Here is a 282,137-nt window from a genome sequence, read left to right as displayed (position 1 = left end):
AATGCCTTTTTTTCAGCCCACAGAAACCTCTTGGGGCCACTTTTGGCTCCCACTGCCCCTAAATCCACTCCAAACATGCGAAACTCTAAAATTTTTGTCTAAAATACCTCAAGTTTGGATCAAAATGGTTTTTCTTCCCAAATTCTCCCATTTTTGGGTCAAAATATATTTTTCCACCCAGTCCCCTCCGTTTTGGTCAAAATGGCATCAAACAGGGATTAAACATCGCTCCTCCCCATCCTCCCCCCCACCTGGAGCCCACATCAGAGTCTCCATCTATATCAGATTCACCCCAAAACCAGATGAATTTTAACTAAAATCACCTAGATTCATGTCAAAACGGGGTTAAAATGCTGACACAGCCCTCCCACCAAGCCCTGCCCTTGATGCCACCTCAATACCCCATTTCCACCAAATCCACACTAAAACTTCATGGAAAGGATAAATGTTTCCCAAAATCCCCCCCAGTTTCAGTCAAAATGGGTATTTTTTTTGCCCAACATCCCCCAAATTTGGATCAAAATGGGGCAACACACCCAGGAAAACCCTTCACTCACCTTGTCCCACACAAACCCTCCCACATGCTCAATTTGGCCTCAAAAAGGGGAAGAAAAAAAAATTTGGGGCATGATGAGAACAAAAAAAAAAAAAATCTGAAATTTGGGAGAAAAGCGCACAAAAAGGGCAAACCCCTGAGATTTGGGGGGAAATGAGCAAAAAAAAATGGGAAAAGCAGTGTTTAAATCCTACATTTTGAAAGAGAAAGGGTTAAAATTATGAAACTTTTGGGGGAAAGGGGGCAAAAGTCATAAAACTGGGGAAGGGAAAGGGTAAAAGAATCTGAAATTTGGACAGAAAAAATCCTCAATTTCTGCCCATCACCAAACAATAAGGAAAACCAGGAATAAACAGGGAATGAAGCCTCCCCACTCTTCCCCACTTACCAGAGCCTTGGCTGTTGAACTCCAGGGCCCCTTCAGACACAGAGTGTTTGTCTCTATTTATACCCAAATAAAAATACCCAAATCACAGCCAAACCATACAGATTTGGGCAGATTCAGCAGAATTTCAGGATGGGGGCAGGGGGAGGAGGGCACGGGGGCATGACCCACAGTTCCAGAGAATTTGGAAGCTGGCAGCTGGATCCTGTCACTGATGGGAAACGATGGGAGTGAAACTCACAGGACATCTTGATGGATGTGAGTGACAGGGATGTCGTGACAGGTGTGGGACCCACAGGGATGTCACAACAGGTGTGGGACCCACAGGGATCATCCCGAATTCCCTGAACTCCCAGAATTGCTGTCCCCCTGGTACCCTCTGGCCCCATGACACCAGGGAAAAGACAAACTAAATCCAGATGTTTTTCACCCAAAATTAATGATCCAAGTCCCAGCGGGGAATTCCAGGGAATGGGAAGTTCTGGCCCAAATCACTGAAAAAGCTGAAGAAAACCAGCTGGAGCCAGGAGACATGATGGCAAACAGGCAATTAAAGGGCTTTTTTGCCTGAAAATGAAGACATAAAAATGGGGAAACCCTGAACCCCACACAGATCCTCCAAACTGTCCAGAGACAGAGACCCCACCCCCAAAACCACATGCAGATCCCCCAAAATACCCAGCGATCTCCTCAGCCCTCTGGACCTCCCAAACCACAAGGTGCCTCCGGGGAGATGGGGGTCCCTGGAAGGGTTTTGGGGCTCCTGATAAATGACACGGAGAAGAGGAATTGTCACTTGCCCTGAAGGTGCTGGATGGAGCTTAAAGACAACTGGCAAAACAGCTGAAAGGATGTAAAGGCATGCACTGAGGATGGCAAGCACAGCTGGAGCCAGAGGACAAACAGGCAATGAGGAACAGAGTTTAGGGCTTTTCGTCAAGTCACGGAACAACAAGTAGCAGTGCACGCTCAGGGAAAACCTTCAAGGAAAGGACACGTGTGATATGGAAGCATTCTGTGACTACGACCACCAGAGACCCGCTCGTGGTCCCGCCAGCACCACACCCTGTGGCAAAGTTTCACTGCACGCATCAGATTAAAGGAGAAATCCTTCCGTGTGGCCTGCGCAGATAAAGAACGCCTGCTTTCTAAGTGTGTTCCAAAGTTTATTTGCCAGCCAATTTTGGAATCATTCCCTTGGACGGGCTTGCGGATCAGAGGGGAGCTCAGAGAGCCCTGTCGGGATTCGGGGTCCCTGGGAGGGTTTGGAGTTTCCAGGGCAGATTTGGGGGGTCCACGGGGGAGATTGGGGGTCTCTGTCAGCGGGATCCCAGCGCTCTGCTGCTTTAACCACCCCGAGGGCCTCCCAAACCACATGGGGACCCCCTCCACCCTCCTGGACCGCCGAGTCCCTTCCAGGACGCCCAGAACCACACCAGCCTCCCTCCACCCCAAACCTTTCCCCGCGGATCCCGAACAACCTCTCTGGCACCCTCAAAACCACCCCAGGGACACACCCCCCCCCGCCCCAGAACTCCCAGGGCATCTCTCAGTGCCCCCAGACACGCAAACCCCTCTAGGGACCCCATTTATACTATAGGGCTCCCTCAGTGCCTCCAGAGCCTCTAAAGCCCTCCAGGGACCCCCATTCATACTGCAGGGCTCCCTCAGCGTCTCCACAGCCCCCGAACCCCTCCGCGCATGCGCAAAGCCCTCCCACGGACCCCTCCCCGCCCCCGCCGCGCTCGGCTCCGCCGCTTCCCGCCTTTCCCCTCCCCCGCCTGCCATTGGCCGGAGCGCCCGCCCGTCTCCGCCCTGAACCAATCAGCGCCCGAGTTTAGAGCGCTGGGACGGAACCAAACGAGAGCTCGGGCAACGGAGCCGGTGGGGCCTGAGGGGGGAATTTGAGGGGCTCGGAGGGCCTTGCGTCACTTCCCGCATAGGTTCTGCGTGGAGCAGCGAACGGAGCGTCTGGTGCAAAGGAGGTGGGATAGCAGCCCGGCCCTCGAGATCCCCAAGTGCCCGCTTGAGACCCCAGTCTGCTCCCCCGTTCCTTCAGTGTTGTCCCGGACTCCAAGCGCTCCCCAGACCCCCAAATGTCGCCCCAGACCCCTACGTTCCTGCCAATTCCCACCCTTGCCCCACTGTTCTCCAAGAGCGTCTCGGGGACCCCCAACTAGCCCACCCGACCCCAGGTGATGCCCCGGGCCCGCCATTCTGCCCATAAGCGCGTCCCGCAACCCCTCAAATTCCTCCCGAGAGCACCGGCCCCGCGGGCTCAGTGCCGGCTCCGCATTTCGGGGCTCCTCGCCTCTCCCCGACCCTCTCCTGCCTCCCAGCCAGGCCCTGCTCAGGCCCCGCCCCTGGGCAGGACAGGGCGGGGCCTCTGCTTGGCTCCGCCCCCGATGAGCCCGGGTCCAGTGTTGCTTGAGGCGTTGCTGAGGGGCGGAGCCAGCGCTGGACACGCCCCCGTGGGCAGGGCCCTGCCGGGCTCTCCCCGCGGTTGCCTGCAGGGGGCGGTGCCCGCGCAGTCACAGTGATATGAATAAGAAGCTTGACAAGGCCAATATTCAAGCAGTAATCAATTCATTAAATATGGTAAAGTATGAGCAAAACAGTGCTGGGTACAGTGGGGGAAATTTTCCCTCCAGCTGCACACCGATTGTTGAGGCTTACAGGTATTTATAGGGGTACACACACGCTTTCTCAGCAGTTTCTAGTCCCAATTTTCACATCAAAATTCTATACACTGTTGTTAGTTTTTCTCAGGATGTACCCCAGAAAGGAGTATCCCCGGATGGTGGGGTCTGGCTTCCGAAAGAAGAAAGAAGTCTCCCAGCTGGTGTGGTCCAGACTCCAGATGTGGGCCCACCTTTTAATGGCAAAGACTATAAATCTCATAGCAGTGATGTCCAGCTTCCCTTGGTCAAAGCTATCAATCCTTGAGTTGATGTTCATCTTCCTTTCTCAAGCTGCTTTTTACTGTTTTGCTAAGGTGTCGAGATAAGCATGTTTCCTTTTTATATATTCTAAAGCTATTGTTTCAAAGCTCCTTACTACAAGCAATATTCTAAAATTATACTTCAAAAGGTTATTATTGCAAAGCTGTTCAATGCTTAGCTACCAGCAGAAAGTTTCTGTCAAACAGCAACATCCTTAAAGCTTTAATTACAAACAAAGGATAGGTTCAAAGGCCTTCTTCCATGCTTTACTCCCTCAGTTATTTATTAGAGTTCGACCTTTAATTGTCCCGTGATCAGTTTCCACACATGTCACAATCACAAGTACACACGCTGCCTGTATGTACCTGACATGAAACACAGCTTTGTATTTCACAGCGTGACCCACCCGAGGCTCTTCCGCACGCACCAGGGTTGGGCTTCACCCCCGGCTGTCTCCCGGGAACCCTCGCGGCAGGCTCCATGCTGGAGGCCACATGAGGCCCACAAGGCCCTCTGGCCAATGAGGAGCAGCTCTCTGGGTACCCAGCACTGTACTCACAGTCAGGGGCTCCCACCATGCCCCGTGGCCAATCAGCAGCAGCTGCCGCGCGCCTCGGCACCAGGGGGCGCCACCCGGTGGGAGGCGAGAGTCCCATGAGCCTTTGCTGCAGGAGCCATTTTGGGGGTCACGTGACAGCCTCGGCGCTCTGTGGTGTGCGCCATATTGGAAGTCATGCGGCTCCCAGGATGCCCTGCGGCCTGCAAAGGAGGCGTTTCCTGAGACCCTGCGCCGGAGAGGGCCAGGCTTGAGGTCACGTGACCCTCGTGAGCCAATCAGGAACGGTGCATGTGATGGCCTACAGGGGGCGCCGTGGCAGCAGCCACTGGGTGGGGAACTAGAGGAGCCCTTGAGGACCATGGGGTCACTTGAGGGCTGTGGGGTCACTTCTGGGCCAGGAGCCCACTTGAGGGTCATGGGGTCGTTAGAGGGTCATAGGGGTCACCTGTCAGCCAGGGAATCACTTGAAGGCGTGGTGGGGGAGGGGAGGGGTCCGTGGAAGGGCTTTGGGGATCCCTGGAGGGGTTCGGAGGCTCTGGAGGCACTGAGAGAGCCCTGCAGTATAAATGGGGGTCCCTGGAGGGGTTTGCGTGTCTGGGGGTGCTGACAGATGCCCAGGGAGTTATGGGGGTGGTCACTGGGGTGATTTTGAGGGTCCTAGTGAGTTTGTTTGGGATCCGCGGGGAAAGGTTTGGGGTGGAGGGAGGCTGGTGTGGTTCTGGGCGTCCTGGAAGGGACTCGGCGGTCCAGGAGGGTGGAGGGGGTCCCCATGTGGTTTGGGAGGCCCTCGGTGTGGTTAAAGCGGCAGAGCGCTGAGATCCTGCTGACAGAGACCCCCAATCTCCCCCGTGGACCCCCCAAATCTGCCCTGGAAACTCCAAACCCTCCCAGGGACCCTGAATCCCAACAGGACTCTCAGCTCCCCTCCGATCCGCAAGCCCGTCCAAGGGAATGATTCCAAAATTGGCTGGCAAATAAACTTTGGAACACACTTAGAAAGCAGGCGTTCTTTATCTGCGCAGGCCACACGGAAGGATTTCTCCTTTAATCTGATGCGTGCAGTGAAACTTTGCCACAGGGTGTGGTGCTGGCGGGACCACGAGCGGGTCTCTGGTGGTCGTAGTCACAGAATGCTTCCATATCACACGTGTCCTTTCCTTGAAGGTTTTCCCTGAGCGTGCACTGCTACTTGTTGTTCCGTGACTTGACAAAAAGCCCTAAACTCTGTTCCTTGTTGCCTGTTTGTCCTCTGGCTCCAGCTGTGCTTGCCATCCTCAGTGCATGCCTTTACATCCTTTCAGCTGTTTTGCCAGTTGTCTTTAAGCTCCATCCAGCACCTTCAGGGCAAGTGACAATTCCTCTTCTCCGTGTCGTTTATCAGGAGCCCCAAAACCCTTCCAGGGACCCCCATCTCCCCGGAGGCACCTTGTGGTTTGGGAGGTCCAGAGGGCTGAGGAGATCGCTGGGTATTTTGGGGGATCTGCATGTGGTTTTGGGGGTCCCTGGATGGCTTTGGGGGTGGGGTTTCTGTCTCTGGACAGTTTGGAGGATCTGTGTGGGGTTCAGGGTTTCCCCATTTTTATGTCTTCATTTTCAGGCAAAAGCCCTTTAATTGCCTGTTTGCCATCGTGTCTCCTGGCTCCAGCTGGTTTTCTTCAGCTTTTTCAGTGATTTGGGCCAGAACTTCCCATTCCCTGGAATTCCCCGCTGGGACTTGGATCATTAATTTTGGGTGAAAAACATCTGGATTTAATTCGTCCTTTTCCCGGGTCACAGTGCCAGGAAAATTAACCCACAAACACCAAGCTTTATTTCCAAACAGGAGACAGAGGAATTCCTGTAACTCTGTTCAGATAAAGGGAGAGGTCGTGGGCATTTCCTCTGAGGTCTGCCAAATTTTTGGAGGACGCAGCCTCCTTGTAATCCTAATTTTCCTGCTGCGTTTCCCTCTCTCTTTCCCCATTGGCCGGGGTGCTTCAGAGGCACAGTCTTCCTGAACCACCTAATACAGACGCCCTTCCAATGTACACCCCCCTTTTTCTTTTCCTTGTGCCAGTCAATGAATCCCTGTGGAGTTTATGGTTCTTCCCGTTGTTTCTTTTATCTCTTAGTACCTATTTTTGTCCATCAGCAGACCCAGAGCTTGTTTGTAAAGACAAATCCCTCGTTATTTTCAACGGAGTCAGAGAGCGCCGTGGGGTCGGCAATCCTTTTGAGTTCCACTCTGTCACGTCTTATCAGTGACAGGATCCAGCTGCCAGTTCCCAAATTCTCTGGAACTGTGGGTCATGCCCCCCTGGCCCCTCTTCCTCACCCTCCCCACCATCCTGAATTTTTACTGAATCTGCCCAAATCTGCATGGTTTGGCTGAGGTTGAGCCCCCTTTGGGGATAAAAAGGGCAATTTGGGGACAAGTGCTCTGTCTGTGTCTGCAGAGTCCCTGGAATTCTGGAGTTGACAGGCTGGTGAGTGGGGAGGCTGCATTCCCTGCTTTTTCCTCATTTTCCTTATTCTTTGGGGATGGACAGAAATTGAGGGAGTGTTTTGCCCAAATTTCAGATTTTTTTACCCTTTCCCCTCCCCAATTTTATGGCTTTTGCCCCCTTATCCCCATAAGTTTCATAATATTAACCCTTTTGCTTCACAAATGTTGGATTTAAACACTTTTTGTGCCCAGACTTTTTAATTTTTGCCCATTTCCCCCCAAATCTCAGATTTTTTGCCCTCTTCATGCCCAAAATTTGGAAATGTCCCCCCCTTTTTTGAGGCTGAATTGAGGATTTGGGGGAACTTGAGTGGGATAAGGTGGAGGGTGGGTTGTCCTGGATTTTGAACACCATTTTGACCCAAACTGAAGGAATTTGGGGTCCCAAATTTCATCCTTTCCTTAAAGTTTTGGTGTGAATTTGGTGGAAATGGGGTATTGAGGTGGCATCAAGGTGAGGGGTTGGTCGGGGAGGGCTGCACCAGCGTTTTAACCCGAATTTGACACAAATATAGGTGATTTAGGTAAAAATTTATCCTTTTTGGATAATATTTTGGGCAAATCTGATAGGAATGGGGAATTTGAAGTGGCCTTGGAGGGGGGATAGCAGTGGGAGGGAGGGTTGGCTCTCTTGTTGAACTCTGTTTTGATCCAAACTGCATGGAATTTAGAGGGAAAAAAACAAGCATTTTGCCCCAAATTTGTGGGATTTGAGGCAAAATTCATCGTGTTTGGAAGGTTTTGGGGTGGATTTGGTGGCAACAGGGGCCAAAATAAGCCCCAAGGGATTCCATGGGGTGAAAAAAAGGCATTTTGGGGCTTACTTGAGGATTCTGGAGACATCTCTGGGCTCACTGAGATTTTTCCCATAAAATAGCAATTTTTAGTAATTTTGGGTGTTTTTCACTGCAGTGGCACAGGTTGGTCCTGGTGGTTCCTCCTTCCCTTCCGTGGTAAGCAACAATCCCATTTTGCAGACAAAATCCCCAAATTTCTTGAATTTGGACTTATTTACATGCTTTTCAGTACAGAAAAGTAAATCCTGAATCCCTGGGTTGTCTTTTTCTTGAAAATTCCCATTTCCCCTCATTTTGTGTCTTCCCCAACAGCTTCTCAGCTTTATTATTTTTAACCAAAAAGTGTCCTTTTAAAATAATTTGTTGTGATCCAAATGCCTTTAGAATCTTCTTCTTTTTCATGAAAACATCCCCTTTTTCCTCACTTTCTAAAGAAAAAAGGAAAATGCGGTTTGTCCTCATTATTTGGGTTTACATTTTAGTTTTGGGGAGGTTTTTTTTGAGGTAAAATTCTAATTAGCTGTTTTTGTGTTTTTCCTGTCGTGTTCCAAGTTCGCATTTGTGATTGGACCCTTCAATCAAAGGACCCCTACACCTCGTTGCATTCGCCACACCCCGGGTCTTTGGAATCTTGCCCCCTTACTCTGCAGTTTCCATGTTTTGTTGGGTTTTTTTTATTAAAACTTTTATTTTCTGGGCAAGACCATCCTTCCTGTCCCTTGTTTTGCCAGCTCCCTCTGGGCAAGCTGAACAAGGGGTCACAGTGAGCCCGAGACTGGGATATTTTGGAGTGCCAAATTCCCATGGCCACCTGTCCTGATGGTGGCCATGGGAAGGTCATCAGTGGTGTCTTCCAGTGTCCCTTGCAGGTGTCCAGCACCTGTCCCCTTTGATGGGATGGCCTTCAACATCAGTGGTACTTGCTCCTACATCCTCACCCAGACCTGCACAGGTGACAACGTGACATCATTTGTTGTCACAATCCAGAAGGAAGTGCAGGAGAAGGGGAAGGTCTCCAGGATCCAGGCATTGTCTGTGGAAGTTTATGGGGTCACCTTGACCTTGAAACAAGGAAAGGGGACAGGTGTCATGGTAAGGCACTTTATGTTCCAAATCTCATGGGATCCCTCCCAAATTTGGTTTCCTTGATGGAAGGGACACCTCAGCCCTTCTCCAATCCCAGTCCATACTCCTCCCAACTTTTCTTTCTAAGCAAGATCTGTAAATGCAATTCAAACTGGTCAGAAGATGTTTTCCCTAAATTTTGCATTCTACTTCAGTCAACCCTGAAACTCTGTTTCCTTGGTGAGGGGAGCCCTCACCCCATCTCCAAGACCAATCCATTCTCCTTACCTGCCATGACCATGCTTGTAACGAGGATAAATCCTGTGAAATCTGGGAAGGGGTTTTTGGGATACATCAATAAAAGTGAGGAAAAATGGGGGGAAAGGGGGTTTTAGAGGGAGATCGGATCCAGAGATAACTGGGGGGTTGATTTAGTGGGGAAAAGTGAAGGGGAGATGGAGGGAACAGAATCCTATCTCTGGTCCTAATGGTCAGGGAGGGGGTGATTCTTCCCATGGTTTCTCCCATCTGGTGGCTTCTCCCATGGTTTCTTTCATTTTTTTTCCCCCATCCTGTGATTTTTCCCATGATTCTCCAATGGTTCTTCCCATTCCATGGCTTCTCATCTCATGATTTTTCCAATCCCATGATTCTTGCCATGGTTTCTCCCATTCCATGGCTTCTTCTATGGCCTTTTCTATGTTCTCTTCCCATCCCATGGTTTTTCTCATTGTTCTTCCCATGTTTTTTTTTTTCCATAGTCTTTCCTATGGTTTTCCATCCCATGATTTCTCCCATGGTTCATTCCATGTTTGCTCCCATATTTTCTTCCATCCCATGATTTTTCCCGTTCTGTGATCTTTCCCTTCTCATAGTTTTCTCTATCCCAGTCACACTCCAGATGCAAAAAAGGCATGCCAAGGGGAACAAAAAACAGGATGCCTCCCAAACCCCAGCTGCCACCATGCCGACTCAGGCTGCTTTGACAATGCCAAGCACCTCCTGCAAACCGACACCAGGATCCTGGGCTGGTGTGTTTTGTTTCCTAGGCAAAATGCTGGCTGTCACCATGGTATTTTCTGAAAAATCCTCTTTGCCCAGGATTCCTCTCCTGGGAAGCTGAGAAGTCTCAGAGGGAAATGTAATCGATAATTATCTGATTCGCTTCTCCCTGTTTTGCTGCTTCTGAATGTGGTCTGGAGGTTGTTTACCAACCAGCTGGTGCATGTTTGATTGGTTCCATGTGAATTGTTTTTACCTAATGACCAATCACCATCCTGCTGTGTCGGACTCTGAGGAGTCAGTCGCGAGTTTTCATTATTCATTCTTGTTAAGCTTTCTGTCTGTATCCTTTCTCTATTTCTTTAGTATAGTTTTAGTATAGCATTCTTTTAATATAATATACTATCATAAAATAACAAATCAACCTTCGGAGAACATGGAGTCAGATTCTCATCTCTTCCCTTGTCCTGTGGACCCTCACAAAGACCAAAACCAGTTGCGCGTTTTTTGTGACCATTTTGGTTCACCTTGGGTGTAGCCCTGGCTGGGCTCTTGTGCTGCCCAAGGTGTACCCATTGAGGCCTTTTAATAAATCCCTACTTTATTCTTTAACTCCATCTAGTTTCTGTTCTGGGTCAGCCTTCACAAGGCATCAGACATGTGCTGGGGGCTGTCCCTCAGGAGGGGAGTGCCACTGGCTCCCCGTGCCACTCGGCCTGGGGAGCCACACACATGCCCAGCCTGCTCCTCCTCCAAAGGCAGGTGTCTCCCGCAGTGAAAGGCATGTCTACAAATGAACAGCTCCTAATTGCCTCCTTCTCCTTTTGTTGTGGGAAAAAAAACCAAAATCAGTAATCATAGCTTAGCTCACAGGGATCCTTTGTTGCTTTCAGGCTTGGTGTGTGTGGTGGCCTCCGCCCTCTGCACAGGGACAATGACAGCTCCCCGGGCTGACCAGCAGGATGGATATGATAATTATGCAGGGATATTTTTTCCCTGCTTGGCACTGCTGGTCACAGCCTGTTATTGTGTCTTTGCTATCCCAGCGTGGGACCTGGGGCAGACACACACACACAGCCCGTGCAAGGGCCCTGCACGTTTTCTTTTTTACTGCTTGGTGTTTGTAATGCTTCTGGTTTTGTGTGCTCTGCAGCCAGGGCTGGGGGAGTGGGCTGAATTTGACCTGCCTCTGGGATGACTGGAGGCTGAATTTGACCTGCATACTGGGATGACTGGGGGCTGAATTTGACCTGCATACTGGGATGACTGGAGGCCGAATTTGACCTGCATACTGGGATGATGGAGGCTGAATTTGACCTGCATACTGGGATGACTGGAGGCTGAATTTGACCTGCCTCTGGGATGACTGGGGGCTGAATTTGACCTGCATACTGGGATGACTGGGGGCTGAATTTGACCTGCATACTGGGATGATGGAGGCTCTCCCAGCCCTGCACCACCTCATGTTTGCAGGGGGGGTTGGTGCATCCAGCAGAATGGCTGGCCTCACATCCTGCTCTGTCCCAGGCATGGCATCGACATCATCCAGCAGAGCAGGAGCAGTCTGAGCCCAGCATCCCCAAACTCCGTGTTTCCACACCAGGCTCTCCACGGGTGCCTTGCACCAAACCTGCTCCCATGCCTGCCAGAGCAAGGGGTGGGAGGAAGCATCAGACCCTTCGTGCAGTCCCTCTTTAAAAAAAAAAAAAACAAATAAAAAGGCAAGGAAAAAATGAAAGAGAGCTGGTAGGATCTGTCAGCGCTCTGAGAAGACACCCTGCGAGGCAGGGAGCCTCTCTCTCCATGGAGACGCTGCGGAGAGCGTGCGGAGGCTGCGCGCTCTGGTTTCTCCGCTGCAAGTGCTTTTCCCCGGCTGCTCGAGGCGCATTCCGCGCTGCCAGCCCGGCCGGCTGCCCCGGAGCGCCGGCGGGGCCGGGCTGGCACTGCTGCATGGAGCTGAACGGGGCTGCTGGGGAGCACTGGGAGCACGAGAAATTAAAAAAAAAAAAAAAAAAAAAAATTAAAAATGTAAAGATAAATTCTATAATAATATAATAATAATTTAAAATATTTTTATATTTTATATTTATACAATATTTTCTATATTATAATCATTTTATAATAATAAAATAAAATCATTCTTATTATAAAATATCTCTTTTATAATGTATATTTTATTATATCTAATACATATTTTATAATATAATATTTATATGTTTATAACATCTATTATAATATATTTATATTTTATATAGTGTATAATATATTTTATATAATATATGTTATATTATATGTAACATATAACATATAATAAATAACATATATATTGATATATTAGATATATTAGATATGTGTATTAAAATATATTAATATATAATATTTATATTAATATAATATTTTAATATATTATAAATAAATATTGCTGTTTGTTTACCAGGGTGGGTGTTAGTCAATCATATAGATAGATATTTATTTATTTATTATTCATGATAATAATAATAATTTTTATTTATAAGTGGCAGAGCCAAGTTGGTTCAACTTTTCTCCCCCCTCCCAGTTCCAACCAGGGTTTCATCCCCCCTGCACAGGCTGTGGGGGTCATTGACTAGCAGGGTACCCTTTGTCCCCAGAGAAAGCATCTAGGGGAAGAGTGGGTGCTCACAAGCACATTCCTGGCTCTGGCACAGCTGAATCTGTCCCCAGTCTGATACTGAGCACAGGATGAGGCCCCACTGCCCCACTCGGGCAAGCTGGAATGCAGGGATCCCCCCCTGTTTCACGGAGGGCTGTGGTGTACCTACACTCACCCCACTTCAGGGACAGTGACAGGGACATGGTTGGGTGGCCCTGCATGGCGATGCCCAGGTGCTTCAGTGATCATAGAAACGTAGAATATTCTGAGTTGGAAGGGACACAGGAGGATCATCGAGTTCCCTTCCTGGTCCTGCACAGCACAGCCCCAAAATTCCCATGTGCCTGAGAGTTGGCTTTTTTTCCTCTGAGTCTCTTCACAGCCCCACTGAGTGCCGGAGGCTTTTCTTAGAGGTGGAAAAAGCCCCAACACAGCCAAGGCAGCAAGCTGGAGCATCACAGTGACAGGCCCAGAGGGAATGGCACGGAGCTGGGTCAGGGGAGGGTTAGGCGGGATTTTAGAGCAAGGTTCCTCACCCAGAGCATGTTTGGGCATTGAACAGGCTCCCCAGGGAAGTGGCCACAGCATCAAGGCTGACAGAGCTCAAGAAACATTTGAACAACATTCTCAGGTGCACGGTGTGACTCTTGGGGCTGTGCAGGGCCAGGAGGGGGACTCCTGTGTCCTTTCCAACTCAGGATATTTTCTAATCTGTGGGTGAGTCGGATCTGGCTGGGAGGCACCACATGGAGGGACCGTGGCATGTGCAGGCAGCACCTTCACCCTCACCCAGCACCCAGTGCCTCGGGGTGACACAGGCACCTCCAAACCGAGACCCCAGCCCTTAGCACGGAGCGGGCCGGGGGCTGGCCAAGGGCTCCCTGCGGGACTCGGGGCTGCCATTCGCCGCTGCCGGGGGTGGAGGAAGGAGGGAGATGGCACTCGATAGCTGTGCCCGGAGAGGGAAACTTTCCGCCCGAGCAGATACCGGAATATAAAGCACTTTTGGCATGGCTCTTGGCTGGGAGCCCCGGGCAGGGCAGCGTCACCCCTGGGAACCGGGAACCGCATCCCGGGGGGAGCCCGGCTGACGCCGGACATCGTGTCCCGGCTTCATCCGGGCTGATCCGGACATCGTGTACCGGCGGGATCCCGTCCGACACCGTGCCCTGTCTCCCGGGGGATCCCGGCCGGTATCGGGCGCTGTGTCTCGGGAGGATCCTGGCCGGTACCGGCTGCTGTGAGCCGGGAGGATCCCGGCTGGTACCGGGAGCTGTGTCCCAGGGGATCCCGGCTGGTACCGGGCGCTGTCACCCGGGGGGATCCCGGGCGGTACCGAGCGCTGTCTCCCGGGGGGATCCCGGGCGGTACCGGGCGCTGTGTCCCGGGGGATCTCGGCCGGTACCGGGCGCTCTGTCCTGGGGGATCCCGGCCGGTACCGGGCCCTCGCCCCGCACTCGCCGGGATCATGCGGAGCGGCGCGCGAGCGCCCTCCAGTGGTCCTGGCAGGAGGAAGAGGAGGAGGAGGAGGAAGATGATGATGGATGGCGAGAAGGAGACGGCGGCGGCAGCCCCGGGACGGGACCGCGGGGGGACGCGGGTGGCAGCCGGGCGCAGAGGAGGGGTTGGCCAGAGAAGCTGTGGCTGCCCCATCCCTGGAAGCGTTCAGGCCAGGCTGGATGGAGCTCGGAGCAGCCCGCTGCAGCGGGAGGTGTCCCTGGCCATGGCGGGGAGTGGGACTGGATGGGCTTTGAGATCCTCCCCCTTAACCTGTTCCCTTGGGCTGGGCACAGGGGCGGTCACACCTTGAATCCTGTGTCCAGTTCGGGGCCCCTCAGTTCAGGAAGGACATTGAGGGGCTGGAGCAAGTCCAGAGAAGGGCAAGGGAGCTGGGGAAGGGGCTGGAGCACAGTTCTGGTGAGGAGCGGCTGAGGGTGCTCAGGGGACATCTCGCTCCCTACAACCCCCTGACAGGAGGGTGCAATGAGCTCTGTGTCAGCCTCTTCTCCCAGGTTGCAAGCGACAGGATGAGAGGAAACTGCCTCAAGTCTCGGCAGGGAAGGTTTAGATTTCGTAATAGGAAAGTTTTTATGTGGAGAGGGTCGTCAGTCTTTGGGACAGGCTGCCCAGGGCAGGCACCATCCCTGTAAGCCCTCAAAAATTGTTGGACGTGGCACGTGGGGACACGGTTTATTGGCGAACATGTTGTTGCTGCTAGGGGAACGTTTGGACTCGATGATCTCGGAGGTCTTTCCCCACCTAAGCGATTCTGTCACTCCCCGTCATGTCGCCGCTCGCCGACACGCGGATCCGCGGCCCCCGGAACCCTCGCGCGCCGCGCGCGTTTCCCGCGGGCGGCGCGGGCGCGCGTACCGAGGCGCGGCGGGGGAGCGTGTTGGCGGGCGGACCGGGGCGGGCGCGGGCCGCCATGGCGTCGCCCCCGCTGTCGGCGGCGGGCGGGAGCGGCGGCGAGCTCAGCTCGGGCTCCGAGGCGGCGGCCGCGGGCGCCGCGCTGCCGGACCGGGACCTGCCCGCGCTCTTCGAGCAGGCGGCCGAGCGGCTCCCCTCGCTGCTGCCCGCCGCCAGCAAGGAGCAGCTGCTCTATCTGTACGCCCGCTACAAGCAGGTGAGGCGGGAGCGGCTGAGCGGGCCGGGCTGGGGGGCGAGAGCGGAGCCGTGCCCCGAGGGGCCGGGGCTGTGCCTGCGGGGCTGCGGCCCGAAACGTGGCGGCTGTGCCCAGGAGGAAAGTTGCGTCCCGGCGTGATGGCGGGAGCGGGGGTGTCTCCCTCCGGGACAGCGGCGGGGGTGGATGGAGTCCCGTGGGACAGACCCCCCGAAATCTGGGGGGAGAGCGGAGGGGAATGCCCCAGCGGGAAAGGAGCTGGCGGTGGTGGTGGCCAGCAGCTGAACATGAGCCCGAGAAGGCCACCGCCGTATCAACCATGGCGTGAGCGGTGGTAAATAACACCGGGAATAGAAATGCTCGGTTCCAGCAGGACCGGTGCAGTGAGAGACCCCGCGCTGGGCATGGGGGAGGCTGCATCTCAAATTCTGGGTTCGTTTTTGGACTCCTCGATTCAGGAGGGACACTGAGGTGGCGGAGCATGTCCAGAGAAGGGAACAGAGCTGGGGAAGGGGTCTGGAGCACAAGTCTGGTGAAGAGCAGCCGGGGGGCTCAGCCTGTAGTAAAGGAGGCTCAGGGGGAACTTTGCTGCTTTCTACAACTGCCTGAGAGGAGGTTGTGGCCAGGTGGAGGTCGGGTTCTGCTCCCGAGTAACATGTGACAGGACAAAAGGAAATGGCCTCGAGCTGGACCAGGTGCGGTTCAGGTCGGACATCAGGAAAAATGATGGATTCCACCTCACTGGAAGGGTGGTCAGGCACTGGAAGGGGCTGCCCAGGGGAGGTGATGGAGTCGCTGTTCTTGGAGGTGTTTAAGAAATCACTGGACGTGGCCCTCGGCACCGTGGTCTGGTTGTCAAGGCGGTGATCAGTCTGAGGCTGGACTCGGTCATGTCTTTTCCAAACCCAGTGATTCTGTGAATCCATCACCCTGGCGGTTGTTCCTCACCTCTCACCCTCGCTCAGTGCCGGTGGCCCTGATGCTGCATCCTTTGAACAGCAGGAACCAGACTCAAGTTCTGCCAGCTGAGGTCCAGGTTGGATATTAGGAAAAGCCTCTTGAAAAAATGGGCAAAGAATGGGCTAGTGGGCACTGGAATGGGCTGCCCAGGGAAGTGGTGGAATGACCATCCCTGGAAATGTTCAGAAACCAAGCAGAAGCAGCACTTTGCCATGTGGTTTAGTGGGAAGGGCGGTGTTTGGCCAAAGGTTGGACTGAATGATCGTGGAGGTCTTTTCCCAGTAAATAATTCTGTGGTTTGGCTTTGGCAGAGTCCAGGGTGGTCGAAATTGGTGTGGAGGACCAGCTCCACACCTGAGCTGGTTGGTTCCGGTGGTGACCTTGAACACAGCCCCCATTCCCCCTTCAGTTTGTGTGAACTGAGCAAGCTGTGGGCTGCATCCTGTTGGAATACACAATGTAGCTTCTTCCGGCTCCCAAACAAAGCACCAGTTGCAAAGGACTGTAACAATCGCTTAACTCAGAGAAACAGAAAACTGTAAGTGTTGTTACACCCAGAAGATGAAAGAATAAAACTATAAATATAGGCTGGATGGAGCTCTGAGCAACCTGTTGTGGTGGAAGGTGTCCCTGTCCATGCCAGGGGGTTGGAACTAGGTGATCTTTCAACCCAAACCATTCTGTGATTCTATGGCTCAAGTGTGTGGCAAGAGGTGCTGCCTCAGCCTGAGAACTGAATCCCACTCATTCGGATGAACAGACAAAACTGGGTGTGCACATCTTCCATATGTGTTCCTCCTACATGGATTACCTGTGTCCTACTACTGCCATGTATAAGTGCTCTCCATTTTTTAGTGCAATATTGAATTATCCTCTAAGCTGGCAGCTCCCAGGCTGTGGTTTGGGAACCAGTAATTATGTTAAAAGCAGGCTGGTCACGTGAGGTTTTGTTTTCAGACCGTGCTTAGCGCTTAAACAGGACTGCAGGTTTCTCTTTCCCTCGTGAGATAAAGGAGGGTAGGAAAAAAAAAATACAAGGAGAATTTTACAATGCTCAGGATGAGAGAAAAACAGATGTATTTTCTATATTTTTTGGTCTGTATTCTCAGGATGCTTGTTGCAAATAGCATCTTTGATTTTTGCTCTGTTCCAAATGCTTTGAGACTGTCCTGGCTGGAAATGGGAAGGGATTGCTTGCTTGTCAGCTCATGATTGTCCACAGACTACAGAGGGTTTCCTGGTGTTTGCTCTGTAAGATCAATAAGGAGTTTAATATTAAAAATTGCAAAAATCAGGAGCCGTTTCACAAGAGTTTTGATACAAGTCAGGAAAAGCTGACAATTAACACTCTGTCAGCACAGATTTCCAGCTGCTTTCCACTGAGAAAAACAGGGCACTTCTGTGTCCTTCTCCCGTGTCCCTGACCAGCCAGGATGTGACAGCAAGTGCCTTTGTGCTCCTTGGTTCCAGGCTGTGCTTGGCTCCTGGATTCCTGTGCCTCCCCAGTTCGGAAGGGTGCCCTCCCTGGTACAGAGTGCCTGGCAGTGGAGATGGGAGAGGTTTGCTAGCACAGCCACTGCGGGATTATGCCCTGCTAACTTTAAGTTTTGCAGCCTTTTGTGCTTTAAATCAAAACGAGGGCGTTGAATGCAAGTTTTCTGTGTTTAATTACAGCAGCCATATCAGGATGCATAACGAGCTGCTAATATATTACCCCAGTGGAACAAAAGGTGCTGACTCAGATCTGTCCACTGTCCTTGATTTGGCATCCTTGTCTTTTCCCAGTATAGTGTTTTGTGTCGCTAAAGGCTTTGATTTAGGATACGGCATCGTCATAAAAGAGGTGACAGTAACAGCTGAGCTCTCTGTTAAAATACTGTATATAATTTATTTCAAACTGTTTGGGTATATAGGCATTTTCCTGGAATTTTATTACCTTTTATTGGAGGCCATTTCAGGATTTTATTACTTTTCTCCCTGATTTTGTTTATGTGTCAGAGACCTGGAAATAAGGGAATTGCTTAGTTGTCATCTCCAGTGAGGTTTTTAGAAGATGTTGCTGAGTTTATGACTCTGCCCTGCAACAGGAGGAACAGACCAGGCCATAAGGCTCTGGACTGGGACTGATTTTTCTTCCCTTCCACTACATTCTGTGTGGCTTTGGGCAGATCACTAGTCTGGGCCTTGTGTGGTGAGGTGAAGGGAGCGCTTGCCCATCGTGGGGAGGATGTAAAAATCTGAGGTTCAGAAGGTGCAGCAATGGAGACCTGGCAGTGGTGATTTAGATGGGGTGGGGGGGAGGATCCAGAACTCGCTGGAAATTATTAGACTGGGAAAACTGCCCTGCCAGGACGAGGATGTGTCCATGTTGTAAATGTTGAGAGGTGCTGGCAAGCTGGAAATCCACTGCTGATGGCAAAACGGGGCCTGTAGTCTCTCCCAGCGTGGGCTCAAGGATATAACACCAATTCTGCATGATGTCTCTCAAGTATTGAGGGACGTGATGCCACGAGCCTCCCCTGAACACAGGAATTTCTGCCTGCAGCTCCCTGTTGCAGGGAACCATGCCGTGGCACTGACTTGGTTGTTACCAGTGTCGCTCTCTGAAGGAGCCGTGGGTTTCGGGCTGTAAATCCCCCCAGCTAGTTTGGGATTTAAGCCCGCATGTATCCTACATGGACAAAGTAAAGGATGAGAAGCCCTCTTTCTCCACGTGGTTCTGATGTCCTGTTTATTAGCTGGAAAGGGACATCTGCTTCGGAGAGCATCCAGGTGAAAAAGGAGGGCGAATTCCAATCCCAAGGGACATTTATACCCGCGGAATGGGAGGCGGGGACGGAAGGCCGCAGCCAAGGGGACACCAGTGAGGAGGGGCAAAGGGAGGGGCTACAGGGGACAGACCACCTTATCCGAGGGATACAAGGGGAACAGTTCATGTAACATAACACCCAGTGCAGAACATCTAAATACCTATATGGTGCATCACAACAACTCTCTGTCTCTCTGGGACGCGTATTCCCTTGGACATCGTGACCTCCCCGTCTGTGGTTGGTGTTTGCTTGTCCTTCCTTACACCCCATTTTCAGTCAGGGCTTTCCCATGGGTTGGGACAGAGCTGTGGACAGGGACAGGCAGGAATTGCTGTCTTGAAAAAGCAGTATAGCTTACTTGGTTTGTGTACAGTCCTGCTGTCCATGGAGGTTCTGTTCCTGTTATTGCTCCGCAGGGAGGCTGCAAATACAATTCACCTTACAAGATTTACAATCAGGTAGGAATATTTGCCTGAAACACCCTGCTGTATAAATATATTGGCAGAAAAATTAGCAAAGAGCCATTTAACACCAGCAGGGAGGGAGAACCAGTCGTGGAGTAAGGAGTGAGGAGAATCTCAAGGTTTCTCACAGTGTGGAGCAGCAGCTGAAGGTGTGTGGGGATGGTGAACAGCATTAACACATCTCTGAGCATCTCTTCCTCTTTTAAATGTCATTGGCCTTCAGCTCTCAGGTGAAGGCCTCATCCAAGGTTTCCAAATTTATTTTGGCCACAGATGGAGATGGCTGCAGGCGCTGCCTGTTTGGGGCTGTCTGGGTCACGTTTGTGCCACTCAGGAGAATAGTGCCTGCAGGCAACTCTGCATGCAGAAGCAATACCAGGAAGTTTTTAATGCATTCTGCCTGTCATGTTCTTTTAATGCAGCTGATGAACTGTAAGTGAGGAGAGCTGAGCATCAAGTGACCAGTCAGCACCCTAGAGACCTTCAATAATTATTTTCTGGACACAGAATGAGAAAGTCTTAATTTAAAATACTAATACAGGCTCTTGGCTTCGTGCTGGCTGTGGAATAAAACACCTTTTGAGGTCCTCTAAGGAAGTAGCAGGAGGACAGAGTCCTGCACAAAATTCTGCCTTTTTTGGCATGTTTAACTCCTCTTCCTCAGCTGTCAGGCTTGTCCCCTTTTTGTGTTAAATTCCTCGTTGGTTTCTTCTGCAATGTGAGTCTTGCAGCAAAAAGAGAGGAGCCAAAATCTCGTGTTTTATTCTTTCCAACAAAACCACTGCAAGCCTTTTTAATGTACCTTAAAATAGCAAGCAGGGCACAAGTGCACTTTTTCCCCCTCTTGATGGATGGAATTTAACTACTGTTCCTTGATTTGTATTACTATCAATGTTACTAACAGTCTTCCCCAACGCTAGAACAGCCTTTGAGTGCCAAATCTCCAGAGAGGAAACTGCTGTCGTGTTTTGATGATGGCAGTGGAAAATTAATATTAAAACAGATTTATTTTTTTTATCTATCTTGGCCAATTTCTGCAGGTTGGCTGTTGAACTAAAGAATTGCCAAGCAGGCGTTTTCCATACAGATAATGAATTTACATTTTATTCCCTAGTTTGTTTTGCTTTTTAAAACAAGTGGTCCAATCCACCTCAGAGCATAGAAAAAAACATTAAGACTACATGAACTGTGACTGATTTATAGAACTTAACTGTTGCTAGCCTATTCTCCTATTTCTCCCTGAAATGCAATATGTTGTTTTAAAGGCCAGCTAAGATGTTCTAATTTGGATTAATTGCTCACTGGGAGACAGTCAGATGTACAGAAAATTAATTTCAGTTACAGTCACTCATATCCTCTAACACTTTAAATGAAAACATAGTGTAACTAATAAATATCCCTCAGCATGGGCATGCTCTCTTTAAAGCCTGATGAATGCTTCCATCCTCAGCATAAAATCCCCACCCTGGTAAGGTGGAGAATTGTTCCTTGATTTAAGCACTTCACCTGCCTGAACACTTGAGCGTATTTCATAAAGCATTTGCTGGGTGCAGTTTGGTTTCGCTTGGCTAACAAAACATTTCTCCAAAAGCCTTTGCCCACCTCCAGAGTGTACCTGTGTCCCCTCCCTGGGGTCCCCATCTGTGCTGTGCCCTGTCTTAGAGGGACTTGCTGTGGGAACTGCTTCCCAGGAGGTGCTGCTCTGGCTCAGCTCTGACTTCCAGCCTTTCACCCATCATCCTGTGTTAAAAAAAATCTTACATGTGGAAAACTGCCTGAGTCCCACTGGCACCAAGGTGATTTTGCACTGTCTATGACACTTTTTTCCATGTATCTGTCCCTGGGTTTTGGCTCGTTCCCTTTCTTCCTTGTTGTTTTTTTTTTTCATTTCACCCCCACACACACATTTTAATTTCTGCCTTGCTTCTGACAGCTTGGCTCATCTCTGGCACTCAGGCCTTGACTTGTCTCTCATGCAGTGCTTCCTGCAGCCAGGTGCCTCGGAGCAAATTCAGGAGCTGCCTGGCATTCCTTTGCTCCAAGGTTGTCCCCTTGCCTTCCAGAGGACCTTGAAAATAATTAAGCAAAGTCTGTTTACTCGAGCTTTGTGCGGAAGCAGGTGAATTTCAGCCGTAATGAATAATCATCTCTGTGGAAACCCTAATCAACAGAAATTTTCTTTATCCTGGTGGAGGATGAGGCATTTGGCTGGGTAATAAACATAACATTAGTGAGAAATCACTGGCTGGTTATCCCTGTGGGTAATGGATGCAAAAGAAATGAGCTGCACAACAAAACTGCTTCCCGTGCATCATGCAAAGAAAACCCAGGGATGCAGAGGTGCTAAAGCAGGGGTGAGATGGGGTTGATGAGGCTGTTCCCCAAAAAACCCTTTTTTCTGGCCTTATGACACAGTTACCGTGAAACCGTCAGAACACAGAATTTTCCCTGCACAAGTCCCCTTTGTTTTGTTCTGACAGAAGGAAATTTCTTTTCTTTAGGTGAAACTTGGAACCTGTAACACCCCCAAGCCAAGCTTCTTTGACTTTGAGGGAAAGCAGAAATGGTAAGAGGAAATCCTTGTCATTCCTTGCAATTCTGGCTCTACTTTTTGTTCCGTCTTGTCTCATCTGTAGACAAATCATGGGGCTAGGGCAGTTGCCCCTGAAATGGCTTTAAAATTCTTTGTTGAACAGGGAAATGTTTGCTGCTATGCCTGATACAGATGTGAAATACCAGTCTCCTTTATTTACTGCCTTCATCCAGAACTGGCATGCAATACAGCAAAGATGTGAGAACAGCTGCAGCTCTGTGAACACAAACTGTGTTCCAGCCTGGATCAGGATCCCCTGAAAGATCCTTTCACCACAGACCTGCACTGACAGTGGCCATTCATGGCCTCAGAGAAAAGTTGACCGTTTCAAGCTGAGTGAAAGATGGCTTTGCCTGCCCTGAAAGGATTCTGATGAATCTGTTTGCTGTGTTCCACTGATGGCACTACAAAAACACCTTGTGCTGTCTCTGAGGGGCTCACTGATGTTTTGCTGTTGCTCCTAGGGAGGCTTGGAAAGCCCTGGGAGATACCAGCCCTCACCAAGCCATGCAGGAGTACATCGCTGCAGTGAAAAAACTCGACCCCAGTTGGAATCCACAGGTAGGAAACGTGGAAATATCCTTTGGAAAACCAACCAGCATTCGTCTTCGTGAAGCTGACAATGGTTCAGCTTCTCACAGGCTTTAATTGCTGCATGGCAAACTTCATTTTGAGCAGATTAAAGTCTAAATTCGTTTCTAAAACTCCTTTTGTTGTGACTGAAGCATGAAGAACCATCTCTTTCATTCATAATGATCTTCACTACAGCCAATGCATGCACAGGGTTGGTTTGGCTGTAGTGATCTAATTTATTTTGCTCTTATTGGTTCATGCTGTATTTAGCATGTAAAGATACTTTTTATCCTTTTCTCATCCTTCTCTTTTCAACTACTCTTTAAATGTTGATCAATAGAAAGCAATCTCCATGAAAGTGACATGAACTGAATGATCAATTCTAAAAATGTTTCCTTTTTGTTTCCATGCAGCAAATTACCAAATCTGATTATGATTAGGTACTCCAACATAACAAGTCTGTATCTGTGTGTTATAGGGAGACTGTACTGTCATTTTAATTAATTTGTCTTTCATCTACCAGGTTTATTACTTGATTGAATCCTTAAGGATATCTCCTGTTTATAGACTGACTTTTATACAATTTTTAAAGAGGATTGCTCTTTGGAAAAAAGTATAGCCTTTGGAAATAGAGTGGAGATATTTCACTAATAGTAAAATGCTGAAAGCATGGTAATTTCTTCTCATGGTAGGAAATTTGTTCTCTACTCCCGTGCTTTGGAAGCAAAATCTTGTGTGGGCACAGTCTTGTGAATCAAAAATTTGATTTTCACTTGTCTTCTGATGCTGTTCTTGAGGTTTAAGGTTAATTTTTTTCCTTCACTAGTTCATGTTCCATGCCATTCATAGTGGTTTTGCAGCAAAGAAAGGTTGTCATTTATAAAAAATCCTTTTTAATGCCCTTGGAGAAAATAGTTTTATGCACTGTGCAGTTAGCCAGCGCTGGCTGCTTGCTGGGTAAATTCTTGTCCAGGCTAAAATTCTCATACAGAAATAAAGTAATTAGTAAAAATCTATGTAGAATCCTGAATGAAGTAAGTGTCAAGTGAAACATGTGAATATTAATTTAAAAATGAAAAAAAAATTCAAACAAAATACTCAGTGCTTTCCTAAACAAATTTTTCCGTGTGGTGACAGGTTTAGCTTTTTGGGTATTCCCTTCACTTCCTTGCCTCAGAGGAATACTTACTGTCAGAGCTGTGAGCTTCAGGTTACAAAACTGTCAGCCAGGAAAGAAGAGTAATATGTTTTTACAAAACAAATATTTTAAAGAACCCATCCAGCAAACAGAGAAAGGTTGGGAGCATTGTTCCTCCCCTCTTCTCCTAAGGTAAAAAGGTCATCTTAGCAGAAAATGTCATTTAAAAGTCAGCACTGAAATAAAGGTAGCTTTGCTTTCTTCACAAGAATTCACCTGTCCTTATTACATCATCCTTTTAATTCCACTTTTATAGGACCGGAGTGCTCTCGGGAGTCCTCTCTGATGCATCTCGTGCTGCTCTCCCGTTTGTCCTTCTCCCCACCAAATCCACGTTGTGGAGCCACGAGAGGGAGCTCTGCTCTTTAAAATGATGGAGATGTATGTGTCAGGGGATGGAGATAAAATAGCTACTTTAGTCTTCAAATTTCAAATTGGATTTATAGAAAAGAGCTGTGGGTACATTACAAGGTGCTTCATCACTGTCTTTGTGTCTCCTTTACATGCTCATCTGCTGGGTTCCTTCACATTTTTCTTACATGCCACAGATTCTGAATGAAATACTCCAAATGCTTGGTTTAAAAGCAGTATAAAGTGCACATTACAAATTTGAAAAGTTTGGGTTTCATATCATTATGAATCATAAATAGTAATTACAGTACAAAAGTGTTCAATTTCTTGTTGTGCATCCTTGGGAATTTTGCTATTTAAAACTTTCTCAATATTTCCAACTTACTTTTTCTTCAACCTTTCGTCTCACCCGTTAAAATTGTTCTTTTGTGTTATTTTAAATCCTCCTCAGTCTCCTGTTTCATATATTTGCAGAAGTGCTTTATTATCTTGGTCCTTCAGTAAAATTTTAAGCTTAAAATCACTTATTTTTTTCATAGATTCATTTTTTTCCTCAGCAGATTTGCTGCTGTTCTGCAGCCTTCAGGCTCTCAGTGTTTTTGTTAACAAATAAAATGGAACTAAATCCAGTATTTCTTGTGTAGTCCAAATAGATCCACTTCTTCATTCCTTTTTCTTGTTTCTCCATTGATTCATCCTTTCATATTGAAGTTTCTTCATAATACACTTCCAGCATCAGATTTACCTGCTTTAATTTAGTATCTTTGTTTTGGATGGAGAAAAAAAAACTGAAGTAAAAGAATTCTGATGCAGTAGGCCTGCCCTGAATTTGTGTCCAGAAGCAACAAGAACTCTTAACAGCAGCCCAAACCTCACCTGCTGCTTCCTATTCCTGCACTGACTTTGGAGTACCCACACTTCATTAGGAGACAGCTAAATGTGGGGAGGCAGCAGCATAGCTGTTCTCTGCTCTCTGAAGTTTGTGTGCCCTTTTTGTCTGTACCTGCTTGGCTATTTCCAATGTAGTTTAGTTTCTTTTTCACCCTTGCTGCCCGCAGGTTTTCTCATAGTCCTGCATCATCTTCTCTTTCAGAGCTTTGTCTAAAACCTGGCACAAAGTTATCATACTGCCCTTATTTTCAGCAATTTTATTTGCTGGAAAATCTTTAAAATTAACAGGTAACCTCGAGAGTATTTGAGGTGAGGTCCATTGTCTTTACATCCATGAAGCCAGGGGAATCTCATGGCTGTGTTGGTCTAGAACAATCACAGGATGATTTCAGGATGTTTTGCAATTCAGCCCTTCTGTGTGGCATGGTCTTCCTATGTGTTGTGGGTTCTTTTGCTCCTTTTCCCAAGAACAGCTGTTAGTAGGAGGTCAGGAATATTCTTTTCCATGCTGTCTCCATTCTCCTCTTGATGCAGTCTTCCTTCGTCATCTTCTACCTTATAGCACATCTTTTGTTTCTTGTGAGTCATTCCTTTCAGTCTGAAGTTCCAGGCAGTGGAAAGGTAATTGCTTGGACCAGCTCAGCTCTATTTGCATATTTCAGAGACATCACCTGTCCTTCAAGTCTATTCGCTCTTCCTCCAGAACAGAGAATAATTTATGAAGCCATTCTTTTGCATTCTCCAGCCTGAAACAGAAACATTTCATGCCGTCAGCACCTCCCGCCGCTTCGGGTCCTTTACCCAAGGAAGATGTGTCCTGGCTGCTTCTCTTCTCCTGTGTCCACCTGTCCTCTTCTTGCTTTACTGGCAGCAAATGACAATTGCTTTTGGTGGCTTGGCCGGTGTGAGCGTGGTGGTGACACTCTCCTGCCCTCCGTGCCAGCCACCGCACGCGTGTCCCTCTGGCTCTGCGTTCCCACTGCCGTGGTGCTGTCCTGCAGCCTCAGCAGCGGGCTCAGGGATTTGGGGAGTGTCACCTTCAGATGATGGCTGTCACCTTCATGCAGTCACTTTGATCTCATGTACATCGCTGCATCATTGGGCACTTCAGTGCTTGCAGCTTTGAGAGTCGTAGTGGCTGTTTGCAGTCCCCCGCACATTGCCAAATTATCATCTCTCTTGTGTACTGGATATCACAAATCCCCGCTGGCTTCAAGTTTTTCAAACCCAAAGAAGCAGAAGGAGGCCAGCACTTCCTTTCTTAGCAGCACTGAACGCGTCCCTTCCACCGAAATCCTGTCGCAGGGGCCGTGGGTGGAGGTGTGACACCACACTGCAGGGGTGGCCGGGAGCTGTTATTGATCCGTTCTTGTAACGAGATGGTTATATGGCACAGCTCAAACAATAAAAATAAATAATAAAAAAAGCATCCAGATTTGCTCAGCACATTTAGCCTTCCATTTGCTGATTGCAGTTTTGGCATAGCTCGGTTCGAAATATTTCCTTTTCCTATTTCGTATATTACATATTTACCAGTTTGAATCTGAACACCTTGTCACTACTAACTTCGGTGGCATCCTTTCCCAAACACTTACACTCCTCTTCCTATTTGCTTTGAGTGCTGAAACTCACAGGAGGACTTAAAGATTTTCTATTTGTATATCAATGTTTAAGAAGTTGGCATTGTAACTTGCTTGACTCGGCTTCACCAATAATGCAGTTAGTAAAATTTCTGCTGTATAATGAGGAAAGTTGGAGATCAGGAATCTGAAGAGCAGAGACTTCTCTCAAAGGGAAAGAGAGCTCCACCTCAAAGAAAATAGGCATTCACCAAGCATCTTTTTAGGCTCTTAAAGGTCTGAAGTTGCATTTCTGGTGCTTCCAGGAGAGAAAGTTGCCTGTGGTTTTTTTTTTTTAAGTACTATTCTGTGCCTTGTTTGAGTAGGGGAGGATTTAATTTTGTGTAGTCTGGCCCAAATAGTAAATGGGAGTAAAATCTCTCCTTTGCTGGGTTGGTGTGGGAACACCAGGTCATGCCAGGAGAGGACCCTTGGGGGACAAAAAGGCTCATGAAACAGAAAACTAACTTCAGAGTGAATAAAATAGCAAATGCACAATTGCTACAGGGTCAGAGCAGTCCAGTAAGCTGGAAATCCTTTGGGAATAAAACAAATGGATTTGTCCATTGGGTGTTTTTGCAGGAAGTACTGCAGGGGGCAATATTTGATAAGGTGGGTGGCCAGGTACCCTGTGCCCAGGGCTGGGCTCCATCCCTTCTGGTGAAATAGCCTTTCTCTGTCACATTTATATGCAATAAGCAAGTTGAAACTAAAATGTGGGAAAGAGAATCTGCAGTTCAGGAATACAGTGAAAAGCAGGAGAAACAATTCCCTGATTTGCAGAAGAGCTGAGGTCTGTGTGGGCTTTTGGCAGGTTGCACCAGGTGTTAACTGAATTATTTTAATAATTGATTTAAATTGATGAGCCTCTTGTATTTAATTAAGCTCTCCAAGGCAGCTTAGAATCTCTGTAGTGTAGGATCTCCAAGAGAACAGAAAAATTTTGGTAATGACTCAAATACAAACTCTGTTTCCAATGACAATTCAAAAAATTGGAAATCAAAATTTGAATTTTTCTTAAATTTGGATTCATTGCTCAAGTCTGCCCTGTTGATATTTGGAACAAGAAGCTTTGCTCTTTTGTAGCTTACAGGTTTTATGTCTGGTCAACTTCTAAGAATTAGATTAGTGGCTGGTAAATGCAGTTTCAGGCTGAAATCTTTGGATTTCTTGGTTAGTTCTGCAGGCCAGCGGAATTTCTTCTGGAAATTAAGAAATGCATTAGAAAAACTGTTGTCTGTAAACAAAATGAGTGCACCCATCGTGTTTTCCTGTTTTGTCTATCACACAAACAGATGTCTCCCTTGATAATCTGGCCCAGCAGCCACTGTTTGTGCTTGGGAAAGAGCAGCAGAGTGGTGTGGGCAGGATTACAAGGGGGATGGGAAGAGCAGGAGGGGAAGGGACCTGTTTGGGTCTCTCTGTGCCTGTCACCAGCAGCAGTGAGCTCAGTTACCTGCTTTGTTTGGGGAAATATCTCAATTTATGGTTTGCTGTGCTGCCAGGTCAAAAACGTTGAAAAATAGCGACTTTATTTCTTTTGTACTATAAAAGCAATTTAATTGCATCGTGTAAAGTGGGCACTAATCAAATTATGGCTGTGCTCCCTAAAGCTTGCTGTCCTGTGCTAATGCAGCACACTGGGAAGAGGAGCTGTGGAACCGTGCTGGGGGCTTTGCTCTGCACATTTCTTTGTATGGATCCTGCTGTGGCACTTGATCCTTAGGGAATTTCATATCTGACTTTTTGGTTGTTTTTTTTTTTTATTTATTTACCCAAATGTTGTTGATAACAGTAACAATAATTTCTAACAAAATATGGAAAGCAAAGATCACAGTTTGCTCTACTTTTTTTTTGAAAGCTCTTATTTCAGCTCTTATTTTCAGACCACTTTGGAAGAAGCATATCACTGAAACAATTTGTAAACTCTAATCAAGCTCTTCCCCTTGGAAAACAAAACAGAGCAAAGCCAAATCATCAGGCCTGTATTTCCTTTATTATTATTCTTTTAGCAGAAAACAAAGCACTAGAAATTAAGATTAAAACCAGAAAATTGATCCACCCCAGGCTTCTGGCTTTGGGGTATGTGAGACTACAGTATCCTCTGATTTTAGACAAACTGCTGAGTTGGTTTTTTGTGAACTACATTGGGGTATGTAATGGTTTTTGAGGATTTTTATGTCCTGAGAAGGTTTAGTTAACACACAGAGGGATTCTTTTGCCAGCTGTATGAGGGACAGTCTAGCATGAAGGTAGAGTTGGTGGAGGATGCAGTTATTTACTGTGCATGGCTCACAAAACCTTGCTGTTTGTGTACACTCCTACTTGTGAAACTAAAGGTGAGGTGACCCACCTTATTTTATCCAGGAAAAAAGGCACTTTGTTATTATCTACAAATTTAGATATTAAGTGCTTTACTTTTGGAGCGTGCTTTCAGAACCAATTTTTCTTATCAGCAAGGGGATGTTTTGTAGTTCCTTTTGTGTCAAACTAAAATACCACACTCCAAACATGAACTAAATTTCCCCATTCTTCCACAATTAAAGGTGGGTAGTGTTGTTTTGCTGCATCTTCTGATGAGGACTGTGTGTTGATGCTTTAAGTCCCTGACACAGATCCTACTCACAAACACAGCTGTCCATAGGTCATTTGCTGCCTTTCTGTCCCTGTCTTTGCAAGTAACTCATCAGCCAGGCACTGGGGTGCTGTGCTGGTGGGGCTTGGATTCTGTTTGTGGACAAGTTAGATCAATCACAGGGGTTTTTATCTCCTGCAGCCATTTATTGCTGAGCACAAAACAAAATGCCAGACCCACACTGTTGTTTGGAATTGTGGCTCTGGCAAGCTGTGCAGAAGTGAAGAAGTTAAAATGAACAAGCATCTCATAGTAGGAATATAAACAGCTGGAATATGTGTCAGCCTCCTACCCCCTGGGAGTGTGTTGGATTGTTCTCTTTGATTTTACATCTCTGCAGAAATTTATGGTCTCAGCTCCTTTTATTTATGACATTCTGATCCTCGACCAAGCGATTGATTGAAATACAGCAGTGCCAAGCTGCAAGTCTGTATTTCAGAGAGGCTGAAGTTTAGGAAGCAAACCAGCAATGCAGTCATGGATTGAAGGCTGCACTGAAATCCTGTACAGGGGTTGCCCACATTTCTGTGCCCCTAAGCTTCTTCAAGAAAGAGAATTATCATGGCAAGGGTTATTCCTCTTCTCTCTGCCTCCTTTTAAGCTGCCTGTTGTTGCTGAGAATATACTGTATGTTAAATATGCAATCATACCAGCCCTCCAAGGGCTAACTTTGGCTTGCAGAGATGCTAGTCCTCATTTTTGCAGCTCAGATCCAGCCCTGTTGATGCACTGTGTTGTCAGTGTGCTGTGAGTAGCATAACATATTCTCTTGCAGCTACTTGGATGTAACAGTAGTGGATTTTGAGAATTCCAACCGAGAAATTTGGGGGGGTCACCATCAGTGATTTTGGTTAAATATTAAAATTTAAATATTTTTCTTTTGAATGCATCACTGAATTAATTTTCACCATCTTGCACTGATTACAGAAATATTTCAGAATATACTATTTGGCATGTACTCAGAAAAAAAAAATAATAATTAGAGGCATAGCTCTGCCTTGCTGAGTGTGCTGCTGCAGCAAAGTGTGGCATTCCAGCATCCTGATTCCTGGCTTGCAGGTGGATGAAGACACTGCCTGCTAGCCAGATACACCAGAGGCAGATAAAAAAAAAAAAAAAAAAGAGCAAGTAAATTTATATATATAATCTCAAACTACTGGCATACAGTGATGACGAGATGTAACAGAGTGAGACAAAAGACTTTACCGTGCAACTTTGTGTGCAGCAGGGAATTTGTTGCTTTTTGTTATCCCTGTAATCATTGTCCAGAAGTAACAGGTTCTGCTGTCTGCCCGCAGTCCCACAACACCTGGTTCTTCTGTGATCCCATGGCTGTGGGATTGGAAGCACAGGATGCAGCTGAGCTCTGGGATCTTAAAACTTCACTTGAGCAATTGCTGTCCTAGCTGAGAAGGCATCTCAGTGTCACCAGATCAGGTGTCAGTTGCTGCAGATCCTGTGCTGAAGGCTGTTGCTTCTGTAGCTGAGTTGACAGAAAATGGTTAAATACTGATATCTCCAGGGATCTTGGCCTAAACTGAGATGGCAAGGTTGAATTTGTTAAAATTTCAGACCAGAAGCTGAAACGACTGAGATGCAACCAGAGGTGCCCTCTGTCATTTCTGCCTTGAGGTGGCAGTTTCTGGCAAGGCAAGGAAGGTGTGTGAATGCCAAGTGTGTTTTCATTTGTTGCAGATTTTAGCAGCAGTGCTGCTGCTCCTCAGCCACAAAAACGTGAATAACAAAAGCACTGAAAAGCTCATTTTTATGAAGTAGCTGTGTGAGGCTGGAAGCAGGAAAGAGCAGTGTTGTGAGATGAGAAGTGACTCCACCAGCCATCAAAACTTTCCTGCGAGGTTCATTTCTGTACTGAAAACTCTAAAACAAATTGGTACATGATGCTTTTGGGAGTGCTGATGTGACAAAACTGGGGGCTGGGAAAGCTGCAGGGTGGGCTTGGGGCAGAGGAGAGGTGTTGAACGCAGCAGGAAGCTGCCATGGGCAGCTCAGGTGCTTGGGGCAGAGAGCAGAGCCTCTGGGAGAACAGGAGGTTTGGAAGGAAGAAAGAATAAATAGGAAATTGCAAGGTGAGGTGAGGAGGACCAGGAGGGCAAGATCTGCTCTCTCTGCCCACTTTTAGCTGGGGTTGGAAAAAGGTGACCTTTAAGGTGCTTTCCTACCCAAAGCCTTCTGTGGTTCTGTGATGATTCCTGCATCCCAGGTTGCTTCCTAAGCAGGAGAGAGCCTTCCTGACACCCGTGGATGCCAATGGTTCCCTGGAGTGCCCAGAAACATGGAAAATCCTGGTTTTTGGGATAGCCGAGTGAGGGTGGGAGGAGCAGGGATTGACTCCTCTGCTGGTGGCACTTGGTGGACATTCCAGAGTGGGGCTTGGACTTGCTCTGCTGCTCTCTTGCTTGCTCTGCTCCTGAAACTCCTGCTCCTATTTTTGTCAGCAACCCACCAGGCTGGGCAGGCAGCTTGACTGCTTTAAATTGGGAAGGACTCAACCTCTAATTACAAAAAAAAAAATCTGATTTTTCCAGGTAATTGAAGCTGTTGCAAGACTCTCAGCTTGCTGTGTCAGATGCTCTTAAAAAATTCAGGAACTCGGGTAGAAATTGCAGGTTTATCTTACTGTGGAATATGTAATACATTGATGTTTAAGTGTGGAGCTGTAGACATTTACTTGAAAGTATTCAAACACAGGAAGGGTCTGTGTACCCTGCTGCTTCACATGGCAGGGCGAAGGCTGGTTTAAAAGAGAGAGTGTGTTAATTAAAAATAGCATATGCTTTTGGGTAGGAGAAACCAGCTGTAATTGTTTTGTGCACAGCATAAGCTATAGCATAAGTAAGCTGTTTCTTTAATGAAAATACTGCTTTTTGAATTAGGAAAAGGTTAAGTGGCTATGTTTAGCTTGCTCTTTACAGGAAATATTAAGGAAGTATTGAGTGTAATTACTGGAGATTAGGATTTTGTTTGGATGTTAACTAACAGGTTGGTTAATGTCATGTAAACGCTATTTGTCTCTTAGATTAGAAAAAGTTTTCCTTTAAAAGGGCAGCTATTGTCTCCTAGTTGGATATTTTGACACTGTTGTACCAAATTACTCCTATTTTAAGGAAAGCTGGCACTCCTCAAAGGCCTCTGGAGCATCCTGTAGGTGCTTTGAGCTGAACTAACCAACACAAAGGCAGGGAGAGGCTCAGGCACAGCCTCAGTGCTCAGCACTAAGGGCTGCTGCTTCCAGAGCCTGCATCCCTCAGGCTGAGCCTGCCAAGGGTTGCACTGTACATTTGGAAACCTCCTTGTTCCTGCTTGGGACCAACAGAGATCTCTTCATTCTGCCATTCCTGTGCCTGCAGACCTCATAAATCCACCCTGTGCCTTCACAGCTGAGATGTGAATGGCCGTGGCACTGCTCTAGCAGCCTCAGAGCTGTTCCTTTCACCAGTGGGGATGGTGGCCTCTGCAGTGATGTCTGGCCCAGTGTCACACCAGAAAGCAGAGGATGGCTGCTCATGTCCTTTATTTATCAAAATTTAGGGCTGCCTTCAGTTTTCAGGCTTCAGAGCACCTGTTTCATCCCAAGCTGTGGAGTTATTCAGTATTTCCAGCTTGGCTCAGAATATACTTCTTGCTCCTACAAATGTCTGTGTAAATCTCTATAAATATCTTGTATTAAATTGACAAAAAAAACCCCAACAATTACAGTACAGGCTGTGTTTGTGTCTGTAGCTTGGGCATTCATGGATTTTCATACAGGTGATGGAACAGAAGGGATTGATTGCTCCAGGACTGACCTGCTTTCCTTCATGCTGGAAGGGTCCAAACAACACCACACTCACTTCACCCTTTGGGCTGCAGGCACTGGGAATATGCAAGTTTTGGCAGAGTCCATGAAAAGAATGTCAGGAAAGGGGCCTGCTGGTGGTCTTGTGCTTCCATCTCCATGTCTGCTTTTCCTTTTAAAAAAAGTGCTCCACAAACCAAAAACTGTGGGAAGCCACTGCTTCGGGGCTTTTTTTTTTTTGAGCATAGTATTTCCTTCCACGCATATGCTAAAATGTGTACAGTGAGTCATGAAATCACAGCTCCCAGCAAGCATAAGACTTGCTCAAAATTATGTTACACATTTTACATTTATTTCCCTTCCCCTGTCTGTCTTTACTACTAATTACCAACTGTGATTATGGTGCAGTTATTAATTAAGTCGTTAAAGTTAAATGAGTAATCTGCAAAGCTTTGCTTTAGATCACAGCACTGTTTAACTATGACATTACTTATAGAATGTTGGTTTTTATTTTTTGACTGTAATCTGGAAAATATTTTCCCTGCCTTAAATTGTGTTTTTTAAAGGGAAATTCTGTGATGAGGCTTCAAAGAACCCGAAAGCTTTACATTTAGACATTATTGGAATATTAACTGAACTGCCCCTTCAATATTTAAAACAAAAACCAATATTTTAAATTTTAAAAATGAAATTTTTGCATTCAAATGGGAATAGTGGGAATGATGGGAAAAATGGGAATGATGGGAATGATGGGGAAAATGGGAATGATGGGAATGATGGGGAAAATGGGAATGGGGGAAATGATGGGAATAGTGGGAATGATGGGAATAATGGGAATAGTGGGAATAGTGGGAATAGTGGGAATGATAGGAATGATGGGAGTTCTGGGAATAATGGGAACAGGAATGGGGGAAATGGGAATGATGGGAAAAATGGGAATTATGGGGATAATGGGAAAATGGGAATGATGGGAATGGGAAAAATGGGAATAATGGGGAAAATGGGGAAAAGGAGAAAAATGGGAATATTGGAAATGGATAATTGGGAAAAACGGGATTAATGGGAAGAATGGGAATCATGGGAATCATGGGAAGAATGGGAATGATGGGATAAATGGGAATGATGGGAAAAATGGGAAGAATGGGAAGAATGGGAATGATTAAAATATTTATATTTTAAAAAAATCACCTCAACCCCGCCGTGCTGGCATTTTTCAGGGGCAGTTTGCTCAGATTGTTCCGATCCTCGGTGGGCTCTTGAAAAGGCTCCAGGTGCTGAGTCATGTGCACGCTGGGGCCGAGCTGCTGCTGGGAGCCAAGGAGCATTGTTGAGAGAGGAATATTCTAATAGTCTCTTTATGACAGTCATTCATCGGGCTGGCGTGGGCAGCCTTTTGTGAAAGGTGGCTTTGCAGAGGCTGTCCTCAGCCAGGAGGGATTTGTGTCTTATTTGGGTGTTACTGCCTTGCAGCGCTCAGTGAAGAGAGTGAGAAATGCTGAGCTCATGTCTTAGTCAGGAAGGAAGGGTTTGATGAATTTAAACCATGTCGAACAACGCCTGATTTTATAAGTAGTTAAAGATATGTTTCCTGCGGTAGCATCACCTCCAAAGGGTTAATATTTCCCTTCGCTCCCGCCGCAGGTAGCGTGAAGTTCAGCCGAGCTGTAAAGTCAGAAGGATACAGGTGGAAAATACCTTTGGAAGAGAGCATTGTTTGTCCTCATTTCACGCCTCATTAGCCGCGCAGCCCGAGGAGCTCCCGCTTTGTTCCGGGGTCACCGCCTCCCGCGGCGTGCGGGGACGAGCGACATCTCCTCCGCATCCCAGGGCTCTCATCTTCGGACCACCTGCGTTTGGGGTGGAGAGCACCCTCCTCCCCTTGGCTCTCCTGGCACTGGCCTTAACTAGCAAAGGAAAAGACGGCAGCAATTATGGCACGCACAATTAACGAGCTTCTAATCTCCAGCCTTGTGTGTAATTGCTGCTGTCAAATACAATTAGTCTCTGCCCAAGTTCCCTTCCCAGGGGGATGGCCAGGCCGTGGCACACGGGGAGAGGAGGGGGGCGACTGGCTGAAACTTGAGGAGAGTTTGCATTTTCTTGTTGTGTCCCCAGTAATCCTCGCTCTTCAAATAGAGAAATGTTAATCCAGAGCATTAGGGGAACATGGTGGCCAGCAGAGCAGGTCTGCTCTTGGGTCTGAAGTGTCTTCTGTAAAATTTCTCACCCGAGACTATACCAGCATTCAATCAGCACATGTCAGGGATTTACTGGTACCTTCCTGTGAGCCTGACATGGCTCCAGCACGTCACCTGTCCTGCCGTAACAACAGACTGGAGTTCCCACACCTCCCAGGTGTAGCTCAGGGAGCTGGGACATGAGCCAGGGTTTCTCCTATCCCTACCAAGCAGATCTCTGTGAGCATCCAGCAACTTCACTTTCTCCAGGCTTGGTGGCTCAGGACCCATGGTTGCAGTTCGAAGCCCTGCAGCACTTTGAAGGCCGTGACAGATCTTGGGGGCTTCTTTGGTGGCTGCTGAAGGCTGCTGCACTCCTGCCAAGGAGAGTGTTTCACTGGTCTGCTGCTGTGTGTGCACCTTGCAGACAGGTGCAGAGCAAGGTGCTGTGTCCCTGTCCCCAGGGCTGGGGTCTGTGCCTGCCCATGCAGGGAGACCAGGGAACGTGCCAGGCTGACACCTGCACTGCAGGAGCAGGTGAGCTGGAGAAAGGTGAATTGTGCAGCACAAATGCAGATTGGAATCTGCACTATGCATTTGCTGCTGCAGAAACTCTTGAGAAGCTTTGACTGGAGTCGTTTTGTTAGGAGTATTCCTTGTCTGCATCCCACAAAGCTGGATACAGCTGCTGCTCTGGCTCAAGCTGCATCAGGCTCAGAGGAAGAGGAAAATAATACAATAAGTAGTGCAAACTTCTCCCATGCAGTGTGGTGGCTCAGGTGTGAGATCCTGATGCATCACTCTTGTTTAAGTTGTCTCACTTTTCTGTTCCCAAGGTGCATCGTGCTGAAAAACTTCAGCATTGACCATTTTAAGGCATTGGCTAGGATAACTTTGAAGACAAGTATGAGATGAACGTCTTCTTGCTGATGGCTTTCTCTTCTTCTTAAATACGTATTTATGAGAAGTTGTTTAAAGGTTTTGAGTGTGGAGAAAATGAGGGAATTGGGGGGATGATAGATGTGCAGTGCAACACAGCCACGTGCCTTGCCAAATAGCTATTGCTGTGTTTGCTGGGTGTCTGGGCATGCAAAACCAGCCAGACAGAGTTCCCATGTTGCTCTGGATAAAACTGGGATGCCCTACATTCAACCCATACCTAGGACCTAGCTCTTCTGTTAACTGGAAATTATGGTCTTTCGTTTTTTTAAAGACTTTACTGAAACTTGTGCTGTTCCTGCTGTTTTGTAATATTTCTGTAGGACTTCTCTGTACCTTCCTTCTGTCAGAATTAGGAGTCCCTTGCCCTGCATGTAAGTAGCTGTGTCCCGTTTGGTCCCAGCTAATCACTGAGAGTGAGTTCATTTGCATATCTATAGCTACTTCGGGCTCTCGAGCTTGAAGTGGGTCATTGGGAGGATCCATGAATTTGCCATCTTGTTAAATCTGTTGTAGCCTGTTTTGTGTAGATTGGAACAAAGCTTGGGTGGAAATGAAAAACAATCTATCCCTGTCCTGTCTTCAGGGATAGGGCAAGAGAGTGATCCACCAAACCAACCCCAATCAGGAAACTACTGCTCCTCCTCTTAAAGGATAATTTTCATCCCACTCCCCAAAAATGCCAAAGGAAAAATGGATCATTATTGCCATCATGGGAGAGTTTTGTGACAAAACCCTCACAAAGAAAATGTTTGTCTCTAATTGTTTTGCATTTCCATAATGCTTAGTATGATAAAACCATCTTCTCTTTCTCCTTTATTTTTCAATCATGATTAGGCTTTAATGTTGTTAAAGCTTATAAGTGAGTTTGAGCCACTGTCTTGTTGAAGAGAAGATGGAGCTGAAATTTTCAGTGAGGCATTGGACAGGGTTTTTAATGTGTCTGTCATTATATGTTAACCTCTGAACTGAGACACGACGTCTGTTTTATGGCTGACAACAATTTAAAAGTATACATCTTGACATGGTGGATAAAGGAAGAAGGGGGAGTGGGGAAGAAAAAAAGAATTAATGATGTTAGCAAATATTAGTCCCTGTATTTCCATTTTGTTCCAAAAGTGGTTGTCAGGCTTTGAGGCTGCCTGGAGCAGCATTGCCAGTGACAGCCAGCCGGGATGCCATTGTCCCTTGGATCAAGCTGGGCTGTTATTGACAAACCCAGTGCACTGAGGCAGGGATGAGGATGCTCCACTGTCTGTTCCTGGAGGAGTGTGGCTTTTCTCCTGGCATTCCTGGTGACATTTGAGAAGGATAGTTCTGGGCTTAGTGGTGTTCGCTGTGCCAGTCCCTGAGCCCATCTGGAGTCAGGGGGGTAGAAGATGTCTCTTCAGGAGTACGTTTGCTGCATGCTGCAGCCCAGATTTGCCTGTGATTTATGCTGGCTTTGGCCAGCCAAACCCACCCACCAAAGTTAACTGTCACAGGAGCAGTGACTTTGACATCAGCCTTAATTGTACACCAGCCGCAGAGAATCCGTGGGCAAAGGGAAAACAAGAGAAATTTCACTGTTTAAGGCAGGTCTTACACTTCTCTATCATCTTTTCCCCTGTTTCTTATATTCCACTGCCTGTGCTTTGGCACACAAGTGCAATCCTCTGAGGTGTGTTCACATGCTCTCACAAATTCCTCTTTATTCCCACAGTTTTTGTCTGGCATGGAGCAATGTCCTGTCCTTATGGAGTCCACAGCAATTTTGCCTTTCCTACAGCACCTCTCCTGCATGGTCCAACTGTGGATGCTCCTGCTGTCATCTCCCTTGGGTTCAGGTTCCAAATTGTGGAAGCCCTGGATCATGCTATTCCTTAACTATTATTAGTTCCATGTGCATCTGCAGCGCTTCTGGACAGCGCTGCCAGCAGGGAACGAAATGGAGCTGGCTTAATTGAGAGCCACATAGTTAATTATTAGTGCCTTTTTAACGGAGGAGACGGGAAATTTGCAGTGTCAGTTTTTAATTTCATTGTGGTCTGCGGGATAATGTGACTTTAAATTCATGCGTCATTACCTCCATATAAGTAGCCCTAAAAGCTCTCTTTTGCTGTAAAAATTTCAAAATATTTAAGAAGGAAAAGGGCATCTGTGTGTTACTGATCCCTTCAGCCAGGATGAACAACAAATAAAAGCACCAGTTCTTGTCGGTGCTGTCAGTAGCTGTGACGTGATTTGGAGGGAGCTGCTGCTTCTTGTTTTACTTTTTGTGTCGCTGAGTTTGGAACATTGTGCTCAGATATTGCGTGGAAGTTCTGGCAGGCTGGGCAGCAAGGATTTTGGAAGTGGGCAATGAGCTCATGGATAGGCAGGTTGTCAAAGGCAGCTGGAAAGAAACCAGTTTGTATCTGCATTGAAAGAAACCGGTTTGTGTCTGTGCTGCAGCAGAGTTAACTCTTTTAGGAAGCCTGGACACATTCCCTTTTGAAAGCCCCCTGAGGATGAAAAGTGGATCCTTGTCTCTGTCTTCATGGCTAAATACCGAGAAAACAGAATATTTTCCTGGACCTTCTTCATAAACTTGTTCTACATATCAAGGACTGTGATGGAATAAGCTTGCTTCAACATTCAAAAATTGAATATTGAATTGCCTGTTTCTGTGTGAAAGAGATGAGATAAAAGCTACTTGGACAAAGTAACTTTATATGGATTAAAAACCAGAGAAGTTTTTGCCTGAGTGTTTTTGGGAAAGCCTTTATCACTAAGTTTCCTGATGACCTTATGTGTACTCAATCAACGTGATTAATCTTTGGTAGAAATGCATTCGTTGTGCAAAGAAGGTGAACTTAATCCTAGAAATCTTTTTCTTTTTTTTTTTTTTTAACAATTTCTGCCTCTAGAAAGATTAAATGTATTTTTTCAAATGTTTTTTCTGACTTAGAAAAAAGCAACAACCAAGAACTAGAGTGGGAAGAGATAAAAGAATATAGATCAAAAATTTTTTGCACTTTCTGACACTGATTAAATGCCCGTCATCCCTCTGTATCAAACAGGATAGACTAATAGTAAGTATAGCTTCATTGTATAGGAATAACTCTTCTGTGCACTTTCAGGTGATCTGAAATTAATTTTATTTTATTGGTGGAATCGAAGTAATTGATGGACAGTAAGTTTCCCTGCTAAATAATTTTTTAAGAGGGGCACTGCACTGTTAAGACTCTGAAGCCCTTTGCCTTGAAGAGGGAGAACTTCATGTCACTTCCTCCTCTAAATTAGAGAGAGCCTCCTTGCCATGGAATAGTCTTCAAAGCCAGTTTTCTTTTCTTTACAAAGAAGTTTGTCTGTGGTATCTGCAAACCTAATGTTATGGCTTTGGGCTGGTACAGGAGAACTGAAAGGTGGAACTGGTTGGCTCAAGCTGGGCAGAATGTAAAAGTGAATGTGTTATAGGGAGCTAGTGCATTGATTAAAACAAAAGCAACCTGAGGTGCTGGAAGAAAGACAGAAGTATGTGTTTGTTTTTTTTTTAATCGACATCTTTCTAAGTAGAATTCTGATGGTATAGCAATGCTTTTGGGTGTAATGAAGGGATGAGATGGGATGGAGCACCTCTCCTGTGAGGAAAGGCTGAGAGAACTGGGATTGTTCAGCCTGGACGAGAAAAAGCTTTGGGGTGATCTAATTGTGGCCTTCCAGTCCCTGAAGGAACCTACAAGAAAGATGCACAAAGACTATTTACAATGGCTGGAGTGACTGGACAAGGGGGAATGACTTCAAATTGAAAGAGAGTAGGTTTAGATTAGATATCAGAAAAAAATTCTCTCCTGTGAGGGTGGGGAGGCTCTGGCACAGGTTGCCCAGAGAAGCCGTGGCTGCCCCTGGATCCCTGGGAGTGTTCCAGGCCAGGCTGCATGGGGCTTGGAGCAGCCTGGGACAGCAGAAGGTGCCCCTGCTCATGACAGGAGAGTGAAACGAGATGATTTTTAAGGTCCCTTCCAACCCAAATCATTCCAGGTTTCTGTGGTTCTGTGTATTGCAGCTACAGAGAGGCTGCAAGAGGCTGGGAGTTTGCTCCTGATCTTTTTCACCCTAGGTGTGACTAAGATGTCACTCTGCCATCACAGAAAGCCTCAGACCTGTCCACTGGCAGCAGAAAGTTGCAATTAATGGCTGGTTTTGTAAGGAATTGCTGCTGCAAATTCCGAACCTGTTTTGGCTGCTTATCTGAAAACCAGAATACTCAATGCCATGGAAGAGTTGGGGTTTCTGGTGCCTGCAGCCCCTAATTGGGTCAGGCTTTCAGACAGCAGGACTTACCCCTGCTGGAGGTCTGGCACCAATGTAAAGTCAGGCAATTGAAGATCCCAGGCTGCAGGATGGTTTTTTGAAAAGGTAGGCCTGGGGCTCCATATCGATCAATCATTATTCTAATTGTTCATTTCTATTATGGTGGGGATCATTCAGAATCCTAGAGTTCCTGGGAGTAAATCATTTGGAAATGCTGCCCATTATAAAATTTAATTTTAAATCTATATTAAATAGATTTATAAAGGCAAGCTTTGCAATCTAGTAACAGAATATTATGCTGCCTCACAGAGGCTCAGCTTTTGGGTCCTGAGGGGCCAGGGCTGGGAATGAGAGTGGGGAATATCATGGGAGCCAGGATGCTGGACCAATCTTTCTTTTTCTTTCAGACACCAGAGAAGAGGGGAAAGGAAACCAAAACTGTATTTGGAGGCCCAGTCATCAGCTCATTATATCAAGAGGAAGAAATAATCAGGTGATTATCTGTGCTGGAATTCAGATAAAAACTGTGTTTTTCTAATGTCTTTTTTTTTTTTTTTAATATTGCACAAGTGTGGTGGCAACTACAACAGGATAATAAATGACAGGAAAGAACTTTTCAGGTCCATAATCATTTAAATCAATATCTGCCTGTATCATTGCCAGGTAGTAACCTTTCCCTAGCACAAGATGTGGGGGAAGGGCAAGGCTTCCCATTTTTCAGTTATATGGCTTTAAAAAAAAAAGCAGTATTGGATATTTTTAATAGAAAGCTATTCAGGCACTACCTTTTCCAAATAGTTATTTCTTTACCAATACATTCATTAGAGACTGTTCAGTGAAGGTTTTAGTGTTGGACAATGTTTGCCTTCAGGGACAGTTTGTGCCTTATATCAAATTAATTTTTTTCTAGGCTCTGCAGCTAGAAAAGCCAGCTCTGCATTTACTGAACTAGAGTGGCTGCTACTTAAAACTGTCAAGGTGCAAGCAATAAGTGACATTAGCTACTGAATAAAGACACCTGGATGGTTTTTGTTTGGCTTATTTTTTTGCTGTTCCAGACTACTAGTCATAGATATAATATTAAAATCCAATACCTAAATGATTTTGTGGAGGAAATTTTAGAATACTGTGTCATATTTTTAGTTAAAATGAACAGTCAGAGAAGACTAAATTTTTGACAGTGTTTCCTGTCTTGTAGTCACCCATTTACATGTGTATGATCCCATTTTTTAATGAATGTCTTGCATCTCTTTACATCCAGGAAATGTGAACACTGATTTCTCAACATGCAGTCTCCAGCTGAGAACTTACCTAAAGAGTTAAAACTCTAGCACAGCATTTCTTTGACTTGTTGTCACAAAGCAAGGAACAGAAATGTTGAGCAGGTGACTCCAAACCCTTTCAAAGAGCTCAGGTAGGAATGGAGGCAGCTGTTGTAAGCAGGCAGGGTGGCAGATGTGTGCTTGGCAGTAATGCTGGCATTTCCCTTGGGATTGCAATCCTCTTTGGAGTGGAGTGGAGTGGAGGGGAGTCCTTGGCCAGGAATAGTTCCTCCCCTTGCATGGAGAGCCAGCACATGTTTTACTTGCCCTGGCGCTTGAGCAGAGGTGGTCAGGTGTGACCTTGGTTTAACACACTGTTTGAGGAATGGCACTTCTGCTGACCACCAGCTCCTTTTTTGTCCCTGCTCCATCAGTGCAGGTCTCAGCCAATATCCTTGATCTCACAGTTTGACTTTGTGGTTTAAATCCTGTTCAAGCTCTCCTCTTAGGGGTGGAGCAAATCCCTGCAGTGCTGTCAGAGTCTTGGTTATCCCAAGTGCTGCCTATGCCCTTCCTTGGGTTTGAAATACAGGATAATGTACAGAAAAACAGAGTTTGCTCTGGTTGACTTGATCAGCCTAAATCTTTTCATGTGTTTGTTATATTTCCAAGAGTACAGCTGCAAATACATTTTTCCAAACACACCATGAAGAACGTAGGTGCTGTTTGTTCAGCACAGCACTGCTGTCCTTACAAATGAGGCTGTAGGCAGGAGCAGTCTCCCACACAGCTGGAATAGGGTGATTCTGCTGGAATTTGTTGAATGAAGTGCCCTGACTGTGCTGGCAGAGTGGAAACTCATGTAGTCCATCAGTTCAATTTGACTGCCAGACATCAGTGTCTTCCTCGCAAGACAGGAATGAGCAAGTGTCACCATCATCACCATCATCACTATCCCCAGAGCTGGACAGCTTCACATTTCCTGGTTCTTTTGTCTACTGTTCATTCTCTTCCTGGAACAGGGAATAAACATGCAAGTACAGGCACATCTCTAGTGTGATAATTCCACTGATAAAAGCATAGCCCTAAACAGCAAAATTGCTCTGGTACCAGACCTGCGAGCACATAAACCAGAGAGGGAGTGGCTCTGAACATTAGGTTTGGTCTCCAGGTTTGTCTAGAGCAAGTATTGGTTCCATAGCTGTACCTGAGAAGGGTGACTTTTGTGAGGCTGTGAGTGATTGCTAAGAAAAACATAGGCTTAGCATTTAGTAATACTACAGAAAACAGAATGTTATCATTTTAAAAAAAAAGAAAAAAAAAAAAAGAAGGCATTTTCTGTAGAGGAAGAACATGAAAAATTTTAAGGGGAAAGAAAACTGATTAGCTTGAGCCAAGATAAGCTTTAACACATCAATAGCTCTGGGTAAATCCCATGCTGTCAGTTCCGTGTGTATGTGTGTGCTCCCTCAAAACCTGCTATCTGAGAAAAGAAATTTTGGTGCAGACTCTTTTATTGACTCAGTTATGCTTGGTGGGTCCAATAAGCTTGCAAAAAATTTAATAGAAATCAAACCACTTTAGTTTGTTTCCCAGTTTTAGTTTGTTAGGCAGCTGTTGATAGGATAAGTATTTTCTTGTTACAGGATCACTAAAGAAGCCCAGAATAAGTAAAAAAAAACCCCTTATTTTGTGTACTAAAAGCTAAAACTCGAGTCCTCATCAGCCCTGTGTCCTGACAGACTGCTGGAAGCAATTTCTCAGCAGGTATTACTCTGCCAAACACAGCCTACCATGTGCCCTTTAGGATTCTGCTGATCCAAAGGCAGGAAAAGGCTACTGATTTATCTGGACCTCAGCTTGCACCAGGAAAGAGACAAGAATGCAGGTGCAGAGTTTTGAAGGGTCGCCTAAGCAGGTTCACTTGTTTTATTCTTTACCAGAACCTTTTGAACAGTTTATCAAACAATTAAAGCCCTCCAAGCTGTTGCTGTGTAGTGTGAAGAGGAGAGGTTTTGTTTTAAATAGAATAAACCCCTCGTTTGCCATCAGCAGTAGTTAGCAGCAAAGCAGCAGTGCCATTGATTTCAAACTGAGTGTCTAAAATGATGCCTAAATCATGCTTACGTTCCTTTTGTGGAATGAAATGCTTGGGGTTTCGGATGCAGATCTGTAAATGATGGACAAAGTGGAGTTACCATACCCTATCCTAAAGTGGATCAGCAATAGGAGGAACTCCAGTGGTGCCAGGACCACTTTTTTTCCTTATCACTAATTATCTCAAATGTTTCTAATTGAGAATGAGATAGAAAAATGGTCAGTCTGGCTCACAGTACATTGCACTGATTCCAAATAAATTCAAGAGCATCCACAGAAACAGGTTATACCGATCTAATTAAATCAATTTAGAAGGAGATTCGGGTAAATCAGTGCAATTTGTGTGTTCATAGATCAGCCCTCAAATCAGGAGAAGGTCTCTTGAGCTAATGAGGCGTAGCAGTTATTTACTTTGGGGTACTGGGCACTGGTCATCAATTAGGAGTCATTAATAAACCCTGGCAATAAAGAGCTCAAGTACCCCCAGTGAGTAATGGGGAGCAGTTGCAGGATGTATTAGCATAGTGCTCTGCCTCTGGGTTTCTCTGCAAATCACTTATCTCCCTTCAGGCATTGCATAAAACTCCTGCATGCTGGTGACTGATGATGGGACTTGGAGGTTCCCTTGGAAGGAAAAATGTAGAAATTATCTGTGATTTCAGGCTGGGTATAGTGGTGATTTGGGTTTTTTTACTGCTACATAAAGCTTTATGTCCCTTTTCTGGTCTAATTACCAGAACAAAGCAGTAGTAGTGGAGTTCTTTCATGATCAAAGCACTATAATTGGAGTTTCACAAACCTGGGACATGACCAGTGATCTGAGGTTGACTGATGTGTTACCAGTATAAATTTCATCCAAGACACAGTCTGAGGCATACGCCAAAAATACCACAGCCTTGGAAATCCAGCTTTCTTTTTCAGGGTTTGTTTTAAGCCAGGGCAAGGAGTAGGCAGTTTATAAGTGTTTTCAGGAAACAAATGCATTGATTTGGCAGGTGGAGAACAAGAAATAATGTTGCCAAATGTCCGTGTCCCTTTCCACTTCCACTGGAGGAGCCCTCCTGCACTCTGCCACGAGCTGCTTCCCCAGGACCTTGGCATGCCAGGATGGGAATGACACCTGCCAGTCAGCACAGAGGCCTCCCTGAGCTGTGTTTTACACTTCTCCCATCCAGAGGGATGCTGAAGAACCCCTTTTCTGGTCAAAACTACCACCCTTCCCCAGACATTTGGGAGCGACCCCAGTCATGAGTGGGACGAACATTTAGGATGTGGGTGTGGAGCAGGCACCCCTGGTGTGCAGGACCTGCCTGCTGCCGTGCAATCCATCAGAATTGTATTAATCCCACTAACGCAGCCGCCATCTGGTCCCGCTGCCGGGCCGGCTCGTGCGAGCCCCCGTGATGGATGGCCTTGGGAATTGATTAGTTGTTGTGCGAGACAAATGAACTGTTTTGGCAGAAAATACCAGAGGTCGCTGCATGTGGTCAGGCACAAAGGCTGCTGAATTTTAAAGAGCTGCTTCCAGCATCCATTGCAAGGATGCTGCTTCAGAGCAGCAACGGGTTTTGGGACGAGCCCAGTGCTCCAGGGCACTGTTGGGGTTTTGTTATCTCCCTCCAGCCCTACTTTTGGGAGCACCAGCACTGGAAATGAGCGTAAAGCTACGGGCTGGTGTGTGTGTGGGTGGCTGCGCCACAGATGTGTCACTCACATAAGTGCTGGGCTGTGCAATCCCTGTGGAAGGGCTTTCCTGGTTCTCTGGAGCCCAGGCAGCCCACGGTGTGCTCAAGCAAAACACCTGTGGGTCCTGTCAGCTGGGACTTAGGGTTTTTCAGGTCAGTGCTGCTTAGAAAGGGGCGCTGTCATGGTGATGCTCAGCAGACCAACCTTTTGACTTTAAGATGATTGCCAAGTTTATTGCTTCCCCCCTTTTTACTGTCCCCGGAGCAGTGACCTTTGGGGCTTTGCTTTGTTGTGCAAAGGGCTCAGGCCTGCCTTTGGAGAGCACATCCTTCTGTGGTGGCTCCCACTGGCGCTTTCCCAGCCGCCTCCTGCGCGGTGCTGCCGAAGCGCGTGCGGCGCGTGGGGAATTGGATGACACATGTCCCGCCGTGTCCCGGCGGCTCTCCGAGGGATGGCACACGAGTGCGCTGGCAAGTGGGCAACACTTCCCTCGGGACGGCCTGCCGGCTCAAAATAAACTTGAGTTATGGATTTATTCAACTTGTAAAACCTCAGCTGGCATAAATAATTGAGAAAGCAAAGGTTTGTCTGTGGAGCGTACCTCAGGGACCCGCTCCTGCCTCCCTCCCTCCCACCACCCTTTCTTATGAAAATGATCCCAGTTGCACTGATAGATAATAACAACACCAAGCAATTAAAAGCTATGGGTGGCTGGAGAGAGGAGAAAAGGTTCAGTTAATGAGCTTTTCCTCTTCCTGTGCCCAGGAGAGCCTCCGAAGTGACGAGGCGATTAAAGCGAAGAGATAATTATAGATTATGTGAAAATGGGTCCCTTGGGGGGCCCAGGGCCCTGACATAAACAGCGAGTGTTGCGAGCGCCGCTGGCTCCCCGCACGCGTCGCGTTCCGCTCCTTCGGCAGCGCCCTGCCAAGCGCACGGGCAGAGCCACCTGTTAGCGGCACCCGGGCCACCCCACTGCAAATCCTCTGGGATGTGCCTTGGACCAGCCCCAGGAAAACGGCAGAGGATGCCCAGAGTAGAACCTGGTCTCAGTCCTCTGCCCTGAGCTTTGTGCTGGAGGTAACCTGCGGAGGGGGAGGAAGGGGACAGGGCAAACCTGGAGGGTGTTCTCTGCACAAGGGTGAAATAATGGGAATTTCAAATCTCTTCTTTGCCCTTTTTGGTGGCGGCCTTGATGCTGTTTAGAAAGCAAGGAGTTTTACAGCATTCCAGATTAAGAAGGAAATTATCAACTGGCATCAGATCTTTTCCATGAGCTGTTTTAAACCTGTTGGTTCAACATGTGTGTTTTGGACAGCCTATGGAGAAAGCTTGAAAAGCCTTCTAAGTCTGGGGAGAGATGACTTGGTTCAAGTTCTTCCAAATCCTTTTATTCAAGGATGGAAGAAGCTGCCCATGTGTTATTTGCGGGCAACAGGTACGCTTCAACTCATCTTTAAATCAGAATTACTGTCTCTTACTGGGGATTGGGCAGAGCACGAGGAAATGGCTTTGGGGGCCATCAGCAAGGGAGGAGAGAAACCCTCTGGCTGTCCTCGGGTAATTGATACAAAAACTCTACCTGCCTTTACTGACAGTCAGTGCTTGCTGACTTGAGCACTCCTTTTGATCTCAACAAATCTCACATGGAAAGAAAATTGCATCCAGGTCTTCCTTTTAGCTACAAGTTTTGCATTATTGTGCACGTCTCCATTAGGTTGAGTTTCGTGGTGTTTCTCATCTGAAGATGTCCTGAATACTGTATTTTTTATGTAAATGGAGATTTTTCTGAAAATACTGATGGAAATGCTATGGATTCTCTCCCCCGTAATATGATCTAAGCATGTCTTTGCACTGTCACTTCTGTATTTCTCACATGTTTCTGTCTGTTTTTTGCCTGTTTCTACCACTTTCTGGGCCTTGCTGCTGACTCTTACCAGTTTGATGAGGAGTGCAAATTCCTGCTAGGAGCAGGTCTGATAAAATAATTACATCCTTTTTCTTTTCCTGTACCTACTACAGTGGAGGTATTATTAGATACACATTCACACACATAAAATAAAGGAAGGGAAAAAACAGAGTTGCCAAGTTTTCAAGCTCTGTTTCTTATTTGTACTGTGTGGTTTTCAATGCAAAGTCAGCAAATAACAGTAATTTGTCATTATTCCAGTCACACCATTCAAGAAGAATGTCTTCCTTAGTATTGGTCCCTCCAAAAATCTGGGTTTAACTCCTCTGAGCTCTTTCCTCAGTTTCTCTTCCTGGTTTTAGCTGGATCAGATTGTTTGAAATGTCTGGAGTGCAGCTTCATGTGATTACTTTATTTGTCGTTAAAATGTTCTCATTGTGACTGGAAAGGGCTTGTTTCTCTTTGTTAATATTTATAGAAAAGTTGGATATAATATATGCTTATTTTTTTTAAGGAGGGCATCAGGAGCAAAAGAATGGTTTAAAGATTGAGAAATAAATGCAGAGTGGAAGAATGAAATTTCCTGAAACCTTATCTTCAGGTGGGGAAATTGGTATTCTGGATTAATTCCATTGTGGACACTTCTGAAAGAAAAGTGGTTTTTTGGAATGGGGATATATAGAGCATTTGCAGAGTTGGTTATTCCAGAAAACTAAATCATATCCAAATAGCTGTGTCAGGTCATTTTCCCCTTACAGACAGTAATATCCTCAGGCAAAGACATTAAAAGTCCTGTCTGGAGGCTGTGGTGGGAAAATGGGCTGGTTGTGGTAGGTCAGGGTTGCTGTGCCCTCTCTGCTGGCACAGACCCCATGGATGCTCCCTGTGGAGCACAGTCAGGTGCTTTATGGCTGCCACGTCCCTGCTGGTACCTCTGGTGCTGCCCTGTGAGCTCTGTCAGGGCTCTGCAGCATGTGGAATGACCAGGTGGCATCCCTGCCAGGGAGGGAAGGGCACAGCCCAAGCTCATGGTTGTGACATAAAAAATCACCCAGGAGTAACTGGGAATGGTTTTGAGCCTCTCTAGGGAGAGGGGACCAGGGTTTGCTTTGGTGTTCTGGGAGAAAGAGTGATCTGTAATAAATGATGGAGGTGTGGCTGTGCAGTAGGGAACCAAGTTCCTGTACAGCGTTGTTTGAAAAGCAGCTTGTCCCAAAGGCTGCTGTCGGCAGCCAGGGCTGTGCTGAAGAGGTTGGACTAACAAGGTGGGACTGGAGGGACTTCCCAGCATATCACATCAGCCCTTGTTAGCAGGGGCAGGCATGTCTTGTGACCTCCATCATGAGTCTGTCAAGCTCCATCTCTAGCAGTATAAGCTTTTGCCTTTTCTAATCCCACTGTGAGATTCTTTTTTTTCCCGGAATTCAAGGTAATTGCATTTAAAGAATTCAGTGATCTGTTTCCCTGGAGCTTATGTGTAACGAGCGGGCAAGACCTCCAAGGAATGAGTTTGTGACAAACTGGTCAAGAAACTGGGAGCCTCCTGTAATGGTCTTAGGCCTGAACACAGAGTGTGGAATCCTGTGTGGCTCCTGGCTCTTCACTAGAAAGGTGCAGCTCAGGTGTCTCTGCAGGGACTGCCTGTGCACAAAGAGCAGGGGTGATGTGCTGGAGAACAGCGCTACTGAGAGAGCAAGGTGCTCTCACCTTGGGCAGAGGAAATGACTTCTTTGGAGAAAGCAGTGATCTGCCACTTTCAAGGCTTTTTCTGCCACTATCAAGGCTTTTTCCCACCTTTTTCTGGCACCCTGGCAGGACACAGATGCTGGAGGCGTGAAGAATCAGACTGTAACTCAGCCAGCCAGATGTATAACAATAAAAGACAAAGTCAAGGTTGGGTCATGGCGCTCTGCAGAGGACATGGCCTTGCTGGCATTTCATTTTTGGGGGACTACAGCTTGAAGAGTGTCACTTTTTGCTTGTAACCCACTGCTCAGAAATGCCAGTGTTATCTAGATTTTACTTTTCCTTCCTGGAGTTCTTCAGCCTGTGAGTTCAAGAGCAATGCAGATGAACAGAAGTGCTGTTGCCTTTTGGCACCAGGGGATCAGTTCTCAAATTTCCCTGTTGAATTTCTCCTGCCTACAGCAGACTGAGCTCCTTACTGGGTCTGACCAGCTCCAGCAAGCTCCCTTTTCTCTGAGCTACTGAGGCTGTCAGTCTGAGTTCTGCTGAGCATCCAGAAGGTCTTTAGTTAAGGTGATTGAAAACTGGGGATGTCATGTGAGGCAACGACTCTGTGTTTAACTCTTGTGAAGCTGCCAAGCCCCATAGCAATGCTGATGGGCTCATTTGAACCATGGTTTTCATCTGGAAACTAGAAAGAGAGAGGATTATGTGGGCTTTTTGACTTATTTCTGGAAAACCAATGGCCTCTTTCCTTTATTCCCTGCTAGCAGCACAGTGCTATCACTGTACTTATGCCTAAAGGCATTATTCTTGTAAGAATCTGTGAAAGGTCTTAACTTCATTAGAGGTGCTGTTTGTTTGGCAGGTAAGGATGGAGGTTCTGCTGTGTCTGAAGCCAGAGTATTGCTTTTAGCTGTAAGAGGAGCTGTAGGTGTGACTCAAGCACCTGTGACACCATCATTTGATCTTCCTGCCTGCAAGCACTTCCAAGTGAGCCCTTGCTGGTGTTGTATCCAGGATCCAACATATGTTTAGCCAGGGACAGATTGCTTTGCTAGTCTCCTGTTTGTCCTGCTGTTCTCTCCAAGCCATGTTAGTGGCCTCTGCCCAGGGTGGATGGCATTGGATGGGGCTTTGTTGTGACCCAGAGTGGCTCTTGCAAGAGGAGCAGCTTTAACCTTTTCTCTTCTGTGGGATTGCAGTGATTTATACCAGAACTTGAACATGGATTCTTCTGGCTAACTTCATACATTTCTTGTGCCATTTCAGAGGAATAAACTGACATTTGTCCAGACATAATACTGTTAAAAACAACCTTTGATTTTCTAGGAAGCAGGATCTTCTGTTTCTTAACTTGGGGGAGGTGGGGAAAAGCACTTTATTCTGCCCCTGCAATACTAGATGCCTGTTTGGATGCAATGACAGCACTGAAATGTCTGTAACAAAGTTAGAGCATATAATGTGCATGTGGCCTTTGTGTTGTGCAGTAACATGGTGCTTCTTTTGCTTTTGTTTCCTGAATAGGGAAGAGGACAAGAACATTTTTGATTACTGCAGAGAAAACAACATTGACTATGTAACCAAAGCCATTCAATCAAAAAAAGTGGATGTGAATGTCACTGATGAGGAGGTATGGAGAAAATATAAGGACCATCAATCTTTTATCTGTTTTGTGTATTAATTCACTGCTACTCCTTTTTAAAATTCCATGGATAGAATTGTTGTAACAAGGTGCTGCAACAGTTGGACCAACACTTGGTCGTTGAGACAGGGTAATCTGTTTGGAAACAGCTTTCCACTGGATTTCTGGTAGTGTGGATGTCTAACTGTGGGGCTGTTGCATGTCAGATCACAAACTTAGTTTCTATATTATTTTCAGCAATACCAGATGATCTCACTTGCAGAGTAAGATCTTCTGAATACCTCCCTTTCCCCACTTTATTCACTAAATGTGGTCAAACAGAAGTAGGAAATGAGGGAAACAGCTTTTTTGATGCATGAAGTCTGTTCAGGTTGAAGGAGGATTTCTGACATGCCACAAGCTTTTCATCATTTCAGATAGAGGGGAAATGAGTTGTGGCATTCACATTGTCTGAACAGAGAGACATAATTCTCTGTCTCAGAGTTTTTTTCCTAGAAAAACACCAAGAGAAGAAGAGAAAAACAATTCTTATCTCTACTTGCTACTCCTGTTATTTTGCACATGTGAAATGTGTTAAAAAATTGTTTACCTAGAATAATTTGTCAATTAAATTCTGCTAAAGATTGTTATGTTTTTTCAGCCATTTACAAAAAGCTGTGTCCTGACTGTCAGGAGACAGTCATGAGTTTTCTTTAATATTCTTTAGTATTCTTTGTAGTATAGATATAATATAGTATAATATAATATAGTTTAGTAAAACAATTGTTCAGCATTCTGAATCAATAGAGTCAAATACCAGTCATTTCCTTCATCAAGAACACTCTAATTTTACTATAATGAGTGACAGAGGCTTTCCAGCTTCCCAAAACCAGTGACATTGTCCAGTCTTTCTCTGCTCATCAAACTCAAACCACCATTTCCCCCACAGGGAGGTAATACAGGCATTGCCAGAAATCCCAAGAAAAAAAACAGTCTAAAACTGTGAATTGGCTTCATCCTTTTTTTGGTAAGAATAAGCACCTGGAGGGGGCAGTTTCCCGTTGATCCTTCAGGAGCTGTGGCCGTACCTTGTCACCTTGGTTTCCCTGCTTGCACACTGCCACCTAGCCCTGTCCCTGGTCCAGCCTGAGCACAGCTCCTTCCAGCACGTTGTGTTTGGTGAACAGATGAAGTGCTTAGACATTCATAGACTGAGACGCCACAAATTCAGTTGGGTTCTCCTGTAGCTCTAAGCAGATTTCTGCCCTCTGAGCCATGACAGCCCCGGCTGGGGCTCTGAATGCTGATGGCAGGGCCTTTTATTATTAATCAGGAATTCATGTGAATTAATTTTCAGAGGAGAGGAGGGAGGGTGTTCACAATCAGGATTGGAATTTCACATCATAAATTCAATGAACTGAAACTGTCATGTGCCACACAGTCACTGCAACAGCTCTGTTCCTGAGCTCCATCCTCCTCCTGCTGATCACAGGTTACACGAGGAGATGTCCAGGGCAGTCCCACAGAAAATGCAGCTGGAGCCTGTTCATTAATGAAAGCTCCTTTTAGGATCACATGCTTGCAATAAGTGCATGTTAGCATTGCTTTGTTTCCACTGCCAAGATACTCTTTGTAATTAGCAGCATTCAGAAGCTTGTATTTTCCTTTCTGTTCAAGTAATGTGCTTGTTCTGTTCAAATATGCTTGTTTTCAGCCAAAGAAATACTGTTTTTAAAAAAAAATATTTTGTGGAAGCTGAAGTATCTAAACTATGTAAAAAACTACCAGATGACATCCTCTTTGGGAGTTATCCATGAGTCCCTGATGTAAAAGAAATCCTATTTCGAACTGATGGATATTAGCAGGTGGCTGTTGCAGAGTATGGGATTAATTCAGCACAGGCAGGACCCAAAAACATCTGCTTACCTGTGAAGGACTTGTGAGAAGATTCCCACTGGGACAAAATTCTCCCATAGATGAAATTCTTACAGCTTCAACAATTCTGGTTTACCCCAACAAATGCTCAAAACCCCAAAAAAATAACAAACCAAAAGGAAGAATCTGAAAGAAATAGTTGTTTCATTATATGTTATGGAACTGAAAGCATTACCAGTGTTGTTTGGTATCCAAACATGTTCTTCCCAGTCTGGGAAGTAACTTCTTTTCCAATATCATGCAGGCTGATTGAAGTTTTAGAGCCCATTTTAGACTAGAGATCACCCAGACTGAGCCTTTCGTGAAGTATACGCAAGCACAATCTTGTAATTTTTATTAACTATTTTAGTGTTACTGTGTAAATACATCCTGCCAAATCCAAAAGCTGCCTTACCTGGCTTCTGGACATAATTCACATTATCAATCCTTTGATTTAAATACCTATAAATTGAAAATGTCAGCAGGGTACATACAAAGAGTTAACTTCTTATGAAACAGAATCTACTGAAGCACCAAGTAGGCTCGTGCTAAGCTGCAAAGACACTCAGCTCAGCCTTTCTTTGGACAATAAAGACTTGGCTGGGCTTGCAGGATGTTTAGGTTTTATTTTTATGTGATATGGTAGTACTCCATCTAATTGTATCCCCCCATTTTGTGCAAACCTGGAAGTCAGTGAAAGGAGAAAGAATAAAAATATGAAAGAATAAAAATGTAAAGTGCAGATGAGCCAACTTAGTCAAAGCAAAAGGATTTCAGAAAGGGCAGCAGAAGATCCTGGGGTATAGATAGATGCACTGGGAAACTTCCAAAGCATAAGTGGCCTTCTCCCCTGAAGAAGTAAAGCTCTTCATGTGCAGCATTCAGGCCAGCACACTGCTAACAGTTTGGACATGATAAACTTCAATTTAGAATTAAACAAAGAACCTAATGACAGTAATCATGTACAGGCTTCCATTTACTGTATCTAAATTGCCCAGAGTTCAACAGAATCACTTGCATTCACTTATAAGAAGTAGCACAGACTAAAACAACCTGTTTTCCTTGTGTATGTCAGCAGGACTAATGGAATAAGAAATGGACTGTGGCTGTGAAGTCACCCCAGGCACATCCTGGGAGTGTGGCTCACTTGCTGCCTTTTTGAAAATAGTATTTCTTCACCTTCCAACAAACCAGGAGGTGCTCAAAGCAGAGATGAGTTGCTTTTGTAATTTGTGCCAAGGGCTGTGGAGGTTGTCCCTAGATAATTTTTTTTAATTGTTGGATAAATCCCAGTAAACAAACATGTTACCTGTGTGCAATGCCCAAGCCCTTGCCAAAACTTTAATGAAAGGCATCTGACAGGATGCTCACTTGGTCCCTGATCCTTGTGCTTTTGAGACAGCAAGTGCCAAACTGGTGCCAGCTTGCCAAGGAAAGAACGGGTGGAAAATGTATTTGAGGAAGGGTCACATACTTCTGGATTTACAGGCTTTCTCCCATTAGAAAAGCTTCATCAAACATTTCAGAGCTCTGAAAGTGATTGACTTCCAAGTCAAGTTTACCTGTGTAATTGTAACAACAAGCCTTCCATTCCATGTTTCTGCTGTCACAGGGGGATGCAGCCATTCTGTAGATATCAGTCTCTTCTTAATTACTGCTCACAGAACACTTGCCACAAGTTGGAGTGGCTCATTGCTACCCAGCCATTATAGCTGCAAGCATCGTGCCTGGAAGTGTAGTTTTATACTGTAGCACATCCATTCGATTTGGCTTTGTTCTCCCCTTTCTCTGCTCAGGCTAATTGATGTGAAAATCATTCCCATCCATTTGTCTGCCGACTCAGTGTATGGGAGACAAATCCCTGTCCTGTGCTTTGTTTGTGAACACCCTGTGACTTGGAGCTGAGCAAAATTGATGTGCTGTTGGCTTGAGAAACTGCTGCAGGAGCTGGCCAAGCTGGCAGCGGTTAGCCAAGCAAAGCACAGAAGATTTAAAAGGCAGGGTTAGTGCACTGGGGCTATTTTTATGCTTTTTTTTTTTTCTTAAATACTCCAAAGGTGGGGGGAAATGCATCCTCTCAAGTAAGTTCTGCAACGACTGTTGTGTTTGAATTGCAGGGAGGGAGTACCTTGATGTTTGACTGCATCTAGCCAGGACCTCACTGCTGCAGTGCTTTCCTACGTGAAATTATTCATGGTGCTTTGAGTCTCTCACTGCTTAATGAAATAGTCATGTGGGAATTGTTTTGGGAAAGCTCAATCTGTGGCCCTTAAGATTTCTGCCACATTATTTAAACACACAAACACATGCTATATGCTGATATAAAGCAGCAGCTGGGCAGACTAAAGAGTTTTTCAGAGGTGCAGAGGTTGATATCCCTGCTAAACAACGACTGGGACTGTATTTTCAATTTAAGCTTGACTTACCACTAGGGCTTATTTTAAGAAAGACATAGGAAACAAGTGGATTTGGTAGCTGTGTAGCTGCCTAAGTACGTTAGCTGGAGCTGTTGGCTGTTATTCTGAGTTCTACAAATAGTTGTGAATATTGTCTAGTTTCCATAGAGCCACTAAGGTTGAAAAAGACCTCTCAGATCATCAATTCCAACCATTTTAAGTACCAAATTTGTGGCAGTGCTTTTTGTTATGCAGTAAGTGGGTTGAGATTCTTCTGGAGGTATTTTTTCTTTCGCATCTCCTGGTGTGCTCTTGCACAGAAGGTCTCCAAAGCCCCCTGCACCCCGTGTCCAGGGCGTAGCATGCTGCAGACATTTCTTGGGTGGAACATGTCAGCTGTTTAATAGTGCACAATTACAATGCAGAGCCATTTAAGGCACTAATTAGAAAATATTGTATCCATTTAGAGTTGTGGAGAAAATATATAGGTAAGCAGAGTGTAATTACCCGAAGTGGAATTGGCCCAAGACTTGAAATCCATACTCCTGCAAATAGCACAAGGAGATTTTTAATGACTAGGGATGATCAGGCTTCAAGGTTTTTTCTTGTTCAGTAGGCACCATGTGTAGCAGAACCAGCCTGCCAGAGTCATGGGCAGGACCAGTTGCACAGTGCACTGGTACCCCTGAGCTGTCACAACTAATTGTTGGTTTTGCTTTCTTGGTCTCAGCCAAGTTCAGCACCAATAAAACAAAATTCTCCTTGTCCGGAGACAAATGCAAACCAACATATTTTAGCCCCTAATCTGTAGCGTGGATTTTGATATAAAGGATAGAAGTGCCTTTATTTTCTCATGTAATTGTACAATGAATACATTTGAATAATTGCAATATTATTCCTCTACACATATATCAAGACACTGAAATCATCTGTTGAAGTATTTCTTGCTATTGTGCATATTTCAGATGTGCCTCTTCCTTTTGAGATAAACATCTGTGGCTTGAAAAAAGTTGGTATTTGTCCAACTGAAATCCTGAGTCTTAAGAAATTACCAGTCCAGAGATGAGTCAAGGATGCTAAATGTGAATTAAAGATCTCTCCATATTTACCAATTGTTTTAAGTTCTACTCTTTCCCCCTTGTAGACTTTGATAGAGGTTTTGAGTGCAAGAAAATGAATCATTAAATGGCCTGTGGATGTCATCAGTGCTTCCTTAGAAAGTCACTGTCAGAAAATTCATTCTAATGCAAGGTTAATCAGTGTAACATTAAAATTACGTGTCACAAATTAATTAGTTGCTGGGTCAAAAAGTGTGAATTTCCTGACTTAAAATCGTGCTCTACCTCTGCTCAGGAATATCCAGGAATATCCAGCAGAAGCAGCGTGAGCTTTGGTCACAGGTGTCTTCTGCCCCTCCTGCTTTCTGGCACCGTGGCCAGGAAATTTGGCTCAGAGTTCCCATTAGCAGATAAATGAGTTGCTCACCTTGTTCCCCACTGCTTTGTCAAGAGATTTATAGCCAGGCATGGGCTAATTTAAATGATTTCTTTTGTGAGGGTCTGTGACTGTTTTCCTTGGCACATTGAAAAACACGGGTCAGTCTGATGGTGTCACAGCTTGAGGGAGGTGATTCCTGGTGATCTGCAGGGTGATTTCCAAGAAATCCCCTACAAGTGTGCTGTGCTAAACCAGGAGAGACTGATAGAATATTAAGGCTAATTTGCAAAAGGCACATAGGATGTTTTCTCCTTTGTTTGCCATCTCAAACTACTTTGAGTTCACAGAATTCAGAGTTCACAGAATGACTGGGTTGGAAGAGACCTCAAAGACCATCGAGTCCCACCCAGCCCCAACACCTCAACTAAACCCTGGCACCCAGTGCCTGACAGTGCCTGACATCCAGGCTTTGTTAAACACATCCAGGGATGGTGACTCCACAACCTCCCTGGGCAGCCATTCCAGAACTTTATCCTTTGTGTAAAAAACTTCTTCCTAATATCCAGCCTATATTTCCCTCGATGCAGCTTTAGGCTAAACAACCCCAGCTTACCTTTCTCAGGGATCCTAAGCTACTTCCCATGCCCTTGGGCATGCAGGAAGATCTGGTCTTCCATTACATCCATCCCATGGTGGCAGACCCCTGTAGAAAGGGGATGAGAAGAAAACTCTGAAGGTTTGGGAAGTCCTGGAGGTATGGATGCAGCAGCCTGCCCAAAAGAGGACAGTCAGGGGTGCCTGCCCAGACATCCAGTTTTAATCTTCTCTTCCAGCAGAGGCAGGACCCATGGCTTGAGTGCTTCAAACTTGCCAGAGGAATGAGCTGTTGGGGACTTGGCATCCAGGTGACTTAAGCAGCACTGAATATCCTACCCTTGCTGTGTAAGTCATTGCTCCCAGAAAAGTCAGAGGTGCCAAAATCCTAAATCTATACAGGAAAACAAATAATGTACTGGCTTCTGCATTTCATACTTTTCTGCTTTTCCTCTCTAAATTGCTAGCTGACTTGTGGGTGTGGTGATAAATTAATGAAAAATTGAATTATGTGTAACTTTTGACATTTCTAGCATTATTGTAGAAGTCCAAATCACCAGTAATAGTAAGTGACATACTAGTATTATTTTGTATTTTTTATTAAGTCTGTGTTAATTTTGGTATTGGTGCTTATTACTTAATAGCAAGACTGATTTTTGATTTTCCATGGTTTGGTTTTTTTGGGGTTTTTTTGCTTAGTTTTGTTAATTTTCTCCTGGCTGTTTCAGGGCCGGGCTCTGCTCCACTGGGCGTGTGACAGAGGACACAAGGAGCTGGTTTCAGTTCTGTTACAGAACGCTGCTGACGTGAACATCCAGGTAAGAGGGAGCAAATGGGGTTGATGTATTACACAGCCTCCTGACCAAATGTTTCCATGAAGCTGAATTCTTCCCAAACTCCACAGCAAGTTCTCTTGGGGTATTTATCACAGAAAAGCTGCTCCATTCTGGTGAGACCCCACCTGCAGTGCTGTGTCCAGCTCTGGGCCCCAGCACAGGTAGGACATGGACCTGTAGAGCAAGTCCAGAGGAGGCCACAAAGTTGATTAGAGGGACGGAGCACCTCTCCTGTGAGGCTGAGAGAATTGGGATTGTTCAGCTTGGAAAAGAGAAGGCTTCAGGGTGACCTAATTGCAGCCTTCCAGTACCTACAAGAAAGACAGAGACCGTTTACAAGATCATGTAGTGACAAGGGAGAACAACTGAAACTGAAAGAGAGTAGGTTTAGATTATATTTTAGGAAAAAGATTCTTCCCTGTGAGGGTGCTGAGGCCCTGGCACAGGTTGCCCAGAGGAGCTGTGGCTGCCCCATCCCTGGAAGTGTCCAAGGCCAGTTTGGACAGAGCTTGGAGGAGCCTGATCTAGTGAAGGTGTTGCTGCCCATAGCAGGGGTTTGGAACTAGATGATCTCTAATGTCCTTTTCAACCCAAACCATTCTGGGATTCTCTCAAAAGAACATCCAAAAAAAGTAATCTAGGAAAAATAACAGAATTTTGAGCCTCTGAGGTTTGCAGCCCACATGTTTGAGCTTAGCTAGCACCAGTTTTAGGATGTCTGAACAGACCAGGTTTTGACCTAAACTGGTTCAGCAACCACTTTGCAAATGGTTTCTTGCAGCCAGCCAGTCTGCCAGTGCTCCTGCATCAACACTCCCAGTTCTGTCAGCTTGTTGTAACTAAGGGCTGGCCTTAAATGTAAATGTGATTGTATCCAGAAATAATGGTCCAACATATTCCTGTCAGATTATGATTGATTGCTCTTTACCATCATGGCACTTTTTGGCTCTGCTCTCCTTCCCAGTTTGGACCTAGATGCACCTTTGCTGATGAATCTTTGAGCTCCTACTGGTGGGACCTGAGCAGCCTTCAGTAAATGCTTGGGTAATTTGTAAGGGGTGGATATGAAGCAGAGCTGCAGTCTGAGGGTTAGTGGGCAGAGCTGTAGTGTCCACAAGCTACAGATAGCTGTGTTGTATTTACACAGCCATCAAATTGTTGTAAAAAAGTCTGTCTTGCCTTTTCCTGGGCAGAATTTCTGGTGGGATGGGTATGAGGAAGCACAGCTCTCTGGTGGCTGGTGAGATGTGTATGTTTGTGCTTAGGTCTCCAGGTTTCAGCTGTCATGGATTTAATAGGAGTTTTTCCTGACACAGAAGAGTGAAGCCAGTGCAAATGGGGGCTTTGCACATCCTGTCCATCTCCTGTAAGCCAGAGCTAGTGAGTGCTGTGTTGGATACAGACAGGAACAGCTTTGTGTTGAACTTGGGAAGGAGTGGAACCAGGCTCCTGCCCATTCCTTCTCCCTGGGTTGAAATTGGGAAGGAGTGGAACCAGGCTCCTGCCCATTCCCTTCTCCCTGGCAGCCTGGGAGATGGTTCTGGGTTCTCTCTGAAACATCTTTTCTCTTTGACACTTGTCTCATTCCATTGGAGGTAAAGTTTGACTCTTAGAAGAAACAGCAAAAGAGAGAATCATCGTATTTCCCCCCCCCCCCCCAAGTATTAATTTTCTGTTAAATTCTTCTCTTTTCTTTTTGATGCATTGCACATTTTCTAACCAGATTATTTTTGGCCAGTAACAAAAGGTTAATAATAGTCATAAAAAGAAAAATCAATCTTTGATATGTTTTTCCCACCAAGGTAATAAAGGAGAATTTTTTATAAAGGTCTCTATTTGCACGTAGGTGTGTTCCCTGAGAAAGCAGACACATTTTTATTCTCAGCCATATATAAATTGCAATAACATTTCAAGACTTTGTGACTTAATGTTTATTTCTTTTTTTTTTTTTTTTTTTTTTTTAATTTTGACCTTTACCCTGTAAGAATTCATATCCAAACCAAAAGCAGGAGAAATTTTAAGAGTAACCAGAAGAAAAAGGGAGAGGGAGAAACTCTGGCTTCCCAACAGACCATAAACACCATAGCACCTCTATAACACATTACCAAAGGCACTATCAGTTAATGTGTAGGCTGCACAGAGCAGTGGGTTCAGTGTGAAGGGATATCTGGTGAATGGGTGATGCTGTTTTTCCAGAGTGATGTGCTCCCAGCAGAGATCTCCTTCACACCTCTGACCAAGCAGCCTCCACAATCCCACCTGCCTCTCCAGGTCTTCAGGAATTCTTCTGTCTTGTTCAGTTTTTCAGCAGCACCTTTGTTCAGGCAGCATGAGAGATAAAGAATAAATTAGGGATTGTGAGGGTTATGAGCAGGTAGTGAAAGAGAGGAATGCTACAAACCAATTTTTTTTTTAATTGCTTGTGTTTTAGTATGCTTCTAAAAAGTTAGTCAAACAGCATGACAGATTTATGCTCCCTTCCATTACATTTTTAATAAAGGTTCTTCCATCTTGGCTCTTCTGCAGTGTGCTAAAGGATTTAGCTGCCCTAAGCAGGCAGTGACAGTGCTGCTCTGCTGGGTGACCTGGAGCAAGTCTTACCTCCTGTGCCTGTAGATGTGCCTTAATACATTTTTGCTGCCTTCTTTTAGTTACCTTTATACTGTCTGTTGTCAAAGTACTGCAGTGTCTGGGTCTAAAGGGTCTGCAGGAGTCAACTTATTACTCTTTGCTGATAAACAGCTTTAGGAGCAGGAAGAGAGGTCTCCTGGCTCTGCTCATTCTTGTAGCATGCTCAAACCCACTTTAATTCTGGGAATAACCCCATGCCCCTGGTCTGCAGTGATCCAGTGCCTGTGCTTTTTTGTTTCAGCAGCGGTGCTGCAGGTTCCAAAGGGTGGTCACTAAAAAGCTGCAGCCGCTGAATTCTCTGCTTGTTCATAATTAGCTCTAATTGCACATTTGAAAAGAGGTGCTAAAGCAATTGCCATGGGCAAGGGAATACAAAAAGGCAACAGGCTGCTCTGCTTTGTTGAGAAGGGGCGCTTGTGTAATTGAATTACCTAAATCTCCAGTGCCAGGGGCCATGTCAAAGTGGGTGGTGGGATGGTGTTTTGGAGCTCTGCTGGAAATACCCAGAGCTTGGGGCTCAGTCTGAGAACAGCCTCCTTCACTGGAGCTGTTTGCCCACACCAGCAACATAGCAGCTGGTAACATCTTGTTAAGGTAAAAGATTCTAAGCATAACACAGTGGTAACATAAGAGTTTTGAAGGGGCTCAGACACATGATTATAATATCCATTTCTAGCTTTAAAACATAAGACACAAATTTTCCTTGCAGAGGATGAGCAACAAAGGAAAACCCCTTTCCTCTATGGGGAGAGCACCTTCTGGATGTGAGGGGCTGCTCAAGCAGCTTTCAGAGGAGCTCCTGTAGTGCATTTGGGAGACATAAACCATAGACTTTCCTCCTGGACTTCCTGTGGCTGCGTTTTGTTTCATTTGTGGGTACTCTGTACTCCAAAATAATAATCCATGTGTTCATGGCATAACCTTGGTAGTATATGGGGAACTATCTGGTAGTGGTGCTCAGCAGCTCAGCTTACTCTGGTAAAGCTTTTCAAGCCTATCTGGCCATGAGAGGAAGTCTTAACATAAATACTGTGAGTTGTAAAGGGAACTGTATCACTTGACACACAGGATGATTAAGGGTTGTGTACATCTGTGAGGTAGAGCAGCCGAGTTTCAACCCTGTCTAAATATTTTATGATTTTTTAACTGCATCATTGTACAATCATCAATGTTATGGTAATAAAGTTCTGCACAGAATTTTTTCTGTAATTACAACTAAAAGAATGAAAAAAGCTGTAACTGGTTTTCACTTTTTATTTCCTGACTTTTCACTTTCCTGGCAAAGTGCAGATCAGTGCACTAAGACTTTAAACCACTGATCAGCAAGTTCTCAGTAGTCACTCATGGACCCTTCAGGTGTCTGAGAAGGAAACTTGAGACCAAAGGTGAAAATCATCAGGTTAAGAAACCTGTTGCTAGTATATGTGGGGTTTATTTTATTCATTTCTATATAGTAGTAATTTCAGTGAAAAGCATCTGGTGTCTGTGCTGTCTGCAGAGAGCATTGGTTGATTTTTGGGACCAGTGTTGGATTTGTATCTTGTACCAATTCATGTGAGGCTGGTCAGTCATATTTATGCCCTGAGGTGGTGCTTGTCAGCATATTTTGAGTTAGACTGGGGAGTTCTTTTCCTTTTCTTTTCTTTTTTTTTTCTTTTTTAAGGCACTGAGAGTAGCATGGTTGCCTCCCCAGGCTGTGTTTTCACTTCCCTCCTCTGTTTGCATCCTAGCACTGATGATCAGAGTGTTCCTGGAGACGTGAAGCAGCCATCCCCTTGTAATACCTTCACTGACTGGGGATTAAAAAAAGGAAAAAAAACCTTTTCAAATGAAGACAATACAAACATAATAAATGGCAGGGAGGGTTCATCTCCCTCATGACTCAATCCTCTTCAAACAACATTATTATTGACTGACCTATTGGTTGCCAAAAAGGAAAATCAATTGTACTAGAAGTAGTTGCTGGGCCACAGATCACAGTACTAACCCAGCAGAGACAGGTTGATTTTTATCAACTATCCAAAGACTAATTTCCACCATTAGCTAAAAATTAAGTAAAAATTATGGATATGCCGAAGATTACTAAGATTGGTGGTCTGCTGGTTTTGTGTGGGTTTTCTGTTTTCCTGCCTGACTCTTAAAAGACTTGAGTCTGTATAGGGTAAAAAGAAGCAAGGAATAGTCAGGCCTGTTTGCATGCCTGCTTTTTTTTTCTTTTCATCCTTCTTCATTTGGATTTCACAGCAAAGGTCTTGTGTTGGAGGCATGTAGATATTTTAAAATTAAGCTGTTCTCAGCAAATGTGCATCTTTTCCCTGCCTCCTGCACCAAACATTAGTCATGCTCTCATGATCCTGTAGGGAGATGGAGAAATTGATGTGGATGTTTTGGCTGTTGTGACCAAGGACCACAGGTTCCATCTCCACATCTTTCCCCCTCCCCAGTGAGATGGGGGATGCAAACACACTTGTGGGTAGGGTGCCAGCTGCCAAAGTCCTCTGCTGTTATGACCATTCTCTAAACCTGGCTGAGATTAAATAAGAACACAACAGCCACATGCCCTTGTAGTTAATGTCCCTAGGATCAATTTCTCCCTAAATATACTAAAAGCATGGCTCATAAAGCCAGGAGGGGTCCTGTCCTGGACCTGATACTGCAGCAGAGGCTTTGGCATAGGCATGCTCACAGCAAGCAAAGGATGTCACAGGTACTGCTGGATTGGCCACTGCTGTGGGAGGGAGCTACAGTGGCAAACACACAGGGACACTAAACAGAGATGAAAAGCAAAGGAATGAGAGCAGATTTATTAACCACAGTAGTGTCCTTCTTCCCTTAACCACCTTCCATCCCTGTCTCAGTATTTCTGTGGTCAGGTTTGTTAAGCAGATCTCTGAAGACTCTGCAGCCACAAACCCCTTCAGTTTTGACACTGCTGCCAGTGGGTGTGAAAGCCATTAGCCAAAAGAAAGGAGAGATCTGCTTAGTGACAGAGGGTAGCATTCTACATTAAAGCATTGACATGGTGCCAGTCACACAGTTATTACAGGTGGCACAGCTCCATGTCTCTCCTGCGGGTCTCTCTGTGGAATGTAGATTGGCAGCAGGTTGAATGTTAAATGGTCACCACTCAGCAGATGCCGTTTTTACCTACTGGGAGAAAAGTCCCTTTCAGCAGAAACATTTGCAAAATATTTGCACTCTAAATATATGCTGGAAAGGCAGAGATTTATCCCTGGTTTGCTCCTTAGCTTCTGAAGCCACCTCAGGCCTCATCAACACTGACCATCAGTTGTACAGATGATAAGATGTTTCCTTCTGCTTGTCCAGGCTGGGCTTTTTTAGCATTGTTTCTTCCTATCTTCCAGCTTCACATATCCAGTCTTTGTTTCTTCTGCTCCCTGTAGGCAGATGAATCATTGTTTCATGGCTGGTGCAGCAGAGCAGTTGGCACCCTTGCAGGCAGCAAATGTGCAGCACTGCCTGTAAAGCAGCTCACCAACCAGGAACTGCTGCAGGATCCTGTTCCTGCAAAACCAGTGTTTGAAAAGTGAAATCCAAGAGGTGGCCCTGAAAAAACTCACAGTGGTCTCTGCTGCTTTGCCCTCAAAAGTCTAAAACTGCTTTTGTGGTAATCAAAAGGCAGGGTTTAAAAAGCCAGGACCGAGGACAGGGGGCACATTTTAGTGGCTTGTGGGCCTTGTACTGAGGGCTGTGCTGTGCAGAGGGAGGCATTTCCATGGCCAGTGCTGGGCCAGGAATGCAGTCTGGCAGAAAGGCACACAGTTTCAGCTCAGGGAGCCTTGTGCTTGATTCCATGCCTGACACCACAGCTCTGTTGTGGTACACTCCCTGTCAATGCTCACAGTAGACAGAAGCCAGCACCAGCAGTGAGCTTTGAGGTCAGTGCAGGTGGCACCGTGGAGGAGAAACAGGTATCTTGCTCCCTGCCCACTGTCTACATGTGTCCCTGCAGATGCAGGAAAGAGCCTTACCTTGAATGCCTCCCTTTGAGGACGTGGGATGGCCCCATGGCCCTTGGTCCCGGGGTCATCTTTGAAATCAGCATGCGTTAAAACGCCTGTAATTCCCGAGGTCATTGTTGGAAATGCTTTAGCCCCTTATTAAGGTATTTGGGGAACTGCACAAACAGCATACCACTGGCAGCCAAGCTGGTTCTTCAGCTGAAGCATCACCCCAGGAATGGTCTCTAATCACCCTAGGAATGGTCTCTAATCACCCCAGGAATGGTCTCCAGCCTTGCTTCATTTCCTATGGCTTTGGTGTCAGTCCTCCCTGTCAGAGGAACCACCAAGCCATCAGCTACCCTTTGCTCAGGAGACGTGGTTCCTAGAACATTTTCTTTTACCAACAGCCTCTTGGAAAAGCTTTCCCTGTTTTGAAGAAGTTCTGCCACTCACCTTCTCCCTGAGGACTTCTCAATTTGAAAAAAGTCTCAAGGCTTTACTTCCAAATGGAATTTTGTAGTCATCTGTTGTCAGTAGCTGTTTCTTCTGGTTTGCTCTAAAAATCAAAACCAACAAACCCATACAGAACAAAAAACAACAACAAAAAACCCCAATTTTAGGTAAATCATTGGGGCATCTCAAATTTGCAGTCTTCAGCACAGAGTACTTTTAAGTTTTGCTAAATAAGATTGTTCTAATGCTTTAGATATTGGGGCAGTAACTCTTTAAGCTTATTTTGGTTAGATTTTAAGTAAGATTTTTCATTATTATAGCTCCATGGATTGTAAGTGGCAGAACAGCACTGAAAATGGCAAAGCTAATTTAATAGGTTCCTGTTTCTCAACTTGCACATGTTACTTTTGCATCCATGAGGACAGTGTGAGTGCAGGAGACTTTCTAGCTCAGAGTCGTGTCTCTGGTGACAGGGAAGAGAGAATGCTTAGGAGACAGAGTAGGGTAAGCATACAGTGATAATTTCATGTGTTTTCCCAGGATCCAGGGCTTGGAGGCTTCCTGAACCGCTGTTATTATTTTTGCATTTCTGGATTTTTCTTTGATAAATTTCATTCATCCCTCTTTGAATTCCCAAACTTTATGCTAGTGGGAGTCCTGTAGCTTAACTGTGCATTTGCTTTGCGCTTGCCATGATCATTTCATGTGAGAGCCCATTTTTCTTGTGTAATGAGAAATGGTAATTGTTCCCCCAGTTACCTTCTCTGTCCTGCTTTTGGCTTTCTTGGCCTCCTTGATTCCCCTTGATCACTTCTTTTTCAGACTGAGGAGTTTTATCTGTTTACTCCTACCCCATTTGGAAGCTGCTCAGTAACTTTGCTGCTTGTCATTCTTTGGGTCATTTCTAGTTCTTCCTTATTTTCAGATGAAGGGAGCAGCACTTCTCCCAGTGCCCAAGCTGTAAGTACAATATGAGATATAATGAAGCAATATAGTGATGTTTTCTTATTTTTTATTAACTACTGTCGAATACTGAGCTGGTGTTACAGAGCTGTCTGTAATAACTCATGATCTGTCTCCACAGTGGTTGTATTAGCTAGTTCAGAGCCTTTTGCTCTGGATTTAGACTGAAGATTGTTTTTCCACATGGGCATTACTTGGTGTGTTTTTAGAGTTGAATTTCATCTGCAGGCTTTTCACCCTGTCACCTTTAGATCCTTTTGTAGCATTTTACAGGCAGCTTTTGGTTTAAAGCACTTGGATAATTCACTCCCAGCCTTCTTCGCCTGTTCCCTTCTGAACAACCCAGGCCCTTGCACAGATCCCTCAGAGGCTCCAGCTCTCACCAACAATTGTGCAAGCTGGTGTTTACTCCTATTCAATCTCTAATTTTGTAATCAGTTCTCAAGCAAAGACCTTCCCTCTTGGGTCTATGATAGCATCATTTAATAGTCTTTGGTGAGAGGGTGTGTCCAGAGACTTTTGGAAATCCACGTGAACAGGCATCCCCACTCGTGTGGGCCAGCAAAGGCTGGTGCCATCCTCTCTCTGCCTGTCACAGAAAATCTACTCAGTTGCTCTCTTTTGTAACAAAACAAGTAAATCCTGTCTTGGAGTAATCTAGTTTATCTAACACACCAATGGACTGTCTCACCTTAGATATTCCATGTTGCAATGAGTCTTCCTCTTTTAACAGAGCTCAGCTTGGCTGGAAGAGAAATTTGTTACAAAGCAAAGGCCTGAACTTCCACGGAGGTGTGTTGAGGCTGTGTGTGGTGCTCATTCTCAAGCTAGGAGGTGCCTGTCTACAGGCTGGGTACCAGCACTGGAAGAACTGTTGAACTTCCATCATCTAAATCCATTTCTGCTGTTCCAGCCAATTAAATATTAAAATGAGCGTGACAAATAAGTGCTTGTTTATGGGTCAGTAACTCTGGAGTGTGGCCGTGACATGGCTGCCCGAGACAATCCATTTCAGGGCAGGCCTGGGCAGCCTGACATCCTTGGGTGTGTAATTGCTTTTATAGGGAAAGGGAAGCAATAAGGATAATGCAGCTCTCAGGCCCCGACTCACTAGTTCAGAAACTTCTCCTTGCCAATCAAATTCCTTTGGTATTCAACCAGTTTTAGGCTTGTTCCAAAGGTATTATTGTGCTGTCAGAAAATATCCTGATGGATATATGCATTCTCTCCAGTGCTGGATGATACCTTCTTGGTTTTGTCCACCAGCCAGCCCTCAGTACACACTTGATGGCAACAGACAGGCCTGTCTTGTCCCTCTCCCTTGCTTCCCCTTCTCCTATTTTTTTTTTCAGCACTATTAGATTATTAAATGCTTAATGACTATTCCATTCCTGCTAACTATACTTTTGATGAGCTGCAGTAATAAAACTTTGTAACAGCGAAGCGTGTGTCTGGTTCCTTTATAGGAAGGGCACATTTGGGGAGCTGAAGTAATGGGGGATAAAACTCAATTAATGAATAGAAATAAAAAGAAGTAAATGAGGTAATCAAACTCAGAGAAATTAGTATTGGCAGGTCTTGAATGATGCTCTTGGATGAACAATCTTTCAAAATCCTTCCTTGTATGCCTCTGCTGTCTCTTTATTTATTATTAAAATAACATGATCCATGAGGCGCTCGGGGTGACTCCCAGCCTAGCTAATTCTAATTAATCCAGTCAGGGAGAGCAGCAGGGTAAGTGGAGCAGTCTATCGGATTGAAATTCATAACTTAATTGAGGTCAAAGTCCTGGGTTGGGAGAACAAAAGTCTTTCACTGGGACCAGGCAGATCAATAGCAATAAATATCTGGCTTGGATGCAAGTAGCTTATAGTGACGGATTATCTGACACTGGCCAGAGGTCTTGGTCTTGTTCAGGGCAAAGTCCTATGGCATGTACAGTGGAGAGTGACTTTTGCCAGTGTTCCCTCCAAAACCCCAAACAACTCTTGAAGGACTCGTGGGACCCTCAGGAGAAGGATGTCCATACAGAAGTCCACATGAGTCATGCTGAAATTTGATTTCTCAAGGTACAGGTGTCTCATCAGTAGCACAAGGGCGAGTGTCACATTAGTGCTGATGGAGACTGGAAGAAGTTGCTCAGGCTTACAGGAACTTGGAGCTAAATCACAGTTTGTCCAGAAAAAGACCTTTAGGATCAGGGGAAGCTGAACCGTGGATGGATGGGCTTTATGCCAAGTCTGTATTTATAGCACGTTTACATAGGAGGACAGAAGAAGGTTGGAAGAGGGAAGTGTAAATAATCATTAAGTGGGGTTTGTAGTGTGAGAGAAAACAGCAGAGGCAGATGTGATGTTGCCTGTTCTTCAGAAAAGCATCCAGTGTCTGCTGTGACCTCCAAAACGTTCTGTTCCAAGGGGTTTGCATGTGCTAAGGATGGCTGGTTTCCCAAGCCCTTGCCCAAGAATGAGTTTGGGTGTTGCCTGAACTCCTAAGAGAGGAAGCCTGAGGTCCTGCCTGGGATCTGTGGCCTTGCACTGTGCACACAGCTTTCCCTGGGAGTGGGCACTGAAATACTCATCAATACCAGCAACTGCAGAAGCTTCTCTGAACTTTGAAAGAAGCAGGTCCTTCGGCTGGAGTTCAGAATTAAAATGCAGTCTTCACCTAGGCCATTATTAATGCAACATTTATGCAGATTGGAGTGTTCTGCTCGTATCCTCTTTGCAGAGGACAAATCCTGCTGTGGTCAGCACTCGATACATCCCAGATGGATGTTGTTCTGCCAATGCACTTCAACACAGCTTGGAAGAGAGATGGAAACCGCAGCTTGGACCCAGCCAGGGACTTGGTTTGACACACCTGCTCCTCCCATTAACACTGCATGAGGCTAAAGCATCTCTTCTTGTCCAGCTCAGAAATGTTCAGAAGATCTCTTTGGCTCCACAGGTCAGGTTTCCAGGTGTCAGGCAAAAGCCTTGGCTGGTCAGGTGTCAGGTTTTAATGTGATGAGCAACTGTTGGTTTTCATGGGTGTGTAAATGTTCCTTCTGTACCCTCACACCCTTTTGAAACTGTCTCTGGGAAACACCTCTTGTTTTCCACTGAAGGACATTTGCTTTGTGTGGACAGAATGCAGTGAACAAGGCAGCTGTTCAATACATAAATATATGTGTGTGTATATATAGATATATATATATATATATACACACATACACTTGCTTTTTCTATAAACTGCTGTTGTTATCTATTACTTGCTGTTCTGCTGTATACTACTTTCCTCATTCATGTCCCATCCATGGCACAACCTCCTCCTTCCAAGCTGGTGGTTTCACTTGTTAGAACACTAGTTACTGAGAATTTTAGACAAAAAAATCCATTATTCACTTTTCCAGATTCACTTTCTTAATTCTTTGGATTATTTGTATGCTCCTGCTTCATTCCTGCCCAGCCTGTACAAGAGCAAAAAGTTCCTGAGGCTGTTAAACACTGCAAGCAGAACTGCACTGGCAACTGTCATCAAGGGGAGAAGGGGCTCTTTGATTTATTTTGCTGTATATAAAAACTAACAGAAAAATCTAAGTACTGAACAATTCACGACTTAACAGCAAGATCTCGTGAGCAACGCATCTTGAATACACAGAACTTTGAAATTGCACTTTAGTTTGAGTCATGGCTCTTCTAAGGTTTAGGAAGAAAATAATTTAGAATATGAACATTACCATTTTTTCCTCTTTATAGAGCCACACCTTTGATGCAAGTGAGAGAATTTGCTTTTTTTTTCATTTGAGAGAAATGACAAAATCTGTCCATTCAGAGCTGGATTTCCACAGTTATATGTTATTAAAAAATATAGCAGTGGATGCCCAGATCTGTAGAATCTCTGTGGATTCAGTGAAGAAATTCTTTTTTATGGGTCTTTTCAGAGTCAAGTTAGGTTTCTAATTCTCCAGTTTTGCTACAGAATCCCAGTGTGACCTTGAACAAGTCACTTGATTTCTTTCTGCCGTGGTTTCCCATTTGGGAAATGGTGGGGCAAATAATCGTTTTTTATCTCATGGATATAACAAGATTATAAAAATATGGTACTTTTAAGAACCTTAGAAAACTGATGAAATGAAATTAAACATATCCTGCAGTCCGGATAAAATGAGATGAAACAAGCATGAAACTATTAGTGAAAGAAATGTTTCTTTATCTTCTGCAAATAAAAATGCAAAGTGATTAAGTGGGTCTTTTCTAGCTATTAGCAATAGCAGCTCTAGCCAGCTGACTTCTGCCACCCTTGTAAATTAATTTGTTGGGTACAGTCCTGAATTTAGTATCCTCACAATAAATACCCTTAAAAATTTTGTCACCTTCTGTGATGCACAACATTACTGCCACGATAGTACTGCAATTAACTTGCCCTGCAGATAAAAAGTGGCTGCTTTAAATGAGATGCTCTAACACAATGGTTTGCAAATTTCTTTTAATTGATTTTTTTTCCCCTCCCTGTGATATTTCCTGCCTTTACTGTATATCCAGCAGTATTTTTGTGAGGCAGGGGAAAGGAATGGGAATAAAGTTGAAGGTTTTTCTTGTCCAGGACTGGGTTGGAGGTCTGGTGGAGCAAACCCCCCATGTCCCTGCTGCTGGCAGCAAGGCTGAGCACAGTTAGTGATGAGCTTTGTGTGGGCGTGAGGTGCTGGAAGAGGAGGAAAACCCCAGCTCAGACTGTGGGCATTTTCCTCCCCTGGCTTGGTGACTGGATGAAAAAGTCTCTCTATCAGCACAGCTCTCAAATCCAGGTAGGGATTACTGAGGAAAACAGGAAGGGAGGAGTTTGGACTGGTTGACTTTATCTAACACAGAAGGAAGACAAGCAGAGTATTTCAGAAAGCAATAGGCTACAAAGATACTTTGACATGTGTGCTGGGACTCAGCCAGAGGCCAGGTTAACTGTGTTCAGGAAATCTCAATTTACTCTTCTTTTCCTTTTTTTTTTTTTTTTTTTTTTTTTTTTTTTGGTTTTTTGGTTTTTTGTTTTGTTTTTTTTTGTTTTGTTTTGTTTTGTTTTGTTTTGTTTTAACTCAAGTTTTAATTGCATTTGGACTGTGCAGATGAAATCTGAATCAGAAGCCAGATCTGCCAAGGCTGCCTGGTTCCCTTCTCTGTGATGTCCTATTCCTGCTGCTATTGTGGGGATGTTTTGAAGCAGTGTTCACAGATTACATGGTAATTTGGCTTCTGAAGTGGTATGAAATTGAGCATTACACTTTGAATTCCAGTGGTCAGACTCAGAAGAGATTTGTAAAGTTACGGCTCAGCAATTGCAAATAATCCATTTTTCACAGCTTAATGACCAAGGGCTTGTTTTTGGAGTGATGGGAAGGGATCACATACACCCCTACCTCCAGCACTAATTGCAGAGTAAAAGAGGTTAATTTAAACCTTGGAGGCACTTTTGATCTGGATCTTTAACAGCAGCAGGAAAAGTCAGAGCTGTGGTGACTTTAAATCATTCATTTTACTTCTCAGAAGGAAAAGTTAAGCCTGGATGTGGTTGGTTTGCTCTCATCAGCTGGAAAGAAACAACTTGCTATGCCCAGTCAGCTGGGATAAACCACAATGTAAAGGTTATAAATGTGTATTGAGACAAAAATGGAAGATTATATAAACCAGTCATTTAGACATGGATTTTAAGTCATCCTTTTTTTGCCTGTCAGTTCAAGTGTTCCTCTTGTTCCCATTTAAATTTTAGGTCAAGGTATTAAGCAAGAGCAAAGACCATCCCTATCCCAAAGAAATCATCTTGGCATCAGCTGCAGTGCCACAGGTAGTGCAAATGGAAAGGCTGAGTGAATGGAAGTAAGAGAACAAAACAGAGATCAGCAGAAAAATGGTATTCTTGGCTCATGGCTTCCCCAGGCAGTGCCAGACACGGTGACACGGAGGGTCATGGCAGAAGGACTCTTACTGAGGATTTAAAGGATGGGAAGGTGTCATTACTGAGGACTTCTGGCAAAGGATAAACACGTGAATTCCTTGCTTAAATCAATGGGACTTTTACTGGCATGTGTCCTAGGGCTGAGTGTGTCCCTTGCTGGGATCAGTTAAAAAAAAACAAAACCTGCAAATGCTGCATTTTACCAAGTCCATTGGGAGGAAGAATCAGTGATGGAGAAGAAATGGGAGACTTTTCATAGAGAAAAAGAGAAAATTGCTTCATTTGCATAGGAATGTATCACAGCTGTACCCCATGCAGAAAATATTTCCTTCTGGGATAGGGTGGTTTAAAAACACAGTCACCAGCTGCAAAATTGGTTCTGACTCCAGCAGACAATGGCACTCATTTCTGGATGGATGATGCTTTCAATCTTGTGCCCAGCTTCTGAAAACACCAGGTAGAGTTCTGGTCTCCAGGACATCATCTTCCAGTTAAACATAGGAGTTTGGCTGTTTCTAAACAAAGAATTTCTCAGCACTATTCCCAAACTGGGGGAATTGTCCATCTAGATTTGGCAACCCCAACTCATCTTGTTTGACATGGCTGCTTGATGGCTTCAATGGTAGCATCTCCTGCATCATCAGATAGCACAGAAACATCTTTTCTGTCATCAGTTGGTCTTTGAGACATTTGGTTTGTAGCTGGTGCTACACTCCAGAGGCTCAGGTGTGTGTCCTGGGAATCTGGAGTTGTAGCAAGTCACAGGTGATCCAGGAAATCAGAAATACAACTTTGAGGGTGCCTGGCGTGCTTTTAGCAAAAATCCGGGCAGATGAATGGTTCTTTCATCATGTTGGCTTTCAGGAACGACAGCTGTGGAGAAGTAACAAGGCACAAAAAAGGAGAGTTTCACCCTCTTTAATTGGCTTAAGAAATTCTCTTGAAAATGTGAGTTCTAGTTATTGCTACTACCATTAATTTATATCCTCCTCTAACCTTAATCTAATCCAATATCTAAATTGTGGTGTCCTGGCCAGGTGTGGTTGTTCCTATTCCAGCACGAGCCTTTTTGTTTCTTCTCTTTTCAAAACACTTAACCAGTTTTCACCTCCATTTCTCTCCCATATTCGTCATAGCTACAGGTCTACAAAATGTTAGGTGTTGTCTCTTCAATACCATTTAGGAAGAAGAGAGGAATGTAGGAAATATCTGATCTTTAGCGCTGAGGGTTCTTTCCTGCTTAAAAAAAATCCTAAGCAGTGTTTTAACATAAGATTCAGGAGGTTTCAAAGAGACATCAGTTAAACCTGCCTGCTCAGTGAGAGCCAACAAGTGGATCTTTCAGATGTCTGAGTGTTCCCTGGGGGTTCACATTATTAATATCTGCCTTATGACAAGGTGGCTGTGCTGATGCCAGGCTTTTTTTCCCAGCCGGCATGATTAATTTTTCCTTCCTTTCTTAATATCTCCGAGCCAGATGCTTCTAAATGTCCTCACAGGGTGGATTGCTGTTCTTAGCTACTCCTCCTTCCCCCTACCCCTTTCCAACTAATTCATATAATGGCTCTGGAGATGCATTTTGTAGCATCACAAAAAGCAAAACTTTGAAAGCCTCCTAAGGTGATGGACTTGACACGTGCAGCTCTGGCCTCCCGACGTTCCTGGTGGGCTTGAAAGCTTCATGCCAGGTAGTCTGTCAAGAACATTTCCCAATTCAGAGTGTGCTTATTTGCCTAGCACTTTACAAATTATATCCATGCAGAAGTGCTGAAGTGCAAGTATTCCTGGTGGGAAGGTTGACAGCGGGGTGTTGCACTGACGTTTTGGAGACGGGAAATTTTGGCCGAGGCAGAGGAGGAACGCTTGCATTATTTATGGAAGGTGCAGTGGATCTTCAAGCACTGATTTATTTTAAGGCCTTCAAAACATTGTGGTGCTCAAAAAGGTCTTTATTCTGCAAATGGAAATTAATTCTCCTTCACAGATCTGGTTCCACAGTGCAGCTGCACAGGCCTGAGTGGTACCAGCTGAGAGGGAAGACCTTAGCAAGCTCTACAGCTTGTTCCTAAGGTGTTCCTGCTTAGCAAACTGATATCCATCAGTTTCCTCCATGTAATAGATTTGTGGGTCTTCTGTATTTATCCTCAGTGGTTTTCAGTCATTAGTGCATTCACCTGCATCGGAGGGGATTTTTCCTGGGGGAAGCTGTCGTAATACGACACGAAAAGATGATATGGACACTGCTGCTCTCCAGGTGAATAAAAAAGAGGGACTTTTATTTTCTGACTCTAACATTTATAGTTTTTTAAAAGTGACGGTGGATTGGAGGGTGACAGTGCCACCTCTCCAATGACACTGGACAGACCAAGAGTCCATCAATTCTCTCCTCCTCCATGAAAGAATGCAAAACATAAGTTGTTTACAGAACTGTGTGTGAGAAAGTTTGTTATAAGAATGCAAACATTAGAAGGCTTAGAAAAGTCTTAAAAAATCAGGGTGACAGGAAGCAAAACCCATAAAGGGAATAGTTAGGGGTTAATAAATTAGGATTTAGTTGTTTCTTTTTTGTAAGTGTTAATACGGTCTGTGATAGGTAGATCAGAGGATTAAATTATGGAAGTCTTAATTTAAGAAGTCTAGAAAATAGCATTTCCTGATTTCTTATAGGATAAGCTAAAATCTCGCATCTACTATGTTCTACTGTTTGGGGGTGTTTTTGCAATTTAACAGTGAGAGAAGGTTTAATATAAAGCAATTAATTTGCCAGTGCAAATAGAGCTGTAATTAGGGGAATCAAGCCTTCCGTTTTAGTCTGAAGTTCAGTTTTTTGTGAGAAGATGAGGATACTAAGAACATCCTGAGAGTAAGGATGCTCTTAAGAGCATGTCTGTTCCATAACAGACAGCTGGCCATTTAGCCATGTGTAAGGCAGCCTCAGACAGCCCTTTGGCCCACAGCAGTGTGGGAATTAAGTTAAAATTAACCTGAGTTTGGAAAACAACTAGCACCACTTTATTTGTCCATTTAATTGAATTATATGGCGCTGTGTAAGTATGCTGACCCACAGACGTAAATTGCTCCACCCTACCCATTTCCCTCCTTAATTCTCTCATGCTAATGGAGCTGATGGGATGTTGACTGCAGAGGGAGAGAGAGAGAGAGAGAGGGAAAGAGGCTGGAAATAAAAGAGGCTGGAAATAAAAAGGGAGTGTTCCAGCCTGGTGCAAACCTTCCCCTTTGGTGAAATGCTCTGAGTGTCACAGCTGCACTAACTGCACTGTGATCTTTGTTGCCATTAAGCTGATTATATCCACAGAAGGATTCGTCCAACTAATCCCACAATGCTGCAACCAGTTGCTTTACATTTAAACACAATTTTTTTTTCTAAGAAATAAAAAGTCAGTAAGCTTCACCAGAATCTCAAAATGGTTCAGGCTCTTACAGGGACCCACTTTTTTGGTTTTTTTCCTGTTGGTTTAATAGAGGAAAATAGGATAAATTAATGGGCTCCATGCATTAGTATCGGGAGTGTGAGGTGTAATTTGGGGTGGATGTGCTGGGAAGGTGCTGTGTGTGACTGTACCTTTGGCACTGCATCATTTTGTGTTTGCCTGGGTGGCCATACCATAGAGCAGCAGCTCTGCATCCAGCAGTGACTCTAATGAGGGAGATCCTCACGGGTTAAGGTTGACTTAATTGGTTTAATAATCAATTTATATCTAGTTCTTGCTTATTTTTCTCAGGAAAGGTTGATTTTTATTGGTTAGTAGTCATTAAAATGTGTTCATTTGCAGCTAAATATAACCTTTATAGTAAATTTAATTCTTCATTTGCTAATCAGGTACACAATGTCTGCCCATGTTTGCTTAATTATGTAGTTTAATCTAGTCTATTAACAGTCTTAATTTTTCATTTGAATCAGGATAGAAAACAGCAAATGAGACATTTCTTCTCTGTTAGACTATTAGGGTTTTTGTTTTGTCTTGTGCCCAAGTACATCTGAATAGAATTAGAATTTAATTTTTAAAAAACCTTTACGAGGAAATTTTAAAATGCTTCTTAAAAATAAATGAAAATCACATTGTAAGTATGGTGTGTTTGGTTTTGAAAGAAAAAACTAAGTAGAATTTTCTTTGTATTTATGAATTACATGCTGCTTAAAGGAGACTATGTCTGGCACATTCAGGTAGTCAGCTTTCCTCAGGTTTTGTTAACAAAAATCAGGGATTTCAGGAGGAAAAGCAAGGAGAAACTGGAGAAAGGCCTTGATTCTGTCATTAAGCATTCAGTGTTGGATAAAGTTGTATCCTCTTTTTTCATGCTGTCTGTTGTCTGCCCTGGGACTTTGGGCTGGACTTTGGCTGAGCAGCAACGCTTCCCGTGTTCCAGGCCAGCTGGGAGTGGACAGAACATCCCGTGCCTTCAGCAGCATAAATCACAGAGCACTGTGCCTTGAGCCTGACCATGATTTTCCTGCAGGGTTCTGCAGGATTCTCCTAATTCCTTGTCTTCTAAAAGCCATTGCTTCAGATTTAGTCTGTATTTATCATTTAGATGCTTTAACTTTTTACAGTTCTCCCATACCACAGGAAAGGCTGTTGTATACAAAAGTATACGGTCACTCTTTCCAACTCCTCAGCATTTTGAAGCCATCTGCTGTTGTCTCATACTTAATTTTTATCCATTTGGAGTCCAAAGCTAGTCTAATACTTCAAAAGGATGCTTAGGGTGACTTGCCTGGTCAGTAGTTTGATTTGTTTTAGAAAGTAGCTGTCAGATATGTGCTGCTTGAAAACACACATCCTTTTTCATTGAATGTGTGGATTTTATGGAATTGTATTCTGTTGGGTCGTCATTTGGGGTGTCCTAACTTTGAATCTATAGGGAAGTATTTTTTATTCTAGAGAGGCAAAAAAGCATTGGATTTCACCCATCCTAGGCATTGATTGTCACCAACATTCTTTGCTCTCACGGAAGCTTCTAAAAAATAATTGTTTTATTATTCCAAGTACAAACTTTAAGGGCCCATTAAAAACTGGCGAAACAAATGATATTCATTCCTTTGGGATTCTTGTATTTAACACTTAATTGTTTCATTGACCAAGAATGGTTAAGCTGCCTGCAAGTAGAGGAGGAAGAAGCCTGAACTGTGCAAAAGCAGGTGCCAGCCCAGCCATGGTGGCTTGGGAGAATCTGAGTTCTCAGCTTTTGGTTTGCAACTTCAATGTTTCCTTCCCATTTCACAAAGTGAGAGTGTCCTTCAATGTAGACTTAGGTGAAGCCAGATCTTAGAAGAGAGGAGACTTAGTGTGGAAAAGGACAGTGTGTCCTGACAGTCACAGCACGGCGCTGGGAGCTCAGCATCCCCAAACTAATCCTGGCTGTGGGTGCTTTTCCTCGTTTGACCTTGAGCAAGTCAGACAGTGGGGCTTTTTTGTGTGTCTCAGTCTCTGTAACCAACATGGGAATACTATGTGTGTATATCCCAGGGTCTTGCCTAGATTAATAAATCAATATTTGTAAAGTAAGGCTTGATAAATGCTAACTGTATTACCACATGTACTTGAACCTTGTGCAGAACTTTGGGAGTGCGCCTGCATTTCTGCTGGGAGCGGATGGGGCCCAGGCCAGGGTGGTCAGCAGCCACAGAGACAGGTTTGGGTCATTTTCTTCCTCCCAAGGGACTGCCTGTAGCACACATCTGCAAGAAGGTCTTGAATACAACTTTTCCACTTAACATGCTCCCCCATCACCCACTGTCAGCAATGAGATTAAATTCTGTGCGACTGCAGAGGACGTTGCATGATTAAAATCCTCTTTTAGAAATTAATATGTACCATCTCTCCCCAGTACTGTGCCTCCTCTCAGAGAAGGGTATTGTCTCCTGAGCACTCAAGGTGTGAAAAGCCACCCAGGGAAGCTGTCTATCTTTGAATTTTATGCTGTTGCACAGTTGCTCCTATGAGAGCTACAACTGCATAAAAAATCACAGGGACTTGGGGACTTCACAGGGTCACGAGATGTGGGGGAAGTTTTGCAGAACAATTAATAGAATAGCAAAAAGAGTGTGGGAACTAGAAGTTCTGGTTACAGGACTTGAAGTTCTGTAGAAAATGTTTCTTGAGGGAGGGTAGTCAAAGTCAATAATCACCCATGTTCCTTAGGAAACCTTGGGTGTCCTGGGAAGAAAACAAAACAAAATTTTGTTTCCAGATATTGCCCAGCTTTTCCCAACCTTGCTGCCTGTATCAACCCAGAGAAATACAGTGATCAGGGCATTTGTAGATCCAAGTTTAGTATTCATTAGGCATGAAGCCCACAGAAGGGCTTTACTTGCATAAACTCTTGGTAGATGGAATTAGGCGTTCAGGGCTGCTGCATTCGGTACAAACTGAAGCTCTTGAGCCATCATTTCCAGTCTGCTTTAGGTCCTGGCAGGCTTTGTGGCATGACCAGGATGTGCAGCAGGGTGAGTTTTCCTGGACTGGTTGATGGCTTTCTGATGGAGCTTTTCTAGAATCAGCTGATAGTTGAATATCCGTGTGTAACGTGGCTAGGAACCTTCCTGTTGCTTTGAGGAAAGCTGCAGCAGAAGTGACTGACTCCTAAAATCTCTCCACTTCCACTCACATCCTTGGTGGCTGCAGCACAGAGCAGTAAATATTAGTGAGTCCCACAGGTCCCTGTTCACAGACACCTGAATGTGATTCCTGCCAATTTAGGCCTGCAATGCTCTGCAGGTACTCTGGATCCCTGTTGAAAGCTCCAGGTCTCCCCAGTGAGGAGGATGTTGATCTATTCATCGTTTGTTTATAGCACATAAATAAAACTTTGATGAATTCTTCCCCTTACCTTTTAAACAAACATCTTCTTTAAAGACAGGAGTTGTTTTTATCTGTTAATTTTTTTTCTAGTATATATTCAGGGGTTCATAAAAACATGTATTTCAGAGGGAAGAAATCTCATTTAGTGGGCTGATTTTTCATTTTAGGGTGTGTAAAAGTGGCTTCACCTGCTCTTACTGTTTGCCTGGCATTTGAGTTTAAAATGCTGCTGTTGGAGCATTCTTCCACACTTCCTTCAGACAGCACTTCCACTTGTATTGCCAAGGCTTTCAAAGAAGATTTCCTGTGAAATTAGGTTTTACCAGATTAGATTTTCATGGTTTTGTGTTTTGTGGCTTTTTCTAACCTAAAAAAAAGGGCAGGAATTTCTGAAAAAACTCTTCAGAAAACATTAAAGTTGCACGTGTTTTTCTTCCCTTCATCAGAAATAGTGAGCTTTTTAAAAATTGAGCTTTTTTTGCACTGCTTTCCCTGCCACCTTCCCATTGTGTCAGATTCTTCTTTACACTGTGTTGGACAGAGGACCCAGAAGGACCCCAAGCACTTCCAATCCATTGGTGTAGCACATTTTTGTGCTTCAAACATCCTGATCATGTCTCTCACTTTCCTAATTTCTACGAGACTGGGAAATGAGGAAGACCCTGAGTCCTTTATCCAGGTCTGGGTCTGAAATGCCTGCTGGAAGGAAGCATTAATATACTTTTATTTATTCCCTCTTTCTATCTCATAGGACCTTTGGATTCAAATGCAATTTAAGCACTGTGAGTGGTGGCTTTAAGGCATCTCTGTGTTTTTAGACTGTACTTTTTCAGGCACAGACAATGAAGTTATTCTCAGGAGCTTTACCTGGTGCACAGGAGCTGCTCTCAGCTCATCATTCAGCCCCTCTGGCCTCAACTCCTGCTTTCCTGACCTCCCTGAGAACAAACTGCTGAGCCTCACTCAAACACACAGCCCTGATCCAGCTGAAATTGCCCTCCAAGAGTTTGAGGCACAGGGACAAGTGCCCCAGCTGGAGGGAACATGACATTTTACCGGTGGGGAAACTGAGGCACAGGGTTTGTCCCATTCTCTACAGCAGAGCTCCTTCTCCCCATGCTGGGCATTCCATGTCTCCCCAGGGAAGACAGGTTGGAGCCAAGACTCTGAACACAGATATTTTTACCACAGGGACTGGATTATGTGGCAGGCTGGATTTGTGCTTGCTGCTTCATGTTCTGAGTGTGTGTTTCTGCTAAAGCCTTTCCCTGGCTGCTGGCAGGCTCCTGGCTTCCAAGGGCTCAGCCTTATTTTTCCTTCAGAAAACAGAGGATCTGGAGGAATGGATAAGAACCCTAACTCAGAGCAGGCCCGTGGTTTCCAAAATTGAATCTGGCTTTCCAAAGCTTTTAGCAGAAGGGTTGATTTGGGTCAAAATTAATGCAAACACTTGCGTAGACCATTTAATGTTTAGGTTATGGACCCGTTAAGGCAGCAGGATAATCCCTTTAGATTACCCGTGTAATTCCTAGTGAATATTTATTTTAAAGTGACTTCAGCGCCCTGAGTCATTAGCAAAGGTTAGTAATGCCTCTCACAGCTGCCAGGCTCAATGCAGCAGCATTTGTCAATGGGAGGGCTTCTCCTTTTGTTCCCTGGTTTTTGGTTTGTTTGTTTTTTAACATTTCTCCAACTCTTGCCTGCTTAATCCCCTGGGCTCACCTCTAATCACAGGGCGGCCTCCGAGCTGCCTTGGCAGTGCTGATTTCCTCTGGAGCAAGGCTGAGGAGGGAGCCTAATCCTGGGCTCTGCTGCTGCAGGCTGCGAGGCTGCGGGGCGGCCGGGCTGCGTGGGCTGCGGGAGGACGGCACCGCGCGGGTTCAAGGACGCGCTCCCGCTTTAATGTGCGCAGACATGCTCCCGCTGCCTCCCTGATTGGCAAGGTTAACTCGGAGAGGCTGCAGCTTTTTAAACTGATTTGATTAGACCCGCTACTTTATCCCATTCCCTCCCCCACTGCTTGGCCCACCACCTCCTGATCCTTTTAACACAGCCCCTGGTCCAGTAACCAGCCGGTCTGATTTTTTTTTTTTCTTTTTTTCCCTACCCCCTTTTTCCCATCTTCGTGCTGGATTTTGACATTTTGTAAAATAGATTATGAAGCCCTACAGGGAAGATCAGTAGGCAGTGTCTTGGTCTCACGGCTGGGTTTTATTGGGACTGTTTGAGAGGCTGGGATGTGCCTCCTCGTGCTCGATTTCCTGGGCTCTGCACCTTTTCCAGCTCTCAGTGCACCTGTGTGAATTCCGGAACAAGAGACTGGAGGCTCACATACCCCAGCTGGGATGCTCATCGCCTTCCAGTTCCTCTTTGCTCTGCAAAACTAGCCTTGGGGAGAATTACACACTCAAAATGATTTGGCATCCCAGGTCCTCTTTCCTTGTGGTATGACATGTTCACTGTCTGCAAAAAGAAACATGGACGGCGTGGATAAAGATCTCCCATATCCCACAGGAGCAAAATAATGGTGTATTTAGTAGCAAGTGTTACTAGCTGGGGTCACTTTGGGAGGTCAGATCACCCATAGCTCCCAGGCTGGCTGACAGTGGGATGAGCACCAAGGGGCTCTGAGAAGCTGTTTTGGCATTAATGCCCTCAGCCCTTGGGACAGCAAGGGCTGTCCACCAGGCACCAGCAGGCACCAGCCCAGCCTTCAAAGGTGTTACGGTCCTGTTGCCATCTTTAGCCAGTGTGCTTCAGTGTGTTGTGCACTGCCAGTTTACAGTCCTGGGCTCTGCTTGTGATATTGCCCTGTTTGTCTTCTTAAATATGCCTGGGGAATGTGGAGCCCTGTTTTATAAAAGCTCCTCTTGACAATTCTCCTTGGCTCTCCTATAACTAAGTTAATAAAGCCAAAAAAACCTCAGGCTTTTCCAAAACCTGAGAGTCCCAGCTCACAGAACAGAATCCCTGGACAGTGAGCAGCACTGCTGAATTTTTGGTAGTCCCAGACTGGCCCAGGGAAAGCTGCATCTCCTCTTGTTTTCACTTGCCTATTTGTTCAGCAGACCTGATCTGAAGTGGTGTGGGCTGTTCGAGCAGCTCAGTGCTGACAGGGACCAAATCCAGTGACCAGGACCGACCCTATGGAGTCACCCTGGTGAAACAGCACAGAATGCAGACAATCCCCTGCACACAAGGTATTAAATCTTGACATACTGCATTACTTAAGAGGTCTCAGGGAAAATTAAAACCCTTTTGACTGGGTTTTGCAATGCAGGGAAAATTTTAGTGACATTTAAAAGGTTTCTCTTGTGTTCCTCTAATGGGATAAATAAAAAAAGGCTTGTTTTAGGCCAGCAAATGGGGGGACAATCCAATTTCCCTGATTCCATCAAGACACTCTTAAAGCATTAGCTTGTGCAGTTTTAAAAAAACCCACAGCAGACTGACCCCTCTGCCTGATGGCTTTGAAAAGTGTCCTGATGTGGAGGTATTTATCCTACACCACATGCTTCATCGAGGCACTCCAGCAGTGCTTGGAAATACACTCCTTTTTTATTAAACTGTTTAGGAGGGCAGCATGCACAGCAGGAAACACAAACACCAGTTTATTATTTACTGCAGCCGTCCACACTGGGGCTGTGCTCAGACTAATGCGTGATGACGTGCTCTTTAAATTTGGTGGAAGGGGAAAAGGGTGGCATTAACTGGGAATGTTTCTGATGGAAGACTGAAACCTAAGCCTGCCCGTAACTTTATGTTTTTAAGCGTGATTTGGGCTCAATATAAATAAAGATTCCCCTGTGGAATGTTTGTTTCCATCAGTCAGAAAGATTAATGTATCAACACTTACTCTGGAGGGGGCTCTGGGGATTGATAATGGGAGATATGGAGCCTTTCACCTCTAGGTCACTGGTTCAGCACTGCCCCACATCAGCTGCCACCACCAGCACCTGCCATCTGCTCCAGTGGGCTGGGCCCAGTCCTAGGCCCAGCTGGTCCCAGCGGGCTCCCTGGGCTGCTTCAGTAGGAAATGGGATGGAGCTGCTCAGCCCAGCCCCAGATGTGACGGCAGCCCCAGCCCTCAGCACAGACCCAGCACCACCAGGGAACTTGACCTTCTGCCACGCTTGTACAAGCCATGAATGGAGAACCTGTTATCCCTGCCCTGTGCAGAATAACTCATTCGAAGAGCAGGACACCCCTGAACATAAATCTGTCTGTTATAAAGTTGGCTGAGGTTTCCCCTCCCGTTCCTGCCGAATTTCATTAGGAGCATCTCTATTATACAGCACAAGGGGAGAGCAAGTGTTGCCTCTAGACTTTGAAAGAGCCCTTTAAAGTGAAGATCAATTTTGCATCTCGCTAAATACCTAACGACAGACCAAACTGCAAGTACTTAGTTCAGCTGTATTTTAATAGCACGGTGGCTCCATCGAGAAATCCCGGTTACTGATAGAGTTTGATGTCCTGAGGCAGTTCTCTCCAGACATTTTTCCTTTTTCTTTCTTTAGTAGTAGCACTTCATTAATAGCTGTTTGGAAACCTGACTGTCTGTGAATAAGCAGTATCAATAAACCTTTTCCCTCACTGTTTATTCCTCCTTTCTTCCATCAAGAAACAGCCCCAGTGGTCACAGGCTGAGTTTTCAGTCTGACGTGTAGTTGTACTTGGTGGTGCATGAGCAAATGAAAGAGCAGCTTCATGCCCTATAAAATAACAAATGGTAAATCAGCTACTAATACAATTCACAGAGGCTGCTAAAAGGCTGCTGGAGGTCACAGAAACAGCAACCCTTTGAGGTGATGAGATGGGAGCTTCTTAAGTCAACACATGCAGTTGGCTTCTCCCTGGCAGTGCTCCACTGCGGGGCAGGATCCAGGCTCTGATGCCTTCCCCCTCTGGCAGACGGCTGTGAGTGTGTGAACGTCCTCTCTAATTCCAGATTAGCCACAAAGAGGAGTCATCATCCTTAAGGAGCAGGCCTGCTTGGAAAGGAAAGGCAGTCTGGAGGCTGCAGGGCACAGCACTATCCTCAGGTGCTTTGAGATGTCTGTGCAAGGATCCTGGCACTAAAGGAGGAGAGAAAAAAAAAATGTGCTTTTCATGCTGAGGGCTGTGTGCCACTGGAACTCAGCTTCCCTGCTAGCCCAGGCTTTCTCAAGCTTGGCTTAATAAAATCCAGATCTCATCTAATGAGTTCAGAGGATGCTTCAGAATGTCTCAACGTAGAAAGTGCTGATTTTGCACACCAAGCCAAGGAAGGTTTATGGCACCAAAAGAGTCTCCAAAGTCTTTATCCTCCCTGACTTGAAGGAGAAAAAGCTCCCTGGGCTGTTAGCAGCATCTCTGCTCCTCCTGAAGCACACTGTGACTTGGCTTTTATTGCAACTGTGCCTGTCCTCACGACACAACCTCTGACAGTGCTCCAGCTCTGCCGTGGCATTCCTGGGCATTTTAGCTGGGCCTGCCTTTGCCCAAATCAAGGGAATCAAACCCATGGGTTCAGGACAGGCACTGCTTTAGCCCACAGAGGGGTGGTTTTTCTTCTTTCTTCTGGATTTTTTTCTCTCTCATGGTCACTGAGTTGTTGGCTTTAAATGACAGTTTCTCCAAAGAGGACATCTGGAAAGGCAGAGTGGCAGCTCCGAGCCATTATAGTTGACAATTAAAAGTGCAACATCTCTTCATCATGCAGGGCTTTAGGTTCAAGTCTGCAGAGGAAAAGGAGTTACTTCCAAAGCCCTGAATCCCTTTAAATAAATATCAGCCAGCATTTGCCTTGCAGTCACCATGGGCTGTGGTGAACCCACAGTGGCAACACTCTCCCTAATCAAGCATCCTTCTCTCTCTTTAAGCAGGTGGAGCAAGTGGCATGTTCACTTGCTGGTTGGTGCTGAATCCAGCCCTGCTCCTGCAGGTTTGCAGCCCCTGGGCAGTGCCTGGGGCAGCCATCTGTGGGGCAGCAGCACTGATGGGCCACCTCTGCCTCCTAATCTCCCTGCTCCCATCCACACGTGCTGTCCTGATACCCGACAGCCGGTCCCACGAGGGCATCGTGCCAGCAGTGACTTTACAGGCTTTGTGGCAGAGATTATTTAAAGGAGATTAACCCTTCTAAACCCCTTAGATTTTAATTATTTCTGTATGTATTTATAAAACCTGCAGTCTGCTAGTTCCAGGGCACAACTGCCCCAGTCCCCATCCTTAACCTGGATTCGTCAATGTACAACGCACCCGTATTGCAGGACAGGAGCTGGGCTGGACAGGGCTCATTGAATTTATTTATTCATTCATTTATTTAATCATTTATTTCTTGCCATCCTGGAACAATTCACATCTGGGATGAAAATTAAACATTATGGTTTCAAATTGTAAAAAGAGCTAATGATGTGAACCACTTTAAAATACTAATAGGGCTTTAATTGAATTGTTTGAGTCGATGAGGCATCTCTGGCTAATTATTTTGGTTAGGGCAGCTCTGTCATTAATGCCTCCCCACTGCCCATGACGTGAGCACACTGTGACACACTGTCTCTCTGAAGACAGGACTATCTGTAAGGTTGGTGTACTGGAAGCCAGGAGAGGGAAGGACTGTTTCTTTCATTCAGTCTTGTAGCAAGTTTATTATATCCATAATAATGTTGTAAGACCCTGTCATCTAGAAAACTGTCATGACTAGCAGCTACTGGTTATAGAAGGGAGAAAAAAAAGGGTGTGCACTTCCATCCTTTCATGCTTTCTCTCCTATTAGTCATGTTAGTGCTGGGCTAATTAGTTTGTTAAAGTTAAGGAGTGATGGAGGGAGTGTTTCCACTCTGCCCGTGAGCTGTAAAACCCAAATAAAACTGGAAATACCTTATTTCTGCTTCACAGCACAGCCTGGCTTATTTTGGGTGATGCACACCTAGCAATCTTCAAAAGTATATAGAATCTTAGAATGGTTTGGGTTGGAAGGGACCTTAAAGACCATACAGATCCAACCCCCAGCTATGGGCGAGGACACCTCCCCCTAGACCAGGTTGCTCAGAGCCCCATCCAGCCCAGCCTTGAACACTTCCAGGGATGGGGCAGCCACAGCTTCTCTAGGAAAGCTGTGCCAGGGCTTCCCCACCCTCACAGTAACACCCTCACATACCTGCCTGTTTTGTAAATGCAAGCATAAAAGGTGAGTGTTGGAATCAAAAAAACACACAGCATCATGAACCCAGTGATCTGATAAAAAAACAGGGTCATTTTGCATGAATTCCTTAAAATCAGATGATTTTTATTTATTCTTGTCTCCTGAAAAAGGAAATAAACGCAGACAGTGCCAAGGACTCCATAAATAAATTTTGTTCTTGGAGAACCTCTTTAATATGCACACAGTCCTGCTTCTGTGGTAGTGAACATTTGACCAGTAGCAATTAATTCCTTATCACAGTCTTTCTATGAGGTAAGAAAACATTAGTGTCTCCATTAGGAGGTGGAGAACAGGAGCTCTCCAAGAGCAAATGATGTGCTCAGCTTCATTCCCCTGCCCCACAGCCTGCCAAGAGCTGTTGGAGGGAGAGGGCATTGCAGGGATGCCTCTCCTGCAGCACAGCTGGATGTTCCTTTCCAGGCAGATCCATCCTGCTGATCCAATGATAGACTCAGAAAACGTTCAATATCTGTATGTTTCAGGAGAAGTATCACTGAGCTGATGAATTTTCAGCAGCTTCCTGTGAAGCATACAGCATTGCCTGTATTAGCAGATGGAAGAGAGAAAAGAAAAAATAATAAAGGTCCCTGGTATGAATCTCTTGTGTGTGGAAAGGGTGAAAACGAAGGTTTCTTACAGAAAAGACCATGGCACGTCAATGATTAGGCAGAGTGTCCCAAAGGTTAATAAATCTTTTCTCATTTAAATAGGTAGGATCTCCAGCTGAAAGGGCTGGACCCTGCCTCCAGCCCCAGGGAGGGGGGAGCAGGGGAGCAAAGGGTTAAATTTCGGGGCTGTAGAAGCAGATTGTGTTTTCCTTCTATGATGTGGGCTGACAAGACATCAGTATTCTATTCATCTGTTGGGAATTAGGCTGTTAATCCAATCAATGACTCTTGAGCTAGCTGCAGCCTGCCTCCCCACTGGGGAACAATCGGATCAGACGGGAGATTGTTTAAGAGCACAGAGCGCTCCCGGTGTCAGGTGGAATTTCCAAGCGTTCCCTAGTGAATTGGGGATGGGAAAGCTGTCTCAGCCCATTTATCCTGCCCCTTAAATAAGCAGGTATCTGCCTCAGCCATGCTAAAGTGATAAAGCAGTACAGGGGCACTAACTTTTATGCAGGGAGGGGGCAGGGAAGCACGCTGAGAAGAGGATTTTAGCATCCTGCCCTTTGGAATATCATCCTGTCCACAGCTTGGGATGGCATTTGCATGGTTTGCCAGGGGCTGGCTCAGCCACAGCACTGTGACACTTGTTACAGCTTTAGGCATTGACTTCTCCAAACACATTTTTGATCCCTGCAGCTCCCTGGCAGTTTTTCTATTGCATCAACACACTTGTTTGATGAGCAGCAAGATGCCTGGTGCTGAAAGTAACAGGAAGGAGCAAATATTATTTGGATAACCTATAAATATGTCCAAATACACAGCTGGGCACAGAGTGCTGGCTGCAAAAGGGGCTGAAAATGCTCAACAGCGAAATATCCCTGAGAGTTTCAGTGTTGCTGCATGAGCTGGTGCATAGGTTCAGAAATCAGTTTGTTCTGCAATTAATGACAGCCATGTCTGCAGTGGGATATTGAGAGCCTGTATCTGTGCCAGCAGCACTACATGCTGATCATAGTAGATGTGATAAATCCCACTGAAATTGCACTTGGAAATTTAGGTACAGCACCAGTTAGAAACTAGGGCGATGAGGGATTAGCATAACCCTGGCACACTGAACTCCTCGGGCTGGGGGCGTTTGGGAGCATTAGCAGATGCAGGCTTCAGGAGGGAGCCAGTGGTGGTTCCTGGGCATCCTCTTCTCTCTGAGCTTTCTTAGATCTGCTTTTAACTGCAGCTTTGTAAGCAGAGGCTTCTCCAAATTAGTACTCCTAAATGAACCACGAGTATGAGCTCCAGCAGTGAATGCAAGCAGGGAGGTCCCCAGACAGAAAAATCCCCAGCTCAGAGGCTTGGCTTTAAAGGGCTTCAACATCCCTCTTCCCTTGATCATAATTTTGAATCAAACAAAAGCTAATGCAATTTTCTTTGCCTTTCAGTAGCAGATTGTGCTGTAAGGGTTCATGCCATTAGAAATGTAATAATTGCTTCTCTATGCAGATCTAATTTATCTGTGAGGCACTTAGAAGATGGGCCAAATGATAGCCTGGCAGTAGGCTCTGGAGAAGGGCCCAAGAGGTGATGATAAAAACCGGTCTAGCACCTTCCATCCTGGGGGATATCTGCCTGGCACAGTGCAGGAAATGGTCAGGATGGGAGAAATGAGCAGAGGAGAGAGCTGAGAGCTCTTGGAGAGGGACAGCTCAGTGAGAAAGGGATCCCTGCCAAACCTGCGTTCACACACAGGGGAGGTGGGAGAGTTAATTAAGGAACCAAACTTAAGAGGAATCCCTGCACTTGTCATCCTGGGTTATTTGCAATCCCTAAAAAACAGCTGTTCATGATCAGTGCGGGCTTTTTGGTTTTGCTTCTAGCAGAGGTTGCTCCGTATCCTTTGTCCCATGGTGTTGGTCCTAGGGGAGTGCTTGAGCTGCCTTGGAGTTGGGACCAAGGATGCACATGGGGATGTCTCCTGCTGAATCATCTGGTGGAGTTCAGACTGGTTATATTTGCCCCCATTGTCTGGTTTTAGTATTGGTGGGGATTAGCCTGTAAATTCTGGTGGGTTGAGCTGTAGCCTTACCCTCAGTCTGCTTGGAGAGAAAATTTCAGAGAGAGAATAAGATGATGATGAGGTTAAAGTAAATTGTTGGGAAGTTGAAGTCTAAAGTAGAAACAAATGAGAAATAAAACCCTTTTTAAAAGTGGAGGGAAGTATTTTCTTGCTATTTTTCATCTCTCTGGCTTGAGTGAGTGTGTGTCGTGAGGCTGCAGAGATTTATATTACAGCTCCTAAGCATTGGTGCTTGTTCAGAGTCTGTATTATTCTGGACCTTTTATTCACTCACCTTCTAAAGATGTAGTGTAAATATTTATCTTCCCTCTGGCCCATCGTGCTGCCCAGGACCCAGCGCTGTTAAACACTCTTATCACCTCATCGTTCTTATCTCCTGCAATCCCTGCCAGCATTCGGAGTCTGTCAATGGGAACGAGCCCTGCACCTTAAAAGGTGCCACAAATGAGCAGAAAGGAGATATGGGGGGGAAAGTACTTTAAAATAAAGAGCACATGTGCTAGCCCTCGAAAGGGCAGGGTTAGTGTAGAGGTTTCCTGCTGTGCTTGGGGAGGTGACTGAAGGTGTTGAGGTGAGGTCTTGGTGTGGAGCAGCACTCAAGGAGGGGTGGGGTCCCCTACAGACCCTCGTGCTGGTCCAGCACCAGCTTCATCACCAGTATGGGGTCAGGCTGGACCAAAGCTCTCCCAGGTAACCAGCATGGATTTGTTTTTCCTCTTTCTCCACTGGTGCTAATGAAACAGGTGAGAGGGTGGAAGAGGCGGTGTCTCCCTCCGGGCCACCCTGCCACTGCACACAGCCTGGAGGGCACATGAAGCAGCTCTGAGCTATCGGTGTTTATACAGCACTGCTTTTAAAACTGTCCGACGAAACCACAGTCAGACACTGGCCAGCCAAAGTCTACTTGAAATGGCAAATTATGTCTTACAGAGTGCACGGCATCTCAGCAGGTTTAGCCAAGCCATTTCCTTGTCTCTGCCCTTCCGTCCAGACCTTGTGTTAGGTTAAGCAGGGAACAGAAATTCCCAAGGAATGAACATGGGATGGCAGCACCGATATAATCCCATCAGCTGTAAGACAGAATTCATGTGCAGCAGCCACAGTGCCACTTAGCAGATAAGACAGTTGGTCCATCTGCGCTCGGTCCATCTTCTCCCATTTCTCTTGCTTAAATTTCTCAGGAGCAGGACAAAATCCTGTTATCCAATAAGTTATCCACTGGTAGTTGGATTTTCATTGAGTGACATCTGTCACAGACCATGCATGTAGGAAGCACCAGTGATTTTGTAGCATCTTTTGTTTTGATGAGTTCGGTAGACATGGGCATTTAGGGTTTCATCTCCCTTAAAGGCCGTGCAGCTCAGCTGTCACCCTGACGTGGCCAGATGTGCCAGGAGGCTGTAGAAGCCACCAGGGATGGCACAGGGCATTAGGAAGCGAGAGGAAATCTTGGAATCAGATCCGTTGTTGGTCAGTAACGTGTCTGGGACTGAGCACTCCTACATTTAAGTGTGTCACAGTCTTGCCTTCCTGGTCACTTTTTGTCTGCTTGTGTGGGTTCTGCCGTTTCCACAAGCTCTTCCTTTTTACAGATGGAGAATTGCTAAAAGAGCTCTGGATCAAGGGCCTACCAGTGCCTTGCAAGTCTTTACAGAAGGTGCATTGCTGCTTTGATCCTGGCTTTTCCCCTCTTTTGTGTTGAAGTTCACCAAATCAGAGCAGGTTTCCTCCTTTTTAACCTGTGACAGTGACATTTTCCCAGCTGATATAGAGCCATCAAAGGGCACTTCTCAGAGGCATCCTGGCTCAGTGTTGGCTCAGAGCTGCCTATCTCCTCTTCCCCACTCACCTTTACTCAGCACCTTCTCTTTTGGTCCATCTGCTGAGAGGATCCATCTGATCACTGCCGGCGTCTCCCGGCTGCAGAGGATGTGCTCCAGATCCCCTGTTCCTGGCTGATGCCAATGGGGTGAGGACAGAGGCTTGTACCTGCCCATTCCCTGTTTGGGATCATCCATCCTAACACAGACACATCTTAGGAGAAGGACCTCAAGATGCTCAAGAGGCCGCTGCTTTCTGTTGCACATCAGGAAATACCCCTTGCATCAAGACCAGCTACAATTCATCTTCACTCATCTTCTGCACATGGTGTTTGATTGCAAAACAGACACCTCCAGTGCCTGGCAGGCAATATTTGTTTCACATAATATTTGTTTCACATAATTCTCACAAAGGGAGCTGTAATCCTGACTTTCACAGCCCATCTTTGATTAGTCTCCAGGTGTGACCATTTTGTACCTGGAGCGGCCAGGTACATCAGGCTGCAATTAGCCACAGTGCTCCAAAAAGCCAAATCAAAAAGGGATTGAGATCAGCAGCTTCCCGAGGGCTTTCAAGGCCTTTAGTGAGTGACCACACTGGAGCTTTTTCCATTTACCTGGATTAAAATTTGTCACAGAGGAAATAGAAGCAAACAGCACGGCATCTGAGAAGTGTAACAAATAGCATTTGGCCATTGGGCTGGCTCAAAGCAGGAGGAAAATCCGCAGCGTAAATAAAGTGCAAACCATGTTTGCATAACATTGGATTAATAGTTTTAAATTTTTAAAAACCACACTGGGATTAAAGGGATGCATTTCCTATGCCGAGACCTGCGCTCCCTCCTTAGCCCAGCAGATGCCAGGAAGTACATCTAAGAGAAATAAAAAACCTTGTTATCCCCAGCCAGCTGCTGAAACAGCAGTGCTTTCTGCAGGCCTTTGGAAGAGGAACAAATGTCTGTAGGATTCCTGGAGCAGTCCTGTGTATTTTAAAAGGGAGTTCTGCAGCAAAGCGCTCCCGTGGGAAGGGGTTTCTGCTGCATGGCTCCAGTCCCGTTCACCTGTGGGTTTTGTTGGCTGCAGTCTTGGAGGTGGTGATGCAGAGGGGAGCTGGATTCCCATCCCCCAGCCCACACATTTGACATCCTGCCTTTCCAATAACTCATTCGGAGCGCTCCCGCCTCTCCTTCCCCAGCCCTGCTCCGTATTTTGCTGAAGTCAGTGCTGGCCCTGTCACTCCTCCAAGCAGCCATGTGCTTAAGGAGAGCTCAGGGGCACTGCCTCACATTGGTTACCTTAGTGTGGAATAATCAGTGGATGCTGTCCGTGATTCCCTCAGTTCTTTGGTTTGTGGTACCATCTAATGACACCCATTTGCATTGCGCTCCCCACAGTTTAGGCAGAAATAGGCTCCTGAAATGAGGCATCTTCAAACACTGCTCTGAGTGCACACGGAAGGAAAAATCAGACCCTCCCACCCCCTTTGCTTGGCAAAGACATGAAATGGGTATTTAGGCAGCAAATGCCTGTTACATCTGGCTTTTTACCCCTGTTGCTGCCATGGTTGTCGTGTTGGTGCAGCGTCCCAGAGCAAAACATGGCACCTCCCACCCCAAAACAGGTCATTCCTAATTCCTCAGCCCAACAGGCTTAATATCAAACAGAATAACACACTGGGAAAGCAGAAGACTTCCAGCTATGAGTGGAATTTCTATCTGTTTTCCTGATCTTTTCTCTTTTGCCTGCTGCAGAATCCACAGCAAACTGTAGAATTTGCACCTTAATCCCAAAGATGATGGTAATTAAAAACTTAAGTCTCCATAGGCAGATGCAAATAAATTAAGGAGGCAAAGAACTGAATTAGAGGCTAATCCTGGTTGGGGTAGTGAAAGCAAAGGGGCCAGTAATTATTTCCTTCTGTTATTTCACCTGTTCTGGTGGCACGATGAGGCTGTGGCAGGGTGAGGTGCCTGGGATTGCAGTGCTGGATGTGAAGCATCAACTGTGGTAGAGCCCTAGGGAGGGGACACAGGAGTCTGGGAAGGGGACGCACTTCCCAAAGCATTGCAGCTGATGCAGTGGCTTTAATGTTAGCTGGACCAGGGAGCTGTGTGCCAGCACCTACAAATCACACACTTTGCTTTGCCCTTGCGCTGCAGGTGTTTCACAAGGATGAGTTTGGCAACTTGCTCTCATCCCTGAGCACTGTGCCCTTTCTTGACTTGACAGGACTTAATCTAGGTATTGGGGTAGACCTAAAGTCTGAAGGCGGGGACCTAAGATTTATTCAGGTGGAAGGAACTGGGTTTTTTCCCCTGTGTGCTCCCGTGTGCTGGAGAGCTCAGTGCACTAAGCTGTGTGAGCATCCCAGTGCTTTACCCTTCTCTCAGGCAGTTGGCCAAAGCTGGGTTTGCACTGAAGCATCTTGTACTAAAGCACCAGGAGTAGTGAGAATCCCAGAGTGAGGCCATAGGACTGAAATTCTTCATTTTTATGGGCTGGAAGTGATAACAGTATGAACTGAATTATACTCACGTCATGACGTGATCCACACACTCTTATGGGTGGATAGATATTGATTATCCATCAATAGGGAGTGATGGTGGATGATGTTTCAAATCCCAGCTGTCAGGTAGCTGGGTGTCCTGGCTGTTTGTCTGGTCAATTAAAACATTGCTGGGAGTCAGCCTATTTATTTAAAACGGGGATGTATTTGTATTACCACAATGTTACCTACACCTCTAAAATCAAGTCTCTTTCTGTTTTTCAGGATGGGGAAGGCCAGACTGCACTCCATTATGGTAAGCTGCCTCTAAGCTTGGCTGTTCCTTCTTAGCAGTGTGGATTTGTTGCTGGAGTAAATGCTCTATACACATAAAGCAAATTCCAGGAGAAAATTGAGCAAGGAAGCTGGATTTGATTAACCAGTGGCTACCTCCACTAGCAAATCCCAGGATGGTAGGGGTAGGAGCCTTGGGAGAAGATTGCTGCCCTCCCTTCGTTCTCCTCTGCAAACGTCACCTTAAAGCCTTCCTTTTCCCTCAGTTAATGATGCAGAGTTTCCCTGTGCACCTCTGTGTCTCCTGGATGTTGGTGTGCCAGCTGCAGAGCCAGCAGCGGCTCTGGTTAGGGGATGCCAAATCCCTTGGCCTTCAGGGAGGGTCTGTGCCAGTTTTAACAGGTTACAGAGGTCAGGGGAAGGGGACAAACAAGGTGGCCTCCACCTTCATGTGTCCTGGTGAGAAACCTGTTTGATCACAGCTGAGAGAGCAGCAGCTTCCCCACTACCAAAATCAGCAGAGGCAAGTCACAGTTGGTGTCCCTCCTACAATTACAGGCTAATTAGATACGTGATTTAATTGAAAGATTGTTCTATCTCCAAATGAGAAAAGCAGGGACTGAAGTGATGTGTGCGGTGCTGATGTGCAGGGAATAGGAAAAAAGTATCAATTTAATCTGGATCATAATCTTTTTCCCAAAATTAAGACATAGCCAGTTATTGTCTTGTACTCTCTCTTGATGCCTGTCACGGTAATTAAGAGCATACTTGTCATTCTGAAGTGTTTGTGTCTATCTCTCTCTTCTTGATCTCTCCACAAGGACATTAGCAGAATAGCAAAATTGCTGTGCAGACATCAGTCCAGGGCACAGCATTTGGATGTGGAGCTAAACTCCCAGATTCCAGGGCCCCTGAACCAAGACTGTAGTTACAATAATGTGTGATTTCTCCCTGTGGGATCCTTCCTGTAGGATACTCAATTTTTCAAATTCCTGTCACTGTGGCTGGAATGGTGGATCTCTTGCTTAGCAGAGTTGTCCGCAGATGGACAGCACTTAAAATGCCACTGCCTCTTTCTCTTCCACAGTTTGGGCATTCTCTCTCCTGGGAAGATGCTTTTCCACCTCCTGAGGGGCTCACAGTGGATTATAATAGGTTGTGCAAAAGCATAGCACATGTTATCCAAGAGCACTTGCTTCTAGCAAGCCCAGCATGTGAAAGGAAAAGGTGGATGCATCACCTGAGTTTGAATTCCATGCAGATGGATCCCTCTGCCTGGGGACTGAGGCAGGTTGTTCAACACAAGCAAATATAACTGATACAATGAACATTATTTCACAAGTGGTTTCTCTGATCTACCCTTCCAGCTCAGGTGTTTCAATAACTACAGTTTTCCCAGGATTTTCTTCCCAAATGTTTGTGAAGAGTTGAAATTTTTTCTTCCCCTTGAGTATTATGCCCTCTCTCCTCCCTGTGTGTCATCTTTGGGAAGCCTCTCTGGGTTGCTGGCACACAGTGCCCAGCTGTCCCTGGTGGCCATCACTGCCCCCAGGACAGCCCCATTCCCTTTCTTGCTGATCACCCCGAGCTTGGAAACAGCTTCTGAAACGGGTGACTGGGTTGGATTCGAGTGATTGTTGGCTTGAATCTGGAACTCACTGTCACCTCCCGGTCCCCTTTCGGCCAGCACTTCCCGACCGAGTCGTTAATTGTGGTGGGGAGGCAGGAGAGCTCCTGTGGACACAGCAGAGCGGTGCTTCGCAAGCCCTCCCTTTTGCTGGAGGCTGTTCACGGGATCCAGGGAAGGGTTAAATCCCATCAGCAAGGCAGCCCCTGCTTTTAGGGTGTCTGCATGCCTTTTTATGAGCGGCGTGGCCTGACAGCTGTCCTTGTGGTGACAGCTCTCCTGATTACAGCCGGTGTCAACCCGCATCCTGCTGGGGGTTATAAATCCCGGCTCCTTCCGATCGCCGCTGACCCCGCCTTTAATCGGGGGTTAAGCGGGGGCCAGCGGCGGCCCCGGCCCCGGGGGAGCCGCGGCTGCAGCCGTGCCGTGGCTGTGTGCTCCGTGTCCCCTCTCCTCGGCTCCCTCCATCCATCCAGCTCGCCGGCAGCCCTGGAATCATCGCCGCTGCCTCTCCCAGAGGAAATCAAGGCTTCTCCGAGCCACGTGGCCGCGGAGTGGGCAGGCTCTGTATCCTCCTGGGCGCTCCGGCTTCCCTGCAAAGCGCCATCTGTTCGGCTCTGCCGGGGCAGTGGGAGGGGACGCTGGAGGGAAAATAAATAATAAAAAAAAATTCATCATCTGAACCCTGAGGATTAATGGAGTCGGGAGGCGAACTGCGCTGAATGGAAATTCATCTTCACCCGTGCCAGTGTCAGGGCTGCCGCTCTGGCCCTTGACAAATCGAGGGTCCCAGGGTGTGATAAATCCAGCAGCTGTGCTCGTCCCCAGGGATGTCCCCAGCCTGCTCAAGGACGTGGCACCAGACGAGAGAGCCACCTTTCCCTATGGGGACCAGCTCCCCATCCCCAGAAGCTGCCACCGCACCTTCCTCGGCACCTCTGGAAGTCTATTTTCTGCAGAGGGATGTGCCCCCCTTCAGCTCAGCCTCGCCCACACCCCCACCTGCTTCCTCACCAACCTGTTCCCCCTTTTGGACCCCTTTTTCATCCTTTCAGTATAAACTCCAATCACACATTGAATTTATTTTAATGAGACGTTACTGCTCGTCCTTTTGGATCAGTAGAAGACTGCAGAGTAATGCAAAAGACACTCTAATTACTAAAGGAGTCAGTCGGTTGCTTTATAAAAACACCCAAAATATGATTAAAACCAATTGCTACCAATGCAAGAAGAAGCTGCCAGCTTCATGGCCTTGTAAGGCAGGTTTTGGCTTCATTAGGGTCTGAGTTGCACAAGCTGAAGGGAAAATCCAGGGTCTGGGACTTCTGCCTATGGCAGCCAAGTCCAACTCTTCAGTGTTAAGAGTTTTCCTGATTTTCCTGGTTCTTTCCTTTTAGCATCCTTAGGTGAGACATCCTAGGACAGAGAAGAGCTCAGGTTGAACTTGACTCTTATCTTGGCAAAGAAAATGAAGGATGAAAAACCAGTTGCCAGCAGAGGTGTGAGGAATAAAACGTGTGCCATTAACAGCTGTCCCAGGCCATGGGCACAGTCACCTGGAGCTGGTGCTCCAGGAGCTGGTGGCCAGCAGCTGTGAACCATGTGAATTTTGTGCAGAGAGAAGGGATGGACAATAGTCAGGAGCGAGGCAGCACTGAAGATGTCATGCCTGGGATGTGCCTGCTCCCTGGGAGGTGCAGGGGGCAGGTGAGGGGCAAGGGCCTCGAGATCCATTGTAGAGGGTGAATGCGTTATGAATCCTGGGTACAGAAGCAGGCAGGGAATGCTTTCCCAGCTGGCAACCTGGGGTCCCTGCAGTGCTGCAGTAGCACTCTGGGGCCCTTCCCAGGCTCAGTCTCCAGTCCTGGATGGCAGTGAGCCTTAGCCAAGCTGTTCCAGGCTCCCTCTGTGTCCCAGCTGATGCCCTGCAGATCCCTCAGCTCCCAGCGCCTCTGACTGGGCTGCGGGCTCGGGGTGCTGCTTGCACCAGTGGCACCCCCTCAGGACTTCTGGCTTTGCATTGCTCTCACTCTGTCCTTTCTCCTGGCTCTGCGCTGCTCGATCCACAGCGATACATTGTGTTCTGAGCGCTGCCGGGCCGTGCCGGGCCAGCTGCTGAGCCGGCGTTTCCTGCCTCCAGCACGGCGGGGGAAGCCGCCAGCTCCAGCCCCCGCTCCAGAAACGCCCGTCACCGCCACCTCGGGCCAGCATCCCCTCACTAACCCTTCCCTTTCCCTCCCCAGCCGCCACCTGCGAGTTCTTGGACATCGTGGAGCTGCTGCTGCAGTCGGGAGCCGACCCCGGGCTGCGGGACCAGGAGGGCTGCCTGCCCGAGGAGGTGACGGACTCCAAAGCCATCACTCGGGCTCTGCAGCAGCACGGCCCCGGCGAGCCCTGAGCCCCGGGGGGACAGAGATGCTCTGCAATAAACACCCCTTCCCCCCCTCCCCGCTGCCCTCCCCAAACACCTCGGGGGTTCCAGGGGACCTTCTAAAGCACAGGGTCTGGCGGGGCTCTCCAGCACGAGGGCCAAGCGCATGCCCTGAGCGGGATGGCATCAGAGCTTGGCGTGCTCTGACCTTCATCAGTATTTGAGGGGGGAGGGACAGGGGAGAGGGCCTGGAGGAGGCCCCAAGTGTTATTTTAATGTATCAAACACGAGTACTGTATGGGCTGTCTCAGCAGAGCAGCGTGGGCTGACCTGTCGGCTCCTCCGTGGGGATGTAGGGCCAGGTGAGATGCTCATCTCTCCTGAATTCAGGCTGAATTTTGGGTTGTTATTTTTTTTCCCTGGGTCCAAACAAATAATATAAATAAAAGCACAGTGTTGGGATCAAGCCTCAGTGTGTTTGTTTGGTTTTGGGGGTTTTTTTTACAGAGGGTTACTTGGAAGCCATAAGAATGGCAGGCAGCTCAGTGCAGCCACAAACCTTGGGAAGTTCTGCTGGAGCTCTTGTCCTGGGGAGGGACAGCTGCAAAGACAGCAGGGTCATACAGGTGTCTGTCTGTCCCTCTGGTTCTCGCACAACACCTGTAGCTAACCAGCCTCTCCAGGCTGACAGGACTTTTACCCCTTTGCTGAATTGGATGGCTTTAAACACCACCTCAGTCAATGGCTCCAGGGCCTCCTGCTGTGTGTCCATCCCTGGAATGGCTCCTTCAGGGCTAAGGTCTGGTAAGAGCTGAGCACAGATAAACATGCACCCACCCTGCCACCCTTCTGGGTCTGTCTCAGACACTTCGTGATCTTCTCAGCTGGCCAATTACCCTGAAAGGGGGAAAAACTGTGCCTCGTGGCCATGCCTGAGTGCTGGAGTGGTGTGGGATGATCATGGGGCTTAGTGCTGCCTCCTCAGCATCCCAGCTGGGCCCACAGAGCTGCCAGGGCTGGGTTTGTGCTGTGGGATAGCTCCCAGCTGGGGGGAGGCTGCTGCTCTGGGTGGGTGTGTGGCAAGAGGAGCCCGTGGCTTCCCTGTGGGATATTGCCATGAGTTCGCTTTTCCCAGTCAAGATTTACAGCCTGGGGGGAGCAGAGGAAATCTCCGTGGCTGTGACAGCAAGCTGCTTGCCCGTGGGGCTCTGCAGCACATGCAGCCTCAGGAACATAACTGGGAGCATTCCCTTGGCTGAGGAGTGGCTGGGCAGCAGGCACACGTGGGTTTTGGCCCCTCACAGCATCTGAGGCTCCTGCCAGTGTTCACTGACACTGACAAAATCGCTGCACTGGCTGCACCACACCACATACAGCACAGGCCAGGCTCCACGCTGGGGACAAAATGGCTTGGGCAGGTTATTTCCCAATAACTTCATATTAAGCAAGACCCCCCCCACCATGGCTTGTGCTCCCCTTGCCCCTGCCCAGGGCAGCTGCAGGCTGGCAGTGGCCGGGCTCATCACAGCCTGGCGCTTTTGCACCCGGATGCAGATGCAGCAAGGATGCCAGCCCCAGTACTGGGGTCACACTGACTTTGGTGGCACCAAGGCTGGGGACAAGCAAGGCCACCTCTATGCAGGGCAGTAAAGCACAGCCACTGCCTGGCTTGATGGACAGGCTGGGTAATAAAAAATCTCTGTTAAAGCCGGGATGAAAAGCAGCAGGCACGGGGCTGGTGCTTTCAGAGAGCACATTTGGGGCCGAGCGCTCAGCCCTGGAGATGTTTATGGCACTTTAGGTCTGTTTGTGAGGTTGGAGCCTTTCCAAAAAAAAAAAGAAAGCGGGGGTTGGGGGTGGGGGGGGAGGAGAGAAAGACATATATTATTGTTTATAATCTGCTTTATTCAGCCAAACCTTTCCCCAGCAGCCTTGCGGATTGCTGTTAAATCCCTTGGTGCCTTTAACTACCGATACAGAAAGTGGTTAATGTGCATTCGCCCTAAGCTTGGCATCTACTCCAGGAAATCACTTTAATTGAGAAGCATTAAATGTTAAAATGATTAAAATATAGAAAGCCAACACACCGGTGCCCATGGCGGGGCTTGGACGCCCCTGCCCCTCCTGCCTGGCATGGCCCTTCCATCTCACCTGTGCCCGCCGAGCGCTGTGGTGGCACGGCCAGGCGCCCACTGTCACTGCTGCCAGGTGGCAGGAAAGCTGTGCCGCCTTGGGGTGCCATGTGGCAGCCATGGAGACTCCTGCCACAAACCTCTCTGTGCCAGCAAAAACCAGGACACGATGACCAGTGCCACTTGTTCCATCACCCAGGGATGTCAGTGCCACCATCCAGACACCCAGACCCTGGCAGTCCTGACCCCAGAGAGCCAACGGTGCTGGAGCAGGCGATGCCGGTGGTGAGCACTGCCCTCCCACTGAGGAAGAAAATCCCAAAGACAGAAAATCCCAAAGACAGCAGCTGCTAAAAAGCATCCCGAGTTTATTTGCCATCGCTTTCCCTCACGGCGAGGGGGTGACTGTACACATCTCATGCCAACACACTAGAGGCAGGGTACAAAAGCAACGCCCTGGGTCCGAATCCGGGGGCAACTTGGGGGGATCATTTCTCCCCCAAGACATGGCAATAAATAAGGGTTTATTCTTTAAAATTTTTTATTATTATTCTTTTCATTGGGTTTTATTTTTTTTTTCCTTTTTATTCCCCCAGGAAACAAGACTCTCACTTTCTGGAACTGTACAAAATTTACACAGCGAGGGGAGGAGGCATTTGGCCTTGTTGAAGGGGGATGGGGAGCAGCAGGCACAGCTCTGCCCCGTCCCCCTCTCCACCAGGGCCGGCAAGGCCGGGAGCTTGGCACGAAGCAGCACCCCAGGCTGGGGAGGGGGAGGCACGTGGATGCAGCTGGGGCAGCTCCTGCAGCACCAAGGCACCCAGCTGGGGGGGCAAGGAAGGACAAGGACAGACCAGTGATGTGCTTTCTCGTGTGGCTTTTTTTTTTTTCTTCTTTTTTTTTTTTTTTTTCCTTTCTTTTTAATTCTTTTTTCCCCTCTGCTTCTGGAGCCTCCACCCCTCTGGAAGGAGCCTGGACTAACTGGATTCACCCCCAGCCCTCCCTGAAGGACAGCCTGGGATCATCAGCATCACCCCAGAGACAGAGAGGGTGGCAGGGACCCCATGGCCAGGGCATCCCTGTGGGGCTGGGGCAGAGATGGGCAGCCTGGGCAGAGGGTGTGGAGCTGGATCTTATCCATGGGGCTGAATGTCTGAGGGTGGGGGGGTGGCCGTGCTGGGGGAGATGGGCATGTGGCTTTTGAGCAAGGGCTAGTACTGAGTGAGCCTGGCCAGGAGCAGACCCCACGGGGCTTGTGGGATGTGCCAAAGCCACCGGGATCCTTCCTGGCTGCCTGCACTCACCCTTCAGCACCATCAGACCCACGGCACCAAAGGAGGAGGGTGACCCATACCAGGAGCATCTCACAGCCCAATCGCCTCCCCTTCCCACCACACAGGTGCTTCTGCAGCTGACAAAATTCCCCTTCCTTTATTTGGGAGGAATTTTTTTGCACTGCCCTCAGAGCAAACGTTGCCCACCTCTCTCACCCACCCCTCCCGTGGCTGCTCCGCAGGTGCCAGCCCCAGGCATCCCGGCTGGCTCTGCCATGGCACAGCTCGGCCAGCGGGCATCCCGGGCTGGAGGCATTTATCTTTCTTTATTCCTTCCCCTCGCGTGACCGTGGTACAAAGCAGTGATGCTCCTGAGTGCCCAGGGATAAATCACGGCCGCCAGGCCAGGAGCGGGCAGGATGGCCCCTGGGCAGCGGGGCAGTGGCCCTGCCCGGACGCGTCCCCGGCAAAATAAACCCTTCTACAATATAGACTTCTCTTTCTGCGGAGGCTGCGGGCAGCGCCGAGCTGCGTTTCAACGCCATACCGAAAAATAACTCTTGAGGATAGCAGCGGGGCTCGGCGGGGGGTGCGGGGCCGGCGCGGGTGCCGGGGTGGACTCTGCCACCCTGATTGTTCTTCTGTCCCTCCCGCCGGCCCCGCCGCGGCCGGGTCCCCGTGCGCCGCCACCTCTCTTGTGCTTACACCCAAAGGCACCCGCGCCCCCCGCCCGAGCACAGCCCCCCCAGGCACCGCCAGCGCCGCCCCCCTCCCTCCAGCCCTCCAGGGCCAATTCCCACGGGATCTCCTGGGAAGGTCGAGCGCCGGCGGGTGCCCTCGGTGCTGCGCTTGCGGGCCGGGGGGAGCGCGGGGGGCCGGGGCGGGGGCGAGCAGCGCTTAGAAGGGGGGGTGATCCATGTCGTCCAGCCAGGAGGCCGGGCTGGTGGGAAAGTCTGGGTACCCGACGCTGCTGCCCGTGGAGATGTCGGAGGTGGGGCCCCCCCCGGCCATGGCCCGCAGCGTCTGACTCACCCCCTGCGCCCCGTGGGCCACCAGCCCCAGGCTGCCGTCCATGGCGTAGTCCAGCCCGTTGAGCAAGGGCGGGTGGGCCGGCAGGGATGAGATGGAGGACGGCGACTGCGGGAGGCCGTAGGGGCTGCCGTCCCGCAAGTCCTGGTACGTCTGTCCCGTGCCCTCCATGGAGAAGCCGCCGTTCAGCAACTGTCCGCCCGCCACGTCCCCCGCGGAGCCGTACACCCTGTTGTTGTGGCCGAGCTCGGAGAGGATCTGGTCTTCTGCCGGGGACAGGAGGGAGAGCGGAGGCGGGGGGTCAGCGCGGGGGGCAGCGCCGCGGCCCCCCGGCCCCGCTCGGCCGCCGCGCTCACCGCGGAAGCTGAGCTCGCTGTCGCTGACGCCGCAGTCCTCGGCCGAGCTCTCCTTCTCCAGCTTCCCTCCCCCGCGGCTCCGCTTCACGCTCTTGTAGAACTGCCCCCAGCGGTGCCGCCCCGCGTCCTTCTTCAGCCGCTTCTCCTTGGCCCGCCGGTTCTGGAACCACACCTGGAGCGGGCAACGGGGACACCGGTGGCACCGCGGCACCCCGCCACCCTGGCAGTCCTGCGTGGCAGCACCCCTGTAATCCAGCACCTCTGCAAACCAGCGCCCTGGCACCCCTTACATCCCAGCACCCCTGCATCCATCCCGGCATCCTTACATCCCAGCACGCCAGCACCCTGGCACGCCAGCATCCTGCTATGCCAGCTCCCGCACCCCCATGCAACCCAGCATCCCTAAACCCTGCAAACCTGCGTGCCAACGCTCCTGCCCCCCAGCTCCCACACCCCCACGCAATCCAGCAGCCCATCATCCCTGCAGCCCAGCTTCCGGGAGCCCCAATCCCCCTGTGACCCCTGCATCCCCCAAAGCCAGCGTCCCAGAGGGAGCCCTTCTCTCGGGGCAGGGTGGAGCGGGGCGCCCGCGGCCTCACCTGCACCACCCTCATGTCGAGCCCGGTCTCGGAGGAGAGCTGCTCCCGCACGTGGCGGGCGGGCTTGGGCGAGTTTTTGTAGGCGTTCTTCAGCGTTTCCAGCTGCTTGGCCGTGATCGTGGTCCGGGGCCGCTTCGCGCCCGCCTCGGAGTCATCTGCAAGCGAAGGAGCCGGTACCAGCCCCCAGCAGGAGCACACCCTGGGTGTTATCCCCCCCAAAAGCGGCTGCCCCAGAGCCCGCAGCGCCACCTTCCCGCGGGCAGCCCGGGGGGAAAGAGCCAACGCCGCCCCCGAGCGTGCCGTGCCCCTCGCAGCCTTTTCGGGGCGCCTACCGTTCTGCTTGGCCGTCTCGTAGTCCTCCTTGCAGACCAGCCGCCCGTCCTCCATCAGGTAGAACTCGTCGCCCGTGGCCAGCTGCCGGCTGCAGATGATGCAGGCGAAGCAGTGCAGGTGGTACACGAAGTCCTGGGCCTTGCGGACCACCTGGGTCGGGGGGATGCCCTGCTGGCACGCCGTGCATTTGGTCCCGAAACGCCTGCGAGGAGAAGCGGGCGACCCTGAGCCCCCCGGCGAGGTGGGGTTTGCCGGGATGGGGAGCAGGAGGCAGGGCAGAGTTTAAAACCAGCGAGCAACCTTATTATGCATGACACTTCACACGGCGGGGGTTTATCTTCCTCAGAGTGAGAGACCGGCCTAATGGAGCCGAGGAAGGTTTGATTTTAATGATTCTTTTAACTAATGCTTATAGGCTGCCTGATTTTTCCCCCGCAAGGACAGTACATATTTCATCCACATTAATACCAAATAAATTAATTACGCCGCCCCGCTGGCATGATGAATCCCAGATTAATGCGGAATGATGGGGCTCTTACGCCGTAACGATGGCCCGACAGGGGCGTGGGGTGGGCTGGGCTGGCGTGGGGCACGAGCAAAGCTGCAGGGAGTGTGCGAGGGGCGTGGGAGAAGTGTGGCAGCAGCGTGCAAGGGGGGCCGAGAGTGGGAAAAGAAGCGTGGAAGGAGCACGGCGCAAGGAGCGCGGGAGCAGCGTGGAAGAAATGTGCGAGGATGGCGCAGGAAGGCTGCAGGGAGCGGGGAGGTTCATGCAGTAAACGTGAGCGTGCAAGAGGGGAATTCACTGAACGAAGGGTGACAGGTGCCGTGAGGAGGAAGTCAAAAGTCAGCGGATGTTCCTCCGGTGTTTTTGGTAACAGATGCTGTGGGACTGACCTGGGGCAGATCCCCACCTCCCGCTGGCACCACAGGGCTCTGCGAGGCCTCCCCCGCTCCCCAGAGCAGCCCTAAACACCCCAGAGCAGCCGGAGCCGCGCTGGTGCTGCCGCAGCCCAGGTGACAGAGCTGTCAGAATAAATCTGCCCCGTCTGCTTTGAAGGGGCAGGAACAGGAACAGCGAACCCCTTCGGCCCCAGCCCCCAGGCTGCGGGGACACGCAGTGGCATTTCAGTGCCCAGGGAGTGCAGCCACTCCAGGCACCTCTGGCTGTCCCCTGAGGCCTGAACAGCCTCAACAATCACCCTCGAGCCCCGTGACTGCTCATCCCCTGCGGAAATCCAGGGCACAGCCACCACAGCCGGGTCTCTGAGACACGCCGGTGTCACCCAGGGGTGGGTGGCAGGCACCGGCCATGAGTGGCGCCAGCACGATTTTGGGGTGCTGGAAGCAGAAGGTGGGAAGGGAAAACCTGGTTTGTCTCATTTTCTGGCCTTGTATCATAAAGGGAGAATCCCTGGACATCTGCTGGGGAGCTCTCCTGGAGTCAGGTGGGAGGGAAGGTGGGACAGGAAGGGAGAAAGTGGGAGAGGGGTGGAGAGGAGATGGACAAGGGAGAGGGAGGGAGGGGTGAGGGAATGATAGAATGGAGGATAAAGGGAGGGATGCGGGGGGGTGGGGATGGAGGGGAGGAGGAAGGAGGGAGGGAATGGAGGGAAGGAGGGTGGGAATGGAGGGAAGGAGGAAGGCAGGCGCGCGAGAGGGATAGGATGGACAGAGGATGCTTTTCTGCTCCCAAGGCTGAGCTGGTGCCCACTCTGCAGCCCCCATCCCCTGCCCATTCAGCTCCTCTCACAGAACACTGTAAAAGCCATTTTAACAACTGTCCCCACACCCCGGGGTGCTTCCATATCATCTGGGGACACAGGACCCAGGACAGAGCCAAGGGCTGCAATTCGGGAAAAAAAAAAAAAAAAAAAAAAAAAAAGACAAAAAAAAAAAAATCAAAAATCGATCTGATCCTTTCCAAAGCAGCTCCTGCATTGCCAAGAGCCTCTGAAGTCGGGCTGAAATCCTCACGTCCCCTGCAGGTTCCCTACCCCGAGATCAATGAGCGGTTAAGGAAAGGTGAGGTGCGAGCGCCGAGCTGCTATTGATTGGCACCAAATAATCCAGGCAGGACCTCATCTGAGAAAGTCGCTGATCTTTCAACTCCAATTAACATTGATTACCCGCACCTTTTGGGCGACTATTTAAATGACTCGGAGATTAATAGGCTGGAAAATATCAGAAGTGAAGTGTTATTACCCAGGCTGGAGTGGCCGCTTTGACCGTCTCCGGGAAGGAGAAATCCGAGCTGCATCTTTGGTCCTGATGCCTGATGAGGGTCTAGGAGAGCCTGGGGATGGGAAGGCAGGGAAGTCCTGTCTAGGGACTAACCGCAATGGCTTCAGGATTGTGGTCAGGGGTGGTGGGGACAGCCCGTGTGGCTGGTCGGGAGCGGGAGATGACGGCACGAGGAGGTGGCTTTGGTCCCCGAGGGGCAGCGGCTGCTGCATCCAAGCAGCGAAAGGCACCCCCCGGCCAGGATCCAACCCCCAGCAAAAAAACCTTCTCTATCCCTTGGGAAAACTCCCAAAATTCACCGGCAGCCAGAGACCGGAGCATCCTAAAGGCAAAGCCCATTTCTGATGGGGAACGGGTTGTCCTGTCTCGTGGGAGCAGGGAAATGCCAAGGCTGGGGCATCGCACAGCTCAGAGGCGGCTGCCAAGGCAATCAAACGAGGTTTTCACGCTAATGGGAGCAAAAAAAAAAGATTAAAAAAAAAAAAAAAAAGAAGGTAAAAGGTGAAGGGAGAGAAACAGCATCAGCAAATCCCGAGGAGGCGAGGGAGGCACTCGGGAGGAAGAGGCAGCGCTGCCGTGCCTTGCGCGGGTTGCTCCCGCCCTCTAGCTCCGAGCGGAGCCGGGACCGGCGCAGGATGTCACCCCGGGGTCCTGAACACCAGCACGGGGAGGGACAGGAGCACCAGGGAGATCTGGGGCTCTGCCACGGTTACATCCCAACCACCAGCATCCGCTGGGCAGCAGCCGCGAAGCACCGGCATCCCCTTTATTTCCACAACAACAACAAACTGCAGGAAGGTTTTGGAGAAATGATGCTTAAAATTCGGCTGTGCGCTCGCTCCGCGGGCAGGGAGGGGCTGCTTTTGGGGGGTACCACTCACTTGAAGAAATCCTCCTTGCAGTAGACGCTGCCGGCCCGGGAGAAGCAGCGCTCGGCCAGCTGCATCTGGCAGTCGGCGCACTTGAGGCAGGAGCTGTGCCAGTGCCGGTCCAGGACCTTGAGGATGAACTTGTCCAGGATGTGCTGGTTGCAGCCGGCGCACTGGGGGATCTCTGCCCGGGGGCGAGAGGATGGAGACAAGAGCAGCGTCAGCCACCGCGGGGCTCCCAAAACCCTGCCCGGCCGCGTCCTGGGGGTTTGGGATGAGGAGACGCCACCCCTCGAAGCCGCGGTGTCCCGGCACAGCCCCCTCTGCAAACCTTTGCCAAAAGCCGCCGGGACAGCCGAGCCAGGCGGGATGGGACGAGCACAGGCTCGGTTCTTCAGGCCGTGCCCTGCTCTCGGCCACGCGTGTCCCCCGCCTGCCTCTCCCTCCCTCTGGAATGGCAAAACCGAGCAGGGACACCGCTTGTTCTTGCCCCCCACTGACTCACACAGATGGAAGGAGATGGATTTTGGGGGGGAAAAAAAAAAAAGGAAAAAAGGTTTTAAAAGAAAAAATATTCAAACAAACAAGCAAACAAACCACCAAGAAAAAAAATAAGAAGGAAAATAATTAAAATATTTTGTAAAGGAAGAAATATTTTTAAAAGGAAAAATTATATTAAAATACAAAAAAATATTAAGAAAAAGGAAAATTACGGAAAAGGGAAAATATTTTTTAAAAAAGGAATAAGGTATAGAATGAAAAAGAGGTTTTTAAAAAGGAAAAAAGATAAATAGATAAGAAGCGAGGAAGATAAAAAAGGGGAAAGATTTTTTAAAGGGAAAAATGTTTAAGAAGGAAAAAAAATCACGAGAAGGAACAATTTTTTTTTTAAAAGGAAAAGTATGGAAGGATTCAAAAAGGAAAGAGGAAAAAGGAGAGAATTAGGCAGAAACAAAAAAAAAAGGCAAAAAGAGGAGAAACAAAAAACGTGAGAGAAAAGAGGAAAGGAATGGTATAAGGGAAGGAAAGAAAAAAGGAAAAGGGGGACAGGGAGAGAAAGGGGATAGGGAGAGAAAGAGGGGAGAAAGGGAAAGAAAGAGGAAGGAAAGGAAGAAAAAGAGGGGGGAGAGAAAGGAAGGGCGGGTGAAGAGGAACGAACGGGCAAAGGAGGAAATAAAGGCAAGGGGGAAGGAGGAAAAGAGCACAGGAAAATCTCATATTCTTACAGCCTCGAACAACATTATTTCAAAATCCTTTGGGGTCCTGCCACGTACCTCAGGTGAAGGCAGCGGATCCCATCCCTGCCCAGGCTGGGCAGTAACAATCCCAGCGCCCCTCAGACCACAGCTGCTGCTTCTGTGCCATTAACCGCCCCATAAATTTACAAATAGTAATTCTACCGCTTCTAGAGGTCCCTCTTTCCCTTCCTGGTTTGGGAGCACCGGGATGCTTCGCTCCCCTCCCTCCAGCACCGCGGCACCAGCCACGATTCCCACGCTGGGTTTGTGAAACGCGTTTGGGAGCAGCGCGAACGCCGCGGGCACCGGCACCAGCGCAGCACCGGCCCCGGGAAACCCTTCAGGGTCCTTTCACAAACGCGTGTGCATCTTCGGGAAACGCGTTTTGTGTCTAAAGGATCATTTATGTAAACAGGTGTGCGTTTGCATGCGCCCGTCCCGCACCGCCGCAAGCCAACAAAGAGATTCTCCCCTTCCTGAAAGCAGCGACGCCGCTCAATTTCAGCAAGCAAACAACTGCAGCCGAGAATCGGATACCTCCCTTCAAATTCCCAAAGAAAACTAATCTTTTTTTTAAGAGGAGAGAGGTTTTCCTTCCAGTTTCGCTGTAGATGCACGGCACTCGCCCCACGCACAGGTGACGCCTGTGTGCACACGCGGGGATGACAGTAATAATAATAATATAAAAATAACAGTATCAACGATAACAAAAGGGGGAACTGCCAGGGGAAACAGGAGATGTCCCACCGGTTTGCAGAGAGAAAATATCTTAAATTCAAGCCCTGCACCCTGCTTTGTGCTGTGCCACAGAGGCAGCTGCCTCCCTGCCTCGCATTTATTGCGCTCGTTTTACCTGAATCGTTTGACAGAACGGGAATAAAGTTAATGGGTACCACTGGTACGTCAGGAACGAGGCGCTCCCAGGCTGGCTCTGCCCACCAGCATTCCCTGTTTGAGTGCACAGGGTGGTTTGGATGCTCCTCGGGGGGGGAGGGGGGACACAGCCGCGGGGTCCCCCCTCTCCACCCGGGCGATGCTGCAGCCTCGGTGCCAACCTCTCCCCGGGTGAGGGGGGGAATTTGGGGGTCCCGATGTGCGCGGGAGGGGACAGCACATGTGCATCCCGGGCGGGATTTGGCCGCGTCCCACGAGAGCCCGAGGGCAGAGCCGCAATCCCCCGCCTGCCTCCCGCGCACGGGCACCCCAGCGACGGCCTGGCCCCCGCCGCTGCCGCGATTCGTGAGCGGCGGGTCCGCCTTCCCATTCCCCCCTCCCCAGCGGGAAAAATTAGAGGAATATCGATTGGAACGAAACGAGCCGGGCCGGGGGGCTCAGCAGCCCCTGGGACCGCAGGAGCCCCTCCGGGAGGGAGCGGGGCAGCGGGGGGGCAGCGGGGGATGCCCCGGCCGTGGGGTGCGCTCGGCCGAGGGACGGCACCCGCGGGGCTGCGGGATCGCTCTCCGGGAGCGCGGGGCCAAAGCGGAGCTCACAGGGGCCCGGGCCGCCGGTACCGGAGCCCGCTCCGAGCCCGAGGAAAGCGCCAGCCCGGGGATTCCTTCAAAAGTCTCGCTGCGGGGAGGAAACCTCGTTCCTTCACACGCAGAAACCTTCCAATTCATTTCTCTGCTGCGGGCGAACGACTTTCTCGGCGGCGATTAATCACTGCCCCCGCTCCAGCCCCTTGGCCGGAGCCTGCCGGCAGCCGGGCACTGTTCCCGCAGGCTTTGGCACAAGTTGTGACTCCGGTGAGATTTGCAAAACAATATTCATAAATAATATTCGGGATTTTATTTTTAACGATCCCGTCTGCAAGGCTAGGCGAGGCCTGTCGGGGGGGTGGTGGGGGGAGAGGCTGCTCGGCTCCCCAAATTCCTGCAGGAAGAGATGCTGTAGGACACAGCCGCTGCTAAAATAAAGAAGCTGGCGGCTAAAGAGAGAGGAAAAACTGTGATTTAATAGCGATTAAAAATTAAAATGTCACGGATTTTCCTCTCACACGCGATGAAATATCGAGGTGCTGCTGGGGGCTTCTTGGGAAGGGTTTCCCTGCCCGGGGATAATTTCCTTTGGCTCGGAGGGGGCCGTGTTCTGTGTCACTGAGGCAGGATCAGGCCCCAGATCTGTCACGACATGAAAGCGAGTGGCTGGGAGCTGGCAGCGGCCGCAGGGCTCAGGCTGGGGCAGCGGGGAAACCACAGGAGGATGATTTCCAGCAGCCCAGCCTCGTCTATTTTCTTTCTGCCTTTTTTTTTTTTTTTCGCATAAATATAATAATAATAATAATAATAATAATAATAATAATAATAATAATAATAATAATAATAATACAAATATCAATATTTGTGGTAATACTAAATAATAATAATAATAACAATAATAATAATAATAATATCTCGTTGGATTCTTTCCTGCTAATTCTTGATATCCATCAGTCAGTACAGGAATGACAATGTCATGGGCAAGGGAGTTTGGTGGCCCCAGATCAGGGAGCTGTTCTGGGGCAATGCAGCTCCACGGTGGTTTGGGCGCCTCGTTTTTCTCTTAAATCAAGGGATTCCGAGGCCACAGAAGTGACCCAGCGACCCGGAACCGGCGGCGTGACTCGGGGTACGGCGGTGGGACAGAGCCTGGGTGTCCCCGTCCTGTCCCTGCACCGGCTCTGTGCTCCGGACCGCGATTTCTCTCCCCCTCTGCTGCGGTGAAATTGGCCTGACCGGGCCCTCCTGTTCAACCCTGCCGCAGCCCGGCAAAGGGACCGAGCCCAGCCGGGGGACATCGGCGACAGCTGCCCCGCAGAGCCGCGGCCAGAGGCAGCACCAAAAACCCACGGACAACGAATTCCAGCCGCCGGGGGGGCCGGGGCCCGTGCGGGGCACGGAGCGGCGCGGGGGCTCCGCGGGGAGCGGCCGGAGGGGGGGGAACCTGTCCCGGAGCGGAGCCCACCGCGCCCCCCCGTGTCCCCCCGTGTCCCCGGGCCCCGGCCGGGCTGTCCCGCGCCCCGGGCCCGTCCCGCCCCTCCTCCACCGCCGCCCGAGGTCCCTCCCCTCAACTTTCTGGGCGCCGCTGTGGGGGGGCTGAGCATCGCCCTGTTGGCCCCGGGGGGGTCCCCCCATTCCGGGAGCGCGGCGACGCCCCGGTCTCGGGAACGGTTTGCGAACGGGGAGAAATAATAATAATCATCATCATAATAATAACAAAAATAACAACAGCAGCAGCAGCAATACCCGCGCAGGTGGCCGCCCGCGGAGGCCCCCCCGCCCGCCCCAGGGCGCACCGGGGCACGGCCGTGCCCCCCGGCATCCACAGCGGGCATCCTCGGTGCCGCGGGATGGGTGTCCCCGCGCGGGGCTCGGCCCGGCAGGGCGGCAGGGCGGTCAGCCCCCGCGGCTCGCCCGCAGCTCGGCTCCAGCAGCCCCCTCGGGCCGCGCATCCCCCGCGGCTCCATCCCGCCGTGCGCGCACCCCACGCGTGCCCGTGCGCACCCCACGGACGCGCTACCTGCGGCCGCAGGGCTGCAGGCGCCCACAGAGACACGCACGCGATTTTTTGGACGGACGCGGGCGCGGCGGCATCGCTCGGGCTCGCCACCCCGGTACCGCGCACGCACGGCCCGGCGCCCCTTGCCGCCGCCGCCTGTCGCGATAAACGATACAAGCGGGCTGTCGTGCGCGGCGGGTCGGCGATGCGCGGGGGCGGGCGGGGGCCGGGGCCGTCACACTCACACACTCACACTCACACTCACACTCACACTCACTCACACTCGCTCTCACTCACACTCGAATTCACGCTCACACGCGCACAGCCGGAGCCGCGCCGTCCTCCCCGTCGGGGCCGGGCCCGCACCGCTCCGCCGCCCGCCCCGGGGCACCGCTCTCCCTCCCGCGCCCTCCGCATTTTCGCGTCCGTGAGCGGCGCTACACGCTGGGGAAAATAAACGGAAAGTGCAGAACCGGGAGCGACCGGGAGCGGAGGCACCTGCCCACCCGCAGGGCGCTGCCCCGCCGGCCCGGGGCCGCCTTTGCGGCAGGGAGCGAAGGAGGGAGAAGAGAAAAGCGTCCTTACGTTGCACCGGCACACCGAGGATCTCGGGAAGCCCCTTGACAGCCCCTTCGGCAGCGAGCGCAGAGCTTTGCATCATTTTATTGGCCCGGGGGGCGGCGGAGGGGAGAGAAGAGGGGCGGGAGAGCCGCGGGCCGGGCCGGCGGAGCCCGGCGGCGGGAGGTGGCGTGTCCCGGTGCCGTGTCCCGGTGCCGTGTCCCGGTGCCGTGTCCCGGTGCCGGTGCCCGCCGGTGCCGCCCGCCTCCCATTCATTCCCCTGCGGGGAGCGCGCCTGACGTCACCGCCCGCAGGGGGGCGGGGGCGGGACGGGCCCCTCGCGGCCAATCAGCGCCCGCTCCGCGCCGCCGGGGGCGGGACCTGAGGCGCGGGGGCGGGGCTTGTGCGGCGGGGCGGGGCCTGCGGGGAAGGGGCGGGGCCGGGGCGGCGGTGCCTGTGGGGACAGAGAGGGACGAGGCGAGGCCGCGGGCGGGCTCCGCTCCCGGGGCTCCGGCAGCTTCCCCCGCTCCCTGGAAGGCGTTGGCGAGTCCCCGCTTCGCGCACAGCCCCAGCCCTGCCCCTCGTGCCGCTGGGAACGGAGGCTTAGCCAAGGGGCTCTTCCCCGGCGGGCAGCGGCGCATCCCGCGGCACCATGAGCCGCTGCCCAGCGGCTGTCACCCCGCCACGGCCAGCTCTGCTTCCACAGGGCGCTGTGACACATCCCTGGGGCCCATGCCAATGGTGCCTCCGCAGGGACACATGCGGGCACGGACGGAGCCGGCCCGGCTCGGCCGTGCTGCAGCGCGCCCGGCCTGGCAGCCCGCCGGCCGTGGTGGCACAAGGGTGGCAATGCCGGAGGGCTCGGCGTGGCTGCGGCTTCCGTGAGGATCCCCGTGGGGCTCTGCTCGGGGAGAGCCCTGAGACAACGCAGCCGCCACCACTGATGCGGCGGTACCTGGCAGCCGAGGGCTGAGCAAGGACAGTCACCGAAACGGGGCTGAAGTTAGCGTGGGTGCCCCCAGCATCACCCTTCCCGATGCTCGCCGTGTCACCAGCTCGGGGACGGCGGTGCCAAGCAGCCCCGAGGTGCTGGGCCATCCCGCTCTGCTCAGAGAGCAGGGTGAGGCTCCCGAGGGGGCGCACGGCAGCTTCTGGCCGGTGAGGGAGGATGCTCACCCAGCCCAGGGCACGGCCGCCCTCAGCTCAGGTGTGCCCATGCCAAGCCTTCGTTTCCACACTGTTAGGAAGAGGATTTTCCCACCTGAAAAAAACCTGAAACCCTGCCCCGCCAGGAAATCTGCGGATGGGATAAGCCAGCAACTGGAAAAAGAATGTTTAAAAATAAAAGTAATAAAACCTAAGAAACTAATTGAGCCTGATGGTTCATTAGCGAAAAAAAATTGAAGTTTTTCTATGATATGCTGGTGCTTGACCCCCCCCCCAAATCTCCATTTTTACCAGCAAACCCCCGTCCCCCTCGCATGGCAGCTCTGTGCAGAGACCGGTGTGCACTCATACAGGAGAGAGCTCAACCCTGCCGTCCACCGAACGCCAAAATCTGCTTCCCACCCCAGGGAGGTGAATCCCAGTCCCTCCCATGCCACCCCGTCCCGTCCCCTAAATCACGCTGCAGCTCCTCAGTGCATTAAGCACCGCCAGACCCCGGTCGCCCCCGGCCAGCTGCGCTCCGCAGCCCCTTGGGGCAGGGGCCACCGTGCCCCCCAGTCCCCAGCCAGCCAGAGCCTGCCTCCCGACACGCAGAGAGGCAGGTCCCTCGGGCAGATCGACGGGAGAAGTTTAGCCGGACGCGCGGAAGGACGGACGGACAGACGGACACTGCCCCATCGCCGCCCTGGTCCTGCCGCTTTGCATTTCCAGCCTATTTCCCTAATTATTCCACCGCTGCCGGGAGTCACCGCGGTCTCCCAGCTCTCTGGCACGCTCTGATTTATCTCTCAGCCGGGATAAGAGCTCCCTCCACCCCCTTCTCCTCGGGGAATTCAATTTTCATTCATTTTTCTGCTTTGCCAGATTGATCCAGCCCCCTCTGCCCTGCTCTGGATCACTCATGGAAGCGGCGAGCGGGCAAAGGCACGGCACCGAGCCTTCACCCTGGGGAGGCATCGTGCTGCCGGGGAGGAGGGAGGGAGTCGGGGGGCTGCCACCACCAAAAAACCCCCCCAGCAGCACCTTCCCCGTGCTGGCTCACACATTTTCCCGGCAGAGCCTTCATCCCTTCCTCTCCCGGCAGCGCGGCTTTGTTCCCCTCCATCCTTCCTGCTGTCCATCTGTTCCTTATGTTGGTGGGGATCTTTTGGTCTCTTTAGGGATTTTTTTAGATCACTTTGGGCTTTTTGGTCTCTTTTGAGTTTGTTTTTGCCATCTCACGGGAAGGAGAGGGTGGCTGAGATGGGCATGAGGTGCTTGCCCAGCAAATCCTCTCTGTGCCACCCAAAATGCTGCTGGTGGTGCCCAGAGAGGGGGGTTATTTGTGATGGGTGTGAAATGTTCCCCTCCAGGCTTTCTCCTCCTCCCAGAGCTAAATCACAGCTGAGGCTCGATGCTGATCAGCCCGCAGAAGGGTGATTTTCATCAGGTTGCATTTCTGGGGCACTTTTGGGGGCTCTGGCCCCGCACAGGTGCCCTGCTCCTCCCTTGGCATTGCCCGGAGCCCTGCGGCCTCGCAGCCAGAGGAAGACACGAGCAGCATGAGGCGATGATGCAAAACCCACAGACGAGCAGGGATGCTGCTCCCACACCTTCCCTGCCGGGATTCATCGTTAATGAAATGCAGGTAAATCCCAGAGCCTGTGACAAGACACGGAGCCAGCCTCCCCTTGTGCGCCCCAGCCCTGGGCACATTGGAATTAGGGTTGGCTCGGACACTGTGGCACCGAGGGGCACATCAGTGCGTTGTCCCCTGGTGCAACAAGGAGGTTTCGGGGCAGAATTGGGGGAAATGAAGAGGAAAATAAGGAAATATAAGGAAAACTGGAAACTATAAGGTCCTGACTCATGCCTGGGGAGTGCGAGTGCAGCGCTGTCCCAGCCAGAAAACCCCAAACAAGTCTGGAGGTGCCAGGGAGCTGAGCTTTGTGCCACGCACGCAGCAAGTTTGCCAGGTGTCAGCCTTGCTCCCAGAGTCCCCTCGTGTGACAAAACCAGCTCCTCCAGAACACGGTGGGGACATCCTTGCAAGCCCAAAGCCGCCACAGCGACCCCTGGGCATGAGGCTACCTCTCCTCTGGGCAGCATCGGCCGTAGCACCCCGAATCCCACCGCCCCCCACCTCTGAATCATCCCAAGAATTTCCCCCTCCTTCTTGCATCCCTGTTGCAGGACAAGCGTATCGAGAGCCGGGTACTCACCAGCAGCCAGGGAAAGCCTCTCCCCTCGCAGGCAGGGGCGTTGCTAATTGTAATTGAAAATTAATCGGCGCTCAGCGAACCCCCGGCGGTTTTATGGCTGCAGCGCGGGTGGAGAGGGGATGCCGGCAGAGAAAGGCTCTCCCCTGTGCCGAGGAGGGAAAGGGAAGACGGGCAAGGCTGGAAGGAGCGAGCGCTGAAGGGGTGGGAAGGTGCCTGGGTGTGCGGGGGGCTGGCCGCCGGCCTCGCGGAAAATTAAATTGCACTTGAGGCTAAATTGTATTAGGGAATAGCGGCCGCCTCGCGCCAGCCTGCGGCCATTTGGGTAATTAGCCCCAGGGACCCCCGGGCTCGTGGCAGGGCCGGGAAGGGGTGACCCCATCAGGGAGGGCATCCCGGGGGCTTGGGCTGGGTCCCCGGGACAGCCTGTGCCACCCGTGAGGTGGCCACAGCAGTTTGCTGCTCCCGCCGTGCAGGGCTGAGGAGGGACCTGTCCCCGAGCCACCCCGAGAGGGGGACACGGTGTGGGGGACACATTGTGGAGGACACAGTGTGGGGGACACCCCGAGCCCTGCAGCAGCCCCTTTGTGCCCTGCCCTGGGGCTCCCCGGTGTTGGAGGAGGACACGCCGGTGCCACAGGTCGGGAGAGCCGGGGCCGGGAGGATTGGGACTCCACCAAACAGGATTACGGAAAGTCTATTTACTAGACTCTCTTTTTCCTGCGTGCACAGCAGCTTTAGGCTGCGGGCCCGGCGGGGATGCTAATCTGGGCATCCCGCTAACCCCCTTCCGGCAGCGCCCACCTCCCCGGCCCTAATCCCCCCCTCCCTGCACCTGCTGCACCCCCTGCCCACCCCACCGGGGTATTTTGGGGCTGAGGTGGCCACGGGCAGCCCCACACCGCGACCCCTCGGTCCCGCACCGGGGAGCAGCTGGCGGGGATGGGGGTGTATTGATGTTGGGGGTGAGCCCCCCAGGGAAATCAAGGAGAAGGAGGCAGCAGGGCTGCGGCGCTGAGACCTCGCCCATCCATCACCCGGCCCGGGGGAGCCGCTCCCGCTCCGTGCCGGGACGAGCCCCCCGAGCAGCCGCTGCAGGGGCACGGCCCAGGCCGAGCGCGGCAGAGCCGGCAGGACGGGGGTGCCAGCCCCACAGCGCCCGGAGGCGTGACCACGCACAAACACTCAAGGAAAGATGGAGAGAGAGAATTTATTTCACGGGCTGGTGAGGGAGGAAGGGCCCGAGGAGCCAGAGCTCCCGGAGCCAGGGCAGCGGCGGAGCCGGGCGCCCTCCTCCCCATCCCGCCAGCCCTGGCCTCCCACCTGGGCAAAGTGAAGATATCAAGAAAAAGGCTCCAAATCGGATTGACACCCCCCCTCCCCCTTAATAAAGTTTATTATCGGCCGGGCTCTAATCCTTTTAAATCCCCCACGCGGGGGGATGGGCCAGGATTAGGGGAGGGCAGCGTAATCCCAATGAATTTGTTACAGGGGGATTTAGACAGCGCTGGGAGAGCAGATGGCCCAGGCCCTGGCTCTGGAAAACAACCATTTTCCTTAATGATTCCTAACAAGGATAAAAGGGCAGAGAGAATCGGGGACAGGCGCAGGGGGCCCACACCCACGGAAGTCCTGGTCCCCAGGGATGCTGCCGTGTGTCTCCCTGCTCCGGAGCACGGGCATGGTCAGCACCGACCTGCAGCTCCACAGCTCGTGCCAACTTTTTTCCCAGCAGCTTCCTGGCCCCCACATACTTCCTCTGCCTCCCCCTGCTTGAGGAGAAACCAGGAGCCATCCCAGCCCTGAGGATGGACAGGGGGCAGCTGCCCAGAGGAGCATCACCCCCAAGCAAAAGGCGGGAGAAAACGCACAACAGTAATTAAAAATGTTGAAAGGATTTTCAAAGCAAGGGCTCTTCCTGGGCTGGGGGGAAGGCAGGAGCAGGGACATCAGGAATGTGGTGGGGCAGCCCATCATGCCCACGTGGCAGGGACCAGCCGACACAGCAGGGCAGGGCAGGCATCGGCAAAAATAATTTATTCCACTAAGACAAGCAGAGAACGAACAACAGCACGGGGAGGGGGCGAGCAAAGATGGGGAGGCCCCGGGCCACATCTCAAAGAGGGGACACAAAATGCATCTGAACCCATGAGTGCTGCCCCCACCCAGCAGTGTCCCCTTTTTGGGGGGCTAAACCTGCACCCTCCTGGCCCCACTAGTGGTTGGACCCCAATGGGCTGCTCTCCAGCACAGGACTGGGCTTTCCAGCGTGAAACCAGCCCAGTGCCAGGGAGTGTCTGAGGGCAGCCGGGTGCCAAAACACAAACCACAGTTCATGTCCCAGCTCCCACATGCCCAAAACCATGGCACTATGACTTGGAAGGGGGATGCTCTGACACCTTCCTCCCAAAAAGAGCCTTCCACCCCTACCCCGGGGTGAGGCAACTGCCTTGAGCAGGACATCTCCTGAGGGGGACGTGCCAGACCCCTGCCCGCTGTGCGACAAAACGCTGTCCCAGGGGTGTCCTGCCTCAGCAGCTCACCCACCCTAGGAAGACCCCCGGGCCCCCAGCCCCTCTCAGGCCATGGGGAAGCCAGGGCGGCCTTTCCGGGCGCGGGTGCGGAGGCGGAAGAAGGTGTACATGCCCAGGAGGCACATGGAGGAGAGGAAGTAGAGGGCCACGCACAGGCTGATGTCCAGGCGGGAGAAGCCCAATCCAAGCACCCGCAGCCAGGGGCTCCTCCGCAGGCCCTCCCCGACCTCCTCGTCGTCCCGGAGCAGGACGCCGGGGGCGCGCCGGCGCTCCCTGCCCGCCGCGGCATCGCGGGGCAGGGCCATGGTGTCCCGCTTGCTGATGCGGCGGCGCCGGCCCGCGGCCGCTCGCAGCGCCTGGCTCTTGAAGTGCTGCTCGCTGAAGGAATCCAGGTCCACGATGTCCTCACCCCCCTCCCGCAGCTTCGGGTTCAGCCGCACGATGCTGGGGCGCCGCGGCTCGGGGGAGCCTGGGTGCCCCGGGACTCTCGCCTCTCTCTCCGTCTCCTTTTCCTCCTCTTCTCCTCTCCCCCTCGCCTCTCGCGGGCCCTCCGTGGCCAGCCTGGCGCCGGCCCCTTCCCTGGCCACGGGGATGGGGTCAGGTTCGGCGTAGTCCATGTAGATGTTGGCCGGGGAGAAGTGTGCCTTGAGGAACGTGACCACGGCCGGCTCCTCCCAGGCATGAACCCCCCGCTCCTCCTTGTGGCACTGGGGACACAAGTCTGGCGGAGGCCACTGCAGCTTGGGGAACTTGGGGTCCTCCGTGTCACCTCCTGCAGGGACCGGAGCCAGCAAGAGGGTTAGAGGGGATATGTGATGCACCCTCCCCCTGTACCAACTGCCCGGAGAATCCAGCAGCTGGGGATGGGGACATTTGGAGGAGCCTCCTCGGGAGGAGGGGTCCTCTGAGGGCAAACAGCAGCTTTGGGAAGCTCTCTGTAAGGAGCATGTAAGATCCAACTGTATCTCTGGGGCAGTCTGATGCTGCGTGACCAGCTGCTGTCCCCTGGGATGGGGGACAATGACAGCAGGATGTCCCCACTGCTACACCCTGCAGCCATTTGCCAGACCCATCCAGGAGGAGCGATGTTCCTCCCCCTCACCTCCCCTGGTGGCAGCCCCCCTTACCCGCCAGGCGAGCGTTGACCTCGTTGTGGTGGGACCAGAGCCAGAGGATGGCCTCCTCCCTGCTGGCCACCTTGTCCATGGACTGGGCCGCCATGGCCTCAAAGTGCTCGGCGCACTCCTGGCAGCCAAAGAAGTGCCGGACGTAGCAGCGCATGGTGCTCAGCACCTCCAGGGGTAACTCTGGGGGAGGCAGAGCACAGGGGTGAGTCTGGACCCCCCCGTGCCACCAACACAGTCCCACAGCTGAGGTAGCAACCCCACACCCCAACTCTGTCTCTTGTCCCCCCGTGGAAATTGCCCCTGGATGAGATGAAGCGGGGGGAAACAAGCCTTTGTGCACATGCAGCATCCCTACCCGCGCCAGAGCTCAGCTGGACACTCCCTCCCTGAGCCCCCGATGCTCCCAGGGCCACCAGTACCTTTGTCAGGGCCGTTCTGGGCAGCCTGGACAGTCAGCAGGTGGAAGATGGTCCAGAGCCCACAGGGGTAGCCACGGAAGTGGCGTTCACTGCCCTGGCAGCCCACCCAGGTCACGTTGGTGGGGAGCACCGAGGGGTTGGAGGCCTGGTGGACAGATGGACACGGTGTGATGGGGCTGGCAGGCAGTGCCAGCTGGGGGGCAAGGGGCAGGGGTAAGGAGAGCAGGGGCTGGGGGTCCCCAGGGACATCTTACATCTCTGTTATTCTTCATGGCCTCCTTCAAGACTGTGCGGGGCAGCTCGGGCTCTGTCCAGTTCCTCAGCCAGGCATCCAGAGTCTGCAGATAGGTCTGCACGCAGGGGCGCCCTGGGAAGTACTGCAGAGGGGGGAGAGGGGTGAGAAAACACAGATTTCATCCTGGGAGGAACAGGGCAGCCCACAGGCACCCCGGCTCACCAGGCAGTGGGCAGCACCAGCATCCTCTCCGCTGGAGAGCAGCGTGGTCCTGGCAAGGTTTTGGTGCCTATCTCTGAGGGGCTGGGGGCTGCAGCTTGTCCCCCCACCCCAGGGGGTAAGTCCCCTGTGTGCATGTTCAGGCTCCAAGCCCCAGCCCCATCTGAGGGAGGCAAAAAGCCACTCTGCCCATAAGTCTGGCAAAGCCGATTAGCAGCTGCACTTTAAAACCACTCCTGGGAGAGGAGCAGCCTGGCAGCCTGTGCCACCAACAGACAGACAGACCTGTGGGGAGGAGGGGACACCAGCATACAGGAAAAGCGATGGAGAAATGAAAAGAAGGAGGAGTTTGCTGAGTCTGAGCTGTTTTTCCTCCCAGGCCCATGGGGAATCACATGAAAAGACCCAAATTTGCAGGGGAGTTATCTGCGACCTGACAGCTGGGCTGCAAACACAGTGTTCCCCGACTCCTTGGACATAAGGCTTTGCTGTGTGATTCCCTGCCTCCAGGAAAGACTTTTCCCCTTGTTAGGACTTTTTCCCCTCTCCTTTTCTTTAATACCTCTTGGGAGTGCAAGAGTTAAGGCTGGGACCTGCTGGCTGAGCTCCCCCAGGCTGAGCCCTGGGCTGCAATCCTGGGGATGCTGCTCCGTCCTGTGGATGAGCAGGGCAATGGCAGTGCTGGCTCAGCGTCCCCGGGGAAGCACCAGCACCCACCACCCACTGCTGCAGCTCATCCAGGGGAAGCTTTGCAGGAAGAATTAAAAGTGGATCAAATAAAACCACTGCTGCTCCTCGCCACCCCAGCACACTTGTACCCACGGGCAGGGGCTGGTGCCACAGGGATTTATTTCTCTATTTCTGCAGTTCACATTAAAGAGAAAAAGAGTGAGGGCAAGCAGAGGAGCCACATGAAGGTCTGAGTACTTAAGGCACGTGTATGGGGCTCTTTCCTGGGGTGGGAGCAGGGAGTGTCTTGCACATCTGTGAGGGCCATGCAAAGTCCAAACTGAGCGTGAGACCCAGGGTGACAAAGGAGGGAGCAAAGAAGGAGGGCATGGCCCCAGTCCGCCAAGTAGCCTGGGCTGTGACAGGGATTGGGATGGAGACAGGGCTCCCGCAGGCCCAGTGGAGGAACCAGCCAAATGCGGCAGGACTCCATCACAGCAGGAAATTAAACTGCCCTGCTTGTGCTGGCTCAAAGCTCTCAGTCACTTCAACTGTGCCAGGCCCAACATAGAAGAAAAAAGGAGACCTTAAATTAGACTTGTCTGGAGCCTGACTCAGAGTGGGAGTTCCTTTCCTGGACTATTATCAAAGGAGCCTGCAGAGATTGGCTCCCCGAGCTGAGCATCTAGATCAGAGCAACAAACCCCTGTGACCATCTCTGACAGCCCAGCAGGTGACAGCCTCTCTTCTGAAACGACCTCCTGCCTCAACACCTCCCACAAGTGACGATCCCACTGCCAGCAAAGCTGGCAACACACATCTTGTTTGAAACACTCCAGCATCCCCTTTTACTGGGACTCCGGGCTGAGTTTGCAGATCCACATGGATGGGGACTGCCATGGGATACACTGAGCACCAGGACACAGGGCCCACACCAGACTGCCACGCTTCACTACCCGTGAGTGCTGGGACACGGTGGCCCGCGCTGTTTGCCTTTCATAAACAGACACATGGAGGCACAGGCACTTCCTCCCCTGGCACCCAGAGCTCCTCACCTTCACCAGCGTGGCCACGTAGCACTTGAAGGCAGCCAGCTGTGCTCCCGACAGCGAGGAGGGACGGGCAGCCTCCACCCGCAGCGAGTAGTGCAGCGCGGACTCCAGGTCGGCCATGTACAGCTTGGAGCTGGGGAGGGCAGCGCAACACAGGGCTCCATCAGCCACGGAGCTAATCCTCGCCCCAGGGCTTTTCCCCAGCCCCTCGCCCGCCCGGCCCGGTTTGCCCAGCAGGGGGAGGGGTCTGACCGGTCGGCTCGCAGGGGATGTGACACGCGGTCGCTGTCGTTGAGGGTGCTGGCCGTGGCGTTCAGCTTGTAGGAGCCGCGGGTGATGCCCGTGAGCGTGCGCAGGTAGTAGGTGTAGAAGGAGCGCGCCTCTATGTGCCTGTCAGGAAGGAGAAACCCTAAGTCCCTCCCAAACCTGACCCCAAGGAAGGAGAAGCCCTAAGTCCCTCCCAAACCTGACCCCAAGGAAGGAGAAGCCCTAAGTCCCTCCCAAACCTGACCCCAAGGAAGGAGAAGCCCTAAGTCCCTCCCAAACCTGACCCCAAGGAAGGAAGCCAAGGAGATGAAGGCTTAGCCAAGTGGGTAGTTCAGGCCTGGGGAGGGAGCATGGGGTGCTCCATACTCTCCATCTGCCCCAGCAGTGGGTAGATTTACAGGCATCCTAGAGCGGAGCTGAGCCCCAGGTAGCCGTATCATGCCACCTCCAGGCAGATGTGGGAAGGCAATGGGCTCAGTCACAAGGATTTTCCCTTCTTCCAGCTCCAGCCAGGGCTGGCAGTGCAGCTCAGTGCCCAACAGCGACCTCCCACCAGCCTCCTCCACTCAGTAAGTCTCACTCCTAATGCACCTCCCCACAAGTAGAAAGGAGCACAGAGATGGGGCACAAGGCTGGCACCCCAGCAGCATCCCCAGAGCCACCCTGCCATGTCCCACACTCACACAGGCAGGCGGGAGAAGGAGCCGTTGCGGAGGAGCAGGTATCCAGAGGGGAAGGAGGTGACACCGAACTTCTGCACGAGCTCCTCCTCGCTGCTCAGCACCCTCCTCACCGCAATGTTCTCGTACTGCAGCATGTCCAGGGCCACCTGCAAGCCCTGGGGTCAGATGGGGGGGCAGAGGGATTCCCCAGGCCCCCCAGGGAGGCAGCAGAGCTGTTCAATGCCCTGTGTAACATTTGGCACTGGCTAAGGTGTGCGCAAGCTGGGCAGGGAGGCTTCCTGGAGAGAGCTGCCCTGGCAAAGGCACCCAGGAGCTATCAGGCAGCAGGGACACAGGCTCCACAGAAGTGGGGGATAAGTGGAGCTGTACTCACCTCTCTGAGAAGTGGGGGATAAATGGAGCTGTACTCACCTCTCTGCCCACGAAGGAGTTGCTCTTCTCAAAGATGAGTGCCAAGTACTGGTCCTTGTTCCTCTGGAAGAAGGTGCGAACTTCCTCGGCACTGCAGGAGACAGGAGGATGGCAGCAGGTGCCTCGGCATCAGCAGGGTGCTCTGCCCTCCCCCTCACAAGGAGCTCCAGCCTTGCCTGCTGGGATTTGGCAGGGAATGCTGGTGCAGGATCAGCCCCACTGAGCAGGCAACTCCTCCTGCTGAAGTTTCCAGCCTAGTTTTCTGCTCTGGTTCACAGGCTTTGAGAAAACCCACTGGGCTTGGCCAAGGAGGTAGAAAACAAAGAGCAGGCAGGGCAGGGCAGGAGGGAGCTGCACGCTCGCCCAGGGTAAAAAAAAAACAGCAATGAACTTGAACCAAGGCTGGTTTTTTTTTGTTGTTTTTTTGGTTTTGTTTTGTTGTTTTTTTTTTTTTTGTTGTCCAAGACACAGAGGCACCAGAGTACCTGAGGCAGGTGCCTGGCTGGACTATTACTCTGGGAAATCCAAGGACAACTCAGATACCAACAAAATTGTAGAGAATCAAGAAAACCCTTTTTCAGGACAGGAAATAGCTTCTAACACAGCCTCACTCAGCATGGTATGACACTGCCATGTCCTAAAAAATTTGGGGCCCAGGAATTGCTTGCTCTAAGTAAGGCTGATGAGCAGGTTCCTTAGGAGATGTGACAACATGACCCCTCTCATCTGGGCCATGGAAACAGCTCTACACTGGCCAGGTAATCTCCCTGGGATGTGGATGATGCAGTAGCTGCTCCTTGCTCGTTTGGGTTCAGGATTTCCCCAGAAACCTGCTCCCCATGGGACAGAGGCCCTCCTAGCCCCCTGCTGCCCCTACCTTGCTGGCTCCAGCGGAGGACAGGCGGGTGGCCAGGCATCCTGGCTCTGCTCGAGGTTGGTGATGATGGCGTGGCGCAGGTCCTCGACAGTGGCACTGGGATCTGCAGGGGGACAGGACACCAAGAGGTCAGCCCTGGGGAAGCCAATCCCAGGGGTTGAGCCCAGGGAAGCTGCTTGGAGCTGCCCCCCAGAGCTCCCTAAAATTGCAGTGTATGGGAGGTGTGGGCAGCAGGGCCATTCACTCCCAAGGTAGAAAATCACATGGCTCTGAATACTCACTGGTAATCCTTATCCCATCCTCTGGCTTCTTGCTAAAAGCTCTGAAGAACTGAAAGGGGAAAAAAAAGCACAAGGGGAAACTGTAGTGAGTGTTTGGAGTGGGACAGGAGGCAGTGCAACCCAGCAGGCTGAGGCCCCCTGTAGACCAGCTCTGCCTCAGTTTCCCCACAGCATGCCAACTGACATCAGCCAGCACAGAGGGAGCTCCCAGCCATGTCCCCATCTTTTGGGGCATCCCCCCAGAGAGGAGAGATGCAGGTATGGGCTGGGAGCCATGTCCAGCCAAGGGCAGGACAGTGGAGCAGGTATCTCCATGGGTCCCAGAGAGGCAGCTGGAACCTTCCCAGTCCAGCAAACCAGTCTCCCTGCTCCAGAGCTCTGACAAAGTAGGAAAAAGGTGATTTTCCCATTCCTGGCCTCCCACAGTGGCTCCAGTACCCAGGGCAGAGCCAGAGCAGCAACACCAGGTTGCATCAGCCAGGTGTTTGCTTTGCAGGCTGGGCTGGGAGCTGGGACTGTTTGCAAAAGGTGCTCAGCAGGGACACAGGATGTAAAGCAAGTGACATCTTGGCACGGCCACATCAGCACAATGTCCCTGCCCCAGGAGACATTTCCATCAGTGTTCCAGGCCAGAGGGCACTCGGTGAGACCCCAGGGCAGGGCTGGGGCCAAGACAACCTGCCTGAAAAACCCCAAATCTGAACCCATTTGGACCTGAGCCTGTAAGTTGGGACTGAGGGCATGTCTGATAAAACTCTCATCCCTGCCCATTCCATCTCAAGTCAATCCTGGTTATAACTGCTGGTTGTGGCACCTGGAGTGCTTTGGCTTCACTGCCTGTGCTGGAGCAAGGCTCCGTTTGCAGTGGGAAGCTCTGCAGAAGCTGTGTTGACACAGCTAAAGGGCTGGGCACAGGCCCAGGAGGAGGGGTGGCTCCTCGCCAGCCAGCGCAGGAGACTCCTAGGAGTTCCAACCTCCCGCAGCATCCCAGTGCCGTCCTCCAAAACCAGTGCCTGCAACCTCTCTCTGCCCTCAAGCAGCCTTTCTTTAATGTTTCCAGCTCAGGATTCAGATTCTCCCTCATCCTAGCAGAGATCCAGCCCCTGTGTTTCACCACAAAACACCATTTTGGCTTTTCCCCCTCCCTGTTGCTCCATCGCTCAGCAGTTGCACCGGCTGCAGCCAGGACACAGCACTGTTTTGGGGAAGGGTGAAACAGCTTCAGCCTGCAAAGCCCCAAGGGGAGTATTTTGGTGCAATACCCCTGTCAGTCCAATTGAGCAAGAGAGAGACAGGCCAGAAGGCGAAGCACAGCGAAGCCCAGCCAGCACCCAGCACACGCAGTCTCACCTTCATGGTGGGGAAGCCGGTTATCCCGAAATCGGAGCACACTTGTTGGTTGTCCTCCTCGGCACAGTCGATGGCTGCCAGGATCACTGCAGGCCTCCACTCTGCGGGGACGGAGGATGAGGTCAGCACAGCTCAGCATCCCCATGGCCCCAGAAACCACCCTCCTCCCCATGAGTGCTAGCAGAGACAGGAGAGATCTTCAGGGGCAGAGATCCTCCTGTCCCAAGACCACTGCTTGCTCCTCGCAGGACAGCGACCGATGGCTTGCAAGGCCAAACGGCCAGGGCTGTGCTCTGTACTGGTGTGTGGTGCCCTACTTTCCAGGCAGCAGGAACACAGGGAAAGCCGTGTGAGGCGGGAGCTGGCTTTGCACGCCCTGCTCTGCCAGTGCAGGAGCACAGGCAGCTCTACCCAACGCTGCCTGCCCGGCTGGTTCTGCCTGTCCAGCCTCTGCCCCGGCTCCCGGGAAGAGGACACCAGGAGAAGGGGAGGGATGGCTAGCCACAGCTCGGGGAGAGCAAGGAACACAGGCTCCAGTTTGTCTCACCCCAGACCAAGGGCATAGCTGATAACCAAGAGGGAACAACCCAAAACCAGCAGCCAGGCTAACGCACTGCAGCAGAGCCTGCCCAGCTTCTGAGTGTCCACTCCCCCATTTGTGACTCCCCGTGAAGACCAGCAGGCCCCTGGGATAAAACACATGAACAAAAGGGGGCATGGAGGTATTTTAAGCAGCAGCCTCTGAAAACCAGCAGGAAAATGGAGAATAAAGCTCCGAAATGGCTTATTTTTAGTGTAAAGGACACAAGCTGGAGAACGCCCTGCCTTATCCTGAGTGGGACAGGGAGGGACATGGTGCTGGCACACAGATGGAGCCCATGCTGCCCTAGGCAGGAGCATGCTGGAGGCAGGGACACACTGTCCCGTGTCGCAGGTGACGGGACAGGTGAGCTGCTTCCCACTGCCCTGGCACTCGTGGCACAGGAGGGCTGGTGACGAGAGGAGCTGCAGGGAGCCGGGCACGTTCCTATACTCATCTGCACGTGGTGTCCACAGGTCACCCTAGCATCCTCCCCGTCCAGCCCACTCCACGAAAATCCACCCGTGGGAATGGCAGCGAGGATGCTGAGCAGCACGGGGGTGGCTTCCCCGCCCCGCCTCCACGGGCACACCAGGAGCAGGGAGCCCTGGGGGAGCCCTCTTTTGGAGAGGGGCCAGGAGAGCCGGCATTGCCCCGCGGGGCCCGGGCACGCACCCCATTCCTCACATCCTGCCCGCTGGGGAGCTCTGACGGCATCCCCAGGGAGGGACGGCATCCCCTCGGAGGGACGGGATGCCCGGCCGGCCCCCTGATTCATGCGGCAGCCAGCGCGCTGCATCAATTAGAGCAATAACAGGGAGAAGCCCGGGATGCCGGGGGAGGCAGGATGAGTCCCGGCAGGACGAGGGGCCCAGCAGCAGGGTGTGCGGGTCCCCAGGCGGGGCTGGCACCGGCCGGGCCGGGCATCAAGGTCAAAGCCGGGAACAAACCAGCTGGGATCAGCGCCCAGCAACCTGCCGTCCCTATTCCTGCAGGCACCGGGAGGAGCGGGGCTCAGGGAAAGTCTGGGGGGCAGCGGGACCCCCCATGCTTGGGCAGGCTCAGCCTGAGCTGCTCCCTGCCAAAGGGGGTCCAGGGATGCTGCTAAGCCAGGCCTGGGTATCGTGGGGGGGGAAAGCTGGACACCGAGAGGGCGCAGGGCCTTCCCACCAGGCTGACGTTCCAGGGAGGCTGGAGCTGGGCCGCAGGGGGATCTCGGGGAGCTGACAGAGGGTAGGGCACAGCGGATGGAGGGGACGGCGGTGGGAAGGACGCAGGATGTAGGGATGCTCACGGGAACGAGGCTGCAGAGCCTGGGATGCAGGGAGGATTGAAGAGTGAGGGCGGAGAGGAGGAGGACGACGGGGCAGGGACGTAGGAGGGACTGCAGGATGCTCCCGGTCTTGGGGGAAGCGGGACCCCCTGCGCAGGGAGGAGGATTTAGGGGTGCTGAGATAAACAGAGGTGTAGGGGAATTTAAGAGTGCAGGGGCAGAGACGGGCGCTGACGGAAGAGGACAGAGACAGGGATAAGGGGCGGGGGGTAACAAGGTCAAGGGCACAGGGAGGGATCGGGGAGCCGCTGGGGCGGGCAGGCGGGGATGAGGGGAAGGGGGGGCCAGCGCGGCCGGGGACTCACCGCGGATGTCGTGGGCCAGGGCCCGCCATGTGGGCGCGAAGTGGATGCAGTGCCCGCACCAGGAGGCGAAGAACTCGACGGCCCAGGCGCTGCTGGAGCCCAGCAGCCGCCCCTCCGCCCCCGGCCCCAGCAGATCCAGGGGGTCAGAGGCCGAGTAGAGGCGGCCGGGCCGCGCCGCCGGCACCCGGAGCAGCAGGAAAAGCAGCAGGAGCGGCGGGAGAGCCGCCGGCCCCCCGCGGCCCCCGGCCCGCGCCCGCCGCCGCCACATCGCCCGCCAGGCCGGGCGGCACCGCCCGGAGCCGCCTTTAGCGCCCGGAGCCGCCCGTAGCGCCGCCCCCGGGGCGGGGCCGGGCCGGGGCGGGGCGGGGCGCGGCCGGGGAGCCCCGCAGCGGCGGCGGGCCCGGGCCCGCGGTAGGCCTGCGGCCTCCCCTCAGCGCCCCCGCGACGTGGAGAGGGGAGCAGTGCTCCCTCCTCAGCCCCCGCCCTTTGCTGCGGGGTTGCCCCTCCGTGAGGGGGCAAATGGCGTGAAACGATAGAATTCTGATAAAGCGAGGACTGCCCGGGGAGGTGGCGGAGTTGTGGTCCCTGGAGGTGTTTAAGGAAAGAGTGGATGCGGCACTGAGGGCCATGGTCTGGTTGGCAGGGTGGTGTCGGGGCACAGGCTGGACTCGGTGATTTAGGTATTTTCCAGCCTAAATGAATCTGTGATTCTGCAATGGTAAAGGCGGCTGATTCAGCCCCGAAATGCATTTTGTCACCAACATGAGCACCCCGAGGGCAGCACCCTGGTCAGATGCCCTGACATCAGCCAGCGTCACTGGGCACCACCTGGACACCCTGTGGAATGGGCACCCTGCAGACATCCCTGCCCTCTCCCCAAACCTGCCAGTTACACCCAAAAATCCAGCTCTACATCTAAAAAAAGCAGCCTTCCACCCCCAGTAGCCCCTTCAATGGAATGTCTTCAAACTGAGAGTTAGTTAAGTTATTAGGAAAAGAAAATCTTCCCTGTGAGGGCAGTGAGGCCCTGGCACAGGTTACCCAGAGAATGTGGCTGCCCCTGAATCCCTGGAAGTGTTCAGGGCCAGGCTGGATGTAACTTGGAGCAATCTGGCCTAGCGGAAGGGTCGGCAGGACGACAGAACTAGATGTTCTTTAAGATCCTTTCCAACCCAGGCCATTCCAGGATTCTGTGATTATTCCATCCTCCCGGCCAGGCCAAGCCGTGCCGTCGCTCACGCACGCACACACGTCACCGGCTCCCAGACCCAGACGGAAGGTGCCCGCTGCTCAGTGCCCCAGGGCAGAGCCAGGCGCTGCCAGGGTGGACACAGCCCCAAAATCCAGCCCTCTGTTCCCTCCCCGGCCCCTGAGGCCAGGGAACCTCTGGCACTGGGGGTGCCCATGGCTGCTGAGGGCTCGTTGCTGGCTATGTCCCAAGAAAGGCCATTATCCATGCCGGGCCCCACCTAGGCATTTTAGGCGGACTTGCCATGCTAGAAAAACAAGCCTGCCGGAGCCCAGGCTCGCCGAGGCAGTGGAGGGCAGGGGTTCCACGCGGGGCACAGCTCCAGGAAACGATGGGGCTCCCTGACACAGACTGGCCTGGGGGGACGGAGCATGGTGGGCACAACCCACGGGATTGCTCCCACCCATCTTCTGTGGGTGCAGGCTGATGGGAATGGGGCCGAAGATGGTCTGCTCCAGCCCTGACAGCTGTAATTAAGTCCTTAAGGGATTATCACGCCTCATTGTCTAACCAGGAGGCAGAGAGACACAGCCTAACCTGTGCAGTGCAGTTCTGAAAGGTGGTACCTCACTACTGACTTTGCCAGGACTTGTCCTCATCCAGCTGGTGATTAAAATGCAAAAATCCCCATGTTCAGGGAGATCACCACCGTTATCTTCCCCCTAGGTTAAAGCCTTACTTTAAGGGCTCATCAGCTTGATTAAGTTATCAAGGTGAAGAAGAGGTGCTCAGAGCCAGCATAATTGCCAGCATCCTCCCCATCCTGCTCACCCCTTCCTCTCGGGCAGTCCAAATTCCTTGAATCCTTTTTTAAGATGCAAAAGCAAGGTGGAGGGGCAAGACCCACAGCCTGGGGCTCCGGCTCCTTTGGAGGTGAGCCACGCCATTGCTCATCCCCCGGAGCCCTGGGGTGGGGATGCTCCTGCTTCCTGCTGCCCCGGGAACAGCTAGGCTGCTACCCACGACCCTACTGCCCAGCTGGCACGTCCCATCCCCAGGGCTCCCCGGGTAACAGCCTCCTTCAGCAGCAGGGTGTGGAGTTTTCCAGGCACAGACTTGCCCAAAAATCCTTCTTTTTTTCTTTGAATGCTGCTGCAAAGCAAGAGATGAGGCTTTTCTTGCACCTCAGACTGGGAAGAGACAGATTTTCATTGCAGAACACCTTGACACAGGGCATGGGAAGCCAAAGATGAAGCAGAGGCTTTGAAACAACTCTTTTTAAGTTGGATTTGAAAGCAACTAAGATGAAACAATGGCAGTCAAGAACAAGTAGAAGTCTGGAGAGGTTTCAGAAACACCCTCCCAGTGCTCTTTCTGCCTTTTTGTCCTCTCTGGCTGCCAATGGAAGCTGCAGGTAGCAAAAGCAGGACACAGGTGCTGGGTGATGCTGGATGCCCACCTGCTGAGCCCCAGCCAGCTCTAAAAGGCCAGCTTTAGGCTCCCACTGCACAGTTAGGAACCTGCTTGGTTTTCACAGCAAACCCTTCAGTGCCTACCTCAGCATCCTTAACTTCGGGGAGAGTTGTGCTTCACTGTGTAGCAAGGCCATGGGATGACCACAGAGATTCCTGAGCTGCACAATCTCTGCGCAGCAGCTGAGCAGTGGCTTTTGTTAATTAAGCTCTGAAATCTCCTTTCCCAGACTAACACCCAGCAGGAATCTCCTTGAAGTCAGTGAGGCGCGGGCAACATCAACAGGCTGAGAACCTCAAAAGGCAGCCACAATCTCACCAAAATAATTTAAGCCCTGCAGAACTTGTTTCGTGCACCTAAAGTGGATCATTTTCAGACACGAAGCTACTCAGATCACCTCTGTGCTGGGTTAGAGGAAGAGCGGTTGGATTTCACGTGTTCAGACCTTGAAATGATGGAAAAGACTACATTTCAGGAAATGGAGAAAGGCTTTTATTATCCATTTTTAAAAGCATGACTCTCTCTATAAAATGTTCAGAATGGCCAGGCAAGCAGGCCCAGGACCTCCTCATTCCCCTTTAGTTGTGAAGGTTCAGGGCCACAGGGAGATCCTGAAATGGACTTTCTTCCTTGAAAATTATAGAACACGTTCCTACCTAATTGTGTGATTCCAGGAACTGACTCCAAGGAAAACACGCAACCAATGCAAGACTCATGATACAATCACGGCAACCCCGTCACCGGCATTTTGGAGCCTGCTCAGAGAGGTTTGCATCCAACAGCCCTGCAAGCACCTTGGAAATACCAGCCGCAGAGGAAGCTCAGCAGTTCTCCTTTCTCCAGACTTCACAAGATGATGAACTCAAGGAAGCCCTCTTTGATCTGCAGCACAGCACTGCTTAAAGCGTGGTCCTTCTGTGAATAAAAAGGCTCACTTCTCTCAGAGAGCAAGGGAAATTGTGCCACCTGCCACCTCCCTGACATTCCAATCCAGGTGGCACTTCTTCCTTGGTGGCCCAAGTCACACCTCAGCTGAGACGTGGCTTCAGACAAGACCTTTGGCAGCAGCTGTGCCACGAACCTGCCAGCTTTGCTGAGACACCCGGAGGGGATCTGAATCCCAGCTGCTTCCCACGCTCTGCATTGGCTCTGCCAGGCTGACACCTGTGAAGACCAGGATGGCCCCTCAAAGCCCCACTGGCAGCTGGGAATTGCTGACTCCACGAGATAGGCTTGGTCGGAAATCGTTGATTTCTACCTTTCAAGCCCAACCAGCCTGTAATAACAAGAGGCACAAAAGCAAATCTGGGGTGCATTCTCAGGATGTGATGAATGTGTTCACGTAGTTTGCATCTGCAGAGAGAATACAGCAGTACCAGCCTCCTGCTATTCACCCTCTGCTGATTCATCCCCGCTGCCCTTGCTCTTTTCAGAAGAACCCAGAGAGACCAGGAGGAACTGGCACTGCCATTGGTATGTCTGGGTAGGAAACATTTTACCTGCAAATTTCAGATCTACTAACAGTCATAAATGATTACCATAACACAGGCGGCACAGAGCAGATGTTTTCCAGTCCAGCTCATGTTCCCAGATTTAAGGAGCAGATTGGAGGAGGCCACACCGCCCAGATTTGCCACATCATTATTTGGCAGGTGGTTTAATTGCAGTGCATGAAACTGGGAATACCACAGGGATGACAACGGAGCACTCCTCTCTTGTTCTGACAGTAGTCCTGCAACGTAAGCGAGGTCTCACCTTCCAAGGACTGCTGTGCCCAATCACAGGTTCACTGAGCAGTGCTGGCTCCATCAGTCCTTGGAGCAATGCAGCCAGACACAGACACTGGACCAGGCTCCTTGCTGAGCTCCCCAAGCCAAGCCACGTGAGCATTGGGATCCCCTGCAGCCTCCTTTACTTTGCTGGAATAAAATCAAACCGTAGCTGTGACATCCCCCTGAAGTGGTGTTACTTCCATCTCCAGCAAATTCTCAGACAAAATCTGACTTAGAGACAGTCTAGACTTCAAGGTAGAGGAAGCCACTGGAAACCCACATCAGGGAGGGAACACAGCCCAAGGGACACAGCAGATCTTGTACAGGTGGAGCAAAGGGCTGGAAAACTGGAGCCAAGAGAAACATTCAGAGCAGGAACTAACCACCTGCTCCAGGCCATCAGCACTCCTGGCAGGCAAAAGAAGGTATCTGTTCTCCAGGAGTAGCCTCTGTGCCCCTGAACCTGCTCAACCATCACCCTCCTGAACAGAGCTGCTCTATTCTCCTCCTTTTCCCCAAATTTCTGCAGGACCTTATTCAGGAGGAGGCAGGAAGGTACAGAGCTGGGGCTAGGGCTTTTGTTTGCTCCAGTTTCCAGGTCTCACAGGGTGCCTTTCCCTCCCCCACAGGACCGGCATCCCAGAGTGCCCTACACTTTCAAACTCCATTACATCTCATCTGCATTCCTCCCAGGCAATGGCCCATGCTCTGGGCTGGGTGCCAGCAGCTGGGCAGCCCCCCTCCTCTCCTTCCTGCACTCTGAAGAGCTGCTGGTGTTCAGCAGCTCCCCACCAACTCCTTTTCTTCTCAGGGCTGTGTTAATGAGAGCCTGGACATTGCAGAAGCCCTTGTGCTAGGCAGGGCACAGCACGTCTGGAGCAGAGTCAACACTTCAAGCGCTCCAGTGCACTGCCAGGCATTTTAGCACGTGGGATGGCTGCAGCTGGCACCACGTCCCCAGGGAGGCACGGGGAGTGGGCTGTGCCTGGGAAGGGAGGCACCAAACAGTCCCACTCAATCCACAGTGCCATCGGGAAGGCGGCTGCTGGCCATCGCCCAACCCAGGAGTTTCACCAGGTGCACAGGTGAAACAGCTGTTAAAGGTGACCATGCTCCAAGGGTTCTGGGAAGAGTTGCACAAACACCACGGGTAGAAAGTCAGTGACAAAGTGAAGCAACGTAGATTTGTAAATGAGGAAATGAGAGCCTTCATCACACTGATTGCTGGGCATCCTGGGCAAGGACAGCAGGAGCAATGCAGCAGTTTGCTGCGTCACCCGCTGGAGCACCTTGGCAGCACTCCCACAGCTTGAGCCGTTTTTAAAGGAAGCCTCTTATTCAGCCAGAGAAGCACAGATCAGTTTTTTTTTTTCAATGTGAAATGTACTCTGAGCCCCTTCCAGGGATGGATGCAAGTAGACAATTGTCCAAAAATACAGGACTTGTGGAGTAAAATCGTTGCAGGGCAAGGAAAGGCACGGCACGGATGCTCACCTGCTGCTCACTAATGAGGACACAGAGGCTGCAGCACCACTTGGCCTCAGCCCTTTGGACATCCCAGGACCCACCACTGCGTTTGGCTGGTTCAACTGCTGAGCTCAGAGGGCTGTGACGTCCTCCTGTCTGTCTGAGGGCAGTGATGGTGTCTGAGGGCTGTGACATCCTCCTGTCTGAGGGCAGTGATGGTGTCTGAGGGCTGTGACGTCCTCCTGTCTGAGGGCTGTGACGATGACTGAGGGCTGTGACATCCTCCCGTCTGAGGGCTGTGACGGTGTCCCCCCTCCACTGAGGACCAGCCCTATGGCACACCGGCACCGCAGGACTGCAGCAAAGCTGCTTCCATAATAGAAGCCTGAATGCAGCAGATCCTCCTCCAGGATGAGGTCCCTCTGCTAAGGAAAAGCAAAGAAGAAATAACTGCAATGGTTTAGCTCATACAGGTTCCCCCCATTTAATGCAAACAGCCCTCCCAGGCAGGTGAGCAGTTGACGGTCACACAGTGTCCTCCAAGCTGGAAAGACCAATGCTGGGTTTTGTACAGGGTCTGCAGCTAATGGAAAGCAAAGCCTTGTCTGCTGGGCTGTACGTTCATAAAAGGCACCAAAACACAGCAGAGGCACCGGGGCAGGGGTGGCTCAGTAACACCTGTGCTCCCTGGCTCACACCTTCACGCTGCCACTCCATCACCACGTGCCCACACCTGTGGTTTGGCACTGCAAGTACTTGGCTGTCCTCTTACAGAGTTCCAGGACCTTTCATGTATTAAAAGTGACTTGTTTTTTTTTCTTGTCCTGGAAAGAAAACAGCAAAGATTTAGAAAAGTTCCACCAACACATAAAGTTTCCAGAGAGCAGTATTTGCCCCTTGGTGAGGAAGGGATTGGTGCTGCTAACAGCAGCTCTACAGAGCCCTACCAATTTAGGAATACAAAACAAGACTGAGGTTCTGAAGAATTTAATTCCAAAACTGTTGTTTAACATAAAAATGTCTTAAACCATGAATATTTTAAATAAATATGTGTAAGGAGTAGTTTTTCTCCCACTGTGAACTCCTGCAACGATTACTCAATGCTATTTTCTGATGTTATCAACAGTCAGCTTTAACAATAAGGAAATTCTAATAAAGTCATGATTATAATTAAGGCAACTCTAATGGGATTTTGTAGACTGTGATTGGCATCCCAAGTACAGCATCAGACAGAAAGAGGAACATACAAAGGACAAATCTCCAGGACACCGTCAGAATTAGCAACTGCTTGGGTAATTAGAAAGCTCCATTTTATAAAATCCAGGAAACAAGATTAATTTATAAATCAGTTTATTTACAGATTTTGTTCTCTTAAAGTACATTTCAGTTACCAAAGATATTTACACTGGTGTACACAGGGACCATCCTGGTTATTTTACACTTCTTAATTACAAAAAAAAAACCTCCCCAACCCCTCCACATCCTTGGATCTGTCTACTGTGCAAAGCTGCTGTGGATGTGAACACGAGCTGAAACTGGCCCAAACCCCAGGTTACCAGGTTATTTACACATACACAGTAAATGGGTTTCTTTTCAGCATCTCCACAACACAGTACACGGGGAGACCGAGCCTCCCCAAAGGCGGCTTTGCAAATGTGTATCAAAATGCTCTGCAAAATCAAGGAAAAAAACCCCTAGTAAATGCAGGTTAATTACAGTATTCCTTTTTCATCTGTATATAATTTTGCATTTAACACTTAAATTACAAATAAGTTCAATAGTTTGCTTTTCTCTATTTTAGCTGGTTTGTAAACACTTCAGATGCACTAAATACCTTGTAAGATTCAACTTGTTTGTCTGCTGAAAAGTACTTTGTTTTCCTAATATTCTTAAGGTAGCAAAGAGATATGAAAGTTGGAACTGCACACAGTTCCTCGCAGAATAGTCACTTAAAAGGTCTCTGTCACTGTGCTACTTCTGCAGGTACACACTTATTCAAGTATTGCAAAAAGCTAAGGCCACTTTTTCAAGAAAGGAAAAGGAACAAGATGGGATTTTTCAATCCCTCATTCCACCTTGTGAGCAACAAGCCTTCTCTGAAAGGCAGAAGTACTGATATTCCAGGGCCTGGCTCACAGAGCATCCTGCTGTCACAGAGGTACTCACACTCCGTGTTCCCACAAGCCTGGGCTTTCCCACCTGGCTCTGAGATCCTTCCAAAGATGGAGCAGCATGTCCCCAGTGATGACAGCTGCTGCCCCAAACAGCTCAGGGGTCTCAGCAAAACGTCCCAGCCTTGAATCTTCTTATGTGGTTGCACCGAGATAACCAGGACGCAGAAATATCATCTTGTTCTTACAAAGGGAGGGTTGGGGAGAGAAGCAGAGAATTCAGCCTGTTTGTGGGACCCCAGGCTTCCCCATATCTCCTCACTAGCAGCCTGACCCTTGCTTCATCGCAGTAATCATCAGTCCACAAGTACTCAACCCACTTGAGGTTTTGAACATACACTCAACTCAAAGCAACTCAACACACGTGAGGTATTGAGAAGGTAATTCACGTACGTTCAAGTCATTTTGGGGTTGCTCCTAGCAAGGATTGCTACCAAAAATAAATCGGTGATGTCAGCAAAGAAACAAAGCCATTACTTAGACACAGCTTCCTTCTGTCCAAACACCTGTTAAAAACAGTTAGTGCTTCTCTGGAGGGTACTACAGCCAAAAGACAACAGGCACATGACCTCCAACAGGCCCCCATGCCCTGTCAGGCCTGACTGCACAACCTCCCCACTCCTGCTGGACAGACCAGAAACACCCCATGAGCCCCTCAGAAGAGCAAACAGCCCTGGGGATGCAGGACAACCTTCTCAACACTGGCCACAGAATCTACAGAACAGAACCTGACCTGATGCTCTGGGTACAAACCGACTCTGCAGGTTTCTGTCCTCTTTCCATAATTGCTACCTATAAAAATAGCAATCCTTGCTATTGAAAGAGATACACCCAGGAAAGGGAATCTGAGGTGGTGACCTGATCAGTGACACCATGCTGGTTAAATCTAGCAGCTTTACTTCGCTTCTGTCTTAAGCATCCAAGGGTTTCCTGGTTCAGCATCATGACATTTTACATGAACAAATGAATCACTTGAGAAAAAAAGCTGAGTAATGCTCCACCAAGACCATCTGACTTCCAGCCAGCCAAAAGGTCCACTACTGAGGGACAGACATGCATATTCCCACTGGAGGTGTCCCTATCCACCATCACCTCCTCCTTGTTCTTCCACTCACAGAGCTCCCATGGATATGGCTCACCACTAACTCACAAGTGCTGTGCTGGCAACACTACATCTGAGAATCTGTATGGACCTCTGGCAAATCCAACATTTCCCAGTGCTGTCCCTGAAGAATTACCAGCTGTGTGTCATTGTGCAAAATGCAAATAGTCCAATGATAGCTTTCAAAAAATCCCAAACAAAAAACAACCCAACCAAAAAAAAAAAAAAAGGTGGAAAAGAGAAAGCAAACTGGAGCAGTAACAGCAGGAAGCCCAAGAAGCAAGCAGATGAATGAAAGAGATGCCCCCTGCCACGCCTGTTGTGGGCTGCAGCATCTTTGGGGCACCTCTGAGGGCTTCTAAGTGTCTGTCTACAGTCCAGTGCCTGGGGAATCTGACTTCCCTCTGGGTCTTGTCCCAGGTTAGCAAACAGGGACATCCACTATTAAGGCATCAACGTTTGACCCTAGATTGTCCATGTTCCTCCAAGAAATACACGAGAACAGGAAGAACAGGTCAGGAACCAGCACTCAGCAGAACGACACTGCAGATGAATCCTGCCGAATCAACCAAAATCAACTACATAATATGGTGCAGAAGTTCTGGGAAAGGAAGGGAATAGAAAGAGCTGGGAATTTTCACACAATTTTTCAGTTCAGCCCCCCTCAACTCTCCATTGTCTCTGAACCAGGTGCTTCGGTTTTCAAGCTCCACTCCTAGACCTGTCTTTGCATCTCACCCTTGGTCACTGAGGTTTGGTTGTTCCTACCTTCACCCCCTCATATCTGCCTCATGAAGCTGGAGGTTTTGTGTGAAGAATATGGGGCTCTGGAAGTTTCCAAACCAGATGCTCTCTCAAGTTTGTCTGTCTCAAAACACCAGACAGTGCAGCCAACTGCACAGGACACTCTACTGTAATCCACTTAATAAATTATCTGAAAATAAATAAAAAACCCAAAAGCACAAAACATGCAGACAGTCAAGCACCAGACACCGCTTTCTTTGGTGAATACACTCTGTTCTCTAAATTGTTCAAGTAACAGCTTCTCCAATTCATTAGGTGACAGTAATGGAGAAAGCTGAGGGATTGAAGGCCAAATTTTTGTGAGGAAATATTTTCCACTCCTGCATGTCTCGTGCCTGAGAAAATCCTGAGTATCCATTATCTGGGAGCAGCTGGTGCTCCAGGAAGAGAAGTGCTACACGGTAGGAGGAAAGTTGTCCATGGGCTCATCTTTCACACTTGACATTAGGCAGGCTTTATCTCGCTCTGCCTCAGAGCAAAGCAGCAAGAATTCTTTACTTGTAGGCAGGAAGAAACATCATCTGATTTCCCTGGACTGGGCTGGCACCATGCTTGGTACCACATCACAGAAGAAAGATGAAAACCAGCTTCACGGAGAAGTGAATTAAATAGGCTCTGAAGCAGAAGGAACTGATGCACATTGTTAGGACTGCAGGAGAAGACGTGTTAAGATTATAACACTGTTCAGTATGGTAAGTCTCTGTTTATGACCAAAACCTGACCAAACTGTTGCTTCTCCAAATTACTCACATTTCTAAAGACAAGTTGAGTACTGATGGCTGACCACCATTCCAGCAAAACAGCCAATATCCCAACTTAACCCAACCCTTTCAGGGAACAAGCCAAACATGTCAAAGCCCCAGGCCGGGGCCCCGGGCAGCTGCTGACAGTTATGAGACATAACTGCGTTGGCACATGAACAGTCTTGAGCACTCCTCAAAGCAGCCTCAAGCGAGGAATCAGCTTGTTCCAAACAATAAATCAGGTGCGAGGTCTTGGCAGCCAGTTCAGGTTCTTTTCATCCCATCTGAACTGCCTGGGAACCGCACGCGTGGAAGTCCAGCCGCAGCACGTGCAGGGAGGAGAGCAGGTCAGGAGTCAGAGAGGTCTGTGACTCCGTGGTTGGCAGCTCTGAGCTCACTTCAGCACTGTCAGACCAGCAGCAGCCTCCGCTGTTTCTCGTTTATCTGGTTCAGTACATCAACAGTGTCTCTGATTAAGGCCTCGAAGATCCCATCTGCCAGCTGCATCTTGACACACAGCTCATCCTCGTCGTAGTTCACCCACTGCGCTTCTTCCTCGTGGAGCTCCTGCACCTTGGAGGGGAGGAAGGCAAGAGAAACATTACAATTCTGTTGCTTTAAAATAATATTGCCTGCAGAGTTCCAGAAAGAGTCCAAAGCAGAGTCTGTCTGTCAACAACATATCTGTCTTTGTAAGAGATTACAGGAAACGCTTGGAATAGCAAAACGAACACAGATCTGTTTGAACCTGGCTATTTCACTGAATGAATGTTTTCTACTTTTCACTGCAGCATCCATTTTAAAGGCTTTCATATTCCTGCACAAGTTTTTCACTTGAAAGGACTCAGCTAATGGGATAGTCTTGGCCAACAGCAGAAGCTCTATTAATTAATTAGTCCCTAATTATGTTTTTGCAGGAAGCTGATTCCTTGTGGCCTAAACTAAGAAGTTAATGGTAAGGCCTTGTGGTAAGAAGTAATGGAAAGGCCTTGAACAGGGCAAGGGGAAAAAGAAAATATTTCACTGCAGTTCAGTTTATAGTACAATAAGAAAACTTTAGGGAAACAACTAACTTCCAATGCTTCTGCATAGGAAGACAAAATGCTTTCATGTGTTATAAGACAGCATTACTACAAATGGAATTTTGCACCAGTACATTCAAAGAGTACTTATTTCCTTCTATTACTAAACTGTTGACAAAGAAAATCCCCTTTTACTGCTCACTGACAAATAGGTGGTTTAGTATCAGAATGAAATATGTAATTTCATTCAGCAAATCAAGTCTTATTGAGAGTCTCTCCAAACCGGACGCCTTCAATTAAACTTATTAAAAATTTGTCTTACTGACCATTTCAGTATTATAGACAAACCTAAACACACTCAAACATTTTAGAAAAGAAGGAATGAATGCAAACATCACTCGTATTTAAAATGACAACAAAAACCTGTTAAAAGCTCTGTCTCTGCTCAGCTTCAGCAGAAACCTCCTTTGCCCATAAATCTTACATTCTGACCTCAAAATACATTTACAGTGTACAAGTGGGGCAGACAAATACACATTTCCAAACTAAGGTTAAACATACTGAAAAACCCACTAACCCAGGATCAGTATGTAATAGTGTTGTTTTCTGAGACAGAACATGAACTATAGCTCCAAGACGTTCTCCTCCTTTTGCCTGAAGCTAAACCTCCCAGAAACTGGTCTGTTTTGAAGCTGACAGCTGCTGTGGCACCATGCTGATTCAATAACCCCAGCAGAGTGTGAAGCCCAAGAAAAGCCTGCTATGGGAGCCCCAGGGAACTGGCACTGCTGCAGGGTTTGCTGCAGCCATTTGTAAGGTCCTGGTTAGACACGGGGCTTCAGGCTGACAGCTACTTTCTCCCTCCCTGAAGAGAGCTTGGGGAGAGGGGCAGGGATCTCATCGTGCAAACAGCTTTGGAAGAGTCACACTGCCTGCTAACAAATCTGTGCTACCACAGCAAGTGCCTCTTTCCCACCCAGCTGTCAAGGAAGAGGCATTAATGGCTTCATTAGGCTTGTTACTAATAAGGAAGAAGCAACACTATTTGCAATCAGTCTTTGAAGGAGTGCTGTAGGTGAAAGATATTTTACATGGAAGGCTAACAATTGGTGGATAATTGGGTGTGGGTTTGTGTGGGGGAGAATGTCTGAAAGAGACTCCTGAACTCTCACACAGAAATGTGCTGCCTGCAACCTGAATGTGCTGGTTGTGAATTCTGATAAAATAAACAGCAGCATGTCCCAAGTCCTGCCATCAATAAAGAGGCATCAGACAGAAGCAGCAATTTGCAGACTGATCATGTGTTGTGTGTCTGCTTCATAGACTATTTAGATAAGGAAGAGACAGGGGTCATGAAAAGAAGAGGTGATGCTGAAAAAGGATTCCCTAAAAGCAGAAGTGATTTGGGAAAAAACAACAGGGGGCTCAACGGGAGAGGGTGCAGACGGCTGCTGCAGGAAAGATCCTGGAAATGGGGGAAGATCCTGAACACAAAGGAGGTGGGTGGAGACAAATGCCAGGGGGTGCCCAGGGACTTTGACTGATGACATCCAAGGCTGGTAACCTGGAGCAGCTGCATGACAGTGACTGACAGGATTTCCTGCCTGGCCCTCCCTGGCCAGCAGCCATTCCACGGCTGAAAAGTGAAGTCAAGACTTAGTGAAGGTAACACTGAGGGTGGGGGAAGCTAGTGAGTAAAATAATCAAGCAGGTCAAAAGCTCTGGCTTGATCTCACTGGCCTTGAACAAACCCCAGATCCATGCTGAGGTGCTATTTATTCTGTGTCCCTGACAACTGTGTGATGAGACAATTTCTTTACTGTGCTCAAGCAGTGAAAAGAGAAACATGGGATAAAGAAGTAAAAGTAAAGGAGAGAGGAGAAGGTACTTGATCCAGGCAGAGAAAGGCTGGATGTTTAACAGCACCAGAACGAAAAACAGGATCAATGATTAATTTGCTCTTGCCTGTATCATTCCTCCCTCTCTCAGAGGCAGAGTGCACAATTTCCTTTGTCAATAGGAGGAATTCCTTGAGCATGCTTTTGAAAAACTGTGAGAACGTGCAATTTGCAGCTGCAGGCAAGTCCTGTTTATAGTGCATTCAGAACACGTGGGGAAACTGCTGTGCTGCTTTGCAGCCCTGGCTGCAACATCTGAGCCAAGGCAGTTGCGACTCCTTTGTCTGGGAAAGGTTTGATCCATTTGTTGTGTTACCACAAACTGCTCCTAAGTAATTGAGACAGTTTCTTTAATATTTGACAGCTATCACAGCTTGAATGGAAATGGACTTTGCACTTTCTCATGACAAAAGTAATACTTCACATATTTGATACCAGGAAACAAGATCTCTATACCAGAAAGAAACTGCATTTGGGTGAAGTCAGGAAAACAACAGTTTTAATGAAACTGAATTCCACCCTACACGGAAACATAAACAGCAATCAAATGCAGAAGGCTGTGTGGTATTTTTTTCTCTGTGCCTTTTTTTTTTTTTTGTATGCACACTTTTTATTTTAAAAAAAACATTTAAAGAAGGGGGGGCATACACACAAAAGAAAAACTAGGAGATAACATGGTCACATGATCCTACTGGCCCTCTATTAAATGTCACAGCACCTAAAAAACCCCACATAAAGTAATATAATCAGAAGGAAATTCAGAGAGTGACTTAGCATGTTTTGATTTCTCGAGATTCCTTTTCAAAACCAAGAATATCTCTAAAAAAACCTACATTTAAGGAGTCAGTAGACTACTTGGGAGACTGAAAAGAATAAGCATCCAGATATAAAGCACTGTCTTGGATGAAGGCCAGCAGGAGGAAGGCAGGCAGGTGCATTCTCACAGCCCTTTGCTCTCAGAGTGCCTGGAAACCTTAAGACACAGCATACAAGCAGCCTTTTACTCTCTTCTTACTGTGCACTCCCCTGGGGTTTAGATCTGGGGGGCTGCAGAAGTGGCACCTCCAGCTTTCCAATTAAGCCGGCTTGGTAGGAACAGCCCTGCTTTGTTGCAGAGCTTCTGCACAGAGAGAAACATTTTGGCTGTTAAATCAACAGGTCAGAAGATGGAGCACTTGGCAGCACCCTGCTGGCAGGCTCCTCAGGTGTGAAAACCAAACACATAGGTTTGGCAGTGTCATGGGAGCTCTGTTTTCTCAAGCTCCACATAAAAGAGAAGGGGGCTGGCAGGGAAAGCAGTGGCAGAGTTTGTTCTAGCCCCATGCAAACAGATCAGCACAGGGAGTTTTGGCTGAAGACCCCAGTGGAAAAAAAAAAAAGGAGTGGAAACAATCTATTGTCAGCACCTGAACTTCAATAAGGAGATATGAGGGTTCTTGCTGTAGTTTAAAACAGGTTTTGAAAGACGCTGGCAGCCCTGATGTACTGAAATTTGACATTCACCACAAAGCACAGACAGCACATATGTGATGAAGGAACAACATGAAGGGACAAAAAGGGAAGAAAGCAAATACTTAAGACATTCCTTTAACTTGATTTTAAACAAAGTTAAATGTGAACTCCTGTACTTGTTTATTGAAAGCCAAGATTTGCTGTAAATGTTAGTAACTGGAGCAAATATCCAGCATATCAGAGGGATCCCTGAAGAATCCCAAGAGAAATTCTTTTCTGAGGACAGGGATGCCTGATTGAAGACAAAAAGAATGCTGCAAAAAGGAGAAGAGGAAGATGTTCTTTTGTCACTGGCACTAAAACCTGACTCACCACATGGGTGTCAGTGCTGGGAAAGCACAGACCAAAGTGAAAATGCAACTAGAAGTGCAGCAACTGGAGGAAGCTGCAAAGCTCAAGGCAGAGCAAGGAGGCAAAGGATGAATCCATCCTGTTCTCACTTTTGTTCCCAGGAGGTGTGATGGCCAACCTAGAGGTCCCAGTGTCACAGAGATCACCAGTGCTGCTTCTCCTGGTGTGCTCCTTCCCATGGGAAGGAACCTTCCACAGGGAATTAAGTTTAATATGATAAACCCAGAACAGAGCATCCAGGCATAATCAGGGAGAGAGTAAGTTCAGTCGAACAGGCTGGCATTTGTTTCTGTGCCTGCAGAACAAGTAAAAGCTCCTGGGTCAGACAGAACTGGACAGTCAGGTGTGTTCAATCTTCTAAATATTACTAAAATATACAGTTGTCTCAACAGAAAACTGTGATGTTTTTATTTTAAGGTTAATTTGACTTAAAATGGAAATGAACAAACTGGGAAGAAACTGTGCTCGAAGTTTAAATGCAAGTAACAGAAGCCTAAGAATATTCATCTCTGCTTTAAAAAGATCATGTTTTATTTTAACAGTCATTGTCTTTACCAGCAGCAAAAGAAGGTGGGGAATCAGTCAGCTCATGTCTGTATTCACATGACATCCCCTACCCACTGCAGTGGTGTACACTGGCTACACCTTCACAAAAACTGGAACTAAGTATTCTGAATTGTGATTTTCAAAGACGACTCCACAGCACCTAAACCTACAAAAACAATCTCACTTTCTCTTTCAGGAAATTGCTCTCTTGTACTACTTGAATACACTTTCAACAAAATGTGGAGAATCCTAAACCTGGCCTCTCAGTCGAGGGCTACCCCGTGAGCTACTGGGGACAGGCAGCAGGTCTTGCACCTGTAGATCCTCTTCTGGCCTGGGATCTGTGTTACCACAGAACTCAGACCTTAAGCTGGGGTTGACTAGGAGACAGAGAAAGCTGTCCAATACTTCATGTTTCACAGAGATTTTAATAAAATAGAGTTCAGTTTCTCTTGCCTTATCTCCTTAGGTTTTCAGTTAAAAGTTCCCCTGATAGTGCCTCACATCAAAGTATAAATTTGTAAGAAATGCCCCTGAGACTGCCTTATTCCTAAAGCATGGCATGCTGCAACCTTCACAGAGTTATTCCCAGTCTTCAGCTAGGAATATTTACTATAAAATAAATATTTTATTTTAACAATAATAAAACTGAAGTTTTATTACCATATTCTTGTGAGAAAAAATAAAATTAAACACATTATTTATTAGGCCAAACTTGTCAAAGCCCCATTAATCTTTGATGTCTGGCTCTGCATGTAAATCACAGACTGCACTGTCTGAACTTCAAACATCACCTGAAGCACTCTGGATGCCTTCAACTAGAAGGAATCTTTCTTTCTAGCTATGTTGCAAAAAAATTAGAAGTTGGTACACATGCATAATAGCTGTTCTATTAGCTCCCTTGGAGATGTAAAACACAGAGCTTTTTGTGCATGCTTTAACAACCTATATCCCAGAATCAAGTGTATCAGGATGTATTTGGATCTATAAATAGATATTCTATTTACATACAATTAAACCCCCGTGTTGGAAACCCTCCAGTGATGGGCAATTAAAAGACCACACGACCCACAACTCTCAATTACTCATATGTGCTCGTTGTGTGGAATCAATTCCAGGTGTAATTAAGTGAAGCAGTGTTAATGACGATTCATATTCTCAAGCAGAACCCTCACTATCATTATAGCCAATAAAGATGTTAACCTGGCAATACAAGACAACAAAATAACTTTCATAAACTCTACACAGCCAGCCATGCTCCATCTTAGGCAGTTTTAACACTGAACTGTCTCTGCCCCAGTAGCAGTTGCATTCACTGCTTTAATTACATTCTCTCTGTAACGATCTCAAATTAAATAATATTACTTCAAAATAAAAACATTTTATATTAAAGTAAGAGGAAAAATATATTCCAGTCTCAAATAAAAAGTTTATTCTCAGTCAAATATTTCATTGTTTCCTTCTGGAAATTCATGCTTTCAACTTTTTGGGAGTGAGGGAATTTATACTGCAGTCAAATGAGTAGGCAGAATTAACTCAAGTCACCTTCCCTCACTGGCACTGGACTTCTGACACCTCGTGTACACTTTGTATTTTTTAAACAGCATGACTGAATACTGAAAATACATTCATATGTATTCAGTATTCATACTTCAGTCTGGTGGACAGTATCTGACAAGATTGTTTTCATCCACTTACCAGTATGTGATCCACCCGGTCTCGTTTCTTCCGCCCAAATTTCATCATCTTCTGCCAGTCTGTTTTGTGGTTAGGCTCTTTCTTCAGGCTGAACAACTTCAGCACTTCAGCTGCAATGAAGTTCTACAGAACAGTAAAGGTGAGATTGATCACACTCGAGCTCAGAAATTAAAGGTATGTACAAAGCAGCTCCCCTAAAAAGTCACACTATAGAATTCACATCAGCTGGCAGGACAATTATTAAACCCAGAAGTGGGGGGAAACAAGACACCCACTGCTGTTTTAACCTTGAGAACAGACACTTTCAACACTACACAAACAGGGGATTCTGACAATTTATTTTATGGGAAAATATTAAAGGAAAGCAGGGTGGAATTTGGTGTCCTTGTCCTGTGTCCCTGCTGTCGCCAGGCACATGCTTTTTAAAGTCTTCTCAACTAACAGAGTGATTTAGATACTATTTCTTTCTTTGCTTTGCTTTCCTGGACAGTTAACACACTGTATCTTCAGCAGGTTCATCAAAATGTAGTCAACTCCCTCAATTTCAGAAGAAACAGTGCAGGTGGAAGTTTTCATTTGTGTCCTGATGGGCCATATAGAAGGTTCTTTGTGGAGGGCTTTAAGGGAGACAGGCTTTTTCCCAAAGTCAGCCCTGCAAGTTTAACCTAGGTCCAGCCAGGCTCTCGTTGTCCCCCAGGCTCTGTGATTTTGTCGTTCTTTGAGTACTACCACCAATAACATGGAGGCCTCTTCTGGCTTGTCAGATATGACAATGCCCACACTAGTCAAATTTTGGGTTCCTCTGGGAAACTCCTGCTGCTCTCAGAGAGGCTGGTATAGGTGTGTGTGTGTCTGAGTGAAAAATCTAGCTCATCCCATTTGGCCCAACCCTACCATTGGATCCATTCCAATTTAGCCATACAGAAATCTGCTACAGCAGCAGGCTGTCAGTATACCAATTTTATAAGATCAAGGTCATCCTGGCAGTTCTGCACAGAGGACTGAGGTTTAAAAACAACCAGCAGCAGTCATAAGGACGGGGAGGCCAATCTGTTGAGCAAAAAAGGGCCATTCTGACAAATTTTCTTTCAGGTTGGTAATCTTCCTTTTCTCAACTCATCTCCTGCTGGACACACCTCTTATGATCTTCTAACACTCAGGTAAATGCCAGTTCAGTGTTTTTCATCTTACTTTCCCTGCTCAACAAAGATTCCATCCTACCTTAATTTCATCCAGATCATTTGGATCTTTGACTCGGCGAAAATAAGCAGATGCAATCCTACACGGTTTCATCCAAATGGGCTGATTCAAATTAGGATCCTCAGCGAAGATTTCCCCAAAGATCTCTCTTGTTAAATCAAACACCACCTGAACAAAGGAAAAAATAAAGGTTATGGCTTCTTTTGTCCAAGATAAAATTTTGGAGGGCAAGACCAAAATACCTGAGGATTGTACCTTTCTATAAACCTGCTTGTTTATGGTGTCTGTGTCCTGCTCTTGAAGGGTACCACTAAGATCTGTTTTCAGGCTGCAGCTTTGAAGATCGTGGCCCAGCTCTTTCAGTTTCCAGAGTTCCTCAGCTGCTGCATGCACCATCCCTTCCACCTCCACTGCAGTGTGAGGCACCGCCAGGGGCTCCTCGCTCGCCTTGGTGGGCACTTTCTGCGGCTCTGCCTGGGGCAGCACTGCTGGCTCCTCAGCTTGCTTCTGCTGCAGCTTACGGGAACTCAGGCCATAGTCCTCATCAAACCAGTCTTGATCATCTCCCAGCACACTCAGGAACTCCCGGTTGAGCTCCAGCTCCGCCAGTCTCTTGGCAAGCTCCTCCTGGCCACTGGCACCAAACACAGGACTCTCCTGTGAAGCAAGAGCCACAGAGTAAATGTGGTGTCACACCGTTGTGTCCCTCAGCTTACATTTTTAAATGCTTTACTGATGTAGTTGGCAATAAATGGTTACCAAAACAAGCCATGCACTGGGATACACAAAAATGTATGAGACACATACAGAACATACAGGTAATCTTCACATCATCCAACAGAACCTGGGAGAAAAACTGGTGCCACACCACATTCCTGATGCAATCATCCCCAGTCAAAGGCACAATCAACTCTTAAAATCAGTGCAAGATGTCTGCTACTCACCGGTCTGGGACACATGTCTGGAGAGGAAAGCTCTTCTCTGTCATCTTCCAAATCAGAACTTAGGAAGAAGTTATTCAGTCCATCTGGAATCTGCTTTTCCACCTGCTGGGGTGGAGTAGTGGCTTCCTCCTTCACATCACAGAGCTCCTGGTTGCTGAGCTGGATTTTCTCATTTTTGATCTTCTTTATTTGCTGTAACTGATTGACTGTGTCTTTCACAAAATCTCTTAGCAGACTGTCTGTCAGCAAGCTGACCTTTTCCAGTTGGTCTTTTGACTTTTCTTCTTCTCTAAGAGGCAGGCTGAGCTGTGCTTCTAACTGGTTCTTTTCTTTTGTCAGCAAATCCAGCAGTGGAGTTGCAGGCTTCTCCACGATGCCAGGAGAGAGATCATCTAACTTTTCAGCACATTCCTCTCCCAGTGTCTTCTGCCTCTCCAGTTTTTCAGAAAGGAAATCTGACACATCATCCAACTGAACAGTGGAAATCTCCTCCAGAACACTAGAAGTGAAAGGAGTGTGGCTGGCCTCCTCTTTTACAGCATCCTTCAGGTAATCCACCACTGACTGTTCCTGGGCAAATGAACCAGTAGCTACAGATATCTCTTTCATGCTGTTTGCTTTAGATGACAACTCCTCTTCAACCCTTTCCTCAGCTGAGGCTTCTGAAACAGCTGTGTCCACAGGAGCTTTATCCTGGGAGTAGTTCTCTGTTGCATTTCTGCTCTGGCTTTCAGCTTCTTTGCCAGGTTTGGAACTTTCTCTATCTTTCTGCTCAGCATTGTGTTGTTTTTCCAATCTATCATCAAAGAACGAGTCTTCATCATCCTTATTTGTGTCTAAGTGGCTATCGATACTTTCTGTAATGTGAGAGATTTTCTGAGGAGGAGCAAAAATACCATGCTTTTCTCTGCAATCAAAATATTTAATATCATCATAAGTTCCATTATTGTTCCCTTCAGGTTTATCCAATTCCACACCAGCCCAAAACCCTTTGGCAAATTTAGTAAGCCCTTTGAACCGCAGTGTTCCAGGCTGGACTTTACTCACAAGTACCCTGTCTCCAATGTTGAAATTGGACAAACTATCTGCTTCTTCTGTGATTGAAGCCGAGGCCCACAGTGGTGAACAGCCTGGAGCCTGTTCTTGCTCCACATCTCTGCGTTCAGCATTTTTCATAAGTTCTGTTGGGGACTTTAGTTCCAGCAGCCTCTCTGAGTGCATGCTGCCAGAGAGAGACCTGTCACTGAGGCACTCGCTGATTTCGCCATCGCTGCCCAGGCTGGTGGACCTGCTCCGGCTGGCCTGGGTGTGCTGGGACTGCTCCCTCAGGGACTTCCCGTTAGCAGAGAGCAGGGATCCCTCAAAGTCATCTCTGTAGCGCTCCCCAGGCAGTGTTTCCTCAGCTGAAGCTTGTTTTCTGGAAGAGGATCCTTCAAAGTCATCAGGGTATGATGGCTCTTTTTGACTCAAGAGCTGTTCAGAAAGCAGATCATCTTTTTCCTCTGCAGATTTCAGTTTGTGAGAAGCCTCCTCTATGCTTGGGCCACTTACAGCATCTTTATTTGACTGCTGCTGTTCTAAGATTTCTTCTGTATCATGAAGACCTTCCACAGCTACATCTAACAGTTCCTTCTGAGAGTGTTTGTTTTCAGAGCAGTGATCCAGTGAACTCTCCCGTCCTTCATCTAACGTCAGCAAGACGTCAGAACTCTCCACAGGCTTAACGTCAGAACCTCCACTCTCATATTCCTCTGACTTTATGTATTCCAGATCTTCTGTAATCTCAGATTTATGGCTAATGGAAGGACCAACACTGGATGCATTTACCACTTTGTTCACTGACTCAAGACTCCTGCTAATGTCTTTCATATCTTTGAGACGAGCTGAAGAGCTATCTGAGGAGTCACCAGATCCTGCTCTGGAACCCTTTGGTAGCACTGAAGCTAAGGAAGATGTTCCAGAAGGTTCTCCTGCATGGAGAGCTGTCACAGCCACCTTCTTGGTGTGCACAGACACAGATCTCTCGGTTCTTGATGACACAGCATCTTGAAGGAAAATAAAAAGTGAATTTCAGCAGATTGTATAACCCACATTGTTTTATTGCAAACTGCAATCACAGGCAACTAAATTAATATCAAAATTTCTGTATTCAAAGAAGATGCAAACTGGTGCTTGGAAACATATACTTCTAGCTGTTCTATGAACATGAGCAACTTCCCTTCAGTTCCAGGGTCATAAAGCTTTCTTTCTACTTCTGTTCCTTTAACCAGCACCCCAAGGTAAGGACTCAGCTATTTGTATGCAAGCCACAAATACAATGAAGATTAGAACGGGAGATAATGAGATAATCATCAAGGGCAAAACAGTGAAAAGTGTCTGAACTCAAGTGGTAAAGGAACAAGAAAGAAAAAAAGTAAAAAGGTTGTCACTTAATTATGGTTTCACATGCACCTCAGAAGAGTAAACTAAATGCTGAATACACAGGGTATTCTGCAAAAGCAGAATCCTGCTAAATAAAACTGCAAAAAATACAGCTCCACCACTATCATTTTATGAAGTCTCCATCCTCTCTTAAAACCTCTTTATGAATCAAGAAGGAAAAGGTTGAAGAATTTTAAAACAGTCAGTCTTCAAGATCTTAATCTGTAGTATGGATTGTTCCAGTTACCTACCTGCATGTTCTGAAACAGATTCCAAAGATGCTCTGGATCTCTCTGACTCAGTCAGTGATTTCCAGTTTTTAGCTGTCTCAGGCCTAAATTGGAAAAATCAAATTGCATGAATTACAGTTACACCAGAGGGTGATGTTTGGTTGGTTTTTTGAATAGATAAAAATGGAAATACAGGCATGTGTAATTGTAACACCACACCAATGTGGCATTATAATTATAATGTAAGTAGTTTGCTTTGTCAACATACTATGGCCTTAGAAAATGGGAATGGGGACAGAGGAGCGTCTGGAGAGTCCTGGAAACTTATTTTTTAAAAGACTAATCAAACTTTATCTCTTTCCAGAAAAAAAAAAAGGGAGAGAAAAAAGTTGGGCTGTTGGTTTTTTTTTTAACTTGAATGCACTAAAATTGCACCATCTGCTGGAGAAAATGAACACTTTAAAATTCAGTAGGAAGCGCAGAAGATCAGCTCAATTCTCTACCCTTTAAAACCTAAGATCTAAACCAGATTTAAGTTGCAAAGATGAACGGTTTGCCTCACACAGTGGAGTGGACATAATGAGTGACCAAAATGGAAATAAAAAAAGCCTTCAGGCTAATAATCCACACACAGTATCTGGCAGAATTCTTGCACAACAGAAAATTATTATTTTTAAAACAATTTAAAATAGAGTCTGAAAGGCTGGGCAGGAGAACAGTGAGATGCATAAGATTACAGACATGGTAAATCTTAACTGTTTTGGGTCTGGTGACAGCAGCAAATAGGTCAATTGGATACTGCCAATGTCCAGTGCTTTAAGGCACAGCAGTTAGCAGCTTTTCTTGCATCCATGGTTTTGGCTAAAACAGCAATCAGCTCCAAAATAATCTCAAAAAAAAAAAAAAGGAGAAATCCCAGGTACCTATGGAGTGGTGGTGCCTTGATCTTAGGTTTTTCAGCAGCAGCTGAGGATGGAGTTTTGATCTGAGGTTTGGCTGTTGGTGATGCCTCCAGATCTTGGCCCAGCTCTGCTTCAGTCTTCTTGATAAACTCATCGTACGACTGCACATGGAAAACAATTCCAGCTGTTAATACACTAAACCACAACTGCAATTCAACAATCAAAACCTAGTAAGTGAATAAAGAATACACCCAGTTTCTCTATAAACCTATCTATTTAACTTTCCCAAAATCTACAGCTGCAATCCTAGAAGTTTCAATACTTTACTTCCAAAACCAAATTACATGAGCACTAATCCTTAATCCCAGCTAGGACAGTAATGTGCATAAACACACATAACCCCCAGCACGCTGCTAGCAACCAATTACAGAGACACATTTTAAAAGGGAATGGCATTTTTGCTTCAAGGTTCTGGCTCATAATTGGAAATGGTTAAATTAGCCAGGTTGGATGGGGCTTTGAGCAGCCTGAGCTACTGGAAGGTATCCCTGCTCATGGCACCTGGCTTGGAATGAAAGGATTTTCAAGGTCCTTTTCAACCCAAACTGTTCTGTAATTCTATGTAATGGTCACACTTCTGTCACAACAATGTGTCTTTCACAGCTGTGGATACAATATTTTGCCACCAACATCCATACTATCAAGATTTATCTAAGGCTAACAATCTGTTACTTTGCCCTTCTTTCTTCTGTTTCTGACCTCCAGTTGTTTGATCAAACTGGCTTCCTGGGCCTTCAGTCTCTCCTTTTGTCTCTTTTTCTGCTCCTTTTTCAGCTGGTAAACCACAGATTTCCTTTTCCGTAGCTCATCCTTCAGGGCCCTGATGCGTCCTTCGATGTCACTTTGATCAGAGGTGGTTTCTGAAAAAGTTACTTTTAGTCTTTACAAACTTGCACCTCACAAAACAATTCTGAGCAAAGCAATAAACAGTCATTCACTAATTACAAAATACAGTCCAAGAAAAATGTCAAAGAATGCAATGTCAACGTATTATTTAACATAGCAAGACTCTTAAGGTGAGATTTCAGGTTCTGAACACTACTGCATGTGAAAGATATAAAAAGGTGTTGCATCTTGCTTAATTTTAAAAGAAATAGGCTCTGATACAATAACTTGCTACCAAGCTTATTCACACCAACCACACATTTATGCTCTTCATTAGCTGCTTGCCATGTTGGGTATTGCAGAAATTAATTTTCTGATGTATTTAAAAATACAACTTGGAGCTGCACACCAAAATATATGTGAAACACAGGCTTACAATTATAATACAGAGTTTCAAGTGGCAGAGTACACTTCATTGATGAGAATGTCCTTGGCACAATGGACTTCAAAACAAGTATAAGTTTCTGGCCCATGCAGATTTTCTGTCACCTAGACTAAATACATCTAAGAAATACTGGCCAGAGCTGACTGGCCAACAGCTGGAAGGGAAGCCAGTTGGAACAATGCAGAGATTGTCACTTCCCCAGATACTCAGATCTAGTCTCTGCATGGTAACCCAATTCTACCAGTAACTCTGCTGATTTTCTTATTTCTGCTGTAACAGCTTTCCTTATTTCCTCTTAGTCTCTCAGACTCTACAGACAGGCTGCCTCAGTCTCTCATTAGTTGTTTTTTTCCACCCACCTGACCACGTCCATTTGTTTTCTTGTCCCAGACTGCTGCTACCACAATTAACTATCAAAAACTCTTCAAAGTATTACCTGACATAGCCTTACTGGGGCTCCTCCCTGAGCTGATGTGCCCCTTCCTCTTCTACAGCTGCAGCTCCCAAGAGGAGGATTTTGGCTGCTTTGTTTTTCTAATGCTCAGTATCACCTGTCCTGTTTTCTGGATGCTCATAAATGCTGATTACTTTACTTGGTAGTTTAGAAAGTCAGTTACCAATATGCTTTGGTCAGCTAGCAGGAACAGTTGACATTTCCCTAATCCATCTCCTTTCTGAACATAACAAACCACCATAATGAATGATTCCATTCTTAACAACAGCCAATAAAAGCAATCAAACTACTGTATTCTTTCTGCATCAACAACTGTTGTTAACCATTTAAAGAATTTTTAAAAACCCAAAACTCAAACAAAAAGAATGGAATCTCACTTGCTAATCAGGAGCACTTTGTGATGCCACTGTAATTAACAGCTCCTCCCTAACAGTAAGTGACCATTATGTAATTACAGCATTTCTTGATCAACTCATAAGGGAAAGATCTGCACATGCTTTCATCTTTGACGACCTTGTCTACGTGTGCATCAGACTGACAGGGCAATGACTTCATTGTTACTCAGCAGGCCAGAACATTTGTCTCTTTACAATGGAATGATTTATTGTGAAACCAGCACCATCCTGATCAGCTTCCCACCTCTTATACCTTTCTTTAGAATTTGAAATCAAAGATTGGCAATATTTTGTTTTACACAAGCTTATTTTTGTGATCATTGTTGACTGCTCTACGTTTCCTAATGGCTTCCTTATATGACTGCTGAGTCAGAGCTTTAAAATAACTTTATCAAGGTGCTGAAAGCTTCACTGTGTTGGAAACTGCTCTCCAAACAGAATCCCAACATGGATTACTCAGTGCAAATACGTAGGTGTTTCCCACAGTTAAGTTACCAACCATCACAAACAACAGCCAGTACACACAAGAGAACCTGCTAATTCTTTTTCCACTGAAGACTTCCCATAAAAAAACCCAAGAAGGAAAATGCTATCTCATTTGCTAAGAAGTATTTTGTGGTGCTCTATCAATTGCACTGTGGAAAACAAGATGTTCTAGAGACTAAAAGTGTGGAAAGAGTCAAAACTGACTTCCCAGGTGAACAGAGTGGATGATGGTGACCCACTGGAGGGAGCTCAGGAACCCCTGAAATCCACATGACTGAGAGCACAGCAGGGAAAGGCTGCTCTGAACCACTTCACTTCCAGTATTCCTCCCCTCAGCATTCACTGGCAGGCAGTTTGGGTACTGGATAAAGGGTACCATGAGTTCATGCAGGAGATTTTATAGCTCAAAATGCCTCCTTAGACCCTATTTTACTGCACACAGAGCAAACCCTCCTCCACAAATAAACCCCTTTGTCCTGAAGCATCCATTGATTCTGCACATGGCAGAGCAGCCCCGAAGGTCTCTCCCATATTGCCATGTAACAGAGCTGTTCTGCTTCTCGAGCTGGGTGCAGAAGATTTTAAATCCTAGGACCACCTTAACTATTGGCTCTTATCTTCTGCACATGTGCTTGCAGAACCTGTACTGCTTTCTAGAAGAGGATACAAAGTATAAACTTTCTTCTATTAAGAACTTCTTCAGCTGAAGAGATCAAATTACATAATGGGAAAAAACACCCACCAACCCCAAGCCTTGGCAGTTTCCAGGAATCTGTCTGCCTCTCCACAACGATATCTGCATTTCAAGTTTGTTAAAAGCAACAGCTTTGAAAAAGCAATTTAAACCCAAGTGGGTATTACACTTACCTGACTGTGTCATAGATAAAGATTCATCAGACCAGTTGTGAGATGTCTGGTGGGACTTCACAGGTGAATGTAGCTGTCCTCCAGTTCTGTGGCTGCCTTTGCTTGAGTCTTGCTTTGATACAGATATGCTGCTTTTGGGAGGAGACTGAGGGAAGAAAAGGATAAATAAGTAACTGCAGTTTGAAAGTAAAAGATCATCAGGAACTACTTACAAGGAAAGAAGAGCAGGACAAGAGGACATCTCAAACAGTGGCACCTATACAACAATCTTAAGAAAAATTTAATCTTTGCTAGAGAATAAAACAAAAAAAAAAATCCAAGAGCAGCAACAGCCGACTGCTTACTTTGAGCCTAGATTTCAATAAACCTGCTTAGACTACTCTGCTACCACCTAAGTGAACTGACATGGCTCTGACTCACATGTGTTCAATACATTTGTGTCATCTGCAGCAATAGGAACTCCTAGTAAATAAACTAATAAAATTAACCACTTCATGGAAAGGGTGCAAGACAACATTCTGAATCAGTGAAACAACAGAGCACTATTTTTCTGAGGCCAGGCAAAAACTCAAAGAGCAAATGTTCATCTAAAATGCTGCTTAATGCTTCAACATTATCTTACAAACCTTTAACACACCTTGGACATAATCTCTGGCACACATTAAACATTTTATTATTATCTCTTTAGCAAATTTGTCAAGAAAGTATTAGTAATAAGTCTAGGTAAGCAGTTCTTTTACCCCACAGACACTGAATTTTCTGTCTTATTGAGCACAGGGGCAAAGTTATCAGGATGCAACTCATTAAAAATATCATCCAACTAGAAATAACAATTGGAATAGAACAACAAGGCAGAATTAAGCAGCAAGCAGACACAATCTGAAACCCAAAGGACTGTGCATGAGGTTACAGGTCTGCTTCTTCATCCTATAGCTACACTTTGGGATACATTACTTGCAAATAAGGCAAAGTGGAAAAACAGAGCATAGCTTCCATGGCCTCAAAGAATTTATACAATGGCAACAAGCTAGCCTACAGCTAATTCACACTGCTAAACTGGGTCAGTATTCCACCACCTAGCACTGCATACCTACGTGACATACGCAAAATGTTTTGCAAGACTACCCACAATTTTAAAAATATCTAAACTCTCTGAGGAAACAGTATTTCCTCAAGACTTCAAAGCACATGTCTGATCGCAATGATTACTCACAGTAATGTGAAATGGTATCATAAACACAGAAAACAGATTTAGTTAATAGTGTAATCTCTACTTTGACAACTGGGATGGCTGTACTTGCCACTTCTCTGATAGTGTGTAAGAGTACATAAGGCAGAACAGCTCACTCACCAGTTTGCCAGGTGATGTAGAGGACTTGAAATCTTCAGAATAAGCCATTTCTTCATTAATTGTACTCTGATCTGGGCTTTCTGGCTGTCCATGGCCCATGGGCTCTGATGGGACAGACTCAGCAGCCAGACTGCCAAGATCTTCTGGGATAGAGCTTTCACTATTCAGATGAGAGCAAGAAGGCACTGGAGACTCTTCCTCACTAGCTGTTTCTGAGATTCAACGAGAGAAAAAACAAAGCACATCAGAACCACCTTACATGCAGAAGCTGAAGGCATAAGGTTGAAAGGCAAGCTTTCTATGCTATCTGCAGATAAAAGTAGTAACTGCTAGAAGTACATGTCAAACAAGCATTATTTCACTCACCTAGACAACCGGTGGTGAAATATTTAGCTAGAACAAGCCTGTTTACCAGAGAAGTATGATTTAAAGCATGATCTGTATTCAAGAAACAACTGGATGTGGCACTTTGTGCCCTGGTCTAGTTGACAAGGTGGTATCAGCAAGAGGTTGGACTTTATGATCTCACAAGGCCTTTTCCAATCCAAATGATTCTGTGCATCTGTGAGAACTGCCCAACATTCTTAGTGATTGCTGAGTATCTAAAATAAAGAGGTTTTCAGGATAGTCTAACATTTTCCAGACAACACATCCCTAAAAGATTATTAGGGAAACCTGTCCTTCCAGTTGACCATACAGAAGCAAGAGTCACTATTAGTCTGAAGAAGTCATGGAGGAGCATATAATCTGCAGGCCAGATCTTGAATTTAGAATTGATTGCTTCCTTTACAGTAGTTGCAGAAAACATTTTAATGTTATGATTTCATCATGAGTCTCTCAAATGGCAACAAACAAAATAATAATTTGGGTTTTCAATATTCCTGTTTACTAAATTCTGCAGGAGTCATGGCATTACTGAGGGAGCCGTGGAGAACTATTCCATGTTTGAGTGAAGGCTGGAGAGAAGGACTTTTCCTTCTGAAGCAGGGCTGTGCTCCAGTGTTTACTGGTGATACAATCAGCTCTCACTTATTGATGAGAATTCAGCATTTGTCCTGAATTTTTGTTCACTGGAACTTACTGACCCATACACATATACACATATCATTTTTAAAATGTCTTACAATGCCTAAAATCTACATGACTGCTTTCAGTAACAAGTGTAATAGGGCATTACTCTGAATTCCCTTCACACATTCAAAGGATGTGCTGCCTACCTTCAGTAAAGTGGGGAAAAAAGAAAAATAGATATGTTTTTAGAACAATCCCTGAAATCACTTTCTCTCACTGCAATTCAGTTCTCTGTGTTTCAGCATGATCCCCTTAAAACAGAACTGTAAAGCTGCAGCTTCCAACATCTGGGAATTCAATTTTTCCTCACAATAGCATAATTTAAGCTAATTACATCCTAGCACACTTTACCACAGCTACACATTTCAAACAGGTGGCATTAACAACAGAGGGACAAAAAAAATTCTTTCAATTTTTTGAAAACTCAAGACAATGGTAAAGCAGCCCCTGACAGGAGCCATCCTCACCAATAGCACTAAAGCTGACAAGCAGAGACTCTTTAATTAATCACCACTGGGGAAAATGGTTTTAACAGAGTAAGTTTAGAAGACTACCAGCAAAAGGTCATGTGTGGGAAATTCAGGACTCCTGGACAACTAACTAATACGATTAAGTAGAAGCTGTTTATTGTTCACATTATGCATTTATTTATACATTCTAACTCTACTGCACAGGCTGATCATGTATTTCTGATTGGTGTCTTTGCTTGTTCACATGCTTTGCATGCACTTCACAAAATATGTGATTGGTTACAGTCCAGGTGCTTTGCTGCCCCCCATTATCGAGTTCTTGTGGTTTTGGAATTTGGTTTCTCAGCTTCTTCTTTCTCATTTTAGCACAGTTTATATCTTAGTAACCTTGATGAATTCCAGAGGGCCCTGAGAAAATCCTGGTAAGAACAGTAACAAGTGAAATGGCTGGTGCACCCCGTAGTGTAATCCTGGTAAGAACAGTAACAAGTGAAATGGCTGCTGCACCTTGTAGTGTAAGTTGTTCAGTTACATTGCTACAATCATGCCATACTGCAATATTTCTGCCTTGAAAGACAGAAATACCGTTTAAAAATTGTATACAGAAGTGACTGATGGGCTTATGCTGCACTGTTCACTTGGGAGGATTCATAGCAAAGGAGAAATATACATGTAACTATGGGGTAAACAGGCAACAGAGTGCAGAAAATGAGATTCCAAGAGCATCCAGAAAGCAACCAAAATAACAGAAAAGGAAACGACTGCAAACCTAAGCAATCCTTGTGTCAAATTATGCTTGTCTCTTGGCATATGTGTCACTTTCCCCCAGTTCCCATTACCTTTGGGCTCAGCTCTCTGATCCCCCAGCTCTTTCTTGGCTATCTTGGTTTTGAGCAGCTCTTTGTCCCAGGCGGCCAGAGCCTGCTTTTCCATCCTCCGGATTTCTGCCTCCTCGGCATCCAGGCGCCGCTTCCACTCCAGCAGCTCCTCCGCGTGCTGCCGGCGCTGCATCAGCTTCTGCTCCCGCTTGGTCAGGAACCTGAGGGCAGAGCACAGGACAATGCCAAACCAGCCAGCCACACTGAGCTCCCAACACCCAGATGCTCCACTGCCACCATTCCCAGAATCGCAGTTGTTCAGTTTGTTTTCTAGGATTATATCCACAATAAAATATCTCCCAGACTTCTGATGTGCTGCTGCAAAAACCCCACAAGTAGACAAGGGTTCTTTTCTCTGCAGAAAGTAATGTCTACATCATACTGTAAAGAGGCTGTTTATATTTTAAAAAATCTTCAAAATCATTAAAATCATACACACTAAACCAAAGAGAAAAAAGTTCCCAAATTCAGGACATGAAATGTACCTCTGGTATTAAACTGGAACCTTCTAGAAAGCCGTGACTGTTTGAAAAATGAACTTTTCTTTTTTGCTAATCCCAGTGACAGAAAAATTGTAACCTCAGTTGCCCCATGGTTTTTTCCAAATACAGTATTATAAGAGAAGATGATTCTATATGAATAGTCCTCCTGGAGCTTTAATCCTTCTTCCTTTAAGCATCATCCCTATGGACTGGTACACTTGGAATGTTAATTGTGAGCTGACAGCATCAAGAGAATAACCATGCCAGACTGTTTCTTCCCAGCTACTAATATATCTGCCTGGTAATTTAAGAAGAAATAAAAAATTAAAGCTCATGCTGAAAATTCGTAGATATTTTCTTTCTCACAAAGCGCTCTTAAGTGAGCCATGAAACCTTAGACTTGACAAAACTCTCAGAGGATTTGGCAGGTATGAATAGGTTTGTGTGCACGCACTTGTTCTCTTTGCCAGCTCCTGTCTCATTTCTGAGCACTGAAGTAACCACAGCATTATCCTTTCAGACAGTAAATTGGAAGCAAGTTCAACATCAATTGCACACACTTCCTCTGGCATGCCAAGTCTAGGGAAGAGTGTCTATCAATCTATTAATCTTCTACATTGAAAGCTTTAAGATGTCACAGAATCACTTCGTAGAAAGTCCATAGTTTGCCAGCTAGAGAGAGTTTGCCCTGTTTTGCCCCAGAAAACAGAGTTTTCTGTTTGGTACAGAAGCTGTGGTGCTGTAGAAGGCAGACTTCAAAGACTTGTGATACTTTGTTTTTGCAAATGTCCTTAAAATTTTCAAGCCATCCCAAGCACTTAACATCAAAGTTTTTAAGCTGCAAAGCAGATAATAATCTCATTTGTGCTTTTTAATCTCTCATGTTTCAAAAAACCCTTTTATTTACCGAGTCTGGAATGGCCAAGTGACTAATTGCAGGTCTTGCCTGCTAAGGGACATTTCTCATTTGCTCACTCAGTGTTTGTTCTGTTCCCTGGAAAAGTGAGCTGGCAGTTGATCAGAAAGGTTGAGATCCAGGTAAGCCCTTCTCTAAGACAGATCCAGACAAAGGGAGCAAGTTATGACATGAAGAGAAAAGTTTCAGAAGCCAGTTAGAGACGCTCACAATCTTCTTTCTGATGGTCAAAACAAGAGGAGGTGAAAAACAGAAGCACCTCAGAATCTCTGAACATCTGCCACCTTCAAGCTGACAGATTCCACGATTTTGTGCATAATTTTATCACTTTCTATAGACAAACCTCAAACATCATCTACACTTACGCAAAACTGAAAGGCTGGTGTCATTAACAGAGCGAACTACCAACAGCAATTGCATTACAAACATGACAGGGACAGTCATGATAATGTTGTGTCTTTCACCAGCACCATCAGATCTATCCACTCTTACTCTCACACACACATCAGTTCCAATTAGTCCAGCAGATCATGCATGTGGAACTTGTTTTAGAGGTCATTATTACAATGACCTCAATGCAAAAAGCAACTTTTTCTTCTTTCTTCACCTACTGTTTGATTTCATCAGGAAGTTTTGCAGCTTACTGCGTCCTGAGAGAGGCACGTCAAGTTGAAATAAAACGCAGAGAAAAGCTGAAATAAATTGATTCAAAAAAGCAGGACTCCTTAAAAGCAGATGTCAAATGAATTAACCCAGAAGACCACAAACAGAAGAATTAATGAAATTGCCATGAAAATAATTACCACAGAAGAACTACTTAATAAGAAATATAAGTCAACAGAAGTGATGGGAGAGAAAGAGGATTCCAACAAAAAACCCACAAGAAGAGGAGGATCAAAGCAGCATGGCCAAAGATGCAGACCCTTTCATAACCTTGGGGTTTTGAAGGCCAGAGCCACAAAATAGCAGATGCATTGCCTTAATATTTACTGCAGTCTAGAGGGTTCCAGTTGCAACACCAAGCATACACATTTATCCTCAAAAGCAGAAAAAAAAATTGCAAAAGCACATCTGGCATCTATGCAGCTGGAAATGTGGGGGAGCAATGAGGAAGCAGCAGCACTCAGATTACAGCAGCATGACTTCAAAGTCTATTTCTCTGATGCTAACATCACACATTTTAGCCATGCATTTCAATATTAGTATTAACCTGCTGCTCTAAACTGTATTTGCACATTTTAAGAGATATTGACTATAAGGCTCAACTATGAGGTTTCAGCAGCTATTCTGAAGTAGCAACCAGACAGTGGGTGTGGAGTGAACTGTCTGTTTGCCACTCAGAACACAGTAGGAATAAGAGATTAGAATCCTGGAATGATTTGGGTTGGAAGGGACATCAAAGATCACCTAGATTCACCCCTCTACCATAGGCAGGGACTCCTTTTGCTAGACCAGGTTGCTCAAAGCCCATGAACACTTCCAGGGATGGGACAGGTTGTTGTGCCAGTGCTTCACCAACCTCACAGCAAAGAACTTCTTCCTTATATTTAATCTAGATCTACCCTCTCTCAGCCTAAAACCATTACCCCTTGCCCTATCACTACAGGTCAGTACAGGGCCCTATCAGCCCTGGTCACTGTATATGCTGAAAAGGCACAATAAGGTCTCCCTAGAGCCTTCTCCAGACTAACAAGCCAAACTTTCTCAGCCTTTCTTCACAGGAAAGGTGCTCCCAGTCTTTCCTTTTTTTTGTGGCTTTCTCTGGACCTGCTCCTACAGGTTCATGTCCTTCTCACACTGGGGACCTCAGAGCTGGACACTGCACTGCAGGTGGGGTCTCACCAGAGTGGAGTAGAGGGGTAGAACCACCTCCCCTGACCTGCTGTTTTTGCATGCAGCCCAAAATAGAGTTGGTTTTCTGGGCTGCAAGTGCACACTGCAGAGTCATATCCCAGTTTTTGGTCCAGCAGTCCTTCTCTGAAGAACTGCTCTCAATCCACTCCCTCCCCAGACTGAACTGATAGTGGGGATTGTCCTGACCCTGCTGCAGGGCGTTGCTCTTGGCCTTGTGGACCTCATGAGGGTCACACTGGCCCACTGCTCAAGCTTGTCCAGGTCCCTGTGGATGGCACTCCTTCCCTCCAGCAAGTCACCTGCACTGCTCAGCTGGTGCTGAGGATGGAGTGATCCCCCTGTCTGGGTCATTGATACAGATCTGCAAACAGTGAGGCAAGTGTCAACCATGTCCACTGCTGAAGAACCTCTGGACCTTCTAGGACTGAACAGAGCATGCTCTATCAAAGAGTCTATCACTGGAGAAATATACAGTTACCTGACCAATTGGTTGTAGATATACAGCTGGAATTTGGGGTGGAGGTTGGGAAAACAGACACTGAGAGAGGCCCAGTGGTGAGACGTAAAGACAGAGAAGAAGTAGTGAACAGGAGAGCAGTGTCTACAAAATAAGGAGGAAGAGTTTAAAACTAAGATAGCAATTAAGGCAGAAAGAATGAGAAAAGGATAGCATCTGGCAAAGAACTTTAAAATTAATTGCATTTAACATTGTATAGTTAATACCCAACATCTGCAGTACAAAAACTATACACTGTTATGCAGAAGGTTATAGAACATACACTTGCAACACTTGGTTTTCTGTTAATCAAAGACAAGCTATTTTCACACTGCTGTATTTTTCTTTAAATTTTGGAGAGTTTTATTACTTTGATGCAGATTTCCACAGGCACCAGTTAACATATCTCAGCCTGACCCTTCTCATGCTATTCTCTCAAAAGAGTGTGTTATTGATATTAAAGAGCATGCTGGTTTTGCAATATCAACAATTTCCTGGTCTGAAACTTTAAAGACATTTTCTTCACCTGGCGAACCTCAGTAGAATTATTTCTACAGTAAGGCAAGCACCAGTGAAAGAGCAAAGAAAAAAGAGATTAAATAGTTTACTTTTAAAACATGGACAGTTCCAGATACACCTGCCATTCACATTATATTTGCTAATTGGGATTTTTTGCAACAAAGTACAGACTTGATCTCAGAATACTCATATATTTCATTTGAAGTACTAGCTCCAGAAAGATAATACCTATTTTTTTTAAAAATCTACATAATTTACAGCTCTGCTTAAAATGGTATTTCTTAACAGTATTACCATTTTAAGCTAATTCCTAATGAATTATCAAATTTATAGAAAAATACCATGCTCCATTTAGCTCTATCAACTACAATGCAAGCTAAGAAGCACACTAAGGAAAAGCAAATGAAAATAAGCATTTAATTTGTAATTGCACAAATTATCATTAATGCTGCATATGCAAGGAAAGCCAGGGGAAGTGGTTCATTCTCTTTGACAGAGCATGCTCCTGTTCACATGCAGACTACACAGACTCATCAGTTAAAATGAAAACAGAACTAGTCATTCATTCCCCTTTTAGCACAAGACAAATATTAAAGCTGCCTCCTAAGTAAGGAAGCCAAAGGATTTCCACCTAGCTCTGGAGTATAGCAAATCCAGCATAGCAGGCTTTCCCAGTTCCTTCCTCTAGTTCCTTTATATTTATCATCCACCTTCTTCCCTTGAGCCCTATTTCCCACCCTGATTCCCCTCAAATGGCAGCTTGCTACCATTACACCCCAAACCAAACATCTTACTGCTGTTTTTATGGGCTTTACAAATCAAGACATTAAAAAAGATGCCAAGTCAGCACTGTTTTTCAATCATTAAGCACTGCTCTCACTACCAAAACACCTGCCAAAGGTGTGCAAAAACTGTACAAGAGGGAAATCAAGTTTTAGAGAATCATTGATGCTTACACAAAATACTTCCCCCTTTGAAAATATACAACAATCCGAGACTTTTAAAACCATAAAACCAAAAACACATGACCACATAGATCACATACAATTATCCACTTGTTCTGCCTAAAAGTAATTGCTCCATCTCAAATCTTGGTATCCAGCCTTTGAAAAGTATTCCCCAGGTGAGCAAAATTTCCAACTACATAAAATAATGATCAAATAATGACTAATATATCTTTAAAGGTAGAACATCCTTGATATCTGCTACTATCCCTTGTAATATATAAGTCTTTATGCAATTTTAAGTGTGGCTTAGAAATGAATGTACTTTGAAAAAACAAGATTTCAAGAACAATATTGACAAAGCCATTAGCTGATAAAAAGTAGCAAAGGAAATCTTGAATATACAAGTATATTCATCATCTCTTTTAGTATTAATACTGTATCTCAAAATTCATAACCTGCAGATTGTTTTTTTTACCACCATTTGAAATTTGTTGAATTTGTTTGTGGGGAAAAAATAAGATAAAGACCCTCTTTTAACAGAAAAAGAAGATCAGAAGAAAAACATCACTTTCTTGAAACCCTAGAAGTCAGCACGGCCTACAACACACATGCTTTTCAAGTCCCTATCTTAAGTCATTTGCCAGTCTCAAAAGATACTTTGAGAATTTGCCAGTGTGATGATGGGGTGGTTTTCATACAATTTGGAACGCCGTGAGTTTCGTTTTAGAAATATGACACCTCAGAAACTTTTAATTATCGTTGATTTTGGCTGTTCAGTTTATCAGATGCCACCAGAGGAGTCAGAATAAAACAGCAATCAACTGAGGCTAGACACAAATGCCATGAAACTACAACAGGTTTTGAGTTTTCCCTGCTCACACCAAAGCCACCCTAACTGCTGTTGGGTTTTATTTTCATCACACTCAAACACATGCACGGGTGGGAAACGTGCTTCTCAAATGATTGCAAGCAAACAGGCTGCCAAGGAGTCAAGGACAGCTGGCCTTTACATGGCACTGCTTGCTTTGGGATGTTTTATCCAGCTGTGTTTGGAGTCCCAAGAGAAAACACATTCCAAAGATCACCCACACGGACTGAAGGGCAGTGACTGTCTCGGTTCTAAGCTCAAAGGAATTGATTAAATTGATTAATTGACTGTTTCTGGTGGCAACTGGCAGAAGCCAGACTTTCAATGAATTAGTCTCAAATAAGAATTTAGGGCTTCAAACTAATGAGCACAAGCAGGTAAAGTGCTTGGGATGTTGCATGCACACAAAGTGATTCCCACACCAAAAGGATGCAGAAACAATTTTTTATCTAAAACAACTTCATAGGAGAACTCAGGAGATTCATTTTAGGTTTTCAGACACAGGAACTGCACACAGATTTTGTTATTTCCTCTGGAGCCTAACAAACATTTTCAATGTTCTTCCAACCTGTAAACCACACATAATCTCAGTCATATACATATCACCTCTATTAATTAAAAAAAATATTTAAAGAGTTAATTCTAGCTGTTTTTAATGCAATCAGAATTAAAATTCAGCAGCTGAACAATTAGATGGAAATCACATACCTGACAACCTCAGTGTCTTTCTGTGAGCCAGATCTGAAACTTGGTTACTAGTTTTTGCATAAGATAATTGCTGTTATAAATTACATTTCAACTCAAAAATTTGCATTGTAATTCTAGAGTCTCACTCCCTATATTTTTTCACTCTTTAAGGTTAAAGAGGAGATACAAAATACAGGCACCATTTTGAGCATTTGACTTCAGGTCTCTCATTGCAAGAGAAACTCTGACAGGATGTGCTGAAGCCACAACCTGTCCATATTCCTTGTACCTACAAACATCAACAACTCTTAAGTTGATGTGCTTTTACCAACTCTATCAAGTACAAAGAATATTAAACCAAATCTTCTTCAATAAAACCTTGACCACGTGGTCTGCCATAATGTTTGAATCATGCAAGAACCGTAGCCTTTAAATTATTATGTTCAAAGATTAATACAGTTTTATTCATGCTTCCAATCAGCTGCTTTTCAGGCAATTCAGATCAAAGTGTGATATCAACACCAGCAATATTTCTGATGACCATTTTTAGAGCAGATTTGGGCCCAACCAACTTGTTCCATTAATATAGCAAACTTTTTAAAAGGTAAAAAAAAAAGATATAGTTACTTTTCATCCATTCTGCTGCGCATTTTTTTAAGTTTCTGCATAATGCTGCTGGTCTCACTGCTGGAGATGGAGATTGGGGAAGGGCTGCGTGTTTCTGCATCAGTTGGAAGTGGGCTGGAACCATTGCTCTGCTTGAGGTCATCCTCACTGGGAAGCTCCTGCAATTAAAGGGTTAAAATAAAAAAGAACCATTAAAACCTATTCCAAAATCCTTTAAAAACTGTGTTAATTTAGCTTGTAATCTTTAGATTACATGAAGTAAGTCTGTCCACTTGCAGATTTAACTTCATAACCTCATTTTTATCTGACACACAGCCTTTAGCACACACTTTCTCTCCATAATTTCAGTTTTCCCCTAACGGTATCCAGAAAAAAAAAACAAACAAACCCTCAAAAAAAAAAAAAAAAAAAAAAAAAGCAACCAAAAACACCCCAAAAAACAAACAAAAAAACCCCCAAAAACAAAAACCAAAACCAAAAAAAACCCCAACCAACCAACCAACCAAAAAAACCACAAAAAGCCCCCCAAAGCAACAAACTACCAGAAATCAGTTACCCAAACAGGAAATCAACCTTTTCTACAATACTACTATTAAACTTGTATTTTCTCAAAATTTTGTAAGGAAACAGCCAGTTACCAAAACTTCATTTTGCTTCCTTGTCAAGTAGATGCAAGAAATTTAGCATAATTACCCTAACACACAGGAAATTTTGGGGTTAGTACTTATATTTAGTACTTTGGGCCTGACAAATAATCAAACAAAAATCAAAGCCTGAGAGATCTAAGCATCAAAAACTCACATTCCCAAAGTCATTAGTTCAGCTTGAGAATGAACAAACACCATCTACTGCACATTTAAAACGTTTTATAACTTCTCCAAAGGCATTTCCTTAAATGATGGTCTAAAGAAATTAAGCATAAATTGCTGAGATAAAGGGGTGAGATCACTTCAGGCAGACAAAGCTTCCCAGTGATAGGTGCAATCTGGTATCCTTGCATTCCTATAAACACTGAAGCTGCGTGGTGAAGAGGGAAGACTCCAGTTTCTGTGCTGAACACTCACCAGCTTGTTTTCTCCTGCAGACTTCAGTTTTTCCTGCAGCTTCATCGTGGTCTGACGGATTCGCTCGATTTCCGCCTGCTGTTTTAGGATGAGCTGCCTCTCCTTCCGAGCAGCCTTGTTTGCCTCCTGGAGACGTTTAATTTCTGCCTTTTAGGTGTAAAAGATTCAGCATGAGAACACTGACACACCTCTCTCAAGAAGACACTCAAAGCTGCCACAGTGCCCTTGCTATGGGTTTGACATGACTGCAGTTACACCAGGAAGGAACTCCAGCAGCAAAGAACTGGAGATCAATTGATACTTCAGAGTCTCAATCATGAGATTACAGATAGAGAAGGACCCTTGAGAACAACGTGCTGAATATGACTGAAATGTAAATTAAAACTTACAGGCAAGAAATACTGCTGGTTCTCCATTCCTACATTTACAGTGTCTGGAACCTTTAATGGGCACACGTGGCTTTCAAGAGGACTTTCCTAGAGGGCATCCCTTACCTTTTCCTGCTGTAATCTCAGCAGCAGACCACGCTGCCTCTTTCGAATAGGAGGCATCTTATCATCCTCCCCCTTGTCTCGCAAATGCCTGCAAATGGATTGAAAGAAAGAAGTATAAATACAGTAATAAGATTACTTTATAATAATAAATAATAATAAAATAATATTTTATAAGTGCACAACAGGAATTTTACTCTTTAAAGTGAAAAAAAAGTCTACTTTTCCTATTCTGCAGAAGGGTATATACCTTAATCTCCTTGGCATGCTCTATGGTGGAACATTTTGCATCATTTGGTAAGACAGGCACAGTAAAAAGGCCAGTGCAGGTAACAGAAGATCACACAAGAATGGACAGAAGCTCTGCAGAGGTAGCACACTCACCATTTGAGAAATATAAAAGGAAAGGCACTTGGCTCACTACCTAACAATCCTTTGCCAAATCCACAATAATAAGAAATTGTAAAAAGTGTATGCTGAACAATGGTACTCTCATGCAGAGAAAATTACTGATTAAATCTGGCCACTGCTGTTTACTAGCATCAGTGGGTACTTCAAGTGGACTTGAGGACAAGGCATATCTTAGATTTGAAACAGATCACTAAATACAACATGTATCCAGGTTCACAAAATGTGGCCTGAGTCAACTAAAATGACTTCAGATACACATCAAGCAAAGAAAGGTCAAACTGTTTGATAGTTCTGTATATTCCTGAATTAAGATGTGTACAGGAATGGTTGCCAAGTACTTTCTCCAACTGACAACAAACATCTGCTCTTCTGTTTCAGTGAAATTCTCAATCAAACCCCTTTGACTGTAAATATCAAAGCTCATTTATAAACTGGGTCCTGGTTCTTCCCAAGTCCCAGTAACAACTGTACAGAAGAAGATTAGTTCAACCATTAATACTTTAATAAGGTAAGCAGTGAGGTGGAAACAAAACCTTGAAAAGTAGAAGGAAATGGTCAGTCAGCAGTTATGTATATTCAGAGCTGCCTTACTTTTTCTGGTGTTCCAGCCATGCCAGCTCAGCCTTGGTCTTCTCTTTGAGAGCCTTCTCCCGGAGCCGGAGGAGCGAGGACTGATGAGCTGCTCGCATTTCCTCCTCTTTCATGTACTGTCTTACCATCTCCATGGTAAACTTAGAGAAACTGTCCTGCCCTCCTGAGAACGGCATGCTTAGCTCCTAGAAGGAAAGATAAAGTTGGCACAAAACCACAGAAATGCCATGGCTTTTTTTCAGTTACAAAGTGCACGTCTGTGTGTGTATATACACAGATACACAAAAACAGACGTAGGAAGGGAAGCTGTTTTTTCTCTGAGCTTTGTGCAGACCAGCTATTTTTGCCCTGTGTGACAGTTCTGGGAGGTCCCCACTTTGGCCAGAGAGATGAAGCATCCTCCTGTATTTCCTAGCTATGTGTTAGCATAGTTGGAGGACTTAATCCACTTTTAAAACCTCCCTCAAAAAGTCAGTCCTCCTAAGCCACAAGGTAGAGGCCTGGATGGATTGTTTCGTAAGTCATCACACTCGTACAACAGTGACACACAGCATCATTCGCACATCTCTCTGTTCTGAGATGCTCAGAGAACCACAGGGAGGAAAAGAACCCCCAACTCTGCAAACACAGAACACTCACTTGAACAGCTCACTTGAAGCTTACCAGCTTAACCATGTCAGCTCAGTTAATTTAATTTAAACTTAAAACATCTACCTTGATAGATGACAGAGCTGTTTTGTCTGGGGACACTTCCTCATCAGAATCATCACGACTGCCCCGCTTCTTCTCCAGATTATTTCTGCGATGACTCTCAGAGGGCAGCAAAGACCGAAAAGATTTTTCTTCAATCTCATCCTCTGTCATGGACTCATCAAATTTCAGGGAATACTCTGTTGCAACAGAAGCGGAATCTGAGGGAGAAATCAGGGAAGCTGCTTTCCACTCAGTTTTGCACCATGAATGCAATTTTGGTCTGTCTCATCCCACTAATGTTAGGGGGGGTCAGAAAGACAGGGAGATAACTAATGTAGAAAAATGGGTGTTTATAAAAGAGTGATTTTGAGTTAGAAAACATCTATTATCCAGCTTTTAGAGACCTAACAGATTTGTACACAGGTATGAACACATATGGAGCTGCTGAAAGCAGTTGGTGTTGTGCCTGCAGGTTCAGCACGTGAGCATGTGGCTAAGTAACACAGCAGAATCTCAAAGGTTCCCATCTCACCGTACCATTCTCTGTTACCTCTTAAGAGAGTACAGTTCACCTGGGGCTCAGCTTTCTTCACACACTTTTCCTCATTTATTTCAGAAATTCATTCTGAAACAGCACCACCCTCCCTCCCTCCCCCCTCACCACCCACAGACCCATCACACAGCAGCAGCAGAGCCAACCTTTTTCATCTGGCAGGGACAAAACACTGTCACTGGGCAAGGAATCATCTGCAGCAGTCTGAGCCTGCTCTTCAATACTGCTGGCTGTCTTCTCACGACGGGAAAGCTTTTTCTCATTCTCCTTAGAAGATGGAACTGAAGGGCTCTCCTGGCGGCTGCTGGCACTACTGTGTTATCCAGAGATTATGTTTTTTTAAAATACTTTGCACATTTCGAAACACTTATGTTACATTACTACTGTACAGACCATTATTAACTTCACAACAATAAACAACACGCAGAGGGTTTGGTTTTGGTTTTAAAATGCAGTTTGGCTACTTTAAAATTCCAAGTTTCATCAAACTAATGATTGTTGGTTTTATTCTAGCTTAAAATCCATGTGGTCTGAAGGTATGCACATCCTTTACCTGGCAGTGAATAGTGATGATAAAAAAATGAAAACAAATCTTTCAGATTTTAGAAGAATGAGTAAGTTAGAAATTCTGCTTTAGAAGTAAGGAGAACTACAGAGGACAACATTTGTCCAGTTCAAGATCAGAGAAGGGCTGTGAGAAACTTCAGGGGATCTAACTAGACCAAGTAAGTGAACAGGACACAAAAAGCTTCTTACCTCTGATCATGAACCTTTGATCTTGAGGACTCAGAGTAACTATCAAACATTGGTGAGTATGTCTGTTTGGAGTCACCAGTCTCCTCTTTACCTTGTGATATGGCAGCAGACTCACATTTCCTGGAAATGAGAAGCATTTGGGGTAAATTTGCATTGTCTTAAACATAGGAGTAATACAGTTTTCATGAGGTTTCATCAGTGTACCATAAGTAGTAACACCCAACATTTCTGCTAAAATATTTCCTAAAGCTTAAACTAGGTTAAATCATCCCACATAACATTAAGATAATCTTTCTTCTACTCTTTTTAGGTAGAGTTTCACAGAACCAGTTAATGTCACCTTTGGTGTATGCTATTGAGGGCATAAAGACTGAATCCAAGCTCATCTTAAATGCTCACTCATTATGACATCTTAACATTTTCTGCAAGATTAGGTGAAACAAAACCTAACAAATCTTACTTCCCCTCTCCCAAGACGTGAAACATTGAGGCAAACCTGTTTGTATCAGCTCGGGCCCTCAGCTGCTTCATGAAGTCTGAATGGTGCTGCCGCTGGTGCTCAAACAAGGAGGAGCCTGGAGCAGCTGGAGCACTGACAGTGTCCCGTGCTAACTCTGTCATCTGAGTACAGCAAAAACATGGCAATACAGTCAGCTTATCAGCACCAAAATGCTTCTGGAAGAGAGAATAATCATTCTGGCAGCCAATTTAGTGTTTTGTAACAACTGTGTAAGACGTGGGGTTACAATGGTTTATAACAACACATGTCACTTCTGGTGGTAAAGGTGCATACTGCTCTGTGAATGCATATTCCTCCATACTCCATTCCTTTACACATAATTGCAGTGTACATTCAAAAATATTCCCAGCACATTGGTGACGGATATTTCCACTGCTGCATTCCCATTAAAACAAAATGCTGTTCAACTGAGTACCTGGAGTCACTTGTGAACAGAGATGGAAAAGCTACTCTGCTGACCCAGCATCAGTGACCAGGTCATCCCCATCAGCCTCTCCACCAGCACCTCTTATGCTCTTCAAACTCCAGTCTAAACTTGAAGAGGTTAAAACGCTACAAGCAAATAAGTAACTGTTTCCTCTCTATTGTTTCTTAACTGGTTTCAACCCACTTCAGCTCTGAAAACTACAATGTTTCCTTGTCTTTATCCAAAACTTTACTACCTACTCTCAATGACCAAATACATTGCATCTATTTGAGGTATCTGAGCTTTTCTGCTTCTTTAACCCATTCTTGTCTACTCAAAAATTATTTACACTTTACATATTTGGCAGAGCCCAGAAAAAGTGCATCAGTATTAGTGTACAATTCCATTACTCATCATAAAACCAGCCTTGGTGAGCACCAACATGTGCATCAGCTGTGCACACAGAAACAGTTCTGTTCACACTCATCAGCCTTTTGCACTCCATCCCATAATACTGACCCACAGTCACAGTGATTTCTAAACTGTGATGGACCTAGAGCATTTCTTGGTTACTGCGTTCCTTATCCATGTTTGAAGCAGCTGCTACATACTGGAAACAAGAAGTATAAAAACTGATAAACTGATATAAAAACCTGAAAACTAATAAATATTCTGTACAGCACAAGGAGAGCAAAGAGATCCAAAATGAGGAAACTTCAAACTCTGTACCAAGTCAAGAGCTTTGCTGAAGATTCTCCCTTCTTTTTTTGTAAATTTTACTTGTTGTTGTTCTACCTTCAGCAGTAAGCAAAACTGCAATTCTCTGCTTTTCTAATTTAATCTGCACATGAAACAGATATAGGATCAATTCTTGATGAAGAGCAACTCTTACAAACTGAAGATGCTATGTTCACTGTCATCAATCCGTCCTGGAAGAACAAACTTCTTAACAGTTAATTAACTGGAAGATCATAAGGATATGGAACAGGGATTTAAGGCTGCTGATGGACTTCTAAGTAACAATGCCAGAGCAGCTCCTTTGAAGTCCTATCATTTGTCATGCTATGAAAGTGAAGAAGTTGTCCCAAGAATGACACCAAACAGAAAATAACTTAAAAGGCAAGTAAGGATTCACAGCAATAAAACAGCTTTTCTCTCTCCCTGGGGCCTCACCTCACGGAGCTGGTGAGTTGCATCTGTAGAGAGCAGAGCAGGTTCTGCCTGTTTGGCTGCAGCCTTGCACGGGGGCTCCTGCCCAGCCTCCTGCCGTGACTGCACCAGCTGCTGCAGTGACTCTGCATGCACCTAGGCAGAAAACACAGACAGTTCAGCTCTTCAAAATGGTCTGGCTACAGTAACTACAGATTTATTTCTCAAAATCTGGCAGAAAAAAGTTTGAAACAAGCCCTTAAGAGTTTCTTTTAGCTGTAGTAAACCCTTTTGGCACTTTCATAGGTTCACAGGTTCAAATTAAGAATACCTGTAGTCATGGATTTACTTAAAACATTTTGCCTCTTACACACTCCATACATTTGAAGGGCAGCCTTACCTGAGCTGCCTTCTGCCTTGCCTCTTCTAGTTGTCTCTGACTTTCTAAAGCTTCTTGTTCAGCCTTGATTTTCCAAAGAGCCAAGTCCCGTTCATGGCGCTGCTGTTGTGCCTACAGATCAGGAAAACAAGTTTTAACCATGCAAGTTAAACATAAAGATGTGATTTGCTTCAGCCACTGGTTGCAACTATCTTCTTAAAAATCTGGATCTGCTCTGCTGGGGTTGTCTCTTCTGCTGAAAGAGAATTTTTAACCCACTGACCCTCTTCCTTTTTGAGGCAATGCACATTGCCCATACTCTTCCACCACAGTGCAGAAAGGAGTTTAGGAGATCAATTAATTCAACAAACTAGAATAAACAATCTTGTCAACATAGGAAAACTTCAGCCAAAAACACTGATTTTGTGGAATAAAACAAATCATCCAGCCCAAACAACTATACTGCATGGCACTGGAACTCAACATCAACCCAGCAAATTGTCACATTCATATTTTCTGGAAAATCCCTTCGCCCAGGATTTTTCTCCTGGGAAGCTGAGAAAGCCTCAGAGAAAAAGAGAAACAATATTATCTCATTCGTTTCTCCTGTGTTTTGCTGCTTTGGAATGTGTTTTGAGATTGTTTACCACAGGTGATTGTTTCATTGGATTTCTGGTGTGAGTGTTTTGACTCTTTGGCCAATCAGTGCCAACCTGTGTCAGGACTCTGGAGAGAGAGTCACAAGTTTTCATTATTATCTTTCTAGCCTTCTGTAAGTATCCTTTCTGTATTCTTTAGTATAGTTTAGTATAGTATTCTTTAATATAATATAGTGTCATAAAATAATAAATTAGCCTTCTGAGAACATGGAGTCAGATTCATCATTCCATCCTTCGCCTGGGGGCAACCCAAATACAATAGTAAACAATCATGCTTTTCTCTGAGGAACACAACCAAAACAGTGATTCCAGCTAAGAGTATCTTAATGACACATATTCCAGAGCAGTTACTTCCTTGGTGTCACTTAAAATAAGAAAGATAACAGACATTCATCCTAAAAAATGGCCATTAGCAGAGATGCCCCATCACGCCCATTACAATTTCTCTGCACTGCTAACAAAAGCTTAGCTTGCCCTAACTTGATTAATTTTTTTGCAAACAAACAATAAAAGAAAAAAAGAGAAAGGTTAAGACAAAGAAGTATTCCCCCATTACCTTGAGAATCTGAGCCAAAGAAACACTCTCCTGCTGGGCGAGGGAAATGCCTCGTACGCGCTCCAGGTCCGAGAGCTGCCGCACGGACTCCTCGATGGCGCTCAGGTAGTTCAGCTCTGCCGACAGACGGTGCTGCAGCCCCGCGGGGGAGAAGCGCATGCACCCTGCAGGGCAACAAACACTGCTCGGCCTCACGCACCGCAGTGAGGCTGAGCACACCAAAAACTCAAGGAAAAGTGCTGTAGCTGCTCCGGCACCAGCATGGTTTTTACAAATACTCACCGCTCGCTGAGGCTGCTCCTGCTGCAGACCTGCTGGTTCCCAGGCCCGCGTCAGCGAAGGCCATGTTTGGCTTCAGCCCTGGGGCTGTACCTCCAGAAAAGCCAGCAGGTGACTTGACTCTTTCTGCTGCATTGCCTGCAGAATCCAACTGCAACATTTTTTGGGAGCCAGAAGATGGGGAAGAAGTCGGTGTCTTCTGGGGTCTTCCTCTGTCTGAGAAACTGCTAGTGAAACAAAAACCAAAAGGAGTTAATAATTGTCCTAGTCCAGCCACTTGATAAAATAAAGGAATAACCTTGTTCTTCCATTCCTACACACAAACAGATCCATGCAAAGGGCACAGTCTGTTCACTCAGTCTGCCTTCAAGAAATGGCCTCATGAGATGGGTTTTGTCCCTAAATCCCAGTTCACAGTTAAGTTTCTAGAGCACCCTATTTTTCCCCAATTATTAAGCCTAGTTAGCACATACACAAACACACACATATAAATTTTTTTAAAAAAATTAACACAGTATCTTCATGTTCTACATAACCAGACAAGCAGTTTCAGTGCCTCCTGTTAGGAGCCTGGCATGAGAAAGTCAGGATGCAATCATCTGCACCTGCCTTTTAAAAAGTGAACACTTAGCTACCAGCACATGGATGCAACTGATTGTGACAAGCCACTGCCCTGAGTCTTGATCTCTCTCCTAAAATGCAACAGAGACCAAAACTTGAACAATTTTTAAGATACTATGGTAACACTTCTTGAGAAAAGACATTTCTTTTTTAAACAGAAAATTATACAGATGCTTCTTAAATTTACTATTTCAATTTTAATAGGTTGAAGGGGATTAACAGTGGCTATTTAAACCCTTTGGGAAGACATTCTGCTTTACTTGGCACATCTTAGGAGGTCAAAGGACCTTTCAAACCCAATCCTGGATGCCAGCAACAGTCACCAGTAGAAATTTATACTTCAGAACTGCTCTAAACCAACACAGAATGAGAGATCATTCATATTGTTTGATGATTTTTAGAAAAAAGTGCAGTGAAAACTGAGTGCTTCATAACCATCTTCACTGGACAATTAGCAAAAGAGCCTGCATTTTCAGCTAGACAAAAAGAGGTTGCAACAGAAAACACGTTTCTTTCTTTTTTTAATACACCATTTTCCAGGGATGGGTTCATCACTCAAAGGCATCAACTCACAGAGCTGGATAGGCTTTGTGAGTATTAGCTGAACACAAGTACAGCCAAAATTGTCTGTGTATCTTCTGAAAAAAGAAAGGTGACTGCACGGGTTGAATAAACCTTGACACATTCCTAACTGACCTTTTCTAGAAGAGGGAAACAAAACCTGTATTTCAATGCTTAAGGTACTGAACATGACAGGACACCAGGTTTCGTATTTAAAATACAGGGAAGAAATGTTTTCTGCATGCACATCCTACGAACATTTGGCCATTTCTGTTACTTCCCTTTTGCATACCCAAAGCCACAGCCATTACCAAGCATCATTATATTGCATAAAGTCTCATGACATTCCTGTTACCTCATCAGGGAGTGTCCAGACAAGTTTTCCAGTGTGCTGTCTGTATCTGGGTTCTGCTCATGCTCTTTATTAGAAATTCTGCTACTCAATAAGGATTTCTTAGCTTGTTGGGATCCCCTCTCTAATTCAGACAGTATTTTATCTTCTTCCACAGAAAAATGGTGAGAACTTCCATTGAAAGCATCCGACCCTAAAAAGCAACAACAGTGTCAAAAGTTTATTTGGTTCTACATGTGAATACCTTACCATCACAAGCCCCAAAACAATGAATTGAGAAGTTTTGCCCTGATAAAAGCAGCCTTTGAGTTAGAAGTCTATAGATCCAACAAGCAAGAAATGTAGAATTGGCAATGAAGTTCTCTTCTATATACTGTGTTCACTGCCAAAACTGTCACTCAGCTTTCATTTCAGCACATTATCAGTTTAAATAAGGAAAATACATATTTGATTCTTTACTACTAATAACCAGAATACAGTCAAGCTTTTGGGGGGAAAGGCAAAGAATTTTGAAAAAAATAAGAAGAGAGACAATCTAGAATGCCTAATCCTAGTTTTGTCATGTTTCTATTGGCTTAAAACCTAGCTTTTTAAATCCACTGCTTATATACTACAGGTGCACGAAGCCTCAAGTTTCTTCATGCTTTTGTAATGTACAGGTAGGTTATCACAGAAACCAATGTATTTATTAATTTATTTATTAATTTGTTTGTTACCTGGTGAAAACTAACTGTGATCCAAAGACAAGGCATTCAGACAAATTTCTTGTCACCTTCACAAACATGGCCGCAACTCAAAAGCCTACTGGCATTTTCTCAGTACAGAATCTAAGGATAGTTCCCACACAATATTAAAATTAACTTATTTATTAGAAGGCTGGTTTAGGAAAGGAACCTTTTCAATGCTGTTAACAACCTCTTGCTTATTCAACTTTAAATTATTATATTTTAAGGTCAGAGAATAACCAGAGTCGAAAAGAATCTAAGAAGGAACCACTGGAGGAATAAATCAATCATTCTATCAGTATTAGATTACAGTCTCCAGATACGCAGTACTGCAATTTTCCTAACAAGAAAAGCCTTAAAAAAGGATCCTCCACAGCCAAGTGTTGCACTTACTTTCCTTTTTCCCCCTCTTTTTGGAGGAAGCAGATGAGCGGGAAGACGCTGCAGATCGGGGTCCTGACGAGTGCTGAGAACCAAGGGGAGGCTCAAGGGGAGACTTCCTACTGGGAATTTCTTCCTGAATGCTTGAATTACTGCTGCCACCAACACTAGAAAGGAGAACATTGAAGGTGATTAAGGACCTCCAGCTCCCACGTTACACTGCGCACAAGGAAACTACCACACTTTGAATTAGAGAAGATGACTGACCTGCCCTACTCAGCCCATCTAGAAAAACATTGGTTTTGGGATTAAAAGCTATGATAGCTAAGGCATTGGGAAGTTTGATATGATACTGAACATACTGAAACATGCTTCCAATAATACGAAATACTAAAAGATGGATAACAACTGTCCTCTCTGATTTTAACTCTCAGGAGCTCTTTGACTCCATATCTGAACAAAGTAAGAATGACTCAAAATGTGACTGCATTTCAGATAATCTCTGGGCATACAGATATCAGCTGCCAGAAATAAGAGCAATTTTCAATAAAGGATTACAAAAGACTTGCAAAAAAGAGATGTAAAAGCATCATACACTAAATAATACCAGCAGAAGAAAGAAGTAAGAATAATTTTCAGTGTGCAAAGTGCCATTTAACTTTTTTTCTTCTGAAGTATCACTGGTACAAACACTCTTGTGGCCTCCCCCAAGGTGGCCAAAAGATATAAATATAGCTCATTACAAAAAAGAGGGTCTTGGAAAATTCAGGAAGCCATGTAGTAGACATGGAGAGTCTAGGATCCACAGTCTTCAAATTTTAATCTGAACAAAAGCTTTTAAAAATTCTTACAGACAGTTTATGTATCCATTACTAAGTAAGCACTGACAAATGCTTACTGAAAGCAATTACAGATTTACCACAAAGTTTTGAAGTACTGAAGGCATTTTCAGACTTAAAATAGCTTTTCTATTTTTTCTGAATTACAAGACTACCCAACTGAGCCTTACTGCAGCCACACAAGTCAGAGAAATAATATTCACCAGACTACAAAGGATAAGAATCTTGTCTAAATCTACCTGTCCAGGCTTAAGAACAGCAGAAATTAGACAGGGAACAGGAATACTGGACTCTGGAACAGGAATACTTGACTGCACCTGAACTATGTTGGCTGTTCTATTAACTGTAAGGTCCTAAGAAAGTACTTCATCACTCTGACTAGCACAGCACAGCAGAAAAGATATCCAGCATATTATGAACCAAATCTTGTACTAACTATTTTCTCTTGAATTCTGCATTTTTGTTTTTCTAGGAAGTCTAACGCAGTTACCTGAGGTCACGTGAAATCTTTTTGTCTGTTAAAGTGCTGCTTCCCTGTGAGGAGGCAAAGTCATCCTCGTAAGAAGCCACGCTCTCTGGAGGGCTCATGGCAGGGAGCAGAGGGCGCAGAAGGGCAGAGCCTCCGTTCAGCCTTTCTTCAAACACTGAGGCGTGGAGAGAGAAGGGAGAGGACAAAAATTATAACAAATATAAACGTACATAAAGTAGGTAAAAGGAATTAAAATGCTCCCAACTGTGAGTTACAATGACTTCCTTTCAAACACAAAATCATCATGAGAACAGCAGTACTGCTGTTTTGACATAATGGCAGTTTTAACACAACATAACAAGCACAGTCTTCCTCTTTTTGTAAATTATCAAGTTCTTTACTTCATTAACATACTCCAACGAAAACATTCTTGAAGAGCACAGTGCTTTAGAGTCATCTGCAGAAAATTTCATGCAATCATCTTTAAAGAAAATAATATGAAGGTAAAAAAGAATTGAGAAAAACCACAAGACAAAAATCCACTTCTCAGAAAACATTCCTCTTCAGAATGAGGAGTTCCAGGCCAGAGACAAAGTACTCATAAAAAGAGGAAAAAAATTGTACAAAAAATGATAATAAAAGAGCATCCTGCATGGGACAGTTGTAAATTATGTCTTACACAGATTTGTATTTGAGACCTCTGAAAGCACATTCCTTAACTGTAAAGTATGAAGTGCATGGAGCAGTAGGACTGGGAAAAAAGCAATTCACAAGAGCTTTGAAAAATGCTTCCATGTTTACCTTTTCCATGAAGTTGGTAATTCTTTGCAAAGATGTTGATGACACTGTGAGGACTTCCCTTTGCCAGTTCCTCCCAAGGCCCCTTGCTGTGTGCGTCACTCGTCTGAGTGAAAAGCGGGGAGTACCTCTCAGCTGCTTTCTGAAACTCCTTTATGGGCTCAAAAGCATTTCTCTCCCGAATGCAAAAATCCTTCTCTTTTAATGTCTCCAGCATCTTCAGTGGGAGCTGCTTGTGCTGGCCTCCTTCCTCTTCTGAGAGGTTTTCGTCACTCAGGAGAGGCCCTTCGCTGATGGAGTCAATGCTGGACTCGTGAGGAGTAACGGCTTTGCTCAGAGGACACGCCTGGTTCTCACGCCCTGGGGAGTCCATCTGCCTCTTGGATAAATGTCCCAGGATCCCTTCATGCCTGTTAGCAGCAGGAGACCTCAATCCAAGGCTGATTACATCAGTAAGAGGTCTGATGGTCTCAGGCAGCTTTTTAAACTCGCTAAGGTTGCCTACCCCAGGAAGGCTGTCATCAAAGGCTGTATGAGACACGCAGGCACCCAACATCCTTTGAATTCTGGCTGAAAAAGTATTTTCATTTTCCTCCCTCACAGGAGGACTCACAGCCTTTGCCCACCGTCCCTCATCCTGGTTTTCTTGCATAAACTCTGAGTTCCACGTGGTACCGTAGTTGATACCAGCACCAGCCAACTTTTTGGCTTCAGTTTCAATCCTGCTAGAAAGGGAAGCAGCTGTAGCTTTCAAAGCTTCAAGGCGATCTAATTTGCTCTTATACTGGCTGGCAGAAGGTTTTACCAAGAGGTTTTCCTGTGCAGCAGATGAATTCAGGTACAACTGAGGCATCAGGGGCCCCACAGGGGCAGAATGGCTCCTCCTGCCTGCCAACATTGCATCACACTCCTTTGACAGAAGGTCCATCTGCTCCAGACTCCAGTGCTGGGAACAAGGGCCTCCACTTGAGCCCAAGAGAGCTTGTGGGTGGGAGAGCTGGACTCTTGGGCTCAACCTGTCTGGCTGTACCCATGGAGGCTCCATCAGATCGCTCCTGAAATGAAAAGTCAACATTCAGTCAATGATTTACATGAGTTTTGATGTCCTAGATTAAAGCATTGTTGCCACAGATTTAATTTCAGGACAAAATACCTTTTGGTAGAATCAGAGGGGTAGGGAATGGGACAGTTAACACAATGTTTTTAAGTAAAAAAAGCAACAAACCAAACAACACAGCACCTCCCAAATCTGAAATGCCGTTGATGGTGTACTCTTTGTTTCAGGGTTGTAACAAGCTGAGGTTTTTCACTGTCAGCAATCATTTCCAAAAACTTCCTGACTCCAAAAGAGAGAATTTTCTTTTACTTATCACCTGCCCATGTCCAGAACACTAGAACACCTCAGAAGTCCCCCCAAAAAATTCTTCTCTGATGACTGTGAGGGTCTCTGAATACTTTATGCAGTCCTGTGAGTCTCATCTCTCCTCTACTATCAGCAATTACACTTTTTCTTTATGATGACACTAACAGTATTTACCATACTGTTTATTTGATTCTACACATGGTAGTAACATGGCATTCCTTGAACTTTTCCAGAAGGGAAACATGTCTCATTGCACTTACTAAATCAGAGTAGAGATACTGAAGCAAGTACACATTTAAGAAGCAGATATTCATTATGTAGTTAAAAATGAAGACACTTGCACAAGAGGGATATTAAGGATATCCAAGAAACTTCAGTATTTTTAGCTCCTTACATCAAAGTGTTTGGTCAGGCATCTTTACTTGCAGTAAGAAAACTTTGATAATACACTGAACAATTCAAAATTGGGAAAGCTGCAGGAAAAAAAAGAGGCAAAGTCTAGTTCCAAGCAGAAGCAGAGGTGTTTGGTATTCATAGAGAGTAACTAATGGCTGAATAAAAGACAATGGGTCAAACAGCAACACTGAGCAAATCAAGTAAGAAAAATTAACAAATACATTGATATGATCTTGCCCAATGGCAATGGCAGAGGAAATAAGAGTGTCCCAATATGAAATACACATCCCACTGATGTCAACAAAACATTATCAGCAACCACTATTCACTTCATTTACACACTGGAAAATCAGCCATAGCCAAAATTTTCACATGGTTTCCTGCATCAGCTTCCTCTTTACTGCAAGGAAAATGCTGTAACTGACATAAAGACAATTACTCTCACAGGAACAGGAACTCAAGAGCCAAGGCTATTTTCTCCTCTCAGAGATGAAAGCAGGAGCACTTTCCTCTCTCCCCCAAGGCCCCATCTGCTCACCTCAGTAGCGGCAGCTGCGGTTCTGAAAGGGACATGTCACTGCTGGAAGATGCACTCGGAGGACGCTCTTGAGCCTTGTTTTCTTTGTCAGATTCCCCCGATGGTTGATAACCAGGTCTGGGCTAGAGATGAAGACAACCAGAAAAAAGCATTTTCAAAAGTGTGTAAGAGTTTAGGAGCTCTTGCCTCATTACAATTGAAATGGCTAATATCCAGAATTCAGCTTCTCTTTAAAATAGAAAGATGACTTTCAGTCAACTTTCTAGTAGGCCATGCTGGGCCAAAAAGCAGCCACTAGCAAAAAGGCTGTACATTGAAATCACTCTGTTTAAGGAAAGCTACATTTTGATTTGTTCTTTTTTCTTAACCGATAACCACAGGAACAGCACGAGTCACAACCTCCCTAAACATCCGAGCTCCTATTCCTGCAAACAACTGCAAGACCTTAAGTTAGTGAATCAGCTGTACCTGTGTTTCCTGCACCGTAGGCAGCTGAGGTGGCTCTTCTAAAAGCGTTCGTTCCAGCAAGAGTTTGGAATAGGTTTCCTGTAACCGTTTGGCTGCTGAAGGCTCAGGAGGAGGCACATTCTTCACTTTAGTAACAGCCTCCTTCTGCTTTCTGTAGAGCTCTTGGAGCCTTTTGTTCTTCTGTTCTGTTGCCTCCTTTTGTGCTTTCTTCTCTTCATTCTGCTTCTTCTTCCTCTCCTCCTGCTGCCTGATGATGTACTGCCGAACCTCATCACTGTCATAGTGGCGTTTCTTAGAGATCACCTGAGGCTCCTCGCTGGCCGCTACCTTGTCCGGTTTCCTTTTGGTTGGACTGTGGCTCCTCAGAGTTTGAGTAGGCAAAACAGATTTTTGATTCTGCTTTTCCACATCTGTCTCTTGCTTCGTACTCATGGAATCCAACTGCAGGTCATCAAGAATTCCACGTATCTCCACGGGCAGGAAATCCTTGTTTACAGAGGCATGATCTTCTTGGTTATCACCTGGAAGAGCAGCTTCCAGTTTTCTCACATTGCTCTCAGACCGTACTTTACTTCTTGACCTTTCAGAACTTCTTGAAGAGCTTTTACGGGTAGCATCCAATCTAGAATCAGAACCTGTCCTTCCGATGCAGCCTGCTAAAGAATGAGATGTCAAATATGTCAGGTAACAATCAAATTTGGGAAACAGCTGCAAAAAGAAGGATGAGGGAGGAGCGCAGATCTCGGTGTAAACAGGTCTTTGCTTTATCTGGTGTCACAGTCTGAATGTGGCAGCCCTTGCTCAGACTGAGGCCACAGCCCTTCTACTCTCACCAGCCTCACCATCTCACAGGCATAAGAAGCACAGCAGTTCCCAGCATGCCTTATTTGTCCTGTGTGAGATTCTGGATAAACTCTGAAAAAGGCTGGTGGAGGAACTAATGAACATTTATGATGCACACGGATGACATTTTACTACACCTGGAAGAACCACAGTTCCTGTTAAACTGGGATGCTCAATCACAGCTTATGGATTATGTACGGCACACTAGCAAAATTCATCTGGCCTGTGGACCACTGCTAGCCATTCCTTTCCTTACTGGCTTCAAGAACCAAAGACAGATTGCAGGTGGTCCATGTATTTGGTTGTAGCCTGTATCTCATCTTTTCCAGATACCCCAAGCACCCTTGCAGCACATAACACACCTCAAGTCCCACATGCAGGGACCAAGTCCATAATGCACCCAGGAACAGAGGTTATGCATCCCAGTCATGGTTGTCAGCAAAATTTCCCCCCAGCTCTTTCAAATTCCAGGTTAAAAATACGAGTAATTTTGATAAGAAACTCCAATCTCAGAACATTCTATCTCAGAAGTCTGCTCTAGTCTGCAGACATGCAGTGTTACATAATAAAGTAAAATTAAGTAAGTCCAGTGATAAAAGAACAACTTACCAGACTTGGCAGCTCTCTCTCGGCCTGTTCTGTCACTGGATACAGCTCTTCTGTCCTGTTCTATTCTGGGAGCTGGACCCAGGATCTTTTTTACCAGCTTTTGTCCCTCCCGCCAGGAGGATGCACTTATCACATAGTTTCCACCTTCAAAATAAGGAACAAATAAAAGCCAAGCTCTAGAGGATTTATCATGGTATCAGAAATAAGCATCATTGCAGCCATTCATCATTTCATTTATTCTGCATTAGTGGTACAGCTGCATTTACACAAACAGCCAGAACACTGATGTCCCAGTGTAACACCCAAAACACACTGCAGCACATTAAAGCCCTACAAAAACTGATTTAGTTATGAACAATGGGTTATGCAGGTCTAAAACACACAAACAAGCCTTACTAGGGACAGAGGCAGTATTTCTAGAGCTGTTCACCACCACTCAAGTATGGAAAATAAGAAATAAAAACATAAAAAGCAACTAAATTGTTGTAATAAGAGAAACAAAACCAAATGTGAGACATAAAAACTCCTTATGCTTCCTATCAAAATAACATTAACTTACACTCTAGGAAAAAACACAAAACTACTTGAAAGGCTTTTACAGATAATTAATTGGTGAGATATGTCTTGTGAGGAGGTTAAAAAATATCAAGCAGCAGATGTTTTACACCAATGCTAACTCACTGTCCCTTAGCTGGGACTTCTGTTCCAGCACTGAAAACAGTTAAGAATAAACCCTGTTAGCTGATACTTAATTCAAGGACAAAATACCTTGCAAGTGACAGAAACACAATCAAAATGTTCTAGGATTATTTTATCATCCTACATATAACTAAATTACAACAACTGGTTATGGTGGTATCTTTACCTAATATTGGGTAGATTAAATAATAGGTTTATTCAACTCACCTTTCAACACACTAACTTCTAATAATATATTTTTTTAAAATAATGACCTTCAAAGCGCTTTGGAGAAAAACACAGCATAAAAATTTAATTAGGTAATTCAGAAAATTAATGATCTGTAAATTAATCAGACCTTTCAAGGGTATTTAATTGCTAGAAAAGCACCTAACTTGAATATATAATTTGCAGTTGATTTTTAACAATTCCATTTCAGGCTCTATCTCCAAGTGCTCTGCCTAAGGAAACCCAGCCACTGCAGCATGAGATCACCACAGCCAAACAGAAAAGGCACTGTACTGGGCCCAACAGCACTTTGAAGACACGATACCAACAATGTCAAGTGAAATCCAGCACAGCAGAATAATTGTTTTGGCAATCCCAGTCCTCAGTTTCCAACCCCCTTTCTTGGTGTTATTTTAACCTAGAAGTCTGCAGGCCACTACTCAACCCTTAGCTAGCAGAACTCCTTGCCTGCCTTGTAAATTATCCAAGTATTTTATAAAAGAGCTGTCACTTGAAACATGTCACTACAAGCCTCTCTGAAACAGAGGCATCAGCCAAAGGATTCTGTGGCAGTTACATTTTCTGGAAAATCCCTTCGCCCAGGATTCTTCTCCTGGGAAGCTGAGAAGCCTCAGAGAAAAGGGAAAACAATATTATCTGATTTGCTTCTCCTGTGTTTTGCTGCTTTGGAATGTGGTTGGAGATTGTTTATCCAACAGGTGGTTGTTTAGTTGGTTTCATGTGAATTGTTTTGACTTAATGACCAATCAGGGTCAAGCTGTATCAGGGCTCTGGAAAGAGTCAGAGTTTTCATTATTATCTTTCTAGCCTTCTGTGAGCATCCTTTCTGTATTCTTCAGTATAGTTTAGTATAGCATTCTTTAATATAATATAGTGTCTTTAAATAATAAATTAGCCTTCTGAGAACATGGAGTCAGATTCATCATTCCTTCCTTCATCTGGGAACCCCACAAATACAACAGGGTTCTCCTGCAGAACTCACTGTTCTCACATTAGTTCTGTGTGTGCTGTAAGAGCCAGTGTAAAGTGTCATCTTCCCTCTCCAGTCAGCTGTTTACCTAAAACACGCCAACAGGGCACAACACGAGCCGTGGCTATTAATAGCCTTGGCCACGGCAAGCAGTTTCTTCCTGCAGTGACTGGAGGAGGATGGACTAGCATGGACATGACCCTTACAGCTGGTTCTTGTCTTCCAGGGATTTCAGGCCATCATTTTCCATAGACTGAATGCTTTATATCAGGAGGTGGCTTTGTACATAATGGAGGGGCTGGAGCTTACAGCTGTTGACTCCCTCGAAGGCAGAGAGGATTTCCTCACAAGGGAAAGCAGAGGAGTGGGCACTGATCTCCTCTCCATGGTAACCACTGACAGCCTGAAGCTGTGTCAGGGGAGGGTTAGGTTGGATATTAGGAAAAGATTCTTCATTCAGAGGGTGTTTGGGCTTTGAACAGGCTCCCCAGGGCACTGTTCATAGTCCCAAGACTGATGGAGCTCAAGAAGGGTTTGAACAACGCTCTCAGGCCCAGGGTGGGATTGTTGGGGTTGTCCTGTGCTCCTCCCTCACTTGGAACTGTCATAATTATATATATGACAGCTGAGTGTGATTCCTTAACTAGGGGTTGATCAGCACAGGAGGGAGCAAATCCATGCTTATCACTTGAAGTATTAGTATCCCTTACCAAAAAATATTCACAAGCAAGATGTACAGCATGCAGAAGCACATATTCACACCCTAAAAATCCTTTGTAATAATTTTTAAAGCTGCTTTTTTTTTCACAAAATGTTAACAGATTATGGGTCACTGTACATAAGATAAAACAGAATATGTTAAGAGGGGTTCAAAAGGTGCCTAAACTTGCATATATTTAAAGAAAAGATATTGCTCTGTATGTGATTGCAGCCATAGCTACTCACTTTGTATGAAAACTAAAACCAAATACGAAGCATATCTGGAAGTCTTCCTAATTCTTTTGCTGCCAATATCAAAGATTCACACTACTGGAAAACTAAGAAGCAATGTCAGAATTCCACATGTGTTTAATTTTATTTTCTTCTCTAAGGCACTGCTCTAGAGAAACCTGCTTGCATCATCTTCTCTAAATAATTAAATTGTATTTAACAATCAGTGGAACTGTCAGACAACAGTGGGGAAAAGTTATCAGCTGGTGAAAGAAATAGACATCTATTTAAAAATACCGAGATTTGGAAGACTACTCAGGGAATGTGTGTTTACAGTCTTTCACCAACTGAAAAAGCCAGGAGTGGGTTAAGCCAGAACTGAAGGTGCAGAATAGCAACAACTTGTAATGTGGAAGAACAACAACCAGAGAAAAACCAGGAGCATCCCGTTATCTGCTTCCCCACTGAGAAATCGTCCCAGAGAACACCTCTGACTGCAGCCCCTCCTCACCTGATAGGAAAGCAACTCAACAAGGCCCACTGGCACTGATTTTAATATCATGCCTCAGCATTGCTGATTGAGCCATGGGTCAGGCTTTAACCAGCTTCATCTCAGCCCAAACAGAGACAGGGTCCAGAGCAGAGTGACTGCTTGTTTTTGTCTACAATACCCTGACAGATGCCTGAGGATACCTCTCCCCACAAGAAACTCACTCTCTGCAGCAGTTCCCTCAAGGTGCACACAGCAAATGGAAAGACAAAAAATTAAAATAAACCACAAAAAAGTACACAAAGCCACCAACCAACAACAAAACCATACACACCCCCAATGCAGCACAGCGTACAAGCTCACTACAACTGTTGCACATCTAAGAAGGCTTTTAAAGGAATACACTTTTGTTTTTCTTTCTTGAGACAAAACTCATCTCTGAAGGACATGTAACAATCCTCCCTCTACAGCAGAAACAGTCACCTTGTTTGGACTCTGGACTTGACAATCGTGTCAGTTTTTGCACTTTCCGCACTGGTCTTGTAGCTTTCCTCTCTTTGTTTCGCTCACTAGATTTTCCTTTCACTGTTGAATCCTCTAAAAACAAACAAAAGCTGTTAAGTGATATCACACAGGGGAGAACATAGAATAACAAGCTTGCTTCAGCATTTGAAAAACCAGAACTCAGAGAAACACAATAGAATTCAGTGACTTTCCCAGATTATACACCCAGATCAATGACTTCCAGTCCAGCACTTTAAAACCCTCACAGAATTTTGAATCAAGGTCTGTTTACCTATGCCCTGGAAGGCAGTGAAGCCACAGCAAGGCCATAACACATATTCACAAAATTAGTTTTCAATTCTAAAAGAAATGTTGTCAGTTTATATGAAACAATTGTTGGTTCTCTTCTGCTACAGAGACTACATTTTACTGCTCTAATGCTCCACGAGGACATGGAGTTCCTGAACACAAGGGCTGCTGCTTCCACATTAATGCACGACAGCACATTCAGCACATCAGGAACTCTATGGCCACTGTTACCACTGTTTTTTGGCTCCTCCTCGTTAAAGAATGGGATCAGATAGCCTAAAACAACCAAGATGTTGTTCAATGGACATCTATGGAAAGATCTGAAGCTTTATTTAGATGCCAATACAAACATTTACAGCTCCTAATTTCATGTGAATCCACTCTTGTGGTAGGAATAGAGTATAAGATATGTGGAAAAAGCAGCTTTACTCCCAAAGAGTTGCAGCCCGGCCAATTATCCCAGATCAGAAACAGGCTTGACTCACAGCTGCACCAATAAAGAAGAACAGTCCTGTAAGACAGGGAGAACTGGGAGCTAGAGTTAGTTGCTGTCTGGGCTTTGAAGAAGAAGGAGCAGTGTTGAGAAGAGCTACCCATGAGAAATCACCCAGAAGGTATGGGACTCTTGCAATAAGATACAATTTTGCATTGAGAACACAACACACACTCTCTGATGGATGTCCACAGGAAGCATCAGAGGCTCAGAGGAGGTCACATTTCAAAGACGTAAGAACGGAATTTTTAGAGTCTTTCTCACCCTTAACACCCTTTCCCTACAAAGTTCTAGCTGCCTTTAAGGCTGACAAGAGCAGGTAAGACAATCAATGCACTGAGTACCAGAAGCCTCAGTGACTGCATTTGCAGAAAGGTAACATTCTCCTCACCTCTTTTAGCAATAAACAGTCATTTCCTGACTCCAGGAAAGTACAGGCTGTTTTCCACCCTGCTCCTATTACAGCAATTTTGTTCCAGTATGGCAAATCCTGAGCATCTTTAAGACAAAATTACTGGAAACTTGGGGTCCACACAATACCCTTTAGCCTAACTGCTATACAAAGATGAAGACATCCTGAATGGTCCATGCTTACACATAATAACCTTTTTGTTGGAAAGAACAGTGCTGCTGTAGATATTAGAGATGTAACAGATTATTTCAGCACTAGAGAGCAAAGAACAGTTCTGATACAACTGACTGTCCACACCCAAAACACCACATGGTGTAAATTTAATACAGAAATAACACATGGAGAGATAATCTGACAACCTAAAAATACATTTACAGTACTGATTATGTGCAGCACCAGCATTTGTTTACTAGCAATCAGCTATTCAGTATAATCTTTTCAGCTCAGAAAGGAGACACGTTCCACAACAGCTGTTCTACACATGGCATCAGGACAGAAGTGTGGATCAAAACACACACAGCTCCTTCCTTCTGTAGGCACTGGACACACGATCCAAATGCCTTTTAATTGGATCTCTTCAACAAAGCTTTAACAAAAAAATTGAATTTCTATAAACAGCTTGTTATGCTTGCCAAAAATTAAAAAAAATGCTAGCGTAGATTTACAAGTGTGTGGAAATTTGGCATTAATTTCACAGACTGATCTGAACAGTGTATTTGCAAAATAATTTTACTGAAAGGAGCATCTCTTCTTCCTGAACTACTTTTTATGAGTGATTCCATAAAAAGTCCTCAGTAACTTATCGAGTTGTACAAGGAAAAAAGACAAATTGTTTTATTACCACACAGATATCTACAGATTTAAATCTCAATGCATTTTCCTTCAGCCTTAAATATTTCGAGCAAAGAGAAAAGTTATTCTTAATAAGTAAGCTCTTACTGGAAAACTAGAGGTTCTCTGGGGTTTTTGTTTTCCATTTCCATCCATTTTATTCACCTGATCTCTTTCCCCTCCCCCAGCTCAGTCAGTCAGAGACAATTCAAGCTTACAGCACTTCACTGTAACCAGCCCAGCAAATGAAAAAAGCACACTTGGGCATCCTACTCCAGCTCACCCACAGTAAAGAGCTGCCAATGGTACTGCAGTTTTTCAGAGTGGAAGATGAATAAAGATTGTGTCTTGGAGCGGTATATTTGAAAACAAAAACCAAAAGTGGGTTTTGTCCTTTTAACCAGGAAATTGTACTCATTCATGCAAACATGTATAAAAACCCACAAAATTAAACAAAAGTTATTCTAATGGAGACTTTCCTTTTTTCCTGTTTCAAAGAAATGCCATTTCTTGGCATTCTTTTCAGTATTGTTTTTTTATTAGAAGTATTTGATGGAGAGAACTGGGAGAAGGACTTATTTTGTTGTTGTTTTAGGGTTCAGTAAGTTATTCCTCCTGTGGAGCGAACTACAATATATTCAATACCCATTCCTTCAGTTTTTTGTTCCCATGACTTTGTAAACTTGTACAAAATATATTTCTCTGCCTCTCAGAGAAAGTTTTGTGGCTTAATCAATTCTACTTGTGGCTCACCTTTTAACTGGAGTGCAATATCTCTGTAAAGCTCCCGACTAATACGAAACTCGTCTGCATGCCAGATCTTTCCATCTGGAGTGCGAATCCTTGTTTCAGCAGGATTGAAACCTGAAAGTAAAGGATTCAAGAGTTTAAAATAACCTCGTAAAATGTAAATACAGCTTTGTTGGAGTGGAAGGGATGGGAAACCGCCAAGTAAAAAAAGTAATTGTGAATTTCTAATGCTAAATTAGAAGAAAGCAATATACCAGTCTGCCACTTGCTTGCAATTGAAAAACAGCAGAAGGGGTGAGGAAAAGATTATTTAAAATGTGAAAGGCTTTTTCAGTTAGCTCTGAGACCATAAAAAATTATTGCAATCAACCCAAACACCAATACAGCAAGCTTCTTTTTATAGTAATTATAAGAAGAGACAGGAAAAATTTCAAAGGAATTCACACTTCTGTAATTTAGCAAGAATTTCTTTTTACTTGTGATCTGTGATCAAACTATGCACACCCATATTGCCCAAAGAGAGCTATGAGCCAGGTCCATGCTTTGAAACGTTGCTCAGTGGATTGAACTCTGCTCCCTCGCCCCGTGCAGGCAGCAGGGAGGGGATCTGCACCTCCATACCTCTGTATGATGGAGCAGCAGGCACAGCTGTCACCTTCCTGACCTTGGGAGTCACCGTGTTCTCCACATTAGTGACCACGACAGGTTGCTCAGCATACCCCAAGTGCTGCCCTCTGCCACTGAGCTCCTCAGAATGCTCCCACTGCTTTCGGATCCTCTCCTTCAGCTTCTCCAACTTGGCATCGTGCTGCCGCTGCTTCAGGATTTCCAGCCTATGAGCACTGCAAATACTCGTGGCAGAAGGGGAAGACACTTTCAGTTCACTGTCCTGGGATGTGATACTCTGAGAAGCTCTAGTGCTACTTTCATCTCCCCTGGAGCCACTGGTTTTTTCTTCTTCCAGTCTTGAAAGTGCTGCAAGCCTGGGAAACACCTCGTTACTCTGCAAGGCGTTGATTGTGGGTCGGTCATTCAGGTACCTCACGATGGTCTCGTCTGCAGCAGAAGGGAAAGGGCTCTCAAAGGCTCTGCTGTGCCGATCCTGCTCGTGTGCCAGACAGGCTGGGAGCTCACTCTTCCCTTCTGCTTCACTCAGCTCCAAACTGGACAGCAGCTGCTTGGCCTCAAGCTGGCTAGAACTGTGGTAAGACAGAGAACTATATAAATCCCTGATGTAACAGAAGGGGAAAAATTCACTGTCAGAAACACAAATGTAGGACGCTCAAACTCAGCAATCAGCACATTCATCAACTAAATAATGACTTCCTCTACCTGGGCTCCACTGTAAGGCAAGTTCTTTTAAAGTTTGACCACCTCATATTTAATAGTGCAAGCCTGATGAAACAGAAAGAGACTTCTGTTCAAAATTTCATTTGTTGCACTCTCTGTCTGAAAAGAACTATATATAATATTGAAGACTAGAAAATCAGCAAGCAGTAATGTCACTCTTCAATTTAAAAGAGAAAAGCCTTAAATAACAAGTATAGACTTAAGAGAAGCATAATTAGTACATGAGCTATTCACTTAACAAAACTGACCCAATTCAGGGGTCAACTGACCCATCACATGCAACAAGGAGGACCACCCCACAGCTGACTCAAGTAATGGAAAAAGAGATGAAAACTGCAATGTCAGGATAAAAATCATGTTCTATGGCCTCTTCTGTGTTCTGTACCACTTTCATTCCATGAGAAGCTGTTCTTATATCAGTTTCTCACATTCACAAAAATGTGACTTTAGTACTAGCTCTAGTACTACTAGTATGCTCTTGCTCCACACTGTCTTGGTAACACACTTGGGAACATATGCTGAAGAACTAATGAAACAAAGCTGGAAAAGAGTAAGGAAGCAGTCTTTTTGATTCCTTACTACTGAAACTAAATACCTATCAAACCCATCAGGTCACTGATGCCACAGTCATACCACTCGATGACCTGGCCCCATTTCAAAACAACTGACTTTAAACTCACATTCACTGAATGAACAATAAATTTGCAATATTTACTATTTACATGCTGTCATGTGAGTAGGTGATGGGAGGAAGCAAACCAATTTTTGAGGAGGTGTCAAAAACACCACTGTTAGCTTAAATCTAATCTTAGCATGTTTTTCTTCAGTAGTCAGCTGTCCCAGCACTAACCTGTATGAAGCCAATGGCTCACGAAATTCCACACGACTGCATTTTTTCACATTGCTTTCCAGAGTGGTCGCTCGAAGAGGGCTGCGTGAGGACTTCTCCTTGCTTGATTTATTTTGGCTGGAGGAGCGGGAACCTGAAGCAGAAAACAAAGAATGCTCTATGTATCTATCTCTGCAGAAAGAGAAAGCTCCTGGGGCTGAATCATTGACATAGTCTTTCTTGGGTTTGAGCAGCTCTCTTTTTCAACAAGCTGTTTTCACAACTAGCAGCAAGGCAGTAAGTGCTTGAAACAATGACCATACTTAAAGAGAGATAATAATGCTTGAAGATTAATTACAAGTAATTAAATCTGTAAAGTTGGCAGTGCTGCCACTAGAGGTCGATCTGTCTGCTCTTCAGTAGCACGCTACCAGAATGCTCCTAGTATATAAAATGAGGACTTATTTCCTATAAGGAAATGCTCTCCTTCAGTCAGAGAACAGAAGCACCAGATTTAGCAAATTTCTTGTCAGAGTGGGATATCACTGCTCACTCACAGCGTGGGGCAAGTCCTGTCACCCCCTCTAACCACGAGACTGGGATAGAACACTCTCCTTCCTAAGCTCAGGGAAGGAAACATCAGCTTCTTCTGGGCAATTAGAGTTTCAGGAATAAAGACCACAGGCAGGAGACAAGCTGGGGGCAGGGAGAACCCAAGCTTTCCCAGAATGCAGTGGCTTTATGCTGCTTTACACGTTCTCTCCTCAATAATACATACCCTTCCTGCTGCTCTTCCTGCTGGCACTAGCAGAGGGCTTCTTGGCATCCATGACTGAATCGAACACAGCCGTGCTGGTGGGAGCTATTTCCAATTTGTTCTCTATATGACGTAGCTAGAATTGGAAGATAATGCAAATTAGAACATTGTTTTCTATTTTTAAGCTATATTTTTATTTCCCCCGAACATGACAAATTTTTCCTTTCTTACAACGAATCAAATTGCAGGCAAGAGCAACTTCACAAAGCTGACATTGCAAAACTGCATGGTCTCATGGCCAGAAACTACTATTAAGTTTTGTTTAATAAGATTATCTAAATTAGGTTTTGTTGCATAGTTTTGTTCCCTTAAATAGCCTGTTTTGAAAAAATTAATAACATGCCATTCGGAGACTTAATGCTTGGCCTGAATAAAATATTAATTCCACTTGGAAAAAATTCTGTAATGCTCCCTTATAAATGGAGCATGATACAAAGTCCACGTGTAAAACCCCACACTGATGCTCAGCTACTGAGAAAAAAGAGGGACAAGGCTATGGAAAAGAGCTGAATTCCGTGCAAACCCAAACTGCTTGGCCTCACTGAAGCCAGGTTTTAGAAACAACTACAGCATCTTCTGCACTTAAGTTAATTCCCACAGAAATACAGCAACTGCAATGCTCAGAATGGAAAATTATTAAATACACTGGTGTTAGCCCAGTTTCTGGCTGGTTTGAATAAGCAGGGGAGAGGTATTTTTTCCAAGTTTTCAGAAAAATGTGACATCACCACTTTGTTAAATAAAAAGGTATTAAGCTTGCTGTGGCAAAAGCTTCTTCTTCTTGTGTGCAGAAAACTTTTTCCAAGACAAAAAAATGTTCACCATTCACGTACTCCAACGGCTTTGTGCTATTCACAACTTGTTGAAGAGACAGTCACTGAGTAAAATAATAATACTACTTTGGTTAAAGCTTTTGTAGCCACTAACTGATTTGAAAATGAGTAAAAAAAACCAAACCAAACAATCCCAAAGGAACAAAAAAGAAAGTAAAAAAAAAAAAGTACTTACAGCAGCCTTAGTCTGAGAAAAAGAAGTCCATGCTGCAGTCAGATCTTCCAGGGCAGAAACAAAGAAATTAATTTCTCATTAGTACATGAAAAACAATGAAATAAAATGTTGATCAAAACAATTTTCATGCAATTGCTAATCAAGTTCTTTTCACAACACAGTTCCCGCCTGTAAGTCTCCTCTATGAAAGACTGTTATCAGTCAAGGCTCATCTCAGCAAAGCTATAAAGTATTTAATGCAACATATTATGAGTCTACTAAGTTAGGCTGAATGCATGATGACACCTGAAATCAAATCCACCACATATAACAGAAGATGTTTAGAAGATAAAATGAAGCTGGTTATCTACCCCAACATAAATACTTAATATTTTTCTATTATACTACTGTTTAACTACCTTTTTTTCCCCCTTCCATTTTCTTCTTCAGTAAACTAAGCATGAATACATGGTCACTGAAAGACTCTACTCAAAACCCAAGCTCTGAACGGCAGAATTATGAACAGTAATCTTTCTGAACTGTACACCCTACAAACAAAACAGAAATAACGTTTGTGAACAAGCAGGAGGTACTAACCCAAGCCTTTTAATCCAAACAGACAGCACCTACTCTATAAGCAATTGAGCTCAGGAGGATGTAGTAGTGTTTTCCTCTATAAATATTTACTTCCTCAGTTCCCCTCTTTTGTTTTCTAATGGTTCTTACAATCTAATGGCTTATAAAACACAACATCCATGTGTTAGAACCATGGAGAGTAGTAGTAACAGAGAGCTGAAAGAAATAATCTCTTTCTCATAGTAAAAAAAGTGCCAATTTAATTTCAGGCAAAATCCAACAACACAAAGGAAGAGGGTCAGGGAAGCAGCAAAGAAACAACTTTGCTTTGACTTCTAGAGATGGTTCTTCTTGTCCACAGACCACCACAGCTTGAAAAGTAGGCAATTTTAAAAGGAAACTGACCACACCACAGGAAATAATCAGCAATAATGTTCTCTTACAGATAAAATAATAATCTTTCTCTACTTTCAAAACAACTTCTGGAGCCCAGTTTTGTCACACTGGAGATCATATGATCAATCTTGAACCACAGGCTTAGCACGCGACTCAGTTGCTCTACAGATGAGACCTTTTCTTCCTTTCAGGGAAGATATTTTCAGGAAAGTACTGTCATTTTTAAATTTTTCTGCCCTCTCCTTTCCTAAATTAGAGTAATCATAACAGTAAAAAGCTAAATGATTTCTCCAGCTAAGGGAGACAAAAGTGCTGTAAAAGTCATCCTAGCAGAGATGCACAGCTGCTGTTCAAGTGTCTTCACCACTCTGGAACTGAGCAACTGTCAGAGGCTCTTGGTCACTTCCTTCAAGAGCCAACAGTTCCCAATTTCTGCTCCTGCACTGCTCCTCTTCTACAGCACTTACTAAAAATCTGTCTCTGTGCCATCTTGGCAACCATATCCCAGGCTGGCAACTGCTAACGCAGATCAGCAAATACTCCAGAGATCAGAGTACAAAACTGCTATCTGCAAAAAGGAAGCCACAGAACACATGCTCTTACTCCCAAAATGAGGCACAAGAATGCTTTCTGGAACAATTCCCCAAAGTTTCAAACAACTCATGACAAAATATATCCCAAAACAAGGCAGCAGAACAGAGAAAACCCTTACCTCTGGTAGAATCCTTGCTTTGGTTATGCCTTGGATTTTGTAGAGGCACCTCATTAGACTTGCTGCTCCACATCGTGTCAACTTAGCTAAAAAAGAAAAAAAAAAGAGTCCTGTAAGAATCAAAGAGGTACAAAGTAAAAGCAAATCCGTCTTGGTCTGAAGAGAACATAACCTTGATCATTATGATGAATGTCTACCTCATCTGATGACTTCAAACCTTCATCATGAACAAGGTCAGATAACCAGCATGAAATCACAGATGTGGTCACAGCTTCCTGCAGAAACGATGTAATTCCATGGATAAAGAAGGGTTTGATTTTGTTCTGTGTCATCAAGAAACATTAACTTGATAAAAGGAGGCCCAGAGGTCGATGCAATTTAGATCAGAGTAACAGGTACTGCAGCAAGTCTGAAGAAGTCCACACTGGAGTACTGCACACACAGGCCTAACAGAGACAGCACACATGGCTTGAAGCTTTACATGCTTGGGGAAAATACCCAACTCCACCAGAGACAGAATGAATGCGCCACCAACTCTGCAAAAGGAAAAGGCACAGCAGAACTGCATGGCAGGACACCACAGCCAGGAAAAAAAAGACAAGGATGGTGCCACCGTTGTTTTCCTGTGAACTTTGAAGTTAAGACTCAAAGCGAATCTAAAATTAGAGTGAACTCCCAGCCACTATCACCAAAGCAGTTTTTGTAAAGGAGAAAAGGGAACAAAAAAACCCCCAAACAACAAAAAAAGAACCCAGCACATGCGTACTGAGCTGTCTTCATAACACACTGACAACACTTCTGTTATGGAAAGAAACAATCAGGTGACCACAGAATTCCAACAGGAAGTTCTAGACCTCTGAAGAAGTCATCAAAGCACATTTTCCTCTCTCTTCTTTAATGAACTCCCAGATGCAATTTTCCTTATTTTTTAAGTACTGAAAAATTCTTTTGCTCTTACTTCTCTACATTGTGTGCCACATAAAAAAGCAATAAAATATAACAATCTTCTGGTAAAAGCAGGCCAAAATTAACACTATCTACTACTTACTGAGACAGATTTTTGCCCATATATTTTGTGACAAGGATTTTTATCATATATGGTTTTAAGGATACTCACACTGACCAGCAGTAAAGTTTGGTCTCACATTCAGTCATATATCCTGTATTTATAGCAGTAAGTTATCCCAAAAACCTGCTCTTACGCCCCAGGAAAAACTATCAATAGTAAGAACACAGGTCTCCAAAAGACCTTCAGTTGTGACTTTTCTGATGAGTTCAAGTAAGTGTTTGAAAGAGTACGGAAAAGGCGTGTAAGCTTATATATGTAGGTACAGAAACACAATAATTGAGAAATTCTAGAAAGGAAGGGTGGGTGTGTTAGTTTTTAACTATCCAATAGTTATGGGCTTTAAGCCAAGCATAGTTGGAAAATTCTGCTTCTAGGACAGGTGCTGAAGAGTTCACTGATGCAGAGCAGCACTTTGTGCCTCACACCATCCATGCTGTAAATCACAGCACTGCCCTGCTGGAATCCATCCAGCTGATCCTCTCCATCACTGGAGAAAAGAGCTGTTGGGCTAGAAATGCAGAAAATAAATATTAATAAAAATGAGGGAATTTTCCATAGAGAACTGCTGAAAATACTGTATCATACCAGTATCAGTTTCTCGCCCAAACACTCATGTAACAAAACCTACTCAATATGTAAATTTAGCATACCATAACTTCTGGACAAGCAAATATCTGTTAAAGGATTAAGTATCCATCTTCATGTAATTGCTTGGGATTTATTCTTATCATTAGAATTATTAGTATAGATAAGAAAACTTAATCAGGGACTATAATTGTTCTTTTTATTTTACAAGCACAAATATATATATAGTTTATTTTAGGATGCCCTGCAAATGTAGAATTGTAACACACTCTAGGTACCTATATGAAAAGTACCAGATTAAACAATCTGAAATTGCTTGTTAATAGCTTTCATCCTGACAATAAAAACTGCCAGTCCTCTACCTGAGCTGAACAGAACTCATCCAGACAGTGAAACACTTTAGAGAACACCATATACAGTGCACCCTATACACAGCGCAACAGACACGGAGTTATTCCCACAGGTGTGTGCTGATGATCACCAGTGGTCAAGAATTCTACCTCAACTCCTTCACAAGTCTCTAGTGCCCCTCAGTACAAGGCCATTCAATCTCTCCTCCAAGCCGGGAAGAAATCAGAAAGCATCTTGCTGCACTTATCCTAAGGCACACGTGCAGTACCAGCTCCAAGTGTAAAGTTGGACCCTCCCTGGCTTCAGAGCAGCCCGGGATTCACTGAGCAGTTTTGTTTAACACAGGCTGCTGCTGGTTGAAAAAAAGCCACGTCAGAGCCCAGCACTCTGGAGCTGTCTACAGTTTCAGGAAGGCAACACTGCAGGAGTTTTCAGTCCTGATGTAATCATAACTCTGAGGGTTTGGGGTTTAGGTGTCCTTCTCCCAATCCTTTGGAAGGGTGGGAGAAATTCATGAGCTTTTCAAAACCTACATACAAATAAATTATGCTGATTCCCATAAACCTTTGAATTCCTATGTATTTCTAAAATAACTTCTCTCTATTGCTACAACTGACATGGATAAGCAGCACTCCATTAAAAAAAACCCAAATACTTGTACAATTCAATACCCCGCCTCTGCATAAAGTTCAACCAGACAGAGAAGATTCTTTAATGTTGCCAAGAGTAGAAAAAGGGATGGGGAATAAAAAAGAAATAAATCCAGACAGTTACCATGTCTGTTTATAGGACTTGCATGCAGGGTAATGGACCAGTTAAACACTAAAATACATTGAAATGAATATTGATCAGAGAATAACACTACGCAAAAAAATATATGAAGGAAAGGAAATTTATATTATTTTCAAATAAATTTTCCATCAATACAAAAGTTGTCTCGAAGTCCCATGAATAACTTTTAGATAAAATACATAAAAACTAAAATCATTCTGAAATGATTGCTTCAAAGAGATCTCATTCTGCCAAACTAAATGATCCATCTCTATCTAATACTGACCTTAAACAAAAAGAATGAGCTCAAAAGATGAAAAGCCAAAGAACTTCTGAGGAGACAGCACTGATGGCACAAGGTTATCTGCAGGCTGGATAAGGCTTTGAGAATCTTAAGATTGTTGGAAAAAAGGTGGAAGACTGCAAAATCAACAGAACTAATCTGACTGTTACTGGATTGCTCCCTGGGAGACACAGACATGCCACCCAGGTCCATTCAAGGCTGGCTTGCCAAGCCCCTCCTCGGGTGAGGGATTAAGATACAAACACCATTGTGTTCTGATGTTTCAATCCCACATCAAGTGCTCATCTCATTCTTTATTCACATGTTCAAAAAAAAAAGTGCTCAAGAGAAGGCACAGCAGAACTGCTACAGATGAGGAGCCAGGAGGAAACACAACAGGAAACAAACATTATACTCCAAACTCCTGGAAGAAACTGGATGGGGGGATGGATACAGGACCTGACAACCGCTCTCTTCTACAAACACTGTTCCTACAAGAAGACACTGAAGAGAACTGACAGATCAGAAAATGCATTAGAAAGCACGAGAAAGGAGGAAATGGAAACAGAGAGAAAACCACGGCCATGTAAAAAAGGAGCACGAGAAATCCACACATTTTATACTAAACAGACCAAGGATGGCACTGAAAGGTACAACAGACAGCAGATCAAGGGGTCAACACAGTTAGGAGCAGAGCATTTAAAAAAAGAGAGGGAGATATGAAAGCAGAATATGCTTAGCAAAGATACAAAAAAATGTGACGAGATTAAAAACAAGCCTGGGAAAAGGAGAAAGAAAATTGTGAGAGAAGCAGGATATAAAGTGGAAGAGGATGAGAAAGCTAGGAAGGTGAGAGAAATGCAATGAACTTCTAAAGAACTAGCATAGAGAGCAGCAAAAAGGAAGAAAAGACATTTGTGTATTGGTCCAATTGTGAAGTTTTTCAAAGATCCCTGGTAAGGTTTTTTTTTTTCTTAGTAGCACAGACTTGGTAAGAAAAGGAAAGAGGAAACTCAGAAGTCATGGCACTGGAACAAGGAAATGGGAGAGGAAACTGAATTGTGCAGGTTCAGAGAAGGAAGACAATGTGAGCAACAGATCACCCACTGCTGTTTTCACTAACATTTCGTGGTTATGGGGGAAAAAAACCCAAGTATGCACAGCGAACAGTATTCCTCAAGACTTTGTTTCTTACAAAAGCACAAGGGATACTAAATGAAAGGGATACCACAAAAGAAAATATGAAAGTTTGCTAAGAGTATGGAATGAAACAAGTTATTAACATTGACTTCTATGGGATAGTCTCAAACGTTTTATCCACATAGTGGCAGATTTTGCTACAAACTGGGTACACAGTGCACAAGGACAACATTTCATGCAGTTTCAGCAAAAATAATGCACCGCTGCCAATAAAAGAAGCCATCTTTTGGTGTCTCTTTGCCTTATTCAGGCAGAAAGTCAAAGGGCTCATGCGGCAAAGCAAAGTGAGTCTGGTACAGGCTAAAAGAATTCTGCCTGGTTTCTTTGCTTTATTAGTTTTACCTATGTCATACTGTAAGCAACACCCTCCATGCAAGCAGAACGAGAAGGGACGGAAACACTGGTGAACAGCAGGATCAGTCTCAGTCCTGTCCTGCCTGCTGCTCCCCAGGAGCAAATGTGTGAAGCTGCTCTTGCCTTTGCCTTGAGGAGAACAGTGGGACTGGGCAAAACAAGAACCATTCATCTTCTTATTCCCAGGGCAGATAGCACGGGAGCTCAAGGGCACCCTGGCCAGTGTGTCCCACGGCACCCACACCCCACAAAGTGCACACTTGTCTGTGGAGGAAATGGACACAGACACAAATAATTGTTTTTTCCTGTTTGCAAAAACATTTTAAGTTTCCATGTATAAGTACAAAGGTGACTTTTGAATCTTAAAAGACTCCCTGGAGCTCCTGTCTGTGCAGCTAAAGCTCTGCACTGCTGGCAGGAACAGACAAAGGTGGACAGGCACAGGCAGACCCAGTCGAACAAATTGTTTTGCTGAGCCAGTCCACTGAAAGTGATGGAAATTCTATTTAAAGATGCCAGAAACACTTTCTATGTCTTCTCAAATACCACAAAATACACTTTATTATGATATGCTTGAGTCTGAAATAAAAAAAAAGTTAACCAACTTGTTTTTCTGGAATCTAAGTCCTTACCATAAAGCATTATCTCACTCAAATGAGAGTTAAAAATATCCATAATACATTGTTCTAAGACTTGTTTTGGTTATGTATATGGGCTTTTAAAATGTTTCTTGATACAAGAGCGACATATTCTTTCTCTGGCCGGAGCACATTTTGAGCAAACTTTGCCTTTCGACACCATCAGATGCAGGCCATGTTCTGACCTTCCTCAGGGCTGAGGACAAACTCCAGCACAACAAACAAACGCATGACGCGTTTGTCCAAAAAGCTCCACATCTCCAGAATCTACAGCTGACACTGCACAATGAGGCAGGTCCTCCCTCCACCTTCTTCCAATGCTCATTTATGCAATAAGAGTTCAAAGGAAATGTAAAGGAGTTGAACAGTAGCAATGGCCAAGGATCTCGTGAATGTTAGCTGCTCTGAGTGATCTAATTTTAGATAATATTCAGTATTTTGTCTTGTAATAAAAGCAGGATATATACCAGAAGAACTCACATTCCAAATATCATTACTTTGGAAAATAATTAAAAGAAAACAAAAGCATCATAAGTAAAAGAAATTAAATAAAATTTCATCTGTCTTAAGCTAGATAGCAAGAAAACTTTAAGGATACTAAGGCAGTAAAAAAAAAGAGCAATCAAGATACACCACACACTTGCAGATTAAAAATTTCAAAGCATGTGTCACTACCTCTAGCTTTTAACCAGGAAGATAAATGATATAAACACACATCCATCAAATGTCAAAAAATCCCTGTGGAAAATACAAATATGTTTCCTGAGTTCTACGATTAAATCACTGGCACCAGTCAGCTACTAAATTTGCATCCAAACTATAGTGAAGGTTTCTCTATAAATGAAACATTTCTGGATCTGATTCTTTCCAACTGTACGCTGAGAATGGACATTTACCACATTCTTTTGCTATGAAAAGACATGGCAACTTGCAAAAGTGTCTCTGCTTCACCACAAGTGATGGAGAAGTGATAAAAAAATAAAACTGGCCCTAAAAAAGGACTAGTGGTTCTACTGAAATTGAATGTCTTCCTCTCTGCATCACGTGCCAGGAGGTACTCTGAGGAAATCTATTGAAATGAATGTTGTGACAGCTAGTGCAACTTGATTCATTGTTCATGAAGAAATCAGAGTACAAAGGCACAGAGAATGCATCCATTTATTAAGGAGATGCACACAAGGCTTTGCCTATCCATTCACAAGTTCTGTATTTTCTTTGACTTCAAAGATCTTAGCATTGATGACAGAGAAGAAAATACCCCAGTTCCTAGAACCAATAAAGTACTCCTGCATTTTCTTTCCTCAGCCTTCAAAACAAGACTTTGTTCACTCGTTCCACCTCCAGTTACCACAAACTGCACATTAGAAGATTTCAATTCTTGCAGCCCATAATAAATCCATTCAGCAGAATATGCTCAAATTCTTCAGGTTCTGTCTCATCCCACAAGGAACTCTCCACTGCGAAGGAGCCTTCTTAGAACCTACAGGCAATGGTCTCAGCCAGGTACAAGAATCAGACCTGTCAATTTTGAGAAGGACAGCAGCTCTCAATGTGTCAACAGAACCCTGAGCACAGAAGTAACTTCACCTGCAGCTGTGTCAACTGCAGGATGATTGCTATTGTCTTTCAAAGCAGAGTAAAGTGCATGAAAACTTCATGGAAAATGTTCCAAATGCCACTTTCTCACCTTTGATGCCTCTGCTCAGAATTGCATTCAGAAGGAGCATCTAAATACTGTCTCAATAGCAACACAAGGTGTCAAAACACCCCAAACACAAAAACCTCACACACAAGCTGAGCAGTGACCCCAGTTCTGTTTCTGACCCGGCATTACAAAGGCAGATACCAGGACTCTGCTAAAAGACTTTTTCTTGATCTAGCTAAATGTAGCAATAAGATATTTTCTCATATTTAAATAACACCATACCTTTAAACGTTTTTCTGTTTCTGTTTGAGAACTCCACCTGGTGCATTGCCATGGATGTGACTCAGTGAGAAATTCTGCCATCAGTGAGAAGTGCTCTTAGGAAGCTAAACCAGCCAGAATTTCTGTTAGCATTCACTAAGTTTCAATTGACCTGGTATAATTGATTAGTTCATTTATTTGCTCTATTCTTTCTCTAGCATATTGACAAAGGTTTCAGACTTAGGCATACAAGTAATTTTATTCTCAATGGAGCAGTCCATTAAAGCCTATTATATCATTAGCACAATGATACACATCTATCTTCCAAGCACTTACATCTATGGATAAATTTTACACTTCTGGTGTAATCCAGCCACATGCCTAATATATTGACTGCACTGGGAAAGTTTTCTTTCTGCACTCAGCTACCAAAGTCCTTCTGTTATCATTACTGTATCACTACTCCTGATCTCATATTAACACTCATATTGATTTGAATAGCATGAATTAGTTTAAGTGCATCAACAGCAGAGTTAAACAGTTCTGCTGTACTGATAAAAAGGTGTCTCTCTGATGTAAGTTTTCAAGGTGGAGTTGAGCAGATTTAGCAGCTCCACGGTGATGAGATCCAAATATTCCTTGCTACCTTCTCCAGCAATCATGTCACTCTGTCATAGATGCAATGCTCACCTGACTGCATCACAAGCCAGTTCAACTCACTAACCTGGCAGTAAATTAATAATTTTTCTTTTATGGTGATTCTTGTTTCAGTTTATCAGGTTGCTGCCAGGACAGTCAAAGTGGGAGGAAAGAAGCAGCAGCAGCACATCACACCATTCACGCCATGTTGTGCAGCTTCACTCACCTCCCAGAGATGGTAACACAGAATCCATCCAGTGCTGCGTGCACTGACACTCCTGATTTCAAACCTAACTGCAAACACATTAATAACAGCACTGCAGCCTCGTCTGAGCACTCTAGAGTCAGCGGGACTAAACCCATTAATGACTTTATGCACAAGTCTGCTTGATACAAGGAAACCTTTTCAGCAGAAAGCAGCTCTATGTCTGGTAGAGGGGTGAAAGGAGACACAAAGCTCATCGCATCCAAGTCAACAAAACCTTCAGTACAGATGCAGCAACTCCAAGACTAGATTCCCATTCATTTAAGGGATGCTTTTGCCACGGTGACAGAAATTGCCAATAAAGTTATTTCAAGACATAAAAGACACGATCCCCGTTGGGACTGGTTTATCAGTACCATGTTCAAACCTGAGCTATGCACCAAAGCTTAGTAAAACAAACCCACGCAAACAAGACGTTCATAATTTTAAAATCACTTTCTCTCAGTCACCACCACACCCAGCCTAGGCAGCCTGCAAGACGATCCATGCCAATCAGCAACACAGAATCCTACAGTGGTTTGGGATGGAAGGGACTTTAAAGATCATTTAGTTCCAACTCCTGGCCATGGACACCTTCCACTACCCCAAGATGCTCCAAGCCCCATCCAATCCAGTCCTGAACATTTCCAGAGAAGGGGCAGCCACAGCTCTGTGAGCTCTGTGCCAGAGCCTCACCACTCTCACAGGGAAGAATTTCTTCCCAGGACCCAGTCTCTGAGTTGAAGCCATTCCCTCTTGTCCTACTCTATAGTTCCCAACAAAGAGTCCCTCTCTGGATTCCTTGTAGGTCCCTTCAGATACTGAAGGTGCTGTGAGGTCTCCACGCAATCTTCTCTGAACAGCCCCAACGTTCTCAGCCTGTCTTCACAGGAGAGGTGCTCCAGTTCTCTTACCAACCTTGTGGCCTCCTCTGGACCTGCTCCAACAGCTCCATGTCCTCTCTACGCCAGGGACACCCGAACTGTACACAGCACCCCAGGTGAGGGCTCACGAGAGAGGAGCAGAGAGGCACAATCACCTCTCTCAAGATGCTGCCCACACTCCTTTGGATGCAGGTGATTTCCACGGTACCCTGGCCCCTTGCAGAAATGTGCCATTACTCCATAAATTACGTTGCTCTGCTTAGTGGGCGCCGGATACCTTCTGTTTAAAGTAGCGCCGCTCACAGAAACCGAAGCCTTCGACAGTTTACAGTGTTCACCTGGCCACACCCTCAGTTGTATCTAATTATCTCAAGCATTACCTAATGAAACTGTTGCAGCAACCAGAACTATAGCAAAGAGACGGCAAAACTTAGCCCGTCGGTGCAGACAGCCCGACAGAACGCTGAGAACTTTCATGCAATGCAGTGAAGCACACTTACAGCTCCACACGTTTGTCCCACAAACATTTTTGGTCACTGTACTTTGAGTTTTCAAATCAGTAGAACAATTGAAGTACCTTAAGATGACAAACCCCCTCTCCCCCCAGAACCGACCAGTCAAGTGTTGAATTTTCAGTTTCAAGACAGTGGATTGTTCATCCACACAATGAAGCTATTTGACAGACAAACCTCTACCTGCAAGCTTACACAATGTGCCAGGAGATGCTCAGCTGCTGAGCTACAGCCTACACCCAGAGACAGAAACAATCAGAGAATCAGAAAATCGACAAGGTTGGAAGACACCTTTAAGATCATCAAACATCCTAAACACCTCTGAGGATGGTAACTCCACCACCTCCCTGGGCAACCTATTCCAGCGCCTGACCACCCTAACTATTCCACAAAACCTACACCGACAGCAGGCAATATACCACACGAAACTGCACCCGCAGGAAAAAACCCAAAAACCAGCAAACCATCCCAGGGACATACCCGAACAGAAGCCTTTATGCCTCCAGCAGGCACAGAGAATGGCAGCGATGAAGTCAGGGAGCGCTCGGGGCAGATGCTGCCGGGGATGTCAGGACTTTGAGCGGGCAGACACCGAGCCATGCCGCAATGCCGGGGCAGGACGCCCTGGCACAGCACAGGCACACATCCAGCAAAGCGCACATTTAAACTTTAAAAGCGCCGTCCCGGTGCTCGGGGCGGCTCCGAGGGCAGCGGGGCCACGCCGGGCTGTGTTTCTGTTTCCCCCGCAACGCGAAAAGACAACAGCGAAACGGAGCACCCCAACCCTCTCCGTCCACCCGCCACCCCCCGGCACGACAAGCAGCGGAAAACAAATTAAAACTAGGAAAAGAAAGAGACTTAACGGGTGAAGCGGATGCCGCGGAGACGCCGGAGCCGGGCGGAGCGGCCGAGCCAAGTGACAGCCGGCAGCTCCTCGGGCCGGGCCCGCCCCGGCCCCACCTCGCCCGACGCCCCGGCGGGGCGGCACCGCCGGCCGAGCGCGGCCTGGGGCGGCGGCGCGGGCCGCTCCCGCCGCCTCCTCACCTGGTGGACGCCCGCTGCGCCGGCGGCAGGTCGCGGCACATGCCGCGGAGGGCGGGCGGAGGGAGGGCGGCCCGAGCCCGGTGCGCGGCCTGTCAGCGGCCGCTCAGCGCCGCCATTACCGGCCCGCAACTGACACGGAGCGGCGGCGGCGGCGGCGGCGCATCGGGAACTCTCGCGAGAACCGGCCCGCCGCCGACCTTCCCGGCATGGCGCCGGCCCGCGGGGCCCCCTCAGCGCCCGCCGCCATCTTGGGTGCGGCGCGGCCGCCCTGCCCTCCCTCAGCCGCGGGAGAGCCTCGTTGTCCAGGATTCCCCTCGGAGCTTTTCTTTTTCCCCTCACGGTTCTACAGGCTTGGCCTGCCGCGTCAGTCCCCTTGCGTTTCTTGTGCAGAGCCCTGGGTGTTGGTGCAAGGCCAGGACTCGGCAGCGCTAATTAAACCCAGCGCTGATGTTGGCATTCCTGAAGCGGCTCCAGCCAAAACTAGGGCACCGCTTTTTAGTCATTTGTGTTCATAGCCGTCATCTTTAGAAAAAGAATTCCTTTTTTTTTTTTTTTTTTTTTTTTTTTTTTTTGCAAATGAAAGAGTCTCCAAGTACACTCTCCCAAATTTAAATTTAAATAAACATTTGCACAGAACTTCAGAGACATGACTGAGTTCCATGGGCTTCATTTCACTTTTATCACTCACTATAAACACGAATTAAGAATTTGTTAGTATACTGACTTCTAATGCATAGATTCCACCCCAAAGATGCATTAAAACCACCCACACTTCAAAAATAGGTCTAAGATCTTATCCAGCTATAGCAAAATTATTTCCACTGAAGAAGGAAAGTTATTAGAATAGGAAAAAAGAATTTCTTCCTACAGTTATTTTGGGAATGTTCCCTTCAGGGCCTGTCTACAACTTCCCCAGTCTGGTTTTCAGTCATTAGTGTGATTGTTTGGTGCCAAATTTCTTGGGGGAGCACGGGGGTGGAGAGTTATCTACCCCAAACACAAAAGGATCATGGTAACTACCTGAGCTACTTTTTTTTTTTTTTTTACTTCACTAGAAAGGATGAACCTATTTGTACCTAGCCGCTCCTCTAGTAAATGGTCGTCATTTTGCTTCTAAGTTATTCCAGTATGGGAACATCAGAGGAAAACACCCTAACTACTGAGAGATTACAGCTATGAAGTTTAGGCAATGCAGAATTTAATCACATCACAATTACAGGATACTCATTTAACCTTAATTTGGGTCTTTTGCATATACAAACTAATTACAGAGTACATTTTCCTGCATAAGCATACCTCCTTTGAAAGAAGAAGTAAGCTTGAGATGTCAGTGGTTAAACCTTTGGAAATAATTTTCAATTCCAAATTGGACTAGAAATGGTCAAAGTGCTCCTTGGGCACTTCTAAAATTTATTTTTATTTTACAATTATTTTTATTTTGCCAGATGAGGAGAAAAAAATGCCTCAACATGGAAAGACGAGCATAGGTCCAGTGGGAAAGAGTGGTAAGTAATGCCAAATTCCCTCCTGAATCCTCAAAGAGCAAACTTGCTGCTCCCAAATGCAGGAGACTGCAAGTAATAATAATAATGGCAATTTCAGTCAATGAAAACAATATTACTGCAATGTATGGGAGCCCTGATTGCAGACTAGGGCAAATGAAATTATTACATTCTCCATCATCACATAGTGTTTGCTTAAATTTACTGCTTAATATTGCTGGACTGGCAGCCTATTTAAATTATTCAGCACTTTCGTAATGTACTGCCTCTTTAATTATGCTTTTAAACATAGTTTCTCTTTTCTGCTTGGGAGCAGTTAGTCTAGTTTCACGCTCCTCCTTCTCATCTCCAGGCAAACTAGGCATCACATTAGGATTTTCTCAAACACGGAAATCATTTGGTTTACATGAAATTAAAAGGCACTGTTTGTATTTGGGTTTTGCTCCTCTGGAACCTAACTGGTTTGAAAGTGAATCTTTTTCACTTCCAAAGATGCCCTTGCAGGGAAGTGGAAAGCTCTGATGGGCAAACACCCGACACGAGGAGAGAAAGAAAAAGAGAAAGATTTCTTGTTTTTCTTGTGGAAAACGCAGTCCCCTTGTGAAATTCAGAAATATAAAGGAAGCTTTTACCTGCACACAGCCCCAGGTGAGAGGACAGGAGGAGTGGAACACTGCAGCTGGACGAGCTCCCTACAGGGCAGAGCAAGGCAGGGAACAGCAGCGAGCGCTGCCCCGGCGCTGCAGGGGCTGCATGGAGACACTCACTAAGGGAAAAGCAAAGAGCCACATTCTCATCTTTCACTCACTCGCTTATTGCAGCTTTAAGAAAGAGGTTTGGAAAGTTTTCCACTCCACACTGATCTTGCACACCCCTTCTAAAATTAGAAAGGGGCAGCTGGCTCCTGCAGCCGAGAGCCCCCAGACTCCCTCCCCCCTTTCTCTGATTGACGTGGCTCCCAAGAGCCATGGAGGAATTTGGGGAAGGGTGCTTCCACCTGTTGGACACGGAATGAGATTTTCCAGGCATACAATTATAAATCCAACTGTCAGGAGCTGACAATAAAACAGGACACAGGACAGCTGTGAGGACTACAGGACAACCCCCCTCCCTGCTCTGTACTCCTACAACTTTGCAGTCCATATGACAGCAGAAACAATGCATGAAAAATCGTTCTCTTATGAAATAAAGGCATCACTTCAGATTTCTTCCCACAGTTTTCCAACTGTACCACAGGGTCCTAACACAGAATCTGGCAAGTTGTTCATGTTTCATTACACCCCTCCAAAACCAGATTCCTTTTTCCTAAATACAGCATTGCATGGTGCATGTAGCTGTGTCCTGGACAGCACAGAATTTTATGCCTGCCTTAACATGGAGCTTTCACCTTATCTTCTGCATTCTGTTCGAGCTGAACTTTTCATTCAAAACAAACACAATTTTCAAAAACAAGGATATGAAAGCCACAAGTTATTTTTTTAATTTAATTTGCAGAAAGACTATGATTTTGTTGATGTGGAAAAATAAAGGGGGGGAAAATTAATTATTCTTTCCAAACCTGCTTAGCATGCTCCACACTGAGCACAGCATGACTCAGAGCAAGGCGTGAGAGACAAGGTAACTCCAGCTGGGCACTGCTTTGTTCTGGGTCCCTTTCACAACAGCCACTGCTGATTGCAGTAAGGTATTTCCATCCTGCAGGTGCCCACAGGTGACAGCAGGAGAGGGGCCACACTCCCCCTTCCACCTGCAAGGGCTCTCACCAACTGTAGCTCCATCTGCTCACAACCCCAGGAGCACTTTGAGCATTTCCAGTCCAATTTGCAGAGTGCTGGAAATCTTGTCTGCAGCTTGGTGTGTAGCTGCTTCAGCCCTCCCCCAAAAGATCCTGTTCTACTCAAAAGTTTTTTTGCTAAAGGCCACAGAAGAAGGAAAATCCCCTTCATGGTCTCAAGGCCAGATCTGGCGTCTTTGCTCTGTAAAACCACATTTTTTCTGTCACAAACTAATTTCCTGATCTGCTGACAGTCAGTGACACTTCAACTTCACAAGTGAGATTTCTCTAGAAGGAGCCAAACTATTCTGCAGTTTGGAAAACATCAAATGGCTCCGTTTGCCCCAGGCAATGAAATAATTATAGAAGGAGGATAGCAATCAGCTGCCTGTGAGGAACACAGACAGACATTACTCTTCACCTCTGGCTGAGTAGGAGTTGCTTAATGAGATCTGCATTAACTACCTGTGGATATTTAATGAGAGCCTTTTAAGGACAAAGCCACAAACAGCTACAAAAGGACCTGCTGCTTCAAAAGCAGGGAGAATCTTCTAACCCTGAGCCCTTCCCCCTCCTATGGAAGGGGCAACTGACTATACCATCTTGTTTTTAATTTGTTTCAGACTAAGCAGCACAACATATTTGGAAGTACACCTTTGTAGGCTTTCCCTACAGTTCACAACAACAAAAAATTATTTTCCTTTGGCTAGCACAACGTTAAGTCCTTAGTTTCCAGACACCTTCCTATTTTCTTCTGAACCAGGAATATAGCTCTTTAATACCTGCAAGGAAGAGAAGTTTTAGAAACAGAAAATAACTGTATTAAATGTGTTTTATTTGCATATGCCTGCAATCTCCTGTCTTCATACTGAAACTTTGTATTTTTTTTTTGTGGTGCCTAGTTCTGATATTTTTCTTAAAAGTTACTTTTCAGTAAGACTGTCCCTCCAGTCAGTTCACAGTGCACTGGTTTGTACACCAAAAGTACAGAACATGCAGCTAGGAGTGGAACAAGGGTGAAGTCATCCCTTTTGTCAGCTGCTGACTCTTGTATTGGGCTAATGAAACAAGTGAACCATATCTTATCATTAGTTCCAGCTGAAATCAGAACTGGGGAATTAGTACAAGAACACCAAGTAAAAGACAATTCACAGCCATTTCCTGACATGTTCCCTGTCAGACAAAAGCCCTGATATTATGAAATACATGCATCTGCATCCCAGTATCTACCACTCCACTCAAGTTTCTTAAAAGTTCTGAATTTTGCAAAAGGTTGTATTTTAGGCACCTGTAGTTGGTCAAAGGTGAAATGAGCAATTTAAACATGGGGGAAAAAAAAGTCTGACCACTTAAAATTCAGTGGGCAAGTCTTAAAACAGCTTTATAAAACAAACAAGTATGTTTATTTTAAATCATTACTAAAATAGTTTACATAATATACAAACAAATATGCTATGAGGACAAATTTGAAAATAAGTCACAGTTGTTTGTTTTTTTTAATAAAAAGCATTTGTCCAGTGAAATGTTCAAAATGTAAATGCCATCTTTTCCTTCCTGAGCTATTAAACATCCAGAACAACAGCATTTCCATGTCTTCATACTGTTTTTATTTCTGCCCATTAAAACAGGAAGCATTATCCATTGCTGGCTTTCAATAGTTAGAACAAATCCACCTCTGGTTTAAGTGACCACAGCTGTGTCTCCCAAACTCTGCTTTTTTACATGCTCCAGGTGATTTTGGTCAATCCCACTTAACACCCCCAACCTCGCTTAGCAGAAAGAAGCCAGAAGCTCCAGCTCCTCAACAGGTTTTCCTGGTTGAGAATGATTTTTTTTTCAACAGGACAGCTCAAAGGGCTTGTGAATGAAGGATGGGCCAAATCTCTCAGCTGCTACAAGAAAACATTCTATTCATTTGAGAGCATCTTCACACTCAATAAAACCAGATGGACATGGACCAATAGCTCAGAGCATGAAGTAACAGCAATGAAATGGAAGTGCTGCTATTCTCTTTATTTTTTTACCCAAAGTATTTAACAACAGAAACAGGTACTTGTTGTGAGGAACTCTTGACATGAGAGACTAAAAAACATTTTAAAAGCATGCTCTGTAAATCTGTTCTTTGCTAGAAATTTATATAGCAAGCAGCCAGACACAGATAGAAGAAGAAAAGTTATTTTTTTAGGATATCAAGTACCACAAATAAATAGATTCTCTCAATGCAAAAATAATGATCTTAGTAAAAGGAGAAATAACCTGTATCTTCCTAAAGTTTTGTTTGGAAAGAAGAGAGTATGTACACGGGGATGACATTTTATCATTTCCATCCAAATTTTACAACTTTAAAATCTTTGAAAAAGAATAGAGAACTCCTGCAAGCAGCCAGGCAAAGAGGTACTGGGGAATTATTTAAGTGACATTAGTACTACTGACTTTAAGCAACCTTTGTACCTCACCTTTTCTCTTTCTCCAGAACTGTTTGGGGCAGGCTCATTTAAGGAAGAAATGCTTGCTGAAAGGTTCTCTACAGGTCACAGATCTCTTAAACAATTTTGCTACTTCTGCAAGTGGCCAGAGATAGCCGACACCTATGTTGTGATCCAATGGATCAGGAAGAAGCTTGTGCTTAGACTCACATCACTTTATCATCATTTTCAGTTTATTTCTTATGTTAGAAGTAAAATAAGCAATTCTGGGAGATGAAGGTGATGGCTTTACATTGTTACCTTGTCAAATGTGATACCAGCTTTATGCACCACCAGAGAAGGATCCTCACAGCAAAGCCACCAGTGCTTCAACACAGGTTCAGAGGCAGATGAGTGACTCTGAACTGAGGCACAGCAATGTTCAGCTCCAGGACACCAAGGCTGAATGCATCACTGAATACAATTTACCAACAAGTTCCTTGCTTACACTCTGTAGTTAGAGAAGTCCCAGTTACTTTGGCAGAAACAACCCTGCCAGCTGGTGGAGAGGCTCTGCACAGAAAGGCCTGGTTTGCTGCTGCCTGAACTCAGCAGCCATGCTAAGTTCTTCCCTGTTCTGCCTTGCAACACACATTTTGTGTCTTCCTCCTTTCCCAAGCGCTCTCCAGCAGCTTTTATGTGCACCCCTCTAGAGGGAGGCCCTTTTCAGGCCAAACGGGCAACACAAGATGAGATATCCGGCTCCACAGTCCACTCAGCTTATCTGTGTCCATGCCATTGTAAGAACTAGGAGCATCTGAACTGGTGAACTTTGCCCAGAGGAAATCCCGGACTTTCTCCTCCACTTCTTGAAAGGTGAGGCTCTTTCTCAGCGACTGCTCGTCCAGGAGAACTGTCAGCAGAAGGGCCACGTCCTTAAACGCCGCATTTTCATGGTCACAGTACTTGTAAAAGATTAAGGTGGAGCCTGCAGGCAGCGACTCAAATCGATGCACCACTGCCACCTTCTTGCCTTCATTGAACCCAGAGCTGAGCTGTGTGTCCACCTCCAGCTTGACAGTGTCACTGTCCAGCACAGCCTTGTCCACCCCGTCGATGCTGATTGTGGTGGCATTCTGGGACGAGGCAAAAGCATTGGCAATCTCGTTGCTCAGGCACCTCAGGGCCTTCTCAGCTTCCTGGCCAGCTGTGAGCAGCAGGATAGCAGGCTCCAGGTGCACATGGGAAGAGTTAAGACGTTTCTCAAGGGACACACGGGCTTTTCTCCACAGTCTGGGGTCCTGGCTTTGGAAAGTATTTTTTAGTTTCTCCATCCGGGCCCGAAACTCTTGCAGAATTTCAGCATCTCTCCTTGAGGAGGTTCCACCTTGAATTCCACTCCACAGGACATAAAGCAGTGGGACACAAATTAACAGAACCAGTGACAAAGTCCACATCTTGTGAAATCCATTCTGTGATTCAATGTCATCTATAGAGAGATGGAGCAAACAAGAAGAAAATGTTTTAAAAGGCATCTGAAGTCAACAATGGAAGGAAAATAAGAGTAAACAGTGAAATCATCCAATTCTCAATTCTGGTACAGTAGTTGAGGAGCACAGAAGTGATGATCTAGTTAAAAAAAAACAACCACAAAACAGAAAACACAGTTTTGAACTCAAGCCACTTTGTGAAGTGACAACATAAAAAAAAAAGAACATTTTTACATGTTCCCACATTGACTGAGACTAAATTAGACCTTCTTCTGAAAAAGGAGCTCTTAAAGTTCATCAATATTCCATTCAATTTAACAAAATCCAAACGAAGAGCTTAAAATGGTTCTGAAAAAGGTCAAAGCTTCTCCTACACTTACAGCCTGCAGAAAAGATCCTATAAAAAACCTGGCTGCACCAGAATGGTTTCTGTGTTATTTAACTTTCCTGTTCCTCAGGATAAAAATAGCTCCTGCAGCCATTTTTGCATCTCAAACACTGGTGGTCAACACTATCAGAGAATGTTGTGGCCTTTGGATCTGTGAGCTTCACAAAGTACACACAGCAAACAGTGTACATCAAATATCAGATATTTTGATTTGGTTTCCTATTTGAACAGTTAAATTAACACTTGTTTCATGCACCGCAAGCAAAAAGATTCTGTTCCCAGTAAAAGGAGTGACAAAATACACCAATCCTCCTGGAAACAGGAAGAACTGCATTCCTTTTGTTACACTTTTACACCCTAACTTTTATCAGGACAACAACCCAACAATGGTTAAATAACACCACCACTAGCCCTGCCTCAGTTTTAATCTTGTAAACATTACAGATAAAAGACCTCAAATTCGGGTGAAAATGTTATCCATTATACAACACCCCTCCTCCCTTCATGCTGATGGCACATCCTAGCAAGCCAATAATCTGTTCTAGCAAGGACCCTCAGCTTGACACTAACTCCCAGGAACTGAAATACTTGGAAAGGCATAAAAATGGTTAAATGTTACACAGGCATGAAACAGAAGTTAAAGCAGAAGTCTTACTTTTGGCCAAAGGCTGTGACTGCTTCTCTGTACTGGACTGATACCGAGATTTACTTCTGCCTGTTAAGAGAGGAACATGAGAAGAACAATTATGACCAATCTTCCAGCAGGGAGTTGAAATCACCAAACTGCATTATTTTCAACAAAAAGCTGTTCTTAGTTATGATTTTACATGCAGAATTCCATAAAGCTTACAGGAAGGGTAACAAAGCACCCAGCGGAACCAAATCCAGTCCTGCTAAGTCAGAGCAAAGGTGAGGCTGTCACCTCTTCCCAGGTGAGGCAGGGTCAAGTTCAGGGTTTTCAGTTCTTTTCCACATCATTCTCCCCCTTGTGCTCAACAGAATCATCTTGAACAAGGAAAACGACACCTTCACCACTATTACCAGCCTGAGAGGTCTCACTCAACTGTCAGAGCAAATCTCAATCTCTGCTCTCGGCCAAATGCCAGCTCCCCAGCCATCCTGACAATCTTGCCTAGAAATCACAAGTCCCCAGCCTACCACAAATCACCCCCAAAGATTTTCAACTCTTGAAGAATTATGCAAATAAAGCCAAATTTCAAGTACAAGGTGATAAGATGGAAGAGATTTAACAAGCTGTTATTTTCTGCTCAAGGATCCCATGTCCCAATTAAGTTTCCCGATTTTGCTCAAGAATCGAGAAGTGTAAAAATGGAAACTTAATTAATGGACACACCAGATAAACAACATAATGCAAGACCTAAATAGAAAAAACAAAGCAATATGTTAAATGCACAGTCTTCTTTTCCCTCTCCATGTAGCTTGGGTTGGAGGCCTGCTTCATCAGCAGTCAGTTTCTGTGGATGAATTATGCTTTTAAAGCAAAGTGCAAGCTTTCAACTTCAAAATATACTTTTGGTCTATTTAAACAGGCTCAGACAGCAAAGTACAAGAGGCATTATCCATGAAGTGTTATGAACAACTTTCCCAAGAGACCAGTATGAATATATACTGGGCAATTTTTGGTCAGCATGTTTTCTACATTTAGCCAGTTAATTAAAAAGACAGGAGAATTTATGTATCCTTGTTGAACAGCAACTGGTTCAAAGCTGAAGGCTCTTTAATATATAACCAAATCAGGACACTGTCAATGGCACTATTGAGAATAAATTGAACAAACATACCCTGCAGTAGTTATTTAAAGACACTGAAAGAAACTCCATAACCTTGTTTCTGTATGAATGTAATTGCAGAAGGTGCTAAAAGCAGCTCTGGTTTAAGCTGGGGCTTAAGTGGCTTAATGAACTGAGCTATTCTGTAATTTCAACCCCCTACCCCAAAAGGGCACAGCCATGGAGCTTGTCACTGGCTAAGCTTATCTCAATCTTCTAAGAGTTAACAGCTCCAAATCAGCTCCATTCTGTACAACACCACAGCGCAGCTCTGTTTGCACAGAGCAGCTTTCATATTTGGGTGACAGATGTAACTCATGCACTAAAGGAAAAATAATTCAATAAACAGTCTAAAAAAATCTTACTCTGCCTAAGAATCGTGCATTATTTACAACACAACTTGCACAAAGGCCCAGTAAATTTTGTCTTGCTTAATTCAAAAAGTCTCACTTCTGCAGACACCTTAAAGATTGCAGAGTTTTAAGTGATCTTCCAAAGTTCTTCATCCTACACACAACTAACCACTCCTGCAGCACCTGGAGAGCCACAGAAAAGTAGAACTACCAGACAAGATAGAATTCTCTGCATCATTTCATTTTCAAAGGCATTTCACAGATGTGCAGCTACCACAGGATGAGCTTCTCTTCCTGATGGCACCAGGATTTTACAAAAAAAAAAAACCCTAAAAAACCCCAAAAAGCAAAAAGAAACAAAAGCAAAAAGAAACAAAAGCAAAAAGAAACAAAAGCAAAAAGAAACAAAAGCAAAAAGAAACAAGTACCCTGCAGGTTCTTCAGACTGCAATCTGATTTACAAAACTTTGTTTATCTGTATCTAAACCGGCTGAGGATAGAAACAAGGACCAAGATTGTACTAAGAATTCAGAACATTTTTTTCCTTTTTCTTTCAAGTAACCTTCCAACAGGAAAAAAAAAAGCATACCCAAGAAAGCCCCCAAAAGTCTGAAACACTGGGAGTCATTAGATGAGCAGACTGTATTTTGCCAGCAAAGTAAAAATGCTGCTCCTTTTCAGGAATACAGAACAACTAATTCAATCACAGCAAGCCACCACTTCTCAGAAAAAGGATAAGAGGGAAGATTTGTGTACAAACTAACATTCACTGCCACCAAAAGGTGAAGGTTTTATTCCCTTCCTCAGCTTATCCCACAAAGCCTCTCCTCCATGCTCTGCACTTACTGTCCCATGATTCAACTCCATAAACAAAAAGAAAAGAGAAAGTGGAGCATTTCCTGTGGTCAGCAGGATGAATAACCTCATGGAAAGGCTCTGACTGGAATATGCTGCCTTGTCCAGTTTCTATTTGAATCTGCCTCCTGAGTGCATGCCCATCTTCCCAGACAGTGTCCCAGGGCACAAGAATAACCAGAAGCAGAGGAAAGGAAAACAACTCTGTCCTTTTCATCTAATGACAGGGAAAGACTAGGTTCTCTTGTTTTACTTACTCTGTAGAGCAGAAGTTGAGCAGCACTCTTGATTTTTCTCAAGGAAGTCAGCCTTTATGTCTGAAAGCAAAGCACAAATGGAAGAACTCTGTTACCACATGAGAGGTCAGAATAGGACACACCAGCCATACATGCTTCTAGCTCTTCCTATGAAATCCTCAAGGCTCATCAGGGCAGGAGGATGTGCTGTGCTGCCAAAGCCTGCAGCATAGGCACAGCCTCTTGGAGCTCTCTGAGCTGAAAAAAGCTACTGTTATCTATTAGAAAGGGCTTAATTGGCCCTTCACGCCAAGGCTTTTGCAATATGACAGATCCTTCTTCTTTTAAAAAGACATGTAACTTCCTTCTGTGGCTAAAAATGATCCCATTTTTTTTTTCCTCACTGTATTTCCCCATTGCTTCTGCAATACACATGGAGAAAAATCTCTGAGCAATGAGCAAAGTGCTCCCTCACCTTGAAATTACTTGGTGTAGTCATTCCCCCTGCTAAAGTCAAAGATAATTCACCTCTTTAGAAAAAGAACAGTTTTAGTTTTTCTTGCCTGGGGCAATTAAATATTGATCTCATAAGTTTTTTGAAGCAGGTATGATATTACTCTTCTTTTTGTTTTGCTTTTCAAAACCCACACAGTTGGGTATTTATCAAAGTTGAAATCTGCCTTTTCTTGAACTTGAAGGATTTTCACCCGGGCAGATTACCATCATATTATAACCAGTTTTACTTTGGCTCAGGCAGGAGTACACACTGGAACGATTTTTTTTTTTTAAAGAAACCCTTTTACATCCATTCAGATTTCAACTCAAAAACTCCCCCTTTTCTAATAGAACTAAATGATTGTCATTTTAATACATTTAAGCAATCATTTGTTACACCATGGAAGAAGTACTGATAAAAGCTGTTACCTTTTAATGGTGCAGAAATGTTTGGTTTCTCAGTTTTGTTACTGTCATGAGCCTTTGCATTTTCCTTTACTGGATTCTCTTCAAAGTAAACTGTAGTACCACCTGTCAGGAGCAAAAAAAGATTAAAAAGAGGATTGGCAACATCATAAACCTGAAGGACCAAGTTGTAGTTTCAGAACATCCATGACCTAAATCAGTGATTTTCCAAGTTGTGAACTCCCAAAAGTTACTCTCTTAAAATGCAAGAAAAAGCAACTAAGACTTGAAATGCTTATGGTAAATTTGAGTTCACCAGAAATACAGCTGTCTACACCACCACATGCTTCTTTAAAAAAAAAAATAAAAAATTATGAGTTCTTGGCTTAAAAAATATGAATATTAGGAGCCAAGAAATTCCTTACACTAAGGGGATTCAGTGTAAACACCATGGGAGTATAGAGAGTTTTCCCCACAGCTTTGGGCACTCAACTTACAAACAATAATTGTGCTGTCTTATGCAGCATTGGGCAGGGGGGAAAAGAGACAGAAGCAAATAGAGAAAATAAGTTCCCTTTTAATGGAGTCCAAGCCATCCTTTAGTTAGGTCTCATTCTCTCCTAATCCATAACAGCAACCTAATTTCACCCCTCAGGTAGCTGGGAAGAATATAAATCAACATCTTTCAGCTGTTTGCCAAGTAACAGAGCCGTTCAGCTGTGAAACCCAGCTTAGTTAATGTCACTAACTAGAAAGAGTAAACCCTGCAGGATATCAGAGGTCACAGAGCAAAGGTCAGGGCTGGGAAACCAAATGCAGGAAAGGATAAAGTGCAATCCCAGAATCAAGAGGCTGACAAGAAAAAGCTCAGGTACAGAATAAAAAGCTGTGGAACAGTTGGGGAACAGAGATCATGGCACAGCTATCGAGCATCAGCAGAGCAAACAGCAAAGGGAAGAATACAACTGGTAATTTTTATTTTCTAACATTCACTCTGAGCCCTTTTACTCTTTAAACAGCCAGCCCAGGCTCCTGCTGGGGTTCAGTGTGTTTCTGTAGCTCTTTTACCACACGCCAAGGGCAATGCACAGCTTGCCACCTAGTGTTTAGTAACTTTACTTCAACAAAGAAAACAGCCTTTTTCTAATGTGCTCTGGCAGTTTCAGCACACCAGCGTATGTCAAACATACTAAGGAGAAAAACAAAACCACCAGACCCATCCAAACCACAAAAAATAGGAAAAAGCTGTAAGTTTTAAACTATGGTAAGTCACAGGTGCAACAGTTAAGTATTTGCACCAACTTAATGGGGCCCTATATTTTAAACCCATCTTGAAAAGCTGTTAAGTGACTGATTTCCCAAAAAGCTCCTCACCAAATTATTCTTAGGGATGCCAAACTACATATCCACAATATTTCACTACGTACCATGGTTTTACAAGGAAAATCTCCTTAGTAATTGTGACCAGAAGACCCAAAAAGATCTATGAATCTAAAGAGGGCTACTCAGGCAGTCCCTACTCCTAATTCCTCTCCCCTTCTTGGCTTCAATCACTATTCTTTGTGTTACAGAAACTTCTTAGAAGTTGTAGAAAAGAAAGGTCAATGTAAGACTATTTCCAAGGAGATAGATTGCTAGCATATATCTTCAGTTCACTGATCTAGAAGCTGCCCTGATTCTAGGCAGGGGTTTTTAGGCTCTTAAAACTCTGCAAGCTCTTCTTAAAGCTCTTAAAGCTTTCCAGCTCCCCAGGCCAGTTGCCTAACCTGTATGTAAAACCTCTTAGTAGAAGCCAGGAACCAGTTTCTCAAGGTGTGGTTTTGCTTCCATTCTGTTCTCAGGGAAGCAGGACAATTATGCTCCCCCAACAACCCAGCCTGCTTAGTCCCCTGCCTCACAGACCATCCCCTAAACTCTGCAGGAAAAGCAAAATATTGCACATCTACAGATGGGGGGGGGAGAAATTAATGCTGCTTCTATATAAACAATTAAGAGTCTGTTATCATACTTTTACACCCGTTGTGCCTATAATCCAATACAGCTGCTAAGAGCTGGGGAGGGTGGGAGGGAGAGGAGCCTCATTTTTAGAGCCAGCTAATTAAAAACCCAACCTCAGCTGCACCTCCTGGAGCAGCACAGCCACGTTTAAAACACTGAGCCTATTATACCCTGATAGCCACCATGTGGGAGCAAGAGCTTTTTTCACAGACAAACCTCTGCACCAGCCTAAAGAAATACTCATAACCTTCCTGAATATAAGATTTTTTTTTTCCAGGCCTCCTGGAAATTTTGCTTCTGGAGCAGAATACAGGCAGACAATTCTTGGTGACAAAAACACATATGGGAGTGGAGAACAGTCCCAGGCTAGCCCAACGCATCCCTGAGCACTGCCGCACTCCAAAACAGATAAAAGAGGAAGGAAGTACAAGTCATTCACAGTTTCCTGGTGGAATGACGGACTAAACCACATGACTATGTTACACTGAGTTAGCATGTTTCTACAGCTTGGAGAAACACACAAGTTTCATCAACTAAAGCAACAAGCGAGTGCCACACAGCACTAACACAGCAGCTTGTCCAGCCCAGTGTCCAGGAGCAGGTCCCAGGGCATCCTTGGTGTTTCAAAGGAAGGAAAACCCCAGTTATGCACTTCCTCATAAACAATGCTGCCCCTGGTAAGGAGCACAGCCATTGAGGGATTGATTCCTGCAGCTCAGTATCCCTCATTTAAATCCTGCCTTTCAAAACCGAGGAGCGTTAGTAAAATTTGAATGCTGTGATAAAATACTGTTCTAAGTGATGCCCTAGGAAAAAACAGCCACCTGAGGGGTTCAGCGTGCTCTGCATGCACCGATGCCGCAGAGGATCGCTTCTCCTCCCATCCCCCGTCTATGGGGTAAGAGCCACAGCGAGATTTCCTCACCTGTGTGCCACGGTAACACCTGCCAAGGAGCCAGAACCCAATAAACCCCATTTCCCTGAGCGTGGGGCATTCCAGCCCCTCTGAGAGCCGGAGCCTACCTGGCGATCTGTACGCTTTTATAGGGGGTCGCGTCAGGGAGTCTGGGGTCCCGAAGTGATGCTCGTCCCCTGAAACGAGACACGGGTGAGGGCCACAGCCGGCAACTCAGCTCGAGCCCACCGGGCCCGGGCCTGACAGCCCTGCAGGAGCACCGGGCTCACCGGGAGCCCGCCGCTCCCGTCCCAACACCCCCGGCGGGGACCCACACGCCGCCCGCCCGCCTCACTTCGCGCCGCCCCACCGCGCCCTCAACCACATGATCCACCGCGGGCCGCTGCGCCCGCCCGCGCCGCTCACCCTGCAGCGCGCCGTGCTGGGCCGCGCTATCCACCTCGTCCCCGGGCTCCTCCGGCCGCGCCGCCGCCAGCCGGGGGCTCTTCCGCCGCCGCTTCAGCCCGGGGCCGTCCGGCGGAGCCGCCTCGTCGTCGCCGCTGCCCACCATGCCGCCCGCTGCCGCGCCGCGCCGCCTGCCCCGACCCCGTCCCCTACTCCGTCCTCTTCCCCGTCCGCCCGCCGCCGCCTGCTCGGGCCTGCAGCTGCCGCCTTCCCGCGGCGGCGGGGGCGGCTCCGCGGGCCTCACTTCCCGCGGGGCGGGACCCGCGCCCGCCGCTTCCGCCCGCGCGCGGAGCGGCCGCCGCGGCGTCACGTGGTACCGCGGCCGGTCCGCCATGGCCCCGGCACCGCCGGAGCGCCCGCGGCCCCCGGAGCGGCCGGAGCGGGCCCGGGCCCAGGCCCCGCGGGAGCGGCCCCTGGAGCGGCGGCCCGGCGGCCCCGCGGCTGCTGCCCCCCAGTGAAGAGAATGCGGGAGCGGCGGGGGCGGCCCCTGAGGGCAGCCCGGGCCCGGCGCCTCCGCTCCCCGCCGCGCTGTTTTCTGTGTGCGAGCAGATCGTGGCACAAGGCCGGTTTTGCATTTCTCGCAGGCAGAAAAGCCTGTAAGCTAAGCACAAATAGCAGCTGAATAGCAGAGAGAGGAAACTTGGAGGTACTTCGAGGGACGCGAGATCTTCTGGCACTGATAACATTGCACTCCTCTGCTCCTTAGTGTGGGAATCCTTTTGGTTAATCAGATCTGGAGTGGCTCACTAGGCATTTCACTTTTCTTACCTTTTGTTCAGATTAATTGCTGGTAAACTGGGCTTTTAAAATGCGTTTGATTGCATTCTTAATAAAGCATATTTACCCAGGCATGTGGTAGAGCTCCTAAGGCTGGAGGTTTTCAAGATGCAATTTGATGGGACTGCAAGATCTCCTCTAGACTCTCTCCCTAGCAGCTCAAGACCGGCTTGGAAATGAGTTGCTAAGCAAATAGAGACCCTTTTACGAATTCACAGAATCACAGAATTGTTCTGGTTGGGACCTCTGGAGATCACCCAGTCCAACCCCCCCCAGCCAAGGCAGGGTCACCTGGAGCAGGTGACAGGAACACGTCCAGGTGGATTTGGAATGTCTCCAGAGAGGGAAACTGCACGCCCTCCCTGGGCAGCCTTTCCCAATGCTCTGCCACCCTCAATGTAAAGAAGTTCTTCCCCATGTTGAGGTGGAACTTCTTGTGGTTCAGTTTATAGCCACTGCTCCTTGTCCTGTCACTGACCGAGTCTGGCCCTTTGTGCAGTCCAGCAGGAAGGCTGGGTGAGGGAAGTGCCATTCAGCCAGCACTCCTGTGCCTGTCTTCTCTGTACAAAGATTTCAAAACAAAAAATACCCTAAATTCTTTACTAACGCACCACAAATGTTGCAGTTTTACCCAAAAGTAAGTGAATATTTGTGAGATAAGTTATAGATGCCTCCTACTGTACCAGCGCTACATATTGTCATTTTTTTCAGTCCTAAAAGCAGAACACACACATTGAGCATTGTTTTCTAAAGCAAAAATTAAAGATGATGTAACAAATACCACATCAGGAAAAGAAAATCAACATAACAATGGCAAGATCCTTTTTTGTAACTGTTTTGCGATGACTCCATGCCCTAGGCCAGCCAGTTAATTTTCCTGCCAAGTGACTTTTTGGGAACCAGGTTCTCAACCTGGAGAGGCCAAAATGACCCCCTGATTTTGTCACACACTTGCCACCAGTTTTGTGACAGTTGTGCTTCCATGGAAAGGGCGGCCCCTCAGCCCCAAACACTCTGTTGAAGGGACTGGATGGTTTTAGGGACAGAGGGATAGAAAATACTTGGATTTTTATGAAGCCCTTGCCACCTGCAGCTCCTCTCTGCTGTTTCTTACTGAGGGGGATCAAGTCGTGGTGTGAGACTGATGGCAGCCAGGAGCAAGGCCCTCAAGGTGACCTTGGCCCCTGTCAATCAGCCACGCTGAGTTTTTCCTTCCTGCTTTTCCATTCTCTGGGTTTTACAGCCTCTGCTGCACCTGGTGAGAGGTTGATCATGACAAGAGAATGTGCTGAGTCTGCCGTGGCCACTGTCCCCTCCCAGGCTCTTTGGGTGACAGAGGAAGCCACTGGCAGAAATGAGGCGTAGTGGCCAGCACACCTCACCTTCTCACCACCTTCCTGACATGAGCAGAGTCAGTATTGATGCCTGTGCACATGCTGACACCCCGGCTAACACGGCACACGCATTTTATTGACCCATCTGGCACTGCCTCTGTGCTCCCTGGGCCAGCAAGTGTTCCTCCATACAGCATAAAGAAGTATTTTTTCCTACCCATTTGAACCCAACCTCTTGCCTGTTTTACAAGTGCCTCCAGTACTAGTTTGGGGAGGGAGATTTAGTCAAATTGAAACAAAGCAAACACATTAGTCCCATCCCCCCCTGCTCCCCAGACTGAGGAGTCCCAGCCACTCAGTGTCCGCTCCTTTCCAGCACTGCTTCACTTGCCTTTCCCTGTGTTTTGTCTCAGCTGTTTGCCGCTGGGCTCCTCTGGGGATGCCGGTGGAAAGGCAGCAAGCTGAGTTCAGGGCAATTGCTGTCTCTGTTCTGCTGCTCCCTGTGCTGCTGCTTTTCCCCTGGAGCGCTCCATGCTGCTGCTTCCCATGAAACGTGTCCTGGGCAGGGGCAATAGGGAAGGGGTTGGAACATACCCACGCCTATACATGCCACTGTGCAGGCAGCAGACATTAGAACAGGATTTTTTTTTTGGAAAAGCATTGCCTAAATGAGGCCAAGGGCTGACACACACACTCTCAGACTGTGCTTTGCAGCCTCTTTCCACTTCAGGGGACACTGGGTGGGCTCCGCATCCCTTTCCCCTCCGCATCCCTTTCCCCCAGGCTGATGCTGAAGACCCTCCATTTCACATCCTCCCCAGCCTCCCTGCAGTGGCAACGTGACATTTCCAGAGTCTGGGCTTTGCTGCTCGTGCGTTTGGGTTACTTTTCCTGTAGTACTTTTCCTAAAACAACTCGCAAACCAGTTCCCTCCTTTCACTATCGTTTCCTTGCTTCAGTCAGCAGCACTGTTACTGAATGCAGAAACCTGCCAGTCATGCAGAGCGCCTGAAACAAAAGCGCACAGAGTCGCGGAAACACAGCCAAAAAAAAAAGGAAGCTAATGTTTCCTGAAGGCTCCCGAGAATGACTGCGGGAAGGAAAACTACAGCTCCCAGCAGGCAGCCGGGAGCCAGGGAAGGGCAGAGTTCGCCGTCACGTTTCCAGCGGAGGATTCAGGGTGTGCGCTGGTGTCCTGCCACCAAAGGGCCTCTGGGACGGAGGGCAAGGGGAAAGGCCGGCGCTGGCCTCCTCCTGCCACCTCTTCGCTCCTGATCGCCGCCCTGACCGGCTCCGAACCTGCCTGGGTAAGGTCCGGCTCCACTTTGTTCTGCTGGCTTCCTTCTCCTGCCGGAGCGTCGGGAACAGGGAGGGGAGGGACGAGCGCCGGGCGGCAGGGCAGCGGCTGCACCCCCCGGCCCCGAACCGTGTGCTGGAGACACTGCTGGGGGACCAGGTGTCCCCCGTGCCGAAAAGCCGCTGCTGCTTTCGGAGCCCGGGCTGCAGATTTCTGTCCGGAAAACCGCACGGACTGCTCTCCAGCGGGGAAAGTTTCTTGGGAGTTTTCCACCCACCTTAGTGAGCCCGGCTCCGTCCGAGCCCTGTCCCGAAGTGCTTTAGCCGGGGGGAATCGTGGCTGAGGGCGGGCAGGGCTCCGGGTCCGCAGCCCCCGGCGGGGTTCTGCCGGATCGCCTCCCGATGGGACACGCTGGAGGAGCGACAGGAGGAGCAGGGCCATTGCTCCGTGTGGGCCTGGCTGCGAGCTGCCGGGTGCCCAAAAGCACACGGGGCAGCCTGCCGAGCCCCAGACTCCAGGCCTGGCGTCCGTGGGGATGAGACAGCAGCGCCTCACCCCCCCGGCGTGTCCCACGATAAATGCGGTTTGCATTAACCCCTGCACCGACGGGAAGCAAAATAGCTGACAGCCCATGGGCTGAAGGTTCATGGTTAGGGGCACATCTGCCCATTTTCACCTTGGGAATCGCGGAGGAGGAGCCTCCCCCACCGTGATTCACGGCTCCCGTGTTTCTGCTTATCAGCTTTGTGGGCGTGTAGTTGGAATTGGCCGGACCAGGACGGGATGGTGGCTGCGAGGAGGGCAGGACTCGGTCAGCCTCTGGAACAGCGGGGAGATACAGCTCCCTATGAACGTCGGGGAAAGTGAAACCGAGCAGTGCAGAAGCCAGAGCTCCGGGGGAAAAGGAAAATGGAAGAGAATCCAAACGTGGATCTGCTTGGAGGTAAGTGAATCCTTTGCTTACTCCATCTGCTAGGAAAATCCCTTTGCTGCCAGTTTTCAGCAGTGACGTGAGAAACCTGTGCAGAAGGAAAATAAACCACTAAAAGAATCCAATCTTTTCCAGGCCCAGGAAAGCAAGTTACCGTGATTTTTTAAAGTGTGAAAGGTGAAAAAGTTACTTTCAGTTTTGGATTCTGATCTGCAACAGGTTTAGACTCTGTGTCCCAAGATGGCAGCACAAGGAATGCTGGAGAGAGAGATCCAGACTGGAAGAGCTTTCTTCCCCACACCCTGGTGCTTCCCACCTGCAGATGCTTAAATAATAAGCCAGTTTTCCACCTCCTGTGGTTGGAAACACTCTGGAAGAGACAGGGCAGGGAGTAGTTTGTGCCCAGCTTGAACAGCAGGTTATCTCCAAGTTCCTCATGTTTCAGTTTCTACCGTGTACTTACATTCTGTGGGAGCCTTATTATGACTAGTAGCTATGAATATGTCAGTGATAAAGTGATGCCATCACCAGCTCAGGTCTGTCCTAGATAGTCAGAAGTGTCACTGTAATAATCAGCAACAAAGAATGTAAAAATCACGTTCTGACAAGTGACAAGTGCAGCTTTTCCTCTGTTTTCAAATTAGAAGGGAGTTCCTCGCCCTTTTAATCAGTGTTTATTCTAATTACAGCATAATCATTTATGTCGTTGTAGTGCTTGATCATTCATAAGCAATTTTTCACCAATAGGGCCTGAAATTTGAGCTGCACTTTGCTTCTGTGAGAGTCAGAACATGTCACAAATGTTGTTCAGTCACAGAATATTGAATTGTGCCTCAGTGTTTGTTTCTAATTAAATGTTGCCATAACATTAAATGTTGCTCTCTCTTCGGGAGAGCAACTCCAGGACAGAAAAACAGAGACAGAGCATGAGCAGAACTATCATTTACATTCAGACAGATGCTTGAAGTGCATTAGCATAACTGTACTCAACAACAGCCTTAGAAATTCTTCAAATCCATTGCTATCTGTGAAAATCCACTATCTGTGGAAGATACGGTAACATATTTTACCACTGGAGGAAGGAATTGCCTGCCCATCCCACCTAGGACATAAACTGGGATTGAGTTAGCTTTAGCATGGCAGCTGTAAGGTCCGTGGTTTGGATTTGTGGGCTTAGAGAAAAAAAATGTTGAAAACAGAGCAGTGTTTTGGCTATTGCTGAACACTGCTGGCACAGCATCAAGGCTTTCTGCCCCTGCCCAGCAAATATCCTGGGGTGGGCAGAAGATTGGGCAGGGACCCAAGGTGGGAAAAGGGTTGTTGAATACAATATAGCATCATGCTCAGCAACAAAAACTGGGGCAAGGGGAGAAAGGGAGAAAGGGGATGGCTTCCAAGGTGGCCATTGCTGGGAGACTGGCCTGCCGTCAGTCTGCTTGTAAGAGGTGGTGAGTGATTGCCTTTGCATCCTGATTCCCTCCTTCCCTTCACTCAGCTGTCTGGATCTCAAACCAAGAGTTTTCTCACTTCTGGTCACTCTGTTCTCTCCCGTCTCACTGGGGGTAAACGTTTCTGCAGTGCCAGAACTGGGAGTTGTGTGGGTGGTGGTAAAGCACTGGGCATTCTTGACTCCTGTGTGGCTCACTGGGCTTGTGAACTCTGATCCCAACAGCTGGACCAGCCCAGGGTGAGGTGGGGAGCACAGCAGAGTGGCCTGAGACATCCTGCAAACTAGAGGAGGACTCTTCAGTGTGTGAATCAGCTGCTGATGGGGGAGAGACAGCACTCCTGGGTTCAGCTGGTCCCACACTAGAGGAGAAATCTACCCAGGAAATTGAAGTATTGCCAGAAGAATCTGACAAGACAAGAGAAGATGTCTCAGAAAGACCTCTGGAAAAACAGGACTTGGATGAAGGTGAGTCTCTCCCCACCCTTGGGCCTGATAACTTGGGCCTTGGCTTAGAGGAGGCAGAGCAGGAGAAAGGGTTGTTGGTTCTTGGGCTAAAAGAGATGAAGTGTAAGTCTGTGAATGTTATTCCCCACAGCTGGGCTGGGCCATGAGACTGTGGAAAGCAAAGGAGACAGCCCTGACCACCAGGAAACACAGCAGCACCAGGAGACACCTGGGCAGTGTGAAAGCCTCTGCAAAGCAGAGGAAGATGCCTCGTCGACAAGCAAGGCACAGGGATCTGACAGTGAAATGACACACTTGGATGTGACTGGCGTGGAAGATGTCCCCAGGGGCCACTTGACAGAGAGGAGCAGCAGTGCCACTCTCCCAGACTGGCAGCCAGAGGCACCCAGAGGGCAAGAAACACAGGAGAGCGAGTCCCAAGGCACATTAAGGAAAAGACCAAAAGGTGAGCTGGTGCACTGCTGCTCTTCCACTTCCTACATTTCCCACAGGCACTAGAACAATGGGGTGAGATCTCCCGTAGCCATTGTCATTTCCCTGGAGTCAAGCAGCAAAGAAGGTATAAGAAATTAATTGGTTTCTCTCTTTCTCTTGCCTGTGCTCCTGTTGTGCTTTGAAAGGCATGAAGCCACACTGCACTCTGCATTGTCTTTCTCCTTGCTCAGCCCAAGAGGAGAGAGCCAAGACTCGGGGCAGTATTAACCCAAAGCAGTATTCCCTCAGCTGGGAGCTCCTGCTTTGCTTGCCACAGCTCCATTTACCTGTTCCCTCAGCAGTGAGCGGCACGTTTCTTTTCTCTTGCTGCAGGGGACACAGCCCCAAACCCAGAGACTCTGTCTTCCCTGCAGAACATCACCACCCAAAACACCGAGCAGGAGAAGGCCAAAAAGTCCCTCCTGTGGAAAGGTGAGGAAAAGAAGCTTCCCTTGCATGTTACTCATCGACCAGAAGGCACTGATCCTCCAAGAGCAAGTAATGAAGCACATTTAATTACTCTTCTCTCTCGAGACCTTTCACAGCCTCTTCTGAGGGTTTGAGAGAAAAATCTCCCCTTAAATACAGGCTCAGTTTGAACCTAGAGTGGCAGCTTCCCCTCCAGCCCTTCAGCCTCAAAAGCTGGCATATTGTGGCCATCATGCTGTGAGTGCCCTGGGAGGTCTGGGGGGCTGCTGTGCTGAGGGTCCCCCTCCCCAGCCCTGCTCTGTCCTGGGGCTCTAAGCAGGAGCAGTGATGCTGATGTGCATCAACACATTTCTCCTGTTAGAAGGAGACTCTGCTTTGCCTTGGAGAGGGACACAAGGCATTGTGTCTGGCCCTTCTGCTCTCTGAGCAGAAGCGCGGTGTTCGCTCATAGCATGGAGGAGGGCAGTGAAAGCAGCACTTTACCTGGGTCAGACACCTCCATATGTGGTGCTCTGAACAGCCACAAGCCCTAAAGGAAACACAGGAGGGGGAAAGAGAAGAAAGCTTGTGGGCAGCTGCAATTTCCTCAGGAAGGTTTGCACAATGCTGTAACCTTGCCCTCATCCCTGGAGCTGCAGCCCCCTCACCTGGCAAATTGGAGCCCTTTCACCTTTCCTGACCAACTTGCTCTGCTTTCCTAGTGCAGGGGGGAAGCTCTGAGAGGGGAGAAATAGCCATTGTAGTTACTTTCCAGCACGTCACTGCGGGTCACTTGGGACTGACTCCCGTTCCCCGTCTCGTGTCTCTCCCTGCTGAACAGGGCTTTTCATCGTGGGGCTCACAGTGCTGGGCTTCTGCATATTCTGCTTCGGCAGCCCCACCTCCAGCTCCCAGCAGCCCCGCAAGAACCCCACGGTGGAAGCATTCCTGTCCCAGTTCGACCAGCTGCAGCACGGCTTCCCGGGCCAGAGCCCCGAGCTGTGGCTTCGCGGGCGCAAGTTCCTGCGGAAGCACCTGAACGCGTCGCAGCCCACGCAGCCGGCCATCATCATCCTCACGGCCGCCCGCCGCGCCGAGCGGACCCTGCGCTGCCTCAGCGCCCGCCTGGCCGACTGCTACTCGGCCGCCCTGCACGGCAGCACGGTGCAGATCGAGGGCAGGGACAAAGCCGGGCTCCACAGCGACCGCGCCAAGCTGCAGGTGGACTCGGAGCTGAGCGCGGCCTTCCAGGCCGGGGGCCGGGCTGCGGTGATTCACCGCTTCGAGCTGCTGCCCGCCGGGGCCACCCTCATCTTCTACAAGTACTGCGACCACGAGAGCGCCGCCTTCAAGGACGTGGCCCTGCTGCTGACGGTGCTGCTGGAGGAGGACGTGCTGGAGAGCCACATCAGCCTCCAGCAGGTGGAGGAGAGGGTCCGTGACTTCCTCTGGGCCAAGTTCACCGGCACCAGCAGCCCCAGCTCCTACGACCGCATGGACTCTGACAAGCTGAGCGGGCTGTGGAGCCGCATCTCCCACCTGGTCCTACCCATTCACCCCGTGCAGACCATCGAGGAGGGGGGCTGCTATGCCAAAGCCTAGGGACAAAAGTGGCCAGAGCCCCGAGGAGGGCTGGAAAGATGCTCCTGGCTGGCTCTGGTGCAGGCAGAGGTACCACCGGTGTTACTTCTCTTCAGTTTGTTTCTTGTAGGTTCCTGGGAAGAGTCTGGCAGGTATAAGTTGATCCGGGACATTTGGGCAGCTGAGTCCTGGAGGTGATACACACACTTCCTTCTGGCAGATGGGAACAGGGGGTGTTTTAGAGTTCCACAGGAGAGCATCAATGTGTGGGGAGGCAGGAGGGAAAACAGGACCTTGCAGGTAGCGTTTCTATCAAGAAATGGACAAATAATGTTCACAATTACTATGACAGAAAGATGCTGGGATTCAGCAGCTCTTTTATCTCTCGCTGCCCCTCAGCTTGCTAAAACTGTGGGCATCAGTCTCACAATATACTTTCTCCAGGGAGCTGCTGGAACACAGAAAGGTCTAATTCCTCAAGGCCCAACATTTTGAAGGCGTGCTTCAAAAAGAAATGCAGTTTGCCAGTCAAGGGTGTGACCAGTCAGCCCCAGTAGTGTCCCACTTGCACAGCCTGATTGACACCAGGCAAAGCCCAGGTGCTGAAACAAACCTGCAATTCAGAGATCCCCTAAACATCAATTACCAGAAATTCCAGGTTGTCAGCACTTGAACACTACCCTAATGGCAGGGATCCCAGGAGGGGATCCCACGTGCCAGAGAACAAGCTCCAGAGCCGGAGAGCAATGAAACAGTTGCTGCCACTGTGATAGTGTGAAGCCTCAAGGGAGTACACAGGTGAAAAAATGAATAATACAATGTAATGTAATGCTTCCTCTCCCTAAAACAAGTCCACTCTATCCCTTTGCCACACAAAGTGACTCTCTCCTCAGGCCGATGCTTTGGTCCCACACAACAGATTGTTCTTCACCTGGATCTCTGGTCTGTGTGCCTGTCCCAGCCTCTCCCCAGATGACTTCTATTGATGAATATAGATGTTAACATTGGTATTTCAAACCATGTAGGGTAGCACACCAGGCCCTAGCCCTCCGAAGGTACATTTGCCTCCCTGCCAGGCAGATGGAGCTCTGGCATCTGCCAAAGCAAGTAGGAGCAGAGCCGGGTTAGCTGGTAAAGACAAAATCTCTGCCATTAACACTAAACACCCTTGACAAAGCAGGTTAGTTTCTTTCCGTGCCTCCTCTTCTCCATCCTAGGAAGAGGAATCCAAGTCCTGGAAACACTGTGGTTTCCCCACACACTGTGTTTTTGCAGGTGCTGTGGGGCAGAGCAGCCAACTCAGGAACACCTGGAGGGGCAGGTGCAGGTTACAGCATGTGTTATAACCCAGGGGCAGCCCCAGGGACCAGCCCCATGTGCCTGTGCAGAAGGAGCAGCTGTAGCAGATCGTGGCCTTGCTGAGCCAGGCCCTGTGTCCAAACAAGAACAAATCCCCAGCACCACGGTGGCTTTTAGCAGCTGCACATCAGGGTGCTCCTTACAGCAGCTGGACCCTGGTGCTGGCCGGGTCTCCTGCCAACAGTGCCTTGCTGATCTGCCCCACCAAGGGCTTGGGGAGGTGCAGCCCTGCACCCTAAAAACCACAGCCTGTCTCTTCTTTCCCCCTGCCGTGTGCCTTGACCTGTCCCTGGAGATTAGTGGCCCTTAACTTGGAGGAGGGGACAAAATGAAGGAAGAGGGAGGGTTATTTGTTCATGTTCTGGCCAAAGAACAGACTTTTTGGTTGGCTGGGGACATGAAGACAAGACCACAGGGGTTTTAACCGTGATAAACCCCAGGATAAATGTGAGAACAACCTGCTGGAGCCCAGGGCACAGTTTGATACAAGATACTGATTGCTTCCTCCTCTCCCTCTTTTCTATTGCTGTACACTACTTTGGTGAGAGAAAACACTGTATCCTGCTCTGCAGGATGTTAATGTAAGAACCAGCAGAGCATTAATCATGCTACGCCAATATTTTATTGGGAAATCTGTATTTTAATGTTCTCTCTCTCCATTTTGCATACTGTGTTTGCAATGCATAGCCCAGGTATGCAACTCCCCATTGCTGCAAGTGTCACCCACCTGAGTTCTTCCAATACAGAGATATTTTTATGGCCTTTTAAAGACAAATATATGCTTGCTTCTGGAACAGGAATTCTATTTAAAAATAAATGGCGAGATTGTGAAAGAAGCCAGCAAAATGAGGCTGGAGTCTGACTGTATTCCGTTCTTTTTTCTCAGCTATTTTCATTAAGCTGAAGAGATCATCATATTAGGCAAAGTTTTATTTAGGTCAGGGCTGTAGCTGTGCAAGCAAAGTGAATATTTGCTTTTCCTGGAAAAACTCTTAAACAACATTTTTCTCAGTTGTTTGGGGCAAATATTTGCAGCTTTTTCAATGGAGGCAAAATGAAAAACAAACTCCCAAAGATTCAACCCAGGCTGAAGTGCACTGGGGTTTGCATAGTACTCAATAAATGAAGCTGAAATCCACTGACGACTGAAATGTTTCACAAGTACGAAAAGCAAATATTTCTCATTTCAACAGATTGGTTCCACTTGACATTCCACCACCTCAGCACACTCAAACTTTTACTTTTGTGATGAATAATTTTGCCCAGCTGTAGCCTAAACAGAGAGAGGTCTGGGAAAGAAAGGATTTACCCTGTTAGTTTGGAATTTCTCTAGTCCCCTGACAACAATAGTCATAACGATGGCACCTGCCTTCACATGGATGTCCATGTGATTGATTGCCAGGAGAATACATCACCCATCTCCTGTTTGATGCCAGAAGAGGAGATTTGGTCTTACACCACAGATTTACATCAAAATCCAGTGTCCCCAGGTACAGCAGTGCTGGTTTTTGATGCAAAAACCAGGCTGCTTTTTTAAGTCTTGCAAATGCATCCAAAACTGAGTCCAAAGAGAGCAGCTGAACAAACTCAGAGGCAGAAAGGTGCATTGGTGGGCTTTTTTGAGTCCCAGTCTCTGCAGGAAAGGATGTGTTGCCACGAGGTGCTCAACAATCCTAAAAATCACCTTGAAGATTACACAGGAGCACAACTGAGGGGCAAAACCAGTCCTGGAAGGCCAGCCTGGTCTGCTCCACCACAAAATCAGTGCTGATTATCCCTGTGAATGTGCTGCTGTCCTGGAGCTGATGCAGCTTTGTCACCCTCAGCATTGAAAGCCAAGTGGCCCAGGCAGTGCTGCCCAGGTGTGGCACATCACCCAGTGCTGCCTGCAGCACCCCTGCCCCTGTGACAGGTACATTCCTGCCACATCCCTTCTCACCTTTTTGCACCTGGAAGAAGGCAGGGCACAAAGAGGAGAAGGAGGAGTGAACCCAGTTCAGCCACATCTCTCCTGTGAGTTCATCCGCAGCTTTACCCTCCTGCAGCTCCGTGCACAGGCTCCATGCACAGGGCTGCTCCCTCGGGGGCCACTTTCTGGCCTGCAAAACCCCCATTGTAATTGAGATTTGCAGATACTGGGAGCTGGAAGCTGTTTTTATTTCCCACCTCAGACTCTGCAGGGGAAGCAGCTGTACAATGAATCACACAAAGGAGCTTGGCCTCGGCCTGTGGGACGTGGATCCATGAAAAGGCTCAAAGAATGCAGCTTAAAAGTGTGTTCCCCACAGAGGGAGGGGGGCTAAGCCATGGCAGGCATTCCCCTGGCCTCTCCCTGCTGTAGCTGGACTGTGTAGTTATGCTGAGGCTGAGAAGAGGCTCTGCAGATCCCTCCTGAGGGCACTCAAGAGCTGAGGATCCTCTCGGAGCCAATGCAGAGGTACAGCACAAGGGATGGAAACAGCCTCCACACAGCTCACAGTCCTCTGAGGTCTGCTCCATCCCCTGCCCCAGCAGCCCAGGGACCACGCAGACACCTCGGGGAAGCAAAACCCAGCACATGGCAATGCCCACAGGGGAGCACACCTGGCCAGACAATGACAGCTTGAGCCGGATGAAGCCCCTGATCTCTGTGTTAACAGAGCTGAATCCTTAGGGCTGCTCAGAGCAGCAGAAAAAAGGATCAGCCACAGTCCTGGGCAAAGCTTGTGTCTGCAGAGTGCTTGGACCACACAGGTTCCTCCTCACAGCGGGAGAAAAGCCCAACTGCTCCTGCTCTGGTGCAAACACCAGGCTCCCTCCAGCAGGCTGGGCAGCAGCAGGAACACGCACAGGGAAATAAAGAGGTGCCTAAAGACCTCTCCACACCAGGCCAGTCTCACGTGCATTTTTCTTAACTCTTAACCTCTATAACTATGATCCCAAGACTTTCCCCGTGAGAAGGCAGCTGCTCCCTGTGACAGGTGAGTTGGGAGCAGAACGCATCAGGACCTGATGCAACAGCAGCCACAAACACTGCTTCTCAATTCCAGAGGCCTGTGGTTCCCCTCCTGATTGTGTTTGGGAGATTTTTTGGGAAACTGTTGGCTGATGGAGCCAAATCCAATGAAACAAGAGGTTGAAATAATCCCAGGCAACTTCCAGAGGGCAGGGGGTGAGTGTAAATCAGTCCCAAACAGGATTGGCATCCTATAATGAAAAACCTATAGAGAGACAGCTGGGATGAAACCATGGGTGCTACCAGAGGGGAGATCCTCAAACTCCTGAATCCTTTAAACACTGCCTGGTGGCAGTACAGACCTGCTCTCTGTTAACAGGACATGTGAAACTGGAAAGCAACAAGGAGAAAGCCCCTTGTGATGGCAGAGCTGAATGCAAGGCCACAGAGGGCTGCTGCACATGCCAGGCTCAGTCTGCCCACACATAACTTATCCCACAGCAGAACCAGCTGGCCCAGTTGGAAAGTGGCAGCTTTACTTTATGGTCTGAATAAAGACAGTAGGAAAAAAAAATTGAGAGAATTGGATTGGAAATTATTAAGAGGCTGGGAGTAACTTGTGGTGGCTTTGTTAACAAGATTTAGCACGTATTTAATCAGTTGAGTTACCAAACCTTCCCAGACACAGGTTAATGTTGGGGGTGTCTCAAGACTACTTTATCTCCCACATCCTTGTTCCCACATTGACTGAGAGTACTCAAACCCTCCTCTGCACCTCGAGGAAACAACCACACCGCCTGAGCTCAGCATGTGAAATGACAAGAGCAGCATTTTAAACCCCGTCCTTCTGCCTTCCACGCTGCCCTTGTATCACCCCTGTGAGCGCAGCAGGCTCAGGAGTGACGAAAGGGGATGAAAGCAGGACTAGCAAGAAGGGTCAGGAGAAAGGGGCACGGAGGGGCCCTGGAGGGGAGAGCACCGGCGGCCACCTGGATTTGCTCCCGCAGAGCCTCACAGGCAGATCCCCCTCTCCAAATCAGCCGTGCTGCACAGCCTCCCCTGCCTGCCCGGGCTCCTCTCGGACACTGCTTTGGAGAGGCGCTGAAGAAGATCAGAGGCTGACACTGCTGAAGCTCGCTCAGCTGGAGCCAGCCATCTCCTTTTCTGCTTAGGCACAGCCTCCCCCCTACTTCCATGCCCCTCCACAATTTTTCTTATCTGCGGGGCAGGAGCGGCTCCGGAGGAACATTACACGGGGCTGCGGCAGGGCAGGACCGGCAGGAACCGACTGAAAGCTTCTCTGCCCTCCCTGCTTTTGTAGGCACAACCGTGTTCTTTGTCAGTGCTGCTCTCCCTCATTTTCCCCGGCTGGGTCAGAAGCAGATCGCCCCCTCCTCCCCTGGCCCCTCCGTGCCGGCAGACAGCTTTGATCAGGAGTCCCGCTGCTGACATCCCTGTCTTTCCTCTCCCTGCCTCCACCTTGAGGCTGAAGCCCTCGGTGGGGGAGCGCTGAGGGCTCGGATCGACCCCCTGGCCTAATCACAGCACATCTGACAGGCAGCAGCCGCCGGGGACACCTGATGCCATTTCTGCACAGCCTGTGGCCGCGGGTCGCAGCAGGCAGCTCCCCCCGGGCCCAGGTGTGCCAGCACGGCCACTGGCAGCACCCTGCCGAAAGCTGCCTTCTGACCACCGGCACAGCAACCCAGAAAGGAGAGGGCAAGAGATCCGAGAGCCTCTTGCAGCGCCTAAAGGGGCTCCAAGAGAGCTGGAGAGAGAGGTTTTCTTAAAGGCATGGAGCGACAGGACAAGGGGGAATGGGGTGAAACTGTCAGAGGGCAGGGTGAGACGGGATATTGGGAAGAAATTCTTCCCTGTGGGGGTGAGGAGGCCCTCACAGTTTGCCCAGGGAAGCTGTGGCTGCCCCATCCCTGGAAGTGCCGAGGCCAGGTTGGACAGGGCTTGGAGCAGCCTGGGATATTGGAAGGTGTCCCTGTCTGTGGCAGGGGGGAGCAACAGGATGGTTTGTAAAGTCCCTTCCAACCCAAACCATTCTAGGATTGTGGGATTCAAGCACCTCCCCAGCGAGAGCAGCTCCCCGTGTCCTGGGGGATGCGGTGCTCTGTCCCAGCGCGGAGCACAGGCTGCTCCAGCGCGGGCAGAGGGATGCCCCGGCAAGCAGAGCTTGCCTACAGAGGGCAGGAAGGGGGAATCGGGCAGCAAAAGAGTTGTGTGCGGGAGGAAACGAAGGGAGCGCTCCGCTGGAGAGCGAGGGGCAGCGCGGGTGGCCCCGCAGGGACGCCTCGGTGCCGGGGCCGCCGCGGGGGCTCGGAAAGAATCGCAGAGAGCGCCGAGAGAGCTCCGAGCCCGGGCGCGGCGGCAGCAGGGCGGTGCGAGGGGCGGCGGGGCCCGAGGAGCGCCCGGCCCCCATCCCACCCCATCCCATCCCCATCCCTGCCCCATCCCTCCATCCCTCCCCCGCCGAGCGGCCGCGCCGCGGGTCGCCGCCCGCCACCCGGCAGGTTGTAAAGTCATTAACTCCCCCAGCCATGCCGGGCCGCGCTCCGCGGGCCCCGCCGCGCCCGCAGCCGCCGCTGGTGGGCCGCCGAGCCGCCTCCTCCTCCGCGGCAGCGGCAGCAGCAGCGCGGCATGGCCGCCGCTCCCCGCCGCCTCCTCCTCCTCCTCCTCCTCCGCGCCGCCGCCCCTCTCGGCGATAAGGTAAGCGGCGGCCCCCGCGCCCTCCCTCTCCCCGTCTCTCCCTCCCTCCCTCCTGCCTTCCTTCCCGTCCTCCCTCCCCTCGGGGAGCCGCGGCGGGGCAGGCACGGAGCGGGGTCCGACCCGCGGCCCCTCGCCCTTCCCCGCAGGTTTCAGGTGCCCGTGCTCCGCGATCCCCGCGCTCCCCTCCCGCACCCGTGCGCTGCCCGGCAAGGGGGTTTCGTCGCCTGTGCCCCAGGCTGACCCCGAGGAGCAGGCTTTGCCCGCTTGCCGTGCCTGGCACTAACAGAAGGCGGATGGGGGTGTGAGGATGCGCCAAGAGGGTCCCAGCATCACCGGAGGGACCGCGGGGGCGCGGCGCCTTTCCCTGCCTGGGGAAGTTGGCCCGAAGCTGCCCACCACGTTCATCCCTCCACGTTCGTCCCTGGCAGAAGGCTGGCTCAAATTTAGGGCTGGAAACAAACAGATTTCCCCCTTCCCTGTCCTCCCCGCCACCCCGAGCACGGCTTTAGGCAGCTGCTTTCCCCACTAACCGTGGGGCGCCTGTCCGGGCATCAGAGCCCCGCGCTGCCCCCATCTCTTCTCTGCTCCACAAAGGACCCCTCAGCCTGGCCCTCCTCCCGTGGCACTTGTTTCACCGCAGCACCGAGACCGCTGTGCCCGTCCCGTCTCCTTCCCGAGGCCCAGCCGGGGTGAATGGCCCCCGTTCCCGTGGCAGGGCCGGCAGAAATCCGTGTTCCCGGCAGAAATCCCGGCTTCGCGGGGCGCCGGCAGTGCCCCTGCCTCCACGGGTCACTGCCTGCATTGTGCCCCGGCGCTCCCGTTTCCTCGAGGGGAACCCGGCCGGATTTCTTTGCCGCCTAAGGAATTCTGCTCTGCTAAAGAAAACGGTTTTTGGTTGTGTTTCCCACCCCCAGACTCATGGCTGGGATAAAGCAATCCCACATGAGCCATTTTAGACACAGAGAAGACCAGACACTCCATATTTACTGGGGATAACTCAGGTTTGAGGAGCAGCAGTGTCTCCCATTCCGGGGCTTGTCTTAGTTTTGACGCTCAAGTGTCTCATTCCCACTTTGTTTTTACCTCTCTGCACATCTGCTGCCTGTTCTGTTTACCCCGAGCTGCAGGGCTAAGGCAGAAGCTTCAGGCAGAGCAAGCCAGGTCAAGCTAAACAGATGTGAAATCCTTCATTCGGGACCGACCTGGATGGACTCCTCCATCACCTCGTGTGCCCAAGCCTTGGCTGCTCCGTTCTCCCCGGCCCCGGCAGCTGTGTTTGCACAACACCGCAGCAAGGGCATCCCCAGGCGGGAGGAGGGCTCCCCGGGATAAACACCCACCCGCTCTGCCCCGAAGATTCCCGTGCTCCCCACGGAGCAGTCTGATCACGGATGATGTGGTGTGAATTGTCCCGCTGGCTGGTACCGATCGGTGTCGATCCCTGGCAGTGCACAAAATGCTCGTTGTGGACCTCCCCCTGCCCTCCCGCTGGCCACATAAAATATTTTACAAAGAGCGTCAGAAAACCTCAATCCATAGTTTGGGCAGGCAACTTCCGAGCTAACTTCCTTCCTAACTGCGTTCAATGCCTCTGCAAAACCTGGTGATGGACGTGTCCCATGTCCACTCCCTTCTCCCCCTTCACAGCTTCCCATCCTTCCTAGCAGCTTGCCCCAGGACAAGAGCGTTGTCCTGCTTGCAGGGAATGACCGAACTGACTCGGAGCCGGTGTTTTGTAATGACGCGCAGCACCCGCCTGGGAACTTTCTGTCATGGCAGGATTATGAACAGAACTTGGTCGTTTCTCCACTGGCTTCTGTTCACTGGTTTTCTAATTTGCTTTTCATCTGTGCCTCATTATATGTCCAGATTTTTGTTACTTATCTGCTGCAATTCCACATCCTCAACAAGGATCCCCTTCCATTTTCCCGCAGATTACTGTTCTTCCTGGCCCCTTAACAATTATTCCTCATTGCTTGTTTTACCTCAGATGCCCGCCCCTATGAAGAACTCCTCAGATACCTTGTTTCAGCTTTTCTAGGGAAAATTTGGGTTTGTGCCTGCTTCTAGTATTGAATCTCTCACACAGACTATTTAGTCTACACAAATAGTGTAAAACAATGACAGGATGAGAAATAGCTTTATACAAACCCCATTTCTTTTGTGAAACATCGGGGCATGATTGCAACTGCTATTGTTTTTTTTTTTTTTTCTCAGGGCTCTGGTAGAGTGTAGCACCACGGCTTTAGTCAGAGAATGAGCCGGGGAACCCAAACCAGGGGTCATTCATTCCCAGATAATCATCTGCCATTCATTCCAGGCATTCAGACATCTGAAGCTACTTAGTATTTCAGTAAGTGGTGTGGTTTGCTGCAGAGAGAAGCCCTTCAGTAAAGGGATTGTGGAAATTTTTGGTAGAGGACATACAGTTAACAGCCTCAGAAAAGGCCTGGGGAGAATTTATTTCATTTTCAGCTGCTGTTTCGAGTTGTCCTACAGGCTCAGACAAGGTTGAGCAGAACATTTTACGACAGCTACTGTGCCCTTCAGTGGTGGCCCAGCCCTCAAGGCTGCAGGGAGAGCCTTTCCCCAGCTCCTCTATTAAGGAGGCATGTTTGTGGTCTCTCCTCCCAGACAGCTTTTTTTTTTTTTTTTCCAGGAGCCAGGCTCTAATGAATCTCAAGATTAGGCACAACAATCAGCAACACGGGGGACTGGGCCACCGACACGGTAATTGCAGTAATTCCCAGGTCTCTGGGAAAGCCAGTGTAGCTCTGAGCTGATCCAGGGCACGACAGAGAGGCAGTGGAGAATTCATTTTATCCCTTTCAACTTCAGAAAGGCCGCCTGGAAATCCGATAGGATGTCAGGCCGGGCCCACCCTTCTGTGCAGGGCTGAGGCATTTTTTGCTTGTGGCAGCCTTTGTTCGGCAGGGGGGAGAGGGGAAGCAGCTGCTGGGCCTTGGCTTGGCCAGAAAGAGCTTTCAGTAGCACTGGCTTGGAGAGTGATGTTCCTTGGACACCGGCAAGTCTGGAGAGAGGCGTTTCACCCTGGAAAAGTTCCCTGCTCTGCCCAGGTTGGGGTTCCCAGCTCTGCTCCCCCAGCGAGCCCTGCCGTGGCCTCCAGCACAGGTGTGGAGGCACAGGAATCCCTTGGACAGCCTCAGGGAGGAAGAGCTGCAGCTCTGCAGCCACCAGGTGCCAAACCACAGGCACCTCGAGGGAAATTCTTGTGGGGAGCACCTGGCTGAGCTGGAATATGGTCTGTCTTTCCTCGGGATGGAAATTCTCATCACCTAAGGAATCATGTCTCCTTTAGGCAGAGCCAGCCTTATAAAGGCTGGAGCCATGTGCATCTCCTGTGCTCTGGTGTTTCTCGCCTGCTCCTTTTCCATGATTCTGCTGCAGAGTGCAAATTAGAGCAGCTCCAGCATCTCCCATAACCAGGACAGTGCAAAAAAGTTCAAAATTCAGCCCCTTTTATTTCTCCCTCTGTGAGGAGTAGGTGGTTAGGGGGATTCGTTTGTCCAGAATTCACTCTTGGGATTTGTTGAGAGGCTTGGGAAACTGAAGCTAGGAGTTAATCTAATCTGGAGTCTGTCCCACAGTCCTTAATTTATTATCTAGACTTTTGGAAAATGCATATATCTTCAATTAAAACCAAGAACCACTTGTGTGTCATGGTCAATGCAGACTTATTTCTGACAATACAATAAATTCAGCAGAGATTGGAGCCAGCTGCCCCAGCTCTCAGTACCTGCAGTTCCCACTCCTAGTCCAGGCCTAGGACTCAGCTGCAGTCAAGCCATAAGGGACATGGCCAAGGGGACAGCTCAGCATTGTCCTTGCTTACACAAGAAAATGAATGCTCCTAGGGAAGGTCTGGCAAGGGAGCTTGGTCATGGAAAACCTGAGAGCCAAATCAATCCACTTAAAAAGTGATTGATTCCTCCAGCACAGAGAGGAAGCAGGAGCAGGGATTATGGATATGGGAGAACACATTCTATTAAAAGAACAAATCTCCCTGACCAGCATCTTTCAATAAATCTTCATCCTGTCACTGAGGTGCAGTGCAGAGATGTGTCCTGTCCTATCTCTCACAGAAAGAAGCTCACAAAGGCAGGGATGCTGACCTCCCCCAAACCTCAGCTGTGCCCCCACATCCCTGATCTCCTTGCACCCAGACAAAGCACCCCAAGAGCAGGAACCCTGGAAAGGAGCCTGCAGCTTCTCACCTTTCCAAACACACAAACCCTGCTTTGTATCCGGGGCAGATCAACAGAGCAGATTATTTCACTTCACCTGTTCTCCTCCTGCCCCTTCTCACCCGTTGGGATCACAAGATCAGGGCAGGACTACCTGGTAGGTTACAGCTACACATGCTTTTATCTTCTGTCCAGGCACTCCATGTGTCTCATGGAAGGGGTAAGACACCGGCTTTGGTTTTCCTTCCAGCTATGGGAGAATCAATTTTGTGCTGAGCTCTCCACTCAGCCACCAGATAAATCACTGGAATTCTCCTTCCTGACAGCTCTGAAGAGCTCTTCCACCCCAGCCTTGAAATACGTGTCACAAAGGAGCATGGGAGCGGTCAGGGAAAGATTTTAGCTGAAAATCCCTTACAACAAGAAACTTCTGGTTTATTTCCTTTGTAAAGGTGGAAGCTGCATAGTCAGAATTTCCATTTACAGTCTGATAATTCACAGCGAGACAAAAATTCTCATAGGAAATTGGTGGAGATGATAGTTTGGAAGAACAGAAAAAGGTATTTTTGAAAACATGTGTGTTTCTTTTAATTTCGTTTTCCTAATGAGCAGCTCAGCTGCTGGCCACAGCATTTGGTCCCCGTCAGCTCCAGCCAGAACACTGAAGTTCAACAGAGAGTTTTGTTATCTTGTTTTTGAAATCAGTTCTTGCAGTCACTGGAGAGCAAAGCATCAGGTAGCACAGTGCTTTTTCTGCAGCAGAGTTGGCCATCAAAAAGAGGCACTATGCACATTTCAACCATTTAAGTTACAACTTAAAACCATTTGCATAAAGCAGCTGCATCTCCCCTGCCCAGAGGCTGTTCTGTTGGCAGGCACTGAGGCAACACAAGTTCTCAGGCAGGAATTACAGGACAAAAAGAAGAGCACTTTGGCTTTATTACACCCTGAAAGAGCATTAAAGCCAAGAGACAGTCCAAGCAGTGAGCATTTAGAGATGAGCAAACCCTGCAGAGTTTTCTCTCCCATCCATCAGTGCTGCTTTGCAGAGGGTTGTTTACAACAGGGCCAAGTAAACCCAGCATGTTTTGCTAACAGCAGCACTGATACAACTTCCCCGAGCCCTTGCTTTAAGAAAGCACACTTACACACACTGAGAGTAATAATTTTTGTCCATTAATATTTAAACACTTGGCATCTCAGCTGGATAAATCCCTTCCAGTCACTGTCCTGTGTTAAACTCAGGGCTGCATCCAACGCTACTCACAGCTGTGTTGCACTGAACAGCAGATCAGTTCTTGCACGGGCAAGTCTGCCAAAGTCCCTGGGAGCCTTCAGACCATCAGACACTAAACAGGAAAATACTGCCAGGGGAAAAAAAAAAACAACTAAACCACAGAATTGCTTACCTGCTGGGAATTGTGGAGGCACAGCCAACAGCAGCCTACTGCAAGGACCCTGCTGGGGCCAGAGGAGCTCACGTCTGCCAAATGTAAAGGCTGAGACCCAGCAAGGTGTGCTGGGAGAGGGAGCAGTCCTCCTCTGAACATAGCGGGGTTCGTGGGGAGGGGCTCTGAGTCTGAAGCTCTCTTGAAAATTATTGGGGGATGAGGAGCCTGGATCTGAGCTGCTGTAGTCACAAAGGGAAGGTTATTCCTGGAAATGCAGCTCTGAGGATTGGCACCTGTGTAGTCCCACCTTCCCTGCACAGCCAAGAGCTGCAGCTCTTCCTCTTCTCTCCTGAGCCAGGTGTGAGCTGTGCTGGGAGTGATGCTGTGGGGCCAGGCTGCAGCTGCTGTGTCTGCCACACATGTCCAGCCCTACAGCCCTTCTCCATCCCGTGAGATCCCAAGGCATCCTGCTTCCCATGCAGAACTCAGTCCTGGGGGGAAGTTTTAATTTTGAGGTCCTGGTGTGTCCCCACAGGACTCAGACCCTGGCACGTTTGTCCCACTGCTGGCTCTTTAGGAGGCATCAGGTGACAGCACAGCTGCCTTCGGTGGTGAGGAGCCAGGTTCTCCAGCTAACAATGCTCTGTTTCTGTCAGGACAGTAGTGAGGCAGCAGATGGAGCTGGCACCTGGGATGAAGAGGTCACCAAGTGGTGGGGAGAGTGGAGCTCCTGGTCCACCTGCTCCCGGTCCTGCGGAGGGGGTGTCACGTCCCGGGAGAGGCACTGCCTGAGACAGAGGTGAGCTGTGGCCCAGCCTGAGCCTGTGGCCAGGGTAGTGGGGGGCCCCAGAGCTGTGTTTTGGGGCTGAACCTCCTGGGTTTGCAGGGTCAGCCATTCCCTCGCCTGTGGCCTCTGGGAAAGGAAGGCAGCTGCTGTGTGTGGGCAGCGTGACAGGAGAAGCACGCTGCAGCGGGCAGGTGACAGGTTCCCTGATGTCACCCACTCAGCTTGACTTGTCTGATGGGGAGCAAGGGGTTGGTCCTCTCTTGGAGTCCTGAAGATGACAGGGTTATGGGCTGGCTCTGTTCCTCTTCTCCTTTCCCTCACAAGCCTTCATTGCCGTGGCTGCTCTGACCAGCCCAGCCCTGATTTGTGGCCAGTTCCTGTGCTCAGGATGTGGGCACAAACTGCCAGACACCTTATGGGGATTTGATTTACTCCTGGCAGCAGCCAGCTCAGCCACATCTCAGCAATTTCCCCTCTTTATTCCCTGCAGAGCTGGCAAGATTTTTCCCCTCTGTCATTTATCTGGCTGTCACCTGACAGCATCTGCATTTGTCCCCTACAGCTGTCACAGCGCTGGGATCAGTGGGATCGGGTTTGTGGGAGTGGGAGAGCAGGGAACTACAGCTGCCTGAACTGCTGTCCTCTCTGGGCTACCTTGCCCAATTCCCCCTCCTCCTCCTCTCCTCCTCCTCCGGCAGCTCTGTAAGCTGCTGCTCCAGGCTGGTGGCTGTTAATGAGAGCAGGCATCCTGCAGCCCAGCGCGCTTTCCCTTCTGCGTGAATGCACCCGAGCGGAGCCAGCTCAGCCCGGGGCCCCCGGCCTGCCCTCCTTCCTGCAGCAGAACACTTCTTCTGGCTCAGCTGGTTGACAGCATGCTGAAGGTCCAGATGTGCTCTAGGACCTTCCCTCTGGCTGTGGCCTCCCTGGATGTCTCTGCTGCTGCTGCTCCTCCTCTCCAGCACCCTGGGAAAGCAGTGGTGAACAGCATGGGGAGGGAGCCTGGGGCTGTCCTACACCCCTACAGCCAGAGCAGCTCTTCTGCCCTTTGCCTGCTTCCAGAAGAGAGATTTTTCTCTCCATTTGATGGCAGCTCTATCCTTGACTCCACAGCTGGGGAGGGAAGGGTTTGCTGTGGTGTTTTAGTCCAGGAATCAAAACTGAACTAAAAAAGAGAAATGCCAGCCCAAAGGTTTTTGCAGCTTTAAGGTGAATGGCTTAAGTGTGAGCCAGGCCAAAAAACAATTTCTGCCTAAGTCTGCAGGAAGCCTCTGCTTCTGAAAGGCATGGAGCTTTTGAAGTCTTCCTGCAAATTTAGGCTCTGCCTGTGTCATGTGAAGCATTGCTCTGGAGGGACAGCTGCTGAACCTCCAGCCAGGCCAGCCTGAATATGCTTGTGGTGTTCTTGTATCCTCAGTTCCCAACTGTTTACACATTGCCTGCTGCAGATATTTACACATTGCCTAAATTATTTTGCAGATCATTACTGCATTGCCTTAACCTGTGGTCTCAGCCACTCTCCATATGTCTTCACAGCTTTCAAGAATTTTTTCTGTCTTTGCATCAGCCCAGTATCTCCTGGAGAGCTCACGCTGGCCAGAGTGAAAGATTCAAGTGTTGAGACATTCCTATGGATTTGGCTCATCACCTGTACCAAGCCTTCTCTGATAATCTGTTGGAGTGGCTGGTCCCCCTGACAGGCACCATCTCTGCCTATTGCACAGTGGATTCTGAAATCACCTCCCCCAGTCACTGCAAGCCCTGGGCACATCCATAGGAATGATGGATCATCAGGTTCTGTTGCCTTTTGGTCACATCAGCCCTTCTGGAGCTCAGAGGTGAAGGGACACAGGGGTGCCAATACTGCAATTGCTCCCTGTCTGCTCAACCTACCCCAAAACAAGACCAGCCTAAAATCACAGCCCACCTAAAAGCACTGAAGACGTGTTTCAGAGGAGATGTTGGCCAGTCTAGATCCAGAAAGCTCTGCTCTGATGAAACACCTGCCTTGTTTCTCCCACTTAAGTCAGGCCTGATTCCTGTGTCATCCTCAGTAACTGGGTATTTCACAGACCTCCAGGTCATGTTTGGAAACTTCTGCTTTTCAGGCTCCAGATGCCTCAGGGAACAAACAGCACCATGTGTGTTGGTCAAGCCAAGCACTACCAACTGTGCCAGCAGCAGGTGAGAACCACTTCCAGTTCTGCCTGGTCCTTACTGGGGGGTGTGGGATTCAGGGGGTCCTACTTGGAGCTGCAAAATCACCAGCACTGGGAGTGGGACTGGTCCCTCAGAGGATGCAGACAAGGGAAATGATCCTCTCCTGGGGTGGTGGATGGTGTGCCTTGGAGGATGTGGGAGATGCGTTCTGTTCTTTGGGACTGGGAGATGGGGCAAAAGGCTGTAAAAGCATATTTGTTGTGTGAGGGGAGGGATGAAGTTTTTCCAGTGTGCTTTTCCTGTTGCTGCTTTTCCCATTGCTGGAAGGAACTTTGTAGGGCTGTTAAATGCAGCTGTTTGAGAGGCCCTTGGCAATGAAGGCCTGGCCTTTCTGCCTCTCTTAGGGGACCTCCAAGCCCATCACCAATTCCTTCCAGGGTGGACAGGGCATCTTCATCCTGCAAGGATGGAGCGGGGACAAGCAGGTGTCACGAGAATGGCTGTGAGATAGGGAGCTTTTTGATTGCATTTATTCCTTCCATAGCCCTGCCCAGCCAACACAGCAAGCTTCAAACAGCAGCAGTGCTCCAGCTTCAATGCCAAAGCCTTTGGGAAGCACTATTACCACTGGATGCCCCTCTATCCAGGTGGGTTTTCACAACTTCACACCAGGGGTGAGGGTCAGAAAACACCCACAGGATCTTCTCAGGCACAGGAAAGTCCCAGAGAACAAGGGATGGATGCTCCTGGCTGCTCTGGGTTGCCCTGAACAGGATGCTCATCCATTTCCTACACAGTGACTTCACATGGGTGTCCAGCTGTCCCTTGAGGCCCAGACTGAGTTCACCTAAGATATCACCCTGTTTCTGGACTCGCCTGTTTTTCCATTAGCTGCCAAGGGGACATGGAACATCTGCACCTGCAGCTGCTCGGGTGAGGGGGGCAGAGCTGGCCACCACCCCACACAGTCAGTGCCCCTCTTACAGCCCTTTTTTTACTCTCGCGCATGTATGCGTGGCCTGGGATCTGCTAAAGCACATTCCCACGTTGGGCACGGTGCTGGCACTGCAAGGGCATGGCCAGGAAGAGGGTTTGCCAGCAGGAAGTATTTCTGCTTGGCAGGGTCCCCAGTGCAGCCTTACACCGTGACCCCTTCGCTGCTGTGAAATCCATGGCCTTGGGGTGTCATCTCGAGTAGCAGGAACATCCAGGGTGACATCAAACCATCAGCAGGGACAAGGAGAAGGTCCCCTTCCTCGCTGCCCATCTCTGGGCACCTTGAGCTGCCTGGTGACCTGGTGCTTTGGTGAGCTGGGGGTCGGTCTCTTTCTCAGGGCAATAACAGACAGAACAAGAGGACACAGTCTCAAGCTCCACCAGGGGAGATACAGGCTGGAATTAAGGAGGAAGTTTTTCACAGAAAGAGTGGTCAAATACTGGAATCATCTGCCCAGGGAGGTGGTGGAGTCACCATCCCTGGATGTGTTTAAAAACAGACTGGATGTGGCACTTGGTGCCATGATCTAGTTGAGGTGTTAGAACATGGGTTGGACTCGATGATCTTAAAGGTCTCTTCCAACCTAAAAATTCTGTGATTCTGTGACCCTGTGCCTCTGTCCCTGCAGATGACTACACCAGTATCTCCAACAAGCCGTGTGACCTCCAGTGCACCACCCGGAGTGGAGAGAGGCAGCTGATGGCCCGAGCACAGGATGGTACCTCCTGCAAGGACAGGACCTATCAAGGGGTCTGCATCAATGGGAAGTGTGAGGTGAGGCCCTGGGAGGAAGCAGTAGAGAAACTGGGGTGTTACTTGCGTGGCCGGACCTCCTGGTCATCACAAAGCCGAGGGCTCCCAGCAGGGAATTGAAACAGAGGCCTCGCATTGGATTCATTCATTATTACCCCCCCAGAACCTCCCCAAAAGAGCGCACAGGGAAAGACCCTGCCCCTGTGGAGATAAGCTGGCCCCAGGAAACCCTCTCTTGTTTTGTCCTTTGCAGCCGGTTGGGTGCGATGGGAGCCTGTACTCGCCCCGGACCATGGACAGATGCAGGGTGTGTGGAGGGGACGGCAGCACTTGCCACCGTGTCTCGGGCACCTTCCGAAAGGCAATCTCACAGATAGGTACTCCCTGCTACCTGTCTGGAGACTTCACCTGCTACTTCTTACCACCAGCTGGCACGGAGGGGGACTGGCTTGAACGTGGGTAGGAGCATTCCCAGCTGCTTGGTGGAAAAAGTTGAGGGGTGCCACCAGCCCTGCTTAAATGCCTGTGTTTTGTCCTTCTCACTTAATCATCAGAGGAGATTGGTTTGATGTGCTCTGTATTAGGCTGGTAAGGTTTCCCTTCACCTGTTTAGAATAGGAAGCAGCTGGGGATCTATTTGTTCCTATTGATTTTGGCATCTTGCCCACCTCAGATAATGCGAAGAGATCAATGAATCTTCTTTTATTTGTGCTACGTGTTCATTTGAAACTTAAGCTATGATGAGGGTCACAGCATTTTTTCAACCTGCATTAAATCTCCTGCTTTCCCCTCCTGTGGCTGGCACAGCTGAGGGACAGTCCCCTCTGAAACAGGGCTGAGGTCCCCTGCAGCCTGATGGCCCTGTCCTCCAACCACAGGAGGAATGGACTGTGGTATGCTCATTAGTAATTAACGAACTGTGGTTTGAGGATGTTTTGGAACAACATTTCACACTGTTGTTGTTTCACTAGTTTGCCTCGCTCCCTACAAACAGCAGCCTAGAAAAGCCCTCAGGCCCCTTTCCAGGGCAGGGGTAATGGTCTTACCCCCTGTAGCAGTATGGGTACAGCTTTGGCCTCCCATTCCAGCCCTCATAATATCTTGCAGAACAGACAGGACCTGCGTTTCCAGCGGGAAAGACAAACTGCCAAACCATGCAACTTTAAAAGCCTCTTATTTCCTCTCCCTTTAAAGGTCAATTTTTATGTTACTCCTGAGACAAATTCCATGGAGTCAGGAGCTGAGGGGACCTATGCTCTTTTTCCACCCTCTGTTCAGCATCAGCGCTGATCACTACTAAGCTTTTTTTCTGTGCTCTTGCCAGAAGGAGTGTGAAAGCACATTCATCCACACCCCCAAAGCCAGACTGTTTCATTGTGCAGTTCCTTCCCGACTCCAAACCCAGCAGTGCTCAGACTGACATCCGTAATGGTGATCTGTTACTGGGATTGCAGAGGAGATCTGGGATGAGAGCTCACAGACTGGTGCAACATGCATTTAGGTCCTTGGCACCCTGCTCCTGAAGGGCAGTGCTGCCTCCCTACAAACACACTTGTCCCATCAGCTGCTTTTCCCACCCAGACCTTTTTATTCTGCCCTGGGGGTCTCCTCACGCTCTGTTCTGTTCCTCAGGTTACGTGTTCATCACCAACATCCCTGCTGGTGCCACAGACATCCTCATCATTGAGCGCAGGAAAACAGAAAACATCCTGGGTGAGCAGAGGAGCTGGATGGGTGTGGAGACCCCGGTTCAGCTGCCTGGGAGCTGGGAGGGGGCTCTGCACTCCTGCCTATGCTGTGAGAGAGCTACTGAGAGCATTTCCTCCAGGGTAGCTACACGGGTGCTTCATCTCTCCAAAAACCAAGGTTACCACATCTCCAGTGCCAGGAGAGACATTTGGAACCCAAGCTGGCTATGGGCAGGGCCTGGGGTTCTATTTCTGCTGGGCTTTCCTCATTTGTGGGCTCTTTGCTCTCCTCAGTGCCCGAGTTCTGCAGAATGTCCCATTTGTCTGTTTTCTCTCTCTTTGAAGCACTTGCTGATGAATCCGGACATTTCTTCTTCAATGGCAACTCTGCCATTGACAACCCTCAGAACTTCAGGGTGGCCGGCACCATCTTCAAGTACCGGCGGCCCTCGAGCCTGAACTCGGACGGGCTGGAGTACATCATAGCTCATGGGCCCACCAACCAGTCTCTGAATGCCATGGTATGTGAGGAACCAGCTTTAGGCTTTCCTGCCTCCCTCAGACAACAGGACTACAACCTGTTTCCCAAGCCAAACCTGGGTGTAGGTGGGTGGAGGAAGCCAGGCAGGTGGGTGGGGGCTTTCCTTTTGGATTTACGATGATGCTGTCTTCTCTCAGCAACCATCACCAAACAGACGTGGCTAGAAAAGGCTTTTGGGAAATTCATACCCTTAAAATCAAAGCAGTTTTGTTTTCTTTCCCCGTTTCCTCCAGTACTATAACTTTAATGGGAAAATGCCTCACATAACTTACGACTACACTGTGCCACGGACACCGCCTCTCCGAACTGCAGCCCCTGCTCTTGCCAGGCCTCTCTACCACCACCTTCCAGTGACCAGCCAGAGCCACCCCATTCCAGCCAACTCCAGAGCTGCCCAGGACTTCAATGCCACGTGGCTCTCCCTGTCGCCAGATGACACCAGTGAACAGCTTCCTCTAAGGGAAGGGCAAGAAGAGTTAGACTTTGGTCCCTCACACTTCTTCCAGACCAACTCTACCAGTCAGACCCGAGACTGGGGCTGGGAACAAAGTGAAGAGAAGGAGAAGTACGACTTTCAGATCAGACAGGTCTACCATGCAAACACAGCAGGAGAGGAAGAGGAGGAGGAGGAAGCAGAAGCAGCTGGTGGAGAAACAGAGTTGGGTTGGTTGCTTTGTTTTTCCTTCCCCCGTTTTATTGACTGGAAGCAGACATTCTGCGGTGGTCTTCTTGAAATCTGAGGTGGCTTTAGCATCAGGGTGAACAGGAGGGAAGGATGGTAAATAGTGGGGTGGAGATTGTCAGAGAGCAGCTCTGTGAGGGAAGGGGAGGCTGTGAGAGGGTGGCCACAGTGAGGAGGTGTTGGGTCATAGGTTGGACTTGATGATCTCAAAGGTCTTTTCCAATCTGGTTCATTCTGTGGTTCTGTGATCCTGTAACATGGATTAGGCAGGGCACTCACTCGGGGCCTGAGCTTGGCAGGCAGGGCAGTGACACCAACAGGGCCAGCAACAACCCAGTGATCATCAGGGGACAGCAAGGGGACAAGTCAAATTCGGGGTTGATCTGGGAGAGCCATACAACAATTCAGGAACAAAGAACATGTGCAACATTGTGCAACCCAGGACTGAAGGCCCAGACTGGAGCTTAAATGGGGCTCCAGAGTAGTGGGCAGAGTGAGGGGTTGGCCAGGGTAATTAAAGCCTGCTGATGCTCCCTGGTAGAAATGTTTGATTTTTAGGCTGAACACGGAATGTTTTTTGCCTTGTTAAATGCCACACGCCGAAGTACAAGCCATCCCATATAGTTAAAGCTTGTATTTTAATTCCAGCTCTCAGGTTCAACCAAATCTCCATCAGCACGGCTGTGCCCTACAGCATGAGGAGACCCGAGCTGTCGGAGCAGAGCCGTGGCACATCCTCCAGGCTCCGTCTCTTCAGGCGCCTGTGTCAGCGAGAGCCTCTCAACGCTGCCTTTTGCAGGGAGCTGCAGCCCCTGGCAGCCAGGCCGGCCCCCAGGAACTCCACGGCCGGGCTCTGGCCCCGCTGGCCACAGGGCCTCCACAGAGCCCTGGCTCGCAAGAACTCGCTGGAGGACTTGAAGGTGGAGGTGTTTGCTGGGAGTCAGGGGGAAGCAGCCAACCACAGCATGATGGCATCTGTGCAGAGCCCTCTGCTCGGGGCCAGCCCGACCGCCGACATCAGCCAGGCAGAGCCTCTGCGAGCCCCTGGCACTGAAAGGTGGCTCCTGATTTCCTGGGCATGGTTGGCTGGGGAGGGAGGGCCAAGCCAGTCCCCTGCTGTCCTTGATGTCCCCATTTCACCAGTGTCTATCCATGGAAGCTGCTGCAGGTGCTTCCTCCAAGGGCTGATTGTTACAACTGGTCTGAACGGAGCTCCTAGAACATATTTCAGGGTCCATTTAGATGGTGCTGAAGGAGCTGGTGTGGCTGTAAACAAGGCCAGGAATCCACAGCATGTCACATATACACATACACACCATCATGTCACACCCTTCCTGTCCCATTCCTCTGGGCACATAAGCTTCTGAAGCTTCTGTAAACAGCTGGCAGGAGACTGAGGACCAGCTTTTAAATATTTCTGGCAAGCCACATATGAACTCTTCCCCCCCACATTATATGATATGAGAGGGACCTTGCTTGAGCTTCCCTTTCCAACTCAAATCGTGCCTCGAGGCGAGGTACAGGCTGAGGCTGAGGGCGCCTCTGTGGTTGGCAAACCATGATACACACAAGACTCATTATGAACAATGCTTCCTCCTTGCTAGTTGGATTCGGGAGGTGGATCAAGGCTTTGCACTCTCTGTTCATCAGTGGTCTGCCTTGCCCAAGGGGGGGGAAACGGAAAGCAGAAACACTGGCTTTCTTTCCGTCTTCAAAGACAGCAAGGAGGAATTTCCCTACATTTCATGTTTGCAGCAATTTTTTTTCATTTTTAGCTCACGCCACCTCCTTTTTCCACAGCAACGAGTTTGATGTGAGCCCCGTGGGCCACGACGACATCAGCCTGGCTGACATGTATCGGTGGAAAGTCTCAGCTTATGCCCCCTGCAGCTCCACCTGCACCTCAGGTAGGTTTGGCTTCAGGTGACTGATCACGTGAGGTCCTTTTGGGCTGTTGAGGGAGAGAATCCTGGTATTTCTTTATATGACAGGGAGGGTTTCAGATGCAGTGAGCACTCCAGCTGTTTAATGCTGGTGGGAGGAGGCTCCTGGCTCTGATGGAGCACGGCTGAGGGTATTGCTGGCCCAGCAGGTATCAGCACCTCCTATGCCATGTGTGTGCGCTATGACGGAGTGGAAGTGGATGAATCCTACTGTGATGCCCTGACCCGACCAGAACCCACCCACGAGTTTTGCACAGGGAGAGACTGCCAGCCTAGGTGAGTGGAAGTGACATCAGCTGTTCACAGGGAGATATTTTTCTAAGGATCATTTTCTGCTCAAGGCACTCGGCCATTTTTGGGCTGAAGGGTACACTTAAACTAAGAAGACCTCGTGTCCCCTTGTTAAGCAAAAAGAAGGGAAGAATTTGGGACCTGAATTGCCTGCTAAGGGCAAAGCTGGTTCAAAGGCCAGCACCACATTTACTCAGATGTGATTGAGCAGAGCCACAGCAGCAGCTGCTGGGTGAGGGAGCCCCGGGTGTGTAGCCCCGTGTTTCTGCCACCCCACGCCCCTGGTCCCCCTTACCCGGGTGTTCCTTTGTGCTTTCTCTGCTCGTGGAGGTGGGAGACCAGCCGGTGGAGCGAGTGCTCCCGGACCTGCGGCGAGGGCTTCCAGTACCGCACCGTGCGCTGCTGGAAGATGCTGGCGCCCGGCTTCGACAGCTCCGTGTACGATGACCTCTGTGAGGCAGCGGGGCTGGCCAGGCCCATGGAGAGGAAAGCCTGCAAGAACAAGGCCTGTGGGCCCCAGTGGGAGCTCTCCGAGTGGTCCGAGGTAGGCTTTGCTCCCAGAGCTGAGCAGCCAGGGCTGAGGGGGCCTGGAGGAAGGTGGCTAGCAGGTGTTGGGATGCTGAGGAAGCCCCTGGCCGACTGCACCCTGGGGAAACAAGGAGTGTCTTCATCTGCAGCTGCCCTGTTCTGGCACTGCTCAGCAGACAAAGCCCATTGCAAAACGTTTTTCCTAAGGTCGCTTCTAAAGCAGGACACTGACCAAGTGAAAGCCCTGCCAGCAAGAAGCTTCCTCTTCTGGAGGATCCAAACTGAGGGGCAATTGGGAAACAGTACCATGGAGATACAAAAAACCTAAAAACCCCATTGCAGTCCCTTTGACTGACTGCTCTGGTTGTGGCCCAGTGACTTTAAACAGAAGTTTAGGCAGCAGCACATTGATGTGTTGGAGCTCTAGGTCCCAAAATAAATGAGCAGCAAAGATAGAGGCGGACACACCTTTTTCTGTCCCTGCTGGGGCCCTTCCCCTCTCTTTAGAGCAGCAGGAGGGAAGCAGGAGGCGGCACAGCTGCTCCCCCACCTTGTTCTGTGCTCTGAGCGCCGGGGCTGACTCGGGGTGGCCCTTGCAGTGCTCGGCGCGGTGCGGCTCGCCGGGGACGATGAAGCGCGAGGTGCGCTGCTCCGTGGAAGCTCCGCTGTGCGACGAGTCCCGCAAGCCCAGCAGCGAGAAGGAGTGCACGGGCCCACCCTGCGACCGCCGCTGGACCGCCTCCGAATGGGGCCCCGTGAGTCCATGTCTGTGCGCCTCCTGCACCCAGCGCTGGGCTGGAGGGTGGGAGCAGCTGGGCAGGTGTGCTGCAGATCTCTGTCGGCTCTCTTCTGGCAGGGCCAAGCTACAGAAACTAAAATAACCTCTGGTTTTGCCTCTCCTTGCTGTGTGTTTTGGTTGACCGTGAGCTGAGCTCTAGTCAATGATCTGGGGAGCTCACGGCACCTGGAGAATGGAGGCTCCTGACTAAATGAACCTCTAAAGCCCCTTGGGATCCAGTGCAACAGTCCCAGTGTCAGGGCTGAACTCTGGACTCAACTCCGCTGGCACCACCAAGCCTGACCTGTCCAGTTCCCTGCTTTCTGGTGTGTCTAAATGCCTTTTGCTCTCCAAGTGCTCAGGTTCGTGTGGCGAGGGGCGCATGAGCCGCTTCATCGCGTGTCGCAACCTGGAGGGCAAGGTGATCTCCAGCTCGCAGTGTGACCCGGCCACCAAGCCCCTGGCTGTCCACCCGTGTGGAGACAAGAACTGCCCCGCACACTGGCTGGAGCAGGAGTGGGAGCAGGTAAAGCCAAGCCCAGCCCTGTGTCCTCAGACCTTTTTTGCACCCCATATCCCACAGGATGTGGTGGGAGCTTGGTTCCCTTGGCAGAGTTGTACAGCGTGACCTCCAGACGTGGATCTGTATCCTTGCCCCAGCTCCTTTGAGAAAGAGTAGTGAATATCCCAGCTTGTCCCTGCCGTACCCCATAAAAACCCCAAAGTTTGTGGCATTTGCTGCCTTCCCAAGGAGCTCCACGGGAGGGCAGCAATACCTTGAGGAAAATGCTCTCCCACCCAGCTCCTCAGCAGAGCCCTGTTCACTCACCCCCAGAGGACATGAGTTTCCCCCCAGTAAAGAGAGAGTCTGAACAAAACTGGCTTAATCTCTGATAAGTAACAGCTGGAGGTAAACCTGAACCACAGCCCAGATCCCTGTGCTGGAAGTCACATCCAGACCATAATAGTGTACTTGCTTCAGGGATTACAGTCCAGTGAATGTGGTCCGGGTGCTCTGTTCCACCCACCACTCAGTCTGCACATCTTTTTACTTTCTTTCTGTTGCTCAAGGCAAAAGACTTCATGCTTCTCCATACATGCTGATCCAAATCCCAGAGTATCCAAAGAAACACATTGAGTCAGTTGTGAGGCTTGGGCTTTTTCTTTGAAGTCTTGAGCAAAACAGCTCAAGACTAAGGAAGAAGGTTTCTAGGAAATAAGGGAAGCAGCCAAGACCTCTTCCCTCCAATCATGGCTAAGTTTCTCTTCTCACTTTGCTCCCTTGATAGCCGCTGACTGCATTCAGCTGAGCCTCCTCCAGCACCACTAACAAGCACAGGCTGGTTAAACTTGGCAGTTCTGTGGCCCTCCCCTGCTCTGGCCCTCTGTGTGGGTCACACACAGTCCTGAAGCACATTTTCAGCTGTGACCTGGCCGTGAAACTCATCAGAGCTCTGAAAGACCAGCTGAGCTCCCCACCTTTGCCTATGCCAGCTTCTTTGCTGTGTTCTCTCCACTGATGAGCTCTGAATTTTCAGGATGACGAAGGACGGATGCAAGCCAAGTTGTGCTGGCCCTGCTGTGGTGAAAAAGGTCTCAAAGCAGTGAAATCTCAAACTGGCATCAGGGAGCAGATCCTGCCTCCTGCTGCTTTTCCTGGTGGTGTCCTGAGGGAGAGAGCCCTCCCAGCTCAGCCTGCATAGCTCTGGGTTCAGCAATGTGTGTCTGTGCACATCACCTGCACTGCACCACTTGGGTCCCCCTGGGCCCCACACAAAGCTTGGCAGTACTCCAGGATGTAGGTTGCTCCATGCATATGCTATGTGGATTTTCAGAACACAGCCACACATAAAATAAGACAGAAACAGCCTCTTGCACTCTTAGCTTGGCTTTTTCCAGGCACCCTGTGGTAGCTGCTCTCGAGGCCAGCCAAGGTGAACTCAGCTGAACACTAATTGCCAGCATCTGTCCCTGCTCCCTGGGAAATCTGGAGGCACTCCCTGCTCCTGTGGCCTGGGCAGCACTTCCCTCTGTTAGATGGTGTTAGCACAGGCATTAAGCCTTCCTTCTGAGCAGAATGCCCTCTTGCCTGAAGCTGGAGCATCATTTGTCACCAGGCTGCTCTGTTCCCTCGCAGTGTGACGCCAGCTGTGGGCGAGGGGTGAAGACCCGGCTGGTGCTGTGCGTGGGCCTGGAGAACGGGCTGTACAGGGAGTACCCTGAGAAACGCTGTGAGACCTCTCCAAAGCCTGAGGAACAAGCTGTCTGCTTCAGGAGGCCGTGTTCAACGTGGTTCACCACCTCCTGGTCCCAGGTAGGGCTGGGGGTGTTGGGGAAGGGGCAGGGCAGGCCATGTAGCCCTGGTTGGTGGAGCAGGACCCGTGCTGAGGCTCTCTGGCAGCTCTGCCAGGGATCTGCTTAGTCTGGATGGGACCCCAAGGTCTCCTGTGCCAAGGATCTGTCAAGTCTTGATGGGACCCCAAGTTCTGCTCTGCTGCAGAACAGGCAGCAGGATGAGAGAGTGGCGCACGCAGGCTGGACAAAAATCTTGGAGCATGGGGGTTATTACCTCTAGAAGAGCATGCACCACACTCCAAGCATACAGGATACACGTGTCTCCTCTCCTCCCAGAAGTTTATGTGTTGTCTTTCCCTCTTTCCCTTAATGGTAACTGGTGAAGATTTAGGGTATGGGAAGACTGGGGAGCTGTGTCTGGTGTACAGCAGCCATTTCCTCCATTTTCTGTCACAGCATCAATGCTCAAAAACAAAAATAGTTCTGAGCTGCAACAAAGAGATGAAAAGCAAACTCTCCCTTGCTCTGCCCCAACCCCAACTCAGGGATGCTTTCCTCCAGGAAAAAAAAAAAAAGGAGAGTAAGTTTGAGATCAATGTAGCATTTGACCCAAACCTCCTCAAGACTAGGGATCCAAAGCAGGGATTGGGAGACCTCAGTAGAGCAAAGAACTTGGGAGCTATAGAAAAACAGAAAATGCCTCTCATGCTCTCTCTGCTGTTTCTTGACCCTGACAGTGCAGCAAGACGTGTGGTGCTGGTGTGCGACTGCGGGAGGTGAAGTGCTACCAGGGGGAAGCACTGGCTCAGGGCTGTGACCCCGCTGCCAAGCCAGAGGCCAGGCAGATGTGCCAACTCCAGCCGTGCCCCACGGAGGCACCAGGTACAGCTGGGAGGGCAGGGAGGTGGAGGAGCCCTTGGCTTTGTCTGTGGTGTCCATGCTGGGGAAGCACATCTCCTTTGTAACCCCTTCTCTGCGTGCTTCTGCTCCCCAGAAGATGCCTGTGAAGACAAAGCGACGGCCAACTGCGTGCTGGTGCTGAAGGTGAAGCTGTGCTCACACTGGTACTACAGGAAGGCCTGCTGCTGGTCCTGTCGCCTCAAGTCATCCTGAGCACTGCCAGGCCCTGTTTTCCTTCCAAGTTCAGGGGCAGCAGCCCCCTCAACTTTCCACTTGAAGCCACCCCACTTGGCCTGGCTGTGGAGCCAGTCCCTGTAGAGCAGCCTGCTCAGCGAGGAAGGATTTTTATGACTTAGTCGTCACTGTTCCCTCTCCACCGAGAGGGCTTTACACAAGACAAACCATCAGTGCCTAGAAAGCTACTGAGGAGTGAGTTGGGAGAGCCTGTCCCTGCTGTCACCATCTCTGAGGGTGCCGAGGCCAGCCTGTGGCAGGGCAGGGACGGCAGCATCCCTCTGCTCTGCCCTGCAGGCTTCCTACTACAAGGGCAACTGCCAAAACACACTGAAAAATTGTGTCACAATAAAGAGATAAACTATAAAACTGTGGATTTGGGATGCATGTGCCTAGGCCAGAGCCAAGGGAAGAGCAGGGGACACAAGAGGAGCAAAAGCAGGAGCAGGAAGGGTGGGGAGGGAAAATCCTTGCACCCGTAGAGCTTCCAGGCAGCACTGGATAAAGCCCTTTTGGTGTTGCCTGCCAAAAGAACAGAAGCCACTCCTGGTTTGTATTTCAAAGTCCTCATTTATTTCTGACATTGAATTTGGACCCATAGCTGAACAACAAAGACAGAGAATAGTAACAGGAGGAATGTGAAGTGGAAAAAAACCTGGGATCCCTGCCCCTACCCCATCCTGTTCTTCCACCAGCTCCCAAACCCTCTAATTCCCAGCTGCATCCCCCATGTTTTCAGCCCTTCCAGACTCACCCATTTCCCTGTAGCTGTGCCAGACCCAGGGCGTGTGTTGGCTGCAAGGCCAACCCTCATCTTGGCCATCTGGCTGCTCTGGAACTGCCTCCCCAGCCTTGGCGCCTCGTTAGCCCGCCACAGGTCACGCTTAATTTGCTTGTAACGAAGATGACAACGGAGTGGCCTTCCTAAAACCACAAGGGTGACCCCCAGAAGTGTGTTACTCTCAGCCCCACCCTCTGGAGGTCACGGTGCTGCCATGGAAAGCCTTTCTGTGTGCCAAGAGGTAGAGTTGGATGCCGGGAGCCGCTGTGTCCGTGTGCTGGCTCTGTGCCCACCAAGGGGACGGCATCACAGGGCTGTCTGGCAGGGACCACGCTGGGACACATTAACTTCTCGTGGCTCCCAGCATGATGAGACCTAGCTGAGCAGATGCTCTAGTGGGAAAGAACGGGATTTATCAAGTTAGCCAAGATTTTCTTTCAGTTACAGACCATGTTTTCAGAGAGGAGCACTGGCTAGATGGGAGGCAGTAGGAGCTACAGACCATTGACCAGTGGGATCCAGAGAGCTTTGCTGCTGGTAACTTTCATCTTCCCTCCTGCCTGCCCTTAATGTGAGAGGACATTAAAACCTGCTATCACTATTTGGAGAACGGAAAGAGACTCTAAAAGCGATGCAGCCAGACCGAGTCTCCGGATAATGGAAATGCAATGTCTTTTTGGGCTGGAGGTGGGGGAGATGGTGCATAACATTTGCTCAGAAGTGTGTGTAAAACGCAGGCTGGGGCAAGGTGTTTGGTTACAAGGACCATCGCCATGTTTTGTGATGTTTTGGCTCCTTTCTTCAGATCAGAAGTGCCAAGGCATGGGCAGGTCCGTCAGCCTTTTGCCTGGTAAGGTGGATATTTGAGGCTGGTGCACTGTGTGTCTCTGTGCTGAGACCTACTTGTTCTGTGTGTGAGCGGGGAGGTCGAGTCCAAATCCTTCTGTGAGCAGCGGGATGATTTCTAAATTGCAGTGGTGAAAATAGGATCCCACCACTCACATTTCTGAGCAGTCCTACCCTATATTGCAAAGGCATGGCAAGGGTTTCCTGCCATTGCCTCCAACAGCATCCACAGGGATCACTGCTGTCCCCGTCCCTCCTCCCTGTCGTGAATGGGAAGTGCTCAGCAAAGCAGTCCTGCGCTGGTTGCTATGGAAGTGCCTGGGAATGATGGAGATGTCCCTTTGGTAATTTTTCACCTAATTTGATTTATGGAGGAAGAAGAAACTTTCCCACATTCATTTTTGCAGAAAGGCAGAGTCACTGGCTGTCGTTGCCAGCCGCAGTGCCTGCGAACCCACGTTCACAACATCTTCAAGACACATTTGGGTCTTGCGCCCTCTTCTTCCAGAAGCAAGAGCAGGGGGACCCCAACCACCTGAACATCACGCTCCAGTGGGAGTGCCCTGCAAAGAAGACATGAGCCAGTGGGCTCTGCTGTTGCTGTCAAAAGCAAAATCCATCCTAAAGCCAACCTTCCTCTGGCTGTTGGAGCTGTCAGGGTGGGGCTTTGAAAGCTGAAGGTGACCAAAACTGGTTATTTAGGAATTCAATTCTTCCCATAAGTAAAATCTTGCCATATTCATGGGTCCAAGTTAAAACTGTTCCTAAGAAAGCTTGTGAAGAGTAGAAGAGGTGGGGGCTTTGGCCGCAGAAGGACTGGCCTGTGCCTGTTGGCGTGGGTGAGCTCTTTTGCGAGGAACTTTGCCTCCCCCGGCAGTGACCTAAATTCATGTCCTGAACTTCTTCAGCACGTGCAAAGACCGAAGCAGGTGGGAGACGGTGCCCTATCTTACACTTGAACAGAAAAGCTAACTGCTAGCTGCAGCTGACGCAGTACGAGGGGAGCGGGATGACCTGGATCTTCCCTTCTTCACTTCCCCATGGCTGAGGAGCGCTGCCATGCCCTGCTGGGATTCACGGGGGACGGCAGCTGGCCCTGATGATCGGCCCATTGCTCCGTGTGCCGGAGGCAGCGGGCGTCACCTCGGCTGGCTGTGTGGGGACACCGAAGGCCTCGCTGGGCTCAGGGAGCCGGGGGTAATGAAATTAGGTTGTTCTGTACATAGCCCTCGTTAGACAAGTCCCTTTGGGAGAGAGAGTAGGTAATAATGACACTTATGATGGGTTCGGAGGTGGCCGGTTCAGCGTTGCCCTTTGAGGTCTCACTCGCCTTCTGGCCCGCGAGGCTCGGCCGTGCTGGGCGCCTCAGCAGGGCCGCCACGGCCTCGGGCTGGGCCGCGGGCTCCTCTCCTCAAAAACAAGTGAAAAGCCCCTTCCCTGGAGCGGGCGCCAGCTGGGGACACCCCGTGCTAGTGGCAATGGTGACTACACCTCCGTGCTGATGGCCCGCGGGTTCGGGAAGCCGTCGCGGAGGAGGCCGTGGCGGCTCATCGTGTAGCTTTGCAGGGAGGCCATGTTGAGGGGCGGCCCCATCTCCTTGTAGCATGTGGGGGTGTAGGCGACCCTGTCGCCCCCGTTGCGCACCATGTCGGCAGTCCGGATGTAAAAGGGGGAGCCGTAGGGGGAGCACGTCGGGCAGTAGGTGTGAGCCACGTGCTGGGTGAGCTCGCTGGGCGGCGGCGCGGGGCTGCCCTGCCCGTCCACCATGCGGGAGCTGCAGGCGTTGCACATGACGAGGTGCGAGTGCGTGGGCAGGTCGGGCTCTTCCTCCTCCTCCTCCTCCTCTTCCTCCTCCTCTTCCTCATCGGAGTCATTTTTCTTGCAGCAGTAGTACTGCAGGAGAGGGAAGGGGTTGTGTGAGGGGAAGCGGAGCAGCCGGTGGGGCAGCCCGGCCACATCCCCACTCCCCTCGTGCCCCTGCCAGAGGAACCCTCCGGGGCCTCTCGCTGCTCTGCTCCATCATTCCTGCATCCTGGGAAGCAGCAGAAGCCCGACAAAACCTGGATCCGAGCGTGCTGCAGGAGGCACCTGCTGGGAAACTCACCCTCATCCCCCTGTGAGGTTTGCAAGGGGAAGGTATTTCATCCTGCCAGCTGAAAACTGCTCCAAGTAAGCGCTGTGCTTTTCATCACACGGGCATTGCTGCATGGCACAGACTTCACATTAACTTTTAAAGAGCAGGAGGTTGTAGCTAGCCGTTGTTGAAAGCCTCCTCGGTTAATTTACAAGGGGAAAAAAATTATATAAAAATCTCCATCTGGTATGGCAACTCCAGCCAAGCCTGCACCTCAATTAGCAAGTGCTGCAGAGCCTCAAAAGCCTCAGGGCAGTACCCCCCACACCTAGGGGAGGGAAGGACATAACTGCAGCACCTGGGGGAACAGGAGGTTTCAACTCCCTGCCATCGCAGACAAAAAAAACCCCAAAACAAACCATCCAGACCCTTCCTGCAGCAGCACCTTGGCCCAGGGAGCACAGAATCCTAAAATATCCCAAGCTGGAAGAATAGAGTCCAACTCCTGGCCCTGCACAGGACAGTCCAAAAATCATACCATGAGCCTCAGAGCATTGTTCAAGCACTTCTTAAGCTCTGGGAGGCTTGGTACTGTGACCAGTGCCCTGGGGAGCCCGTTCCAGTGCAAGGTGGGGGTGGCAAGGCAGAGGACACTCACCTGTAGCCTACAGTAGCAGAGCACAGCAATGATGCACAGTAGGATCACCGTCGCTAGGATTCCCCCGGTGATAACAACAGTTCCCGCTGTCATCCGACCGATTCTCCATCAAACTCTGGAAGGCAGGGACACGAAACTCACCTTCCCTGGTTTTGTCATCACATCAGGGATGTGATCCCCACAAGCCATCCCAAAATATTGCATCCTCATTCCTCTCTCCCCAGCTGGAAAAGCAACATCCAATATTATCCTCCTCCTCCTCCTCTTAGTGAGAGGACACCTGAGATGCAGCACCTCATCCCCTCACTGTTACTGCTGCTCTGGCTTGGGGTCTTTGTCAAACACCCCACAACCCACTGACAAAACCTCGCCCTTACTGAGCCAAAAGGGATGATTTCCACCCTCCTGGCAGAAAATCCAGTTTCTGCTTCAAAATGCAGGAACAAACCTGGGCTTTTCACCAGGCAAAGCCAAAGGGGAGCCTCTGAACTCCACAGTAGTCTGAGCCCAAAAATTGCACCCCGGCTGCCTGTCAGGCGCCTACAAGGCCAAGCAGCCCACACTCCCATCCCTGTGCCATGGCACCCAGGGGATACTCACGTTCAGTGACGGAGGCGTTGGACCTGGAAGAAGTGGAGGGAGAGGTTAGACACAGCCTGACAGCAGCCTTGCACCTGCCTGCCTTTCCTATTTCCCAAGATTTTGCCTTGATTTGGGATGTGCAGGAAGCCCTGCTTCAGCCCCGTGTTATTTCCTTTAATTTGAAGCAGAGAAAGGAGGCATTCCCCAAGCTCTACAGGAACAGGGGGCAGGCCTGGCTTAGTCAGCACTTGGCCTTTTCCACTTTAAAATTTATTACAAGGAAGGCGGCTGCATCATCGCGCGGATGTTTTAGGTGCCGCTGGGAAATGAAATCTCTCCTCCATCCCCTCCAGGACGGGCGAGCCCCAGCATCCCTCCCACCCCACGGACACTTACCTGGAAAAGGACAAGCAGGATGTCACAGTCACGCTGGCCCTGGGCCGGATGGTGGGGTCAGGCAGCACCACATGGCCACGGGGAGACTTGGTGGCCCTGGGAGGGAGAACAAGGAGAAAAACTCCACTGTCAGCTCAGCCCCCTTCCCAAAGGGGCTGCCCAGTGTCCCCATCCCCACCAGTGCCAACGCTGTCACCGCAGTGGGGCTAAATAAATTGGTTTTTTTAGGAAGGCTGTCAGGAAAGGTGGGTGCAAAGGTGGGTAAAGCAAACTGCCAGGAAAGGATGATGCCACGCCCCAAATCTGCCATTTCACCAAAACTGGGGACTTGTAGCAAGAAGTGGGTGCAGCCACCACCCCCCACCCCCCTGGCAACAGCAGCGCAGCCGCATTTCATTATTGGCCCCCGTGTCCCTCTGTGCCTCGTCCAGAGCAGGGCTAATTGATAGGGCCCAAGTGCCAGCCCGTTGCAGCTGAGCAGATCTAATTACCCACTCACCACGCCGCCCTAATTGATGGAGAGAGGTGGCAGCTTCCAGGCGAGACCTTCCCAACTCTGCCCTGGCCCCTCTCTGCCGCACGTCCCAGCAGGCACGGCGTGGAACCCTCCTCCCCAAAAATCACCCACCCTCCTCGCTCTGCTGTGGTGGTTTGCTCATCCTGCCTGCCACAAATTGATTTTCAGCTCATGGGAAGTTCCTGTAGGAAGCCAAAAGGCGGGCACGCATTGGATTTCCTTCTTGAGCTGCTCTCACACACGAAACAAAGGAAAAAAAAAACCAACAAAGAAATCAATACATCCACAACCCAGCTAATATGACCATCCATCAGGAGACCCAGCACAGAGCTAATAATAGAGACCAACACACTCAGCTCCTGCTCCCTGTTACCAAACTGTACCCTGAACCACTGCCAGGAGTGTGAGAGGACATGCACAGAGCCTTCGGTGCAGTTGTCACCTCCCCAGGTGCCTTTCTTAACAGGGAAAAGGTGACAGTGGGTGGCTGAAAATGACAAACGCTGACCTTTGATGACCCCAAGATGGACAAGCCGCAAGCTGGGCGGTGATGGATGATGCAGGCAGCTGTTCACATCCAGAAAACTTCATTTCATGGGAGCTGTGATTTGATTTAGAGCTCAGAGAGCAGCATCCAATTAGCCTGAGGATTAGAGTGAGCAGGCAGCCCTGGAGAATGACCCTGGGTAAGGAGGGACTAGCCTTGGGGATCCTTTGGTCACCTCTGAGACACTCAGGTCTCAGAGGATAGCTGGGCTTCCTCATGCCCCATCTCTGGTGTTCCCATTTCTGGGAATGCTGGGGTCAGCATTCCACTAGCCCTGCTCAGGAACTGAGCTCTTCCTTATTAAAACAGTGAATGTTAAACAAAGGCAAAAATGAAAATGAAGCACAAGAGAAGCGCTGCCTTTTCTCTTTGGAGGGGGTATTTTTCAAGAGGAGGAAGCTCCTGCCCTTCTCCCCTTCCCCAAACCCAGCCCACCAGCAGCCCAGAATTCATTTCCTACCACACTTGTGACTACAAAATAGCTTTCTCTAGCCCACAGCTCTCTCCTGCATGGCTGAAGAAGGGAATATAATACCTGCCAGGGAAGGAGCAAGAGCCACAGTCTCAGGAGTAAGTGGGGTTTTGGGAACTACAAATTAAGTATGTCCAGAAAGGAGCAGGACAACTACAGCAGCCTTTTCACATCTCTGCCACCAGGAACCAGCCCATGCCCCTTTTCCATCCACATCCCAACCTGCTGAGAAAGGAGCATTTTGGGCTCCACTGGCTCAGCTCCACACAGCCCCACCACTTTTGTTGGGAGTTGTATGGCTCCCAACAAAAGGCCATACATTTTTATGGATCCTGTAAATCCTAGGCTGCGCTGTGAGATGAGCAGGACAGGACACAGAGGAGCAGGATAGGACACAGAGGGGGATGCACTAATCCAATTCCCCGAGGCACAGTCCCATTTCTCCTCCTGGCTTAAAAAGGGAGTCGAGAGTTGTTTAAACATTCAAATATCCCAGGTCGAGCAGATGCCTTGGCACTCGCTGCTCACCCACTCCGGGGTGCCTCGGGACAGGCCCGGGGACCCCGCGGCACACAAATCATCTGAACAAAACCAGGATTTATGTGAGCAGGGTGGCGTTACCGTACTCCCTGCCTCTCGGGGAGGGATGGGAGCAGTGTCACTCTGTCCCTGGCGCTCGGGTCCGCGGCTCTGTCGAACTCCGGGCAGGCGGGCAGAGCCGCTGGCTGCAGAGATACATTTTCTTTAATTGATGTTGCCTCACGGCTCAAATTTAGGGCCTGAAAAGTGACCCTGGGAACGGGTGGCGTCTCAGGCTTCTGTATTTATTCTCCTTCACTGACGTCCATTGCAGATTTACACGGTTTGCAAGGCCATGGTGAGGTTTTTGCCAACCACCAGCACTCCCAGTCTTAGAGTGAGACACTGCCATCCTTACTCATCCTGGCTGTCCCCGCAGGCTCTGCTCATCCCTGCCACCCGGCAGGTGTCAAGCACTCCCACCAGAGCTCGGGAGCAGGCTCAGGCTGGGGCAGGGCACAGTTCTACACCAGGAGCATCATGCCAAACCTTGCCACAAGTCCTGCCCCAACCCAAGCTCTGCTCTCCTGGTTTCGCTCTGCAGCTCACGGGATAATTCAATGAAATGTCTGCCTGGTAAATTAGCCCGGCCGCTGCCTCACCAGAGTCATCTCCCAGGGCCTAATTGGAAAAAACCAGCGTCCCGGGCTGCCTTTTCAAAACAGATTATGGCAACAGGCAACAGGGCAGCTCCCAGGCAGCTGCGGCCTGCCCCACACAGACCCAGCCCAGCGAGATGCAGGGGGATCAACCCTCTGCTGCAAACCCCCAGCCGTGGGGCAGGAGGGGTGCTCAGGCAAGGCTGGGCTCCCCCAGACTCCCTGCATGTCAGGTGCTCTGGACTGCAAAGCAAGAGGGGACAAACCAAGCCACGGGGTGGGGGGGTACAGAGCCAAGGAGACCCCACCACACAAACGAGCTGAGCCAAAGGAAATTTTACCCAGAGCAATGGCAACGTGATGGGATGCAGCTGGCAGCCCCCCAGGAGCCTCCCTCTGGTCCCAGTGCTTGCCCCCAGGCTTGCTGCCCAGGTGCCAAACCCCTGGGTCACTGTGAAGCTGAATCAGCTGAACCTGCTGCTGCTTCTGCTGGAGTTACACTGGAGTCTGGACCAGTCTGCAGACAGAAATCTCAGCAGCAGTTGGGAAAACTTTTATTTCTGCCTGCTGCAGAGAACTTCAAATAAGGTCTTTCCCAGCAGAAAAGGTGTTTTGTGTGGCCCATTTCCTCCCCGAGGCTTTTTCCTGCTGTGATGCCTTTGGTGCCTTGGGCCACGTGGGGTTTTCCCAGCAGTTTTGCTGCAGCCAACACCACAAGGGCAGCCAGGTCGCAGAGGTGACACTGTCCCCCAGCTGAGGCTCCAGTGAGTCACAGTCAGTCATCAAAACCAAAAATTCTGTGCCCTGCTGGAAGTGTGCCCTAGCTTTCCCTCCAGCACTTGGACCAGCTCCCCAAGGCTCCCCACTGCCTCTTCCCAGCCCAGGGATGGGAAAGACAAAGTGCCAAGGATGTGAAATCAGATTTTTTCTTGCAAAAGCTTTGTGGAAAAGGCAAGACATTAATCTCAATTAAAAAAAAAAAAAATCAAACACCTTCAATGGTGGAAGCTGCCAGGCAGACCCCAGCTCCCGGTGGGCATGAAGGGCTGATCCTGCTGGAACATTGTGCTCCTGACCTGCTGAGCCCAGGAGATCCCTTCTCCTGGCCATCAAACTCGACCAAAAACCACCTTCTTGCCCACCCATGTTCACTGCCTCCCACACCAGGCCTCATCCTGCCCTGTGGGTGCCCAGGAGAATTTCCCTGCCAACAGCAATTTGTCTTTGCAGCCACAAAGGGGCAAGCAATGCCCTCCAATCTCTGTCCAGGTGTGTGAAGCCCTGGCACGTCCTGGGACCCGCTGGCACATCCGCATCCCTCTCCCTGGGAGACCTCCCAGCACTCCTCAGACTTCTGGAGGAAGGGCAGCTTTGCAGGCTGGGACGTCTCAGGCACGGATTATCCTGGTATCTCGTTACTTGGGCATCTCATCTGCCCTTTATCTCCTTAAGCGACTATTCAGATCCCGTCTGGCCTGCCTGAGTGGATTAACTGCAGCCGTGGATACGATGGAGGGACACAGAAGGGACTGTCACCCCACCCTGTCCCCAAAAACACACACAGACACCAACCCCGTGGGTCAGCCAGGGCTACACCTGGATCAAGGCGAGTCTCTATATAATTACAGCCCCATTTGCAGCTCCTCCTCATTGAAGGGCGGCTTAAAACCCAAGGTGGGAGAATGGCAGCTCCCTCCTCATCCCACCACACGTCTCCTGCCTGCTGTGTTTGCTCCCAGGCTGGGTGGATGCGGTCCCGGAAGGGTGGTGAGCAGCCACAGACACAGGGAAGGTGTGAGACGTGGGCAGCCCAGAGCAGGATGGGAATATCCACACAGCTCATCTCCCGCCGCTGTGCCCAGGGCTCCTCCCGGGACAGCTCCTGGCAAAAGCCTCGTGTGGCCGAGGCCAGGAACGTGTGCACGCTCCGCCGTGCTCCCAAAATAACCGGGGACAAAACCGGTGGCTCGAAGCCAGGTCACACAGAGAAAGGCTTTTGAGATTATCCTGCACGTCAGAGCCCCACGGGCAGCACCCGGCCAGCATCCCTGCTGCAGGCAGCGTCCCTCCCAGCACCCACACGTCCCCGTGAGGAGCAGCTGCAGCAGCTGGCAGTGCAGCGAGCCGGGACGCTGGGTGTGGCCCAGGTGAGACTGAGCCTCGCCAAAAAGCTGGAGAATGTTCCCACACACGTGTGCTAGAGGCTTGGAACCTAGCCTATGGCCACGGCCTGAGGAGAGCCAGAGCCCAGGCTGGATCCTGCTGCACTGTGGATCCCTGGAGGACACAGATCTGCAGAGCAAGGACATGGATCTTACTTGCACCCCGTGCTGCCCTTGCCACAATGGGTGCTTAACGTCCAGCAAAAGACATGGATCCTTGTGAGACTGGAAAGGAGCAGGAAAGGTTATTTGCTTCCACCCTGATTCCACCCTTGGTGTTTGCACTGCTGTGGGTATCCCACGAGTGATTTAACCCCATGGCGAGGCACCAACACAGCACAGCTATTCCCCAGCATCAGCCAGCATTCCCAGCACTCTCCTCAGCAGTGTGATGGAGCCAGCCTCCCATCAAGGATGCTCCCTGTCCATTCCCAGCCCTGGGCAGGTCTCTCCAGCACTCTCATCGCTTCAAGATGAAACCTTCAACCTCACACACCAGAGGGCTCTTCCCATCAGGACAAGGACGTGAAGACCTCGGCCAAATCCCTCCCTTCCCTGGGGGCTGCAAACACACTCTGTGGATATACGATCTTCTCCCCGGTTTGATTGTCTTGCTCCTTCGTCACAGGAAGGTGCATGCTCTGCTGTCCAGTGGGGGTGATTCCACCAGGACTCAGGGACATCAAACACATCTTCATCCCAGGCACAGTGGAAAAGGAGCATCAATCCCAGGAGCATTGTTCAGAGAAACCCCACAGAGCGTCTCCAACAAGATCCAGCCAAGCAGAGTGGTGAGTTTCCCTCCAAAGATTATTTTCATTAAGCCAGTTTCTCAGCAGCTTTCTGTGAAACAACCCCTAGGACAGCTTCTCCTCCAAAGCACCACTTCATTGTCACCCTTCTTGCCCTGGACATCAATGACATTTCACCCTTCCCACCTCATTTCCACCCTTCCCATGAAAACTCTTTTCCCAGTTTCCCAGTTCCCACACGGATCTGTCCTTGCTGCCCTATCCCAGTTCCTCCCAGCCTGCCACATGAAACACAACTTGTGCAAAACCTTTCCATGTAGCAGCAGCAAGCTCTGCTCCCGAAAGCAAAGCCCAGGGGAGAAGCTCTGGATGAGGCTGGAGCCTCTGTAATCCCATCAGCTCCAGTCCCCCTGGCACGGCACACCGGGGCGGATCCGTTGTGCCACAGCGTCGCCCAATTTACGTGTTTTGCTAAAATAAAACACAAAATAAATTCTCTGTCTCGCCCCCTGGGTTTAACCCGTGCCCTCCCACAGCCTGGGGACTGGTGGCTGAAACAGTGACAGGTGTTTGAAGGGTGCTGCTCCTCAGGGACATGAAGGGGATGTCCCTCTGTGTCCTGTCAGCAGCTGCCCTCCTGCCTGCAAGTGTGCCAGCTAGACAGCCACTGTGGAGGGATTCAATTAACATAGACATCATTAGTGGTAATTGCACTGTTTACCAGTTAAGAGGAATGACAGGAGATGAGTCTTGTGTTTTCCCATAAGGTGAGGGGCCACCACCACCCCTCTTGGCTCAGGAGGGCTGTAAATCCCACTTATATTACAGTTAGGAAAACTATATGGATGCCTACGGGTGAATCACTGCACTTTCACATTTTGCTGTTTGCCTCACAATCATCTCCATCAGCCATGGGGCCAGCTGAGATCTCTCCCAGCTGTCCACCAGATCCAGGTAAGGGTTAAACAGGACATGGCCATCAACATCTCTAACAAACCAGGTACATCTCTGTCCACTTCCAGCTGGCCAGCTGCCCTTTGGCACCAGGGAACAGACAAACCCCCACATCACAGCTCCTCCAACAAAAAACCCAACCCTAGGGCTGGTTATATTTTAATCCCACTCTCACAGTAGCTGCTAATCTGCATGGTGCTTGGGAAATGTCTTTTTTTCCAAAGAAAGGGAGATGGAGGGTGCTAGCCCAGGGGAGGAAGGCACGGGGAAGGGCAGCCTCTTCCTCCGCATGATGCAAGACCTGCTGCTCCGACTGTCAGCATCCCCCCAGCATGTTTGCTTGGAGTAGAAACAGAGATTTATTTTAATGACTCATTAAAGCCTAATTGCATTCAGGCAGCAATACAGAGAGAGGAGCCTCCCACGTGCACCAGTACTACAGTCGGGAGGGCTCTCGGAGCCTCCCCGAAAGCACAAGGCAGACAGACTGTCTCTTTTTGGGGCCAGACATCAGGGCCAGCTGCTGGCTCTGGAAGTGAGGCTTTGTGATCAGGATCCAAAAAACAACCCAGAAAACTCTCTGATCTTCTCTTCCTTTGCCTCTGTCTGCCCAACGTGGCAGCTGCTACCAGCTGCTCATCCCTGAGCTCCGGGGAGGAGATGTGACTTGCCCAGAGCTTGGGTGCCCATCTCCAGGGCCTCTGGGGGACCATTTCCTAGCCTTGGGAACACAAATGTGTGTAACTTCCCCCTGGGCTTCCAGGGAAGCATAGCAGGAGCAGGGTGGGATTTGCACGGGAGCCACTGCAGGTCACCCTGGCAGAGAGCTGGGCATGCCACAGGGATGAGCTGCTCCTCCCATCCTGAGGGCACCACGAAGTGGCCATGCTGAAAACCAGCCAGCCTGGAGGGGAGCCAGCCCAAACCCCAGGGCTGGCAATCCAGGGAATCTGACACCACCCACGAGGAGCCCATGTACCTCATCCTTCCCAGTGGGATTGCACACCCAGTGACAGCCACGCCACCCATGGGACAGGAGCTTACAGCCACTGTGACCTCCAGAGATCCCCATCCTCAGGACACATGCTGGGAAGCCCCTCCTGCCCTTCTCACCGGAGTGAATCCACTGACATTGACCTGAGGTTCTGTCCTCCTGGAAAGTTGTCCCTTGCAGGGATGGGAAAGCCACGGGTCCCTTTTCCTGCTCTGCAGTTCAGACACCACAGTACCCACAACAGTGCCAATGGTGTGCTGTGGGAGGACAGCCCATCTGGAAACAGACACCCCGTGGGATGGACAGGGTCACCCAGCCACAGCTCTGCTTTCCAAGCCACCAGGAACCCATCTCTCAGAGATGGTCCATCCATCAGGATCCTGGACCACAGCCCCATGGCTGCACACACCAGGGAAAGCTGGGGCCACAGCTGGCTCTGGGGTCAAACACAGGGCCCAGCATCTGACCCAAACCCCACTGTTTGTGGTAAATCCAAGAGGAGTCATTCCAGGATCAGGTCCAGGACTGACTTTTCCGTAAAGCTACAGGAAAAGTCACCTGCAGTTGCTACTCACACTGCTTTCACCCACTGCATCCCAGGCAGAGCAAGGAGCCACGGGCGGCCCAGCCCTGCAGAGCTAAACTCTTTGCTGGATTTCAGACCTTTTTTTTTATTTTTTTTCCTTGTTGATTTATCACACAGCAGGGCTACAGACTCATCCATCACTCAGGATGCTCCACCTCAACAGCCCCATCAGGCAGGAGCGGGGCTGGCCGGGGTGGTCACGCACACGCTGCCACACACACCCAGTGAGGAGGAAAACCCGACGTGAAGTCTCTAAATGTCTCCTGCAAATGAAGTGTGAAACTGGTTTGCAAGAAAACAAGGGTAACAGAACCACGATAAATATTTCATCCTGGTGGGAAAGCAGCGACAGGGAAGGTGAGGAGGGCAGAGATGCCAGGAGGGATAGGGGGCAGCAGGGATGGAGGATGGAGGGGGAGAAGTTGGAGGCAGCTGGGGCAGGGAACAAAGGGAACACCACGGCCTGACCTTATTTCTGTTTGCCACTTGTCCTGGGGGCTATCGGATTTGAGGCATGACCACAAAGCAGCTCCCAGAAATAGGAGCATATCTCCTTTTGTGCCTATGGCTAAGCTGGGTGATCCTGCACCAGCTGGGAGCAGCTCAATGCTCCATCCTGACTCTTCCCAGCAGACACACACAGCTCCCAGCTCTCCTGTCGGTCCATGCACCCAAAATGTCCCTTGCAAAATGGCTGGAGGTTGCTCTGCATTTCTCCACAGAGGAGGGTTTGCCAAGTGGAAAATCCTTCACACCTGATTTCCACCCTGCAAAGGGTCTTTTGGGCTGGAACAGTGCAGGGCTGGGCTGTCTCTCCTAAGCAGGTGTCTGGGACTGGCTGCCCTCAGGCCTGTGGCCAGGCTGAAATCCAGCACTTTGGGAAGAGATGGACGAAGATTTCATATCCCGGCAGAGCTGGAATAGGATCAGACTCACTGAATACGATGCTCACCATCACATCCAGAATGGCAGCCTACTGATGCTCTCCCCTCTTGGATTTTCAACAGGTGAAAAAGTCTTTGCTAGGAAAAGCCTTTTCTGCCAACCCCTGGCAAAGCCCAGGTTAGAACCCTTTGGATCCTGCAGGAACAAAGCTGAATGCCAACCAGCAGCCCCAGTACACACAGTACCCCTCAAAGAGCATCACAGGGATTCTGAGGCTTAGGGAGGCAAGGGGCAAAGCTGGGGAAGGGGAAAAAACCAGCCCCAGAATCACAAGCCTCCGTCGGGGTGGAATATTCCACCACCCCTTAGAAAATCTCTCTGCTGGAGAGACAATCAATAGTACACAAATGAAATACAGCTGAAAACACTAAATGTTTCCACATGCCCTTTTGGAGGGAATAAAATCCTCCAGGACAACCTTAAGAGAAAACAAAAGCCAGGCAAATAGCTCAAGCACAGATCTCCTTTAATTACTGCAGCCCAATGAGAGATAAAACAGAGATCCTTCGGAATAAACAAAAGGATTTGATTTCCTCCACTTCAGCAAAGGCAGCAACCATTTCTCTGGAGAGATTTGGTGGTGAGATTGGGGATTTGATGGGCTGACATGTCCTTGATGAATGGCAAAGGTTTGGGCCCCAGGAGAGGTAGCAGGAGGCTAAGCCCCTGGCCTGGGACTTCCAAAACTTCAAGTGGTTCCAAAGAAGTAGGTTTAGAGACGGGAAAACTCTGTCCTACCCACCCGAGCTGCCATCAGAGTTCACGGGGACTGAACAAACCCAGCACAGCGCTAAGTTGGACCACACAACCCTGAGAAAACGAGTCGGGATCTTGCAGAGCACCACAGCCCCGGAGCTTTGCCCAGACGAAGCTGCGGCGCAGGGACCCGGAGCAGCCTCGGGATGCGGGGAGCAGGATGACGCTGGGAGCATCCCACCCGAGCATCCCAGCCCGTTGTGCTCGGCGCCCCCCACCACTCGGGCTCCCCCCTTCCCATCGCAGCCCCAATCCCTGGCAGAGCCTTTCCCTGGCCCCTGGAAAGCCTGGGAGCGGGGGAGGCGGGCAGTGGGGTGCCCGAGCCCTACCTGGGCGCCCGGGCCGGGCAGGAGCGGCGGCGGCGGGTCCGGAGCGCGGCGGCGGCGGCTGGGGCGGGGACGGGCCGGGACGGCGGGGGAGGGCCGGAGGAAGAGGAGGAGGGCAAGAGCGATAACAGCGGGAATAATAAATAATAGGAAGAAGAATAATCGCCGGAGCGGTGGAGCGGGAGCGCCCAGGCGGGTCCGGCAGCGGGGGAGGAGTTTGTCGGGGCCGGAGCTGCCGCCCCCAGCACCGCCCCCGGCCCCGGCCCCACAGCAGGGGAAAGAGGGGGGACACCCACTCAACACACACAAAGCCTAATCCTCTCCCAGGGGAGCACACGCTGGCAGCACCCTTGAACTCTTGGGTACCTTCAGGCTACCCCCAAAGCCAAGCCCTGCAGCATGCCAGTCAGTGTCAAACCTGCAACATCCCCGCGCCCAGGTCCTGCAGCACCCCAGGCACCCCAAAGCCACTCTTGCAGCCCCCTGAGCACCCCCGCTCCTAACAGTGTACCCTCAGATGTCACCGCTGCCTTGGCCCCATGCTGGGTGTCCAGAGGCTCTGGCTTGATCCTTTCACCATGTCCCACCTACTTGTACTCTGCCTCTGCAAAGAGCCAGGAGAAAAACCCATCACACACCACAGGGATGAGCCAGGCCCAGAGGTGGGGATGCCAAGCCTGTCCACCATTTCTCAGACAGAACGACCTCCCCTCGCCACGACTCCCTGTGAAACACATCTCTCTTAGCAGACACTGGCTCCCCAGTGTCAGACTGGAGGCACTGCTGGCTTTGCTGCACTCTCGGCCCAGTGCTGCGTGCCCCAAGCCCATGCTGGCACTGGGAAGCCACACACACATAAACACTATTGTCCTCAGTAAGAGTTTCCAGCTGCTGGGAAGCTTTGAAGCTCCAAATCAAGAGCTTAAGCTGGAGAAGGTACAGCTCGCAGTTGGCGTTGCCTTTGGAAGCAGAGAGCTGCTTACTGCTGCGAGCTACGATAAAGATAATTGAATCTCATGCCTTGCACCACAAGCTGACCGCTGCGAGTGTGAGGATTGCTGTGCCAGGAGAGCATGTGTTTGCCTGTTTCTCTCTGATTTTGGTCTCAACAAGGCATGCAAGCCACGGCAAGGCAGCGCAGCTTGGTGGGATCAATGCAGAACCTCTGCTACAGCGAGGCAGTCAAACTCTCCCGTGCTTCAGTTTCTAAGGACAAGACACCAGTGATACTTTTCCTCCCTGCAGAGCAAGCTATAAAGCTGGGCAGAAAACACCACTCACCTTCTCCTCCGTCACCTTGCCGTCCGTCAGGGCATCCTGCTGGGCACGGATTGCTTTCCCTGTTCTTCCAGCTCAGCCCTTGCAGCTGCTGGTTGTGATGCCAGGAGCCCGACCCGCTGATTGCTCCCTGGGATCCAGCAGCAGAGCTGAGCCGGGAGGAAATGAACGCTCGTTCGGATGCAGAGGGCTCTGTGCCTTCAGCAAAAGGGCAGGATGAATTATGAAATGCAAAGGCCAGATAAGTGGATCCTGCCACGGCACTTACCCCCTGCGCCTGCTGGCTGTGGGATGCAGGGCTGCTGTGGGATGCAGGGATGCTGTGGGACGCAGGGCTGCGTGGCACACACAAACACCTGCACTCAGCCTGGCCAGGGACAGCCTCCCTACTCCCCGGCCGGTAGGGGAATCCACATCATCCACTCCAGCACATCAGAGGGCTGGCAGATAGAGAGGAGCACCGAGCACGCCGAGTGTTTCTGCGCAGGGTCGGAGAGAGGCATTTTCCCGTTAGCTGGGCTTCGGAGCTGCTGGAGGGATGGGAATTAGAGACATCCAGGCGAGCACGGAGGATGAGGAGGCCAGGAAAAGTGACAAAGTCATTTCCTGGGCTGCTCTGGGCAGGATGCAAGGAGGTGATGCCAGCCCAGGATGCAGGGAGAGCCACTTCTCCCCTCAGCAAGTGCTGCCAGGGCCACGGGAGGCATTGTTACAGCTGATTCAGGAACTGACATTTTGCCATTTCCATGGCTGGACATAGAAAAGAGTTTCTTTGGGCTGAAGGAGTCACTTGGCTTACACAGAGCCGAGATTGCCCAGATCCAGATGATGCTCCTCCATCACCCCTGTGGCTCTGGCCCAAAGCAGGCAGGCACTGCAGGAGATCACAGCAAAGCCAATGTGAAGCAGCATCGCTCCAGCGAGCAGGTTATCAGCTCGCCTGATTCCTACGCTGGTCTCATTTTTTTCCCCCCTGAAGCTGTCTTTCCTATTGTTGTTACATTATTTTTTAAAGCAATGCATGGGTGACCAAACAGAACGGAGAAGGTGGGATTCCCACTTTGTGGTGGCTGGGAAAAGCTCAGAAACAGGAGCGCCAGATGCTCCGCAACGGGGAAGAAAATGAAAGCTGAAGTTTTTGTTTTCAGGCAGTATGGTTTTAAATAAAACACATGGTTTGGGAGGCTCAGCTGGCATGTTCAGAGTGTTTGAGGTTAGCACTACTGACAAATCAAGCAGCAGTTTGATACAAAATACTTGTCAAGTTCTGATTTCAGTTTGTTTTAGGGCGAGAGCAACACAAAGCACCTGCAAAGCATCCTGCCTTGCTGGCATCTCGGGATCAGCTGCTGCCAGGGCACCACAAACAGCTCAGCATGCCAGGCCCCAGGTACCCTGGCAATAGAGGGATCAGGAGCCTGCCAGACTCTCACCCTCTGCTACCCTCAAATGTTGCAGTACCCACAGGCACAACTGACTTTAAATCTTTAAAGTGTTGCAGCTAATCCTGATTCAGCACAGGAAGTTCATGTGGGTTTTATAAAATTCCATCTTTCCCGTGCTGGAAAGGATTTCACTGACTAGTTTTAAAACAAAACCATAAAATACTTTTGGTTCCTTCTTTGGTTCCTTTGGTTTTTCTCTGTTGTAAAAAAAAAAATCTAAGCCCCCAGACTTCTCTTTCCATACCCTTATTCATGAGGATGAACATTCAGGTAAATAACTCAATGAATTCTTAATTTAGGTGCTTCTTCCACAATATCTGCACATGCAACCCCCATGAGATGCCCAGGTGTGTGCACAGAGCCCCAGCCCTGCTGCAGAGCCCTGCTCCTGGGTGCCCTTGCCTTGGTACACCTCACCCCCCTGCACTCCAGCACATCAATCATTCCCTTCCTGTTCAGGCCAGCATTTCCACCAGCCCAAAATGCTGATGCTGAAGGATGCTCAGGAGCTGAACCCGCAGCTGCTGGCAGGAGAATTTATTTCATTCTGTGCTAGATCTTGCTTTTATTTTCATTTTAGCAGAACCCAAGGCTGCTGTATCAATCAGAAAAAGCCTGACAGTGCCAAATTCTGTCCTTACCTGCATCTAGCCTGCTCCTCACAGGCTTCAAGCTCTCCAGTTGCCTTGTGCGCTCAACATCAGGGCTTCTGAGCTGAAAATGGGGGATTAACACGTGGAAAGATCCTCAGGAGTCAGCCAGAGCATGTTTCTGCATCTCTGGTTAGGGGGTGAGTGTATGCAATAGGTTACAGTGTCTCAGCAAGATCCTTTGACACCCTCACCCCTCGCTGGACCTTCATCCCTCTCATCCCCACCCAGGAGCATATGGCCACAGGCTCCCAAGCCTACCTGCTCTCTGGGGAGAGCTCAGGGGAGCTAAAGCACAGCTTCCCCCTGCACAGCACATTTCCCATGCCAGATGTGCATTCATTAGCCATCCTACACCTTGGTGGGTTCGCTTTGGCCTGCACAAACCCCGAAAAATGAGCTCAGCCACACAAGGAACATTCAGCATCTCCCTTATCTGAGGGACGTGCCCATCCTGCAACCCACACAGCCAGGCACCAGCGTCACAGCAAGGTCCCTGTGTGGCTGCACTCCCCCCCAGTCTGATGTGTCTGGGGGACTGCAGAGACCCTCCCAAGCCAGTGGGCTGGGGGAGAGATGAGCCGTGGCACCTGTACACCCACTGAATGGGCAGATGGCTGTTTTCCCCCAGGAGCTGTTGCAGGGAGGCTGCATTGCCCAAAAGAGAATCTTTCCCCATCACTACAGCTATCTAGGAACTCCAGGCTGGGTATCGAGGACCAGGGCTGTCCACATTGCACAGGGACACACAGGACACACAGGGCTGCCCATCCATCTGAGCTGGAGGAGAGAAAGAATGAGCCTTGGCTAACATCGTTAGCCCAGAGTTATGCTTTCTCCTTCCCAAAGATAAATATTATTAAAGCTCAGGCTTGAGTATTTTACATCCAGAGCCGCAATGATGTTCCCCCGGGGGAGGGGTTTACAGCTTTGGGCTGTGATTAGGCAGCAGGGTAGGTATTAACCCCTTGCACTCCCAGAGCATCAGCCTGGGAGCAAGAGCTGCTTCCCCTCTTCAGCTGGCTCAGTCTCCCCATCCCACAGGCACGGGAAGAAGCTCAAAAGTCCAGGAGGATCAAGAGATAGGATTTAAAGCTGTGGAGGGTAAATTTAGGTAGCCCGTGGGGTACTTTACCTGTGTGCTCCTAGACCCTGCCAGGAGCTAAGGATGCACTTTACCTTACCTTGAGATAGTTCAGATGTGGGGAAGATACCCCATATTACATTTTGGACCGTTCAGTATAAAACTGGGATGCTTGCTGAGCTGAGTAAACACATCCCTACAGGTTCATCCTCCCCAGGAGACACAGAGTGAGCCACACAAAGGGGACAGGCTCCCTCACGTGGGGTCTGGGCAAGTCTGGGATAAAAAAGGGGGAAGGGACAGCACCACCAGCTGTATCCACTGGGACAGCTATGAGAATGGCAGTGCCCGTAGAAAACTTGGATAAATTAAAAAACCTGTTGATTTTCACCCTCCTTGCCCAGCACATGTGAGGAGGCAGGAGTTTTCCCAGCCAACACAGGGATCCCATGGGGAAAGTGCTGATGCCCTTTCCATCACTAGTGGATACAGCTCTGGCATGAGACACAGCTTTCCTTTTGCCCAGCCACAAACATGAAGCTTAAATATTTGATGGATCTGAACCGCTTTTGCTGGCTCCAGGAAGGAAATGCCCCACCTTGTGAGCAACCTGGGGCTCTCCAGCAAGGAGGTTTTACCCTGCTCCAGTGCTCCCCTGGTTAGCGGAGATGGGCTGCAGAGAGGTGAGGCTCTCATGAGAGCCAGGGATTTCCTTGGTGCATCGATTGCTGAAGGGTCTCTGTGCCTGCCAAGCCACAGCCCTGCTTGTCTTGGCAGAGGCCCATCAATCACTGTGGGCACAGCCAGAGCACGGGGTTGGTAGGGAAAACATGCCCAGTGGGATTTGTGGTTCATGTGGCTCCAAGCAGGGCCAGCAGCAGGCACAGGGAAAAGCCCACCCCAGCCCCAAAGGGGGCGTTTGGGTGATGCTTAGACAGAGCAGAAAATTAACTCCTTGCAGCCAAGCATGACCTTACCACACATACACCAAGCACCCCTCCAGGCTCCTGGGAACACAAGCTCCATGCTTTGGTTGGAGCATCCTCCCAGGGCCCGTCCATGTGACAGGGCAGCACGGGGCAAACCCACATGGAAGAAGTCAGGCTCATACTGGCAAGCTTCAGGAGCCATCATGAGGAGTAAGGGGTGCAGTGGCGCTACCCCAACCCAAAGCAGCACCCCTAAGCCCCAGCACAGGGCAGGGCTGAGACCTCCATGGAAGGTTTTCTCCCCTCTTTCTTTAGGGAGCAGAGCCCTCTCCAACCTTCCTGGTTGCACAGGAGCCTTTCCAAGTCACACTCTGGCCATAATCTAGACAGCAGTGCCTGCCCAAACCCTGGCACTGGCTGCTCCTGGCTGTAGGCTGACTCCTTCAGCCTGGCCTGGCTCTACTCTCCCTTGGCACAGGTGAGAGGGAGATCAGGGGAGACTGAGCCATTACCCCAGTGACCACCCAGACAGCCCCCAGGAGCCTGCATGGCTCTGGCTCTCTGCGTTATCACCTTCCCTGCCTTTCCTCATGTTCCGCTCATATGTCAGCTCATTTCTGGACAACTGCAAGCACATGGGCAGACAGAGCTTCAAATCTGCTGAGAACAAGCCCAGGAGAGCAACGATGAGCCTGGCTGGTCCTAGGACAGCCTCCTGCAGCATATGGGCCTGGAAATCCAGGGAGCTACTCGTGAGGCATCAGGGGCCGGGACAGAGACGAGCGACAGCATCTTCCCCTGGCACTGCCGAGCCGTGCAGCCCAGTTTGTGAGGCTGGGAAGGACGCTCAGCCCCAGCTCCCGGCCCAGCAGCTCGCCCTGCCGCATGCGGCAGCAGGGGAGGGATGCCCGGCTCCGCACGCAGCCCGGCCACGGCCACACGTGTGCGGCAGCAGCGGGGGGAGGTCGGCCCCGGGTCACCCAAATGCAGCTGGAGCCGCGCTGGGCTGAGGCTGCAGCGCCGCGAGGTTTCCGAGCACCTTCAGTGCCTGGGGAGTGGCTCCTGCCGCCATCCCAGCTCCTCTCCATCGCGCTCCCAAAGCGGCCAGGCCATCAAAACGAGATGGTGTCACACTTCTTGCAGCCCCTTCCTATGTCTGGAAGTGCTGGGCAGAGCAGTGGGGGCAGCCACGGCCCCTAAAGCATCCCTGCCTCCCCGGCCCCTGCTCGCTCCAGCGTAGCCCAGACTTGTCCTCATTTCAGGCTGGGCAAACGGCAGCCCAGCCCCAGAGGTAGGGAGATGATGCCAAACCTCCTAATGGAGCTTGACAGCAGTGGGATTAAAAGCACAAGTGAGATCGCAACCCCTCTGCAATCAGCTTCTGCCCTGGAAGAGCTGAATCAGAAAAGAAACCTCCTGGCAGCAGGGAGGGGATGAGGAGCCCGCTCACGCAGGGTGAGGGCAGCAGGGGCCAGGGGGAACCTCGTCCATCCCAAGCCCTCTTCACTTGCCCTGCCAACTCATTGTCAGTAGGAAGGAGCCAATCTTCCCCTCCTGCAGCAGCACCAGAAAGGATTTCACCAGCAGCAGTCCCAGTTCCAAGTGGTCCTAAACTTTGGAGGCAGAACAGCCCACGCCATCTGCCCCCCTTCTTCTTGCTGCCTGCGAGGTCAAAGCTTTCTACAGCATCCCTCTTTTTGCCCTCTCCTTTGAATGCCGTGCTTGGAGTGGTGCCACTGCCGCTGGAAACACCTGAGCAGCTAGGTCCAAGATGGAGAGAAGACAGGAGACCTCACCTGGATGCTAGGGGTGCTCAGGAGGACACCTACAGCCCTGTTTCTGTGGGATAAGGTGTGCACAGATCCTTGCAGCAAACACCAAGCCCCAGAGCACAGCCCTGGTCCAACCAAAAGGCAGCACTGACCCATTTCCCACCGAGGGATGCTGCAGCAGAATCGCTGCCCCATGTTTCCTTCACATTCCTTCCTGCCACAGGAATATCATGGCATTTCCCCAGAAGCCACCCAAAGGGGCCTTTGCAGAGATGCACTGGTGGCCAGCTTGCATGAACCATGTCCTCCAAAAGGCCAGCAAGGCACAAGCACTGTCCCCATCTCTGCTCATCCCAAACCCAGCAGCCAGAGGCTGCTCTCCTGCCTGGCAGTCATTTTATCCCAGCAAAATGCAAGGCAAAACCAGGGCTTTTTACTGCAAGAAGAAGGGAGCCACTCCAGGGACCAGCAGGAAGAACTGATGGGTCTTGGCATAGCGCTTAGGCTGAAAAGCTCCAGCTCCAGACCTTATTTTGCAGTGACCTGTACCAAGATTTGGCTTTTCCCTTTTTCTTGCCAAATGGAAAGAAAAAGAAAGCCTTCCAGGTCAGAGGAAAGAAAAGCATTTACTTGTGGGTCAAGTGAAACAATCTGATGCAGGGTTGAATGCACTTTTATCCTCTCCAAACAAGGAAAAGATTCAATTTCCATCTAAAAAAAATCTAAAAATAAAACCACAAATGTTTTTAGGGTCAGAAGCACTCAATTTTGGTTTTCAAGCACAAATTATTTTTTCAACTGAGCCCCACGTTGCAAAGCATGGCTTGACTCAGAAGTGCAGAGGGGTGGGGAGGGATGGCTGAGGTATCGATCTGGAAAATGCCACCCTGGCTGAGATGGCACAGCCACAGCGACCACTGCAGGGCCAGCCCGGGACCTCCCGTGTCCCCGGAGGGCAGCCTGGGAACACCGAGCTCCGCTCCTGCCTGGCTGCAGCACCGGGAGGGAGGGACGGAGGTGTCTGGCCACCTCTGCTGCACGTTGCTCATCCAAAGCGAGCTGTCACTTCCCATCCTCCTCGCCAGGCAAATCCTTCCTGACATGCCGTTTAAAACACAAAGTACCCGATCACCACTGGGGCCAGGCAGCCGGGAGAAACTCTTCCATAAACACCCCCCCAAAACCAAAATCCCTGCCTGGAGCACCGCTGCTCACCCTTCCCAGACCCACCCGTGTGCCAGGGCTACCTGGGTCCTTCTTGAGGTGCTCCAGGTGTGGCTCTGCTCTCACGTGCGTGGCCCCAGCCACAGGAACACCTCGCTTCCAGCATCTGCTTCCCACCAGCCCGGCAGGGGCAGAGCCATCAGCCCCACAGCTCCATCCACCCACCAGGGCTGACCCCAGACCCTCCTGTGCCCGAGTCCATTAGCAAATCCCTGGAGCACACAGCTTGCTGCTGTTTGGCTTAACCCCGGCTTTTAGGGAGAGCTGCAGAGCTAGGTTGCCTTTCAATTTTTAATTTCCTCTAAACATTTTGGTCCTCTCCCCTGGGACTCGGAGCCGATCACCTCTGCTGGCAGCACAGCTATAGGGAAGGGGGAAGCCAAGGGCAAAGGAGGGGAAAGCAGCTCCACCCCAAGCTCCTTTGGAGGAGCAGGACCCCCTTACATGCACACCCTGGGGCATCCACACCAGGCTCCCCAGTGCCCTATGGAGATGCTCCACAAGGAGGAGGAAGGGGGATGAATCCAGATCCCTCCAGGAGGGACATGACACCTGCAGGGACAGGCTTGTTGCAGAGCAGAGCACCCTCCTCCTTCTATCAGACACCTCTGTGGGTCTGGGTTCCCCAAAAACTGACAAGAAGGTTTATCCCAGTGCCTGGCACAGCCACCCCTCCTTCCCCACCACCTGGCACTGGCACACAGCAGCGCCCAAGAGCAAGGATAAGAATACAGCATCACTTTCCAGTCCCTGAGGTATCTTTGTACTTTTTTCCACTGCCTTAGGCAACAAATGTACAAACAGGGACCTGCTGGGCATGAGGAATGTGAGCTGAACTGCTCTGGGAAGGGAGATGCCATCACACAGCTGGGAAGAGCAGCTCAGATCACCCAGAGCAGGGGAGCAGTTCCAGGTGGGTTTTCTGTCCCTCAGGTGCTGCGGGGGTCCAGGCTCAGGGTTAAGGTTCAGATCTTCACCTTTTATCTTGATTGAAAGTGAATGGAAAACTAACCAAGCACTAGCAGACAACATGTGAATGGCAAAGCCTCAAAGAAAAAAAAGAAATCACAGAATCACAGAATCTCTAGGTTGGAAGAGACCTTTAAGATCATCGAGTCCAAGCCATGTTCTAACACCTCAACTAGATCATGGCACCCAGTGCCACATCCAGTCTTTTTTTAAACACATCCAGGGATGGTGACTCCACCACCTCCCTAGGCAGATGATTCCAGTATTTGACCAAAATCCTGATCAGCATGAGGAAAGGCACATGGAATAGCAGCAAGGCCCTATAGCCCACCTTCAACAGGTACCCAGAATGCACAAAGAGTGATATGCATAGAATATGCTCCCTCCATACTCAAACTGGCAGGTTTGGGAGCTCCCAAATCACAGGGATACTGTTTGACACTTGCTGGCTCCTTCCCACAAATTTGCTGCTACCTTTCTGCACACATGTAAGCTCCCAGTATCCACCTTCCAGACCCCGTGGCATCTCCCCATTCTCCGTTTGCTGAAACAGCAGTGGGATCCATCCCCAAGGCTCCCAGCTGCTTGCCCAGGCAGCCCGGGGGGCTGCTGCAGCCCAGGCAGGGAGCGGGACAAAGGCAGCTCCTGCGGGGCACGGGGACCTGCCCACTGAGCAGGATATTCTTCAGCTCCGCGCCTCCCTCGCCCTCCCAGGCCCCCGGAGGAGTTTGAGGCTGCAGGGAGCTGAGCTGCTGAGCACTGGCCTCGGCTGCCACCTAGCAGTGACCCTGCAGCAGCAGGGACACACTGGCAGCTCTGCCAAGATCAGGCTCCTGCTGTAGCCCAGGTGATGCCTCAGGTTTGAGCTTTTCTATTTTTCAGATTCTGTGCTGCTTTAGTGTGTAGGTCTGGGCTTCATACTGGGGGATGGTGAGCTCTCTGCACAGAGTAGGGAAAAAAAAAAACCAATTCCTTCCCTAGCTGGGGACCCAAGGACAAATGATCCAGATCTCAGGCCCAAGAGCACAAACAACAGGGACTGGAGAGAGAAAAACAAGAAAGATGACACTTCATAGGCCAAAGCTGTAACTGGACAATTGGCTCCAATATGCAAATGGACCAGA

The 282,137-nt window shown here is 48.2% G+C and overlaps 9 protein-coding genes across 23 annotated transcripts in view; 3 read left to right on the top strand and 6 right to left on the bottom strand.

Moving 5' to 3' along the window:
- LOC119704071 (Fc fragment of IgG binding protein) overlaps positions 1-1,038 on the bottom strand; it is a 20,931-nt gene extending 19,893 nt beyond the window's left edge. Inside the window, exon 1 of the mRNA XM_038144750.1 lies at positions 945-1,038. The gene's annotated coding sequence lies outside the window, so the exon portion shown is untranslated. The remainder of the gene's footprint in view (positions 1-944) is intronic.
- Positions 1,039-14,803: 13,765 nt separating this feature from the next.
- Positions 14,804-97,464, top strand: ACBD6 (acyl-CoA binding domain containing 6). Of its 2 annotated transcripts, XM_038144281.1 has the most exons (8): positions 14,807-15,049; positions 21,782-21,846; positions 22,338-22,434; positions 40,735-40,820; positions 50,495-50,600; positions 57,661-57,750; positions 92,991-93,021; positions 96,870-97,464. In XM_038144281.1, exons 1-8 carry the CDS (start codon positions 14,852-14,854, stop codon positions 97,022-97,024), a joined length of 828 nt encoding a protein of 275 aa, XP_038000209.1. In that variant the 5' UTR covers positions 14,807-14,851; the 3' UTR covers positions 97,025-97,464. The 2 variants fall into 2 exon arrangements, with proteins under 2 accessions (XP_038000210.1, XP_038000209.1); XM_038144282.1 differs by lacking the exons at positions 92,991-93,021; positions 96,870-97,464 and adding an exon at positions 71,523-74,006 and having other exon boundaries at positions 14,804-15,049.
- Positions 97,465-99,479: 2,015 nt separating this feature from the next.
- On the bottom strand, positions 99,480-115,185 carry LHX4 (LIM homeobox 4). Of its 6 annotated transcripts, XM_038144764.1 has the most exons (6): positions 111,131-111,442; positions 105,843-106,014; positions 102,720-102,922; positions 102,388-102,542; positions 101,789-101,960; positions 99,480-101,698 (listed from the first exon to the last, which is right to left on the bottom strand). In XM_038144764.1, exons 1-6 carry the CDS (start codon positions 111,204-111,206, stop codon positions 101,301-101,303), a joined length of 1,176 nt encoding a protein of 391 aa, XP_038000692.1. In that variant the 5' UTR covers positions 111,207-111,442; the 3' UTR covers positions 99,480-101,300. The 6 variants fall into 6 exon arrangements, with proteins under 6 accessions (XP_038000692.1, XP_038000693.1, XP_038000688.1 ...); XM_038144765.1 differs by lacking the exon at positions 111,131-111,442 and adding an exon at positions 114,472-115,185 and having other exon boundaries at positions 99,480-101,960; XM_038144760.1 differs by having other exon boundaries at positions 102,388-102,922; positions 111,131-111,465.
- A 1,267-nt stretch (positions 115,186-116,452) lies between these two features.
- QSOX1 (quiescin sulfhydryl oxidase 1) lies at positions 116,453-127,105 on the bottom strand. Its single transcript, XM_038144758.1, has 12 exons — positions 126,811-127,105; positions 124,593-124,693; positions 123,243-123,291; positions 122,962-123,064; positions 122,085-122,175; positions 121,674-121,819; positions 120,976-121,113; positions 120,727-120,856; positions 118,803-118,925; positions 118,549-118,693; positions 118,130-118,309; positions 116,453-117,774 (listed from the first exon to the last, which is right to left on the bottom strand). Exons 1-12 carry the CDS (start codon positions 127,076-127,078, stop codon positions 117,047-117,049), a joined length of 2,202 nt encoding a protein of 733 aa, XP_038000686.1. The 5' UTR covers positions 127,079-127,105; the 3' UTR covers positions 116,453-117,046.
- Positions 127,106-134,044: 6,939 nt separating this feature from the next.
- CEP350 (centrosomal protein 350) lies at positions 134,045-205,362 on the bottom strand. Of its 7 annotated transcripts, none has more exons than XM_038144104.1 (39): positions 205,187-205,362; positions 194,707-194,792; positions 193,044-193,087; positions 191,997-192,111; positions 191,240-191,372; positions 189,661-190,238; positions 189,043-189,153; positions 186,224-186,337; positions 182,424-182,567; positions 180,972-181,624; positions 180,504-180,625; positions 178,210-179,261; positions 177,430-177,583; positions 176,113-176,267; positions 174,998-175,187; positions 173,464-173,684; positions 173,182-173,345; positions 171,988-172,098; positions 171,612-171,743; positions 170,009-170,133; positions 169,513-169,632; positions 168,903-169,069; positions 168,225-168,421; positions 167,511-167,695; positions 166,512-166,599; positions 166,018-166,164; positions 164,954-165,111; positions 161,288-161,410; positions 157,519-157,718; positions 155,139-155,350; positions 153,788-153,932; positions 151,015-151,175; positions 150,277-150,416; positions 149,375-149,457; positions 146,703-148,747; positions 146,014-146,415; positions 145,780-145,926; positions 144,559-144,681; positions 134,045-138,104 (listed from the first exon to the last, which is right to left on the bottom strand). In XM_038144104.1, the coding sequence occupies exons 2-39, from the start codon at positions 194,777-194,779 to the stop codon at positions 137,940-137,942; spliced, it is 9,399 nt and encodes a 3,132-aa protein (XP_038000032.1). In that variant the 5' UTR covers positions 194,780-194,792; positions 205,187-205,362; the 3' UTR covers positions 134,045-137,939. The 7 variants fall into 7 exon arrangements, with proteins under 7 accessions (XP_038000032.1, XP_038000028.1, XP_038000033.1 ...); XM_038144100.1 differs by having other exon boundaries at positions 173,464-173,687; positions 180,972-181,627; positions 205,187-205,361; XM_038144105.1 differs by having other exon boundaries at positions 168,225-168,400; positions 173,464-173,687; positions 180,972-181,627; positions 205,187-205,361.
- Positions 205,363-209,817: 4,455 nt separating this feature from the next.
- Positions 209,818-221,147, bottom strand: LOC119704098 (torsin-1A-interacting protein 1-like). Its single transcript, XM_038144820.1, has 6 exons — positions 220,199-221,147; positions 219,901-219,969; positions 216,904-217,005; positions 216,001-216,060; positions 213,401-213,460; positions 209,818-212,356 (listed from the first exon to the last, which is right to left on the bottom strand). The coding sequence occupies exons 1-6, from the start codon at positions 220,569-220,571 to the stop codon at positions 211,563-211,565; spliced, it is 1,458 nt and encodes a 485-aa protein (XP_038000748.1). The 5' UTR covers positions 220,572-221,147; the 3' UTR covers positions 209,818-211,562.
- Positions 220,570-231,162, top strand: LOC119703628 (torsin-1A-interacting protein 2-like). Its single transcript, XM_038143693.1, has 7 exons — positions 220,570-220,691; positions 223,556-223,655; positions 224,388-224,508; positions 226,249-226,491; positions 226,622-226,936; positions 227,299-227,463; positions 228,215-231,162. The coding sequence occupies exons 1-7, from the start codon at positions 220,570-220,572 to the stop codon at positions 228,973-228,975; spliced, it is 1,827 nt and encodes a 608-aa protein (XP_037999621.1). The 3' UTR covers positions 228,976-231,162.
- A 4,592-nt stretch (positions 231,163-235,754) lies between these two features.
- LOC119703919 (ADAMTS-like protein 2) lies at positions 235,755-256,479 on the top strand. The gene is made up of 18 exons (XM_038144417.1): positions 235,755-235,966; positions 242,219-242,361; positions 244,455-244,530; positions 245,051-245,153; positions 246,132-246,277; positions 246,510-246,633; positions 247,889-247,969; positions 248,290-248,465; positions 248,719-249,148; positions 249,816-250,224; positions 250,968-251,074; positions 251,260-251,386; positions 251,732-251,945; positions 252,529-252,684; positions 253,063-253,233; positions 254,845-255,021; positions 255,740-255,884; positions 255,997-256,479. Exons 1-18 carry the CDS (start codon positions 235,898-235,900, stop codon positions 256,113-256,115), a joined length of 2,973 nt encoding a protein of 990 aa, XP_038000345.1. The 5' UTR covers positions 235,755-235,897; the 3' UTR covers positions 256,116-256,479.
- Positions 256,480-256,568: 89 nt separating this feature from the next.
- On the bottom strand, positions 256,569-273,230 carry FAM163A (family with sequence similarity 163 member A). 3 transcript variants are annotated; one of them, XM_038144414.1, is made up of 5 exons: positions 272,944-273,230; positions 261,474-261,569; positions 261,096-261,118; positions 260,496-260,610; positions 256,569-259,656 (listed from the first exon to the last, which is right to left on the bottom strand). In XM_038144414.1, the coding sequence occupies exons 4-5, from the start codon at positions 260,586-260,588 to the stop codon at positions 259,249-259,251; spliced, it is 501 nt and encodes a 166-aa protein (XP_038000342.1). In that variant the 5' UTR covers positions 260,589-260,610; positions 261,096-261,118; positions 261,474-261,569; positions 272,944-273,230; the 3' UTR covers positions 256,569-259,248. The 3 variants fall into 3 exon arrangements, with proteins under 3 accessions (XP_038000342.1, XP_038000341.1, XP_038000343.1); XM_038144413.1 differs by lacking the exon at positions 272,944-273,230 and adding an exon at positions 271,666-271,869; XM_038144415.1 differs by lacking the exon at positions 261,096-261,118 and having other exon boundaries at positions 260,496-260,608.
- Positions 273,231-282,137: the final 8,907 nt, after the last annotated feature.

The sequence above is a fragment of the Motacilla alba genome, chromosome 8, assembly GCF_015832195.1.
Source record: "Motacilla alba alba isolate MOTALB_02 chromosome 8, Motacilla_alba_V1.0_pri, whole genome shotgun sequence".
Lineage (NCBI taxonomy): Eukaryota > Metazoa > Chordata > Aves > Passeriformes > Motacillidae > Motacilla > Motacilla alba.
Note: the sequence above shows the minus strand (reverse complement) of the source record. Positions and strands in the feature narration are given on the sequence as shown.

Bases quoted from the DNA above. Each gene is read 5' to 3' on its own strand.
- CEP350 (XM_038144100.1), bottom strand. From the start codon at position 194,779: ATGTGGAGCAGCAAGTCTAATGAGGTGCCTCTACAAAATCCAAGGCAT. The intron at 180,626-180,971 runs GTACAGCTGATT...CTTCATCTCTAG, and splicing joins CTACGGTGCAGGAAACACAG to CCCAGACCTGGTTATCAACC. The intron at 145,927-146,013 runs GTACAATCCTCA...TCCTTTGTTCAG, and splicing joins ACAAGCAGGTTTATAGAAAG to GTGGTGTTTGATTTAACAAG.
- QSOX1 (XM_038144758.1), bottom strand. From the start codon at position 127,078: ATGTGGCGGCGGCGGGCGCGGGCCGGGGGCCGCGGGGGGCCGGCGGCT. The intron at 118,926-120,726 runs GTGAGGAGCTCT...CCCCCTCTGCAG, and splicing joins ACGTGGCCACGCTGGTGAAG to TACTTCCCAGGGCGCCCCTG. The intron at 117,775-118,129 runs GTAAGGGGGGCT...CGGTCCCTGCAG, and splicing joins GGTCAACGCTCGCCTGGCGG to GAGGTGACACGGAGGACCCC.
- ACBD6 (XM_038144281.1), top strand. From the start codon at position 14,852: ATGGCGTCGCCCCCGCTGTCGGCGGCGGGCGGGAGCGGCGGCGAGCTC. The intron at 21,847-22,337 runs GTAAGAGGAAAT...TGTTGCTCCTAG, and splicing joins TTTGAGGGAAAGCAGAAATG to GGAGGCTTGGAAAGCCCTGG. The intron at 40,821-50,494 runs GTGATTATCTGT...TTTCCTGAATAG, and splicing joins CAAGAGGAAGAAATAATCAG to GGAAGAGGACAAGAACATTT.
- LOC119703628 (XM_038143693.1), top strand. From the start codon at position 220,570: ATGGCCCCGGCACCGCCGGAGCGCCCGCGGCCCCCGGAGCGGCCGGAG. The intron at 223,656-224,387 runs GTAAGGTCCGGC...TCTGCTTATCAG, and splicing joins CCGGCTCCGAACCTGCCTGG to CTTTGTGGGCGTGTAGTTGG. The intron at 224,509-226,248 runs GTGAAACCGAGC...TGATCCCAACAG, and splicing joins CCCTATGAACGTCGGGGAAA to CTGGACCAGCCCAGGGTGAG.
- LHX4 (XM_038144759.1), bottom strand. From the start codon at position 111,206: ATGATGCAAAGCTCTGCGCTCGCTGCCGAAGGGGCTGTCAAGGGGCTT. The intron at 106,015-111,130 runs GTAAGGACGCTT...GCCCCCGGGCAG, and splicing joins CCTCGGTGTGCCGGTGCAAC to AGATCCCCCAGTGCGCCGGC. The intron at 101,961-102,387 runs GTGAGGCCGCGG...TGCCCGCTCCAG, and splicing joins TCGACATGAGGGTGGTGCAG to GTGTGGTTCCAGAACCGGCG.
- LOC119703919 (XM_038144417.1), top strand. From the start codon at position 235,898: ATGGCCGCCGCTCCCCGCCGCCTCCTCCTCCTCCTCCTCCTCCGCGCC. The intron at 247,970-248,289 runs GTGAGCAGAGGA...CTCTCTTTGAAG, and splicing joins GAAAACAGAAAACATCCTGG to CACTTGCTGATGAATCCGGA. The intron at 253,234-254,844 runs GTAAAGCCAAGC...GTTCCCTCGCAG, and splicing joins TGGAGCAGGAGTGGGAGCAG to TGTGACGCCAGCTGTGGGCG.
- FAM163A (XM_038144414.1), bottom strand. From the start codon at position 260,588: ATGACAGCGGGAACTGTTGTTATCACCGGGGGAATCCTAGCGACGGTG. The intron at 259,657-260,495 runs GTGAGTGTCCTC...CCTCTCCTGCAG, and splicing joins TCTGCTACTGTAGGCTACAG to TACTACTGCTGCAAGAAAAA.
- LOC119704098 (XM_038144820.1), bottom strand. From the start codon at position 220,571: ATGGCGGACCGGCCGCGGTACCACGTGACGCCGCGGCGGCCGCTCCGC. The intron at 217,006-219,900 runs GTAGGCTCCGGC...TGCTCCTGACAG, and splicing joins AAAAGCGTACAGATCGCCAG to GTGGTACTACAGTTTACTTT. The intron at 213,461-216,000 runs GTAAGTAAAACA...CTCTCTTAACAG, and splicing joins CTCAACTTCTGCTCTACAGA to GCAGAAGTAAATCTCGGTAT.